The 218934-nt window shown below is 41.1% G+C and overlaps 8 protein-coding genes and 1 pseudogene across 20 annotated transcripts; 5 read left to right on the top strand and 4 right to left on the bottom strand.

The window, feature by feature from the left end:
* Positions 1-4768: 4768 nt before the first annotated feature.
* ino80da (INO80 complex subunit Da) lies at positions 4769-18197 on the bottom strand. Of its 2 annotated transcripts, none has more exons than XM_080785058.1 (10): positions 17696-18197; positions 15536-15782; positions 14633-15450; positions 14367-14457; positions 14063-14287; positions 12575-12684; positions 12266-12399; positions 11946-12169; positions 10466-10623; positions 4769-7236 (listed from the first exon to the last, which is right to left on the bottom strand). In XM_080785058.1, the coding sequence occupies exons 2-10, from the start codon at positions 15751-15753 to the stop codon at positions 6215-6217; spliced, it is 3000 nt and encodes a 999-aa protein (XP_080641184.1). In that variant the 5' UTR covers positions 15754-15782; positions 17696-18197; the 3' UTR covers positions 4769-6214. The 2 variants fall into 2 exon arrangements, with proteins under 2 accessions (XP_080641184.1, XP_080641185.1); XM_080785059.1 differs by lacking the exon at positions 17696-18197 and adding an exon at positions 17102-17198.
* Positions 18198-19547: 1350 nt separating this feature from the next.
* On the bottom strand, positions 19548-26570 carry LOC308330909 (NADH-ubiquinone oxidoreductase 75 kDa subunit, mitochondrial-like; annotated as a pseudogene). Its single transcript, XR_013966239.1, has 17 exons — positions 26452-26570; positions 26218-26304; positions 25719-25826; positions 25522-25598; positions 25334-25414; positions 25127-25257; positions 24838-25023; positions 24573-24707; positions 24377-24491; positions 23771-23916; positions 23559-23687; positions 23080-23209; positions 22860-22971; positions 22568-22743; positions 22261-22395; positions 20107-20185; positions 19548-20001 (listed from the first exon to the last, which is right to left on the bottom strand). The product of XR_013966239.1 is annotated as an NADH-ubiquinone oxidoreductase 75 kDa subunit, mitochondrial-like (transcript).
* A 4516-nt stretch (positions 26571-31086) lies between these two features.
* On the bottom strand, positions 31087-35982 carry cmklr2 (chemerin chemokine-like receptor 2). 2 transcript variants are annotated; one of them, XM_080785742.1, is made up of 3 exons: positions 35841-35982; positions 34802-34911; positions 31087-33735 (listed from the first exon to the last, which is right to left on the bottom strand). In XM_080785742.1, the coding sequence occupies exon 3, from the start codon at positions 33706-33708 to the stop codon at positions 32644-32646; it is 1065 nt and encodes a 354-aa protein (XP_080641868.1). In that variant the 5' UTR covers positions 33709-33735; positions 34802-34911; positions 35841-35982; the 3' UTR covers positions 31087-32643. The 2 variants fall into 2 exon arrangements, with proteins under 2 accessions (XP_080641868.1, XP_080641869.1); XM_080785743.1 differs by having other exon boundaries at positions 31087-33731.
* Positions 35983-43045: 7063 nt separating this feature from the next.
* Positions 43046-73460, top strand: adam23b (ADAM metallopeptidase domain 23b). The gene is made up of 26 exons (XM_080786605.1): positions 43046-43268; positions 44275-44492; positions 44914-44990; positions 51235-51298; positions 53961-54043; positions 54186-54249; positions 54866-54938; positions 56265-56329; positions 56609-56674; positions 56900-56968; positions 57945-58111; positions 58428-58512; positions 59174-59261; positions 59896-59947; positions 61031-61130; positions 61218-61289; positions 61671-61757; positions 61864-61944; positions 62432-62482; positions 62574-62637; positions 63282-63387; positions 63865-63987; positions 64095-64263; positions 64864-64975; positions 68945-69035; positions 71339-73460. Exons 1-26 carry the CDS (start codon positions 43190-43192, stop codon positions 71382-71384), a joined length of 2352 nt encoding a protein of 783 aa, XP_080642731.1. The 5' UTR covers positions 43046-43189; the 3' UTR covers positions 71385-73460.
* Positions 73461-75760: 2300 nt separating this feature from the next.
* casp10 (caspase 10, apoptosis-related cysteine peptidase) lies at positions 75761-81440 on the top strand. Its single transcript, XM_080785346.1, has 13 exons — positions 75761-75873; positions 76828-77111; positions 77748-77853; positions 78102-78237; positions 78329-78432; positions 78813-78858; positions 79145-79221; positions 79368-79392; positions 79499-79576; positions 79736-79764; positions 79978-80098; positions 80196-80688; positions 80786-81440. Exons 1-13 carry the CDS (start codon positions 75865-75867, stop codon positions 80943-80945), a joined length of 1668 nt encoding a protein of 555 aa, XP_080641472.1. The 5' UTR covers positions 75761-75864; the 3' UTR covers positions 80946-81440.
* Positions 81441-81953: 513 nt separating this feature from the next.
* On the top strand, positions 81954-92082 carry prkra (protein kinase, interferon-inducible double stranded RNA dependent activator). Of its 3 annotated transcripts, none has more exons than XR_013965473.1 (9): positions 81954-82304; positions 83032-83207; positions 84252-84333; positions 85231-85312; positions 85608-85725; positions 85819-85913; positions 86608-86770; positions 89295-90731; positions 91945-92082. XR_013965473.1 is itself a non-coding variant. In XM_080784961.1 (8 exons), exons 1-8 carry the CDS (start codon positions 82240-82242, stop codon positions 89450-89452), a joined length of 939 nt encoding a protein of 312 aa, XP_080641087.1. In that variant the 5' UTR covers positions 81954-82239; the 3' UTR covers positions 89453-92082. The 3 variants fall into 3 exon arrangements, 1 of the variants encoding a protein (XP_080641087.1); XR_013965474.1 differs by having other exon boundaries at positions 81955-82304; positions 85234-85312; XM_080784961.1 differs by having other exon boundaries at positions 89295-92082.
* A 1118-nt stretch (positions 92083-93200) lies between these two features.
* pde11a (phosphodiesterase 11a) lies at positions 93201-195132 on the top strand. Of its 3 annotated transcripts, XM_080785732.1 has the most exons (20): positions 146143-147230; positions 147745-147903; positions 163780-163869; positions 164555-164695; positions 164877-164941; positions 168393-168522; positions 169430-169505; positions 177903-177970; positions 178067-178159; positions 178778-178828; positions 181825-181971; positions 182291-182398; positions 183290-183399; positions 184412-184502; positions 186569-186669; positions 186940-187017; positions 188253-188316; positions 188738-188812; positions 190155-190238; positions 193012-195132. In XM_080785732.1, the coding sequence occupies exons 1-20, from the start codon at positions 146445-146447 to the stop codon at positions 193243-193245; spliced, it is 2751 nt and encodes a 916-aa protein (XP_080641858.1). In that variant the 5' UTR covers positions 146143-146444; the 3' UTR covers positions 193246-195132. The 3 variants fall into 3 exon arrangements, with proteins under 3 accessions (XP_080641860.1, XP_080641858.1, XP_080641859.1); XM_080785734.1 differs by lacking the exons at positions 146143-147230; positions 147745-147903 and adding an exon at positions 93201-93258; XM_080785733.1 differs by lacking the exon at positions 181825-181971.
* osbpl6 (oxysterol binding protein-like 6) lies at positions 94496-137061 on the bottom strand. 6 transcript variants are annotated; one of them, XM_080785457.1, is made up of 23 exons: positions 136723-137061; positions 128688-128955; positions 122026-122148; positions 121601-121654; positions 119271-119384; positions 118984-119154; positions 116250-116385; positions 115779-115882; positions 115124-115216; positions 113948-114116; positions 112331-112461; positions 110343-110450; positions 109741-109875; positions 108762-108849; positions 107007-107260; positions 104240-104377; positions 103181-103244; positions 102628-102706; positions 101291-101435; positions 100958-101102; positions 99329-99455; positions 98163-98285; positions 94496-97868 (listed from the first exon to the last, which is right to left on the bottom strand). In XM_080785457.1, exons 2-23 carry the CDS (start codon positions 128847-128849, stop codon positions 97757-97759), a joined length of 2775 nt encoding a protein of 924 aa, XP_080641583.1. In that variant the 5' UTR covers positions 128850-128955; positions 136723-137061; the 3' UTR covers positions 94496-97756. The 6 variants fall into 6 exon arrangements, with proteins under 6 accessions (XP_080641583.1, XP_080641584.1, XP_080641587.1 ...); XM_080785458.1 differs by having other exon boundaries at positions 136728-137061; XM_080785461.1 differs by lacking the exon at positions 110343-110450 and having other exon boundaries at positions 109741-109863.
* On the top strand, positions 142109-144036 carry LOC308330695 (cytochrome c-b). The gene is made up of 3 exons (XM_080785669.1): positions 142109-142218; positions 143023-143202; positions 143303-144036. The coding sequence occupies exons 2-3, from the start codon at positions 143031-143033 to the stop codon at positions 143446-143448; spliced, it is 318 nt and encodes a 105-aa protein (XP_080641795.1). The 5' UTR covers positions 142109-142218; positions 143023-143030; the 3' UTR covers positions 143449-144036.
* Positions 195133-218934: the final 23802 nt, after the last annotated feature.

The raw sequence follows: 218934 nt of genomic DNA, 5'->3' as shown, positions 1-218934 counted from the left end.
CTGGACTATGTTTCCAGCCCCAGTTCCATGAGATCTCCAGTTGTGATGGTTTGTTGGACTTTCCCCTCATCCCTTTTGCTGAGTGTATTCGAGTGGTGAGATAAGGTGGGGTTTTGTCCATTCACTCGGTGCCGTTGACTAGCTTTGCCCATCCTCAAAAGACTCGAGTCTTCCTGGGAGCTGCAGTGGTACATATTTTTCCTCAGCGTACCAACAGCTTTAATTGCACTTCAAATTACATATAAATGCCTTTTACTAGAATCAAAGTAACCATAAGACAGTAGCATGAGACTTATGGTATAGGTAGGCATCATGCTATTTGAAAGAAATATCCACCTGAAGACGCACAATTTGGACTATAGAGTTGATGATCGTGCAGTGTTAGAGATTAGCTTAGCAATTGCTTTTCATTTGGATTTTTGTGATAACATTGGGTTGAAAAGGGTCCTTCATACTTCATGGTACGACGGCATCGACAAATAGCTGACCAACAAGTGCACAATGCGTCTCATCCGCAACATGTTGTGAGCTTGTATGTCTGCAATTTTTTAAAGTGTGACACCATGGAGCATAAATTAGGCATTATACAACAAATGCACACAGTACTAGGCTTCTCATAGAAGACGACGATGTTGCTTAAAGATGTAAACCATAATATAAATCCAGTAGCTGTTAAGAGACCAACTGCACTTCTCTGCTACTATTGATTCTGTAGTTTAAATGGAATGTGCATGAGAAATAACTCCTATGAATTGATGTACATACATAGTATGCGTTGTAGCATACTAGTACAGGACTGGAGGAATGTTGAGTCCTGGTCACTTGAGTTAATTCAGCCTTAGAATCTTTGCAATGTATGGCGTGAATAGTTGCAGCAGCTTTCAAATGTTGTATTTGTATTTCGCCTGCTCCCCCCGGCTAGGGTTTAGGGTTAACGCTTAACACAAAATGCATAAGCAGCAATACTTAAAAAAAGATCTTGGCAATATAAACCTAATATTTGCCAAAATAGCATGGATGATTATTGAACAAATAAGCATAACCCTTGGAAAGACAAGTACATTTTATTCACTTTACCTGCATAGTTTTACTTTACTGATTGGGGGGGGGGGGGGAGGGGGGGACCTACTTTGCCAAGTGTATTGGGTTATTTAAGTTTAGCTATAACTACCAATTTTCATGTAAAGCCTCATCACTTGTGTCCAAATACATGTAAATTCCCTGTCTAGGTAATTATGGTATATTATTATACAGTTGAAGTGTATAGGAAGAAGGTTGAAGTGTCTGAGAAGGGTTGGAATACATTGTTGAATGAGCAAAGTCAATGAAAAAGTCCTAGATTCTTGTAACGCTTTTTACCAATGATTGCTGTTTTTCAGATTTTCTGTTCTGTTTGCCAACAAATTACTTGACCCTATATCTATCCATTGATACTTCATAAATGTGCCATGTACCCCCCCCCCCCTCTGCCCTCTGGTAGATAATTTGCACCTTTTTTAATTGTTTATTTTGAGTCGTTACCTATGTTGCACTTTGTAAATTTCTTCCAGATTTAAGAAAGAAAAATTACTTTATTGGCCACAAATTCCACAATATTATATTGTAATTTACATAATTACCACAGTTTTCTTGTGTGTGAATGGCAATAAAAGCAGTGTGATCGCCAGGACCAGTTTCTTAGCACAGGTAGGCATATATTCTGAGATAAGAATATTTTTATAACATAAAAGAGCAGTATTATAGAAAGAATGAATGTTGGTTATTTGCAGTTTATTAATAATCATGATTAGGTATCGTTTAAAATGTACATTTCATTTTGTGTGAACATTGCTGTTGGTTTATAGTCCAGTATCAACCCTTGCTCATTCATCGCTAAGATATTGGACATCTTGTAAGTTTTAAATGATTGAATAAAATAAAAATCTAATACATATTTGGATATTTTTGCATTGTTTGGCCATGCTATAAAATAATCATATTGACAATGAAAAAGCTAAGGCACTGGTACTGGTACTTCTGGTTTACCGGAACGGGGTTCAACTCCCTGCAGTGCCCTGCTCAATGTGTGTAATTGTGTAGTATTGCGGAAGTATTGCGGAGGAATTGCAATTTCCAATTTCCGCAATTTTCAATTTCCGCAATTTCCAATTTCCGCTTTCCGCAATTTCCGCAATTTCCGCAATTTCGAATTTTTGCAAATTTTCAATTTCCGCAATTGCGGAAAGCGGACATTGCGGAAATTGAAATTTCCGCAATTTCCAATTTCCGCTTTCCGCAATTTCCGCAATTTCGAATTTTTGCAAATTTTCAATTTTCAAAATTGCGGAAATTGCGGAAAGCGGACATTGCGGAAATTGAAATTTCCGCAATTTCCGCAATTTATAGCTCATATCGTACGGCATACTATAGTGCGCCGTTTTTCATTATTTTTGAGGATTTGAAAAAAAAAAAAAAAAAAAAAAAACGATGGGTTATAGCCCATGTTTTTTGAAATTTTGGAAAAAAGTTATCCTCGTTTCTCATCATTTTGGACCATAGCCCATATCGTACGGCATACTATAGCACGCCGTTTTTCATCATTTTTGAGGATTTGAAACAAAAGGGACAGACAGATAGTTAAAACGGGTGGTATCATGACAATGGGTATTATTAGGTTCCGAAGTTGCATCGTTCCAAAGTAGGCCGGTGGCCGACTGGCACATACAGGTCTAGTAGCCTACTAAAAAGTAATTTGACAAACTAAATACGGGTACTGTGTTTCAGTGTGTTATGTGATTTCAGACGCAGCCTTAGTTTTGTCAACAGCTGACTTACCATTGAGTAAAAACACAGAACAGCTTATATCATCAGCGAATACCTCACAGCAAGTTTTATTTATACATCCAAAAACAAAGGATCAAATTTGTCACACTATATACAGATATTACATACAGTTTATACACATATTACATTTGTACACAAGAAAAATATACATAAAAATGTAAACCTTTGTATACAAAAAAATACCTTAGACAAATTAAACAAGGACCAATAACAAAGGTGACTAGATTATTAGCTCATCCTATCATCTTTAAAAACAGTAATACAGTACATTCAATGAGTATAGGAATTTTGTCAGCCATCTCTGAATTCAAGCAGTTACATGTGCCTACGAGCCCTGTTAATTTTGATCTATGTGGTTGTTGGGAGAGTAAACGGTGCAGCGACTTATCTCATGCTATGTGAATACAGCAGTAATGCCTCAAGAAACATTCCATCCAACCAGATTTTTTTCTTGGGGGGGTATTGTCTTTACATCTAATGACAATGATGCATTCACCAAGAATCCCAGCTGTGTAGTTAAATTTATATACTTAATGTGTTGTCTCTTTGGAACCGAGAGAAGGAGCTGGGCCTTCTCACAGCTGGAAATGGGGTTCTGATGCAGGCTGAATACCGATAATGATGGCAGCTGTTAATGAGTGTCCAAGCAAAAAGGCAAGACAGATATGGGGGGAGGGGGGTCATGGAAAACACCACCAGACTGTGCAAATCTTATGTTGAAATACAAATCTGGATTAGTTTTCTATGCAATGAAAAAAGTTATGGTACAGGTACACAATGCATATATTTGGACCTCATTTAATACCATGAAGAATCAAGCCGGTACTCACAATCTAGGGGAAATGCTGATATGCTCTTGAAACAAAAGGTTGTTGCCTCAGTCAAATCCCCAATTTTCAACAGCTGCTGAACTTACAGCAATCAAAAATATTTGTCCATCAGAATGTTAAAATCAAATGACAGCCTACACATCCAATAGAATTTAATTCATATTGATTAGCGATTAAAACAAGAGACATCCAGATGGTGCACAGGTAAAATCCCCGTCCACCACCATAGACTGGTGTTCAATTACTCCAGTGCCTCCGGCTTGGCCGGGCAGTGTCCATGAGTGGGAAGCTGGTAGGGGATGGGCAATCTTTGTCACTGCACTAGTAGCAACTCCTCCAGGTTGGTCATGGGGCCTGTTTAGCAGGGAGAAGTGGCTGGCGACTCCATGTGCATTGGAGAAGTGGTTGTGTACACCCTCCCAAAACCAACAAGTAGGGGTTGGCAGTGACAGGGACTATATGTACAAAGGGGGAATTGGCAATGACTAAATTGGGGAGAAAATGGAGAAAAACAAGAGATGCGTTCCACAAAATACAAGTTCCACTGAATACTTTGCAAATAACAATTTCAATCCATTTCTACTCAATAATTCACCAATGAACCCCAATGTAGAGATTGCTAATCTATATACTTAATACTCAACATCTGAGAATCTGTCAAATTCTAATAACATATCAAAACGTATGGTTCTACTGACGTTTGAGTAATTATGGAGTTGTCAGTGAGGTTAGGCAGAAACTGCTTTTTTTTTTTTAAACAGCCAACATAGGAATCCAGGTAACAGTGCATCATTGACCTTAAAATACAACTGATAATGTATCTGTAGAGAAAAGCAGACAGTGCTATACCTCAAAAAGTTAATACCATGGTGTCACACTATCACAGACAGCTGACAGAGGGCAAAATCATGTATATACCAAGTCACCGTATCCAAAAACACCACTAAACGTTCTCTCATTCAGTGGGTAGGATGGCCATAATTTCACAAGGTGGCTTTCATTCTGCAATTGGCCTCCCGATAGTGATAACCCGCTTTGTGACCTGGTACACGGAGACGAGACAAGAGAGCAACCGCTGAGTGAACAACAGATCACCTGGATTTGGCCACTGTTGAAAACCCAGTAACCTACTCGGATAACCTTGAGAAGTTGTTCGGCCATGTCAGTGGTCTGTTGCATATGAATCTCAAGTTCGTCATAAAAGAAAAAGAAAATAGCCAAGATTATTAAATGAGCATATCGTTGCTGTCCGGGGAAAAAAACACCTAACTCCATTTGAGGTTTTTTTGTTTTCATAAATCAATGCTATTGAACACAAAGGGTGTTCAATAGCATTGGTTATAAAAATTGATCCAATGTAAAGTATTAAAAAGTGCTCCAGCAAAAACCTCCCAACTCCATTGGATCCTCCTCAAACTATCTGCCAAACCAGCTACCTCCACCCATTTAGCAATCTTAGTTTTTTTCATGAATCAGTACTATTGAACACCCTTTATGAAAAGTATTAAAAAGCGCTTTCAACAAAACCCTCCTCACTCTTACACTTGAGCTGGATATTTTTTCATTTCCTGAAAAATGAACATTTTGGAGTTAGGTGGTTTCCTCCAGCAGCAGAAATATGTTTTATGACACGGTTAAGACAGGCCCAAACATATTCCTGGTCCACATCAGTCTGGATTACATAGTGAGCTACATTTAAGTGGAGACCAATACAATACCTTACGATACAAGAGTATGTCCATGTGTTTATTGCTTTTGAGTAGCCCGGTTTACGTTCCAGTTCCTACTATGCCACCCATGTGGAGAACCACAACCAATGGTGAGGTCAGAGTTCTTGCGTCTGAGCAAACCAATAAAAGAGCATATATATATATACAATATAAAAACAGATGTTTAAAAGCAGTTTGGTAACTTCTCCATTTCTATTAAATAAGAGTGGATCTCATGATTCCATTTCATGACAACAAAATAAATTTAAACATAATGGGTCACAAGTTCTCACAACCTGTACCCTCTTGTCTTTCATAGGGTGATTGAAGCAGTGTATGACACATTTGGAAGAAAGAAAAAAAAAAAACCTTAATGATCGTATGAGCAAGGAAGGATATAGTGGATCAATAGACAAAATGTAACTGGCCAAACAAATAAAACGGACCATGATTGAGGCTTCCGTCAATAAATTCTTGAGCACTGATTTTGTCATGATGGGAATAATCTCACCTAAGGTCCTTCCAACAATGGTAATCAGTTCAATCTACTATCTCCACCACCATGTCTGCCTAACCATCACCCCCTACTGGTGAAACCACAGGACAGCGCAAACTGGTGGACTCACACAGACTCAAACTTCCTTCAGGGAGACCAACTCGCTACACAAAATAAAACTATTAAAATAGCAAGGAAACTATGAGGTTGTGCAAAATTAGATCAAAAATAGTGCACCATTACCACATTGCACACATGTAGCAGATGAAGAAAGGTGGGTCTGTCAGAAGCCACATGACTGTATGCTAAGTGAATATGAGTCCACTGAGTAACCTGCAGCCTATATACGTCTGCTCTCAGTTACTTTGTGGGAAGGGGGGTATGGCGCTGTTGGCACTTGCAGCAGTGGCACTCGCTATTGAGAACCCAGTGGGAGGCGCTGTAGAGCTGTGACTGGGCTGCACATCTTTCGGGATGCCGCTGTGGGAGGCCAACTGATGGCCGAAGGCCGCGCTGAACTGAGGGAGCTGCTGCTTGGGCTGCGCCGAGGTCAGAAGGTCATGTGAAGAAGAGGAGGGCGAGGGGGCAGGTGGTGTAGTCAAGCCCGTCAGGCCACTCTGGGGCATCGCTGAGAGGGCAGCCATGGGCTGAAGGGTCACTGAGTGTGTGGTGGAAGGGGGAGTGGACAGGGAGGTCGTTATGAGGTGACTCTCTGGTCCTATGAGGTTGCCAAACTGTGTGGGATCAGTGAGGGGGAGAGGGAGGTTGTTCCATGAGGAGCGCGGTGGTCCCGGCAACCCACTAAGAGGGACTTCCAGCAGGAGAGGCGTGTCTGTCTGAAAGGAGCTAGCATGCGGGGACGATATGTGGTCACTGTATGGGGATGGCACATGTTCACTACTGTAGTGGCTGCCTTGTGGAGATGATGTGGGCACGTCTGACTTGGCCAGGGCGTGGGGGGTGTGTGTCCTGGAAAATGTTGTCTCTGTCATGGGGCTCTGTGTGAGCATGGTGGTGGAGGGAGCAACCGTAGAGGAAGTGGCCAGGCTGGGCCCGGAAGCTCGGGCCTGATTAGAGGGCTGAGTTGGGGGCGAATGGGGGAAATGATGACCCCCAGCCGAATGCAGAAGGTTGTCCTCCAGCTCTAAGCTGGTAAAGTTCTCTGTGGGGATGCGGCCGTTCAGCAGGTCACCCATGCCCCCGGGCTGAACTGTCCCGGGAAACACAGCCATGGTTCGGTGGTCCACACCTTCAGACGAGGCCAAGTCCCCCATGGATGTCAAGCACACCAAGGAGTCTGGATAAGAACCCATGGCCTGCAGCGCACGCACCAGCTCTTCAGCTTCTTCTGTAGTAGGCAGCAGGTCCCCATTCTTACCTACACATGCACAAATATAGAGTACAATATAAACTGAATGAAATTGCAACCTTATGTACCAATGTTGTAAATACTCTTGCAACATTCAGTACAACAGGCAGTGTGTTCTACTAGTCCGTTGTGTTTTCGCGTGGTGCCAACCTCTCCCACGTGTGGCTGTGTGTTTAAAATTAAAAAAAACATGGGTTATAGCCCATCGTTTTTTGAATTTTTGAAAAAAATGTTATCCTCATTTTTCATCATTTTTGAACATGCCGTACCGTACGGCATACTATAGCACGCCGTTTTTCATCATTTTTGAGGATTTGACGAAAATTAAAAATTAAAAAAAACATGGGTTATAGCCCATCGTTTTTTGAATTTTTGAAAAAAATGTTATCCTCATTTTTCATCATTTTTGAACATGGGCTATAGCCCCTACCGTACGGCATACTATAGCACGCCGTTTTTCTTCATTTTTGAGGATTTGAAGAAAATTCAAAATTTCAAAAAACATGGGTTATAGCCCATCGTTTTTTGAATTTTTGAAAAAAATGTTATCCTCATTTTTCATCATTTTTGAACATGCCGTACCGTACGGCATACTATAGCACGCCGTTTTTCTTCATTTTTGAGGATTTGAAGAAAATTAAAAATTTCAAAAAACATGGGTTATAGCCCATCGTTTTTTGAATTTTTGAAAAAAATGTTATCCTCATTTTTCATCATTTTTGAACATGGGCTAAAGCCCCTACCGTACGGAATACTATAGCACGCCATTTTTCATCATTTTTGAGGATTTGACGAAAATTCAAAAAAAAAAAAAAACATGGGTTATAGCCCATCGTTTTTTGAATTTTTGAAAAAAATGTTATCCTCATTTTTGAACATGGGCTAAAGCCCCTACCGTACGGCATACTATAGCACGCCATTTTTCATCATTTTTGAGGATTTGACGAAAATTAAAAAAAACATGGGTTATAGCCCATCGTTTTTTGAATTTTTGAAAAAAATGTTATCCTCATTTTTCATCATTTTTGAACATGGGCTATAGCCCCTACCGTACGACATACTATAGCACGCCGTTTTTCTTCATTTTTGAGGATTTGAAGAAAATTCAAAATTTCAAAAAACATGGGTTATAGCCCATCGTTTTTTTAATTTTTGAAAAAAATGTTATCCTCATTTTTCATCATTTTTGAACATGGGCTATAGCCCCTACCGTACGGCATACTATAGCACGCCGTTTTTCTTCATTTTTGAGGATTTGAAGAAAATTCAAAATTTCAAAAAACATGGGTTATAGCCCATCGTTTTTTGAATTTTTGAAAAAAATGTTATCCTCCTTTTTCATCATTTTTGAACATGGGCTATAGCCCCTACCGTACGGCATACTATAGCACGCCATTTTTCATCATTTTTGAGGATTTGACGAAAATTCAAAATAAAAAAAAACATGGGTTATAGCCCATCGTTTTTTGAATTTTTGAAAAAAATGTTATCCTCATTTTTCATCATTTTTGAACATGGGCTATAGCCCCTACCGTACGGCATACTATAGCACGCCGTTTTTCTTAATGTTTGAGGATTTGAAGAAAATTCAAAATTTCAAAAAACATGGGTTATAGCCCATCGTTTTTTGAATTTTTGAAAAAAATGTTATCCTCATTTTTCATCATTTTTGAACATGGGCTAAAGCCCCTACCGTACGGCATACTATAGCACGCCATTTTTCATCATTTTTGAGGATTTGACGAAAATTCGAAATTAAAAAAAACATGGGTTATAGCCCATCGTTTTTTGAATTTTTGAAAAAAATGTTATCCTCATTTTTCATCATTTTTGAACATGGGCTATAGCCCCTACCGTACGGCATACTATAGCACGCCGTTTTTCTTCATTTTTGAGGATTTGAAGAAAATTCAAAATTTCAAAAAACATGGGTTATAGCCCATCGTTTTTTGAATTTTTGAAAAAAATGTTATCCTCATTTTTCATCATTTTTGAACATGGGCTAAAGCCCCTACCGTACGGCATACTATAGCACGCCATTTTTCATCATTTTTGAGGATTTGACGAAAATTCAAAATAAAAAAAAACATGGGTTATAGCCCATCGTTTTTTGAATTTTTGAAAAAGATGTTATCCTCATTTTTCATCATTTTTGAACATGGGCTAAAGCCCCTACCGTACGGCATACTATAGCACGCCATTTTTCATCATTTTTGAGGATTTGACGAAAATTAAAAAAAAAAAAAAACATGGGTTATAGCCCATCGTTTTTTGAATTTTAAAAAAAAGTTATCCTCATTTTTCATCATTTTTGAACATGGGCTATAGCCCCTACCGTACGGCATACTATAGCACGCCGTTTTTCATCATTTTTGAGGATTTGAAGAAAATTCAAAATTTCTAAAAACATGGGTTATAGCCCATCGTTTATTTAATTTTTGAAAAAAATGTTATCCTAATTTTTCATCATTTTTGAACATGGGCTAAAGCCCCTACCGTACGGCATACTATAGCACGCCATTTTTGAGGATTTGACGAAAATTCAAAATTTTAAAAAACATGGGTTATAGCCCATCGTTTTTTTAATTTTTGAAAAAAATGTTATCCTCATTTTGCATCATTTTTGAACTTGGGCTAAAGCCCCTACCGTACGGCATACTATAGCACGCCATTTTTGAGGAAAAAAATGTTATCCTCATTTTTGAACATGGGCTATAGCCCCTACCGTACGGCATACTATAGCACGCCGTTTTTCATCATTTATGAGGATTTGACGAAAATTAGAAATTAAAAGAAAACATGGGTTATAGCCCATCGTTTTTTGAATTTTTGAAAAAAATGTTATCCTCATTTTCATCATTTTTGAACATGGCCTGTGTATGTACTGTATGTCTGTCCACCCCCCTTGACGTCATGTGGCATTCAAGTCAATGGCAAAATAAATGTGTGCTGTGTATGTTTGGCGTTGTTGCAGACATGACAAGTGGCTGTTGGACTTTATGCATTGAGTGTTTCGGGAGGCTTCAACAAGCTTATTTTACTTATCAATTTCATGTTATCGATAAATTGAGTGGTCCGTGAAACTGCAATTTATTTGTGTGAATACTACAGAGCAACAGTCAAGTCTGGTATGTGTGAACGTATTCCGCCAATATATTTCTGATCCTAATCCAATTGCTAGACATAATGGCCTTAATAAGTGCACAGGTGAAAACTATAAAAGTGTAATGGTTGGCACCTTCAAACAAGTCAAAGTCCTGCAGATCATCTGGAAGCCTTGGTAACACATCAGAGAAGTCCTCCTGGTTCAGCTCGAGGTCATTTGGAATGTCTGCCATGTCATTGGTGATGTCATCAGGAAGCTCATCTGTGCTCAAGTCAGGGGTTGAAGGGCTCCTGGTGGGCAGGGAATTAAGTTGAAATTAAAAATGAGCACTCAACCTGTTAATATGTCAACTCATAATGGCTCATAATGAAATAGCTCATAACGTAATAAAACTGATAATGTAATAAATCACGAGCTAAATGTAATAATGAGTTACATAAAGAACCTATGTAGGCACTCATAATGTAATACAGTATTACTCATATAGTTGAGAAAAGTATTGCATTCATCGTAATAATCAGTATCATGGTCAGTATGCTCTAGTCCAGACCATAGTTCTGAACTGATACCGACCTAGCCGCAATTTGCAACTCTAGATTTTTTGTACCACCTGTTTCGAATTTGCACATAATGCAGGAGGCAGCAGCACGACCTGTTAAAACAAGTGCTTCCAAACTGCAACACTTGACAGAAAGTAGCTCATAACATGTCTACGGTGGATTTTTATGAAGAAAAAAAGCTCGGCAGATTGAAAAGAGGATCATTCAAGTTGGCCTAGAGCTGCAATGATGGCGAGTTTAACATCGTTTAATACAAGCAGATCGCAAACGCATTGGATGAGTAGGGAGTCAATGGAGGGTATTGCAACTCTAGATTCATCCCATTATAAAAGAATCTAGAGTTGCAAATTGCGGCTAATACCGACCATGATACTGATACTAATTGTTGCCGTTATTAGATTATGAGTTGCTACATAATGTTCTTAATGTCACGCATTACTACATCATGCAAATAGCCAAATACATTTCATATATTACAAAGCATAGACCACATTTCTAAGTTACCAAAAGGTATAGGCTCCTTTTTTGGCCAATTCTTTGGCCTATCCTTTTACAGAAAAGAAAAAAGGAGAAAAACTGTCAAAAGGGAAACAAAAAACAAGAAAGACGACACTTTACATACGATATAACAAATACATTATTTGTGCAGTTCCTTTAAGCTTTTTTGTAGTTATTTATCATCTTGCTTTTAAGTAATCTTTCAATTTTAAAGTCCACTATTCTCTGAATGTGAGATTTTTTTGCACTCATGATTATTACATTATGAACCGTTGTTACATTATGAGCCAATATTACATTTTTAGTTGTTACAATGTATCAACCACAGAACCTCATTGTTAAAGTAAGTTTCATACATTGACGACTGTCTTTTCTCTACTATCCGTCTTGCCTGTCTGCCAGATGCGGTCAGTGTTGGCGAAGGCAGCACTCACTGTTAAATGGAATCCTTCTCACGTCACGTTGTACATGTACATGTTCAGATCTATATACTGTACAGGCTTGGTGGGGTGTTTGGGATAGGCAGACTGCTGGACATACAGGTAGGTACAAACCTGATGCTGGCCTGTGAAGGCATGGCTAGGCTGGTGGAAGGCATCCCCAGGTTTCCCTGGGGCAATGCAGGAGGGATGGGCTTCTGGGGTCTCCGCGGCCCTCTTCTCCTCTTCTTCTTGTGTTTTTTGGTGAGTGCCGGAGGTTTGGTCTTTTTACGTGGCTTACGCTGCTGCTGTTGCTGGTGCTGCACTCTTCTATTACCGTCCCCGCGCAGGAAGTTGTCCTGTGAGGAACATGTGAACAAATATTTGAGTTACGAAAAGAAAAAGAAAAAGAATGAACAAAACCTTTTGTGAAATTAACAGCGCAGCGCGTTCACCATCTTTTTGGCATGCTCTTCGCAGAGTGGCGTCTGGTGTGTGATGTCAAACACAGGGATAGAACACTGCTGACCATCGGCAAATTTGGCTGTGCAACTGGAGAAAAGCTGTTGAGAGCGATTCAACAGGATGTCTGTTCAGAATTGTAAAGGAAATACTACCACACTGAGAGCGACGATCATCACGTCTCTTCTCAAAAAGGGATAACACTGTAGTGTGGTCTAGAAGATCACTATGTAGATCTCACACAGATGTATCGTAAATGAGTAACTGCAATGTGCGGGTAGTGGAAGCTGAGCAAAGGATACGCTGAAAGCAGTGTCGGGTGAAGGGCAGAGCCGTGTTGCTGCAGGTCTGGCCCTTGGTGCTGCCAGTGCAGATCCCCGTCTCTGCGTTCTGCTGCCCTGTTGGAATCACACTAAAGAGAGAGACAGACTGTAGCTGAGCAAACGGCACTAAAGAGAGAGACAGACTGTAGCTGAGCAAACGGCACTAAAGAGAGAGACAGACTATAGCTGAGCAAACGGCAACCAGAGCACCAGTCAATCTGAAAGGGAATTCATACTGTTGCACAATGAAAATGATGCATTTTCAACAAAACGTGCTTGAGAATTTGTCATTTTTGTCAGCCCAACACTGCAGACGAGCATCTGCCTTGTGAGTATAAAACAGCCTTGAGCCTGGCATCAGTACTGTGCAATGGATGTCAGTACATTTTGTACGTTACAACAGAGAGAGGAGCGTTGCTTAACTATAGCGTTGTCATCTACACACCCTCATTTATCAAGCTTGCCCAGACCAAAAAACTGTTGTATCAGTATGCGGAGATCACCAGCACTTTCAACATTTATCAATGTATTGTCACTTTGACTTGAGGGTACGATCTCACATCAGGTCTCCAGGTGGTGTATACAATTCCATCATAGACATGCACTGACAGTCCGACAGACATTTAAACATTATGCAGCAGCCAATAATGACTTAAAATGGTATAACCGAACATTTAACATACTAGTTGTAATTACGGGGTTAATAGGTGACATAATTACAAGCATTTAAAATCAAGCTATTAAAAACAATCTATCATATAAAGTTGGATGCTTAATACACCCATTTAAACAGGAGTTTAAAGCTTTAAGTTATTCAGATATCTCGACATTTGGCTCTATTAAGACCTACAGCATAAGCACTTGCGGGGGGGGGATCATTTTGCAAACAGCAATGTAAACATCTCCAGGGCATATCAGTGCTGGGTGAAATTGATATTCAAAACACATTCCAATCAGTTAAATTAATTATGGTGTGATTTGTGTAGTTGGACAAAGATTACTCCCACTTAATAGGCTGTATGAAAGTCCCACTCGCAAGCAATGTAGGAGTGCCAAACATACAGTATGCAGAGACAGGCCGCGGTGGAATGTCAGGCTTCACTAGGATCAAGGGGGTCTCAACTGTCTGTACATGAGTGCTATACCAGGTGAAGTGTCAGACATCTGGCCTGTGTGGTTGTTGTGCACAATATTGCTTTAATATTATTGCATTAACAAGGTGCAATTTAATGTTCGGAGGGAGCAGTCCAAGCAGTGGATATCACAGAGTCCCAAGTCGGACTGAATGACAGAGGGACAGGAATTTCATCACTTCTGAAATTATGTCTGGCAAGTAGGCTTAACAGACTGCAGACTACGCTGGTTTCTACATTCCAGTGATAAATGAGGGCCTGTGACTCCATTCATGCATCACCTTTTTCTGATTGCACGCTTGAACGCTTTTAAACTGGTTATTATTCAGAATACCTTGAGGCCGTCTGAGAGACACAGCGTAGCTCCTGGATCAACTGCCCAGCACAGTCAGGGTCTTTACTGGCAGCATGTAGCAGGGCTTTGCGGAAGGCATAGCGGTATCTCTTCTGGCGCATGCTTGCCCTCTCCTGTCTGCACATGTGCTTGTATTTCTCTCGGAGGTACGAGCAAAGCCTGAGCAACCGCGTTCTCCGAGACGAATCACCTTCCTCTTCCAACCTATTAATTAATAGCAGTCATTACATGTACTATAACATTGAAAATGCATGCTGTAGTGCGAGTATTGAGTCACACTAACCCATACTGCTGTCTCCAAGAGCTCTGAAAAGGTAGCTCTCTCTCCACTTCCTCTTCATCGTCTTCAGCGCTGTCCTCCGACCAGTCCAGTCCTGGAAGAGAGCTTGTTAGAGCAGCCCATCTATCTCAGCAGCTTCCTACTACAACAGCTACATCGAAAGAACCTTACTCAGTCAGTCCTTCAAGAGACTTGCAAATCAGTACGAATAAATACAAACAATTTATGAATAGTATTTAATTGTTGGTAAATGTGGGCAGAGGAGGCACCTAGATTTGGGAAGAGGTCTCCATGATCCTGATGTCTCTTGGCGCAGAGCTGAACCAGATGCTGCAACCTGGCGAGGGAGGCAGCTGGCGGTGAGAAGGCAGCTGGCCGCATGACCACCACATGCCGCTGAGTACTACTAGCACTGTCCCTGCAGCTAGAGGGCAAGTGAGTGGCAGTGACATGGGGCTTTCTGCTGAGCGATGGTCCGGGGGGCTGTGCTAGACTTGGCACTGCACTGGTGGGCAGCCCTGGAGGCAGAAAGGTAGGTGTCTGAGGTGGTGCTGCATTGCATAATAAACCCTGCTGTTGTCCAGTGAGGACATAAGAGGGCACGTTGGAGTGCTGGGGGGTCTGGAGAAGTCCTGACTGCTGACGGGAGAGGTGCGTGTTGAGTGGTGAGGCGGGGTGGTGATGGACTCGGGGAACAGGAGAGGGGTTAAAGTGCTCTGGAGGTGGTTGGAAGAGGTCAGTGTCATGGTGGAGTTTCTGGTTGAGTGTCAGACGACCCTGCAGTTTCTTCTTCACGGCGATGCCCTTCCGAGGAGTACCTGCCTCCTCCCCGTCTGTGTCATCCTCATAAAAGGCAAAAGGGTCCAGGAGTTCCCCATCTTGAAGGGGTAACAGGCGTGTACAAGGGGGAGAGGGCGGAAGCTCATCCAGACCGTTGGGTGCTTTCAGAGCCAGAGAGGGTACAGTTATGTTAAGTGCCACTGACTCTAGGTGAGGTCGTGAACGCATTTCCTCCAAAGCATCATGCTTCTTTTTTCTCTCCTTCTTGGGGATAAAGCCCAGAACTTGTAGGTGACTGTTACAGTATCTGTGGGGGGGGGAACATACTTTTTAACATACTTATATTACAATTGTGAACAGAAAAGCTCATAGAGATACAGACAAACACTCACCTGCGGTCCTCAGACTTGGGGATGGGATTGGTACATCGCTGGCTATTGTACTTGGCGACATATTCACATTGCTTGAAGGGGGCAGTCTTATCCTCCAGAACATGTCGGATACAGAAAGCATAGCCATTTAGTCTGCGCTGTTTGCAGAGCTTAGGGCTATATGAGCACAATGGCTTATTGTCCACCTCCGAGAAGTGTATGTGTTTGCCTTCATACATCACGTGACTCTTGTCCTTGAGAACATCAGCTGATGGGATAAAGGTTGGGAAAACTGAGAATTACACAAAAACTTTCAACTGTCATACAGGAGATGACCCTTCCTGCACCTACAATCAACACAATATGCAGAGAGTAATGCTAACTCCCCTCTACAATATAAATCCATTCATCTAAATACTTAACAATACTGGGATTGAGACAGAATGAACATGCAATAATCATAATTCTGGGTCATAAATCACTCAAGATAGTCAAAATGTGTTACTAATGTGAATTTGTTTGATTTTACGTGTGTGAAAAAACAAATTTGCTTGTGCATTGCAAAAAACCCAAAACATAACTATAATTTGTCACAGTCAGTAAACTCATTGAGAAGTCTATGGACGATTGAATGATAACTGTTCTAGTATGCACTAATTGAATGCCGGGCTTAGCAGGCTAAATACGGCAAAAGTTGGTCTTTGTAAACTGAACATGAATCATGATTAACAAAAAAAATACAGTATTCCGTTCAGACTATTCACCCATCAGCTGTCACAATCTCAAAAACAGAGATAATAATGTAATGCTTGTATTGGGAATGGGATATACATTATTCAGCAACCATTTAGTTAACTCTATAGAGTATAAACCAATAGATACACACTGATGGTAGTAAAATCACATGACAGATGGCTGCTATAGTGCAGCAGAGAACGTTTTAAGAAGCACAACTATAAGCTGACTATTATAACAATGTTTAGTCAAAAGTAAAAAATAGAAAAATAGAAATAACTAAAACAACAAAAAGGACATGCCAACTACTCATACTTCAGCTTGATAATGAACTAGTTAGTATTCAAATCAGATGCTACAGAATTAACCAGTTACCAACGAGTAAGGGGTTAGCTGGCTAGTTAGTTAGTTTGGCAGTAAATCTGTTGATTTATTTTACTGGTTAGTTGCCATAAGTTAGTGGTTAACACGTGATGAACATGCAAGGAAGTATTAGCTATCCATCACCTGCAACAGCAAAACGGACAGCTTTAGGGGCTGCTTAGAAGTGGCTAGTTTGCTAACATTAACACTGGTACGATTGTATCCTAGACATGATAATTGTATATTTTTCCACATATTTTAACTTTTAAGTGTAGGTTATTTTTTGGAACGCTCGTATACTATAAGGTACATGTAACCAAATAACCCATTAGAGCCTGAACAGCTAGCTAACCGATACTAGCTACCGATGTCAACTTGTTAACATTAATATGACAAGTATAAACAATAGACGCGTAAACATACAATATACCATATTAATATACCAATTACCAGATATAGATATATATATCTAACCTGCTCTGGACTTACATTGCAAATGTAACAATGCGAGCCAGACTGGAACAGGTGACAGAACGTTAACTTCAGAGCTAGCTGCCAAAGCTAAAAACACCAAATTTTGTAGGCGGTAGCTAGCCAGGAAACGGAAACATAAGCAAAAGGCTAGCGTTACAAGTATACTTTCAGTTGAAATGGACTATAAAACCAGTGTATTGGAAAAGTAATACCACCAACTGTATGACTTTATCAAATTCGACCTAATTAAAAGTATAAACATTAAACGTGTTAGCCATACAGTTCTAGACAAAGGGCCTGCAGCGGAGGCTTGAGGCCTGTCTAAAAGAGGCCTTCCAAAAAAAACACCAGTCGATCTCAATTACTAGCAGTTACTACTATTTATTATAGTATTAGGTAGCTGCACGACATACAGCCACCATATAAATCAACGTATCTACACCTGTCGAATATAACGGCAGTATTTACATTGGCCTTCGGCTATTAAAAAATAAACGTCAACTATAGGCCTCTGGTCAGGGGGCTAGAGTAGACAACGCTGCCCACGGTCAACCTCACGAGACAGGCCGTGTGAAAATAGAGTCCCAGGATGTAAACGGCTCGGCTTACCTTCAATTGGTATGAGCTGTGTACGGTATTCACTCCGGATAGACGGCTCAAATGTCTATTAGAATCAGCTAGGTTATTTGTGCATCGATATTCGATATTGTAAGATACTAGCAGTGATCTTCATCGAACCCAGTATATCTTGAAATACAGATGCATGTAAATATAGATTATCCACAGCAAACATTAGCAAGTTGGGGAGGCTGCTGAGGATTTTTTTGTTAGGTCCACAGCAGACTCCTCACAGCACCACTACAGGCACTGCGGTGACATGACAACAGTCCGCTGAACAACAACAAACTCCTACCATATTGGAAATTCAACTTTGTAAAAAAGCAACAGCACTGTTACAAGTGCAATGTAATCCATTCTTCTCGTGGGCATGATGACATTGTGGTTGAACGACAACACTGTTTCCATTGTGGACATTACGATGATTAGGTAATTGTTGTTGTAGGACAAAACGTCAGCCCAGGGAAATGTTAATCTATGACATCCACCTGGATCACCCGCTATCATCTTCATGAATGAGTTATCAACCCTGACGGACTGTTGCCGAGTGCCGACTGGTGCTCATTGCTGATGGAACATGTGCCAATCACACACAGGAGCTGGAACACAACATAACTGTACATAATATTAATGAAATGTGATATTCATATTTCACAGAAAATTATATATACATTTTTTTTTTTTCTTCTATTATTTCTGTGAAATTTGAATATCACATTTGCAAAAAGGACACGAGAAAGCTGCCGAATGCGTCCTCATATTTTATTCACTTATTTAAGATAAAACTTAAATAAGTGAATCCATGAATAAATAAATAAAAAATAAGTTGTAGAGTAGACATAACATATTATAGTTAACTACAGTATTGCTATGCCATGTCTAAGTCTTGACCTGGCTATTCCAAACACCTCAATCATGAATGTTCCTGAGTATCCTCAGGAGGAGGAACAGCTTGTTCTGCCCCTTCCAGTAGAGGGCCTCAGTGTTCTTCTCAGACCTGCCTGCCTGCCTGCCTGCCTGCCTGCCTGCCTGCCTGCCTGCCTGCCTGTCTGCCTGTCTGTCTGTCTGTCTGTCTGTCTGTCTGTCTGTCTGTCTGTCTGTCTGTCTGTCTGTCTGTCTGTCTGTTTGTTCACCCGTGTGAAGTGAGGGGCGCTAATATATTAAAGTGATGTAATGGTGATGTAAAACAAACGGTGCCAACAACACAAACATTAAACTTTTCCCTTCATTGTCAATGGCGTTTACAAAACAAACATTGAACTAAAGACTAAAACATTAAAAATAGATTTGCTTACCCGTCATTATACATACATACATATACTGGAAAGGAATAATTAACCAGTACAAAAACAGAATATGAATTTCCATAATTTCCATCATTCTTCATCTTCATCTTGTGTGGCAAGCTCCCGTTATTTATCCTCGCTTTTAATTCCAAAATCCACGGGGTACGGGATAACGCACTCACAGACCTATAATTACACTTAAAACTCCATGAATGAACAAGGAATGACTGCTTTCATCTTTTACGCTCCAGACAAATGGAAGAAAATCCAGGACTCTCTGAAACTGGATAAACTGGTGGTCTCTATAGAATCATTTAAGGCAGTAGGCCTACTTGAAAATGTGACACAGAGACTGTACTTGTTTTTTGCAGCCCCAGTGTATTCGTTTTTTTTTTAACATTGCTCATATATATTTCACCTTATGTTAAATTGTGTTATTTGTTGTTTTGTATGTGTGATCATGTTGTACTCAGGTCGTTCTTGCAAAAAAAGAGCATGCTCTCAGTCTCAATGGTCTTCCCTGATTAAATAAAGGTAAATAAAAAATGTATGGCTAGCTATTTATTACCAACAAAAACAATGTCAATCAAATACTGTATATATATTGCACACATACAGAAGAAACTGACAAATGGTTCTATAGAAAACAAAAATACATACGTTTGTTCAAAGTGGAATGTAATTGTAATTACAACACATGAGTACATAACTCTTTAACAGATGATTTTCAAAATTAATAAAGTATATTTAAGCATTTCCTACTATACAAAAAAAAGTCCACAGGCTACTGCATTTGACTATACATGATAATATGTTGCTATGAATGTTTAAATATAGGAGTTGTGCATATCAATTGTGCAAATATAGAAGTTGTGCATGTTCATTTGTGTGTAAGAACTGGATGGATATGCATTGATCTTTAGCATATGGAGGGCTCATCCACAGCTTGTGCTCCCTCTGTGAATGCTTTCACACACTTTGCCATTGTCTGGGAGGCTCTGCTTATAGGATCTGTGGATGGAAATTGAGACAGATTCAAATTATACACTCTCATACCACCATGATGGTGGATTTAAACTTTTTTAAACACAAATTCCTTCCTAATCAGAAGCCTACCTGTCATATAGAAATCTTTCACAGTGAGCTGTGGAGGAACTAAAGGTTCAGTAAGGGCAAGGCTATCCTGGTTCACTACCTGAGAGAGACAAGACAGACATCATCATCATGGAGAGCAAAGTGATAATAATAAATATAAAACGTTATTTATATAACACCTTTCAAAACTGTGTTAAAAAGTGCTTTACAAAGGAAACAGCAAAAGACAAAAACACAACACACAAAACAAAAATTAAAGTACATACTATTTTCATACTGGTGAAAGACCAGTGCAGATAGATTAGAAATAGAATCAGGGGGAATGTGCATTAAAAGCTAATCTATAGAATTTAAGTGAGTTTTAAGGAGGGATTTAAAATGGGGGACAGACTCAGCAAGCCTGATCTCCAGGGGCAGTCAGGCATTCCAAAGAGTAGGGGCACTGATCGCAAAGAAATAGCCAGCACACAATACATGTCCTGGCATGGGGAGAGAGTATGTTTTGCACTCCGTCCGTCCGTCCGTCCGTGTGTGTGTCTGTCCGTGTGTGTCTGTGGACAGCTAATCTCTGCCACACTCTGCACTGACTGCACAGTGCACACACACTGCCGTCTGCCAGGATGCCAGAGCTGAACCTCTGCCCCATTCTTTTCACATGGGCCTGTGATAGCGCCACCAGGAGGCAAAACACACTTTTGGACAGTACACTTTTGTCCAACCAGCACGCAAATTGGTACACAGTCTCTCTACAGCCATTACACGAAGTGGGTCTTTCAGATTTTTCATACTCCATCCCGATTGGCTAAAATTGGCTTCCAAAATTCGCAGCAGTGATCAATTTTGAACTAAATGCCGCAAATCATGAACCCATGGTGTGATTTCCGCAATTCTTTCCCCTACTTTCTACTAATTTGCCCTGAATTTTCCACATCTGCTCTTTATAGCGCCACCAGGAGGCCGATTTATGTAAAACATATTTCTTTATATTACTCCTTCAAATTTTATCCAAATGACACGCAGATCGGTACACATGATCTCTACAGTCATGTGATCAAGACGGGTCTGTTTGACTCATATTCCACCCTGATTGGCTAAAATTGGCTTCCAAAGTTTTCAGAAGAGGGCCGTTTTGTACAAAATGCCGCAAATCATGAATGCAGCGTCCAATTGCGGTGAAACTGTGCATTCCCCCCAAAACACAAAGTACAGTACAGAGCACAGTACACTACAATAAAGTAGTCTACAGAGCACAGTACAGTAACTAATACATGTATAGTTGCACCGCTCAGTTCACACAGGTGTGATTTTACTCCTAAACATTTTTTCCAAACAGAAGGGCACTTTTTCTAGTTTACCTCTTATACGGACACGTTTCGATCTGATAGGCCTTCCTCGGTGTTGTCAATCATAAATCATGTGAAAAGAACTTGTGTGCTAGCTATTTCTTCACTTCTATTGCATTATTGAGCCTTGCACCAAAAGACTTTCATCTAATCTGGAGTGTGCAGGCCTTCTGCTTTTACAGATATTTTCTCTCAGCTCTGATAACAAAGGCTTCAATTGTTTTCAACTGACATTTTGGAATGTCCTGGAGTCTGGATTCAAGTAAGGCAACAAAGACATCACATTTTAACATCTAAACACAATGTATTCAGAAAAAATGCACACCGTCTGCACCTGCAATACGAACTTTATTGGCAACGTTTCGGTCAAAACGTTGCCAATAAAGTTCGTATTGCAGGTGCAGACGGTGTGCGGGTCTTTGTGCACTTTGTGTGCATTCTTTCTGAATACATTGAGCCCTGCCTGCACACCCGCCTCAGAGCATACAGGTGTGCATAAGACTTTGTTGCCTAACATCTAAACACAAACTTAAAAATCACACTTGTGTGAAGTGAGGGGCGCTCTTATTATCATACATCACCATACATCACATTCCGTGCTCAGCCAATCAAATCATCACAAATGTCATTCGGGCCAATCACTTTTGTCGTCTTCACTTTTCTGCCCTCACTTTTATCCTCAAATATGTACTTTGCTCAGCCAATCAAATCATCGCTATGGGGTGATCAGCCAATCATCAGCCAATGTTTGTGTTCAAGGAGGGGCTATGGCCCTAAACATGCTTTCACAGGCATAATATTATAGATGTTTAAGTGGAAGATTGTGGCCAACCTTAGCGAGTTCATTAGCCTGCTTAAAGTAGTTGGCCTCCTCAACGTCATCATATCGCACCAGATTTGGAGAAACTTGTACCAGTCTTGCACGGACTTCATCAATGGTGTCATATGGCAAAATGACCCCAGCAAACTTGAAAAACAATGAATACAAAATTCAAATTATGTCAATTTAAAAAATATGGATATGCTACATGTGTTATATAAATATAACATATATATATACACAATATAAAGCATTAAAGCTCCAATCAATAAAACAACCCTGTGCCACCCTGATGCCTTGTGTTTAGTATGAAACTAACCTCTGCGATTGCTCGGATGATCTTCCAGTCCTCCCTGGCCATGCCTGGAGGAGTCACAGCCACCCTGGTCTGCTGGGCACGGCCCTCTGTGTTCACATAGGTGCTAAATTTTTCTGTGTATGCTGCTCCAGGAAGTCTGATGTCAGCCATTGTTGCACCAACATCCCCATGGTGACCTTAAACATGAATTAAAGGCACATAAGATTAAGACATTCTGTCTGTCTGTCTGTCTGTCTGTCTGTCTGTCTGTCTGTCTGTCTGTCTGTCTGTCTGTCTGTCTGTCTGTCTGTCTGTCTGGCATTCTGAGCAATGGTAGACACAGCAGCCATTATAGCAGCCCCATCCTCTCTCTGCAGTGAACTACTGCCGACCACAACAACAGGATGCTTTGCTTTAACCAAGACCTACAACAGGACATACAGACCAGTTTGTAGGTAAAGTAGATAGATCTATGAAGACTAATCTCAAAAACACATGTGCAAGTAACATTAATGAGGCCACAACACAATTACCTGGGCAAAAGGGTGAATTCCTGGTGCAATTTCTTGAAGAACCTTGACAGACTCGCCAAGATGCTCATAGGTGTAAGTTAGGTCCACCTCCCGCCCCACTAGAGCCACTTGCAACTCGTTTTGAAGCCAGCTAAAGTGGAGACACCAAAATTCAATGATGCATGCCACTGATGCAGGTGCCCTTGCTTTAGAAACACAAATATCTACGTGTAATGTGTTCCTCATGAGACAGGCAGTAAATCTGGAACACAAGTTGCCACAGCAAATACTTTCAAATAAATTTAGCAAACGGAGATATTGGCAGCACTTAAAGCCTGAGTACCACAGACGAAAAACAGTCTAAGTCCAAATTTGATTCTGACCCCTCCACGAAAAGGCCTCGTTGTCCTGAACCCTTATCTATCATTTATACATTATGGATCAATAGTGTGGACATAGACTGTTTTTCGTCTGTGGCATTCTACTAGTCTCTAAGGTACCTCTTTCTTATTCGTGCATTAAACAAAGGAGCCTCATAGTGCGGGTTGGTGCCAACCAGGAGTAGAAGGTCAGCTTCTTCGATGCCAGCAATCCCAGTGTTTAGCAAGTAATTTGAACGCAGGTCTGATCTAAACGAGAAGATGACAAAATGTTAGTTTTTCATCATTTAACTGATTATGCATTATTCATGCATTATTATGCATGATCTTACCCAGCACCAGCAATAGGTAATATTTCCTCAGTGCAGAGGTTATCGCTGTTCAAATGGTTCAACAAGTCTTTCAGGGCAATAAGAGCCTCTGCATCCACCAAGCCCCCCACAACAGCAGCTGCGTTATTTCCCTGAGCACTTTGCAACTGCAAGAGAAAACGAACTGGATTCAGGCCAGCCTACAGTAGATCAAAGCCACAATTTTGTATATATGTATGTAATATATAACTCTGAGGTCCCCAAACTAGGAGTTGGGACCTGATTAGCTTAATGCGTAACGTTATATTCTCACTCAACACAGTAAACAAACCAGCATACAGTATAAGTGTATATACTATATATTGGGTATCTGCACATTTCAAAATGTTACAATTTAATAACTTTGAAGACCTTTTTAATACCAAATTGTCAAATATTACAGATAACTATTTTTATTTGTAGAACTGAGTAAAACTAAATGTAAGGCATGCCTACAAAAAGTGCTTGTCAAGGTGGGGACCCCTGTTCAAATATGATTATTTTGCGGGGGTCACGGCCTGAAAGGTTTAGGAACCCAGTCTAAACCATAGATTCAACGGAACAATACGTTCATAATGAATCACATACAGCTCCAGCAACACGATTTAGCGCATCTTCCCAGGAGGTGGTAACCAACTGTGCAGACTCATTCTTCACCATTGGCTGTGTAAGCCTCTGCCGCTTAAGACCATCGTAAGCAAACCTACAAAGCATGATGAATCCAGTTAATTAATTCATGATTTAGAAATGAGTTATATCTATGGTGTTGTGATTTGAAACTAACCTGGTTTTGTCTGATATCCACTCCTCATTAATATCCTCATTCAGGCGAGGTAGAACTCTCATCACTTGACCACAAAGGGTGCTCACCACAATGTTACTGCCCACAGCGTCGAGAACATCAATAGATGCAGTTGCTCTGTAGAAAAGGAAGAGAGGAGTGAAAGACAGGTCAAAAAGATACAGTGTGACCCTAATGAAGCTAATTAGTTGACCGTATCAACAAGTCCCAGTTTTAGCATCTGTTGTTACAGCATTTGCATACAAACCTGGTCTCCCAAGGACGAGCAGTGAAGGCATATGGTTTAGAGGTCAAAGCTCCAACTGGGCATATATCAATCACATTCCCAGACAACTCTGACATGAACATCTTCTCCACATAGGTGCCAATCTGCAGGTCATTACTCCTGCCCGTAGTACCTAGATCCTCCACACCTGCAATCTCACTGGCAAAGCTTTAGAAACAAAATAAATACATTTAGAAATGTTCTCTCGTGCTTATAGCTATATATGGTGAGCTTTACAGAGAGGACTTATCAACTGTGGTAGACAACTCACCGCACACAGCAAGTGCAGTGGATACAGCGAGTCATAATAGTTTTAATAAGGGGGCCGATGTTCTTATCTTCCACTGCTCTTTTGCCCTCTGTGAAGCGGCTCCTGTCACTGCCAAACTGCATGGACTGGTCCTATGCACAATGGCAGTCAATCACATTTAGACTTCAACAGGTTGCAAACTACTCATGAAAACTATGCTATATTTACCTGTAGATCACATTCTCCACCCTGGTCACAAATTGGACAATCTAATGGGTGGTTATAGCCAGCAGGAACATCACACCCTCTCTGAGTGAAACATAATCTCATTATAGTAAGATTCTTTATATTAATATAATGCTAATAACAAATGCCATCATTATTACCACTATTCTTTAAGGTTGATACTACTGTACCTGGCCTTTCTTGTTTTATCAGAGTTGGTTAGGATGTTCCAACCCTTCATGACTGGCATAGCACAGGCTGCCACCAGCTGGTAGATAGAAAATCATGATCAACATAACCATTTCATTACTCATAATTTAATATTTCATTTGACTGTCACTATAAACATTTAAACTGAAAATCCATCACATACACACCGACCACATACCTTAGGGACTTTCTCTATCTCCACCAGACACATCCGGCAGTTCCCCGCAACAGACAGGCGCTCATGATAGCAGAAATGTGGAATCTGGATTCCCATCTTCTCACATGCCTTTGATACAATTTGGTCATACATTTGAAATCATAATATCTTTTCAGAATTATAATTAGAAAAAGTGATTGTATAGTGGCCCTATTTTGGGCATGTCATTATAGGCAAAATCGTATATAGTATATGCACATTTTCAGTCCTAGACCTCCCATTGTCAATGTTTTAACAGATTTTATTTGAGAAATGTTTACTTATAAGCATAAATACAACAACCGTTTAATTGATAACACTAATGTTTTATCGATTAAACGGTTGTCGTTTAAATTATTTTTCAAATGATTTCAAGATTATTTCAAGGGCCTAGGACTGAGAATTTGGAATCGGCATCGGACCCAAATTCTGGCATCAGTCAAGCTCCACACTAGTATCTATAAGTATTAAATAGCGTTACCTGCAGCACAGTGGTTCCTGGCTCCACCATGACCGGCTTCCCATCCACTGACACGGTTACTTGCTGCTGCTGTGGCTGCAGCGCGAACTGTACAAGCACAGATGAAAAACAATGTGTAACCCTTTTCATTAGGTTTCATAATGTAATCACTGTTCTCATTACCTTCTCCAAAGATTCTTGTAATCTTTATTGTTCTATTAAATTAAAAATAATTATTCAATTGTAGATATTTACCATGATTAGGGCCAGCTGTGCTTCCTTTGATTAGCCTCAGAGCTACTGTTATTCCTGCTGAGAGGGGACGACTCACTGCAGGCAAACGCAGCATGCTGGAGAGACAAGAATAACAAGCTACAGTATAGCAGCATTTATTTAATTGATCACTGTTTGCCAACTCCTGTAAAGCAGTGGTGATTAAAATGTGGTCCAGCCCCCCCCCCCCCCCCCCCCCCCCCAGGGGTTCTTGATGGGGTTCCAGCAAAATGAGGAACAATTTCACCATTATTTAACCAGGTTAGAAGATAGACCAATGACAGAATGCATATAGAATACATCACGAAAAAAGAGTTGAGCCAGAAGGCAAATCTCTCTGTCTACCGAGCAATCTTCGTTCCTATGAAGTGTGGGTCATGACCGAAAGAATAAGGTCGCAGATAAAATAGGCCAAAATGAAATTTCTCTGACGGGTAGCTGGAGAGATAGGGTGAGAAGTTCAATGACGTGAGAGAGACTCGTAGTAAGAGTCGCTGCTTCTTCGCTTGGAAAGGACCCCAGGGCTTCTTGTCCCAAGTGGCATTTCTTCCTCTGCCTAGTGGGAATGTGCGTGCATAATTGCACAGAAATCGCACGCTGTGTTCAAGATTTGAGGCATTTTGTAAAAAATTGACCAATTCTGCAAACTTTGGAAGGCAATCAGACAATCGTGATGGAATATGGGAAAGCATGCAGATCCGTGTTGATCACATGACTATGGAGATAGTGTATACTGATTTGCGAGATGTATGGATAAAACAAGTAATGGACAAGTAATCTACAGAAATGTGTTTTGCCAAAATCAGCCTCAGATGTGAAAAATGCAGGGCAAAGGTTTTTCCTTGGCCTCTAGGCAGTTCGCCTACAAAGTTTATACAGATCGGTGCAGTTTTAGGTAAGAACATGAATTGGCCTGTTATAGCACCACCATGAGACTGATTTGATTTTTTTTAAGTTGCATTTCTGCACAACAGACCATGCAATCCTGCAAACTTTGGAAGGCAATCTTCGATGGGGATTGAATATGGGGAAGTGGGCAGGTCTGTGTTGATCACATGACTGTAGAGATACCGATTTGCGTGATAAAATGTGTATAAGTAATGTAAAGAAATGTATTTAGCAAATGTCGGCCTCATAGTAGCGCTATAACAGGCTGTTGTGGAAAAATTAAGAGGCAGAGGTTCGTTGTTGCATGGCATCCAGCCATCCAGGGAGTGTGTGTGCACAGTTTGGCATTGACCGGGCCAACGGTGCCAGAGATTAGCTGTAGGCTACACAGAGTCACAGACGGACAGTCACAATCACACACACACACACACACACACACACACGTCTCACACACACACACAGAGACACACACACACACACACACACACACACACACACACACACACACACACACACACACACACACACACACACACACACACACACACACACACACACACACACACACACACACACACAGACAGAGAGACGGACAGAGTGCTAAACATAGGCTATACTCACTAAATCCTAAATCTAATCTAACAACAAATATCTTCTCTTATTATCTTCTTATCATCCAATTAATCAATCAATCAAGCAATAATAGTCAAGCAATCAATACATGAATCAATCAATCAATATCAATCATCAGTAAACCCAGCTGATATAGTGACATCCAGAGCCATAGAATAAGACAGAGTTACGACATTGAGGGGGCAGAAAACAGCATGGTCACGCGAGCCCATAGACAACAATTAATTCCGTAAAGAGCCTGCATGGCCCCATGAAGTGAACGGAGTTGACATTGTCTAACTCTGTTTTACTCTATGGCTCTGGTGACACCTACTGTAAAATGACTCAGCAGGCAGCTGTGTTGTACCCGTCATTCACAATATCACAATCTGCTGGGAAAGTGGTCTAGGGAATTCAGGGGCAACTAATTTCAGTAATGGAGGAATGGAACACCTTTCCAGAATGGAATTTCCAGAACAATGGAGGGGGGTGAGCCATTCATTATCCATGCATAGCCTACTTTATATATACCTAAGTTTATACCTATTAATCACTGCATAGGTCTATATGGCCTAGCCTATATATTAATACTATGTTTTTGTTTGGAGTTCATTTATAGAGTAGATAGTAGTTCTGTGTCTAGTAGTAGTACTAGTGACGTAGTAGTACTGTCTGTCAGATATCTGCCATAATGCATGAGAACGCCGCTGCACTTCAAATGTCAGTGCCGGTAGCCCCCAGAGGACGGCAACGTCCACTGCAGTGTATTTAGCTGTAAATGCAGGACTGTCCCTTTTTTCAGTCTAAAAAATGAATCAAATAGCCTACTAAAGCTATAAGGCCCCCAAAGTTTAATTATGGGCATGACATCTATTTAACCTCTGCCTTTTCATCTTATTATAGACAAGACCACTAATTCAAATATTGCAAAGAGAATAAGGCAATATAGTTCAATTATGGAAAAAGTTTAATGCACATCAAACAATAACAATTATTATGACAAGTAAGACGCGCAAACGCGGGAAGCGAACGCAGCTCGTACATATTTGGGTTTTTGACGTATAGCTGCTTTGGGGACTCCTTATATGGTTATGGCTGAGTCATGGTGACGTAACAGCGGGACAGACACTTGTTAGTTATTATTAGGACATTTTACCAGTAGTAGTCAACGGTTGAGAAACTGTGGGATGTATACACATGGGATGCATGGTGGTCCCTGGTTCACAATCAGTTGAAAACCCCTGGCCTATATGGCAAAATGGTTGAAATTTCAGTTTCCGTGGTTTGTCCGCAAGTGTCTTCTTTCCAAGTTCTCTTTCTTCACCATCAGTGTTCAGTTCTTGCTGATGAGACAAATACTTCAGTAGAATAATGATGAGAGAGCTCTATCCGGTTCCATGTATGGTACACAAATACATACGGCTGAGATTTCAGTTCTCTGCCTGCTGTAAAGGTCTACTCTATAGTCTACTTAAACACTTCATAATGCCTGAGTGATCACTCACTGACTTTTTATTTAGACCAGGATCATAGTTGTGTAATCAAGCATTAGGCCTATAATTGCGAATGCAGTGAGCACTTACTATGAGACCTAGCAGATCATGTCTGTGTATCCGTGTGTCCCCCCTTTGTGCCCATATATGGAGCTGAGTGATTTGTTTGTGATTGATGCAACACACTCCATATTTGGACGTATAGCAGCTTTGGGGACTCCTTATATGGTTATGGCTAAGTTAAAAACTTAACTTAAAAATAACTTAACTTAAAAATAAATCTTAAAAAAACCCAAATATGTACGAGCTGCGTTCGCTTCCCGCGTTTGCGCGTCTTACTGGTATATTATATATCACTCTCAATCTATTTTTGTGTATTATAACCAGTAAGACGCCTGGGGGCGAGAAGCGACCTCACCCTAAAGGACGAGGTCACGAGCACACATCCGCCTGGGTGACAGCAGACTGTTGGGGCGAGCGCTGGCACTTTGGCATGAGGGGTCAGATCAACATATCCGCCTGGGTGACGGCAGACTGCTGGGCGAGCGCTGGCGCTTTTGCATGGGGGGGTCAGATCAACATATGGAATAAATTATGTACTGGCCATATATGGAGCGTGTCTTGAGTGTACAGGGTTTGATGAGGTCAGATCAACATATGGAATGTCAGAACAGGTCAGCTCCATATATGGATATCTAAGGGTGGCAGCGGGGGCAGTGTCTTGAGTGTACAGGGTTTGATGAGAGCCCACATAGGGCAGGGCCTGTTGAGAACTCTAGTTTTCGCCGGCTGCCGGACACAGCTGCCGCTGCACTAATAACTTTGGGGCAGGCCCGTCTAGAGTTTAAATGGACAGGTATCAAAAGGGAGACATCGAAGAGGAAGGATGGATGGGGAAGATTCAACAGAGTTGCTGGCCAATATTGATGACATCAGGGTTCTCCATATATGGGCTTAATATTGATGACATCACGTGATGTCACGAGGCATGACCATATATGGGGAATGACTGACTGACTGGCTGACTGACGGGAAATGCACAATTTGATATATAACTGCGACCTGCAGTCGCAATTATCATAGTTGCAATACATTATAATACTTTATATTGTATTATAATCACAGTTATAATCCATTATAGTGTATTATCATAGTTGTAATGATACTTTATATTGTATAATTATCACAGTTGGACTATATTATATCTTGCATCCTCACCTGACATATTAATGAGCATATCATCCCGGCACCAGTCAGCAAAATAATTATTTCAATATTTAACATAAAAAATGCCACGACATGGACAAGTATTTTCCCCCTCCATCAGGCGCCCCGGCTTGCCAGGTAGTTTTAGAGTTTTAGATTGCTGCATGTTTTTGTGAGGTTACCTACCCTAGAGGACACGGGGTCGGGGACAACATGCAAACTCCACACAGAAAGGCCCTTTCGCCAACCCTGCCTCGGGTATGGGCACTGATGACGCGGAGGAGAGAACACGCCCCCAGCACCCAGCGGGAATCGAACCCAGGACCTTCTTGCTGTGAGGCGACAGCACTACCGACATGGACAAGTCTTGTCATGGACCCATTTGTATACGGACATGTTGATGACCCCTAAACCGTGTGAAATAAAACAGCAATGAAATAAAATGTGTACAATTTTACTTTAAATTATGGAACGGCAATGTATGACATAATAATCAATACAATTCCAATGCATTCCTGCAGTGTCCTCAATCTCATGCATGTGTATATGGGTTTGGAATAAACCAAAATCACTACACATATTCCTACCCAAAAAACTATGAACTATTCATAGCAAATTATTCTCCGAAAATTCCACTATACATTCCTGATCAAACATAAAATGCATGGTATCGAAATTAAGATGGTCCCTTAAATAATTATTTGTGGTTATTGTAATTTTATTTAATTAAACAGTGGAATAAAAATGTAGATGGCTACCTAAACCACTTAAAGCCCAGCAGCGTCTGTATCCAGGGGAAAGGTTTGCAGAAAAAAGCAGATCGACATCCTCAGACATTGCAACACGTTGCAATGTGACACAGCTTGTCAATCAGCTAATTTCAGTGAAGATATTTCATGTAGAGTCACTAGTAGAGCCCTGAAGGACCACGGTCAATCAAGTATAGTGTTTAACCCATTTTGACCTGAGATCAGATTCTAAAAATGTCTTCTACATCCTGACAGTTTTCTGAAAAAGCTATGTTTCTATGTCAGTCGTTTTTCAAAAATAGCAGATCTACAAGCTCATAGCGCGCTATGAGCTTGTAGATCTGCTATTTTTCAATAGCTATAAAGCATAACATAATGCTAACACCAAAAGGGGTTCCCGCCCAAAAATGGGTTAAAGCTGTTTGGCATTGGCAGAGAAGTTTTTTCATGGGCGCAACCCACATACTCATGCAGCTGCGCTGACATCCCACTAATGCATGTACCCTACAAATCGGTCGCCATTTAAATCTATCAAACACAAATTTCTGAAATGCTTTTGCCGTTTATATATAATATATTAATATATTATATAAGTGTCATGTTTCTCCAACTACTGACGCTGCATACCAGAGTTCATCAGGAAGGAAATTGGAAATAGTTGTTTGCATGCAGACCTTCAGGAATGCTGTAGGAAATTAATCTAAAAGTCCTGCATACATAACACAATTGATTTTCATCTTACAAAAGCTTAAATTGAAATTAACTTCCCTTATGACTAAAACATTCTAGCCATTCTAATGCCTTTACATTTATGAAAGTATATGACATCAATATAGTATATAAATCAAGTATAGGGCCTACATTTAAGTAGGTTATATGCAATATATTAGAATAAAATGTTTACACAACTCTGAAATAATTATAAACTTCTAAACATCTCTTCTAAACCTCTGTAAACATGTGTCTAGCAGCCTGTCTCTAAAACAATATGATAATATGAAAAAAAACTGCAACAGGTACTTTGCATTGCATTTGATACAAAATCACAGCAATATTAAAATTCCCTTTGGTTCAAAAGAGTGCAATAATGAAAGTCACGACTAACATAATATACATGACAGCAGTAGTAGAAAGGTTATGATTATGTTTAAACTGTGCTGTCATGTACTGTAGACCACTTGGGTTATGAAAATCTATATTTTGTGAAATCTACAGAGAAAGTATAGTCACAGAGCTGATGACTCAACAGGCTCCTCTGGTGGACATTCTGTCTCTGGCACAGACACGGTCTCAGTTGCAGAGATCGATTGGCTAAGCTCTCTCAGTGACCTCTTACTTAGGTCCAGGAATGCGCGCTTCAGTATGCGGCGAACTTTCTTTCCCAGGAGCATGTAAAGGAGGGGGTTAATGCAGCTATTGAAAAAGGCTAAACTGGTGGCAAGTGGAAAGCCAGTTTTCAGCACATTGTGTAAGTGCAATGAGGAATGCATGGAAAGCTCCATCAAGATAAAGGTATGGAAGGGTGCCCAACATAAAAAGAAGGCCAGAATGACAGCAGAAACTGTTCTGGAGAAGCTGGATAGACGAACAGAACCGCGAGACTGATTCACTTTCACTGCCAGCAGTATGGCAGTTATGCATATAGCACTAAAGGGCAAGAGGAACCCAATGGTGGTACGGACAACCACCATTATAATGTGTCTCACTGCTGCTGCATGTCCATCATGTGCATGGAAGTTGTTGAAGCAAACCACCCTATCGTGTAAGTGCATGACGTCCCGAAAGGCCAGAGCAGGACAGCTCAGTATAGCAGATAGCCCCCATACACAACCACATACAATCCAGGCTCTCTGAACAGTACGACACTGCTGAGACCAATTGACGTGGACCAATGATACATACCTGTCTATACTGAGCACTGTGAGGAAGAGCACGCTGGCATACATATTCATCACAGACACAAATGAGTTGAGCTTACACATCACCAAACCAAAGGACCAGTGGAAGTCTCTAAGAACGTAATCTATGGAGAAGGGTAAAAAAAGCACAAATACAAAGTCTGCTATTGCAAGGTTGAGCAACCATGTGCTGTTCACAGTTCGTTTGGTTTTAAATGCCGTCACCCAAATGACAATTCCATTTCCAACCAGGCCAAGGACAAATGAAATGCTATAAATTACTACTGATATGATGTGCATAGTTTCTCTCTGTTTGTCTACTCCAACTTCGTCAAGGTCTCCATACTCAGAGTAATCTTCATAGCTGTAGTTTCCATAGTCATCATCAGCCATTGTTGACAGACCTTTGTCAGACTCTGTCTGTGAGAAAGAAAACACTACAATAAGATTCCTGGAAAGATCTTCATGTACAAATTGTAATACAATGTGACATAGTATGCAACTTTGGCCTGTGTTTACATAAAAAAACAATATATTAATTTTCCCCATCATCATTCCTTGAGTCTAGCGACTATAGCCTACCTGTGGTGATGTTTATCTGCAGAAACACATTGCCCTGACCCCTGACGCCTTCTCCCTGTACATCCCTACCAAAACAAACACTGAAAACACCAACAAAGAGTGGAAAAACACCCACATTTCAGGGAAGGGGCAATGTGTTTCTGCTGGTAAGCACCACCGCAATACTCCAGGTGGCTGATAACTTCTGGTATAGAGGGAAATGATGGGTAAAAAATGTTTAAACACAGGGCAGAGTTACATATCTTTTAAAGAAGAATTCCACCCTCGGAGACATCAACATTTATTATCAATCTGTAACTGTCAAGTTATTAACTTTTTTCCCCCCCTGCAATAATTCAATGTCTTTGAGAATAATAAAAACACTGAGCAACAAAATGGCACGATAAATGCAAGATCACCAATATCTGTTTTTAATTAGTGTGGCTATATAATATATATTATGATGGATACTGTAATCTAATTATTGGTCAGTAACTCAGACTCCATTAGTGACCAGATTTGACTGAGGGACTGCCATCGCGCAAACTCCAGCTTTTCACTAATTCTTTTCAAAATGAGTTAATAGCACAGGCAGACTCTTCACATACTAGAGCATGTCTGAAATAAATGTCACAGCTGAAATTGACATGTAAATATGAAATACATGCTTAAACATGTAGCTAGGTGTAGGCTATAATGTTACAGAAGTGAACCTTTCAAGCCTGTTTTCTCAACTTGCTGTTTTCTGCAAGACCTTACTCTATAAGCCATATCTCCAAAACTGGTGTGTCAAACTGAACAACCAACATGTCAATTTGAAGCTATGATTCCCTGCTTTCATATGAAAACTTCCAAAAAAATCCAATGGCAGCCCCTCAGTCAAATTTTGTCACAATTTCTATTAATTAATTATTTTAGTTCTCACCTCACACCGCTTTTGTCTCCGCTGTGCTGTTCACCTTAAAGCTCCTGCAGTTGTTCGTCCTTATGTGAGTTCCTCCAGTGCGAATAAGGTTGGGAACGGGTGTGGTAACTCTGGAACACAATGTCAGCAGCCAGCATGTTGAGTTGTTGACAACGTTGTGCCTACACCCTAGTGTGCCTGCCACCTGCGGTGTATGCCTATACTTTAAACCTGCATTCTTCACAGAATGAAAGGAGTGTTGAACAATTTTACTTAGATAATCCAAGCAGAAGTAAACTCACAATTGATTGATTGATTGAACTCAATACAATACAAAGACTGTTAACTGTGAGTAACTTCTATATAGTTAAAGAACAGAACAGGAATGCATCATAAAGGAAGCAAAAAGGGAAAAGAAACATATTACTCAAGACCATTACTCACACCAAATATGGGGGGAAAGGCAGTCATATGATGTCTATATGCCAGCAACTCACAACTTATGACTAAACCTAAATATAGGTTGAATCAACACAATATGTTTTTCTCTGGATATGTGCACTATAGTGTCTGCCATACCAAGCACTCTAGGCTCCTCAATGAGAATGACAGTTACAAAATCCTTAAAGATATAGATAATATATATAGATTATAGAGAATCTATAAATAAGACCTCTGCCGTACTGACTAAAGTGCAGTAACTATAACTACGTTTTTGGACTTTTATTTGATTGATTGAATTGGCAGAAATGTAATGGTACAGAGTAGCCTACTGGACCGCAACACCGATAAAAGTACTTGCGGTCTTGTTTCCATCACACCGACTTATGTAGGGTATCCCAAAAGTCAAATTAGATTTCAATATTTTCGGGGATAAACTAACAATTCATAAACCAAATAGGCTATAATTATCAGCCACAAGGCAGGATCGGTAATACAATTTATGTAGCCTAATAAATTAATTAAAACAGGATAGGCATGCAGCCTTAAAAAGTCAAGCACGAGGACATAAAAGTTCAAATAGCTAACACAGTTTTAAGAAGAGAAAGGCTTTGCTTACCTTTAAACAGCCGTGATTTTATTTTGTGAGTTCAGGTTCAAAGAAAGACTTCGCTAGTTCGCTTCCTTGAGAAGATGGCAAACTTGTAGCTAAACCAGGCCGGGTGTTTTTGTTTTGCTGTAGCTTACTGATCGAGTTCGCGAGTTTCCAAACTAAATTATGGTGCGCAGCTGTTCATGAATTCCCTAGACGTGTTATGTGTTTACACTTTATAGTTTATCTTTCTTCTGGTCCATCCTAATATCCTTCGTGAGTTGGGATGCAGTGGGCGCGCCTGCCGCCTGGTTGACGCGTCGCGTCTGGAACGTGTTAAGCCCCCCCCGCCACCCCGCCTCCTCCTCTGGAATGAAGCCAGCATTCATTCAGTGGGGAGCCTTGCCATCATAAGCAGTGCCTGAGCTCTAAACGTCCAAATATCCCTGAATATCACAACCGATAAAGTGTAAACTAGGTTTACTGCTGAGATTTTGTCGACGTGGCCCCATTTCCTCACAAAAGCCCCTCCCACACGCAGTCGGTATAGGCCTAAAATACAAATCCTCTCGGTTCCCATTATTGCTTCAGAAATTCGACTTAAGTGATGATGAAGTAGCTCGGACTTGAATGTGAATTAGCCTACCGGTAGGTTTATTCGATTTTTTTGTATTATTATTTTGATTCGAGCTAAAAAAAAATACATGTTTGAAATGTATATATGTTGTGTACAAAAACAAACAACAAAATCGTGAAAATATGTCCACAACTTCTACAACTCCATAAAAAGCATATTATGGCCCCAAAAACTGTCACACCCCTGAAAACAGCAGATGGTCCAGATCCTGTTGAGAAGGGGCTGAACGGTTTGATGCCCTCCTCAACCAACATTCTTCTGCAGATCACATATCATTTTGGAGCCGGAGCGTCCCCCAATCATAGCCCCCAATCCATGACTTCAGCCAGCCACCAAGTCCTGACAGGCTGACAACAACCCTGCCGAACTGAAGGAGGGAGGGTACCTGTGTACAAGGACTCCAACTCCATCAGTACAATCTGAGGGCCTGGGAAGAGGACGCCAAAATTGTTTGATGTATAAAAACAAGGGTGACAATTAAGGTCTGGTAAGGTACTGGCCAGTGGCCAAGGTGATACATCAGGGGTTCCCAAACTGTGGTGCGTGTGCGTGCACCCCTTGTGCTTGTGGTGTGCGAACACCCTAGGGGGTGCATGACATGAAAAGAGTAATGGCGGATTCATGGTGTTATTTAACACTAACGGCAAAATCCAGTAAACCTCTGTTGTAAGGAGATGTATACAGCAGCTGCATGTCTCTCAGTGCAGTGACATTCTGTGATTATTTACCATAATCATATTCAAAAATGTATAATTTTCGGGCCAACTGAGTGTTGGGTGGTGCCTATAGGTCAGGAGGTAGCAGGGGGTGCACGGCCAAAAAAGTTATAGGTCTATATGCTATAGAGAGAGGCTGATCAATAACATCACAGAGTTGATGCTACCTGAGTCACAGTGTGGGTATAGGAAAAACAGGAGCACGGTCGATATGATCTCCATATCACGGCAACTTCAGGAGAAAGTGTCAGGACTCGGGAACAACATAAGCTAAGGACCTATTTGTGGCCTTTATCACCACCGACCGAGACAACAACAATGGGTCAAGACACCACACTGTCATTGTAACATGCGGTTAGGATAGCCTATACTTCAAAGTAAGTGTTACGTGCGATAAAACCTTGGCAATATACGCTAACGAGGGATTAATTAATGCTGGCAGAAATTGGGTTTTAATATTACTATAACTACCAAACTGTCCATGGAGAGGATCGTCGAGATGTCTGTGCTCTGGTGGCACACTCTCTCTGGTGGCACACTCTCCCCCTACGGTCGCAGCTAGCCCACCGGGCAAATTCCCGGTTTGCCCGGTGGCCAGTCCAGCCCTACAGCTCACTGTAGAGTGTGTATGTACACATCTTGTTACCGGGGCGGACTGGGGGGTTTCCCAAATCACCCAAATCACTGAATGCTCCTTTAAGGACATATAAAAGTGGACGTCGTCATCGGATTCGATGGACAATCATAAGCAAGTAAGCAAGCTCGCCCCAAAACATGCTCGCCCCGGGTCTATTCCGGTGGTCGCCATGGTATTCCTAAACGTAACCTCAGTAAAACTATGCCTGAAACTAACCTTATTCCTAAACATAACCTCAGTAAAACTATGGGCCTGGTCTGCAAGATACACTATACCTCAAAGATATGTACCTTCATGTCAAATGTCAATGCCGTCCACAAACACCAGAGGGAGCTCCATAAATCACGGTCAACCCAGATTTGGCTCAAACAAGGGGTTCAATTCGTTCGACGACCTTACAAAGTTGCATGCGTATGCAAAGGCTAAACTTAGGTAATGTAGATAGCATATTATGTAGACATAGCATTCTATAGTCACAGTGTATACTCATAGTTTATAGTTTCCTTGTAACGGTATACAGATGTTAGGTTCTTACTTAGCTTACTAAGAACCTATTGGGTTATGAAAATCTATAATGTATTTGATGTATTACCATGTGTTGTTCTTGCTTACTGTAAATTGCTCTGGATTAAAAGCGTCTGCTATGTCAAATTGTATTTGTAAAATTGTTCTCCTTCTGCTATGCCACAAAAATGTGGAACGCCTACTGTACTACTCTCTTTCAAAACAGCACTTACAGGGGGCTTCAATTCGGACACATGGCCCCTGTAAATAGTCAAAACCTATTAGCAAACTGCTAGTAATCAATCAATCAATCAATGCCTAAACCTAGCTCTCATGATGGTATTTTTAAACAAAGAGGGAACTGTCATGATTTATGAACTTTATCTGTTTGACCAGGCCAGTACACACATGTGGTGAATCACTCATCTACGTAAGCATAGTTGACACCCCTGTGATACAATGACCATCAACTGCTTTATCAGAGACTGATGTCTGTGCACAATCATACGAGATGCACGTTCTATTCCTATCCATTCTGTTCTTAACCTTGTGTCACCTCACCAGGCTTTATTCTGTTCTTGTCCTTGTATCTTCTGGTCATATTATGTGCCCATTGTCCAATACTGTATATATATATATTATCTGTGTGCTTCAGAACTTGTCGAAGTACCTTTAGTGTCATCTTGTTCTGCCCTTAGTTAGATGAAGACTCTTAAGGGACCACGTGGTTGGTCAACCGAAAACACAATTTGCGCAGAACAAGATGACACCAGGCAATATCACACTGCCACTAGGTGAGGCACAGTGCCCACCGCAAGCAGCAGATGGCCTCACGTGTCAGCCCCCTCCATGCACATCTCAGTCATTCACAGGCAGGGTTTTGAGGACAACTGGTTTGGGAATCGCTTACACAGAAAAGAAACCAAGGACTTTATATTTAAAGGAGAGGTCACATAGGCACAGCTTGAAAAGCTGCTTTAAAAAGCTTTAAAACCAAACAGATATAAGCCTACTAAAACCACCAATAACCATCACACAGTAAAACCAACAACTCATACAATACAATACCATATAACAAAGGAGAACAAGCACACAGAATACTGTTGTCTACACCAACCTTACAGCAAGGGGATCCCCTGCCTGAATCATCCTCTAGCATTTTAGACTGTGCCAACAAACCCCACCCTAAATTAAAAACAAGGAACAACTGGTTGATCACAGCCCTATCGAGTACTAACAGTTGTTCCATAGTTTACAAACAAATGTTTTGGTTCATCCATGTGCACACTGTTTACTTACTCCCTCTTGCTTCATCAGATACTCTGATAGCCTTATCTAAACATCCCACATGTCCAGCAGCCCAAAATGACTATCTCATCCCTCTTCTGTGTATGTACAGTATATTCAGCCCTGAGGCGTTGCTCTCTCTCTCTCTCTCTCTGTTTGTGTGTGTGTGTGTGTGTGTGTGTGTGTGTGTGTGTGTGTGTGTGTGTGTGTGTGTGTGTGTGTGTGCGCGCGCGCGTGCGTGTGCATGCATGTGCATGTGTGTGTGTGAGTGTGTGCGACTGTGCGTGCTTGTGTAGGTTGTGCCAGACAGTCTTGGCTATGTTCTGCTGTATCAGGAAGAGACAACCAGCACTAATAGACACATTCCCTATTAAGCAATTTACAATTTCAGCATTTAGCAGACTAAATAACTGTTGTCACTTCCATAATACCCTGCCCTACACAGTCAGCATACACAGGAGTAAAATACCATTCTCCGTAACCAATTGTGCTTGTCACATTAAATGTTTCATGACATTTTTTTGTGGTTTGAAGTTTTCTCTCTGTGTTCTGAAGCCTTTTGAGCTGCAATGAAAACAGGCAAACAGGCCTCAACAGTGACATCTGCTGGCAAATTGTAATGTCATATATGGGATTTTGTGGACTCTTACATCACCGTCAACAATCAGAGCACTTGTTTGAGCCAGAAAACCCCAGACCACAGAAAATCTACTGAATGTTAAAAGTTCAGGTTTTCTGCGCGCAATTGAGCTCAGAAAACCTATTTATTTCCTGATAAATTACAAAAACTGTTTTCTATGTGACAATCCCTTTAAAAACAACATCTTAACATCTTATGAGCAGAATAAACATGAACTCTAGTCAATAAACAGTTAATTATTAACAAGTTAATAATCACATGCGGAGGAAGAAGTCCCAAACAAGTCCAAAAAACATTTCACTGCTTGTAATTGTATAAGTTATATGTATGTGACGAAAAACACCTTCTTGATTCTTGACACAGCCTAAATCAACCTGGTTAAATTATGAGTGAGAGTAGAGCACCTGTGGATTTCCCCAAGGTCCAGGTTCACCGCATTCATTTGAAATAACTTTTAATTGAATACAACATTGTTAAGATTGAGGGCTTCTTTATTTGGCAATATCATCTCTTGATACAATTAACAATATTGTCTGCCATGCTCTTTCGGCTGTACCAAATAAAGACTGTAGTCATTTTCAGTTTTTTTGTGTATACGGTTGATAACTTCAGATCAAACATTATCCTCCTCCCCCTTCCTGTAATGAGGAAAGAGTTGCAGTAGTCAAGCTTTGAGATGACTGAGGCCTAGATAAGGAGCTGGACAAAGTGGACATACTCATCTGTGAGAAATGGTCTGATCCTTCCGACGTTGTAACGTTTAAACCTACAGGAACAAGTTATGGCTGTAATGTGTGCCTTGAAGGCTGTCCAGAAGGCTGTCCAGGACAACACCCAGAGAGAGTTGTCAATGGAAATAGTGAGGTCCACTTTCACGACTACATAACAGACATAACGTACAGTTAGTAATGGAGGAGACAAAAAGGGGGTGGTGGGTGGGAGTTTATCTGTGGGATTTGTCGTCTGTCAGGTACTTGGGGAAAAGAGAATCTTAACCTTATCTGTGTTGAGCTTGAGGTGGAGGTAAGACATTCAACTGTGAGATGTCAGCAAGGCATGCATGCAGCAATGTCCTCTTCAACCTGAGTCGCAGAAGGAGGGAAGGAGAAAAACTGTTGAGTGTCATCAGAATAACAGTGATCCTGCCTTGCGAATGGCCAGAGTCCTGTCTTGCGAATGGCCTCAAACATCTAGTCAGTCAGCTCAAAGTGATGAAGATACAAAAGAAGAGAAGTCCGTACACAGCTGGAGCAGTGTTTAGTTTATTTTAAAACAAAGGCATTGTACAGATACAGGACATTATGACCAACAACGGCCAAAATATTGTGAATCTGTAAAATGTCAGTGTTTTAAAACGTATTTGCAAGTATACCCGAAGAATCAACTAGACACTATTATGTGGTTGAGTGCATGGTCAGAATAAGATTTGGACTTAAACTGTTATTCTTCTATAATCTATAGTACTCAATTCAGGGCAGCAGGTATGATATAGACACAGCGTTATTGCCCTTTTTCTGTAAAAGACAATGACTGGAAGCATCAATGATGCCTGCTGCTTCCAACTCTTGGATCTTTTGCTTGGTGCAGAAGCAGATGAGGTAAGCATCCCTGGTATCAATCTCATGTTTGAGTCTGCAGACTCTGCACTCAGCTCTTCATTGCAGGAAGCAATTATGTCGAGTAACTGTTCCAGTATCCACTGCAGCTGTAGTCTGTGTATATGGGGAGAGACCCATACTGCTCCACTGGAGGAGTTCCCACACAGCTTCTAGGGGTTTCCTCTGATGGGCCGTGGGGTGGTGGTGATGTTGGTACTGGAAACTGGATGTAAAGTTCAGCCCAGCTATATGGACCCTCGGCCCTCAATGAGTGGTTTAGCACTTTGGATGGCTGCCTGGTGAGGCTGTCTTTGTGGTCCCCACATCAGCTGAGCTGATGTAGTGCCAAGCTGAATGGCCATGCAGGTCAGCTCTGCCCCCTTGTGATGCTGAAGGAATAACAGTCTCTGAGCCCAGATAGTCGGTCTGCAGGGCATATCTATGCTCCTGTCCCCAGCAGGTCCAAACTATGCATGTATTTGGAGACTGGAGGAATTTTCTTTCTTCTTCAACTTGGGAACTTCTGATAGTAAGCAGGTTTGTAGCTCTCGCAATAATTTGGCTCCAACAAAGTTCAATGTGAGCAATAGAAAAGGGCCCATGGTTTTCATAATAAAAATAAATGGCTAAATGACACAAAACACAACAACACCCATCACAATGAACACGTAGGCCTACCGGATATGGATTTCATAATGTAAAGAACACAATAAATAACAGATAACACAACAATAAATAATACATGTGCCCTGCATGAGGCATGCTGGGAAGCCATGTTTCCACCACATTGATTCAGCACTCCAGGTCAGGATGCTGGTATAAATTTGTCATTGCTATAGGCCTTGGTCATATGGACATGTTTTATCAAATGAATAACTTATAGGCCAGGGCTTATACAACAACAATAATAATAATAATAATAATAATAATAATAATAATAATAATGTACTTTTTTCCTCATAGGCCTACGTAACAACGAATAGATTGTGTCTGACATCTCAATTTTTGTCTTAGGCTAGTGCCACGCGCGCAGTGTCACACTCACCCATCATATGGGCCATAGATAGTGTCACACATCCATGGTGTCACCTGCATCGTGTACTTCCTGTGCATGCGCCTCTGCTGAACGCATCGCAGGGAGGGAGGACATCTTTGTGCGCGTCAAGGAGGAGTCTGCTCGTTTCCAGTAACTGGCCACCGCCTTCTATTCGTCCCCCACCCGCTGCTGCAGAATCCTGGGTGCCTGGATCCATGAAGATTTCCCCGTGCACGGCACTTCCTCCGCAATAATGGGCGGAGAGCTATTCACTGCGTTGATGTGTTGATATAGAAATATTTTAGATATCAAATATGAATCATGCATTTGATATTTCTGGCAAATTTGCTCGTGAGCATCCTTTCGCCTTGGCTTCTTCATCTATCAATAGCGTCATCTGGTATGTATTACGCTTATCCTAGCCATGCCATTTCATTTCATTTGATGACTGACATATTTTAAACTTTATTTGTTTCACCGTATAACAGACGAGAGGACATACGAGGATAGCGTCGCATTATTTTCTGAAGGGGAACGGTTTCTCCAATATGCTGAGTCCTTAAAGTAATGGTGCATGGGGGCAGACTACAGTAACTCAGCATATCTTTCGTTCAGCTTATAAGAAATGATTTGCATTTGCAATACTTTTAATTACATTACTACTTAAGATGAACCTTGGGTCAATGGGATGCTTGTTAGTGATGGGCATTATCAGCTGATATTGCCTTAAGGTTGGATTGATACAGAAATGACCTAATGAACATGCTATGTATTATACTGCATAGTGCAGGTTTACTCCTTTGTCAATAAACATTCGATAACAATGTAGCTTTGATACTGATAATCACCTATCTCATGTTGCAATTGTTAGTGATACATACATTTGGAAACCCGTTTTGATGGGGCTGTTTATGTAACATTACATTTTGTATGCTCCACACATAGCAAGATCTTGATCTATAAATCTAGCATTAATCAAAGCTTAGCAGTGCACTACCATATTATCATCAATATGACAGAGTACAACATGCTACATGCTACATACCAACAACTGAACCCTACTGAATTTCAGTAGGGTTCATTCTTGGAAGGAAGCCATAGCCCACCAATTCATTCTCATCATTGAAAAACTGACATTCTGCCAAGTGTACATACCGTACTATATACTTCCTATACACAAAATCATCAGTGTTCAATCATTTACCGGAGTAAAGATGTACTGTCTGTACCCTTACGCATCTTTACCCTTACAGGTCCATAGGGTCATTCATGTGTACACTTTCAGAGTTAAATGAACACTGACGATTTTACTGTGTAGGATCACTAGCACAGGATGTGCAATTGTGCATAGTAAGTATGTATAGTTGGCACAATGTCCGTTTTATGTGGTGGTGGTTCTCTTGCAGTATCTCCAGAAGTAGAGAACAAGGTTGAGAGGGACGCAGTGCCAGCACTGTCGGAGCAACAGGCAACTGCAGCACCTGCCACTGACAACACAACACACCATGCAGTAGAGCATGTGATCACCTACCCCTCTCGACTAATTTACTACCTTAACGAAGATTCAGAGAGCACCTACCATGACCTAGACACGCGGGCTCAGAACCAAGCCACACAGGGCCAGGTAAGGCATTATAAATGTGTGATGGATACCGTGGCGTGGCAGCTGAACAATGTCAGATAGGACACAGGACATGCACTGGAGCTTTGATGAGAAATGTATTTGTTGGCAATGTGGGCATATCAACGGCAGGGGCATTTGGGTGCCCAGTGGCTTTGTAGGATAACGTGCATGCTGTGTATTCGAGGTGTCATACGTTTGGACCTGGCTCAAGGCCTACACCTGCACGTCAACACCACTTTATTACTTTTGTATAGTGTTGTTCTCAATTATACTACGCTGTTGATGTTCTGTGTGCTGAAATTAGGGTATTATTATAAAGCAACAAGTTTATGGCCTCCACATTTCCTAGAATTATATTGCGTTGATTCGTTTAAGCTAAAACAGTCATTTAAACAGCAACTTCACTTTGTCTTTCCTACAGGCAGTCCATCTTGCCCAAGCCAGTTTTCAATTAGAGGCCTTTGGTTCCAGATTTGTCCTGGACCTCACGTTAAACAAGTAAGTGTTCCTCGACTCATCTGAATGATTTGTTTTTGGTCAGTTGGATTGATTTTATGATCTTTCAAATGCCAGCCACAGCATTAGCTAATAGATATGATATGATTGCATTGTACTGGTCCCTTCGGAAACAGTATGAGGAGCAATGTAAAATGTGTGGCTTACTTTCAAATCACTTCTAGTGAGATGTTTACCTCTCACAACTGTAACGGTCCGTTGTCAAGGTCATGTCAACAGCTACAGACTGCACTGGATCTATCCCATTCCCAGCAAGCAGTAACTGTCATCTTTGAGTCAAAAGTGGCAGTACTTGTAGTCCTTCAGGGTGTTTTAGAATAGATTACTTTGTTGACTGAAAAGTACATCTATTCGTATTGTATTGAATGGGAATACTGTGGCCCCACTGTGGCCCGGTTTCCCAAAGGACACCTCACACCTTGGTGTAAGTCAGAAGTGGTGTTCTTGGTGTAGGCCTCAGGCCATACCAGGCCTGAGGCCTACCATTGTGTGGCACATCTATGCACGGAATGTCTATGTTCACAGGCTTCTGTGGGCAGCCTAGAGGAGCAACTGAGCATGTGCAACACCTCTTTGGGAAACCGGGCCATGTCAGTAACACATGGTGACAGAGCAGATCCAAGGTTCTTAGAATCTTACTAGACATAATAATACAGAATAATCTTATTTTAATTTAAAGCCAGTGGACATAGACACGCAGTATAGTACGTAAATAAAAATGTCAGGAAACCTATATATTATCAGGATTTGGCAGACAAACTGATTGTTGTATCCCATACAGAGACATGTACAGTATGTAACCCTCTGCAAGTCATATAGATTTGCTGGCCACATAGTCTCTAGCCTACATGTGTGAGGACTCATGTATGTAAAAGGGCAGCATAATGATGTATGAATGCAGCATGAAGCTTCCAAAATGCTGATTGTTTCTAAGGTCATGATGACGTGATGTGCCTATAGAATTACCTACAGTAAATGCTTTGTCATGTTCTGTAGAGCGTGTGGGAAAGGCCTCACATACCCTGTGGCAGTTCCTTTCCTTTCCTCTTATGTCTTGGAAAACATTTGAGACTGGAATATTACTTACTGTATAACAACTGAGAGAACAATGCTTTTGGTGGCTGATGGTGATATACTAGGACAAACTAGGTTATATACTAGGAAATATTGCATTATTCTTTAGCATGATTGATGGTGTGTCATGGTTAATTCATTATTTGAAGGGACCTTATTTTGGTATCTATTATGGCAAGTTATTAGTGCTTTGACTTTGGTGAGAGCAGAGCAGAGAAACATACATTACACACATGCACTAATTGGTCTCCAATCATTTTATGTCATCAGCACACAAATAACAGTCTGCTCTACTTTTTATGATTTTAATGAAAAGACCTTTCCTAAATAAAAAATGGAAATATACCATAAATATCGAGGATCATTGTTTCTTTGTCGGTCGTATTTGTGCATGCGCACGTGTGCGCATGTGTTTATATGAAGTGAGAGAATGTGTATTTGTATGCTAACTTAGCATAAGTGGCTACTCTCTCCATCTTGCTTTTTCTCTTTGTATCCTTCTACTCTCTCCTTTCTTGCTCTATCACCCAGCCTCACTTCTCTAACATACAGTAGTACATAAATATTGCATAGTACATACAAATACAACATTAAGTAGAAGAACAGACCATTGTATGAACATGAATGACATAAACATGAAGGAATCTCATAATAGCATAAGAAGTTCTAAGATATGACCTTGATTCCATGCTGTTTGTGTGTTCTGTTACCTCACTGAGGTAAATCAGTGGGAACGCTTATTTTTGTTCCAGTGTATAGGTTTCTTTGCATTCTCCTTGGTGTTCATGCAGCTGCGACAGTGCTGATCTAAATATAGATCGGTCTGCAACCTGCCAATGGGCACTACTTTTGCTGTTCATTTTTCCCTTCCCTTGCTTTAATACCTGGGACGACAAGCTTAAATCAAGTGGACTTATAGGTACCGGTATATCTACAGTATTGCAAGTAGGGATGTCCCGATCAGGTTTTTTTGCTCCCGATCTGATTCCGATCATTTGATTTTCAGTGTTTGCCGATACCGATTTTTCCCGATCCGATATTTATATTTTGTAGAACACGTTTATGCCATATAACAATAGTACAATATCCCAAATCACAGACAATTTCCAGTCTAATATCATGATATGGATATAATATGGATACTAGTGATTGGCTCCCAATTCCGATCAATTGAAAATGACGTGATCGGCCCCGATTTCCAATCACCCGATCCGATCGGGACAACCCTAATTGCAAGGGTTAATTTGCTACTCGCATCTCTTACAAAACATACACAATCCATGTTTTGAGACCAGCCGGTTTGAGTTCTCTTCATTTTTAGGCCATCACAGGTCACTTGGCCATAATGACTTCATATCAGTATCACAAACATTTGCCTCGATTACGATTAATGAACGATCATAAGATAAAGTGGAAATAGTAGATCTACAAGCTCTCAACGTGTCACAGCTTGTAGATTGGCAATTTACGTGCACACCACGCCGTGCACACCACGTATAATACAAAGGCTTACGTGTTTAATGAGACTAATTGATTTAACTGATGATAACAAATTGACTAGAAGTTCTCCGTGTTGATTCATTGATATATAACACATAAAAAGCGTAGGTCTTGCCCACCGTGATCCTGGGCTGGCTGAGTTCTCTATCCTGATTTGATAAAATTGGTATCTTGACATACAGTAAATGCATTTTCTATTTAATAAAGAGCTGGAGAGAGCTGGAGACTCAACAACAAACGCTGTCTATAGCACTATCAGAATATACAGCTACGGTATTTAACACATATTTTAACCAAAGGAAGTCACTTGACCTAATCTTAGTCTTAGACAAGACAAGATTGAGTCGGTTATTTGTTCTAAATGCCAGATTGATAGATTGCCTGTTAATTGCCTTACTCACAGGGGAAAAAAACCTTCCTTGCTCTTATTGCATTACTTGGCTATCTCTAATGTTGTTGTCACGTGTGTAGAGCATCCCTGTACATTAGGGGTCAGAGGGACAACATGCTTGACCGAACAAAAGGTCAGAGGTAATCACTTCCATGTGTTTAAGAGTTATGGATGCTAATGGCAGCATCCCTCCTCCGTGGGGGATTTGTGCAGCTGCATTTGATCTGGCGCCAGATGACTTTCTCTGATTCCTCTTCCATCAGCACTGCATCGTAGCTCTCACTGTCTCCTTTGGACTCGCAGACCTCAGTGCTGGACTCCCGTCTCTTTGCCTCCACGGCACACAACCACAACAACGCCCACACACACACACACACACACAACACACACACACACACACACACACACACACACACACACACATGCCTCCCATTAAAGACACACAGTTATACACTCAGGTTCCATCGCTTTAGCCTCTTCATGCTGCACTGCCATTCCTCTCACTCACTCACGCACGCATGCACACGCACGCACGCACACGCACGCATGCACGCACACGCACGCACACGCACGCACGCACGCACGCACACGTACACACCCATAAGAACATCCATAAACTCTCAGGCCTGTGGACCACTCTCCTCTCCTCTCCCTGCCATCTCCCGGGCTAAAAATAGCTTTTCACTTATAGGAATCTCTCATAGACACTGGGCTAGAGCGTGCTTTGACTCCGTGCGCAGCACTTCCTGCTCACTTGCTGAGTATCACTCAAAAATGTCACACATTGCTGTTTATCACAAGACAGATACTGTCTTTTTTATTTCTTTTCACAAGATTTCTGCTGCAGAGGGGCTGCTCCATGTTCATGGGCATGAGGATGTTTTTGAATTACAAGGTTACTCGGGAAAGCGCCACTATAGCAAAATTTGCAGTCTCTTGAAGTCAGTCGTCACTCGTCAGCTAACAGACTGTGCGTGTGTGCGTGCGTGTATGTGTGTGTAATGGTGAGGCCTGCTGACTCAGATTATGGGGACTGCCTGGAGGACAGCTGTGTTCAAGGTGAAGCCGCGGCCTCACAATCATTTATCACATTAGGTGTCATTGACAACTGCTGGGCGGGGGTTAGTTTTGTCAATGCCTGTTATGTGTGCTCCTTCTTTGTTCTTTGGTCAATGATTTCACTTTGGAACTATTTGTGGAGGTCCTGCAAAAAGTCAATCATTTTAGATACCTGTCTCTTCTAAAATTGATTACTATTTGTTTTCCCACTACATGGATTTGATTTCATTTCATTTGATTTCATTTAATTGACAGGCTACATTACAGTATGTGGCATCATGCAGAAACATTATTTTTGTGAATGTATGAATATTGTCTCTGCCAATCCGAAGGCATGTCTGAGACTATGTATTCGCACATGTCCGTCCGTGCGCTCTTCTGTGCGGCTTCGCCTGTCCGTCCGTCCGTCTATTGGACAGCTAATCTCCGGCACCGTTGCACTGATCGACTTGAAACTGTCCACACACACTCCCTGGAGGCCAGTGCAGAACCAGTTGCCCACATTCATCGACCTGCAAGTGCCACCACGAGGCCAATTTTTGCAAAACACATTTTTGGCTATTACTCCTACAGATTTTGTCCAATCACGCAGATCCATTTTGTGATCAAGACGAAACTGTCAGATTTGTCATATTCCACTCTGATTGGCTAAGATTGGATTCCAAGGGGCTCGTTTTGAACAAAATGCCTCAAATCATGAGGCAGCGTCTGATTGCCGTGTAACATGCACATTCCTGCAAGACCAAGGATGAAATGGCACCATTTCTTTGTGTCATGACTTCCATTTGCACATTGGAATTTCATTCTCCACCTCAACTACCTATCGGCCTATCCGACCATTTCCACACCGGGCACGACACTCCCTCAGCCAGGTCCTCAACTTGCTGAGTTTTAAGTTGACCGGTCTAACTGCTCGAGATATGTGACCTACAGACACACAAACGGACAGACATTTTGTGCATTTATAGTTATAGTTTATAGTTAAAGTATAGACTTTTGTGTGTTTTAATCTAGCAATTAGGTGTGAAAATTGTTTTATAGACTAGCTAGTATACAGTATGTCATGACTGAAATATATATTTTATATACATTTGTACACTCTTACAAAACGAACCATGTCAGATATGACTGAGTTGTACCTGTTGTGGAAGGCCCAGACATACCAAACGTTCCATTTGGTGAGCTGTTGGTCAGTGACAATCTAGCTCTGGTGGACATGAACTAGAGGTACACCATCACCGCTGCGGAGCGCATGCCAGTATGCCTCCGGGCTGGTGAGCTGCAGACAGTTTCATTATTGTTATATCTACCGTAAATCAATAAATAATGATGAATGATGAAGCAAACTTTGCTCAAGTTGCAATGTTTCAACTTGAGTGAATATGAGGGAGATGTAAAATGCATTAATTTATTCATTCGTTCGTACGTTCATTCATTAATTTGCGTCGCCCCATTCACCTCATTCGTGCCACACGGGCCGCTGTGAATGCACCTTTAGACCATTCAGGAATGTGGCAATGAGCACCAAACTGTTTTTGTGACATTCCAAACTGTTTGCATGTATTAACCGGCTTACAAATGTAATGGTATAATGGCCTACAGTATTTCTTTCAAAAAACGTAATATATCATGAACACAACATCCACTAAACCCCAAATTGGAAACACATGTTGAGGGGCCTCTATAGAGCACACCTCCAAAAGCACTTTCACTTCTACCCATGGGGTTGCTGGGTGCCACAAATGCAAATAGTTGCATATAGTTTTACTGTATTATTTTAGAATCGCAGTTTCTCTCCGCACCTTCTTTGGGCCCTGATGGCTGCAACCCACAACTCACACTGTGCTGTGTGTCACCTATGTGCTCCATGGAGCTTTAGTTTATACAATGTTGTAGTCATGTAGTGGCTCCAGGCACCATTCCATATCTCCCTTGAAAATGTGAGATCTCGGTGAGTTTAATTGATGTGCGTGGTTTCTGGGAAGGCTTAACCAGCAACCATGATGAAGGACGTTTTTAATTAAATGTTAACCAAGCACTACTCAGCACCACTCAAAGCCACAATGTACACTGTGAAAGGATGTCTGAGTCACTGGGCTGTGTTGTATCCACAAGAGCAAGACCAGACATGTCATAATGGATAGGCCACCATGATGCCACAAAAACGACCAACTAACCAACTTGAATCTCTTTCTATTCCAGTGACCTGTTGTCCTCAGATTATGTTGAGATCCACTATGAAGAGGGTAAACCAGTTCAAACAAAGGTAACGTGTTGCTTAATTGTTTCCAAAGCTTCATCATGCAACTGATTTGACACTAAATGTGTTATTCTCGGCAAGAGGCACGGTCATACAATGAATTTTAAATCAGGTGTAAGAGCCTCTTTTTGTTTTTAGTTACCTCTAATTGGTTCCCCATGGAATCTTTACAGCGTACAGAGGATGTGATGTTTGTTCACCTAGAAGACCAACAGTTTGGACCAATGGGAATACAGAACAGTTTAGACCAATGGGAATACAGAACAGTTTGGACCAGTGGGAATACAGACATCGAGGATAGGTTCATGGGGGAATGTTGATATTGGCATTGCACATTGTGTCCTCATGTGACCTTTCATTGTAATACCATTTTGGCAAAATATTGAAAATATTTTTTGTATAGGACAAAATGAAGAAGACAATAAGAAAGAAAGAAAGAAAGAGATTGATTGATTGATGGTGGGTGAGTAGGTGGGTTGGTGGGTGGGTGGATGAGTAGGTGGGTAGGTAGGTGGGGGGTTGAGTAGGTTGGTAGGTGGGTAGGTAGGTACGTAGGTAGGTAAATAGGGTGTTAGGAGGATGTAAGTAGGTAGGTAGGTAGGTAGGTAGGTCTGTCGGTCGGTTAGTAGGTATGTATTGGTAAGTAGGTAGGTAGGAGGAGGTAAGTAGGTAGGTAAATAGGGTGTTAGGAGGATGTAAGTAGGTAGGTAGGTCGGTCGGTCGGTTAGTAGGTATGTATTGGTAAGTAGGTAGGTAGGAGGAGGTAGGTAGGTAGGTAAATAGGGTGTTAGGAGGATGTAAGTAGGTAGGTAGGTCGGTCGGTCGGTTAGTAGGTATGTATTGGTAAGTAGGTAGGTAGGAGGAGGTAGGTAGGTAGGTAAATAGGGTGTTAGGAGGATGTAAGTAGGTAGGTAGGTAGGTAGGTCGGTCGGTTAGTAGGTATGTCTTGGTAAGTAGGTAGGAGGAGGTAGGTAGGTAGGTAAATGTGTATTAGTTTGTAATCTCTGCTCAATAATTTTAGCCACATGTATTTAAAAAGTAAAAAGGGGGAAACAGAAACACGATAAAAGGACTGAGAGAACAGGGGAGATGCTAGAGATGGCAGAAAAGCGGTTGGGAGTGAATGCTGGCTCCTGCTGCTGTGCCTGCTGTTGCTGCTGATTCAGAGGGCTGGGCTGGGCATACTGGAGCTGAGTCAGCAGGGTTTCGCTCTCCTGCAGCCTCCTGCTGGAACCCAGGTCACGTGACAGCGGAGAGATAGCACTCTGCAGTAGCAATGCAGCGTGGGATGGCTGGAGTGAAACGGAGAGAGAGAGAGAGGGAGAATGTCCTCTGCTCACCCAGGGTCTGACAGCTGAGTCACAGATGGAGCCAGGATCAGCTGTGTGATGCCTTAACTCTTTCTAAGCCTAGGTCATGATTCCCTGCAGGAAAAAAGAAAAGAGAATGGGGTCCTTTTTGGTGTTAAGCTTATAGGGATTTTATAGGACTCAAAATGCAGAAAGGTGCACCTTTATGGCAGTTTTTAAGGAGGGAAAGGAGTCACACTTTTGAAGGGCTTTCCCAAAATTGTTGGAAGGGCATTCCCAAAACGGAGCAAACCACTTAACTATAATTTATTGCTGTATTTTTCCAAATTGAATGTACATATATTCACAGTACACAGTAAAATACTCAGTGTTCATTTATCTATGAGTGAGTAAAAATGGTTTGCTGTGATGATGTGAGTATTGTGCCTGTCTTGGAAGGAGATAGGCCTGCACACCAGCTTCAGGTAAAGAAGTTACTTTAATATCACACAAACGTTTCGATCTCACAGGATCTTCATCAGGTCAGTATCCATACTGACCTGATGAAGATCCTGTGAGATGGAAACGCTGTCTGATAATAAATTAACTCCTTTACCTGAAGCTATCCTTCCATGTTGTGCCTTATTGGCCCAGCACCTACCGTCGATGTGCACAGTGGAGGATTATCTGAGCTTCCGCGTTGCTGTCACACGGAGGCTCAAGCTTAGGGGCCCCCAAAATGTGCAAACTTAATAACAGTTATTACCTTTGAACTTTTTGCCAGTAATGGGCTTATCATGTCAATACAATAACCCCAAATGTCCTAAACCAGTAGTTTTCAACTGATTGTAAATGAGGGACCGTCACCCTGACTTAGAATCAACCTGGGGACCACTGTTTTGTTGGGTGGGTGGGGATATGTGCTAAGATTAGTGCTTTTGTATCACTTGCTATGCATCCTGTATACAACATCCCACTGTGTCTCAACTCTCAACCAATGGTCCATTGACTAATAATTTCCTCATCATCATCATCATCATTTATTTAACTCACGACCATGATCACATGGTTTGGAGCACAGATTCATAAAAGTATACAATCAAAAGTCTACAATACATTACACGATATACATAGACATATCAGAAGGCTTTCCCTATTTGTACAGTGGAAGAACATTTTTCAGAAAAGCACCCAATTTATAGATTACTTTTTGTTTTTCAGATTTTAGTAATGCAATTAATGTAAACATAGAAGGGTGGGTAATTTTTTTTGCCTGGAATTCATAATGCTAGTATTCTTACAATTCCAACAAAAAATGTATGCAACAAAGCATGTAACAAAATATGTATGCTCTGATATTGTGCTTGTCTTCCCATCAGGGTGGAGAACACTGTTACTACCATGGCCAGGTGAGGGGGAACGACGTGTCCCGCGTAGCCATGTCTACCTGCAACGGGCTGCAGTAAGTCAATTCTGGAGTTCAGCATAATCCTCGCCGTGCTCAGAATATCTGTGGGTACAATCATCTCTCAGTTCTTATTGACTCATTATTGACTGGTCTCTCTCCCTCTTCTTCTCTCTCCCTCTCGCTCTCTGCCTGACAGCGGAATGTTTGATGATGGAGCCTATGTGTATGTAATTGAGCCCTTAAAACAGACTCACTCAATTGTAAGTTATTTCTTTCAATGACGACTAAAATGTGTTTTGCAAGATTTCCACTCCACTACTCCTATGCTACTGCTACTGCCACACACACTCATGAAAGAGATCAGTGTAGATTTACAGTATAGTATTGTTATTTGGCTACCACTGTTAGACTACTAGAATTGTGGATGCTGTCCTGTGTAGACTAGAGTTCAAGGTCATTCCTGTTTCTAAAGATATCCCATAATTCACATTTTAATAATTATGAGTAATGAGTAATTTAGGCTCCGTACAACTGTGTTGCACAATAAAAATGGCAGATCTAAATGCTCACAACATGTCCGGATTTATTGTGAGTGTGTAGATCTGCTATTTTCGGTTTTGTTGCAGTTGTACAAGGGGAAAACTACACAACGTGATGCTGAGTATAGGGCTCAGTGGGCAAGCACTGCCAGTTGTCTCTTTAAACTAAACATATTGATTATTGTTATTTTAAATCCCATTTTACTCAACGTTGAAGTAACATTTTCTCTGCTAATTGAGAGTAGACACAGTGCCTGTTAGGTTCTGTTTGAGATTTAGAGAGTTAGACCCCCAACCCCATTCTCATTCTGACACATGGTGGTCTCGCCCCATACAGGATATCGCTGCAAGGCCACACACAGTCCACCGGACGCCCACCCTTCAGTGGAACAATGATTTAGAGGAACAGAGTAAGAGAGAGTACCATCTGATATGACCTTATCTTTCCGTCTGCAATGCCCCTGGTCAATGGTCATCATCACCACACCCAGGTCCTGACATGTTGCAGCTTTTGTTTCCAGACCCTGAAGTTAACCTTCACAATAGGTATTTTCGCACATAAGTGGGGATTCATGGACCCCACAGCTAAAGCTTTCAAAATTCAACAGTCATACTGTACAGTACTATTTAAACCACAGGTTTGATGATAATTGAGGTCAAAGTGTCACAGTGATAGGGACATCCATCTGGTATAGTGATTATAGTAATGTCTATAGCAGTGGTTCCCAAAGTGGGGTCCGGGGACCCCCAGGGGTACCTGAGGGAGTTCCAGGGGGGACCCATCTATTTTGTTCATGTTCATAAAGTGCTAAAGTGTTTAAAGCAGTGGTTCCCAAACTTTTTCATGTCAAGGACCCCCAAATTGACACTACTTAGCCCGTGGACCCCCATTTGAAAAGATATGCCAGGGACCCCAATAAGAGAAGACGTACACATTTAGACGTCTACATTTAGACGTCTACATTTAGACGTCTACATTTAGACGTACACATTTAGCGTCTACATTTAGACGTCTACATTTAGACGTCTACATTTAGACGTCTGTATACATTTAGACGTCTACATTTAGACGTCTACATTTAAACGTCTACATTTAGACGTATACATTTATTTGTTATCCGTGTTGCGAGGATGAGGGGGTACCTGGAAAAATATCTACCCCAAAAGGGGTACCTGGTCCAAAAAAGTTTGGGAACCCCTGGTCTATAGGACAAGTGTCATCGTATGCTGTTATGTAAATATTTCATTATTTTTGTTACTTATATTTAATTTAAGTTTTCTTTTACACACAGGACTTCAAGACAAGATAACATAGATGCATAGTATTCCAAAAAGGAGCACATCAAATCTTCCCCTTGCTAGTAGAGAGTAGACTTTCCACTGCAAAGATCAAATTTAATGTTGCCCGCTGGCCGAGTGGTCCAGGCATATTCCACATAGGCTTTGGCCTGACAGTGTGTTTTGTGTTCGAGTCCTGTTCATGACGACCTTTGCTGCATGACTTGCTGCATTTGCTCTCTGCCTCTTCTTTCCTGTCTATCTTCACTTGAAACTATCAATAAAGGCAGAAAAGCCAAAAACAAATCAAATTTAATTTACAAAAAAAGGGAAAAATAAACAGTGACCCAAATATCACACACAAAACAAACAGATACAACTCACACACATTTCAAGTCAGGATAGAGCTATAGTAAATAAATATTTCTGTTGAAGTGTTTTCCTCTGCCTGTCTACAGCGGAGGAGGAGCTGGTCTCAGAGCTGGATGACTTGTCTTGGCTCAGACGCAGGAAAAAGCGAGCTGTAAGTTTATGACCTAATCACAATTTTTAAGCAAGGTAAAGTTAAATCTATCCTCACATGTTACTTCTCAAGTAAGTCAATTGCACAATTCAGGCAGAGAAAGTAAACTATTGTGGTCATCTCTAAGTCAGAGCCACAAAATATACCCCTGTCACAAAATAATGAAAACAACTTAAGAAGCTACTGCTGCACAACACTTGCCCGCTCTCCACAACAGAGAACGGAAACCTCTAAAAGAAGCCCATGTCATTGTTGAATCTTTCTGCCTTTGTTTTCCAGATGCCTCGTAACGTCTTTGAGGAAATGAAATATCTGGAGCTCATGATAGTCAGTGACCACAGTATGGTATGTTTCCTGGCCATGAGCAGCAACAACAGGAAATATCTGAGGCCGTTATATATATGTATCATCTCAGGCTGTGTATTATGTCACATCCTGGCGGTTAAATAACATTTCACAAAATCTATATTCTTTTTCCTGGTCACTTTTGCCCACAAGAGGGAGCAACATCATAGACTGTTGTGTATGCAGTGCACCATCAAAACATCTAAATGTATTTTCTCTCTGCAGCATAAAAGATACAAGACCAAGCAGCACACGAAGAATTTTGCAAAGTCTGTGGTTAACCTTGTGGATGCTGTGAGTATAGGATTCAGTTCACTTTTCAGATATGTCGTTCAAACCCCTTACACGATTAATTAATTTACATGATTGTTCATCACCCATTCTCTCTGACTCTCTCTACTATCTTTCTCTAATGAAATTCAAAATACCTATTCGCTTTTGCCATATTAGGTGTAGTGGCTAATCAACACATATGAACAATAAAACTTAAAAGCCACTAAAAGCACCGGGCAGCGAATCTTACGCAGTTGGTATAGGGAATAAGACCATTGTCCAGTCAAGGCAGCAACATTTGATGGTGTTTATTTTGCTTCTCCAGACACATACAAGATGTCATTATGTCACAGTGCTCTCCCTAACCTGCTGGTAAAAAACCATGGACCTTCCCAGTGCTCTCTCACTCCCTGTGTGCTCTCTTAATTAAATAGGTTCAGCTGTGCCCAGAACTGCCCATCACCTTCACAATAAAAGCTCTGTCTGCAACAAAAATAATAGCTGTAAACAAATCAACTAAGCAAAGCAACAATAAGAAATGCATTACATATATAACAGAAATACTGAAATAGAAAATGACTGAATATAGCTCCCACATTAGGGATAATGTTTTCTATACTCACTATTTATGAATGAAGCATAATGTATGTAACACCTCCTAATGTGACCCATTGGAGTACATTGCCCCAAACTGGAACCAATGGAGTCCATGCTGTTCTTTGTCTGTCTGAGAGTCATTACTGTGCTGGTGTTGATAACAGTTCCCTTGTTTCTCTCTGCTCCTAGTGTGCTATATCCCCTCCTCTGTCTTCCCAAGGAGACAGTTCAGACTTTAGTTCACACCCAGTGTTACTCTCCGACTGTTGTTTTGCTCTCTGTGTGTGTGTGTGTGTGTCTCTCTCTCTCTCTCTCTCTCTCTCTCTCTCTCTCTCTCTCTCTCTCTCTCTCTGTGAGTCTTTTTTTGTTCCCCCCCATTCATTACGTTCTTCAATGACAGATCTTCAAAGAGCATCTGCATACACGTGTGGTGCTTGTCGCCGTGGAGATCTGGACGGAGAAGGATCACATCCCCATCAGCGTGAAGCCACTGGAAATGCTTCGCGACTTCTCCAAGTACCGGCAGCAGAGCATCAAGCACCACGCGGACACTGTGCACCTCTTCTCGTAAGTGGTCAGGATCCCCGGGGTGGGCGGGGGGGGGGGGGGGGGGGACACTTGGCAGTAGCCACACACAAGTGCAATGGACAGGACTTCCGACCGGACACATCGCGTGGCTTTCAAGCTCATTATATTCACGCTGCATTCATGTAATATTTATATTCATTAAATAAGTTAGTAGGCCTTCGCACTGTTCACAGCTGACCTAATTTACATTGCCACTGTGCATTAGCTCTGGCCAGGACTTGGACCGATGTCATCTTGTACATTTTGAGGTTATTACTAATTTCGTTGTATTACAATTTTTCTTCTTCTTTTGCAGCAATGTGACCTTCCACTATCGCAGGAGCAGTATCGCCTACTTTGGAGGCATGTGTTCGGAGAGCCGCGGAGTAGGGGTCAACGAGGTCAGATTGTGTCCCGGTATCATACTGTTTGACTCAGTGGTGGAACAAGTACTCAGTTGTTTTACTTAAGTAAAAGTATCAATACAGCAATGCAGAACTACTCCGTTACAAGTAAAAGTCCGGAATTCAAAAAGTACTTGAGTGAAAGTACAAAAGTATTGGCATCAAAATGTACTTAAAGTACCAAGAGTAGAAAGTACCAAGTAGTAGAAAGTAAATAATCTACAATCTCACAATGCGTTGCATCACGACGCATTGTGTGCTTGAATTGTAGATGGGCTATTTTCAATGTATACAGGGCTGAAGTGTTTCATAATAATTAAAGTAACTAGTAACTCAAGTTTTCAAATAATTGTATAATAATAATTGTAGTGGAGTAAAAGTACAATATTTGCCTCCCAAGATGTAGTGGAGTAGAAGTAAAAGTATTACAAAAAGTACAGTACTTAAACCCATTTTGGGCGGGAACCCCTTTTTGTTAGCATTATGTAACGACTGACATAGAAACATAGCTTTTTCAGAAAACTGTCAGGATGTAGAAGACATTTTTAGAATATTATCTCAGGTCAAAATGGGTTAATGTACTATTATCACAGTGTGTGTAGTTACCCGCAGGTGTGTGATCTGATCTCTGATCTCTGCTGCGTGTATCCGCCAACAGTACGGCAGCACCTGGGCCATGGCGTCCTCTCTCTCCCAGAGCCTGGCGCAGAACCTGGGCATCCAGTGGGATCCGGCGTCCAAGAGAAGTATACACACCATGGCTTTTGCCTTTTACTTACTGGCTATATACGCTGTCAAATCCTTGAGTGTTGCAATCCATGACTTTCACGTTCTACCTCATGTGATTCATTTCAAACAAGACCACATTTGCCGCACGAGAGACCAAATTCCGACCGATCTTCCAATAAGGAATCCCGGCCCGCTTGATCAGGCATGGTGTTGCGTTGATAGGTTCAAGAAGTACCAGTTGTCACTTGTCAGCCAATTGGTGTCCTGACCGACACCGACACTCAGTGGCAGAGTAGTGAGAGCACATTCAACCACAGCAGATGTGCTAGTTATATTATACTAACAATAATGGTACACAATACACATACATAATGTATTCATTCAAATAAGTCCCAGATTGCAGCTTTAACTTTGAGAGTGTACAAAATGTGTACTCTCTCACAGTTACATTATTTAACACTGAAGATGTGTTTAGGGGAGGGATGATTGATATACTGGAACTTACGACACATAACCACTTGGCATTGTGTGGCTTTAATACAACCCAACCAAACGTATTCCTTCAAGCACTGCTTCATTTCCTTCTCTCCTCCTGTCGCTCTCCCTCTTTCTCTCTGTCTCCCCCTGCCTCTCTCTGCTCTTCACTTGCAGAAGAGTGCGGTTGCGCAGACTCCTGGGTGGGCTGCATAATGGAGGATACTGGGTAAATTCCCAAACATCCCCTCTCCATTGCCCTCACACACTCACATACAGTACAAGCGATTAGAATGACACTGTGCTGATGCCTTAATAGCATGGTCACAGACTACATTTACATACAGACTGTATATACTTTCTCTAACATGCTTAGCTGAAGAATGTTCTCTTAATGTTCCCGTTTTCATACAATATCATGATATAAGCATTTCCTGTTGCTCTCCTGCAAACTGAAGGACGTGTGTAGATAGTAGATAATAACCTTCAAATAACCTTCCACTAATTCTGCCAATATTGCAGTGCCCCACGTGACATATTTTAATTAACATTTCCTTAATTGAACAGCATTTTACATGACCCTTATCTGACTCTAAGTTTTCTCCTTGCATCAAAATATAATATGTATTATTAACATATTGAAATAATAAGTGCATGCAAAGGTAGTCAGTACTAGACAATGATGAATAAATAACAGAATATCTTTCGTCATTATCTTACGATAACAAGTGTCAAACAGCAGCATAATATTGGAAGCTCAGTGGCAGACTGAGCATCTCTCCAGGGACACAGCCAAAAGTTGTGTGTGAATAGTTCTCTGACATCCTTCTCATGATGACTGTCTCCTATGGTAAATAGCTCAATGCACCAGGCAAGCACTGTCATTTTAGAGCCTGACCGATATATGGGTATAATATTTGACCTTTTTTGCCGACATCGATATCTGCATTTATTCAGATGATGATTTTTAAACACTTTCAACCTGACTTGGTTAGTACCTGCTCATGTAATCACACTTTACATTATTGTTTGACAAGAAGTAATTAGACTTTTAGGGATTTTAGGGACAATTTGTTTAATTTATGACCACAGATACTGTACAATTGAAAAACATGTTTTTTTCTGGTCTTTAAATATTCTCAAATAGAAACTTTAATCTAAGTTAGTAAAATGGATTTCAAGATTTTACACTTTTTTAAATCTCTACAAAAATCAAGATCGCCATCAGACCCAAAAATCTGTCGGGCTCTAATTGTCATTCTCACTGGAATACTGAAGCCTAATGATCAATAGGTGTTCACTGCTTCCCCAGGGTCCAGCATCCTCGGAAGTTTTCCAAGTGCAGCATCTCCGACTACAAGGAGTTCCTCTTGAAAGGCGGAGGGTCCTGTCTGTTTAATAGGCCAACCAAGGTTAGAATACATACACATAATACACATTAGAACACATAATTGACAGGCCATGTGAATCCCACTCACTCTTGTTGCTTCTTTTGCCAGCTGTTTGAGCCAACGGAATGTGGGAATGGATTCGTAGAAGTGGGAGAGGAGTGCGACTGTGGAGCAAGAGCAGTGAGTTTCTCATCAAGAGATTGTTTCTGTTATTCATCAGGGTTTGACACAACATTTGTGTTGTACGGCTATGTGTTTCGACTGCCCTCCAGCCCCTCATACAACAAAAATGTTGTGTCAAACCAAGTGACTCCCACCGGGGTTGTGGCTCTTATAGAGCGGGAACTCTGGGGGGAGGGGAGGGGGGGGAAAAAAGGAAAAAATTTATGTGAAAATTAATAAAAAAAACTTTGATAAAAAAGTTACTGACTCCCATTGGAAATGAATTGCGAGCTTGCATCAGTAAATAAGTCTCATGCATCAGCTATACATCAATCTGTTGTGACCGTGTGAGTCAGGCCTTTGTCTGATGCATTATGCCCCTTGCTTGTTTATTTTCAGGAGTGTTACAAGGAATGCTGTAAGAAGTGTTCCCTAGCCAATGGTGCACATTGCAGCGATGGCCCCTGCTGCAATAACACCTGCCTGGTAGGAATAATTTATTATTTATGTACTTGTGGCACAAAAAAACAAAAACAATCACAAAATAATACCTCATTATAATGTAACCGTTTTCTTCTCGTCCTCTCGTCAGTTTTACCGGCGGGGTTACAGTTGCCGCTATGCTGTGAATGACTGTGACATCTCGGAGACTTGCACTGGGGACTCTGGACAGGTGTTTTGGTTTGGATTGGTTGTTGTTGTTGGTTTACACCAGTGGTTCCCAAAGTGGGGTCCAGGGACCCCCAGGGGTCCTTGAGGGAGTTCCCCAGCTAAATGATAGTTTGTAACCAAATGGACCCTTATGGGTCTGTAACTCTCAGAGTAAAATAAACATTAACTTTACAATATAAATTGGTGTCCCAGAGATAGAAATGCCATTAAATGGGGGTCTGTAGACTATTATGCATGTCAAACTGGGGTCCTTGAAATTAAACGGGCTGAGAATTACTGCTAGAGCCGAAATAAAATATTCTCTTATGTCCCTGGCATATCTTTTCAAATCGGGGTCCACGGGCTAATTAGTGTCAATTTGGGGGTCCTTGACATGAAAAGGTTTGGGAACCACTGGTTTACACTATTCACCAATATACTGTAACTGGCAACTGCATATTCAAAACACTCTGCCTTGTTATTTCTAAAACATGTTTCATCATTTGCAGTGCCCACCGAATCTCCATAAACAAGATGGCTACTTCTGCCATCTAAACCAGGTATAGAGATTTATGACTCCAGCACAGCCAGCAGTCATGCAGTGTTGGGAACAGTGTAGGCAGGATGGTTAATGTTTCTCTTTCTCTGCAGGGACGCTGCTACAGTGGAGAGTGCAAAACCAGAGAGAATCAGTGCAAATATATATGGGGGCCAAGTAAGTTTACGATGCCACATGTTCAGGTACCACTATGTACTTAGTAAACCAGGTTGCCCCAAGCCAAGGCTCTGTACTGGGTCCGCCATTATTTCCCTTTACATTAACAGCTTTACTGCCGTGATTAAACATTCGTGTTCTAGATCTCCCTGCCGTGATGACTAACCTTTGAAAGGCCACTGCGCCGACTTGATAGTTACTTGTCTTGAGAATCCACATTAAAACGTAATCGCTTGTCGTAGTGTTCAAAACAATATTCCAAAGTGCCGACAACAGAGCGGAGATGCGATGCGCAGCACCGCCGCCATCAGAGCGGAGATCATTGTAATGCACTGGACTCAATTTCCCATAATCTCTTCATTGAAAATAGCTGATCTGCAAGCTCACAACACGTTGCACTGTGTTTCATTGCGAGCTTGTAGCCTACATCAGCTATTCTCGCCGAATGTTCACCCCAGAATAGGGACACAAGGGTTTAAGTGGTTATAGTAGAAACTAAAGACACAACATTATCACACTGCCAGAGAGAGAAACGAGACGTGATGATGTGAAGTCAGTGCAATACTACGGTATATACAGCCGGTTTTAGTCCTAATGTGGTCTCTAATCCCCCACCCCCGTCTTCTATTATCTTCTATTTGCAGAGGCAGGAGGCTCCGAGAAGTTCTGCTATGAGAAGCTAAATACGGAGGGTACAGAGAAGGGTAACTGTGGAAAGGATGGAGAGAAGTGGATTCAGTGTAGCAAACAGTGAGTTAAACATTATGGCCGATTTCCATTGAGAAACATACTTCAGCAGCTTTTTCCTCTATGGCTGGTCTTATCTGTTTCGTAGTCATGAAAATCCATTTTATGGGTTTAAAAATGTTTGATTGATCATTCACACACACAAACACACACACAGGCACGCACACACACACACACACACACACACACACACACACACACACACGCGCACACATGCACGCGCACACACACACACACACACACACACACACACACACACACACACACACACACACACACACACACACACACACACACACATACACACATACACACATACACACACACAAAATAACAAATAGTAATAGCAAATAATAGAAAAGTATTTGTGTGAACAGTAAAGCAGTTTCTAGGATATTTTTGTCTACTGTTGTAGCAATGGAAACAATAAAGAGTGTTACTGAGGCATCTGTGCAAAATTGTCTCTGCATGCTTTTGCAGTGATGTGTTTTGTGGGTACCTGCTGTGTTCCAACATTGGACGCGCCATCCCACGCATCGGGGTGTTGAAGGGAGAGGTCACACCCACCTCATTCAACCACCAAGGCAGGCTGGTAGACTGCAGGTAAACACTGTTTTTGGCATATTCCATCTCCACTTCCAGGACAATTCCAGAAAGAATACAGCTATTATCTCTCTTTATTTCTTAATAACGTCCCCCTCCTGACACAGCGGTGGCCATGTTATTTTGGATGATGAGACTGACTTAGGCTACATGGAGGATGGCACTCCCTGTGGGCCGTCTATGATGTGCCTTGAACACAAGTGTCTGCCCATTCAGTCTCTCAACATGAGCATTTGCCCAAGTGGACCCAATGGACAAGTGTGCTCTGCCCATGGGGTGAGTCCTGATGCACAATAGTTATACATGTAATATGTCTTATTACCAATCTATCTAACTAATAATAAAAGTTAAAATTATTCACCTAAATGGTGCTAATAGTTGCTACAACTACTTTGGGAGCAAAACGTATGCAATGCATGTACAGTTGTACACACAACCACGCAACCCAAACTCACATACTTTGGGTATGTCATATATCCCCGAACAGTTATGGACTAGTTATTATTAATTATCGCTTAGTACCTTAGTACCATGTAACCTGTACAGCACTTTGGTCGACCATTGGTCGTCGTAATATGTGCTCCATAAATAAAGTTTGAGTTGAGTTGAGTTAGCTTAGCACCGGTAACAACTTTGGTACTACCAATGCAATTTTTGGGGGCCCAAAGTTGTTACCGTGGTGCTGATAAGCATGATTGTTTTCATCACTGTGCAACGTCTTTCTGATTGCACTTTAAGACTTCTGTGTGGCACCTGTTCATCTCAGGTTGATTTATTTATCAGTTATAGCATTTATCATATTTAGCTGCAATTGCCAAATTGGATTTCACTGTGCTTTCCCCCATCATTTGGTCTGTTGCTCTCTGATGTATGCAGGTGTGCAATAACGAGGCTACATGCACCTGTGACACCACGTGGGCAGGGACAGACTGTAGCATGCCTGACCCGCCCAAGGAGCCAGAGGAACCCGAGGACGAAGGACCCAAGGGTCGGTTTTCTATACCTCAGGCCTCTCAGCTTATTGTGAAAGGCCTGAATATCACACTGTTAAATGCATGTCTTCAGTCAATTTATATTACATTAATATTGCAATGTCTCACTCACACTCTCTCTTTTGTCTGAGATTGTTAGATAAATTGTATGTCTGTGTAGTTGACAACGTCAGGATTGTACGGATATATGCCTCTAATGATTCTCCACATACAATGAAGCGAGAGGAAGGGTTATATAAAAATCTAACGGCATTTCGCTATGGGACACATCCAATCTTGGGAGCAGACAGAAGTATCCTCATACACTCACATTCGATTAGAGAGCATGGGCCTGACTAAATCTGACAGTGATCCTCATAGCCTCGGCCTGGGGTTCGTGGAGGTCAGAGATATCTCCTCTCCTGTACGACCAGCCTTGGCAGCTCCCACTGCGGAAGGACCTGCTCACGCAGGTGGGGTACGAGATATTCCATCCTTGCCCACAGAGGCTAGACCTGTGGGCCTGGCCTGTGAGAGGATGAATTTGTGTGCGGAGGGCCTGCCCTTGAACGTGATAGCACCGATTCAGGTGGCTAGGGCCCACTCCACCAGGAAACAGTATGACGTTGCCTGGAGGGTTTTTGAACGATGGTGCACTGGCCAGGTGGTACCTTTTCAGGCCTTGGTGTTGACGGTTCTGACCTTTTTGCAAGAATTTCTAGATAAAGGGAAATGCCAATCATCGATAAAGGTCAATATCGACCTGCCATGTTGGTATTGGTGATAAGAGGAAGGAATAGAGTCCGCAACACTGGTAAGGAAAACTCCTTCGTTTTGATCACTGGGATCTCCTTCCTGAAGAAAATCCCAGTGATCGAAACGTTGAATTGATAAACCAGTAGAGCTGAGTTTTCCATACCAGTGTTGCGGGCTCTATTTCTTCCTCCTGTACTGCCGTTCGTCCAGCACCTGGGCTAGAGTGGATGTGCATGTACCTCTGTATTGGTGATACGGCCCTGAGTGAGCATACTCTCATACAGAGGTTTATGAGAGGTGTGAAAACTGCCCGACCGGTTGTCCGGTCCTTGGTTCCCCCAAGGGGCCTGTCTTCGGTTCTGGACACCCTTTCAAGGGCAACTTTTGAACCGCTAGAGACGGTGGATTGGAAGTTCCTGACACTGAAAACTGTCTTGTTAGTGGCTCTCACGACAGCCAAAAGTGACATGCAGGCACTCTCGGTTAGTCTGGAGTGCACGGTCTTCAGTGGGGACAGGACTAGGATAATGGTGAGACTGAACCCAGCCTTTACTGTCCAAGAACTCTAACTCTGTATGTGTCCCTCAAACACAACATTATAAATCAGGATAAATTACAAAGGAACTTTATACAGAACAACCATCAGTAAAATAAATCAATTGAAGCAGGAGCAATCACGGTGAGAAATGTTCTGGAGCATTCCTTTGAACTGAGGATAGCAGGGAGCTCAGTTTGAAAGAGTTATGGGCTTCATATATAGGACGGCTCCCCTCAGGAATGGTAGCCAACTATTTGTGGCATGGCGTGCCAGCACTAAGGCATTAGTGGATTGTGGAAGCCATTCGACTGGCTTACACTAGCACAGTAGGGGCTTTGCCACCTGTGGGACTAAGAGCGCACTCCACAGAGGTACTGTATATCGGCATCCTGCTGGGCACTATACAAGGGTATTTGTCTGTCTAGTTCTGATAATCTTAGACCCCTTTTCCACCGAAATTTAAATTTGTAATACAATAAATCATTGTCTTCGTGTAAGTAATCAACTGGGGAAGTTTCATGGTGACAATCTAATATAGGTATGGTTTTACCACACTTAATTCATAATTAACCTTCCAATTTTGAAGCTCTGGCTCATGGACTAAGAACCACAAAGAACTGAACTCTTGCTCTTCCACAAGGCAAGGTCCAGGGCATAATGCATTATGGATAATAGATCTCTTAAAGGCAATGGCACCTGGCAGGCACACTTATTGGTTTAAGTTGCGTAACGCCCAAACCACACCTATGCATAATGTAATGGGTAGCGGAGGTGTTATAAGGATTTAGGTGGTGGCACAAGATAGCATTTTTTTTACGGGGGAACGCCTCTTACACAATACTAAATCCCCAAATGAAGGAAATAGGGCTCCTGGCACTTAGAACACATGATGCGGCTAGGACCGTCAGCTGTTAGGGCTTGGAGCACATACAGCAGCCTAGGACTGTGGGCTCCTTAGCTAGGGACGGGACCAACGGGTCGGTGATCTGGTTGGTCCCACCTTACATAATCACAGGACCACTGGGTCGGTGATCTGGTTGGTCCCACCTTACATAATCACAGGACCACTGGGTCGGTGATCTGGTGGTCCCACCTTACATAATGACAGGACCACTGGGTCGGTGATCTGGTTGGTCCCACCTTACATAATCACAGGACCACTGGGTCGGTGATCTGGTGGCCCTAGGGTTTGTTCCATGTGGAGTGTGGCCGTTACGTCTGTGACATAGGCAGCCTTGATGGGACACAAGAGAGAGGGGTCTGTTCAGTGATAAGTTAATGCGGTCTCCCATAGCGAAATGCCAAGCATTAGATTGTCATATAACTGTGGTTATATAGCGTAAGCAATCTCACATTCTGCAACACTTTTATGTTTTATTCTATTTATAAAATAGAATAACCCACACACATTTATTTAAGCAATGTTTCCGTCAATACTAGACCGTCAGGCATCTCATATTTCATTAACAGAAACACAGATATTGTATGCTTTATATGTTAATGCTGGGTGTATTACACGCTTCATATATTCATGTAATGAGCAGCTGGCACCTACACATCAGTAGATTTCCCATAGGGCAGTACAGGGTCGTTTGACCTTAGGGGACGGGAGGGAGGGAGAGTGGGGGTGGTCACCCCCCGCCAAGGGAAACAGCGTCACTTTTACATCCATGAAGCAGAAGCCTGCAGTTTGTTTTTTTGACTGGGTGGTAATAATGCTCCTTCTTCCTCTGTGCAGTGAGCGTGGCCACTAACAGGCTGATAGGGGCAGTAGCAGGGACCATTCTGGCCCTGGGGGTGATTTTTGGAGGCACAGGGTGGGGAATAGAGTAAGCATATCTTTAACCCTTTCACGGCTCTTCCTCTCATAGTGGTGCCTCAGTGTGCGGGCGGTCTCGTGAGCCGGCCTGAGCCCGCGTGTTGTGCGTCCCGGTGGCTTTGTGTTTTCTCGTGTGTCGGTCGTGACCCATATAAATGTCATGTGATTTGGATGTGTTCGGTGTTGTGTGATTGATTGGTGGATCCCCCCCCCCCCCCCCCTTCTCCTGCCGCGACCTGGTGTTCCCCATTACTATGAGCCTCTTTCCCTTCCCACCCTCCACCCCTCCTCTATTCCCCCTCCTTCCTCTTAGATGTCTTGTGGTTGCTCCTGTAATCCTCTCCTTTCTGGGGCATGTGGGGCGGTAAAGATACAAGCCAAGTCCAGTGAAGAGCCCAGATAGTGAAACCGTCTTGTCAGTCAGTGGTACAAGCTGTGTGGTGACTGACTGGGACTCCCCACATGACCATTTCCATGGCTCTCCACACACAGGCTACATTGATCGCCTGTCAATCTCTGCTTAACTCGAGCCGTATGGTTTAGTGTCCTCCCGTTGGCTCTAGTCTTCCTGAACAACCTAACGAGACAGACTGCCTCACACGGTCCTTTTAATCAATAACCCACTACCTCAACTGGCAGTCATCCCATAAAGGGAAGCTCATTAGTAAGACATACAGAAAAGCATGCAATATATATATATTTATATATAATATCTGTAGACTGAATCACACAACTGTAATACCTTTCTTATGACATGTTGTCTGTTCTATGTGAGATCGTCAATGTACTAGAGTAATAGAGTTACGTGTTACTTATACAGTACGTGTACTGCAGGAAGAACTTATGTCTTTTTCCCCCCATAACCCTTTACAGGTCCTAGTGCCACCAATCTAATTATAGGCTCCATCGCCGGAGCCATCCTTGTGGCTGCCATAGTGCTGGGGGGGACTGGATGGGGCTTTAAGTAAGCAACACGCTGCATGTCTCTCCTACCGTAACTCTAGCATCCCTGCTGCTTCTAGAGACACTGGGGTTTGAGCTCCTGCTGCAGAATACAGACCCGGGATGCACACACACACACACACACACACACACACACACACACACACACGCACACACACATGCAGTACACCAGTGATTCTCCACCTTTTCAATTATACAGACCCCCAGTTTTGGGAACCACCTCAAGGACCACTGGGGGTCTCAACGGGGGCGTTGAGAACCAGTGTACTATACCATGGGTCAACCTTCTTATATTGTGTCTTAAAATGCATACGGAGAGCATGTGCCTGTCACAACTCATCCACCATGGACCCATGCATGATGTTATGGCTGGCCTTTTCTTTGTGTTGTATTATATATAAGTGTATATGTCTTTTACCATAGGATAGACAGAGTGGAGGGGGGGGGGGGGGTGCTGGTCTTTGAATCTGTAGCAGAATCTCAAACTGTTTGGACGGGTGAAGCCCAAAGCTTGACATGCATGCTCAGGACAGGACCACAACAGAGGTCTTTCTACAACAGAGGAGAACAAAGAGCTAATGGTACAGGTAGATTTACATTTTTTATTCAAATGTGATGTTGTAGGTAGACCGTTTGTCTCTTCAATTCATTTAGGAAGGAATTTCACTGTATGAAACACGAAATGAATAAGTTCCAATCAACCACTGATTAGCCTGCTGTCTTGAGCAACAGGGGTTTTAATACAGCTTAAATCAAAATAGGCCTAAGGAGGAACTATAAGAAGTACAATACTGCAGCCACCAAAGCATGCCACTTAGCAAAGCATCATGACTGTCACCAAAGACAAAGAAAAGAGAGATAAAGAAAATATTTCTGCATGTTTACTTGGTTGACATGGATGAGGTCAGTTCATTGCACAAAGGCTGAGCCCAACCCAGGATGATTTTGGTCCTGGGTGACCATGCTCTCAATCTCATCACTACCATCATTTTTTTCCTCAATCCGGTACTGTTCGAGGGTGAGTTAAGTGGAGTTGTGAGAGAGGGAGAGAGAAGCCAGGACCATTTTGTTGGCCGCAGCCTTTGTGCCATGGCTGGCCACACCCACCTGGATGGCCAGGCTCCGCCCATAGAGCAGATCAGGACTCTCGGACCCGCCCACACCAGCTGCCATTGCTGCCTGCTTCACAGACCTGGTACAGACACGGCGCATTGCACTGCATGAACCACGCACATCAATAGTGCCACCTTCAACTGGCCTACTATTGAAACAGGTGCATGACAGACTGATACTGTAGAAGCCCCACAACAAGCCACAGTACGGGGAGGTTATGCATCGCTCCTGTTGTTGTACAGTACGTGGTATTGTCTCGTTATAACCGTTGTCGTAGTAGTAGTAGTAGTACTAGTTGTTGCTGCTGCTGCTGCTGCTGTGGTTCTTGTTTATGTGGTTGTCTCCTCTTTCCTTCCTCCATAGAGTACATTGTATGTTGGCTCTTTTCTCCCAGGTGGTTATGTTTTGAATGGAGCTAATGTGTTTTCCATCAAAAATGGTAATGAAAAGTGTCTACCACACCTAGTAATCAGATGTCGCACGTACTAGCTGGTAGGTGACTGTTCACATGTGGGCGGTGAGGGTATTTATATTCACCAACATTGAAGTCCAGAACACATACTGTAATTTGGTTGTCATCACTGTGATCACATTTCTTTGACTTAGTGATATACATCTTGGATGTGTCCTGCTTTGTCATTGATACTGATTGAATGTGATGTTTAAGGAATTTGGTAAAGGTAATTAAACATATATATATCCTGGCCTTGGGAGTCAGTTAGAATAAAAAAACCTGTCAAACATAAATATGGTAGGCTGTATATATCTAAATATCTGGATGTAAGTGTTTTGTGAATGCAGACACCGCCCCCTGTCTTGTATATTCAGACTAGGCTATGCCGGCCAATAAGGACCTGTCTTTCCTCATCTCACTGTCTTCAGCATATACTTCATTATAGGGTGTGGGAAAGTGCTTATAAATTGGATGGTAAGCACAATTTCCTTCTTAAGACTTTTAAGCACAATAATGATGAACCCTACTGCACATCAGCAGGTAGCACAAACATAGTGACTCAAGTACCGCTCTGAACCATCAGGGTTTCTGTTCCCTGATGATCATCCGTAAGTCGACTAAAGCCAGCTGAAGAGATGAGTGTGGTTGCTTGTCCAGCCTGCATTGATTGTGTTACAGATGTCACTGTTACAGACACTGACGCTTGTTTCTTCTTTCCCCATCGTGTGACTGATAAGAAATGTTAAGAAGCGGCGGTACGACCCCAACGCCTCAGCCATCTAACCGAGGACGGATGGCGATCGGAGAGGGACTCCTCCATGACTTCCTTATTTGGCTACTTGACAGCTGGACTGCACTTATCTGCTGCTGACCTTTGGCATTAGATTTACTTGAAAAAGACATAGTGGACAATTTTAACAAATTCCATCGTAGTGGCATAGAAACGCAGGCTCTTCGCCCCCCCACCTCACCCACCTAAGTACCCCCACCCTGATCTCTAAGCGTGACAGAGCTCCTCTTCTATCCTTTAGTGCCAGTGCACAGGCGTTCAGGCGGAATCCACACCACCACTGACCACTCTCACACCTGGCATGATTATCCGCACAAAGCGTTCTGCTCGCTGGCCCTGGCATGAAGAGCCCTCTCTGCAGGACTCTGCATGGCTACGAAAAGCTACAAATATACAGCAAAAAAAAAAAAAAAAAAAAAACTAAAGACACTGAATCATCCAATGGAGGAGATAGCCTCTTTAAAAAACGAACCCCGGGGAAGCCTATAAAAGGCTCCTCTTCCTTACTTCACTTATAGGTGCTGTAGATGATAAGGTGAGGAGGATGTCTGCATGTAAGGACCCGTACGGGCCATGCAGACCACCTAGACATCGAGTATACACAGACACACGTGGCAAAACTGTACATAGAAGGGCGGAGTTCAGATTCCGAATTACAACATATAATTTTACACTGACATAAATTGCTTTTCTTTTATCTTAGCATGTTGTATAGCGGGTGTTTTTGGCAATGTTACTGAAAAATGCAACAAAATCTATAATTTGAGTCAAAATAACAAAGAAATTATGAATCTAAAAATGAACTATAATATTCAGTTCAGCGTTCATTCAAGTAGTCACACACGCTGCAATACTGTCCAGTTAGAGGTCAAGGGTCCGACTCGGAGCAAACAGAGAAAGCAAAGGTTGCATTGAGGGGCAGGATGTCAGTTCTAGAGGTCCAGGCACAGTGATTATTACATAGACAGAAGTCAGGTATTTCAATGTTGCCAGGTCCTCATAAGTACTTCCAATAGTGACTCAAAAGCCAAAGAACCAATCCCCTGAACATAATGGATGTTGATGCACACAGAGCACTTTCCCCTCTGTCTGCATCCAGGTACCTCTCCCAGTGCTGTAGGGTAGGCACACAGTCTGCCCATGCAAGCTCTCACCTGTCCAATCAGGTCTCACTAACAGTCCTCATTAACACCCACTATACTGGCTTGGCCTTGTGCTCTCATGAACTACTACTGTAGAAATCAAGTTCAGCTCTACTGGTACGCTGCATGCATTCACTATAGTGGGCTTATAATTCTATACGGGAGTTCCAAAAATCCGCAAGAAAAATATGCTACAAAAGATAGGTGCATGTCAACAACAAAACATTTAACTTTTATTTACTATGCAAAGAAAGATATTGCACAAACGTATGGGTTAATGATATCAACATAAACATGGAAATACAAAAACCTCTGCTAATGAGCTAAACTTTTGTATTTGGCCACTCCCACACTTTCATTTAATAGCTTCGAAATACTCAAAATAGGAAAGGAAAATATAAAACAGAATTAAATTCGTATTTCCAACAAAGAACTGAGAGAGCATCCTTTTACATTTGTGGAATTGAAAATCATTTTTGTGTCTTTTTCATCCAATCGGACACTTTTAATCGGACATGCGCTGTTCAGTGCCTGACTGTACATATTGAGGCCTCGACAGGATTAGCTTGATTCATACTTTGACGGTGTCGCTCGCTGAGAACAACCGACCTGCAAGCTCACAGCACAGCGCTTGTAGATCTGCTATTGTCAGCTGTTCTCGGCACGCAACCCCGTTGAGCAATGGAGTATAAATTAGGCTTTCCTTGTGCAGGACTCTCGTTTCCAGTTCAGCTGATGGTTGGTGTATTCCAGGTGCTGCCATAGCACTGGCATTGTGTAAACCATGTTAAGCCTAATTTATACTTTGCCATACGAGCGACACGGTCGTATGACAAAGTATGCATTTGGCTTTGTTCATCATCATGTGTCCCTCTCTCACTGCATTATGTACAGTTGGACCGACAAATAAACTACGGATGTATTTTATCTAAAGTTGTCTGACTTTTTGTGGCCTCTAGCCGTTGGTGAAATGGTGCTGCAGTAGGAAAAGTATTGCAGACAGTTGTGGTTTGACTAGACAATCTTGCTCCCTGACTGAATTCTACCCTCTCCCCATGGAACAAACTTGTCTCGTCAAACCACTTGACTCCCATTGAAACTGCATTGCGAGCCATGCGACACAGATGGCGTCTGGATTTGTTTTGTCAAGACCTTCCTATCAACAATCACTAACATTACATTATATTTTGAACTGAAATTATGCTCTGACTGCTCTGGACTCTGGACTGGGACTGGAACTTCTGCAGTAAAACTATGCCTTTCTGTGTCATCAGATTCTGAGTCTGAGTGACAGACCAACCCAGTACATTTATTGTGCCTCTTAAGCAATTACAGGAATGCATGTGACATTTCACTCGCTGGGGCATTAGTCATCATTCTGCTCAGTTTCTGATCAGCTGATATCGGAACTTCCAAAGATGGCTTTGGGGTCTCTCCTAGGCTACTGGCTTCTTCTCTTATAGAATTTCAACATAGTGCTATATTATTAAATTGTATGCATGTCACCAACTTTATCACCTCTGAATAAGAGTCTCATCCTCATGCACAAATGGAATGTGGTAGATAAAACATTGACTGGAAAACTACTTCATGGGAAGAAACTTGAACAGTAAAAAAGATGTTGTAGCAGAGGTTTGGGCAGGCCTCACCTATCAGCATGACTGATTGGCAGCCTATATTTACTGAACAGTAAAACATTTTTTTACAGAAATGTCTTCACTAAAGCAACGTTTTATTTGTATAACATCTAATGGACAATTTGTCAAGAACGTTCCGTCTACAATCACCCTAAATGCTGCTCTGCAATTGAAAGTCTGTAGTCTGGGAAAGGAACTAAAACCTGCCTTTCTGCATCACCAGAAGAGTGACAAACTAGCAATTTATTGTATTGGTGGCCTCTCCCGAGGGAAGCAATTACTGTGCATCTCATGTGGCATTCACTAAAATCTTGCTGATCAATTCCTAAAATGGACTCAAGGGTTAAACCGTCTCTCCTGCTGGCTTCCACTCTTAGAATATACAGCAGTACAGTGTCATCATACCAGTGGTCGCCTATAATCAGAATCACAACACAACAGTCACAACACGGGCAACACTCTAGGTATTGATAATTTGAATTCAATAAGGAACATGTTAAACGCTAATATATTAAAGTCTAACTCATGTTGATATGATTAGGTGATGTAATGGTGATGTTAAACAAAGTGTGTCAAAACAAACATTTAAAAAAACAGAAATATCTGTTGTAGTGAGAAAGTGGGGTTTAATGAGAAGATAGTGTTTTTAAATAAATGTAAAAATGCCAATACGGTTTGCTATGAAGGTGATGGGGGGAGGGGGGTATGATTGAATGAATTGCCCGCCCCCTATGAATGAAATGCCCGCCCCCTTTAGACAGCACAGTAGACCAACAACATTGGCAGGCACACTGGCATGTGAGACAGAAGTTTTTTTCTTTTACAAGTAAATATTCCAAAAAAGTTTAGTCGTTATCTTCAAATTACATCCTGAACATAATTGTAGGCCTACATTCAAACTCTAACTCATGGTCATGACTGGGGAGGGATTCTGTGAGACAGGTGGGTTAATGCTTGAGTTTAATGATCATTACATTACATCCTGATGTGAATTGTGAAATAACATTTCTTGTTACAGTATGTGTATCCTATGGACAATCAAAATCATTTGGGAGCATTTCATTAATATATAATATAATATGTGTAATAATATGGCAAAAATGAAAACATGCCACTTCATGTGAAAAAGGTTGCAGACCTCTGCAGTAGAGACGTAGAGTAGGCCTATACAATTAACCCAACTGATGGTCGACAAACTCAACAGACAAGAGCTCTTCCTAACCTGTTGCATAGAAGCAGTAAATAGCCTACTCGTTTTTTCTGGAAATGTCAATGGGTGGAGCCTGGATTTGTTTAGGCTGTTAAATTACTTAAAGGTGAAAATGAATGCAAATAAAAGCTGCAAGTCAGTCTATAGCCTAAGTAATTTGAAAGTGAATCTTATCTATTTAAGCTGCAGTGGATTTAAGTGAATACTGAATAGGCCTATTTAGCCAGAACGAGGCCTACCATGTATAAGAATGTAGGCTATAGGTGGACAGGCAGGCTCTCCTATGATGCATCATGCAATCATTTACTTTCGCTTTGTAGCTTCCTTGTGGCGCACGTACAGCCGGTCCGATTTTACAGTGAAACTACTAGGCTACATGCATGCAACAATATTCGTGTTCTTTATGAAACACAGCACAGGTGGTGACTTTTAGCTCGAGTTGAAAATTGAATGGATTACGCAGCATTCTTCTATAGGCTACACCATGTCCATGGTAAAGTAACCTATATTTTCCAAATAGACATATGACTGAATATTTGCCAGGCTATTATAGCATTCACTGTTTCATTGACCATTTCCTAACACGTCAAACATTTTCGAACTTGAGGAGGGCTATGTAGCTCAGCCTGCAGCTGTAGCCCCATATGTGCCCTCGTAGGGGAGAGGGCACATATGACCCGGGGCTAAAGGGCTATGTAGCTCTGATCCATAGCCCTTATGCCTTTGCAAGGCATTAGAACTATCAAAGCTATATGGCAGCCTTGGAACAATACGACTTTTTATTGTATTGTATTTTATTTAGCCTATTATTCTGACATGTTGCGTATATCTATATTTTGGCTTGGGATCAGTCTGTTAATCACAGCAGTGCCCCTTACAAAGTTATCATAATCGATTACAAAAAAAATCATATATTGGTTCAAGCAAGGCATGTGTATTGCAGTAATTGGGTTGGGTACCTGGGTTCAGAACGTCAGGCTAGCCTCTTGAAATTATATGCAGCGAGCTGCATGTCTGTAATGTTTTAAGCATATTTAAAATGCATTATAATTGTCAGGCTTCTATCCCAGGTAAGGATCCAAAATGCAGAACTCAGGTACACCATTACAAGGCAAGAATAAACGTATACACAAGGCAGAGCAAATTGATAAACCAACAATCACATGAGAGCATCAAGGGCTATATATAGACTAGGTTCATTAGGGAGCAGGTGAGGTGAGACACAGGTGGGTCCAGGTGGGTCATCAGGGCAGTGGATGAGTGGGTGTGGCACAGACTGTGGCCAGGGCTGTGACAATAATCTACTTAACAAATGTATAATTATAGTTATTAAAGCTTTGGGATTTGTAGCTTTTTAATTCATGATAGGTTCTCACTGGGTTTCAGTGAAACACCTTACTCCACCCTACAATGCCAGTTAAAACGCTGCATCATGTGCTCGTTCCAGGAAATGGACTTCCAGAAGTTGTTATTACAAGTGGAGCAGGCCCTGGACAAGGATGAGACAAAAGCTTTAGTATTCCTATGCACTGATCTCCTGGACAGAGACCTACGCTCAGTGGACTCTGCCAGTACCCTCTTCACCCTTCTGATGGATCAAGACCTCTTATGTCCTGAGCGACCATACCTACTTGCTGACCTTCTCAATTCCATCCAGCGCCCCCGTTTGATCCGTGAACTTAATCTCAGTAACCAGTTATCGACATCTAGAAGTCTCATTTCTCCTTACAGGTTACCATTGCGTGTCATGCACAGTTTAAAATTTCCATTTCATTGGACATAAAAAAGTTGGCCTATGGCATGAAAATGATTTACACAATGTCAAGAATAACGCAAGAAATGCCTACAGTATATGATATTGATAATACGAATCAATTATTGACTTAATGTACAACCCAATGCATTACAAATATAATAAGCATTAAAAACAAAACAATATGAATAAAAGACTAGTCCTATGCTACATTATCGCTGTTCTTTCTAAGAAGTTTGAACCAGCCTTTAAATTTGCCTTAAAACTAATTAGTCTTTCAATAATTGTAAATGGATAGTGGTACTCTAGCTTCACTAACTTGTTCTATTCTAAGGCCTGATAATTAGAATTAGCTGTTTAAGTTTGTTAAGAAATTAAATAGGCAAAGGAATGAATGTTTTACAAAAATGATCTTAGTGGTGTACTATAGGCAGTCTACGATAATATCCTGGAATAAATGCTGCTCTCACAGATTAAAGCCTAATTTATACAACTATGTTGCTTGCTGAAATGTACTATGTTCTTAAAAAATGAACAAACTATAATAACACAACACAAATACAATGAAGTAGAAATAAAAAATGAACCATCACTCTTTATTTATTTCATTTTAGGAAACTGCTATATGAACTGTCTGAGGATATTGCTGATGACGACTTGAGACAGATCAAATTTTTGTTGAGTCAACGCCTCTCGCGTAAAAACCTGAGAGATAATGTGGTGAGTGTATCCTAAATGTAGTCCTTAACCACATAAACCAGAGTTTCCCAGGGTCTATACCTTGCTATGGGAATATATAGTTATCGAAGACTTACATAAAAATAAAATTATATATTGGGAATATAAGTACCCTTCATGTAATGTCTGTTGCTTTTTACCAACTGCATACATTATGATGGTGTACAGTATGCACTATAGTGCAGATATGCTGTGAAGATTATGAATATCTGAATGTATTATTTTCACAGACTATGCTGGAAGTATTATGGGAGATGGAGCATAAGGATCTGATCAGCGACACTGATCTAACAATCCTGGAGAAGATTCTTGAAAGTGTGTGCCCCCGGTTGATAAAAAGGATTAACCAATTTAAAGCTGAGAGTGGTAAATACATTTTCATTCACAGTATACAGTAACATTCTAAAAGCTTACTTATGACTAGACAGACACATTGACGAATCAAAGTGCAGTTTAGCCTTTCCTTCATTTACAGGACGTTACAAAGGTCCATTGGCCCAAGAGACATGTGCTGGTGAACTCCGATCAAGGTCTTCATCTGAATATTGTTCAAAAAAACAGGTACAATTGTATACAATTTATAGTAGTTTGCCTAACTTGGTGTCTGTGTCATCTTATACTATCTTCATATCTCTCTATTTTCTATTGCCACTTTTTATATCAAGGTCTCCACCAGAGAGTATGTTTTGCACTCCGCGTGTATGTGTCCGTCCGTCCGTGTGTGTGTTTGTCCATCCAACCATCTGTGTACTGCTAATCTCCGGCACCGTTAACCCGGTCATGCCAAATTTTATCGGCCTGTTATAGCACCACCAGGAGGCTGACTTTTGAAACACATTTGAGGCCCTGGTGGAGACCTGTGCCCCGAGGGGCACTTTATCTAGTTTATATATTGCTTGCAGTCTATTTTTTATTTTACTTTTTACTTCATGTTCTATCAGGATTCAGCTTTGCATCCTAAAAGGCCTGCGTCCTGTGAAATACCAGGTAAATTTACATTGTAATAAAATGTGTATTCTGGAAGCAATCAAAAATTTGTATCATATCACAAAAAACAATACGTGCACTGAATTGAGGGTTTAATACGTTTTGAATGCATGCTGCTCATCCTAATCACATTTTCTCTGTGTCTTTTGCTATTTTATCGAATGTAATGTGATGTTCCGTGACCTCATCATTCATTCAAACGTATTTATAGCAATAAGTAATATTGAAATGTGTATGAATATCTTTCTTTCTACAAACCTATTTATTATGTGGCCTCTTTTTCCAGCTTTGAGTGGGTATTCTAATTCTGATCAGCTTCAGCCATCTTCCTACTTTTCTGAAAGATCACAGCAATCAACTCAGGTCAGAATATTCTCAATAGCCATGTTATGTCATATTCACAAATATAATATATTTGTGAATATGGAAATGTGAAATAGATCTAAGCAATAACACATTTCTGTCATTTCTTAGTTCTGAGTTTTAACTCCATATTATATTCCTAACAGTTCTCTTCCACTAACAACTCTCTGGGTGAGTTGTATTCTTTGTTGGTCAGTTTCGTATGCCTCATTTGCATACAGTCTAAAAATATAGTAATAGTATACTCCGTATGATTTGATTTTAAATTCTTCCATAGATGCAAGGGTCTCACATAATCCTAGTGATATGGATCTCTCACATAGACTGGGCCTCCTAAATACCTGTACTGCCACTGGTCAGTAAAAATATATAGGATTTCCAATGTGTAGTTATAATGTGGTGCCCGTGTGCCACATAGAAACTTAAAGACATCTAAAAATTAGATACAGAAAATAATGTAATTGTGATTAGGGTCTGCCCATTAATCTGCACTTTGTGATCAACCCTCCCATAGATTTTCAAACTACAAATACAAAGGATGAGGTATGTGACTCATCATGGCTGACTCAAGTTGTCAACTTGTCGTAAAAACTTGGAGTGCAGGTTATAAGAGTTTACATCAAGTACTCAGATTTGTTACTCAGATACTGTTACTCAAGTAACAGTAGCGGAAACAAAATTCCTGTACTGAAAATGTTACTAAAAGTACTTGCTATCTTGCCATCAATTCATGCGTGTTCTTCACCTTGTGTCTAGGGACTTGGAACTTATCCTATGACAGGAGCACAGAGAGGTATCTGCTTGGTGATAAACAATTATAACTTTCAAAACTCCACGAAGAAGCTTAACGATCGTGAAGGGACCGAAATTGACGAAAGTAAGGTCAATTTAAATTATTTATTATGCTAATTAGGCTACATATTGAATGCAAATAACTAACACGCTAATGTGTATGTCTCATTATGTTAACATAGAATGCCTGGTGAGTGTGTTTGAGTGGCTGGGCTTTAAGATGCATGTAGAGCGGGACTGCACCAGGGATGGAATACTATCGGTGATAGAGGACCTCCGCAGGGCGGACCACAGTCAGATGGACTGTCTAGTGTGCTGTGTTCTGAGTCACGGCCTAGAGGGGACTGTCTATGGTGTGGATGGACTGCTCATCCAGCTCAGGGACATCACCGAGGCCTTCGGTGGATCAAACTGCACCTCTCTGATCGAAAAACCCAAGCTGTTCTTCATCCAGGCCTGCCAGGGGGACTTCGAACAGCAGGCAGTTCACATTGAGACTGATGCTGCTAGTCCTGGACCAGTCTATGCAGATGCTGTGGTGCCTTCTAGTCCTTCTGGTGCAGATTGCTTGATGGGAATGGCCACTGTTCCTCATTTTGTCTCTTTCAGGCACAAGAAGCAGGGCACATGGTTCATTCAGTCATTGTGCCAAAACCTGGTGAAGTTGGTGCCTAGGTTAGTAATGTAATGTCTTCTAGTTATTACTGTGACATGGAATCATATACTGTATGTATTGAAAAGTTGACTATTCATTCTCTTTGATTTTTATTAGGTCATATGATCTCGTATCTATCCTGACAAAAGTCAATGACGATGTCAGCCAGAAGACCGATTCCAGTGGTAAAAGAAAACAGATGCCACAACCATCTTTCTCACTCAGGAAGAGGGTGGTCTTTCCTATCCCCAAAGCCCATCCACCTTACCTGTCTTAGAGACTTTTCAAGCACAGATCTGGTCCATCTGCCCTTCAGTTGATCCCATCATTTATGTTCTTTGGACCATTTGTAATAGATACTGTAGCAGTGCATTGAATGTTTTTAATGAAATGTGCAATCCCAATCATGTTGTTCTATGCAAACATAAATAGCATTCTAATGCTTTTAACAGTGTGTGATTGCTGTTTATAGCAAATACCTTTTAAGTTTTTGTGGAAGCAAATCATGAAAATTTACTCATAATAAAAAGTATAATAATAAATAAAGTATTAGCAAGGCACAGGCTGAGCAAAGATCTTCTTGGATAACAATAGTTTATCTTAAAGGTGTAAAATGTGATTCTGTGAATCTTTTAATGTTAAATAGCTCTATATTCTGATAATCATTGCAATAGACTGGGAACAGGAGTGTCCCTGTCTCTCCAACTGTATTGTTTATTTGTTTGTTTTAGAGAGAGAACTCATATTAGGCTATGAGACTTTTTGGCAAAACACTTTTATTTTAACCATAGAAATTCACATTTGTGATGACCGCTATGGCCGTTTTTTTTATCCCAAGGAGTGTTTTTTGTGCAAAACTAACTCTTGGAATGGATTCAGAATCATGAAAACCTCCTAGTTTGACATGTCACAACAAGCTACTTAAAGCATAATGAAATATGGAAAATGTTGCCATATATATGTTGCTTGGTGTGGTATACAAAAATGGCCATAACTTGTTTTCGCCATGTTTCCGTCAGAGCAGGCCTCTTTTTGTGTGGACCTTAACCAAATTAATAGAAAAAACACAAATAAAAAGTATGGCATGACATGACACAGGTCCTCTCACATTTTGGGTGACTGGGCTGGCTCCCCGGCTATAATTATTCAAGTAGTCTGACTGGCACGCGTGTGCGACTGTGCGTGCATGTCACTGTCACTCATGTTCAAGTATTTTGAACATGAGTAATGTAAATCGCTCTGGATTAAGAGCGTCTGCTAAATGCCTAAATTGTAAATTGTATTTTAGATTGTTCACAAAGGGTTTCAGAGAGGGAATGTTAATTCCATTGGCAGTCACTAGGTGTCAGTGTAGGCTGGTCCAAGCATGTTACTTGACGGAATTGCTCGACCTTGTGAACCGGATGTTGATAAGTTGTCATATCTTGGCAACTTCCAGCCGCTCCTCTTCTAGCGCTACCAGTATTAACCTAGAAGTTCACTTATCATTAACCCAACTATTCACGCATTCAGACGGGTAGAGATATATTATTTTGTTGTTAGTACCATTACATCTGCAGATTGACCGTCAGATGATGGAGAACATGTCTCAAGAAGTATATCAGTCCACGGCCATTAGAACCGCACTTAGCACGAGGTCAGTCATTGAATGTCTGTGGTCTGTCTACTGAATGTTCCCGCTGTAATAATTGTTAGATTATTCGATATACTTGTTTTTTATGACTTGTTCTACTATAATAACACTACAAGACGGGTGGATATCCGCTAAGCAACCTAAGTGATGAGGTTAACTTTGTAGGCCAACATCTACCATGTTTGCAGGTGCATGCATGCCATGAAAGAACAATTAATCTCTCCGCCTTAAACGGTGTCATCATTCCTTTGAGTGTAAATTAAATTGAAGACTCGTGGATAAATTATTAGCGTTGATTATCTTGATTCCTGGTCTGTGTACGTTAGAATGGTGGTAATCAAAAGGCTGGCCACTAGGGAAAGCTGGGCGCCTAAACAGAGTGGGCATCTGGAAAACGGTACAAAAAATCACAGATTTCCCCTAGAGTCCAGTCTGCCCACTCTTCCTGTAGCCACGGTAGATAGTAGATACTTCATTGGTCAGGGCTTACTATATTAGTATTCGTATTCTAATTTCATCCTCGTGGAAGCAATTGCTGTTCCTTATGGTCATTTAATATTATTTTCACGATCTTGATCTATACTCTATAAGTCTATAATAAGTGTTGAAGAGCATACCGGTAACATCATCAATCACTTCACCATTATTTACATTATATCTTGGTTTCAGTATGGATTTACACCACTAGCTATACAATGTTAATCTTCTATTTATCTATGTTTGGTCATAGCTTGAATACTCATCAACCCCAGAAGCCAAACCCTGCTAAAACGCCTATACAAATCCTGCATGAATATGGCACGAAAACTGGCAACCTTCCTGTGTATGTGATGGAGAAGGCTGAAGGGGAGGCTCACCAGCCCAGTTTCATCTTCAAAGTTACAATGGGAGAAGTTTGCTGCTCAGGTATTTAGTGTCTTGCCTTCTGACATTGTGTGGTTGGTAACTTGGCTGGTGTTAAATTGTCTTCTGCTATTGATATTTAGTATATATGCTGTTTTACTAGGGTGCATCTCATGCCAGGCATACAACTTGGCTAATTGAAACAACAAATGGTTCAAGTGGACGTGGACCTTTTTGAAGATAATAGTAGTAGGCTATCTAGTGGAGCATAATAACATAAACCTAATATGTGACAATAGAAAATGTCCCTGACATACATCATTTCCATTAGAAGTTGTCATTACAAGCGGTACATTTTATTTTTGAAAAGTTAACAGAACATGAAATTAAATAGTCACCCAAGCCTAAATACTTCTGGTGTTATTTCATTTCATATTTATTTATTTCATTTCAGTTATGGTTTTTACATACTTATATTCATTTTACATATATATTTTTTACATATTCCAAATCTGAAAAGAAAAGGAGCAGGAAGAAGATAAATCTTATTTATACCTGCCCCTCAACCTAATTTGCAGTGGATTCATTAGAATGTGGGTTTATTTTCCAGTGACAATTCTGGAGTATACTTGATTTGTTTTTAATCTGTATTGCAATTAGATGCATAATTGTCCCAAGAAATGTGTCTTGTGACCTTAAAAATTAAATAAGTCAACATTTTGCCTGATTGATATACCAGTAGCTTAAAGCCCATCACACACCGTCTGCGACCGTCTGCGGCGCGACGCGTTGCCCCGCGGCGCCGCCTGGAAAATAGAACTGGTTCTATCGGCGCGCCAGGCGACGCGGCGGACGGAGCCGGTGTGCGATAGGTTCATTGAAAATAATGGAGGCGGCTGTGTCCGCCGCGCGGCGGACGCAGCCGGTGTGTGGTGGGCTTTAGTTCCTATATTCATTGCTTTCCTGTTTACATCATTGGCAAGTACATTTTTGAGGCAACTTTAGCCTTAGTGTCCCTATTCTGGAGCCACATTAGCCAACATTCAACAAAAATAGCAGTTCTAGTGTAATATATCATGCACTAAATATATATTTGTTGTGTCTCAGGTCAAGGACCCAGTAAAAAAGCTGCTAAACATCAGGCTGCGGAGGCTGCCCTGAGCATTCTGCAGATAGATGTTGGAACAGCGTAAGTCAACTTGAATCATGTCTGATAAATCATTTTTAGTTGAACCTATGTGTGCAATTCACACGTAAAGGTACATTAGCTCTCCGCCGCACCACCGTCAGCAGTGGTAAGTGTTGGAAAGCGTCTGTTGCTGAAAATCTGCTGGTGAATGGGCGGTGTGGTGTGTACAGTGTCGAAGCTGACCGAGCAAGCTCGCTTGGTTTCCGACTGTCGAGTAGCAGTGGGCTGGTAGAGAGGTTGAAGGAGCTCTCTGGTTGGCTGCTAGGGGCCCATTCTAAAATGCGGTACATTTATTTTGTCTGAATACAGCGCATATCCTTGCATGGTATTACTGACTACAGCTGCATGTGTGCTCAAAATGCAGACACAGCGTGGGACTGCTTGCGCGTGAGGCTTGTCTCATTCAAACACCAGCTCTTAGTTGTCATATTTCTCAGAAACAAAACTAAGAGTTAGTTGAAGCAAAAGGATATGGCCGTGTGTGCATTGTGCTGCAGGCATGCAGTGTTTATTGTTTTAATTAACATTAAATATGAAAGATATGATGCACCAAAATTGTCTAAAGCCCATGGCCCCATGCCCTAAGTCCACCTGCATTGCAGTAGTTTCATTTTCAACATATACATGTTCATATGTTGTTGAAAAATACATCAAGCTATAGGCTATTTTAGCACGATGGTAACCGTGCCTGTGTCTCGACTCTTGGGTGCATTCAGCAACTTTGTTTTTTTACACCTTCCAACCAACTGATCTCCTGACTTAATTCGACTGCCAGTCGGTAGTAATCTGTAGTAGTCTGATTGGTGGAGAGCTACCTAAGACCTAATGCTCAACAGTAAATCATGATGTGCAGCTGTTGTATAAGTCATCACCGACTACTGTACATGTAATTACCAGCAGGAACCTTCACATAAAGAATGAGAGTAATGGTGTCCCAGCAGAGCCCAGTGACCAGCCCAACTCGGTGGGGATACTGCAGGTGCTTGAATCCTTGCCTTGACTGTGCTATTTATGCATGTGTGTTCTTGTATAAAATAAAAGAAGTAGGGGAATAATGTAATTCTTGATGTCAAAATCCTACTTGGAGCACGTTTGTACTGTCAATGGGACATTCATTCATAGAAATTCTATAAATGACAAAATCCAAAGCAGTGATAGCGTTTGTGTGTGTCCATTTTAACAGTGCTATAATGCATGCTTAGTAATTTAAAAACATAATGCATGGAAATGGCTGCTTATGACCCTGCTAAAGATCGTATCACCATTCATTGTAGGAGCTAGCATTGCAGAGGGCATGGCGACTTCCGGAGTACTCCGTTCTAATGGAAGCTGGCCCACCACACAAGAGGGAATTTACAGTTACATGTCGGATGGAATCCCTGTCAGAGACTGGTATGGATAAAGATTATTGTTTTACTTTTGCAGATGTTTAGTTATTCACAATTTAAAATGACTCAATCTGTTCAACTTATCTGTTTTCAACAGCTGTGGGAAATTCAAAAAAAGTCGCAAAAAGAGCAGCAGCAGACAAGATGGTGGCAAAGCTTCAAAGCTTGTCGGGATGTTCAGAAATCACATGGGTATGTCCAGTATTTCATGCATTTCAAGAGGTACCACTGACAACTGAAATGTTTTGTTTAAGGGCGAATTCCGGACAAGCTGTTTTTTGTACCTTTTTAGATGATGACACGTATCTATTGATCACTGGAAAAAATTAATAAAATAATAATTAAATTATATATACACACACACACACACACACACACACACACACTGCAGAGCATTCCATACGGATTTACCCTTTGTGCAGGTCAAACACTACCTCTACCTCAATTGCGCAAAAAATTATATTCTTTTGTTTACATCTTGTGGTAGATGATGTGGAAAATAAGTCCATGCAATGTTGTCGCTCTGTTGCTTCCTCATCGATCAGATCCGTTGTTGGCTCCAGTCTACCTTTCTTAACCGTTTCCGCTCCATTGCTGAAGCCCTTCGGCAATTGAAGCCTAATTTTGATACTGACGCTTAACGCCATTGGTGAAGCCCTTCGGCAATTGTGCTTTTATAGTGCATTCGATCGAGCGACCCATAATGCTGCTGCGTGGATTAGGTCCTAATTATTCAATAAATGCTAGCGCTAATTGGGTTAAAGGACCAGCGCCCTATATAAAAAAAATATTTTCCTGCCGGTAACGGTGGTTCATATACACATTATCAACAGAATTCAGTAAAAAATGGCTACCGCATAATTCTCTAATGTTTGTTGCATTTTAGACACCCAAGCCCAGTGTTCGATTTGAGAACTTGCGGAATTCCTCTGCTGAGAAGATATCATTACTGAGGAGAAGCCCGCTGAGCATTCCCAACACAGACTACATTCAGATGATGTCGGAGCTATCGAAAGAGCAGAGCTTTGAAGTGGCATACTTCAACATAGGTAAGTTATGGGCACATTATTATGCGAACATACATTCAAAACAAATATATACAGGGCTTAAAGGCATAGTGAAACGGAAATGGTGGACATTTTATTTTGAAGTTTCAGACGGCTTCAAGTTGAAACACGGCTAGGAAGTTTCTGAACCAATCAGAGCGTCGCATCCCTTCAGGTGATGGGACGGTAGCTAGGGACGGTAGCTATGCTATACGCAGCAGCATGGTGTGTGTTTGTTTACAAGTCAGCTAGATGGCCAGCTGTACCAGTTTACTGTTATGTGGCTTATTTCTACCCTATAATGTTTTCAGATACATATTTTAGCGTGATGATTAAGTTGAAACCGAGTAATACACTGTCTGGATGTTATCTTGAATGGGAATAAAAACGGAGGATTTCTGTAATCAATAGCCGCTGTGCTGCACGGATGCGCACATATGGGGAATTAAACGGGTGAGCTTCATTCTTATTGGCTTTTATCGATGTGGACCTCGACACGCCATCACGCAGCACGTTTTCAGGAAGTAATAAAAAAAATGTTTTATGGACTTTTGATATAAAAACACAAAAATATGATGACCACGGATATGGTCTAAAAGTGTGATTTCTTTTTTCATTTCACTACACCTTTAAAGATCTCCGTCCTTGGGATGGATTTCCATCCTCAGGATTTATAGGGACCATTTATGAGATCAGTGTAGATCCACAAAAGAATATGAATGGGGTTGGGGGGTATGTGTACAGTGTAGAGTTGGCCGACAGCACTTGCCTGCCGGGCAACCCGAAAGCAAACCTTGCCCTTCCCCTTACTTGACATGGGCAGTCTAGCAACATTCGTGTCAATCCTTATTGGCAGAATCTGCTTTGTTTGTGGTTTATGTACCAAATGAGTGGTTCTGAGACCCGTTTCACTGTGAGGAGACTATTATGGATCATCACTACTAATGCTCCGATCAATCGGCGTCCGATCACGCCTCTATCGGATCGGAGTTCTCAAAATAAATCAAAACGTCCGATCCGATACGCCCTGCTTAATGTCCTGATTGTCACGTATCCAACAAACTTTAAACTGAGCAGATAGGACCTCCCGTTCCAGAGATAACAGCCAAAACGTCTTAAATGTCTGTTTAATGTGGGCTAGTGGTGTTTTTTTTGCTGTGCTGTATCGATAGAGCAGCACCACCACCATGAAATATCTGGGTGACGCAGTGTTGACAAACGTGCATCAAAGCCCCCCTTGCAATGCACTCCCTTCCCAGACCCCTTGTTAGGCTGTTTTAAGTGGAGTAACAGCCTTCCATTTACATTTCACAAAAGCTTTGCTCGTATCGTACGTTCCAGTCCAAAAAAGCGCTTGAGAAACCTGTGCAATTCATCCATCCAGACCAAAAGCAGACCGCTGTTAATTTTGATCGCATTGTAAACAGCTGTGCCTCGTTATAGCCATTAGCCACGCACGTTTCTAACTTGCGGTCACAGTCGCGATACTTTTCAGTTGTGTGGTACTTTTATATGGATTTAACTGTAACAGAAAGTTCTATCCAGACTTTCCACCATCTCCCAGTCACGGAGCTGGGACTGACACACACAGAGACGAGTCGACGAGCAGCACATATCCAGACCAGCTAGAAGTTAGAAGCCAGAGGTTTTGCCAGTATAACTCTATGGCAGAAACAAGCCACCTAGGTCTATACAAAATAAGACAAAAAGAAGCAACACTGGTCGTTTCTGGCCAGTGTTGCCAAATCTGTTTATAAGCAATTTTGGGATTATTTTTGTAGATTGAAAAAATATTGGGAGTCCTTTGCTCTTGGCATGAAAATGTTTGAGAACCACTGCTCTAAAACAATACTAGACAAAGTTTGAGCCACAAACACATTGCTCTCTCTCTCTTCTCCTTTTGTATAAATTAAATAGGCCTATTCATGATTCTGCTTATAGAGAAGTAGCCTATGTTAGTTTGTTTTATGGAAACAGTTGTTTGTGTTGAATGTGCTAATTGCACAGAATTATTCAAAAGAAAGAAAATGGGCAAGCCATAAAATAATGCACATTGCACTTGTTTTTTCATACGTCATGTGGAAAAAAGGTAAATAGAAAAAAAGTAACATTAATGTTGTCATTTTATCAACCGGCCCCTGGCCCCTTGCCATTTTCATAATGTGGCCCACATGTTCAGCTATTTGAGTATCTCTGGTTTACTGTGTCAGAAAAGGACACCAAACTCGCAGTTTGCAAGGTGTGTGGTTTCACGACGCTGTGATCGGTATCGGCAATATCGGTATCGGCAGTTACTGCTTCCAGTGATCGGTGATCGGCCCCAAAAAACCTGATCGGAGCATCTCTATTCATCACTTTTATAATGAACAGTAACGGAGCAAGATATCTCGCCAATCTTTGGGCTTAATACTTCATGGCACAACCCCAACGTTCTACCAAGTGTCATTGTGCTTTTAATTGGTTAAAAATGAATGTCAGCCATTGTTGTATCTGTTGCACTGTAAAATGTGTGACTGTGCTTTTACAGATGAGCTGACAGTGAATGGCCAGTACCAGTGCCTGGCAGAGCTGTCCACCTCTCCTGTTACTGTGTGCCATGGCACAGGAATTTCCTGTAGCAATGCACACAACGATGCAGCACACAGTGCACTTCAGTATATCAAAATCATGGCTTCCATCAAATAAACCCACATGTCCTATAAGGAAGATCTGACACATTTTTCATTTGTCTCCCTATTATCATTTTATCATTTTGTTTGTACATTACGTTTATCAGACAGTAAAATTGTCAGTGTTCATTTAACACTGAGTGAGAGTGAATTTGATACTGTTAAATAAATATTGAGAATGTTACTGCGCGTAGGCAAATTATGAGGCCAGCACGTCAACCTGAGTTTTACAATATTTTAGCGTCTGCAAGGAGAGGAAACAAAACTTGAATTGACCAAAAATAAGCATTAGTTATCAGAATATATATTTTCTCCATCATACTTTTGTGTGCTATCATTATTAAATGTAGTTGTCTGTGAGTCACGTAGAGAAGTAAAAAAGAAAAAAGGGTGCTGCAGTAATGTAATATATGATTTACACTGTTCATTGCAGTGCCTAGGTGAAAAGGTTATGAATTATGTTTAGACCCATCTTAATATGTTGGTCAGCAATGAAGTTCTTTAGTTTTTGTGACTTTTGTGCTTGTCTTCTCTGATAAGATATTGTAGGTCAATTATTATTTTTAATTAAATATTTAAGTCAGTTTCTGCTTCATTTAAATGCAAGAGAAACTAATTTGGCAGAATCACATTGACTATACTGTAACTTAATCAGGATGTAATTATAGTTTTTATTCTGTTGATTCGGAGACATGCATTGTTATATTCTGTAAAGTTTATTTAGTAGTCTGATTTATGTAAATGAATAATATACCACATGATAGCACCACAACTTGTGTAACTAAACATATTTAGAGGAAATGTGACTGTAAGAATTAAATGTATACATAAAATGTTGACATGTCCATTGTCTATGACACCATGGCACATTGTAATGTCACTTCTAAGTCTAATATCCTAGTTTTCAGTATATATTTGAGGCTTCATGATTCTTGTGCAATGTGTTAAACTGTACATTAGAAAAATAATGTTGCCTGATATTTGAAAAGTTTAGCTTCTGAGCTTTCTGCCCTTTTTCATTCACAATGCATCTTGGAGTAATGGTAAAGTTTTTACCTGCCACTACAAAGCAGCTACTTTATAAGCCTCTGTCTGTCCAACATTTTCAAGCGCAAACCGAGCTGGTCAGATAGGGCTGTTTATGGCGAAGTATGTGCTTGTTTTTCTTTTAAATTCCCACGCGTGTTGTCTGTAGTTTTACTGACTGGACTGATTTCCGCTAATAACTCAATCAAGTCAGTATGGCATCTGTGATGTGAAGTTTTTGAGTTTTAACTTTGGTATGGCAGCTTTAGGTCACATTCATACCAGAGAGCTTTGCTGCGATTAAAACGAATTCTGCTGCGCATTTTCAGAAAGTGCACTTCGTTTGGCAGGTGTGAAGGCTCATTCGAATCGTAATGCGTATCAAAGAACCGCATTATACTCATAGAGTATTAAAAGGATAGAGACTAAACTAGCGCTCCGCCCCCTCCGCTATTCATGTCAGTGGAAGTTGCTCAGTGGCGTTTTGAAGCACCCGGAAGGCTGCCGGAAGTACCGTCTATTTCGCTGATTCAGCATTTCACTTCCGCATTTGGACACCAAATTTTGGTGTCCAAATGCGGAAGTGCACCCAGAGTGCACCTGGGCTTTACATTGGGCGCTCGGTTGCACGGGGTTTCCTCGTCAAGAATCCACGGGTCCGCCTACAGTCCTTCCTCTTACCACTAGGGCCCAGCGCTTCAACATTGGAGTGCATAGCTGGCCCCTTGATTATACTCTGAGCAAAAACGGGGGTTTCGCTTCGCTTCCAATCGCACTCGATTACGATTCGGTGCAGGTGTGAATGCAATCCGCAGTAAATACAGGAAATGAAGCAAACAATGTGGCGGGTGAGGAGCTGAACACAGTTGGAGACGGAGAAGGCATATTTATGCAGCGCAAAGATGTCCCGTTACCGTGGATAGACGTCGAATGAGGAGACTGAAGCCCTGATCGAAATGAGGACGAGTACATTAATCAATTGCTTAAGAAAACACATAAACACTGTATAATAGTATTATAGCCTACAGAATACTCTGTCTGTCTGTGCGTGCCATAAACATGGAGTGCTGTCACTGTGTGGGGACTAGTGGGGACTGGAACTTTCATCTCAATAAACGTGTAAACATTTTGCGCTGCTGTCTGTTATATCAGTGCGCTCAGCGCTGTGCCTCCATGCCCAAAAGAACAGCGTGTGGCTGCCTGCGTATAGTGAGAGAGCGAGAGAGAGGGGGGCGGGGGTCCAGTCCCATACGGCACATGCATGTTATCTTATGAGTATAATTTTATCACCATAGATTTCACTGTGTTGTAGGCTAGGTTCATGAATGGAACACATTAATAAAGGTCCCCCCTGCTGCGTTTACAATTGCTACGGATGACAGTGAAGGCAAACCGCAGCAAATTAAATATGCAAGAATCCCAAAATCTCCGCCCATACGCATGATGAGTCTACCGAAGTATTAGGTGAGAATGTGACCTTAGGCTACTTGTTTTCTCTAAAGCTAGATATTACTGCACCTGCACTCCTGTTTGACTGTCTCATCTCATTATTTGCTGTGTGCCTGTAGTGCTTAACGCAAACGGTATGTGTGATATATTTAATAAATGTACTGAACTGTCTGTGCTGTCTTTTAATTAGCCTCTGGCAGAGTAGTACTCTGTCTTATAGGAATATCTAAGAAGGTAGATTTGAAACTACAGATGCTGATGTACATATCCTCTTGAGCAGTGTTTTTTCCTGTCCTGTTCGATGCAGCATGCCCTCTTCTCAAAACAGTACAAAGTCTTAAATTTTATTGGCAATCTGACTCTTAAAAGAACATTAATTTCACATATTTGGGCCATTTCTTTTTATATTCAGAATTTAATTTAGGGAATCCCAATAACTTGAGACAAAAGTCAAACCGTCTGTCTCTAATAACCAATTTCCATTTAATCAATGTAATGCCTCCTTGATTAATGGAAGTATCCATTTCTATCATAAACATGATTTATGTGTTATTCAAAACGTATCATCACTAGTGGACATTCGGTCATTTAAATGATCAAGAAGAATCTGTTTAATTTACCTCTGAACATGAGAAACCTTTTTACTGTAATGTTCTTGCTTGCTCCTTCATCACACACTTCTGTATCTGCTCTCTCCTATCTAGGGGTGGCTCGTATGTATGGGCAAGGGGGGCTGAGCCCCCCCTATCTTATGGAGTAAAGATGAGAAATTATTATTAAAATGTTTTAGAATAGATACTTTTATATTCTGGTATAATCTAAAGCAGCAACAGCATCAAATAGATACAAGAAAAACACAAAATAGGTCAAAATGGGCTGATTTTTTACACCCCAAAATGCTTCCATTGGCTTTCATTGCGTTGAATGATTGACAGCTGCCAAGACACGCCTGCTTGGTTTACTTGCCATTGGGGCTAAAATCTCTCAGCCCCCGAGCCAATAGAGGGCTGTGCTCAGCCCTAATGCCCGCCTCAGACCGTGAGGTCATTGGCTATTGACCAATCACAGCACCTGCTCGTGTGTGGTTGTTTTATGATGTGAAACTGAAAGAATGGCGGGTGGATGGAAGTATTTTAAATGAAATAAGTTTATTATTTACTTTATAATCCGTTTTGTCCCGTGTCCGTGGAGGGGAAAATGAAGTTAAAAGACTGGGAGCATATCGTCCATTTTGGATCATATAACAAAAGGAAACGATACGAAGAAGAATACGTTTTGTGAGTTTGAAAGAAATTCTTGCTTGGGGCAGACAGCTGACCGGTGACCGCACACCGGACCCACAGAAAGGTAGAGTGGTCTGCTTCATTCATCTCACAAAGTTAAGAAACATAATCGCTGGTTTAATCACATTGAAAGTGGCTCGAGCACTCATTGAGTTGGGAAGAGAGAGAGAGGCTGTGTTAGTGTTGTTTCGGAGCCGTGTGCGTGCACACGAGCGTGCATGTGTGTGCCTTGCAAGTTGCTTGTTTCGAAACGGCACCGACGTGCGCGCGCGCAACGCGTGCGTGCATGTGTACTGTTATTATTAATGACAGTAGGCTGAGCAGCTATCTGTACATACAAATACAAACAATGTTCAGTGGAGTGTTTGTTGTGGGCATGCACTTCTGTTGTTGTGGAGCATTTGCTGTAACAAAGTATAGGCCTGTAGTAGTGTCATTGTTGTACTTTGATATCTGGAATAAGATGCTATTGCTGCAGGTTGAACTAGTTGGGTAGCATAGTGTAATAGATTTTCTGAGTAGCACTGCATGGGTACTGGGTTGTTGTGGAATGTGATGCTGATGCTGTTGTTGCTGTAGAGTAGAGACCAGTATTCTGTGAACATGCTGTAGTATAGGGTGAACAATGGATAGCATGTTTTTGTATTGAGTTGTACTGTAATTCTGCAAACTGTTCAATCAAACTGTTCAATCAATCAATCAGCATATACTATCGTATATTGGCCCCGTAGCATAAGATTTCTTAGGCAGCCCCTCCAACCAACATCACCTAGAGCCGCCACTTTAATTATTAAAGTATACTCACCTCTTGATGTGCATTCAATGCTGATGTGATGCTGTGTTGTGTTTAGTTCTGAATGTGTAATTGAGGGGGCCAAAAATGTGGGCTACTTAAATGAATTCCTCACCGGGCTCCTGAAAGAGGTGTTTCCAATGGTCAGTCCACATCTTCTGTCCATTGTCAAGGGCTCACTGTCCAGTACAGGTTATTTCCCTTTCCACATGCTATAGTTACCCTTCTGAATCCCAGTCCAGACCCTCTTGATCTAATACATTTAGACACTTGTCAAAAAGTTGAGAGCTGTTAACTGTTACTGCACCGTTATTTACGTTATTTATTTTTACCGTTTGGGGTAGCTCCAGATTAGGTACCTCTGATTAGGCTTATTGATTCTACACTATTGTTTTAATATGATACATATTGAACTGTGGATCATATAAAACAAATAAGACACACACATTTGAAGCTATACAGTAGTTAGCCTAATCAATCTCAGTTGAGTTTTTACAGTTTTATTAGAACAAGCACTATGTAGCAGCAGTGTACAGTGTTCATGGAAATATCCTATATGTACTTTCAAATTGCACTTTTAGGTACCATTTGGAAATGGATTGTAAGAACACAACTGACACAGTGAGTAGTGATGTGTGTAAGTTTGGAAACACAAATAAGGTCCAATTGAGGAAAAACGAAAACCTTATGTAAGGCATTTGCAACATTCATTGGCAGGCTATGTCATTTAAACATGCAAGTATGAGAACTGATGAACTTCTCTAGGAGAGTTATGAGGTGTCTGACCTATTGGAACATGAAAGCAACATGAAATCTCATGTATTTTCTTTTTTCCTCTATGGAACAAAGTTCAGAGTCTGAATCTACAACACCACAGACTTAACAAAGCAAGACCCTATCTGACAGAAATCTGAGTAAATTGATAAAGAAAAGCTCAAATAAATTACAAATTCCTGTACTCTATCCACTGAAGTAGGGGGGAAACCGGAATATGCTATTGTAATAGTGACTCATCTTGTAAATTATTGTATTTACAGTGATCACCAATGATGGCATTGGTTACAGAGTCGAACAGAAGAATGAGGATCAACTTAAGTACTCATATTACAGTCAATTACACATAGTACAGTCAAGGAAAAAAAAACCTTCCTTGTCTTACCCACATTTCCCTTACAAGCACTTAAGTGACCATGCATTTTATTATTGAATCCCTCATTTACTGTCTGAATCCTGTAATATGTATGTACTAGTGTCTACTGTATGCAGTAGTATGTATTTTGTACACAGGAATAATCGTTTGAGTTGTGCTTAATTTACACTCCATAATTATGACGAAGTCTAAATCAGGCTTTAGTAGACTGTGATGGTTGACCTTCTTGGCATTGTGGGGGTTTCTTTGTACTGTATGTGAGGCATGAATAAATGCTTTTAAGGCACGGCAAGTGGACTTGATGCTGACAAGTTGTAGCACTGTGATCCAAAGAAATAGACTCCACTGAATGACAAAAACAAGTCTATGGATGGAAAAGCATTTCTATCTTTTTGGTCTGTAATCTATGGTACTACTTTAACAGTGCACACAAGATGAATTTTGCTTCACATAGTTTTTGTTCAACATATTTTTCATTGTTCACGCATAAAACTATGTTCCATTTTTGCCATAGCAAGTCATAATCCCACAGTCCTGGACAAAATTGGACACTAACTCCAATACACTCCAGATGCACAAAGTACTGTATATTATGTTCATTATTGATTAATGAATTTGCTTGTTTTGGGGTGATTTCTATCACTGGACCCCACTGTGTCTTTCCTTATCTTGTGACACAAAGTGGTTGATTAAAGCTGATAAGCTTTGTAATTAATCCACTCTGTTTTTTTTTTAAATAACAGCAACCCATATCACAACAGTAAACTCTGGGAAATTATAAACACATTAAAAATATAAAAATATCATATTTCTACACTTTTCTTTGCACACACAAAACAATCTTGCCTTTGGCTTGAATTTCTACATAATGATTTGGGGAAACATTAAAAGCATGTTTTTAAGTAGGCCTACCACAACTTTCCACAAATAGCTGAAACTCCTTGTGCCTTTTGAATCATGTGCTGTCTTCACCGCAAAAGCAATGTATTTTCTTGGATGCCGTTGTAAGCTTCTCCATAGTTGGCCAGACAGTTATATAAGATAGCAGACAGTTTACCCACACTGCAGTCATGTGGACTAAATAAAGGATATTTGATCTCTCACTACTGTACAAGGAAAATGGGTCTGCTTCACTCCTGTTTCACTACAGCTAATGTTTCACAGAGTAGATCTTCCAGTGTCATGAAATGCTGTATTTACAGTCAAGCTAGTTTTCTGTGTCACGTGAGTTCTATAGGAGTACAGACTGGCCGGCCGACTATATATGGACTGAATTAATGTGACGTGGAGGAGCTAAACTGCGTTAAACAGGTGTCATGTGTACTTAAAATTAGACTTTGGGAGCTGGATAGGGCACAGGGCTAACGATGCTTCATGAGGCAGTCTGGGGAGAACAGTTCCTATATTTACACCAGAGGGGTGAAATTCCATGATGGGGAGACACTGGCTTTCAAGTGGTCTTGCCACAATTAATGTCATTACTACTGTAATATAGTATATGTCTTGACACAATATGTGTGTAGGGGTAGCACAATACCAACCAAAGTGATGGTTTTGAGGCCAGCATCGGGGGATTGGGGAACACTGCTTATGTAATCATTATTACCATTACCATGTGGTACAAATCCTGGCCATACCAATGTCTGTTATTTTATGTCCGTTCCTAAGATATTACTGATTATGTCATTTTGACTTTGATCCTGAAATCGTTTCAATACAATCCAGCCATTTGAGTTATTTTGCTAACAGACAGACAGAGAGACAAATGAACAGCACTAATCACCCCGTCATGCATTGTTGCGGGCAGGGTAATGGCCATAATGTCCTACAGTACAGTACTTCCTTCCAAAGTAAACTAATGGCTGGTCTTTGGAATTTAATCGTAAAATAATTATAATTATTAATAAAATAATAAATAATTATAGTTATCAGTAATACCAATCAAAATTAATTACACTAATATGTATTTTTTCCCCAGGAGAGAATACTGTTGTGATAAAACCGATTCAACAATAGTAAAAGGCATTAATAAATCAAATTTGCCAAAACTACAATACCCTTTCGGGTTAAGTCTACAAGTCTAAGATATTTTACAAAAATATCTCATTTTTTTTCTACAACAAATAAAGTTGATATAGTAACTATGGCATATGCCGATGAAAAGCTGCGCACTAATCATGCATGATACATACAGTAGGTCATCAAAAAGTCAAATTCATAGACTAATCTAAACCAAACCACTTTCCTGAATGACTTGTACTGAAAACCTTTCAAATGTGTGACGTGGCTAGGCGACTTTATTAAGGCAAGGACATACTGAGAAGTCAAAACGGCTTAGGATAGATCTACGTGAGATTGGTAAGATTGTTGCCTGGTCAAACCAGCTTCTGCAAGCACAATGAAGGTGATCCTAGAGGATGCCCCAATGGAGCGATGACCGCTGTGCCACCATGGTTCATTCGGGTCATCTCTCAGTTCTGTAGTCGCTTATGTCCATGCACACACGTCTTTGTCATTAACATGTTTTCTCATAACACCTTATTGTGCATAGGTAACAGCTGTCTTTTCTACGATGATGATGGGGATGATGATGATATGGAGTACGTAGCAGTCAAAGTGCTACCACAGGGTTATCGTTTGTTCCATATTGATGAAGCCTGGGTTTTTACGAAGCTCCCAGTACGTGTTGTTGGAGAACCACCTCTCCCTCTGATTGGCATCGACCACTTTCCTGTGATAAAAGAAACAGAAAATGGGTTTTCAGAAACGTGGTTAATAACTAATAAAACTGTGAGATATGGTTGCTTGTATTTCCCTGCTATGGCAGTAGTTCTCTCAAAGTGGGATCCAGGGACTCTCACAGGACCCTTAGTTTACAAGTCTGTAAGTCAGTATATAAACTTAACTAAGTGGACCCGTTTTGTTCCGTATGTATACTGTCAGAGTTAAAGGGGGGTCTGACACTGCCTGCCCTAAGGAAAATCGGTGGTCTTATCCAGTGTGGGAAACCGCAGGTGGTCATTACTTGAAGAAGCGGGGCTGGTGTTTGATGTTGTTCTCCTCGTTCCCCTTCCTCCTGGCCCGCTGTAGATCCTCAATACGCTGCTTCTCCGATGATGCCATCTCCAAGTTCCCCTCCTCCAGATACCTGTATGACCAAGAGCGTATTAGTGAGTGCTTATCAGCTCATCTGTAAATAAATGACAAACATTACATCTTTAACCCATTCTGGACGGGAACCCCTTTTGGTTATGTTATACTTTAGCTGTTGAAAAATAGAACATCTACGAGCTTGTATTATATTGTATCAACTATTGTATTGTATTTTCAGATGGGGGTCAGCGGCCAAATACATATATTTTTGGGGGTCCTTGACATGAAATGTTGGAGAACGACTGACAGAAACATTGGTTTTTCAGAAAACTGTCATGATTTAGAAGACATTTTTAGAATCAAGCTCCAGTTTATCTATTGGCTTAAATATGAATCTTATCAGCCATAATAACCAGGATTAACAGCGTAATGTCATTTCAATTGTACTGCAGTTGTCAGTTGTCACCAGATCACTGCCAATTCCAATTTCTGTCAGCAGATGGCAGCAATATACGGCCTCAACCCATCGTGATTGCTTTACACAAATTCCCACCCTCCCCATTGGCTTTTATTGTTAGTTATTGTGAGTTTATTGATAATATACAGTATAGGGATGCACCGAAAGGGAAATTCTTGGCTAATACCGAATATAGGAAACAGTTAGCCGAATATCCGAATATGATTAATATTATCTATATTTTTTCCTACGATTGCTGTCATGGCCGTAGTTAACTGATTTATGGCAAAATAAATGGTTATGGCAAAACTTAACTTAAATAAGAATCACTATTTTGGGCCCATAAAACATTTATTCAGCTCTTTTGAATGCATTAATTGCATACACTATTCTGCGATACATTTTCTGCCTATTCGGGCCGAAACCGAATAGGCCGAAAATGCATTTTTAGCCATTTTATGCGGCCGAATATTTTCTGCGGACGAATATTCGGTGCATCACTAATACAGTATATAGACAGGAAATGGGGAGAGAGACAAGGAGTGGCACGCAGCAAAGGTCATCAGGATTGGGAGTTGGACTCACAACACGCTGTCAGGCTGCATTGGAGCCTAAGTGTCCGGCTCGGGCCAAGTTTGTACCTTTGATCGGGTCGGAATCGGGCATCTGTAGGCGGCAGTGCATCTTTCATCTCGGGACAAAGCTCATTGAGCTCAACGGCAAACCTGGTGAAGCCGTAGTACATTTCATAGTCTGTAGGCATGGACCCTGACAAAGGAACGGAAGAACAAGAAAATAAATGATGGCTGTATCACATACATTCCTCATATTTATCCTCTTGACAGATGGTCTTTTTTGTCTCCACTAGGCCGAAGGCATGGGGAGAGAGTATGTTTTGCACTCCGTCTGTCCGTGTGTGTGTGTGTGTGTCCGTCCTTCTGTCCGTCCGTTACCAGCTAATCTCCGACACCGTTAATATATTAGCGCCCCTCACTTCACACGGGTGTGATTGTTTACCTATAATAACTGCACCGATCTGCGACTGCGTGAAACGTTGATGCACACTCCCTAGAGGCCAAGGACAAACCTTTGACCTGCATTTTTAACATCTGACTTTTATAGCGCCACCAGGAGGCCGACTTTTGTAAAACACATTTCTTTTATATTACTCCTCCAGATTCTGTCCAAAAAATTCGCAAATCGTTACACAGTATCTCTATAGTCATGTGCTCAAGACGGGTCTGTCCGATATTTCATGTTCCATTCTAATTGGCTATAATTGGCTTTCAAAGTTTGCAAGATTGGCCCGTTTTGAACAAAAAGCCTTTCTTACTAGGCTGAGGAATATATCCCACCCTTTTCACATAGGCCTGTTATTGTTATAGTGCCACAAACATGATTTTTGGAACAAAATGCCTCAAATCATCAAATTGCCATCAAAGGCACCCTTTTCGCATTGGCCTATTATAGCGCCACCAGGAGGCCACAACCTGACCTGGCTTGTTTCTTTTTTTTTATTTATTATTATTATTTTTTACCTTGAATGCAAGTATTTCATATGCCTACATGTAGGCTATATCATATGAGAAAAGTTATTGGATGTACAGTATGCTCTTATGTAAAGCCCAAATCTCATCCAGCTGTAGCAGGGGTAAATGGTATGCACCAGCAAAACAGCATGGCCTGCAGATACAGAAGGGTGGTGTGTGTGTGTGTGTGTGTGTGTGTGTGTGTGTGTGTGTGTGTGTGTGTGTGTGTGTGTGTGTGTGTGTGTGTGTCATAGTATTCCATCTGTATTCCATATCTCTGCTGTCGGGAAGAATCCACCAACTCCAAAATGTTCATTTTTCAGGAAATGAAAAATATGTAATTTCAGGGCATGAAGAAAACCTTATATTTTTAAAACAAAGCAATACTGCCAGTGCCTCATCAAAGTTCGTGTTGTGACTTAATACATTGTCAATGACTTGCATGAGACGGGGAGGTGTGGTGGAGGTAGCTGCTTTAGCAGACAGTTTGAGGTTACAATGGAGTTAAGAAGTTTTGTCCGAAGCACTCTTTTCCACGTTTTATTGGTTCAATATTTTTTTAACCAACACACAGACGTAAAGGGTTTTCAATAGCACTATCTAAAACCTCAAAAATGGAGTTAGGTGGTTTCCTCCCGACAGCAACGATATTATGTTTATCCGCTCATTTATTCAGGTGTTTCCTTTCATTTGTCACCAATCTGTATTAAGTGTGACTCTGAATAAGAAGCTAATGCTTACCTGGTCTCCAGACGCACTTAGCAGAAGGCTGGACACCACAGTAAAGGCCCTCGTGCCATTTACCAAAAAGCCTATGGACAACTTTACCCTCTTGATCCATGACAAACCCTTGAAGCTCATTCACATTAGAACTCCAGTAGTTTCCCTAAAAGAGACAACCACTGACATCTTTAGGAATTGCCATTAATAATTTATCCATTACATTAAAGGGTCAATGTCATAAAAAGACAAGTGCGTAAATGATGGTAGCTACGGTACATGAGGCCACATGACACGTGAATAGAGGTTATGGTTTCAGCTGATACTTAATGCCGTGACATGAGAGTTTGATACCTTGACAAATGTGAGTTTACAGAGGCAGACGCTCCCCTTGGTGTTTCTAATGGTGATCTCGCCGTAATGCTCAATCCACCGTCTCCCACTGAGGATGTTGTGGACACAGGTGGTGACTTTGTTCCATTCATAGTGATCCCCATAGCTACAGAAACACAAAGACAGTATCAGTTAATCAGCTCTGAATTGTTGTTCCCATAACATTAAGTATAGTTGATGGGTGGGGTTTAAAAGAATATTTTTAAATCGCATAAAATACAATATTCACAACCACTGTCCTACATAATTTCATTGCATATTCAGCAGTTACCAAAACACCAGGGAGTCTCCAGAAAAACAGAGAAAAATCACTTTATCCCATCCCCTGTGTTACATTCCCTGTGTTTAGACAAAAAAAGGCTGAGCCATAAGCTGTACTATTTTTGAAAATCTTTGAAATACTATGGAAAGATTTGGAATAATTTAGCCCTTTTCTTTATATATCATCTCTTATCAGGATTCCTGGCACAAATTATTTTCAGATGAGGGAACATATGCATATGAGGGAACATTATGCATATGAGGGTTTGAGATTCAAGAAGACAGCGTATCAGCAGCATTTGGCAGGGTTGCCAAGTCTCCTTGTTTCCCGCCAAAGTTCTTTTTTTTCCCCAGAGTTGCGGTTTTTTCCCCTGAGTTGCGGGTTGCAGTGTTTTGGGCTTGTTTTAAAAATTCGGTGGCTTGTTTTGAATATCAAACAAGCCAACATTTCTTTGATGTATATACTATGAATACCCATAGGTTTGGGTATGAATCACATTGAGTGACAGAATCGGTTTGGTGTCTCAACTATGTGTGGAATAGTATAATAAATGACCAAAACATTCATAACATTCATACATATAATTTATAATGATAAATGCATCAAATATTTAGTTATTAGTATTATATGGCGATATTATTGGGTTTATTTTGGCTTGGGGTTTTTTTTTTTTTTTAACATACGGTAATTATGTTTATTCATTTTCTTTACAGTACAAAGAAGTATTTTCAACAATTGACATATATTTTTTACAAGAATTGGCAACACTAGTTCAAGGACATTTGGACGGAGCGTGAGGCTGTTAATGGATTCAGTGGTCATCCGTCTCTCTAACCTCCGAGTAACTCGGAGGAACACGATAGTTAACACCTGATCCCTGTGAAGCCATCCGAATGCTAATACCTCAGTTATAATGGACAGTGTGACCTTTGAGATATTATCTACTTTCACCCTGGTGATCCTGCCCCCCACATTTAAAATAAAAAAGTGATGCGTTGTGAGCTTGTAGATTGGCAAAACATGGGCAGACAATTACCTGGGCAACATAACGTTGACTGTCCCAATCGGTACAATCTCCATTGATTTACCCCAGAATTTGTTTCTCCACCTAATATCTGAGGGGGGGAAAAATAATAATAATATTTAAACTTTATTTATATAGCACCTTTCAAATTTGCATTACAAAGTGCTTTACAACAACAAACTGAAAAATATACAGCAAAGACATTTCAATAGAAAACAAAAGCAGGAAATATATGTATACTAAAATATTAGATTGGCAGTGAAAGCTAATCTATAAAAGTGTGTTTTTAAAAGGGATTTAAAAGAGGACACTGATTCAGCGCGCTTGATATGTAAGGGCAGTGTGTTCCAAAGTTTTGGCGCTAGGGTGCTGAAAATGTATTCAATGTAACATTTCCATCATATTTTTAAAAAAAAAGATTTTGCACGAGGACAAGAAACATGTCCTACATGTGTGAATTGTAAGCTAGATACAAAGTAGGCCAACAGGAATCTCTTTTGATGGGCTGCCAAGCCAGTTGTCCAAAAATAAACACCATAATGAGGGAGGGAGGCAGGCGTCCTACCTTGCCAGAAGGTGAAATTCTTGGAGTCACAGTGGCACGCTGAAATGGGTGGGTGGTGGCTCACCTTAGAGAGAAGATTAAATAATCACAGTCTGACATCTGCTGTTACAGTACATGTGTGAGACAACCTGCCGTCATGGAACCCTGTTCTGTTTCTCTTCAGTTCTTTAATACTTTGATACACTGTGCAGTTTAGCTAATATATAAGGGAGTAACGGAAAAGGTCATATTATTACTTTGACCAGTAATGAGTAATTTAACTGACTAGAATGTTTTGAGTACCAATATTAGTTATTTTTCTCCAAAAGTAACTAGTTACAATTTTCTCACGCCTGTTACTTAACTTACAGCTTGTTGGGAGGATTTACAGTACAGTTGGTGTTTCCAGCCTTCCTTTGAAAGCATTGAAAACATAGGCTACACTGCGCGTTAAGGGGAAAAAAAGTGGAAAGTGGCCACATCCCCCAGACAACACAGTGAGGACTCAAGTCATTTACCTGCAGAGTTACAGTGTCCCTCACCTTATTTGAAAGTCTATACAGTGGATCTGTTGCACACACACATACATGCATTCACACTAAGCACTCACCCATTGACCACTGCAGCAGGCGCACACACAGTCAGTCACACACACACACACACACACACACACACACACACACACACCGCACTGCTCAGTTCACGCAGATGTGATTTTTTTGGTTTGTTTGCTTGTTTTCAATAATGAGCCTAACATTGATGTACAATATTGTCGCTGTCGGGCAGAAACCTGATCGATGAAATCTCCATATTTCATCTTTTTATGTCTTTTCAATAACGAATGTCCTACTGTATATGTTAGGGTTAGAGATTTGAACACTTGAACATTTTTGAAAATTCTCACCTGTAACTAAATAATAACTAGATAGGATCCACAATGTTATGTATACTGGCATTAAAAAAAAACCTTTTCAGCCCCGGCCTATTCTCACAGAGACCAAGAGGAAGACAGCCTATGTGGCTAAAACTATTGTGTAATGGACACTGCGGGTTAATAGGCCTTCAACAGGATAAACTCACCTGTTCAGCGAAAAAACAAAGGCCCTTATCTTCCCGGATGCATTCATACGTCTCTCCGAGTAAAGGGTTGAAGGGTTTGCTTCCTGCTCTGTAGTAAGTGGATGAGTAGCCTGAGACAGCGAAAGCAGCGACTATGACCTGTCAAAGGGACAAAAGGAGACAATCAACAAACCAATCAAAAATGCACACGGCTTATAACAATAGACTTTGTAATGAATAAGCCAAACATTAGTATACATCAAGTGCTGAAGATGATGGATCTCCAAGGTGGACAGCTGTATTGGAGCGAGTTAGCCACTCACAGACGTGTTTATTTTGGCTTGTCAGCGGCAATGTCAAAACATAGGAGTTGAGTGGATTGCCTTTTTAATTAAAAAATGTCATCGTAAGTTCACATACTTACAGGAGCTTGCCATTTGTGTCAGGCCTGGAGGCCCCTATACATACAGTATAAAAATATGTTTTGGTTGTGTCGCGGCTGTCGCCGTCTCTCTTCATTTTGGGGAGTCCGTGTGTTTGAGCCAATGTCACCCCTGTCCTAGCCTGTCCTAGCCTGGCCCAGCCAGCGTGCTTTCTGGTCTAGAGGGGTGGGTGTGCAATGGAGCAAGTGCTGGAGAATATTGGTTCACCGATCGCGATCACCGATTAACCATAATTAATACCCCCCTCGTTTCGTCTTTGTGTTTGTGAGATGTGACTGTAATTTGTGATACTGTAGGTTGTAAGGGTTATAAAAAAGGAAAACCTGTATTGGTGATAAGACACTCTTTATTGGCCAAACCCATAAGAAAGGCTATGCAGAAGGAAACCCAGTTGACCAGGGCCAGCTCTGTCCTTGGTCTGTTCTTATTTTCCAACTACACCAAATTTCTTCGCCGACAATTTGCAACGGCAGCGTTGCAGATCGGCTACTTTCACTAAACATTTGCCACATAATGGGGCTGCTAGGGTTCAAGTGGATAATTGCCTGTTGAGCTGTATAGAATGTCTCCTGGAGAGATCAATTGGAATCTATTAGTACTAGTAGCGACGCACACATTGGTCCACTACAGCACCTCTGTGGTAACAGAGGAGAAGGGAACACATGAGACCTCTTTATCGGCGACCGCAGTTATGTGAGCCGGCAGGCACGTGGCGGGACGATTTAAGTGGCAAATTGAATAATTAAACGTAGCCGATGGGCCTGTTCAGTGGTGGAAAATGTACTCAAATAAATAAATAAAGTATCAAAACTGCAACGTTGAGCTACTCCGTTACAAGTAAAATAGTAAAGTAAAAAGAGTAAAAGTACAAAAGTATTTTAAGTACCAAAAGTAAAAGTACTAATTATGCAGAATGTCCCATTTTAAGTTTTCAAATCGTCCGATCGGCATGCGGCATGACATCAGATGCCTATATCACTGTACTGTCTGTGAGTGATATTATAAAAAAAGGCATAAATGGACTGCACACCTTTATTTCCAAGTGACAATGACAAGCATATACAGCTTGCCTATTTGCAATTGTAGCAGGTTGTAAGGGGCTTAATCATTCACCATTTAAATAAGTGCTTTGACAGTTCAGATAAAAGCGAGATCACTTTAGGGGGTCGGGAGAACAGGACCGCGGCGTGCGTCGCCAACACATACCAGCTGCAGCACACATGCAAGCGGCAAGCCTTCATCCATATGTTTATGATTCGTTCATCAAGGATCAAATCACTACGTTGATTATGACTGCCTTGACGACATGATAGCATATCTCTCATGCAGGCAGCTGACACTCACCCACAGGACTTATCACAGCAGTGCACTGCGCACGAATGGGTAAAATTAATATAGGCCAGCCTACAAACGTATTCCATTCATGGCGATGCGATGTCGATGTGTCATGTAGGTGCGTGCATGCGTGCATGACAGCAAGGCAAGCGAGGTGAGAGGGAAACAGACAGGGTAGGCCTACAACTTTATTTAATTCATGCAGGTGTTCGTTCTTTATTTATTTAACAACACACCAGTTAGTTGGGCTTGCAAGTTCATGCGTGTGCGTGTGTGTCTGTGTGTGTGTGTATGAGAGAGGGGGGTGAGGCCGCGGGCAGGCACGGGAGAAACTTTTTTTCTTCCTGTAACCATGGTTTCCAGGACGTACAGTATGGCAGTTGTTCATGTCGCAAAAACGAGGGCGAGGCTTGATTTCATAGGGCGTGCCAGATAGATTTCAGCCATCACATTTATTAACGTCAGAACGAAATTAAGGAAGGATCAGCTGTTTGCGATCACTTTATAAATGCCATGGCGACGTGGGTGTACTACGAAACCCACACTCGAATTTGGGGCAGATTTGACACTCAATTGATAAATGAGGGCCCATGTCTTTTTACCCTGTGTTCAAAGGGAGTGTTCATGTATTTTTACCATGTGTTCAAAGGGAGTGTTCATGTCTTTTTACCATGTGTTCAAAGGGAGTGTTCATGTCTTTTTACCATGTGTTCAAAGGGAGTGTTCATGTCTTTTTACCATGCGTTCAAAGGGAGTGTTCATGTCTTTTTACCATGTGTTCAAAGGGAGTGTTCATGTCTTTTTACCCTGTGTTCAAAGGGAGTGTTCATGTCTTTTTACCATGCGGTCAAAGGGAGTGTTCATGTCTTTTTACCATGTGTTCAAAGGGAGTGTTCATGTCTTTTTACCATGCGTTCAAAGGGAGTGTTCATGTCTTTTTACCCTGTGTTCAAAGGGAGTGTTCATGTCTTTTTACCATGTGTTCAAAGGGAGTGTTCATGTCTTTTTACCATGCGTTCAAACGGGTCGTCCGTCTCCGCCGCCTTGTCCAGCAGCTCGCTGTACTCCAGCTCCTCACACATGTGCTGCAGGGTGTTGAGGGGTTCGTTGAGCTCCACGGGCATGGACACCTTGGACAGGTCCTTGCCAATGTTGTTCCTCAGGATGTTCCACAGGTTGATGTTGCTGATGTCCGGGGAGGACGCCGGCATGCAGTTGCGCCGCCCGTTGCGGAAGGCACTGCCAGCGAAGTCCCCATTGGCCACTGTAACGGAAGGACACCAGCCTCATGAGTCATGACTAACTAACTGTGTCCATGCATGGTACTTGGCAACACTACACAGTTAAAGTGTACAAAGTTCCCCTTTAAACTTCTCACATGGTTTCATTTCAATAAATGATCTAATTATCCAATGGCAAAAGAAAAAGTGAAAAAGGGGTTGACACACAAACGTCTCAGAAGCACTTGCTAAAGAACTAGCATGTTTTGCTTGTCAGTGATGGTAAATGGTAAATGGTGCATTTATATAGCGCCTTTATCCAAGGCGCTATATAAATGCACATAAAAACATAGATTAGATAAATACATAGATTGTGCATTACATTCACACACATTCATACACCGATGGCGACGGGACCATGCAAGGCACCAACCATGGTGGTGATGGAGATATGAGAGTGCAATGTGAACAGGACACCAGGACATTCCATTGTTTTTATTGGACAAATATGTATATCTCATGTTGTGTGAATAGGGTTAGGGTTAGGGTTAACAGAAGAGATCGCTTCTGAGTCTCTAAAAATATTCCACAAAGAAAGAAGGAAAGAATAAAAGACCCCACCAGAAAATAAACTCCCCTTGCCAAACTATTTCGCTTACTTGCCCCGAGTAATAGGTCAACCCCTGGTATCAGAATTTGTATTTTTACATTATTGGTACTTTTAATTAACCCATTTAGACCTGAGGCCGATTCTAAAAACGACGTTTTCTAAAAAAGCGTACTTAAACTTAAAGTTTTTTTTTTTTTAATGTATGTTGCTAACTTGCTAAATACTGTATATAGCAACAACAACCCCAAAAGGGGTTGCCGGATTGAAAGGTATAGTTACGTCCGGTCTAATTAAAGGGACACACACCAGGGAACCAAAATGCCATCGATCCGATGCAAGGAGATATACCTTATTGTTGTGTGTATTGTCTCTGCGACAATGTTCGCACATTTGATGATGGGATTTAGGTTCAAAATAGGCAAAGTATCCGAGTATTTATTCCACCTGCTCTGACACATCTAGGGATATTTACACTCTCTGAGTTACAGAGAAAGGAACAGTGAGGATAAGACTTTGTACTGGAAGATCCTGTGCCTCTCCTAGAATACATTGTACACGTCTAGCATTCATAACACCTTAGTACATCTCTTGGCACAGAGCAGCCCTGCAAAGTCAAGTTCCTCACTGACAGGTGAACAAGCCAGTCTTGCCCGCGCTTGTGTGTGTTTGTGTATGCGTGCGTCCGTGCGTGCGTTCGTGCGTCTTCACTGTGTTTTAATGTCACGTGCAAAACAATACAGCAGGTAGCAACATTGCAGGCAGTGAAATCTGTGTAGGGATGTAGGCTACTGAGTGTGCATGAAGTAGTGGGATTGTGTGTGTGTGTGTGTGTGTGTGTGTGACTGACATGGCCACCTATATCCCATTAGCCCTAGTTCTGATAGGCAGAGAAGAATGCTGCATGCTGGTTAGATGGACACAGGAGAGGGGCCTACTTTGTCTGGAGACGTTATCGGTCACACTGGCATTGTCCTCTGAAATGTTATCGCTCACATCGCTGACATATGACTCATCGTCTGAGGCCTGTGATAGGAACAGGGACAGAGGAGTGAGTCAGTACAGCACTGTGCTGCACTGACTCACACACGCACACACACAGACAGACACACACGCAGCGGCACACACACACACACACACACACACACACACACACACACACACACACACACATACACACACACACACACACACACACACACACACACGCACAAACTGCAGTTTGCCGATGGCTAGTAAACTGCAGTAGGCAGGCTGGCTATCGGTCCCACTGCAGTGATCATGAGACGAGACACTGCAGCATTTTCATGCTCTTTATTTAGCAAACAAAATGAGGCCACTGACATTGCCAAAGATAGAGAATATTGAAGCTGTGTGTTGTATTAGCTTTTATTGCAGTTGTGTGTGCAGCCAGCAGCCTGTTAGTCTGATGCCACTGATGCATTTCCCATGTGAGTAATCCACACAGTTCTGTGAATGGCTGGGGAACAGGTAACCTGATAGCTTGGAAAACCATGAGTCCCCGTCATACGAATATAGAGGGAATATTATGTGGCTCTGAGAAAGGCATAAATGGCCTTGGTGAGCGTCAGACAAAACCATACTCATGAAACAAGGGTTTATCCCTGAGAAACTGAAGCGAGGCGACTGTCAGAGGAGGAATGATGTGCTTTTATGACACGACTGGACCGAACTGAGGGATTAGACTCGGGGGTAGATTAGAAAGGGGCCCTCCAGTGTGCCTTGTTTTGTTGGGAGTTTCCATTGTGTGCTCTCTCTGGCTCTCACGCTGTTCAAATGAATCGCTGACTAACTCCCACTCGGTACGGTCAGCAATGCTTTATCCGAGTTCCCAGCTGTAGGACAAGTTTAACAGCCCCATCTACTTCCTCTGCAGTTTGCGCCTCATGGTCTCACCTCATTCTCTGACGAGCTGGCAGACAGAAGCACTTCCTGGGCATCGAAGAACTCTGAGACAGACTCCGACATGGAGAGCCGGCTCTCATCATTAGAGGCCTGTTGAGTCAGCGGGATCCCCATCTGTTCACCGGCCTGGGGACAAAAGCGGCAACTGCGTTAGCCTTTCATTGCCTTGTCATATGATGGTGATGGTGGTTTTAAAGACAACCAGTGTTTGAAAGAACACAAACAACACTTCAAATAAACGTAAGGAGTTTTATTTTTCCCTGTGTGCATCCTTGCCACAGAGAGAAAGCAGACATCCTTTCTTTGATTAGTCTTTTTCTTTTCTCATTAACGTTGACGTCAGGGTCAATATAATTTAATGATCTTTAAAGCTCACCTGCCAATGCATACAGGAAAGACCATCAGTCTTTGAGATTGGTAATCAATAATTCAAGAGACTCCAATGCGGTAAGCAATGTCTAAACTATGCGTTCCAGTAAGCTAGGAATGCCGGGCAGACTTAGAAAACCATGTTGTATCAGCAGAGGTGATAAGTGACAAATATAGGCCACGTCTGTGACTAATTCCTCTGTTACCTGACCACAGTGACCTACCTCATCAGGCGTGGAAATTATGTTCACACTGACCACCTGTTCAGACAGGACCGACTCAGAGTGGATGCGGTTGAGGCGGGTTCGAAGGTCTGTATTCTGGGAGAGGGCCTAGATGATGAACAAAGTTCATCGTTAGTCTTTACATTTTTATCCCACGATTTTGTACCCATTTTTCACCCAGTGCCAATTGCCTAAACTGTAATCCTGGGGGCAACACATTTTTTGTGACCTACTCTAGGGGACAGAAATGCCCTTTCACCAACCCCACCTAGGTGCGCTGATGATGCAGATATGAGAACATGCCCCGCAGCACCCACAGCGTCCCCGGCAGGAATCGAACCCGGGAACTTCTAGCTGTGAGGCGATAGCACTATCGACTGGGCCACCGTGCCCCTTAAAGCTGTTTGTTTTGATTAATTCTTAGTCAGCTAGTTAGGCTTATTTGAACATCAGCAGGGTCCTCTGTAGCTACAACTAGAACAATTCTGTAATAGCACAGTCACAAGCACCCTTTAAAGTCTCCGGCCTTTGCCAAAGTTATCACAAAAAACGTCCAATTAGGAACACAATGGAGATGAAGCAGCCGACACATTTCACAGAAACAGTTTGCAGAGACACAGTCCAATTAAATCATTGGGGCAAAGTGACAGCCGTGAGGAGCCGAGTTAATGAACTGCGTGGCACACTTCTTTCTGTCCAATTACCATGAGAAAAGATGAGTTGATGTTCACCACGCATCTGGCCTTATTATCAGCTTCACACACGCACGCACGCATGCGTGTGTGTGCGTGTGTGTGTGTGTGTGTGTGTGTATATATAGTTTCAAAGTGGGAGAGTAGATAATTCAGCACTAAGTCAGCTGTGTCACTGTGTGTGTATGTGTGTTTGTGTGTGTGTGTGTGTGTGTATATATAGTTTAAAAGTGGGAGAGTAGATAATGCAACACTAAGTCAGCTGTGTGTGTGTGTGTGTGTGTGTGTGTGTGTGTGTGTGTGTGTGTGTGTGTGTGTGAAATTACTATTCAGAATATGCCAAATGTAAGCTTTTAGTCTGTGAACCGGTTCAGTCATGTAACCTAGATTGATGATAGCCTACAGCCGTCCATCTTGCTCCCTACTGTAAATATACTGTGATTTCTAACGTCTTTTCATTCTTTACGGATAAAGGTCTTATGACCAACATGTTGCACCTATTAATGTCAACAGTATGTATATCCATAACATAAGCAAGCAGCACGCTAGCAGACAATACACTAGTTCTGTCATCATTTTATTACAAAATTACATTACCTGATCATCTTCTTCTTAATTAAATACACTATAGTTTAAGCGCGTCACATGATGACGTGTATGATGCATCTGTCGCGTGAATTATCAAAACATTAGAAAGTAGCCGGCGTATCTGTGTATCAGATTGTGAAAATATAATAACAACAATAATACAATGATTTGGACAGAGAACTAGTGACAGAACTAGTGTATTGTCTGCTAGCATGCTGCTTGCTTAATCTATGGATATACATACTGTTGACTTTTTACTTTGTCACGAGTAATTCAACAAAATAAAACGTACAACACACACAAATACATTGCATTAAACAGTGCTGCCTGCCGGGTGGGTCTTTGCACAACCGCTCCGGGATTTAGATATAAGCTATTTTGTCTCCCTGCTATATTGAGACATTTCGATCGGGTCAAAGGTCATGTCTCACCTAGACAAACAGCAACTGACACGAATTTTGACCTGATGGTCAAGATTCAATTCATCCCCTGAGCATGCAAGCAGGCAGGCTCCATTAGCTCAATGGTAAAAATGTCAGCACTTGCGCAGGAAATCCGGGCTAGAAGAGGAAAGTTACCTAGTGCGGCTTTAATCTATGCATGTAGAATATTAAATAGTTTAATATGTTTACAGTTACGTTTTATTAAGCATCACCATTGGCAGGAGTGAGGAGGCATTATGGGTAATGACGGGAGGCGGTGTATTACCTGTGACAGAGACTTCCTGAGGGTGTTGATCTGGACAGACTGGCCGGACTGCTCCTGGTCAGACAGAACGTGTTTGATCTTCTCCTTTTCAATGGCCACTGTGTTTAAGGCTGACTTCAGCAGAGAGTGGACTGCAAAGAGAGAAGACAAGAGCCGTACCTTTAGTTAAGTGAAAGAAGTGCACAGATAATTGCGACCCCCCCCCCCCGATGGGAACACTGATGAATATGGATCCGATAAGGTACACGGGCTGACACAGTTAGAACATGCAAACTGTGGTAACTTCATAGAAAGAGTAATCTGCGTAGAGTTATTTACAATCAGTCCTGTACATACAATGTCTCTGTTAGGAGCTGTCAAGACCCCAGGGGGTCACGGGACAGTTCTAATCTTGATGAAATCTGCAATCCAACAGCTGTGTGTTCAGGGAGCTTCCTGCTCTGTTCTCTAGCCTACAATGTATTTGTGATTCAATCAGTTAGACCTGTTAATAATATATTACATTCTACCTTTGTGACATTATGTGTTAAATAAGGTTCCGCATACCTTATAATATAGTATTGATATTTAGTTAGTCCTATTGATATAAACCGTATAGTCACTGTGCCACATGAGCTACATGCCAGATGTCCCGCCTACCTCTTACAGGAAGATCCGGTGAAAGCAACAATCTGATTGGCTCCCATAGAGAGGAGGCAGCCTGTTTGAATCCGGAGGGGGGACTTTGTGAAGTGAATATATGGCAATGTTTGGGACCACTGTTTGTGTTCACATAGATTGACTACTACAATGTGACTCCGAACTGAGGGCACGGGGCCTTCAGCCCGTGCCTCTGCCTTGTTGTACTGAGTGAATCCTGACAATAAAGCTGGATTCGTAAGACTGCAACCTGCCTGCCTACCTTCGTTTCTTCTCACTCATTCAACCATCGCTGCTACAAGACAAGGGTCATTTGACACAATATATACATCAACACCCAATAACTTTTTTCTTTCTTTTTCATTCGCAATTGTTTCCTTTTGCCCCAATTTAGTTGTAATTGCGAATTCCCTCTTGTACTTTAGTCCCTTGTGCATCATTCAACACTTGTGTTGCTCCAAGCATACATTCGAGGCAGATGGCCGCAGATGGCCGCCCACCCTAGAGTCGGGTTCTGCTTGATGTTTCTTCCTACGGGGGAGGTTTTTGTTACCGCTGTCGCAATGTTTCTTGCTCTGGATGAGATCTCTGTTGTTTTCCAAAACACTGACAAAGCTTTGTCGCTCTATATGTAAAGTGTCTTGAGACAACATGTTGTGATTTGACACTAAAATGTAATTTAATTGAATAAATTGGCCTAGTCAGAACTCACTGACAGTCCCACTAAGAGACTGGGCTATGTTCCGAGTTTCCAAACAGACACTACGCTTCTGCTGAAAAGGTTGAGAACCACTGCCTTAACCAACCTGCAACAATAGTTTCCTCCGGCGATCAATTTTGTACGTAAAACCATAAAAACCTTATCTCTCACACTCAACATTGAAAGCTGGTTAAGCAAACCGCCCAGATGGAATGAATGTGAGAACTGCATACGTCTCAGTTTAATAAGGCTGAGTGATTACCTCTCCGTCTGCCTACCTTTCTGGGCAATGGTGCAGAATTCCTCCTGCAGTTTGATGTAGTCACTAGCACACACATTGCTGTCTGTCAGTCGTGAGGCAGGTGTCTGGAAGTCCACTTGCTCAGCACACAGGTTGGGGTTGGAGGAGTGAAGGCGGACAGGGGACATGCTGGCAGACAGAGGGACCTAAAGGGACAGCAGAAGATAAGAAAGGACCACCTCAAATATATAATGTATATGGGACACATTATTGCTAAAGGACATCTAATCTGTGACTGGCAGGAGAAGACTGTAAAGACAAAGGGCCAGATTTATGAAGGATATTTACACCCAGGTGTAAATAAAGTGCGTAAATGAGTGTGTATATTCCGTACACTCAATCTCACGTGTCATTCAACAAAGGTGTCATAATGTGCGTATCGCTGCTGTAGCAAGTTTTTGCCTCACAGTCACTGGGACTCGATATTTCCCAAGCATTTTGCACGGTTTCACCATGTGTGGTGCAACATCTCCGCCCATTTTACCTCCATAAATGGTAACTGGAAACTAACGTGATGATGTTTCTGGTCACTCCGAAATGGACAGATCTTCAAGCTAACAGTGCGTCTGTACCATAGAGTTATATAACGAAATGGTCGGTACCAGGTTGGGAAGCACCGCATAGCAACTTGTAGATCAGCTTATTTTGACATTCTTTTGAACAGTTAATGTACAGTTAATGTACACCAGAAAACCGCACGGTGATACCAACAGGATTTGGCAAAGGAAAATGCTTTTAAACTTTTCCTCTTTAAAGTTTTAAAAAGGAACAGGAAATACATTCACAGCGCAAATTGCCTTTTCCTGAAAGCACGGCCTACCATAATAATACGGAGAGTATGGGGAAATTAGCGAGGGTGGAAAGTCATTATTCAGGTCAAGTCACATCACAGCACACCTGTGAGAGATGACAGTAGCGGTGGAGACACTAACTGCACAAGTAGTGGAACAAAAAGTGCTGGAACTGAATCAGTGACTGTTTTGAAACACGACAGTGTACTGAAAGGCACTGAACGGTAAAGACTGGAATTTGGAAATTATTATATCTTTACAGATTTCCAAAAATCCATAAGCCTTCATATGAGTGTGTGAGTGAGTTTCATAGTATTTGTCCACGAGTAACAGAAATATAATGAAATAGTCAGAAGAGGTACCTGAAGTTGGAATTTTGCATCTTTGCCGACACTTTTTGTTCTCCATCTTCTGTTCAAGCGCTTTTCTTTCTTTGACAATTCTACACAATTGGTCTACGTTGCACAAATGAATCAAAACATGCAAAAGGTGGTTAATAAGACAAACATTGGCACATATAAAGCAGGTGTTAAGACACATTGACAACAATGGAATGAAGGAAGGCGACGTTCCCAGAACTGCAATGTAAATGTGATTTCATGCCAATGGAATATGTGATGTAAAAAAAGGAATTAATAAGTAAATAATATCAAATAATACAAAGAAAATGTGATGTGATAGATAGTGATCAGTTAGAGGAAAGCAGGCAGATGCCATTTAAGCAAAGTAATTAAGGTGACATTTGAGTTCTTAACAGATTGGGTCTGATAAAGCCTGACCATGATGGCTATATAGATACACACTAACATCGTGTCTCCATCACCATCTCCTGTGTGTGTGTGTGTGTGTGTGTGTGTGTGTGTGTGTGTGTGTGTGTGTGTGTGTGTGTGTGTGTGTGTGTGTGTGTGTGTGTGTGTGTGTGTGTGTGTGTGTGTGTGTGTGTGTGTGTGTGTGTGTGTGTGTGTGTGTGTGTGTGTGTGTGTGTGGTGTGTCCGTGCGTGCGTGCGTGCATGTTACCTGCATATCAGTGAAGTTTGGTGCTGACTGGGTCCTTTGAAGAGTCTCCAGACTCTGCAATAACCTGCTCAGCTCAATCAGGTTGGACTGGCACCGTGCAAGTTCTGAAAAACACACACACATTTTAATTTCCTTATTTGTAAGTTTCAGTTTTAAGACATAAATCATGTCTGCAAGATCATGATCAGTTACGCTAGGCACGCACACACACACACACACACACACACACACACACACACACACAGCATTGTGCATCATAATGGTTCTCAACCCAACATTTAAAGAAGCGAGCACTGTTTGTTACTACTTTATGGTTTATTGGGCAAAGGACCTTCTAAAATCACATTACATTACCACTGCCAGTATGTGAGGGGATATTGCATTTATACCAGGTTTCATATGTGTCCCAGTTTGATGCATTGTGAGCTTGTAGATCTAAGAACTAAACATGTGTCACAAAGGGAACCTTACCCTCTGCACACTTGTCCATCTCTTCTGACTCCTGCAGCCAGGCAGCGACCTTGCTCTGGCCATTGCTGTAGGAGGCTGGCAGACTGCTGCTACTACTGGGGGCCACTGTTTGCCACGGCAGGCTACTGGGTTTGGCCTGTGACAGAATACACGAGGAGACACATTAATGAGTGTTGACATGAAATGTGACCAAGTTCAGTCAGTGACTCAGTAAATGTTTAGCACACTTCCATTCTCAACAAATCACATATACACACTTCACTAATGGAGCGCCCTGTTTAAATGGGAACGTTTGCATTTTGTTTTTTCTGTCACGATACGTGACGTTTTATGTTGTGCTTTTGTTTTGTAGTATTTTTGGTCCCTTGGTTTCCTGTGTTGCTTTTGTTACCTGTGTTGTCTCATCAGTACCCTGATTACCCCAGTGTTTCCACCTTGTCTTGTTAGTCTTTTAGCCAATCATTGTGTTGATTATCTGTTGAGTTCACCTGTGTCTTTGTGTATTTATACTCCCCTGGTTTTTCATATCCTTAGTCAGATCATTGTTGTATGCTAAGTGTGATGTTGCCTTGTATCCTGGATTTTGGAATAAACTCTCTAGCATTTCGACTTCTCTGCCTCTGCGCCAGTGCGCCTTCCTGTTCTGCACTTGGGTCCTACCTTATTGATTCACACCGTGACATTTTCATGACATTGGTATCGGAAATCGGGAGTAGGACAATATTGGATATTGGCAAAACAAAGTCAATATCGGACAGCCCTAATTTAGGTATTACCTAACGGCCGGTTTTTAAGGGGTGATGGCCCCTCCTATGTCCAGCTTTTGGTATGTGTAACCGAAGTTTTTTCCTAACACAAACATTAAATGCAATTTTAAGTGTTTGTGGTAAACACGAACATTGTGTAACACAAACATTGAAGACTAAAGTGAGGATGCAAATTCTGATTGGCCGGAATGAGATGATGATGATGATGATGATGATAAGAGCCCTCTCACTTCACACGAGTGTGATGTTGTTAGAATTCAAGGGTTTCATTCATGGCCTTGTGCTCAGTATCGACTGTTTTTCCATGTCAGATAAAAAATGGGAGATCCTGGCATTCGAGGTTAAAAGAGGGAACGGCCTTTATTGAATACAACGCCAACATGTTTCGACCTGAAGTGGTCTTCTTTCTTATCTGACGTTGCATCCTGTCTGATCCAGAAGCACCTATTTAACTCTTTTGACTAGTCTCTGGTGAGCAAGTGCTTGTCTCGTTCTTTCATTCTCCATGTAATGGATGTTTTCCAGTACCCAAAAAATGATTTCCCCTTATGCAACCGTTAAAAGTATTCAATTCATTTCCTAGGTTGGACAGAGTCAACAATAGCTGTGGGGGCAGTGGCTGCATGGCGGCTCAGTGTGTCAGTGTTCTTACTGATCGTGCTACACTGTGCTGTAGCGAGAAGGTTCAGATTCCTTGTTTTGTTTTGTTTTCCTTGTGCGCTCTGATGTGCAGATAATTCTCAGTCAAATAAGGATTGAAGCTCTTTTATTTCCTCAGCTTGGTCTACGGGGAGAGCTCACAGGGCTGCAGCACACAGCTGCTCTGAATCCAGAGCCTTCTGATCACACCTTTAATGACCTGCGTCGGGCAGAGAGCTCCTCTCTCAGGAGACATCCCGTTGGCTGTCTGCACACATTCACACGTGAGCCAAACACATTGACGGGGGCAGCAGGTTCGCACTGTGCCAGTGATTGGCCTAGTCTAGAGAGTCTAGACAAATGGCTGTCACTTATCATAATGACAGTTACCTAAAAAAATCAGTATCTAATTACACACTGAAGAGAATTAGTCTTGTGATTAGCTACATAATTCAGGTTAAGTGACGTTCCACAAATAATGGACAAAGCATGTGCAGACTGCATTTAACACAGGCACTATGTTGAGCTTACAAACATGCACTGTATAATTTAGCTGTTCTTGACCCTTTTGTTATTAATTGCAAGAAAATAATTCAGGCCTTTTCTATGTTTATTCAGTGGCAGACATAGGCTTCTATACTTAAGAGTAAGACATAGAAAGGGTATGCTGTGGAAACGGAACAGGCCATGAGTAGCATATACAGGCCTGAGATAAACAGAGAACCTCCTCCCTGATCATGTAACGTCTGTCATCTCCTATACTTTGAATCTAATTTCCTCCTTCATGTCGACTGGTTTATAACACCAGCTTCCAATAGCAACAGGCCAATGGAATCCTATAATCTCAATGTGATATCCCTCTTGAATACGCAATTTAACTTTACTCACAGCAGGAGGCTACTCACAGGAAATTTCAAATGTTTTGAAAACTACTTCAGCTCAAAGGATGGGAGTAATAGTTAACTTCCACCACTTCCAATCTTTAAATTGTCAAAGGCATGTAAAACGTTTATTTCTGTTGCAACCAAGCTGGATGGATTTATTGGATGCAACCAATTCTGACCATTTAAGGTGCATTAATAACACACAACACGACAGAGATTCACAGAAAGAGCCTTTCCCTCAGACCTCTCAATGAACCAACTGCCAGGACAACTGTCTTTAACTTGTAAATACCTGCTCAACAACAGGGCACATACAGTGTTTTTGGACATGTGAACGGTGAACGCGCCACTGCCCCTTATAATGTATAACAAATAGTAATTTTAGTACAAACGAGTTGGCAAATGAGACCAAACACTTTGGAGCACCTGAGGCAGGGGACCCACCTTAGCTTCATGAACTGTAGTGGGGGCTGGCTGAGGGGGCTCCATGACTGCTGGAGGAGGAATCATTCGGATGGTGGCATCCCGGGGTGATCGCACTATCTCGTTTTGCCTGTAAAGGCGGTGATGGCGCAACTTGGACACCCATGCATCAAAAATGTCTTGGGATTTGACCTATGTGGAGGAGGAGGAGGAGGGCACAAAAGATGAAGACATACTGTGTGAGTGCTGGTGTACTGTATCTGTATTGACCCAGTAATAATAAACACTTCCAACTCTGAGACTCTCACCTTCAGGTGATAAATATGTTCCTCCGTGTCCAAGTCAATACGACGGGCTCTCTTCTTAATGGACATGACTGAGAGACCAACATCGATGCTCCCATGCAGCTTACCCTTCTGGGTCTGAGAATAGAGATGGAGAGGACAAATTGAAAAACACAAATAGTATACTATACCAGGATGAGCGGCCCGTCAGGGCCGCTCAGTGAGACCCCGATATTTATTTATCGGGTTAACGCAGCACGTTAGGTTGAGAAACACTGATGTAGGCTATACCCACACATTTCACTTGAATAATGTGTGCAGAGAGAGAGAGAGAGACTGCACGTCAAAATGAATTGGAATAAAAAAAACAAATTATGTTGTATGGGGTCTGGATCGCATGTTGGTGAACTCTTGTCGTGTGATCTTCGGCGTGGGGCGGAGGGGGTCCACGGTAGTATATATATAGTAAATCAGCGAGTCTGCTGGCAGCCTGGCACGTTTTCTTTCTCAGCGTTTTTGTGTGTGTGTGTGTGTGTGTGTGGGACACGTGTGTGTGTGTGGGGGGGTGGCTTACAGGCGTGCGTGTGCGTGTGTGTGTGTGTGTGTGTGTGTGTGTGCATGCAATCAAAAGCCAATGCGAAGTTGCGAACAGTGTAATCGTTTTACTTAGGCAAAAAACAACTATTGTCAAACAACAATGTTGATGTAACTAAGAGATTGGCTGAGAGAGATATAGTTTATATACAGAGATTTAGAAGGAATAAGCAAAATCCAATTCCTCCCCTTCCTTGTTTTTGTCTTCTCCTGCGAGAGCAGAGAGAACAGATTCTGAATTTCTGAGAGGTAGTGTGAGCCTATTAGAAGACAGGGCAGTGTTGCCAGGTTTGCGAATTGTAAGCGAGTTGTAGTGTGTGTAAGTACTAAGTAGCGTGGTTTAAAGGCCTTGTTTCTGGGCCTGTTGGGGCAACAGCATAGGCAACAGTGGTTAGTGTTCCGTGTAGGGAAGGCTCGGGGTGTGGGTGATTGGGGCGATAATGTTTGTAGTAAACAAATGCATTGGTGGCGTGAGTGTGGAAGGGAGGCAGTGTTGGTGCCAATGCAACGACCATTGTTTGGCGGCTGGTGGTCAGTGTTGGCGAGGGGCGCCTTAGGAGGAGATAGCGTTGGAACACTGCGAAGGGTAAGTGTGTGACGTCACTGCCCGTGTGAGTGTGTGTGAGTGTGTGTGAGTGTAGTGTGTAAGATGGTGTTGTGGGCGTTGCAGTAGCGACGTAGCTGTTCGTGGCTTTGGGTTCCTTGCCATGAGTTGGGTACAACTTCTCAAATGTATAATAGATGGTATGTATAGGTAATGGAAAGACTGTCTTCCTATTTGTCTATCTCTCTATTTTTGGAGAGGGATACTCCATGACCAAGTAGGCTATAAATCATATATAAATATCATATATCATATCATATATCCTATATCATATACTGTACACACCGAGGACAGCTTGACGCTGAAAAAGTACTATTACTTTTCTTACTGTGAATCTGAGCCGTGCGCCCTGCAAACTGCACTATACAGACTGAGAGTGTACGTTTTAGTTTTCTACTGTGATTATTCCCAAATGGTATCAATCCTTTCTTCTTTTTTAAGATTTGTTTTTGGCTTTTCTGCCTTTATTGATAGTATCAAGTGAAGACTGACAGGAAAGAGGGAGAGAGAGAAGGGGAGAGACACGTAGCAAAGGTCGTCATGAACGGGACTCGAACACGCAACGCGCTGTCAGTCCAGAGCCTATATGGACCGCAAGGCCAGCGGGTGTGTGTGTGTGTGTGTGTGTGTGCATGCGTGTGTGCGTTTCTCTTCTTGTCCTGTTAATTTTGTAGTGTTATGATGTAAGTTGTTATAGTCACATTGTCACAATGGATGTAAAGTTTTGTTTTGTCTTTACACCAAGGAGAATAGCTGCTGAAGTGGTGTAGCTAATGGGGATTCTATGTAATTAAACAAACAAATACACCTCCAGACAAGTACATTTTGTACTTGCAGTTGCAACACAAAGTACAAGATGATTTATGCAACACAGTACATTGCAGGAAGCATCATGAGTGTGTACGACAGTTTTGTTCTCTGCGAGCGCTCACTTCTAATTGGGGTGGAGCATTCTGTCAGCCACTTTTCAGATTTCCTGCAGGGTGACACAGCGAGCTGAATCCCAACGAGCTATGTGACCCTCCGTCACCCTCGTAAATGTTCCTGCTGACTCACACTGCTGTGGCAGGCTGATGCTGCCTCTCAGCCCATAGGTCATCAACAGGGTCCCTGGAAATAAAAACGTCTGGGCGAGGCTATCAACAGGGTTACTTACGTCTATGGGAGACTTTGAGTATTTCAGCATCCCATTGTCCAGAACGAAAAATCGCTGCAGAAAAAAAAAAAAAAATTGTTAGTAAAGAACACCAAATTGGGGGAATTGCCAATACATTCTGATTGAAGCTGTGTTAAAAACCAAAAAAATCGGTTTCTATTGCTGTGTGACTGTGTTGAAATAAAATTAAAAAGTACTTTTAGCCATAGTTAAAACGTTATAGCCATAGTGGCAGCTAAACGTTAAGCGGTGGTGAAAGAAGACACAGATAGTGAGAGGAGACCGTTTAACATTGTACGGTCGGCTACTGTATATTTGAAATAGTTTTTCCCCGCAACATGTAATCGAAGTACATCTACGTGTAACACGTAGATGTACTTCGATTCCAGCAAGTAAAAAGTGTAGTGTTCAGCCCGATACCTTACCTTGTGCCAGCCTTTCAGGGGCCATTTCCGCTTCTTCAGCATGAAGCCCTCATGCTTGTCTGGCCTCTGGACGTTGCTCTGACCAATTCTCAGCCCCTCGATGATCTCCCAGTTGTCTACATCCTGGAATTGAATGCCAAAGAGAAAAAAAGGAAAACAGACAATCGTGTGTCAGAAATAATCTACTCAGATGCACTCTTCGATAAGCAAATTAAGCATAGAATATAAAAGACATGGTCCAGTCACACCTATACCCTGATGAACACAGCAAACAACACTCACAATACACTTTATTCTTTGACCATACTCCACATTTTATCCCAGAAAAAAAAGGGGGAAAAAAGCATATCCTCAGCATTTCCACCCCATTAGCTTTCTCCTGACGTGACTGTTTGCACTTCTGGGTTAACAACAGGTTTCTTTTGGAGTGTAGTATATGGCTGGCAGGGACATGTACAGTATGACACCATATTACACTATTCTCTCACTGGGGGAATGACATAGGAGTCATCATGATGCCACAGCTAGGATGGAGACTAATGTTGATACCCTGCAGTTCTTCTTAGTTGACCAGAGTCCCTCAAGGGCTCTGTACTTGGTCTGCTCCTCCCCCCCTCTATCTCTTCAGCCGGATATTTGGCCAAATGTTTTCCCTCGAATAGGGATGCCAGGTTATACCTCCCCACTATTTGTACGTGTGTTCAAACACAAGTGTGCTTTCCTGCTGATTCATCAACTTCAAAGCCTCCTACCTGAAACAGAAGTGGCAGATCAGTGGGCCCACTAATGTATTACCTTACAAAACACCAGCCGCACACGATACTGTACACTGCTCCTTCTTACGTCCAGCAGAAACAACCGGATTCCAAATGTCTTTGGAATGTATTTCACCAGCCAAATATGGATTGCTTCTTGTGGAGAACAGAAGCTCTGAGCGTTAGCTCAGACAGTTATTTTCTAAACTCTAAAGTATGCACCCTACTGTAGCTTATCAGCCACCTTCCAGGAACTTGGCTACAACTGTTATTACCCACTGTTTTTAGGACATTTTAGACTGAGTGAAAATAGAGGAAACTGCTTGTTTAATCTGTCTGGTAATAAGGTCATTCTCACCCACCCACTGCAACCGTCCTCCTACTTGCTTACTGAAAATTGGCCATGCAGACTTGAAAACAGTGGTGGTACAAAGTACAGTTAGTCAAGTACTGTACTTAAGTACATATTTCCACATTTGATTATTTACACTTGATGTTGTACGTTTTACTGAACTACAATTATTTGACAGCTGGTTCCAATTTACTTTGCAGATTGAGATTATTTCTATACAGAAACATATATCAGCGAATTAAGCATTATTTTATGCTTTCGCTATTCGGCCAAATAGCTGATCTTCGCATTGTGAGCGTGTGGTTCTGATTTTTAAAGTACTTTATTTTTGTTCTTTATGTATAAATTGTCAATACATTTGTAGTTTTACTCAAGTGAGATTTTGAATACAGGCCTTTTACGTGTTAGGCGGGAGTATGTTTAAATTGTCGTATTTATACTTAAAGTTAACAATCTGAGTACTTATTCCACCACTGCTTGCACCCTAGTACAACATCTACATCAGCTTTCTAAGCAACAATAACATAGAAGTTGACCATCTCCATGCTGGCTTTCATCATGTGATAGTCTGCCAATACACTGTTAAATCCTAAGCATTAATTTAACTCTGAGAGAGTTGTTACGGTCCTATGTTGCCCTATTGGTGTTTTGATCTGTGTATATTTGTATAATCCACTGTTAGTGTTTACCAGTGCTGATGATGGATGGTGGGAGTGGGAGTAGAGATTGGAGGCGTGTTGTGGAGATTGTGTCACACCTGGGCCTCATCACCACCCAGTATAAAAGGAGAGAACAGCCCACAGGTTCTCTTTTGCCATTGTAACAAACACCACATGCTGCTGAGCCCCTGTTTTTCTGTGAAACAATACTAGTCAGATGTCTACAAGTCTACAAATGTAACCAGAAATGGACCCATAAGCGTCCTCCAGACAAACTTCCTGAATGTTTTAAAAGCTTAATGGGCAGAGAGCTATCTAGTGAGTCATCTAAAACGGATTAATCAATACTACATGAAGGATGACTTATGTTACAACAGAGGCAACCCAGTGCTTTGGCATAAAAATAAATCCTTTAATCCAAAGATAACTTCTTATTTCCAGGTTTTGGAAACCTATACAGACACCACGCCACATCCTCTGGGTTCAGTTAAATAATAAATAACGTCCATCCTCAACTAGATTAAAGTCTAGTCTAAATGGTGAAAGGACTGGAGTGTGATTAAAGTAAAAAGTAGTCTTTAAAGTATAGGGAGACATTGTGTGCGTATGCCAGAGACCCTAAATCCGTAATTTTGGGATTTAGCACTGTGTAAGAGGCGTTCTTCTGTAAAAAATGGCACCACGTAGCCTAAATCCCTAAAACACCTCCATTAACCCTACATTATGCATAGTTGTGGTTTGGCCGTTACAATAATGAAACCTATTACTGTGCCACATTGCCATTAAGAGAAGACTGCACAATCCGTTGTCCATTACCCATTATCCCCAGTGATATCTTGCCTTTCACTATGGCCCATGGAAGAGCCACGCCCACGCGCATCTATATTTGATACAGAGGCTTGTTTTGTGTGTCCAGTAGCTCCTCTTATCTATCATCCACGATTCCACTCCACGACCAACACAGTCTTACTCGAAATTAAGCAGGGAGTTTGTGCTTCCTTTACCATCTAGCCTTTAATTGCCTTTCAATAAAACTATTTTATTCATACAAGTATCATCCACGTGTTACTGATTATGGTGAATTTTATATCCTGCCACACTAATAGCCAGCGCAACACCCCATCCTTTGTCCGCCTTCTCCTACCAAACCACACCGTTTGCACACATCTCACCATGCACAACACATGCCTGTCCACACATCAAGCACTACTTTACTATTATATGGAGTTGGAACAACAGATGTTCAGGAGGCAAAATTCTAGTATTAGCACATAGCACACCTGACTGCACATTTCAAAGAGCTTGTTTATCGGCAAAGACAATCGGACCGATTAATTAATTGGTCTGATTTTTTGCTGATTAATCACAAAACATCACTAATGGAGATACAAGGTTTCTTCCAGACAACACAGAGTTTGTGTCAATCTATGACATCTTATGGGATGCAGCACGAGCACTGTCATTCACTGTAGCACAGTAGACCCTGGCTGTAATGCAGCAATTTATCAAACTATTACTGGTAAGGTCTCCGTGGACAGGAGAAAGGACAAACACTTATAGGGACACCTCAGCAAGCACTATAAATATCAATGCTGTATGGACAGTTAATACGTTTTCTTTTCAAGATTCAAGATTGTATTTATTACCATAAATGAGTGAAAATCTTTCGTTTTGATACCTCAACACCCTAACAACAATAACAAAGAAAATAACAAAGGCAACAGGCCTATAGTGTCAAACGTTCATAAGCCTGGTTGCCTGGAGAAGTTTCAAAGCCAACTGGTCTTGGTCTTGAAAATGTAATTCCACATCTAGTCCTGACATGACTTCTGGCGCCAACTTAACTTTTGGTTCCACCTGTGACAGAAACCAATTGAAATATATGAGGAAAGATGTATAGTCAAACAAACAACCTACACAGAAATGTTATGTGTAAAGGGCCAATCCCTGTGGGAAACTTCTGTGGTGTCAAATGTGCCATCATGTCCCACACTGGGACACCCAGGCCTGAGAATAAAAGGAAAGACCTCCTCAAACAGAACACTTCAGATTTATTTCTACGGTCAGTACTTGTGCTTCATCACTCTTTCATCTGCCATCAAGAGTTGTGTGGTCATTATCACCAAAACAGCCATTATCTGACAATCGAAGGTGCTTGATAATCGGATTATTGATTTCCCCACAGTCATAAATCCAGCCAAGTGCCATCAAGGGAATCTTTCCTTGAGATTCAACCTAAACACGTGTGTGTTTCTCATCTGTCACTCTATCTCATGACAGTTCATGCACAACTGGAACGTTGTAGTGACATTCTGAATAAACATGTAAAGTCTAATGACGGTCTTCACTATACAGTGTATCATGCAGCAAATATATTCGATCTCAGCGTGTTTATGTGTTTCTATCTGTCTGTCTGTCTTTTTTCTTCTTTTTTAAGGGCGAAATCAGCTGGGCACTCTACGTCTATTCTGAAAGAATCCATGGGCACAACATTTTTAAGTAAATGTACACCACTGCCTCTAAATTGCACTTGTGAAGGTCTCCAGAGTGTGTCAGCAGAGGAGAAAGTGACATGTATTGATTTGAGAGTGGGGGCTGCCTGGGACTCATTACGCCGTTCCACTGGCAAAATGCTCTCCACTCACTTTTTCCTCCAACAGCGATTCACAGCCAAGCTCACCCACGGCTTTTCTCTACATCTTGTATTGCTTCCTCTGAGATCCCTGGGGAGGATGTACATTTTTCTTTAAGAGCCCACAGTCACCATGCACGCATGCACTCACGCACGCACACACACACACACACACACACACACACACACACACACACACACACGTACACACACACACACACACACACACACACACACACACACACACACACACACACACACACAGTGTGCACATCGTTGCACGAGATGATACAGCATATTGAGGATTTTACTGGGTGATGTTAGGACCCGACCAATGCTATATTTTTTGGGTCTGATGCCAATCCTAAAGAGTTTGGACCGATATTTTATCAAAATGTGTTTATCAAAATCGAATCATATCTCATTCTACCGTAATCGGATACCGGTATTATAATCGCAATCAGCCCTAATTACTAGACTTGTCTTGAGCCACGTTGTATGATGGAGCAAACATGGACACAGGCAAATTGTGGGGGAGAAGCGGAAGTATTTTTTTGCCAGCAATTTTGACGGTCTATAGATCCCATAGCTAGTAATTGGTTGTGAGTTTCACACATAGCAACGCTGATGTCCTGTCATTGGTTATAATGGAGACATAGACTTACATGTCAGCCTGCCTTTCAGCAGCTGAGCAAAACATTAAAGTGGTTTTGAGGCCCTTTATGTGTTCATGACATGGCATTTCTAGTTCCCAGTCCCCACCCACAAATGTGTGTAGGCAATTTGACTGGCAAATGGTATGGCGCTGACACATCCACAGACAATCAATCAGTAACAATAATGAAGGAGAGAGTTTGGAAGAGTTAATCTGCCTCATCAGTCATCAAGCACCCGCCACCCCCATTCTTCTTAGGAAAGCCATCTCCCATGGTTACGGCAGTTGAGCTCCCTTATAGTGTTGCCAAGTCTGCTTATTATAAGCGACTTTGGGCTTGTTTTTCTGTAGAGCTTTTTTATTTAGCTTAAGTTACTTTTGGGCTTGTTTATAAAGTATATTTCTTTTTGCTTATTTATGGCTTGCTGTCTAATGTTCTATAAAGCAGTCGTTCTCATTTGGATCCCCATTTGTCCACGCACCCCCATCTGAACATATTGTGCTAGGAAGTAGGGATCCACATACAAGATTAGTGTTTCAAATTTCTTAAATGAAATAAATTACAAGATTTTGTTTTTAAATGGCCAATCTACATGCGAAAAGCTTCTGAGCTTGTAGCTCGGCAATTTAAAAAAAAGTGATAAAACTGATGCATTTTGATGCTATATTAATATATATATATATATTAAGATGATGCTGGGGAAGTCCCTGTGCGTGTGTGTGTGTGATAATGCTACCTAGTCGCTTGTTTTTTTTTTCGCTTGCAAAAGCTGGCAACACTGGCTCCCATACAGTGTACCAGAGCGTACCACATGCTCAGCAGAGCACCTGTCCCTCATGAAATATTCATCACCCGGCACCAATGGAAAAGCTGTGATGTCACAGATTCCAGCGCAGTGTCCTGTTTCTGCTTTGTCGTGGCTATACGGTGACACAGCAGCCAACTGAGGTGAGGGTGGGTGGGCTTCAAACGGCGGGCTACATGGGTTAAGATTTTAAGCCATCTGCTGTACTGAAATAGGAGCATATCTTAATTCATTGTTTACTACGGCTCAGCTGGGTTTTATGGCCACTTGAGAAGGAAATTCAGGCACACACACACATGCATGCATGCATGCACGCACACACACACACACACACACACACACACACACACACACACACAGGATTGCTGAAAAATGTCCCCTCTTCAAACTAGTAGGGGACATTCCATTGTTTCTTAAATGCACTAATGCAAACTAGAGACTACAACATATTTTCTAAGTTAAGGCCATGTAATGAAGCCCTTATTTTATAAATATCTTATAAAACTGAAATCTTTTTTTATTACATTTTCAATTAATGATTTAAGCATAATTTTAACAATCCCTACATTATATCTTTCTAGCTATTAGTTGTGTCGTCTGTTGTTCTGTTTGTCAGTTTTCCTTTTGAAGAACCAGTCTCGGGAGAACCGACAGTGTGAATCATTCTAGCAGGAGACTGCAGCAATCCTGAAATCCTGTCCTCCGTTGTCTCACTTTCACTGCAGCATCCTTACAATTGACCATGGTCGTAGCACTACCATCCCTAGTGTAAATGGAGTCTAGTGTGGCACAGTGGCACTCACCTGCCGACTGTCACGCTGGGAGGAGGAAGAAGAGGATGCGCTCTTGTGGTGAATGGGCGTGAAGGTTTTGTTGATGGGCGCAACGCTCCTGTCCTCGGTGCTCATGGTGCGGCCATGGAGGCCAATCAGGCCACGCTGGTGGTGTTGGTGGTGGTGTGACATGGCGGCTCCCTGGGGTACTTCCTCAGCAGCACTAGGAGGAGCAGGTTTGGAGCATCCTCTGAGGCAGCTGAGCAGCACACTTCCTCCACTCTCACACACCGCTCATCTGAAACACAATATGTTACAGGCATGTTAAGGCATCGCTTCCTTCTCTTCTCCATCCCATCATCATCGGTGGCATCATCAGACTGGGCAGCCATTGCATGGTGGCACAATGGCTGTTTTGTACCAGTGATGAAACTAGAGGTGAGAAAACGTATGGCCCCTGCAGGCTTGCTCATGGTCATGGAGAAAGATCTAAATACTATGCTACTCTAGCTAGCAGAAACTGGATCAGGAGGCATGAACAAAGTTATTTTTGGAAGCACTCTTTCAACCCCACTCTCATTATAGGAGGCATTACTGAATAAGCCCTTCACCAATGTCTAATACAGTATATTATTGCCTCCTTATCTTAGTCAATTTAAATTGACTCACTGGCATGCTAGCCATTTAAACCTGGAACACTTATACGTTGTTAAACCTTTCAAGCCGGAAACACAGCTGTGTGTAATAATATATTATATTTCTTATATATTTGTATTATAAAGATTTGAAGTTTTTCAGAAAACTTCGGTCAGGATTTAGAATACCTTTTTAGAACCTCAGGTCTAAATGGGCTAGTATACACGGTTTACACTATAGCTATATGGTATGCTGGAACAAACAGAAATAGGTGAACTAGACACAGGGCAGCTAATTAACATTTGCATTCATTGAACCTCAGCTATGGTCGGGCCCAGTCATGTGGCACTGTGCTAGATGAGTTAATTTATGAGTACAATCAGAGTACACAAGACTGAGGTCACTGCATTTAGAACATAAAATCCTTAAACATCTAATTACCATTATGATAATGATGGCCCATATGTGAGGATACCAAATCAATATAGCATCTGGGCATACACTTACAGTGTGAGAGTGACAACTGAGGCAAGCATAAATTAGCTTCGCAATATTACAAGAAGGGACTGTTCATGGATGGAATAACAAATTATTATATTACTTGCAGTATAGCCCATCTGGTTCAAAAATCATCCAATGTTGGTTTTAGTCTTTGGTATAATATATTATGTAAAATGGCGTCAGGAAAGCCTCATCCCCTTCATCAGCCAACTAATAGAGGCTAGAGCACTCTATAAAGCTATTAATTCATTCATTTGTTCATTCATTCACTGCATATCCCTAGACTGGCAATACTACTATTCTTCTGCTGTGGGAGTTGTCAGTAGGTCAGTATTGATCGCAGATTGCACATGGACTGCTAGATATTGTAATGGGAGAGACACATGATATGCATTGATTCACCTGAATCTCTTGAGAAATTGGAGACCATCACTGGACTTCTGTATGATATCATATTTTATTATTATTATATGAGTGGTATGTCTACCAGAAAAGTCATATCATTGAAACAAAAAACTGGTGGACAATACGTTTTTGGACCAATACACTTCCATGTGGAGACAGTGCCTTACATTGCAACATACATGCTGAAAGAGAAAGGGAAAGCTTTGTTCACACCCTACTCCCAGGGGGGGTGTTTTACCATGCTGTTTTATTGTATGTGTAGCCCCGCCATAATTCACTACTGACTACTGACCGGTCTGTTTTCTTAAGAACAGCTGATTCAGGATGGGGGATACCCTGTTTCAACAACAGGACGCATCTGCCAAGCTTTCTCATATCTACTACAGTAGCTAGAGAACACACCCTTGAGGGTGAGCTAGCATGCATCTATACACAGGCCACATCCACCTTACTGCATACTCACACACTCTTAATCTATAATTCAGATCATTTAACCACGTCATCGTCCCTGCCTTAAGCCAACTAGGATCTCATCTAAGGCATGAATCCATTCAGATACTGGCTTTCCACTTATCCTATTTAAAAGAGCCTGACCTAAAGGAAGCGCATGAAAAACAGTATAAACTATTATATGGTATACTACAATGACAACAATAATATGTATATATTCTTTATTTTCTTTTCTTTTTCATTGATGTCAAAGCATGATTTAGCATAACCTTAAAAGGAGATATAAAAGAAGAAGAGTAGGGTCCGGGGACCACAGCGGTCATTGAAGTGGTTCCATTGGGTCCCAACCAAAATGTATTAATATAGCATCACAATTGCTTTAACCACTTTAACCCAATTCTAGGCCTACATCAAGCTCAGAATGCATGGTGATGCAAGCGACATGGTGTGAGCTTATAGATCAGTAATGCATGTTCCCCCGGGCACAGACTCTTTTCAGATGGGGGTCTGCAGCCAAATACTTTTTAGGTACATTTTGACATGAAAATGGAACAGGGCCGTGGCTCAGCGGTCCAGGCACCTTGGCTGGTAATCCAGCCTGGCAGTGTGTCGCGACTCGCGGGTTCGACTCCCGATCCCGACGGCCTTTACTGCATGTCACCTCCCCCTTTCCTGTCAGCCTACTGTCTATCCCTCCATATATATATTTTTTTAAATACATGAAAATGTTTTAGAAGCAAAAAAAGGTTTAGAAGGCTGATTGGTGAGTCACAGCTTAACTCAGCAGCTTCCCTGAACACCAGACATTCACAGTGGATAACCAGCTTGATTTTAAATGAAGACTCCCACCCTTTGCACGGTGAATTTAAGCTGCTTCCTTCTGGATGGAGGTTTACAGTCACAAGGTGTAGAACAAAGCAGTGTATATAAAAATAGCTTCGTTCCAGCAGCCATGACTCAGATGAAATAAATGTAGCAACATTGCACAGATGCTATAATAAAATAGATTCAAATAGGTGATGATATAAATCGATTTAATAAATAATCATATTCCATCATATTCAAGAGCTTTTGGTGATACATTTGATAGACTGCAGTCGGGGGGTGGTTGGGGGGGTGCCACTCTGTCCCCCCCCCGTAAACTCCCACAGCTTCCTCAGGTCCTGATGGCTGCCTGCAACCCACTGCTTTTGTACAGACCTGGATAGTTCAACCGGCCTGACAGATATGCACTCTGTGAATCGCTCATTTCTATAGTTTGTAAAATGTATATCAAGGTGGATGCCATCTCTTCTGCAAACCAAATCTACATCTAGGTACAAATAAAGTAACCTAAAGCTGTACCTGAGCTAAGTGGCAATGGATCAGATGAACTGAATACTGTGTAGATGAATACAACTACAACTTGCTCAGCAGTATACCTCTGTTTAATACAGACATCATGTTTCATCACACTTCTGCTCCTAGTCTAGAAGATCACATTGTGCATCACAATGAATTTGAGCAGCCTATTCTCATTTTGCACTCTTACTAATAATCACTGCCAGTGGAAACAAAACCTAGGCTTTGCATAATAATACAAAATGTGGTCTCTCTACCTTCGACATAGCAGCCCTACATAATACAATACAACATAATACAATAACTCCAGTAAACTGTGAGTCCAAGCGAGGAAAAATGAAGGTGCCAGTGGGTTCATTCCTCCTTGAGCTTTGGGAATTACAGACACGTGACGAGCCGTCTCTACAGTATACGCTACAGGGTTCCATACAGCCACGCAAATAGCCTGCATCCTGCATCCTTTAAGACTCACTAAATTGAGAAAGGACGCAATCATATCACCATCCGGGGGTCCTGGATGCAATACTGTATTCAGTGCTGTACTCAACGTCGTTGAAGTAGGACTCATAAAGTTAGAAAAAACTAGTTAGCAGTTATATTGTACACGGTTTACTGTGTCTACCATAATGAACTCGAAAGGTATTCCTCTGAGCACAAGTCTCGGCCAGCCAACATATACATCTTGATCACATGACCCCAGAGATAATCATAATGTGTACCGATTTGTGAGTTTTTGTGCTGTGCTTACATGTGTGTTTGTTTGAACCTGCAGGAAAGTGGAAAAGGAGAGTGTAGGTGGGAAAGAAAGTAGAGCAAATGTTCTGGTTCTGATTAGAACAGTCAGGTTGAGGCCAGGGCATGTGTGATTCTGGAGTTTCTTTCAAATTTGGGCTATATCCTCTTTGCAGCTGAATATTCTGTATAGAGCACCGAAGTCTGACGTCAATATCGGTAGAGGGTGCAAATCCACAGGTTCATGTACTTTTTATTTGCATTGTAGTAATGAGTAATGAGTGACTGACTGTTGCAAACGATACAGAGACACCTCCCTGACAATAACGCTGAGACAGCTTGTTTATTAACGCTTATAGTAGACGATATTAAGATCACCCCATGTTATTCTCCATAGAGAAATTACTTCCGCGAACCAGGGGAATCGAAGGGATGAGCGAGTTACGTCAGGACTTCGGTGCTCTATTATAAAGGCGTTATCCCTATACATACATAGGAAATTGAGGATTACTTAAATATTTGTTAGACCAGGCCTGGGCCGTGGCTCAGTGGTCCAGGCACCTTGGCTGGTAATCCAGTCTGGCAGTGTGCCATGGGTTTGACTCCCGATCCTGATGGCCTTTACTGCATGTCTCCCCTCATCTCTCTCCCCATTTCCTGTCAGCCTACTGTCTATCCCTCTATAATAAAAAGGCGAAAGCAACAAAACATTAAATTAAAAAAATATATATATATACCGGTGTATATATATAAATACACATTTGTTAGACCAGACAAGTTTAATTTTGATTAATATATTGACAGTTTGAATTTTGTTACATGCAGGATTTAGTGGGGAATCCTCCTTATTTAGTTTATTTATGAGATTGTTTTTATTCTTATAGTACAACCATTACAATGGACCACAAGGCTGTTTTTTTGTTTTTTTTATCCTTTTAACATTTCACAGTATTATCTAATACTGTTACTAATGTTATTAGTACTATATATTATTCACTCAATCAATCAATCATCTTAAATATGTTAGAGATGTTTATGAAGCTAACTGGTTTTGTACTGATTATATTGATTGGTTGTTGACTTGTCATTTGTACATGCAGGCATATACTTATAACATAGAACTCTGTATGGATAGTCACATTTAATATAGAGTATGTCATATGGCAATTGGCAATATGGCAATGAAGTAAGAGAAAGGTTAAGTGGACTAGCCCTTAAAAACTGTGAAGCTTTGTACTGAAGGCTATTACATTCAGATATGTGGTCAGATTCAGAAGTCTTGTTTTGACCTGCAAAAAGGTCAGCCAAGAAATTCCACATTGCCATGCCATGCCACCCCCCCCCCCCTACATTTTTATCCCACAATTTTGTATTTGTAACCCATTTTTATACCCGATACCCAATTGCCTGGGCTGTGATCCTGGGCGCTGCTCTCCCTCTGCCAAGCTGGGGAGAGCCCCCGAACTGGGCTCATGCTTCCTTCAAGGCATGAGGAGTGAGCAGGCCGCTTCTTATCACCTGACATGGCATGGGGGAGTTTCCCCGGTAAGACGTAGCGTGTGGAAGGAACACATTATTCCAGGGGGAGGCAGAATAGAGACCAGGATTACATGTTTTTTGTGAGGGAACCTATGCTAGGGGAAACGAGGAGAACATGCGAACTCCACACAGAAGGGCCCTTTCACCAACCCCACCTATGAGGGTGATGATGACACGGAGGAGAGAGCACACCCCCAGTGTTCCTAGTGGGAATCGAACTCTGAACCTTCTAGCTATGAGCTGACGGTACTACCGACTGTGCCACCGTGCCCCCATGCCATACCATCTTAGAGGATAAAGAAGATTACAAGCAGACTATAAATTCACTGGACACCCAACACGACATGCAGCTGTCTATACACAATGCCAAAACATGTCACGGCTTTGATATTAATATAAGAGGATGAGAGATCAAATGTCTTCTGTATCTTTGTTATTGTTGAGTGTGTTGATAACACAAGTCTCAGCCAGGCATTCTTATCAGCCTTCTCTAGTTCGGAAATCTCATCCACAGCCAGTTGAAAAGTGTTATACATAATATTCATTCCCCTCTTTCAAACATGTTAAATATTTAGACATGAGCATTATTTACCAGGGAAGGAGAGATGCTCATGTTGACAATGTACACCATGCCTTGGGTACAAGCACCTGCAATATCATATTATCGACCATGGTGTTCTACACCAAGTTTGCTGATCGCCCCTTTCTGTTGCATAATTAAAGCAGGCCGGCAAAACCAGACTCATGTCCCGACTCATATCATGTTACAGGGTCTTTGTGTCTGTTCGAGGCAAGTGTCTGAACTTAACACCTAGCTAATAATGCATATTGATTAACAGAGCAGTGTTTCAACCATATAAACACACAATAGCACCTTAAATGGATATATCTCGTGTGACATCTGGATGCTTTGAAATGCACATCTCTCCAAGGCCTCTCTTCTTCACAGCTACAAATTGACAAATCTACCATGCTGAGCCGCTGATTCCAATGTTGTGACAACATCCCCACCAAATTTGATGGGGGAAACAACAAGGCCCATTTTAAAGGAATTGGGTTTCTCTGTACCACATTCTTCCAGGAAGGACAAAAAAATAATGATTTCTATTCAGAATGCTAAAGTCACCGAAGGGACAAATAAATGTGAGTCATAGACCTTGGGCATGTACACCTTTAATGCTTCAGCTCATTAGTCAATAGGCCTATGACCTGTTCTGTTCTAACAGGATATTATATTCAAATGTATAACATTTAGTCAACATTTGAAGCTTTAAAGTGAGACTAGTCCTAATCCCCCCTCCCCTCTCTCTCTCTTTGTCAAGAAATAAGGTTTCTAAACTCTGCAATTTTTTCTTTTAAATGAAACAATTAAGAACAGTTTCAGTAGTAGGAGCTACCTTCAGATCAAGACCAGCTCAATGGAGACTGTTTAACGTAACCTATCCAAGGAACCAGGGCATTATTGTAATAATTTGTAGTAGTAGTAGTAATAGTAGTAGAAGTAGTACCGTCTTTGGTTAATGCGGTTCTGTTTCAGGATATATTTTTAAACAACTGCAAAGTCACCAAATGACCTTCATCTCAGAAAGAAAGCATATTGAACATCCCTTCATTGGTTAGTTGGCTAACTTTCTGGTAGTTATGATCTCTTGGCAAGTTGGCATATAGGAGGACATAACGAATGGATCATGACGTGCGAACAGCTTCACCAATAATAACGTCATGGCGCTGTCATAGTCTATACAGTATTATTGGTGCGTTCACACTGGCAGCGGGGCAGATGAGACGATGCAAAGACGCGACTTGTGAGTTGATTTGGAGAAGCTATAGGTACATGCATCATTCCGTCTTTGCAACGTCATGTCGTTGGTTGGCTTCCACTGACAATGAATGGTAGTCTGCATCTTTTAATCTGCCCGTGTGAACGCAACATTTGTGCGATCAAGACCGAGACAGATGTGCACGAAGAATATCAAGTAAAAAAAGGAGAGACTCAGTGACGCATTAATAAATGAGGTCTCTCAATGCATTTGTCAAGGATAGGCTATAGCCTACTGAAGATGGCTATTTCATCTGGCTAACTCCACTGACGCAACATAGTTTTAGTGGTCAATCTGGTCATGGTTTAATTTGTGCGGGTTTTGTGCTGTTGGTTGGTCCAGTCTATCTAGATCAGATGGGTCACACATCGCAGCAGTAGGCTGCATCCCTCTGGCAGACAGACTATAGCAACAGCGAGCTATTAGCTGTGGCTAGGTAGTCGTGTCTGACTGGTCCACGGTGATTCAAAGGGGATGCAAATGCAATAGGATGAGAGATGCTGTGGTGAGTGTGGTCTCTCCCCTTGGGTGAAGATGGAACAAGCATCAACATTGCGTATACAATAAATAAACCATCGTTTTGCCCCAGTGTTTTTCGCAGATCAGCCACATAGATTGCATTATATAGAGAATAAGCTTACCTTACCACAGATTCGGCGTAATAACCATGTCTTTACGATTCTTGGCGCAGGAAGTATAAATGAGGGGGTCTCCCTTCAGTGGGCACAAATTCCAGAGTCCGTGGGTGTCTGGGTGATTCAAAGACAAAACGTTTTCAGGAAGTCCACATCGAATATAATTTCAAGATATGTCACACTATAGCAGGGAGGCTACAACATCATATGGAAAGTCAAAAAAGTGCTGTGTTTGCCCGTTTCCTTGAATGCAGGCTGTGATGCTCAGCTCAGCTGCACTACACTTGCTCCTCCCTGCAGCAAGGAGCGGGAAGAAGAAACCCCCGGACTGGATCAAAGGAACACCAGACACTGGTTATTTGCAAAACGTGGCATTTTTTTTCTCGGAATCGGAACAGCCAACTCTAGAAGACGCGTTGTCAAAGGGCCAAAGGTGTCTTTGCCCCCTTACAAATAATATAAGATGTCCAGGCAACTGCAGTCTGAAACTAAGGAAGATAAAGGAGATCGGCCAGGCTAGATACATCCGTCAGGTAGAAAATATCGATTTTTATTACTTCTTCTAATTGCTTATCCAGGACCCTTCTTTGCGTAAGCATAAAACCATTGAGCAGTTAACAAACGATGTATTAAACCCAGTTATGTTTTATCACTACTGCTGTCAGCTGCTGCCTCACCAGCCTGTTACTGCGTTTATCAAAAATACGACTGCCCTCTAGTGGGTGTCTCTATGCTTATTCCTACTGTACATCGGTTGAAAGAACATTTCCAGAATGGTATCCGGAGACTTGGTAAACTGGCGAGTTCTCCGGTATTCGCCAGAACAGGGCAGCCAAAATCCAACGGTAGGTATACTGTTAGGTAGGTCGGTAGATAGGTAGGGATGGATGGATGGATGGATGGATGGAGGGATGCATGCATGCATGCATGGATGGATGGATGGATGGATGGATAGATAGATAAATCCCCACTACTCCACCGCCACTCCATCCACAAAGCAAAAAAGGAAATGCAAAACATCTGAACTGTGTCTGACAACATTAGCCTGTGACTTGATTAATTAAATACATAGAGGAACACAATGGAAACAAGCCCTCAGAACTTCGATTATAGAACAAAGCGGAGATCCGGGCATACTTGTAAAAGGAGGAAAACTTTATTGAACCGACATGTTTCGACCTATACGGTTTTCATCAGGGCTAACAAAACACAAAGCAACAAACTCATTAAATAGGGCTGGAGACTTGCAATTGCAATTAACCACTTGGAAGCAAGATCACGTGGTTCAACTCATTACATAGTTATTCAGGCAAGTAGAAAAAAGGGAAAAGAGGACACTGTCTTGTGAAAAAGAACCCATCAAGGGGCACGGTGGCACAGTTGGTAGTGCTGTCGCCTCACAGCTAGAAGGTCCTGGGTTCGATTCCCGCTCGTGGCACTGTGGGTGCTGGCGGCGTGTTTCCTCCTCCGCGTCATCAGTGCCCATACCCGAAGGCGGGGTTGGCAAAAGGGCCTTTCTGTGTGGAGTTTTCATGTTCTCCCCGTGTCCCCTAGGGTAGGTACCCTCACAAAAACATGCAGTAATCCTGGTCTCTAAACTGCCTCCCCCTGGCCAGCCGGGGCGCCTGATGGAGGGGAAAGGAACTGGTTGGAATAACGTGTTCCTTCCACGCGCTACGTCCAACCAGGGAAACTCCCCCCTGTCAGGTGTAAAGGAGCAACTTGGACACTCAAGCATGAAGGAAGCATGAGTTAAGTCCGTTGCTCTCCCCAGGTTGGCGGAGGGTGTGTAGAGCCCAGGATCACAGATTGGCACAGGGGTGAAAAATGGGTTACAAAATCGTGGGATAAAAAATATATATTAAAAAAAAAAAGAACCCATCAAACGAAAAAGTACACAAATACATACATTGAGAGGCTACACCATTAAAAACAGATATAAATGCAAAATAATCTACATGTATACAAGGTTAATATAGAGCCCAAATTAACCTATAAAAAGCACATGAAGTCTATATGTCCTCATTCAGGCCAGGTGGGGTTATTGCATCCAAGGTGTGAATCCAGAATGTTTCTCTCTGGTTCAGTCTCCTGATGCGATCACCCCCCCTGGTGAGGGGTTTGATATATTAAATTCCTGTGATTCTCAACAAAGTATCATTATTGTCATGACACTGACTAAAATGTCTGGCTATAGGGTAATTAACATTATTAATTCGAATGGCATATTTATGCTCAGCCAGGCGGTCTCTTAGGCGGCGCTTGGTTCTGCCTATATAAAAAACATCAGGGCAGGGACATGTAAGACGCGATAGACCACATGTGTACAATTAATAAAATCATTGATTTTATTTTGAGGTCTGAAAAGGTTTTAACCTGAAGCAATGAACTTCTTGTGTTTAGCATTATTGTATCTAGGTATTAGGGAACTGTAGGCCTATCTCTAACTATCAAACCAGCCAACCCCAACCCCTCCTTCTTGGAGGCACTGTGAGAGTCATGTTATTTGACTTCTTCAATGCCTTCAACAGCATCCAGCCTCCAGCTAGCTGAGAAGCTCAGTGGACCTGGTGACCTTGATTCCTCACTTGCAGTGCTTCAGACTGCAGGGCAGCTATAGGGCAGCCCATCAGCAACACAGACACTCCCCAATGAGCCATGCGGTCAGACAGCTTTCCTGTTCACGCTAACTGCTAACCATTACATCCACTTCAACTGAACTCATGTACCTGCCACCTACAGAAGTTCTCTGATGGAGGCATTGTCAGCTGCATTGTCGGTGAAAATGCAGTGGTGTGAAAACTATCAACTCCAGTTCAACATTGGGAAGATCAAGGAGCTGGTGGTTAACTATACCAGTGTGGAAGTGGAGATGGTGGACTCCTGCAGGGAGTGTGTGTGTGTGTGTGTGTGTGTGTGTGTGTGTGTGTGTGTGTGTGTGTGTGTGTGTGTGAGAGAGAGACTGTGTGTGAGACTGTGTATGAGCGTGTGTGCATGCGTGCATGTGTGTGAGTGTGTGTGCGTGCGTGCGCCTGTATGTGAGTGCGTGATTTTATTTGTGACATAGTGGCTACGTTGTCTTATTTTATCTTATCAAGGTTCAGTAAGGTTCACAAGACAATAGTCACACAGTTCAGATGAGGACAGACTCAGAGCCATGCACGATCAAGTGGAAGGGAACCACAGGTCAATAGTGCTTGCACAGGACTGTAAGATAAATACATATTTATTGATAAATACATATTTTCAATCTATTAATAACCATTTAGATTTTATATATCTTAAACCTACCCAAGACAGAGAACATATACAGTATGAACTGGGAATGATTACCCCCCAAAACTACTCAGTTTGTATATCTCTTGATGGATCTTCCAGAGGTATTCCTGCTGGACATTGCTGCCTATGTCAACGGAGACGATGGGCCAGCTGTATAGGGGGGGACATCAGCTAGGAGCGACCGTAACGTTGCATACAACATGCATTATGTAACATCCACGTAGCCTACACTGCATGGACCTTTGTATTGCTTTCCTCCTAATTTGGAACACAACATTTTATGCATACCATTCACAAAAATGGGTCACTCCTACGGTGAGTGTCACATGGCAGAGGTTTGCTATATAAAGCCTGCAGACAAGCATGTATTCAGTTACCATGTTGCTGTTGTGGAATGGCCAAATAGGGTAGACAAAAGTTCACAAGTTAGTGTGAACACACGCACGCACACACACGCACGCACACACACACACACACACACACACACACACACACACACACACACACACACATTTCTCATGTTTAAATTGTATAAACTGTCACACTGTACTACACGAATGTTACATGGAGAGTTATAGCCTTGTTAAAGTTTGTGTGTGTGTGTGTGTGTGTGTGTGTGTGTGTGTGTGTGTGTGTGTGTGTGTGTGGGTAAAAGCTACCACCTCAAAACAGACAAGGCCTCACCCAATACCAGCTGATACCAGCATCACAGAAACAACCTCCATATACGGTAACCTTAAAAACAGTGACTATATTGTGTAAATAAACATGCTTGTTGGTGTGAAACAGGTGAAACAACAGCAAGCTATATCAGGCAGGGCGTAAAGGCCAAATAACATATGGTGACCAATGACCATATTAAGCTCCATCATTTCTGTGAATATTATACCAATAGGCCTACCAGCAGAATTCTAAATGCTCTGGTGCATAGCTTAATTGTATTAATTTCAATTGTATTGTTAACTTAATATATGCCCTGAAATGACAAGCTGGTCTAACTCTTTTCATTTGTCTGTATCTATCTTAAAGAGGAAGCAAGTTATCACATTTCAAGATGACCATCTGAACTGTGTCAGACAGCACCATATTCTATGACTACTCAACTCTCGAATCTATAAACTATTTCAAGCTTTTCACACACCCTCACCCTTAACCCTATACCAACAGGTTAGTTCGGTCAAACATTGTCACCTAAATCTTATACAAAATGTTTTGAAGAATCTAGACTAGAACATTTCATAGAAATAATTTGTAAATAATTATAGGCCTACATATACACTGAGATCCTATAGCTCTGTTTAAACCCATCATTAGTTTTATTCAGAAACTGAACAGATAACTTCCATAGCAATAAAATGCTCCTAACTGAAAGCATCCATTTGTATTATGACGTATATAATGAAAAATATTGAAAGAAAGCAAATAACAGATAATCAAGTGTTTGATATCTAGAGTCTAGATGTTTTAAAATGAAAACAATTATTACTTCGTCGAGCGACAGTGTCGCGTGTTGAAAAATAGCAGATCTATAAGCTCACAACGCGTCGCGGATGCAACGCGCGTGCCGTGGATCATGTAGGTCTGATCTTTATGACGCGTTCAAGCCAAGGATGAAGGATCATCAGAGAAGAGTTACGATATAGAGGGGGCAGAAACCGAGCGCTTGAGCGCTGTTCATGCAGCCTGAACTGAGACAAGCTGGAGTTGGAAATACATTGTTTTCAACGAGGGCTGCGCAAACAAGAGCTATTTTAAGCATGTTGCATGTGTGCAACATGCCAACTGTTTTAAAGTATTGTACAGTAACAACTAAAGGCTCTTTAATGTTTATGTTGTACTATTACTGCAAAACAATCTAAAGGGATTCATCATTAAAGCTGGGCTGTTGCCTGAGTCCAATGCATTTCTGCCTACTTCGGTCCAGGACTTGTCCCAGTTGGTTGTTCCCATTCTCAATAGAAGTCTATGTAGGAGAGCCACCATTGGACTGGCCCCATGAAGTGAACGCAGTTCGCGTAACTCTGTCTATCTCTAGGTCACTCTAGGATGATGAAACAGGTCATGTGGCCGGCTGTCACGGAATGACGTCATCAACTGGAGTAACTTTTGGTGTCGCGTACTAAAGGAAGTGCCCTTGGTGTGACTGTGAATCATTTGTCGGTGCTCCGAGAGAGAAACTGAAGGATTAACTCTCACTAACTTGTTGGAATATACACTTTAAAGGTAAGAATGATGTTCAATGGCGTTTAAATTCAAGTATCGACGTTTCCATGGACGACAAGAACTACCTCAAACGTCTTCATTTCATGTTTGCCGGTCGGTGTATCCCGGGTATTACCGTTACCTCCATGAAAACGTGGTTGTGAGTTGGTCAGATCGTGGGAAAGGCATTCTAACAGATTTTCTAAAGTGTTATTTCGAAATTCCATCCGGACGTTGTAAATTGACGTTATCATTGTGTACCCGTTGCTCTTAAAGGGTATCTTTTTTCATTTAATTTTACGATTACAATGATTATGGACGCCCTTTTTGGCCGAAGAAACTCACGGGTGTATTGTCCTCAAAAGGTATCACGTAATCTCCCACCGTATGTATTTTTAAGGTATTTCCTTTGTTACATTATTCGTTACAAACACGGTTGCCTGCTATTAGCCTAGCTCTTGTCCATACTCTACTATAGCTATGACTAGCCCTGTAGCCCACGTCCTTGGGAGAGATGCATTGGTTGCGCAATCTACTAGTAAAGACCTCTTGTGGTGGAAAGAGGTAACATCCGCATTACGAAAATGTTTAAATTGTACCCGTCCCGTCGGTCACGTTTATTTATAAAGCTAAAGCACATACAAAATTTAAAAAATAAGTTGTACCAAAGTGCTTAAAAATCATAACCTTTCCATTGGTGTAGTGTAGTCAATCTTACAAAGCAATTGCACCAGTTGTTGCCTGGCTTAATATCGACAGATATTAAACATACCGTATTATCATCTCTATGAATTAATTTAAATTACTGTATCTTTGCTCTAACAGAAGGGACCATGCCGGGTGACATTGCTAAAGGAAAGAAGTCATTCGTCCAGAAGTGTGCCCAGTGCCATACAGTGGAAGATGGTGGGAAACACAAGGTCGGGCCAAACCTGTGGGGCCTGATTGGACGCAAGACGGGGCAGGCAGAGGGGTATTCTTACACGGATGCCAACAAAAGCAAAGGTAATAATAAGGCAGCTGCCAGTCAAGTCAGAATATATTTGCCATGCTGGTTTGCTCATTATCATTATCCTGAAATATCTTCTCTTCTCACCTTTTGTAGGCATCGTCTGGGACGAAACCACGCTGAATATTTACTTGGAGAACCCCAAGAAATACATTCCAGGAACGAAAATGATCTTTGCTGGCATCAAAAAGAAGAATGACCGAGCAGATGTTGTGGCATACCTGAAATCTGCCACTTCATAGAACACTCAAATTTGTCTTAACATTTTTTGTCTTTTCTTGGTAAACTGTACAGATAACAAATCTTTTAAGAAGCTAGGATACTAGTATCCTAAGAAGCTAGGATACTAGCTGTTTCACTATATGCCTTCTGGTGTGAGGTTGAGATTCTGTAGTCTCACTTTCAATACTAGGCAGAACTGCAGACATTGAACACAAGTTTCCACATTTATCACACCTGTATTTTCTCCTTTTTTTGATACGTTCCTCCATGATTCTTATGGAGTAAATGATATTCCCTGGTTTAACAGGCGCCTTTAATATAATTTATTGAATTGAACCATATACTGTGTAAGTATTCCACAATGTAGTGAATGAAGTGTAGGAACTAGGAAGATATTTGCACTGCCGTTTGCAAATCTGATTTTATTTTTTCTTCAGTGGTTACTGGTTTCATTATCTGCATTTTGAAATGTATCATTCAATGTCTACGAATATGCCTTCACGGTTCTGTCTCTGCTCCAAATTTGGTTAATGTCTTTTATGCATGCATGCATACCTCAACTGTCTTAATTTATCAGTCTGACTGAGTGAAATAAATGTACACAATGGTATGTGCTCTATGTGCTTTGCCTAATTGCCTTGAAGTTCTTTGGAGATGAGTAACATTTCCTCATGTGATTCAGCTGCATATTGGATCATGATGATTTAGCCCTGCACTGGCATCTAACCTCATATTATATATGATTGACCTCTAGTCAATCACAACTGACCATGGTTCATATGATTATTTATGGAGAGACCCCAATAACCGTAGCACGTTGTAGAGCGATCTTTGCTGGTCACTGCTACCGCTCCAAGGATCAAGTAATATCAGATATCCTGCTATGGTGGCTCCCCCAATCATCCAGAGGAACCAGGCCTCATACATATCCTGACACAATCTCCAGGGACACAGGACTGGCATTCCAAGAACTGGAAGCAGCAATGACTGACGGACCCGACGGACGGACGTGGCATCTAGGATCTCGACGACAGTCAGAAGCATGATGATGACTTCTTTACTATAGTGTATCTTTACTAGAGCTAGTGTAGCTGTCTGATAGATATTCTATTTACATAGGGGGCGTGTCAATATAGCAATCAACTGCTATTTTGAAGACTTTCAAATATTGAACAAATTCTTGGCTGATGTTAATTAAGGAGTATTGTTGAGTTATATCTTTGGATTGCTTTTTGCTGGGGGAAAAATGCCAGGATTTATCATGAATTGAATGAAGGACTCATTTACATTTATTTGTCAGACACTATAGACACCGGCAAACTGACACTTGGTTCTAAGCAATCATAAGTACTGAAATCCATGCAGTAACCGACGAAGTACATTTACTCAAGTACTGCATTGTAGGCCTACTACAATTTTGAGGTACTTTTAATTTACTGAAGTAGCCATTACTATTTTTCAATAGGTCTACTCCACTACATCTTAGAGGCAAATATTGTACTTTTATACTCCACTCCAATTATTTGAAAACTTTAGTTACTAATTGCTTTGCTGTTAATACATTAACCAGCCCTTGGTGATGCGTTTTGAGCTTGTAGATCTGCTATTTTCAAAAGATCTTTTTGTATATGCCTACATTTTATACATTCGAATCCTGTGTAATGGGACATTCTGCATTATGACTTTATAATATACTTTTGGAAGCCTTAAGTATATTTTGATGCCACTACTTTTGTACTATTTACTCAAGTACATTTTGATACTTTTATTTAGGTAAGAAATATGAGTACTTTTACCATCACTACTAAGTCCACTGCAGTTATAATTGCTTGAAAGAAACACATTCCACAAGCAGTTATCCAATAGTGTTTGCGCATGTGTATATATTGTAAATATGGGATTATTAAAGAGTTGTTGTGATGGTTTTCTCATGAAATCATATCACTTTGCTTGGAATATAATAAAGCATGTTTTAGGCTTCATTATAAAGCATGTTTTGCGCAGCTCTTGGTGCTTTGTTGTTCTATATAGGCTGCATATAGAATAGAAGGGTTTAAACTAAAATGGTTGGACTAGAAAAGCTTGAAAGCAATTTACTGTACTTCATTCGATGTGGTGGAGTCTACCTCCCTCTAGCGTCAAGAGACCGCGACTGCACTTACATCTCCAATTGTATTATGAACACCGTACAGTGTGGGCACTACATTTAGTGTAGCTCCATTTGGAAGACTGTAGTGTTTACAAAGTGACAACAGTACAACGTACACTGATGAAACACCAACACGTGCAAAAGTGAAACGCATGTGCCAAACAAAAACAAAGTTTTGCGACCCTTATAATTCACCGTGTCTAGATCAGAAGCATTCAGCACAGCTGTTCATTCGGGATCCTAATCCTAGCGCACCTGCAACGTATACGACTCACTCTACGAGTCTCACGCCTTAATTAAGCAAGATCATAGAATGGGATTAATAACTAATTCTGTTTGTAACGGTCCGTTCATTTATTTTACTTCAGACGTTTTCTCATGGAGGGAGAAGAGTAGCAGTTGCCACTTGCCAGTTAAACAACTACCACAGAGGGTCTCTAGTCCTGAGGGAGCCTATGAGCGTGTGTGTGACGGAGCGAGCGTCAACAGGACCGCGCCAACCACAGCTGAGCCAACGTCATTTGCACACAAGAAGAGCCACACGACGGTGATGTGCGATACTTCATCTATGCAAGGTAGTGGATTCTTGTGATATTTCCTTTTTTTGCTCCACGTTTCATTTGATGTTTCATTTCACGAAGTATAATAAAACAGCATCAACGTAGAAATGTTTGGGGACACAGCGAGAGACCCTTTCCCCACGAAATGCAAACCAGCTGAGCTTCGGGGGAGTTTCATTCGATGAGGATCTTAAGTTGTGCTGCCGTAGGATTATAAATATTTTGATGCTCAATAAAACGTTATAGATGAGATTACTTCGCGTAACTTCATGGATTTGGTTCACTGAGGACAAACTGAAGAAAAGCAATGGCAGTGTCAAATATGGTCTTCTCTGACGTAGAAAGTTTTTTGGACACGCATCCCGAGTTGTTCGAGGACTATTTGAACCGAAAGGGGAAGCAGAGTATGGTAGAAAAATGGCTCAAGAATCACCAGTCAAGCAAACCTCCAGCAGCCGCGGCTGCGGAGCCGGAGAAGACAATCGCATGCAAGGACAGCTGGGCCAGCAGAGCAGGGGATGGTCTGGAGAGGCGAGTCTCGCAGAAGGAACTGCGCAAAACTTTCGCCAGGTCAAAGGCTCTCAATTGCAATAGGACCTACGATGAACAATGCAATTCCAGAGCCCAAGAACCACTGACAAGCATGAGAAGGAGAGCTCTGCTGAGAAAAGCCAGCTCTCTGCCCCCTACCACTGCCCATATCCTAAGCGCACTCCTGGAGTCTCGAGTGAACATCCCTCAGTACCCATCCACGGCCATTGATTTCAAATATTACCTTAAAGAACACAATGAACGAGAGTTCTTTTTGGAACTTGTCAAAGACATATCCAATGACTTGGATCTAACAAGTCTCAGTTATAAAATCCTGGTTTTTGTTTGTATTATGGTTGATGCAGACCGCTGTTCCTTGTTCCTAGTGGAGGGACCGGCCAACAAGAAAACACTGGTATCAAAATTCTTTGATGTGCATGCAGGCATCACATTTTTACCTTCCATGAGTAATTCGGATGAAGTTCAGGTCCCATGGGGAAAGGGAATAATTGGATATGTAGCGGAACATGGCGAGACAGTCAACATTCCTGATGCCTATCAGGTGTGTGCTCCACTTCGTGTGTGTGTGTGTGTGTGTGTGTGTGTGTGTGTGTGTGTGTGCGAGAGAGAGAGAGAGATATTTGTAGTCAGATTACCACAGGGCTGCGTGGAAACGTTTACAGGCCAAGACGTCAGACTGCTGGTAAAATAAATCTAGGCCTGCAGTAATATTATATAAAATGATAATCCATATCCCATATTACTAGTGTTTACTGTCATTGGCATTACTGGGATATTGTAGCCTACAAATTATAGATTTGGAGTCTTTTGCCAAACTTGTTGACTGACCTAATATGATGTTCCTGGTGTTGTCATTTTGACATGCCAGCTCTGCAGTATAGTCTAATTCTTCTTACAAAGATTAGGATGACTGCTGTGATAGCTCTGCTTTCAGCAGATAGCGTGATCTGTTGTCAAAATGTTTAATTGACTTGACTGTGATTTTAAACATAGAATATATTTTTAAACAACCACACACAATTGTGTTTTCAACTTTTCATCCCCATGGATTTCAGGACCGCCGTTTCAGTGATGAAATTGACAAGCTGACAGGGTACAAGACCGAGTCACTCTTGTGCATGCCCATTCACAACAGTGATGGAGAAATCATTGGAGTTGCTCAGGCCATCAACAAAAGTTCAAGTGGAGCACTCTTTACTGAGGACGATGAGAAGGTAACATTAATTATTAAGTTATGTTATGAGCAGAAAGACACAATGAAACCACTGCAGAATATGAGGGGGGGGGGGGGGGGGGAAGAGTAAGTGAACGGCATAAATATATTCAGGTGTTCAGATAATGAAACACACCAGCAGCAAAGCTTTGAAATTAAACGGCCCCAATTCCTTTATACTCTCAATATGTAGAATAGTAGTACTAGTTTTGCACCATCTTTTGATCTGAGTTTTTCTGAGTTTTAATTGCAGTGGTAGAGGAAAGCACAGCATACAGGACCAAATAACCATAATGCAAACTCTTCAGTTTGTCATATCACAAGTTTACACCAGGTATAAAGAAAAGTGTGTGGATGGAATTCATTTTTGCATGTCTTACACAAATTGTGGGTATCATGGTCAAAAGGCACCCTGCATGGTCTTTAAACACCACCGACATAGAGCATCTGGTGATACTTTGGATACAACCACATCTGGGATCATAATATTGATCTCACTTAGGTATTTGTCCAGACTAGATAAGATGGCCTTTATTTCCAAATATATTCAGTGTTCGGTTTGGCCCAGAGATCAGAGATGGCCAATGTCTGCACTCCAGACCTGTAGATTTGTAGCACGTGACTGCCTGACAACAGGTTTAGGATGTTACTGCGCTGTGTAAATCAGGTGTGGTTGTAAACAGATGAGCCCAGCTGACATTTACAACCAAGACAAAGATCTCTATGTGAATGAAAATGAAAAGCCTGGCAAAGTAGTAGGTGGGGGCCTGACATCTATTGTAGCATTGATCCTGATGGAATGTTCTGCTTCCTAATGAGTGCTTATTTTGGCTCAGTCAATGTGTGTGTATATACAGTTACAGTATCATGTTTTGCAACCAGTTGACCCCCAAAGCCCCCACCCCTGCCAAATAAAAGGGAGGGTACACAGAACTCTTGACACTGATTGTGACAACATTCAGTAGTTGGTTAGAAGACACCATTTCACGTAATGAACGAGCCTGCTTCAGCTAATATATTCAGGTCCATGTACAGTAAAAATCCCAGTCCCTTAATTTATCCCATTTAGGTCAATTTGAAATGAACACTGAAAAATGTGCTGTGTGCCATGCCACTACATCAATGGACAAATATAATCAGCAAATAAATATAGCAAATATCATCAGTACAATGCATAATCAATCACATTTTTAGATATCACTTTTAGCAAATTACTGTTTTTATATTTTTTTGTATTGTATTAGTTGCTAGATTGCATGAGCCAAAATTGCACAGCGTAGTCCGTCCACTGTTAATAATGGAGATGACAAACACAGTTTCCTTTCATTTATTTTTCTTTCTTTTTTCAGTGCACGTTTCACATTGAATTAGCGTCACACTATGGCTTGGGATGGCTACGGCTAAATTAGTAATGAAATGCAATGTTAGCGTTCGAGAACACAGTAGAGACTTCATGCATAGACGTTGCAGCAGTGCATTTATTGAAAGATCTCAAAGGAATATAAATTTCCAAAGCGTCAGATGATACTGTAATAACATATCAGCTAGAGATTTCACTTTGCTTGTATGAAAGTAAATCCTGCTCTCCAACATCCTGAGACCTCATGGGGTACTTAAACATGTTATACGGCAGGTTCTAAATGCCACACCATTTTAATTGTGTTGTGCTGATACTCTGCAGGATTTGAGTCCTCTGGGGAGCTGGGATAATGGTTCAACCCATATATAATTGCATTGTCTCATTATCTTCAGTGGAAGAATATGGCAATTTAACTTGTTAAATGCAAATAAGCTGACCTCATAATGCAGACTGTAGACCTTGCATTATTGTTGTCTTTCATTTTGTATGGCCTTTCATTATTGTCCCCCCCCTTCATTATTCACTGGTAATAGTAGTACATTTCTTCCTCTAATAAGACTGCCAGTACAGTTCAATACTGAATACATAATTTAGCAAGACTAATAGTGGAATCCTCAATCTCTCAATTATGTGCTCTCTATTACAGACACATTTGCTGTTAAATTGATAAACGATTTCATGCAATTTAACAATTAAAAAATATGCAGCGATATTATATTCAGTGTACACACCCAACCAGAGTCACACACAACCAAGATGACTGAGGCTAGAGAGACAGCTGGTTTCAAGGCTTCTCAACGATGGGAGGATGGAAATATTGTTGCACGATTTGTCGAAAAAAGATTGAGATTCACATTTGAGCAAGAATCACGCAGCACTATGGAAAGGGAGTATGGGCTGGTAAGGAGAGAGGTAGGGCAGATTGAAGCTATTAAATAGATGGAAATGTTGTTTGACCATGTTTTGTTTTCTAGCTGGTTGCGCTATAGAATAAGGGGAATTAAAAAGTTCCTTTAAAGTAGGGAATGGCGCAGTGAAGTACAGTTTTCTTTTTGAGTGGTGCAACCACTCCTAGAACCAGCAATGTCTGTCTGTCTGTCTGTCCGTACGTACGTACGTCCGTCCGTACGTCCGTATGATGTATGTATGTATTTGGTTAAAATGGGTAAGGTTTAAAAAAGGCAAATGCATGCTCTATTGCACTGGAGGTGGGTCCTTCAACTTCTGAGATTTGTTTTTGGTTCATTAGCCACCAGATGGCATACCTGGTAAAGTCCAAACATTAATGTATGTATGTATGTAGTACTGTATGTGTGTGTGTGTGTGTGTGTGTGTGTGTGTGTGTGTGTGTGTGTGTGTGTGTGTGTGTGTGTGTGTGTGTGTGTGTGTGTGTGTGTGTGTGTGTGTGTGTGTGTGTGTGTGTGTGTGTGTGTGTGTGTGTGTGTGTGTGTGTGTGTGTGTGTGTGTGTGTGTGTGTGTGTGTGTATTTTTTAAAAGGGGGGCTTTTTAGTAAAATCCAAGCCTACAACACCTTCTGATATTTAAAAACTGGGGACTGTGTACTATGCAAGGCAGAGGTGTCACAGGTGTGTAAACAGGGAAATTTGAAGTGCCATCTCCTGGACAAAGTGCAATTGGGTGTCATTTGTAGGCATTAGGTGATTATCTTCTTTCATTTAAACCTGTTGGTGTTACTGTCTGTAATTCTTTAATCCATCTATGTTTCATCGGACTCCACATTCCAGACCTGAAATGATGAGGTTAGCGATAGGATGGGATTGAAAGTGTGTGTACAGAATGGTGTGTAGGTCTGCTCGTCTGATGTGATATAAGTGTTCTTTGAGCCGTGTTTCTAATGTGTGTTTGGTTTCTCCTATGTAGTGTTTATGACATTGTGTGCAAGTGATGATATAAACTATATTTGGGGTTGTCAGGGACAGAGGATCTTGATGGGGAAGGAAGTGTGACTATGGGGGTTGTTGATGAATTAGCGGGGTTTAAAATGGAGGCTGTGGCTGTGGGGGCTTGGGAGGTAAAGTGGAAAATCTGGAATGCACAAGGAGGTCTCCCAGGTTCCTATTCCTTCTGAGTGCAGAAATGACTGATGTGTTTGTAATGGGGGGTAGGATTGTTGTGTAGTGCCGAAATTCTGTTTGAACTTGTGGTGTAGTGGTTGGAGTGTATGTAAAAATGTGGTTATTAATGGGAGTAGTGTTGTAGTGGTAGATGAGCCGGTGGACTGTATAGTATGAGAAGAAGAATTGGAGGAGGGAAGACAAGGAGGGAAGGGTAATGTGTGGGCCCCGTCCAGGTCCGTCCCTGTCAATTTACAATTTACAATTTAGGCATTTAGCAGACGCTCTTGATCCAGAGCGACTTACATTTAAGCAAAAACAAAAGCATGTCATACATCACATATATAAAAAGTAGTTATCATGAATATGTATAAACTAAGAACGTAATAGTGGAGTATCTATTTCAACTATACATACTATACTATATTATATATTATACAATATACATGTGTACTATAAAGTGCTATGACTACATAAAATGCAATTCTAGTGCTGGCTACGTAAGGAGCTATAAGTCTGTCTAAAATACTATCTAAGTCGACATAAAATGCTATCTAAGGGGCTAGGCTAGGGCAAGTGCTACGGGCCATGGTGGAGTCTGATCTGAAGAGGTGGGTTTTCAGACTACGGCGGAAGATGGGGAGTGAGGCTGCAGTTCTGACTGTGATGGGAAGTGCATTCCATAGTTTTGAAGCCTGTCCCCGCGCCAGAGAGAGGCCTCTGATGCATGCTCTGAGGTGGCTGGGAGGAAAGCTAGGGCTGAGGTTAGGGTTAGAATTAGGGGTGAGAGGGTTAGGGGTGGGAGACAGAGCATTTGTGGAGAGTGGGTGGGGGAGAGAGAGGCCAGGGCATTGCTCCTGATTGTACGCAAGAACCTCTTGCTGTAGCCTCTCCTTCTGAGGACTGTGAAAAGTGTGTGTGTGGCCTGATTAAAATGTTCCCTATTGGATATGCTTATAATATAATTTTCACGAGAGCTTTATTTATTACTGGGGTGATTGATTCCCTCCACTGTCTCGCTACATCGGATTTGGAAATCAAATCAAATTACTTATTAGACTATTTGTGTGTGGCGTTCATGTGATCAATATAAAGTAGCCTACATTATTATAAATTAAAACCACGACACAATGGAAGCGGATATGTGCCCATGCAGTGACATTAAGGCATGAGAGTCTATTTCAATCATTACGTGAGTCTGTCAACACGCTGAGACATTTTTGGATATTACTCCTTCAGAGTTTAACCAAATTTCACACAAATCGGGACACATGATCTTTATAGTCATAGCCATGTGATCAAGATGGTTCTGTTTGATTTCTCATATGGGAAACTTTGACGGGAAAAGACTCGCTCACCGTTTCCTGTCAAAGTTTCCCATATGTTTTTGAGTCAAGTTTGAAAAAAAGGACGAAGAAAGGCGCAACAGTTTTCTCAGTGCTTCAGTGATTTCTCATATGCACATACATTCCCACTAAGCCTAGCCAGGGAAGAACCTCCATCCCACATTTTTCAAATAATGGTGGGTGCTACAACATTCCACTTCACGTTTTGGCTATAAAGTTCAGTCAGATATACTCGAGGGGGTTCTTGTATACATGTGTATTACTAAGGTACTGCACTCATGCTCATTCCTACATGCCTATGTTGACGTGGCAGTCAGCTGACCAATTGTCACGTTATTTAAGCTCACCTCAGTCTCTGCTGTCATTGTCCCCGGACTGTTGGTATGCGCCAGTTTGCTCCCACCGCCTCCCCAGCACCACCAGTGGGCTCTGCTACATCGTTCCCCATGGGGGGTTTATTGTATATCTATCTCCCTGCTCTTAATGTTTTATGTTGGTGCTTAATCGTGCCGAGCAGGGAGAAATCCAGCAGAGCCGAACGCCATGTCAAATATCATATGCACACTTGTTACTCATTCTGTAATATTGGTAAATCTATTCGTGAGTTGTCTGACTGAACTCTTGGACCGCAGGTTGTAGATGTACATCAACATTTTCCCGCCTAGATTCTTTGGATCATGACGCACACATCTTATAGGACCTTTTTGTGGCAGATAACATTTTCTTTAAAACACACTTTTTGCTACTACTCCGTCTCCTACTCACACAAATAGGTACACATGACATAAATCATGTGATCAAGATGTATTCCAAGTAGCTATGACCAAAGTTTGCAGGGTCAGGGCCTGGGTCAGCAACACGGCCTGGCGGAGACCTGTGCACCGAGGAGCACACTTTTCTCGTCTTAAATGAAACAAATGTTTTTTCCAAACCGTTTGATAAGATGAGACCTTTATTAATCACGTGAGGGCACTTCTGTAGCCAGGCAGCTAAGATACAGTTGCAGAGCAGTACTGTAAATATAGCGGGGAGAAATACTCTGTGATGAAGACATTACACTGCTTACACAAAAACAGCCTTTAAAGTGCCCCTCGGGGCACATGTCTCCACCAGGGCAGGGCAGGTCAGGTTGTGGCCTCCTGGTGGCACTATAATTGGCTAATCTGAAAAGGGTGTCATTTCTTCTTATGGCAATTGGATGATTTGAGACATTTTGTTCCAAAAATGTGTTTAGCAAAAATCCACCTGTTGGTGGCGCTCTTAACAGGTCAATGTGAAAAGGGTGGGATATATTCCTCAGCCTAGTAGGAAAGTCAGTGAAAGATTTCACGTAAATTGCACGCTGCGTTCATGATTTGAGGGTTTTTGTTAAAAATGGGCCAATCCTGCAAACTTTGAAAGCTAATGTTAGCCAATTCGTGATGGAATATGAAACATCGGACAGATCCGTCTTGAACACATGACTATAGAGATAGTGTGTAACGATTTGCATGATTTTTGGACAGAATCTGGAAGAGTAATATCCAAAAATGTGTGTTTTCAAAGGTCGGCCTCCTGGTGGCGCTATAACAGGCCGTTCTTAAAAATCTAGGGCAGAGGAGTGTGTGTGCAAAATTTGGCATCGACTGGGTTACGGTGTCGGAGATGAGCTGTACACACACACGGACAGACGGACAGACAGACGGACACACACAGTCACACTCACTCACACACACGGACACACGGACAGAGTGCAAAACATACTCTCTCCCCATGCCTTCGGCCTGGTGGAGACAATTACTGTAAATCGACAGACCCTCTGTATTAATGCTACAGCTGGGATACTGCGTTGCTGCGTTGAACACCTTGGAAATAGCTTTTGAACTGGAGGTGCAGGGTATATGCTCAATGAAGGAAAGCCACAACCCAGTCTCGCCAAGATGACCTTTGCAAACCATGTGTTCATGCAGCTGTTGATGATGTTGACCTGGTTCATATAAATATGGAACTTTCCAACAAGTACAATGAGGTCTTTATTCTTTTCAGGCCATTTCCATATGATATGAGGCAACACTTTCAGGAGCGCTCCAATAATAACAGACGTTCATGAGTCACATTGGAATCGTCACAGTGCCATCAGCATACTTGACAACATTTGAGCAATGGGTATTAGTCATTATCATGGAAGGCTCGTCTGAGGACGACATAGAGAGATCATGTTGAGGTTTTGCCACACATTGTAAAGGCACATATTTTCTTCTCCAGGCACAGCTTGTGTCAGGAGATTGAGTCCTAACCAGATATGATTATTATGTTTTTGCATGTTTTCATGTTTGCATAATTTAGTTAAAGCTGCTATAAAGCAATAATATGTCAAAATTGTAATGACCTTTTTTTTGGTATTCAGACAGCCAGCAATGGGAAGAAGTTAGAACGCTCCCAAAAAAATATATATCTAGGGGCCGCAATCTGCATTCAAAGATTTTCCTAGAAGCTTTGTCATTGGTCGATTTGCCTGTCTGCTTCCTGATTGGTTAGTCATTGTGACCGGGGGTTTTTCGACCAATGACAAAGCTTCTAGGAACATCTTTGAATGCAGATTGCGTTACTCATTTTGTATTGTATTTTATTTTTGTTTCAGTTTTTACTCCATGACCTTGTAAAAGATGAAGAACCACTAGGTAAAGGAACAATCTTACATCACGATTCTGTCATTCTTTCTATTGGGAATTGGAATTTAGCTCGCTGTTGAGCTGAAGTTAAAAATACACTTTGGCAGGAACAGCACAACTTTACTTATTGCTTTTTTTCCCTCGCCCCCAGTAATTGTCTCCACCAGGCCGAAGGCATGGGGAGAGAGTATGTTTTGCACTCTGTCCGTGTGTCCATCCGTCTGTGTACAGCTAATCTCCGGCACCGTTAACCTGGTCGATGCCAAATTTTGCACACACACTCCCTGGATGCCAACGATGAACCTCTGCCCCAAATTTTCCAGAACGGCCTGTTATAGCGCCACCAGTAGGCCGACTTTTGAAAAACATTTGTTTTATATTACTCCTCCAGATTCCGTCCAAAAATCCCGCAAATCGTTACACACGATCTCTATAGTCATGTGTTCAAGCCTGATCTGTCCAGGGGCACGGTGGTGCTGTCGCCTCACAGCTAGTAGGTCCTGGGTTCGATTCCTGCTGGGGACACTGTGGGTGCTGGGGGCGTGTTCTCTCTTCTGAGTCATCAGTGCCCATACCAGAGGCGGGGTTGGTGAAAGGGCCTTTCTATGTGGAGTTTGCATGTTCTCCTCGTGTCCCCTAGGGTAGGTACCCTCACAAAATACATGCAATAATCCTGGTCTCTAAACTACCTCCCCTGGCCAGCCTGATGGAGGGGAAAATAACTGGTTGGAATAACATGTTCCTTCCACGTGCTGTCCGGCCGGTGAAACTCTCCAGACAACGAGGCGGGACTTCCCCCTTCTTCGTTGGTTTTTATTTTGACTCGAGTGGGTGGGGGATCCCGTTCATAGACTGTAACGGTAGCCACGCCCCTCAGAACATGCGCGACTTTATGGTCATTCTTTTAATAAATGGGACCATAATTTTCCAAAAAGAATATTATGACTGATTAGAAATGAGACTTTAAACTAGTGACTGGAAGCAAAAAGTATTCATGACCATGTTTATTAAGGTAATACAGTCTAGGTGAAGTTGGGCCCAAATACATGGACTTCTATGGGGCTATGGGTTTTTTTGAGCCCAATGAGAGCGCCACAACAGCCTTAGTGGCTTCACAAAATATCCGTCTGACTGCCCCCCTGGTATGAATTCATAAATCACACCTTCTTCCCTACAGTATATGCACAACTTGCAGCGGACAATAATGTTCTTGTCTTTATCGTGGACATACTAAAAAAATGCGAATACTTCCAAGTATAGTGAATGAAACGCTTTGTGGTGCCGATATCTCCTCCACCTCCATGTTTAGTTTGTTTACTTCTTTTGCAGTTTAACAACACGAGTCACACACTAGTTTGTTGTTTTCCGCGTTCCGAACGGTTTAAGGCCCGCCCTTCTGCATCCCATACTTCACACATACAGACAAGTGTGCATCGTTTCCGTATCCGCCCTAGAGTCACAGTTCCACCAAGGCTCGTGAAAATAGTAACATGTTACTTTTGGAAAAAAGTAAATGTAATATTATTACTCAAAATGTGAAACGCTACTAGTTACTGGAAAAAAGTAATAATATTACTGAAAGTACTATATTACTTTAGGTACTTGAGAACACTGGTGGTAAGCAAAGAAACATGCTTTGGTATCCATACACCATCAGTGATAGCAGACATTTTGTTCAAATGATGTGACTTGGGGGATCATGCTTCTCAAAGTTCTCACACTGTCAACAGTCAGTCCATCACATATCATCCACTGAAAGAGTATGACTTAGTTATCATCACATGTTTATTACTATACAGAAATTATTGTTTGGATAACAGCTTCATTCTGCTATGTGATGAAGTCAGATGTGCAGGTGAAAGCTTTGTCAATACCTGCAGCCTTTCCAGCCTGATACTTTGTGTTCTCACAACTTTGGCCCTCTTTGTTGACCAGACATCACTTATTCTTTACTGGGTCTCGGCAGCAAAATAAAATCGGTGTCAATTACCTTGAGGCAGCTTTTGCAGAGCTCTTTAGAATGAGAATAGTGGTTTTCGCAGGCATTTCTCTGAGTCAATTTAATAGGTCTCTTTGTCTTCATTTTCCAGGGTTGCTTCATTTCAGTCCACTCACAAAAGATACACACTTTAGGAAGGGAGGAGATATTAGCTTTTGCAAGCTGTTAGCTGCTGTTAATGAGGCGGCATCTGAGATATTGAAGGTGTCCCCTCAATCAATGTACATTTTGAATAAAGAACTGCTAACATGTCAACACCTTGCAATGATTCTGGCATCTGTCTAGTCTATACTATACTATACTGTACTGTAGTGTACAGTATAGTAGACACTAGACAGTCTTACACAGTCTGAACTACCTGACTGTGTGTGCGCGTGTGTGACCGATTATCTTGTGTACAGTATGTTGCCAGTAGGCAGTGGCGTGCACAGACATTTAGAGGTGCTCAAGTAAAAAAGGGCACCTTGTGCAGCGTGTGGAACCGGCCAGTTGCCTTAATAGTGTGAGATTTATAGATTTTGGGGCCTAAATAATATATTAGAAGATTTTTATCAAGAATGTATCAATGTCACCATGGTCCACATACTGTACAGTGCCCCTAGTGTCTATCTGTGCACGCCACTATCCCTGCATATTTATTTTAATTGGCCTCATGGTAACACTATAACCCCCTTGTCCTATCATGTTTATGTTTTGTCCTATTGAATCATATAAGTCATCAAGAAATTGTGTGTGTGTTCAGAACACACCCAAATCAAATCATATTGCGGCGTACGTGTTCAATCAATTATTCAATCAAAGCAAACGGCATAAACAAAATTAGTTTGCCTCTTCTACAAAAATAAAAGTTACAAGTTACAAGGCATTCTAGAGCGTCATCTGTCGTGCGTGCCAAGCTGTCATTCTCTGCCCCTTGTATTATACCATACTTGTATAAATTGTATTATTTCCCACCACGGAGTAACCTCGCGTCAGTGTCACCAGACTATCAATCCACCTCGGACGTCTGGTAAGACAGGCCAATCAGAGGCAGGCGGGGCTTTACCATGTCTATAGACGGACGTAGTTTAGAATCATGCCCCCACGGGGGGTCGTGGGGGTCTGCAACGTTTTTGCCTGCCCAAAATATAATTCCTGCATACACCACTGGTGATAGTATTGAAGGAACATAGGGCTGAGGGAGTCTGTGAAGCAATAAGCATACATGTGTAAATACTATCCTGACATTATTGATCTTGTCAGGCGCTCTGGCCTTTTTTCTGTGGAACCTTTTTAATAATTCAGGTGTAATCATAGGTAAACATACTGCCTACAGTGTATCATGCCATGTTTATTAGCAGTGAATAGTGAACATACATTGCATGCTGTAAGGCTGATGTCTGTGATTTGTTTTATGAAATAAAGTGAACTAATAGTTAAATTAACATCAATGCTAGCCATGATTTATGACTCTCGTATTCATACGAGAGTCATGACGTAACTGCACCCTGTTTTTTGCGATCGCTACATTTACACGAAATCCGTATATATAAACATTCGGATTACAAATATAAAGTACTCACTTTTTATCCCACGGGTGTTAGTTAGTTGCTGCTCCAGCGATTAGAATTGCTGCATCCCGCGTTGTTTAATAAAAAGCATTTTTATCCGAGCTGTTATTTTGCCATTGGCTTTCAACTACGCGCCCCTATCGGTCGGGAGGAGGGTGGCACTCGGTGTGTTCGATATAGGTACGCTGACCGCCCTGCCAATACAGACTAATAGGCGAGTGCGCTCCCGGTGTGCAACTGTGGATTTCCCAAACGAACCCCGTTTGAAAAAAGTAGCCGGGGCGCTCGGATAAAAATGCTTTTTATTAAACAACGCGGGATGCAGCAATTCTAATCGCTAGAGCAGCAACTAACTAACACCCGTGGGATAAAAAGTGAGTACTTTATATTTGTAATCTGAATGTTTATATATACGGATTTCGTGTAAATGTAGCGATCGCAAAAAACAGGGTGCAGTTACGTCATGACTGTCATGATAATCATCATGGCAGTCATGTATCAGGGCTACATCAATGCAATGTGGTAGGCTTGACAGGTCACAGTGTACAGAAGGTAAACCCCAACCACATACATCATACATCATTCATACATAAACATTTTTCAATTACAATTTACAATTTCAATTTAGGTATATCTTAATCCAGAGCGACTTGCAGTAAGCAGGAACAATACGAGGTAATACATCAAATACATAGAAATAGTCATCAAGAATCATACAGTAAGCAAGCTAAGAACCTAATATCTGTCTAACAGTAGATTATCTGTGCAGTGAAGCTTTGAGTATACATTATATACTCATATTACTAGTAAGGTGCCCTGAGGGTGAGAAGCGACCGGGTGGCGGCAGACTGCTGGGCGAGCGCTGGTGCTTTGGCATGGGGGGTCGGATCAACATATGGAATGAATTATGTACTGGGCATATGGAGAGTGTCTTGAGTGTACAGGGTTTGATGAGGTCAGATCAACATAATTATGGAATGTCAGAACAGGTCAGCTCTATATCTGGAGATCTAAGGGTGGCAGCGGGGGCAGTGTCTTGAGTGTACAGGGTTTGATGAGGGCCCAGGACAGGTAGAACCGGGCCTTAATTTTCGGGTTTGATGATGTCAGAATGACCATACAGTATGGTCTACAAGTAAGTGTAGTAACTTATGTTCACTGGGTTTATGAAACAATATCATATTTGAATAACATATTAATGTGAATTTCTATGCTTTCACATCACATGGTCAGGAAGGTTTACTTTTTTTTTTATCCACTTAAACAATCCAGTACCACTGAAGTATTGTGGGAAAGTAGGCTAGTCAGGAAAGTAGGCTATTCAGAGTGACACCACACAATGACTAAAGACTGGGGATCACCTGATCTGTGAAGTGCCTGGAATTATTCATGGGGTAATTGAATAACAAAGAGTCAGCGCCATTGTGCAATTTGTTGTGGTGTCGATTCCTGTTGCATAAATATTTGATGTCACTCTCATAAACAGCGATCTTTGCTAAATGTGTTTGCAAAAGTGCTTTGCAGGCTGCTGACGTAAGTTAGAGGGTCCCATGTGAGATCAGAGAAAATGCAGAGCTTCTGTTCCTTATTCAGAAAGCACCTTGATAGTACAACAGAGACTTCACCATATCATAACACATGTATAGTCACTGTAAATTCATCTCGTTAACACAACTACCGGTATTAAAGGGATATTTCACTTTAAAAAACAATTTTGGTCATGTCATCGTCTACTCGGTCTTATGTGAACACCCCAGACAGTTTTTTAAACGTGGGTGGACCACATCAACGTCGTGGACCTCTAAGGGGGCCTCCCACGGGTCACAGACAAGGTCAGAGAGAGAAGGATGAGGCTGGCTGGGCACTGTGTCGGGCACCCGGAACTGGTGGCAAGCAAGCTGACTGTCAGGGTCTGTCTCTCCACAGACCATGTCAGCCCTGGCCACTCCCACTTTCCATTCCACACTGCAGTCCCATTTACTCACCTGTCTCCAACTCCCTCATCTTCCCACCTGTGAACACTTCTACAATCAGCCTGCCCCCTATTTAACTGGACTCATTGCAACCCTTCTTTGTCAGTTCATAGTTGGTTTGTCACCGATGCATGTTCATGGTTTCTGTCGTTCCTGTGTTGACTATACTTTGTCATTGCTGTTCCCTGCGTTCCTGAGTTTTCCCTGCATACAACTTCAGTGTAAGATTTTGCACCTCTTCTTTATTAAATACTGTGAAAATCTACACTTGTTGCCCGTGACTGCATATTGGGTTCAAATCTCTCTGCATCCTGACACTGATACCGTGGGAGCCAACCCAAGGTACAGCTAGGAGGGGAAAGAGGCGCACCACCTACGTACAGTACACTACGTAGACGCACTGTGGCGTGACAACAACAACACTGCAGAGCTCAAGACACTGATGCTCGTATGCTACAGAAGGGTGTGTAGGGAAACGATAAGAGTCCCGAGTTGGTGTTTGTTGGCTAGTTTGCACTCTCGCTTTGCATTGCATCGTTGCAGTTCATATGATATTCCAGCTGAGTACAATGGAGATTAGAGGAGCAGACTGCTGCAATGTTCCCATGGACTTGGACACTTAGTTTCGTTATTAAACATCTCTTTACTGGTCAGTCCACAGGTCTCTAGGCAAAAATGTCTTCTTTGTAAATTGTAATGCAGCCTTGCATAATGGCCTGCTTGACAGAATGTAATTAGAGAGAGCAGCGCTTTTCTTGGGTTTTGCCCAGTACTTCAATGGACAGATCCATAGCTGGGGTCCCCAAAGTCCTGCTTGCTAATGAATCTGCTCCTTCTGGGTCTCTCTGGGAGATCATTATTAGAGAATTCCATAGAGCAGCTCAAATGGCTTAATGTATGAGCTTGTAGTTCTGCATCATCTGTTTTCCACATGTAAAGACTACTTTATAATGCATTTGATAATGCACAATGACTGAGTGCATGCAAAGTCCCTTTACTCATTAGTAGTGACCGCATTATATTTCTCATCACATCGTGATTAAGATGGGCCTATTTACAGCACATTAAAATGTTTACAACCTAATGCATATTTCAATTGTTTCAGATATGGCATGTACATTGATTGAAATGTTCAAGTGCTGTTCCATTTCTTTTTAAACTTATGTGACATTTGAGTCTCTTTTTTTACCATTTACAGTAGCTTCTTTGCTTCTTTGTTAGATATTGTCATTGTGAATTAGGAAACTACGTACTGCTTCCTATATGTAAGAATATAACGTTATGTCTAAGTCTAAGTGAAAAGTCGGTGAAGGTTGCACTGGCAGAGAGAGTGGAGAGCTTATAGAGATTCAATCAAAGGAAAATTTGTTGAGTAAGCACACGATACAGCATAGGCTCTCATAGGTTGGCAGTCTGTGTTCTTTATTCTATTTTACTGTTCCATTCTTTGTGTGCCCATTACATGATTGCTGATTACTTTTTTCAAAATGCTGAAATAGATAGCCCTGTATCAGGGGCCACAGCTGAGTAACTTCCCATTCATGTATTGTTTGCGTGTCCCCTACCCTCAGGTCAAAACAAGGCCGGTAAATATTTGTAGGTTTGTTTTACTGATTTTATTGTTTACACAGCAGCCAGATGCTGAAGATTGATAACTCAACAAAGAGGCTGAGTGAGGGAGCAAACAACCTAAATTCAATTGATTCCTTGTTACGGGGCTGAGTGTTTCTCAGATAAGGCAACATGGCCTGGTGTTGTTGGAATCATGTAGTTTTGATCCCCCTCCATCACCCTCAGCTGTTGTTCACCCTACCAGATGTTTTACAGTATACACCCGCATCTCAGTAGCTCATGTAGAGTATGCCTATGTAGAAGATATTGAATGACAAAATAATAGATGGAGCGTGCGTGCGTGCGTGTGCGTCCACAGCTAATCTCCAGCATCGTTGGCCCGGTTGATGCCAAACTGTGCACACACTCCCTGGATGCCAATGACGAACCTCTGCCCCAAATTGCAATTTATGTGAAAGTTTGCACACATATTCCCACTAAATTGAGGACGAATTGCCACTTAAAAAAATCATATCAGCCTCAGCTTTTATAGCGCCACCAGGAAGCCGACTTTTGTAAAAAAAATCAATAACTGGTAGTGACCTGCGCTCAGAGTTCTTCTAGTTTGTCCTGTTCTGCCAAGTAACGATACATTATTATGAAAGGATATTCTATATTTGCTTCAGTTCATTACCATGGTAGCTTTTTTGATCGTTGAAAATATAACTATAAAAATCTTTAACTGATGAAAGTGTAAATTTAGTTAGGAGAGGACTATACAATAACTGATCAGTTTTGCACAAACCTCTAGTATAAATCTAGCTTCCATGAGCATCTCAGACTTCATGTGGCCAGCCATCAACATCAGTCACCTATATCGTATCTATGACGTATACTCAAGGTTTCCTCATTGACTTCATGTGGCCAGCCATCAACATCAGTCACCTATATCGTATCTATGACGTATACTCAAGGTTTCCTCATTGACTTCATGTGGCCAGCCATCAACATCAGTCACCTACAGTATGTCATATCTATGATGTATACTCAAGGTTTCCGTATTGACTTCCATTATGAAATGAAAGTTAAATATTATTTAAATACGGAGCCATAATGTGAAAAGTGGAGGCACCTCTATGGCCTACTAATACTGGCAGTATGCATACGATGTTTCAGTCGAGTATTTTGTGAGATTAGCTCCAGAGAGATACATAATACATCTTTCAGCTAGCCTCCTGTAGAGCCATGTCATAAAAAGTATTTTGGATCAGTGACAGAAATGGAAAAACAATCCAAATATCAGTAACTACACACTGAGGATTTTACTGTGTAGTAAGAAAACAAATTCGACATGGGTTTGATGTGTTCACAGGTGCTGCAGATGTACCTGCCCTTCTGCGGTATTGCGATCTCCAACGCTCAGCTCTTCGCAGCCTCGAGGAAGGAGTATGACAGGAGTCGGGTAAGGGCCCAAGAAAAGGAGGAGGAGGCGGGGGGATGCAACTAGGACTAGGTTCCTCCTCCTCCATCTCCAGGATCAGCATTCCTTCCCTCCCCCTCGATGCTGACAGTGAGGCTGAGTATTGATCAGCAACAGCCCACTTGCTGCCACTGCAAAGGGGATAAGCGGGCGCCGTGGACCCGCATGGACACGTCCTCTAGTTCCTTGGATGGGGGATGGGCTGGAAACCACATGGGGAGGGGGGAGGGGGGGCGTCAGGCGGCTGGTCCATGGTGTAAATCTCCCAGGGAACATCTAGAGAGGCACTAATGCACGTCACACATTGATCTCTGATGGGGAGAACATAATGAGAACTGAGAGATCAAGTGAAAGGTGGAGAGAAATGGGGACGGCTCCCAGGATGTTTATGTGCTCTGCTGTATTTAATTGTATTGGCATTGCCTTAGATGGAGAGCCTCATTTGTTCTTTATTGTGGGAAGCTCTCATGTTGTATTGCCCGGTCCGTTTATGCTTTAAAAATAATGATAATTATGCACTGATAGCTTAGCAAGCAGCCAAATGTCTTTATTCAAAAAGCCTTGAGTCTTGCTGACAGATGGTTTTTTCATTCAGCCTCGCCTGTGTAGGCACTAGGCAGGTGACATAACACCACAGTATAGTGAATGGTTTGTTGTTGGTTTACAGGCTCTGCTCGAGGTTGTCAATGACCTGTTTGAGGAGCAGACTGACCTGGAGAAGATTGTCAGGAAGATCATGCACCGTGCCCAGACGCTGCTTAAGTGCGAGCGCTGCTCTGTGCAGCTGCTGGAGGACATTGAGTCACCGGTGCTTTTTTTTCTGCTCCTCTTGCACTGTCTGTCTGTCTGTCTGTCTGTCTGTCTGTGTCTGCCTACCTCCATGTACTGCACGCCTGTGTGTATCTGTCTTGTGTATATACTGTATAATTGTAGGCAGCTTGTCAGTGTACTGTACTGTAGTGATATTCTCATCCATCAAACCCCCACAGGTGGTGAAGTTCACAAAGTCATTTGAACTTCTGTCTCCGAAGTGCAGTGCAGACGCTGAAAACAGGTACAGTAACACATACTGTAGGGCTCTATTTTCGTCCCCTTATCCCTAAACTATTTGCCTTTTATACTATTTTGAAAAACATTTTTGAATAGTTAAAATAGCCAATCTACATCGACACGCTGTGAGCTTGTAGATTGGCTATTTTAACTATTCAGAAATGTTTTTCAAAATAGTAAAAAAAAGAAAAGGCAAAGTAGTTTAAGGATAAGGGGTTTAGCATGGACGGAAATAGAGCCCCTAATGTATTCAACTATTAAGACCTGATGCCGCATCTGTGTCGCCATATATCTTTAACACTAATATATCTTTTACTAATAACACTTTAACCATTATTAAACATTAAACATTAGCTGTTGAAAAATAGCAGATCTACGAGCTTGTAGATCTGCTTATTTTTTAAATTTTGTGAAAATGTGTGCAAATCTTTGTACAGTGAACTCACATACCGGTATTTGCTTCTGGGGTGTCCCTGGAACAACATATTTTGAGATGGGGGTCCGCAGCCAAATACGCTCCTTTTTTCTCTCTCTACACACCAAATTTATTCGATCCAGAATTGTGACTCTAAAGTTCAAGTGGTTAAAGCATAGATTGATTTTAAAAGTACTGATTTAAGGTTTATCTGACAAAACGGACTCAATTATTCAGGTATGTTCTGTGATGTTTTGATGACTATGGAGAAGATCTAATCAAACACAAGTTCCATATAGTTGTGTTAACATGGACCCTAATATTCCACTAATAATTGGAGCGATAGCTCAATCAGAATAAAACATTTCCAAAATCGTGGGATAAGAAGTTATTAAAAATAAATAAAAAAACATAATGAGAGGCTTGTCAGATTTGGTCTGATCGGAAGTAAGGGGTGGTTTACACCTAGATAATCTATTCAACAGGAAAATATTAGCGCTGAATATTGTAACCACATAAACACTTATTCTGATAATTTCTCCAATTGTAATTACTTTCTGGGCATGTTTGCTCCATGAAATCTAATAGTGACAAATTACAGTAGGCTATAATAATATACTATAGATAATTAGAAAGAACAGCAGAAATGCACATATTCTTCTGGGGACATGTCAATCTAGAAAATGTATGGGGCAGATAAAAAACAGGCAGAACTACTTCAAGCATGGGAGTTCTTTTAAAATTCAGATTACATTCTTTGTGGCATGTAAATGTTATTTATTTAGTGCCCATTGAAACAGTTCGGTTGAAATCAGAAATATTTCAGTCAGATTGAAGAAATATCATCCATATAAACCAATATAGTCAGTGACAGTAGTATAAATTATGCATATGCATTGTATATGCAACACCTATAGCACTAAAGCTCAGACTTTGCTTTATTTGCAAATGAGAAATAGGATTTTTGTGGGGACAGAAATATCAGGTTGATTGTGATGTACTCTCCAATTGACAACCCAGAAAAATGGGAAACATATGAGATTTTTAGAGCATATTTATTTAAAGATGAATGGGGCGAGAATTCCATCAAAGTTAATTGGCCATGCTGGCAGTTTCTTTCAGCTACTTTTGCTTATACACTACAAGCACTCATCTGCCAGGGTTATTGTGCTGAGCAACGTCGATCAGCGTGTTCAGATTCTTGTACTCAGCATTGGTCCTTTGCACGACTAGTGTAACTGTAAAGTCTGCACAGGGGTGGCAGGGGACAGAGAATTGAATATTCTGGAGCACTGCACAAGTAATATGCTGATTCTGAATTGAAGACATGCCGTAGGAACCCTCCTTTAATTGGGTTGTGGTGCTTCCCTCCCCTGCAAAGGCATGGCTCAGCCGAGAGAGAAGGGCTTAATATTGTGTGGGTTGTTTATGGAAGGGGAAAAAGAGAACCAAAATGGAAGACAAATCACATCCCCATCCCAGTGCTTGTTTAACAGACACAGTCAGACACTCCAAGGCAGCAGTGATAACCACAACAGTGGTTAACGAAAAGCATATTTGCTGCAGAATTATCTGTAATGAGGAACAAGAATAAGGGAAAAGACAGTATTACCATTTTTGCTCCATTTACTGTATACACTTGGAATTAACACTCAGGATTGTCCTGCAGGCTTAACAGTTTGTTCTGTGACTGAAGAGACATGTCACTTTTGATAAACGGTTGTGTGATACTCTCAGTGACAAATGACAAAATAATTAACCATACTCCCGAGTAAAAGAAAAAAGTCCACTGCATTTAAAATCAAACTGAGTATTAAGAGCTTCTGTGCTGATGCATGTCTTAGTTCCTAGAGGTTCATATCTGAATAGCATGGAGCGACGTGCAAGATTTATGTGGGTAATTAAGTGAATAAATCTGACGTCAAAGGCTGAGTGTACTGTAGGATTTGTAATGTACCTTCCGAATCCCCAGCCACCCCCATGGGGAGAGTAATGTTGAGCTAGTGTATGGCTCTGCCGGTGTGTGTCTGTGGCAACTAATGACAGACAAGAGTGAGAGATATATGAGAAGAACAGAGAGAGAGACAGAAACAAAAGAGGAGAGGAAATCTAGCCATCCTTTTTCAGTGAGCGGCATATCCACACAGCAGCTAGATCAAAGAGATTCAAAACATCAGCTCTTCTGCATCTTTCTGATACATCTGACATCAAAACATCTGACATCCTCTCCCTATCTTTCTTGACTAAATAAACCACAGTGAACATTTAGCATGTTTAAAGGCAAAAGGTCAATGATAGCCCTAGTGCGGTGAATGTGAATGGAACCTGCACGCAAAGATGGAGTCGGTTCTCTGGTGGGCGTTTGCCGTGGAGGAAGACAATAAGACAATTAACTTTTCATTACTTCATAAGCTGCAGCAGAAGTTTACTTATTCATTCATTCATTAAATACACATAAAGGTAAAAGGCGCTCTGAGGGGAAATTACGACAATCTTTCACATGCGTGTATCTGAGGTGGAAAGGAGAAGACAAGTGTTTGTTTTTACTTGAATATGATCAAAAGAAAAAAAGAATAGAAACATTACTACGAACTAAATAACTGTAGTCCAATGCACATTAGGATACATAGATAGATAGATATTAATGAATTAATTAACCCATTTAGACCTGTTGCAACCTATACGTTGTTATCCCTTTCAATCTGGGAGCTACCTCTCTGTGTCTCATTAGTTGTCGCTATAAATGTATCAACATAATTATTATAATCTCTTTAATATTTGAATAAGAATTTGAAGGATTTCAGCAACCTTAGATTAGTTTTTAGAAGGCAATTTTAGAATCGGCCTCAAGTCTAAATAGGTTAAACAATGTGTTTTGTCTTTCCCACCTCAAACGCTTTTATTACAATCACAACTGTTATTAATGAATGGAGGGTGAGCATGGTTCTGTGCTGTCGATGCCGCTCTGTTACAAACAGACATTTTTGGTCTTCTTCTATTTTGTCATCCCCACCTGCTCTTCTTTCTATGCACCCTATAGTTTCAAGAGCATTGAGAAGTCTTCCTACTCAGACTGGCTCATCAACAACAGCATCGCAGAGCTGGTGGCTTCCACAGGTCTGCCTGTGAACATCAGCGATGCTTACCAGGATCCACGATTTGACGCAGAGGTAATCATTTCCACACTCTCAGTGAAAAAAAGAGAATGCATGATTATGTTATGAGTGCCTGCGTCTCATGATGCACATAACCTAGATATTTCCTTATGATATGATCCCAACCGACCATATACTACAGTGTATACTCCTAAAATGAAACCTCAATGGTTCATGAATCAATTGAAATCCTATATATAGTTTTCCAGTACTAGTTGTCTCAGTAGTTTCTCCGATAATAGTCCATCCTCTACACTGTTATATAGCTCTTTCTATATAATATTCTCACAATGAATAAAGAAATATAGAATATTCAATCAGTGCTGAAGCATGTATGCAACTATGCATGCATAGTTAATATTCCAGCAGCAAAAATAGAATGCATGCACTGTATAGTTCAATAATTAAAGAACTTACACAGTAAAACCCTCAGTTATAATTTATCAATTTGTAAGAGAGGTACCCATATGGGTCCATTTGTTTATACTCACTGTAAGAGTTAAATGAACACTGAGGATTTTACTGTGTGCTTGCCACGTCCCTTATGATGTACAGTATACAACCGTGATTCTCAACCTTTTCTGGATTAGGGCCCACTTGAAAATCGCTGCCCACCTATCTGACCACTTAATTCCACTTAAACACAAAAAATATGGCTGTGTTGCATGTTCAGAGCATGTTTATTTGTGTTCCGGCTTGAATCAATGGAACCATCATTAAGTTCATATTTATCGGTATCGCAATGAAATATGTTTTGTTTTTTTGTTTTTTATTGAAATGTCAGTGTCTCAGTGTTTTGCCAATTAGTTGGGGGCTCACTTGTGTTATCCTCATGGCCCCACAGGTTGAGAATCCCTGGTATACACAGTAGGTACCTGTGAGTATAACTCCTGGCTTGTGTTTACATGTCCCTGGGTTTTAGGCTGACCAGTTCTCAGGTTTCCACATTCGATCTGTTCTTTGTGTACCCATATGGAACAGCAACCACCAAATCATAGGTAAGCGCACAAATGGGACGTGTTTTGCTGGACTTATCATGATTCTTGACTGTGCAAGGATTAGATTAGATAAAATATTATGCATTATGCACCTTCAAAAACACATGCACGCACGCATTCACACACACACACACACACACACACACACACACACACACACACACACACACACACACACACACACACACAATTTAGACATTTAGCAGACGCTCTTAAAGGAGAATTCCATGCTAGAATCCTTTCTTTGTAGTTGTTACGTCCCCACCAAAGAGGTCCAGGTGTTTTTTTGTGCAAAAACTCCTTGGCTATTTTCCCTACCATAAGCCCTCAATGAATTGCATTGCATTGAATGGGAATTGAATGGGGCTATGGGGTGTTATGCTAGTTTGCTTATTTCCATCGAAAGAAGTAGTAAAGTGTGCCGCTTGGGATATTATTTACATTATGAAGAGAGGATATATACAAAGAAATTATAATTTTGAGCGATGGAAATAAGCGAATTAGAACAACACCCCATAGCCCCATTCAATTCCCATTCATTTCAATGCAATTCATTTAGGGCTTATGGTAGGGGAAACAGCCAATAAGGAGCTTTTGCACAAAATAACACCTGGACCTCTTTGGTGGGGACGTAACAACTACAAAGAAAGGTAAGAAAGCCTTTTAGTATGGAATTCTCCTTTAATCCAGAGCGATTTACATTAAGCAATAACAAAAAAGCATGGGAATACGTCACATAAAAAGCATTTATCATGAAACATGCGTAAACTAAGAAAGTAACAGTGGAATATCTATATAATGAAACTATACATATAAACTATACATACAGTATATACTACTATGCTATACATATGTACTATGATGTGCTATGATTACATACAATGCAATTATAGTGCTGTCTACATAACATGCTATAAGTCTGTATCAAATGCTATCTAAGTCTACAGAAATGCTATCTAAGGGGGTAGGGTAAGTGCTATGGGCCATGATGGAGTCTGAAAAGGTGGGTTTTCAGACTACGGCGGAAGATTGGGAGTGATGCTGCAGTTCTGACTGCAATGGGAAGTGCATTCCACAGTTTTGGAGCCAGAAGGGAGAAGAGTTTGGGACGTGTGGAGTGTTGTCCCGGCGTTTTTAGATTCCTGGCTGTTGGGACAGACGTTACCAGGGCGTTGTCTACGGAAATAGTTAGCTCCCGCATAGGGCAGGACTTAGCTGGGAAGAAGAGAAGCTCAGTCTTGTCTGGGTTCAGCTTGAGATGTCAGCCAGGCATGCGGTGATGCGCTCTTCCACCTGAGTGGCAGAGGGGGGGAAGGATAGAAACAGTTGTGTGTCATCGGCGTAGCAGTGATAGGATATATTGTGAGCAGAGATGATAGTGCCAAGGGATTTAGTGTACAGTGAGAAAAGGAGGGGACCAAGTACAGATCCCTGTGGGACCCCAGTTTGGAGGGTTCAGGGGGATGATAACAGACCTTTCCAGGAAACCTGGTAGGTCCGGTCGGTGAGGTAGGAGGAGAACCACTTTAGTGCCGTTCCACCGTACACACGTACACACACATAAAATGTACGTGCAGGGGAATGTTTAGAAAATCTGAATAAATAGCAGCGGCGGCAAAGCACTGATGCCTGGTAGGCAGCACTTCAAAGCACTGATGCCAGGTAGGCAGCACTTCAAAGCACTGATGCCAGGTAGGCAGCACTTCAAAGCACTGATGCCAGGTAGGCAAGCACTTCAAAGCACTGATGCCAGGTAGGCAGCACTTCAAAGCACTGATGCCAGGTAGGCAGCACTTCAAAGCACTGATGCCAGGTAGGCAGCACTTCAAAGCACTGATGCCTGGTAGGCAGCACTTCAAAGCACTGATGCCAGGTAGGCAGCACTTCCTGGGTTTTTCATGTTTTGCTGCATTGTAGAGCAGCAGCGAGGCAGAGATGAGAGCGTGAGGTTAGATGAATAGCTGCGCCATCACACCGCACACAGAGGCGGAGTTCCCTTCTCCTGGCTGTGTGCTTTTGTGTTCCAGAATGAGCCCCCCCCCCCAGCCTGGATGGATATTGCAGGGCGAGGCTATGCTAGCAGCTCCATTCAGATCCAGGTCTGACACAGGAAGTCATTCGTTTTGTTTGCATCTGATCACAGATGGTCAGTTGAACACCTCCTCGGTGTGTCGTGTCATGGGTGGGTGTGTGTGTGTGTGTGTGCGGGGGGGACATGCCTCTGCTTTTAATTAATAACCTCCCGGATATTAATTTCCGTTGGCTGTGTTTTATCCTGCTCTTTCTTTTTGGGAAATATAGACTGTGTAGATGTAGATAATATCACAATTTATTAACAATTCAATTAAAACATGTATTTCAAAATTTCATTTTTTAAATAAAAAAATTGCAAGAATAGCAGATTTACAAGCTCACAACACATTGCATTGAATGTGTGACTCGTTTTGAGCTTTTATTCATCATTTGCCATGAGAATAGGGTTTACGATGTTACCTCTCCCCTTTTGTTTGTGTGTGTGTGTGTGTGTGTGTGTGTGTGTGTGTGTGTGTGTGTGTGTGTGTGTGTGTGTGTGTGTGTGTGTGTGTGTGTGTGTGTGTGTGTGTGTGTGTGTGTGTGTGGCTTGTATGTATTTGTACGGAGGGGGAGGACAAACAGCTGAAAATTTGAGAGGAGAAGAAATGTTGCGTGTGTGTGTGTACGTGGGTGGCACCGATGGGAACCTGGAATGAAAGCTGTTATTCACACAAAAGCAGCACAGCGAATTCTCAAATCAAGAATCCATAACTGATATCCTTTCTGTTGTGGTTGCAGTTCACTGCTTTTTGTGCCATGATTACAATTTTCAAATGCAACTGGACAATTTTGAGAAACTGCAATGCAAAGTGTGTTTGCCCTGATGCAAGTCACTGGTTGCAGCCGTTGAACTAGCCTGGTTACAGTATCAGACTGTAGCTGGGATTCAGATTTTATGGGGGCCAGTTTCGAATTGCAGCCGTCCGTATGTGCCCTTTGAGAGTGGTTTTGAAGGAGTCAAGGGTTTCGCATGTCTTAATGACTGTAGGTAGGGCGTTTTGGTGGCATGGGAGCGAAAATAATTTTGTCCCTTGTTTGTGTCGAATCTGGGTTGCACATGGTTTGTTGCACTCCCTCTGGTGTTGTGGGTGTGGACTTGTTAACATTAAGGAAGTATTTAGACAGGTACATGATTATCTTGGTGGTGTATCGAATCTTGTGGACCAGACCCATTGCAAGATGCTGTACTCTGTCGCTGACCCTAAGCCATTCCAGCCTGTCAAAGTGGGCAGGGGTGAGGTGGGTTCGGGGGGTGAGGCCAAGTAGGAGCCTCACCAGTTTGTTTTGGGAAGTCGAGCTGGCTAGTTGTGACCCAAGTTTAATTATAGCTAAACTGTTTGGAATATCACAATGGGTGAAAACATGTTTTAGGGAAGGTTCAGACAGCTTCCTAGCTGATCTGAGTGAGGTCTATTGGTCAATGGTTGCAGGGTTGAATCAGGCTTTGAAGGTATGGGGGTGCCATACATTTGGTTGCTTTGTAGGCCAACATTGATTGATTGAACACTTTATTCACAGTTTGTACAGTTCAAACGAAAGTACAGGTCAATACAAAATCTGCTATGAAAATAAAACCAGAAAAAGCACTATAGGACCCTAGAAGATGAATTTCGTTCCCGCCTCATGGGCATTGGGCACTACTCATCCTTGCTTTGAGTTGCTTAGTGGATTGGATGATTGCACTCTCCCACAGTAATGAGGAAAAGAACGAAACAAAAAAACAAATACACATATTGACAATTTACTTCATTCATTTTACACTCAGTGTTAGGGAACTCAGTAGATCCATACGCAGCCACAACATCTTTGTATGGTATGGGGTAGTATCTGTCTCACAAGCAAGACAGAACTTGTCATCATTGAAGGCAATCTCAATGCAGTGAGATATCGGGATGAGATTCGGGAGCCAGTGGCGATCCCATATCTTCAGAATCTGGGACCTAACGCCATCCTCCAGGATGACAACGCTCGCCCCCACAGAGCTGGGATCATCACAGAGTAGCCTACCTCCAGAATTTGGGAGTGGAGAGGATGGAATGGCCTGTCGTGAGTCCAGACCTCAACCCAATTGATTTTGAACAATTGGATCAGCTTGGGCATGTTGTATGTGCTAGAGTGACCAACAAACCACGTTGGCTGACTTGCAGCAAAACCTGGTTGAGGAATAGAATGCCATCCCACAGCAAAATGTAGCTAGGTTGGTTGACCAGCATGGTGCCAAGCTGTTGCAGCTGCTTTTGGATCTTCCACCTGCTACTGAGTTACCTAACACTGAGGTGTAAAATTAATAAAGTGTAAAAATGGCTTTTTTTCCTTATTACTGTGGGAGAGTGCAATCATCCAATCCACTAAGCAACTCAAAGCAAGTGTTGAATACCAACCACTTGCCATTTTGGCCAATTGTTTGGAGGCGCTACCTACACGTTTAGCTGTGTTGCTCATTCCACGATCGCCAGATCCTTACAATCTATACCTCGTTGTAAAGGTGACTAGTAATCAATGATATAAAATACAATACCAATTGGTATTATTTAAGTGGAGAAATAAAGTTTCCAAACTTTTGTTGCTGAGTTTAGATCATGAAATAATGTTAAAGAAAATGCTACAACTTAAGTGATTGGCTGACCGGACATATAAATGTCCCTGGGGTTGGCCCAGATGGTTAGCTCAACCGGCTGGGCACCTAGGCTGCCAAGCCAGCCGGACTCCCCATCTCTATTCCCTTTCCTGTCTGTATACTGTTCCCTTTCAATAAAGGCATAAAAAGCCCCAAAAACAAATCTTTAAAAAATGTCCCTGGGGTCAGCAGCAACGCGCATGCCAAGTTTGAAGTTGGTCGGTTGGACGATTCTCGAGATACGTTAACTAGATGGACGTATGTATGTATGCAGCACGTACAGAGATTTTGTGCATTAATTATTTAATTAATTCTGGGTTCTGGGTTCAAATCCTGCTTCTAATAATAATAATAATGATACATTTTATTTATAAGGCGCCTTTCAGGGCACTCAAGGTCGCCGTACAGGTTAAAAACAGTACAAAAACACAGTTAAAAGCAGAACAAAAACACAGCTTGCAGCAGAAGACACAGGTCATGCAGGGTCATATGCCTGCCTAAACAGGTGGGTTTTGAGGTGGGTTTGGAAAGTGGTGATAGAGTCCATGTTTCTGATGTCAGGGGGGAGGGAGTTCCAGAGGTGAGGGGCAGAGCGGCTGAAGGCTCTTGACCCCATGGTGGACAGACGGGCTGGGAGGACTTTCAGGGTGAGGGAGGAGGCAGACCTGAGAGACCGGGTGGGGATGTTGACGTGGACAAGGTCAGACAGGTATGGGGGGGCGAGAAATGTAGTGAATTCAACAGCTTCTATACTGTGAAGCATGTTTTGAACACTGACATCCAGACCCCACAGATGACCCACTAAAGAAACATGTGTAAATGTGCAGAGGTGCCGTAGGGCAGTGGATAGTTGGTGGACACCTCTGTGGTCTTTGGCATGGTGCCTTGTAGTATTCATCCCGCCTCTGGAGGCACCGACGAAGCCAATACTCATCCATTTACTCAGTACAATGGGGGTGAGGGGTAGTGATGTTCCTCGTTGTTTCCACACAGTCAAATTAGGGAGTTATAGCAACAAAAATAACACCCACCTGATGTTTTATGTAACTAAGGTAACAATGTAAACAAAATGTGTTCCTTGGTGTCCATTCATTTTGGGGTTTTTTTTTAATGAAAGAGGGGAGCCCGCAGCCTTTTACTGTCTGTATTTCTTCGTTATTGAGACTGGCAGTAGGGAAGCTGAGAGGGAAACCTTAGTCTTCAGCAGGGACGTAATTATGTGTATGAAAGACTCAGCTGCTGGTCATGATGACGTCATATCTAAACTAGACATTCAATTGTTAAGCCTTCTTTGACCCACATCTTCACCAAATATCTTGAAACTGGAATAATACCCTTGATGACCTTAAAATTGCTAAAGTAGTTCCTGTTTACAAATCTGGAGACCGTTGGTGTATTTAGCAACTATTTCTGTTCTCCCATATTCTGGAGAAATTGGTCTATAACAGAATGATGGAACATCTGCAGGAATGTAACATTATGTATGAACACCAATATGGTTCAATTGGTTGATACATTCATACTACACTCAATAATAATGAATATGCTTTGATAATTTCCTTGACTTATCTTCAAAAGTTGTTACACTATGGATTTGCTGGAATCACACATACCTGTACATGTTTTTTTTATTGTATTCATAACCGTCAAAAACAATTGGTCATTAATGGTAGTAGGTCATTCCCTGAAGAAGACCTCCTTGGTCGAAATGTTGGATTCTTGTCAATAAATATACAGCATCGTGGCTACGAGTGTGCAGCCTTTTTCTTATTTTTACTTGTTTACTGCCTCAGGCCAGCACCTCACCAACACTGGTGTGCACCCTTTCCTGTTTTGTCTACCAGGTCATCAGAGAGTGCCACTTTAACATTTCTTATTTATATTAACACGGACGCGGGAAACCGTTTTTCTCTCCACAACCTACGACAAGGCCGCTTAACGACCAGTATATTTTCAGTATAATTTCAATGGACACCCTCGTTTGATGAAGTACAAAGTAGCATGTAAGGGTGCCTTCTCTTCTCATGAAATATAAGAAAATTGGTCAGCACGCCTCCAATAAGACAGACTATATTAATTGCATAGGTTAGGTCTCCAGCTCACTATGAGCTAACAATTAGCTTCATCAGCAAAGTCCTGGCTATTTCTTTAATTAAAAGATAAAATGACATCATTCTGTGTTGTTTATCGAGACATGGGGACATTGCTGTCAAATGAAAGCCTTCACTCAAACATTAACATGGACATAGAATTAAACATTAACTGAACCTCTTGTCAGGCATAACAACATACATTAATAGGTTGCTGGCTTGAATTGCAGTACGGGACATTGCTGTCAAATGAAAGCCTTCACTCAAACATTAACATGGACATAGAATGAAACATTTAGTCATAGGGATGACCTAGGCCCCCAGAGCGGCTGGCCAACGTTGAGCGCAGGACCTGCATGGAGGTGAGCGGACGTTCAATGAAGTCATGACGCAAAAGTGTGTTAAAAGTGACCTCAAAGTTGAGACTGCGCTCAAGCCAACCATATAGTTATAATGGTACCTCCGGCAGACTTCCGGGTGCTTCAAACGCCACTTAGCAACTTCCATTGAAATGAATGGCTGGGGAGGAGGTTGTCCGGTCTAGATTATGTATAACTCTATGGGTTGACCCCTTTCTCTTTAAACTTCCTTCTATCTTCTGCCATTATAATCAATGGCATTCTAATAGCCTACTTTACACTCAAATAAATATATATATAACCCTTTTACCTAGTCTGCTTAAGATGGTAAAATTGGTGGGTGGTGCTAAAGGGGAAACCAGGTATACTTAATAAACTCAACACTTCCTGTACACTTTTTTGAAAATAATAGTATAATCATAGTAGGCCTACCTGCTCATATTTTAGGGGGGGGGGGGGAATCACGGCACTCAATCTTTAATTAATTATTGCCATTGAAGTAAACTGCACAGACTGCTGTTAATGTAAAAATGTCTTATGGCTGCGGATGTACACTTTACTTAAATTTATATTGCATATTTTGCAAATGACTTTGAGTGTGCACAGGAGAGTGCACAATAAATTCCCCATTTTGGCCAATTTTTTTAAATTCAATTTTAAAAGTTGGGATTTTACTGTGTTGGGGGTTTGATTGATTGATTGAAATATTTATTAACAGTTTGCAGAATTACAGTACATTTCAAGCACAAACTCAATACAAAGACTGTTAACTGTGAGTGGACGACCCAATTAAGCCTTACACTTGTTTACAACAGGGTCCACATTGTTCAATTCATCAAAACATTTAGAGACAAACAAATATAATGGGGTGCGATTCTCTACTAATTAGGGCTAGCTTTTGTGAAATATACCTGAGCCAATTCCAGGAATCGCAATCAGTTTTAAGTGGGTGTTTTTTTGTGGATGCTCATTTTGAAAGCATTTTGTAGTATTATGTGAGAAAAGAGATTGAGAGCAAAGGGAAAGAGATAGGAAACCAGTTAAATAGAACAAATAGATATATACATATGGCGTATGTTAAAGCAGATACTGTATGATATTTAGGATGTTAGCATAATATATGCAGGTGTGTACGTATTATTTTGAAACATTAGCATCATATGCAGGTGAAGGAATGTAGCGGCAACATCAACGCATTATCTTTTCAAGATGACATCCTGGCTCAATGTTTAAACTCGTCATTGTATGTGTGTTACAGGTGTGGCTCAAGTGCTCAATAGGCTGGATGGTAAGCCATTTGATGATGCAGACCAGCGTCTTTTTGAGGTAAATTACAATACATTTCTGCTCTGGGGAATTATCAGGGGTTAAATGTTTGTAGTTGAATCTATTACTGATCAGTCTGTGTAATTCTCTTCTCAGGCATTTGTGATCTTCTGTGGTCTGGGAATCAACAACACCATCATGTACGACCAAGTCAAGAAGTCTTGGGCTAAACAGTCAGTGGCTCTGGATGTAAGAACTAAGAACTAACTACTTTGTTGCATGAACGTGCAGCTTGAAAACAACACAATTGTGTGATTAAGTATACTATTAAGCAATATTACACGAGAGGGTGTTCGTTATCGTCATTAATGCACGCCTGCGGTACCGTAGAAACCTGCCCGCAGCTAAAAATCTGAAAACGCGTCCAGTGTGCAGGGACCTTTAACCTGTAGCCACTACGACCACAAATGTTACAAGAAAACACAAAACGAAAAATAAAACGAAAATAAAACATTACATACAGTTAAACAAACAAATGCACAATGTCCGTGAGTCCTGTGGATCTAGATAGATGCATTGCTTATGGAATCGCTGAATTTGATGTTTTTGATTAAATAAGTGCACGCTACGTACGTATGTCTCACAGGAAATGAGGAAGTGTAGAGATGGATTCAGAGCTGAAGTCTCTGCTAGAACTTCAATGTGTTGCTGTCCACACTGATATGCAGTAATAGTAATCTGTTATGTATTTAACCCTGGTCTAAAACTGTACTTGTACTCCTAGAGTACAACTGAATATTTTTTATACATTAACATTTAAAATGATATAAAATACACAGTAAAATATATGTAACTCTTTTCTTGCAGGTACTGTCCTATCATGCCACTTGTTCCAAGACTGAAGTTGACAAATTTAAGGTAAAGGATATTAGTGTTTTGCACATTACTTTTATTCCAGCAGAACAGCTTGGAACGGCCTTCTATATTTGTGGTCATTAACATCCCACTCCCGATAGCAAGAACCTAGAAGGCCATGCAGCTCTAATGCGCAATGCCATCAATCTTTGTTCTGTTGCACTGATAATGAGTAGGGGACTGTGTTTGTTTGTTTACAATTTTACACCGAAATGAACTTATATTCTTGATCCAGAGAATGAAAGTACCCATAGCCCTGGAGGAATGAATGGGTGATATCAGAATATCCAAAAGTGACAGTTCATTACTCTTTCATGTTCACAGATTTGTCTGTGTCCATAACCCAAGTCTAGACTGTCCACTGGCTCATAACGTAATACTGTATGTGAGGCTTGCTGTAGTGTGGCATTTTCATTAAACACAATCCTAAATAAAGATACAAAATCTGTCTTAATTAGGTCACATTCTCACCTAATACTGAGACTCGAATGCGTATGGGCGGGGATTTTGGGATTCTTGCATATTTAATTGCCTGCGGTTTGCCTTCACACTGTCATTCGCAGCAATTGGAAACGCAGCAACCTTTATCAATGTGTTCCATTCATAAACTAGCCTACACAGTGAAATCTATGGTGATAAAATAACACTCATAACGTGCATGTGTCGTGCCCTGGGACCCCCCCCCCCCTCTCTCTCTCTCTTTCTCTCTCTCTCTACGCACTGTTCTTTTGGCACAGCGCTGCATGAGCGCACTGATATAACTCTCCAGTCCCCACACAGTGACAGCACTCCATGTTTACGGCACGCACAGACAGACAGACAGACAGACAGACAGACAGACAGACAGACAGACAGAATATTCTGTAGGCTATAATAGGCTACACTGCAGTGTTTTTATGTGTTTTCTTAAGCAATTGATTAATGTACACGTGACACGTCCACATTTCGATCAGGGCTTCAGTCTCCTCATTCGACCAAGTCTATCCACAGTAATGGGACATATTTGCGCTGCGTAAAATATGCCTTCTCCGTCTCCAACTGTGTTCAGCTCCTCACGCGCCACATTGTTTGCTTCATTTCCTTTATTTACTGCGGATTGCATTCACACCTACACCGAATCGTAGTCAAGTGCGATTGGAAGCGAAGCGAAACCCCCGTTTTTGGGCGGAGTAAAATGCGGTTCTTTGCTGCGCATTAGGATTCGAATGAGCCTTCACACCTGCCAAACGAAGCGCACTTTCTGACAATGCGCAGCAGGATGCGTTTTAATCGCAGCAAAGCTCTCTGGTGAGAATGTGACCTTAGTTTTGTTGTCATTTCTAGAATTCTGAAAGTGTATTTAGGAGATGAAGACTTATTTGGGATCATGTATTTCTTCCAGTTTCCTACACTAGATTGCAATAATATTATGTCATAATATTAAGCAATAATTCTCAGGTGGTGGTGCTTTATTGTGATTATATCATGGCTTTAATATAATATTATATGATATATCACAGTGTCACAGAGTGTCTTAAACACAGTTGCCAGCGATTAGTAGAAAAACATATCCCCAAATGTTTATTTTGCTAACCAAAACCTAGCGTAGCAGTGAGGTTACTGTCATTATACAACGGAAAAGAGTCTCAATGGACAGTTCCAAGTCGGCCATTTTATCAATGATATTAGACATAGACCCTATTGTATACAAGAAAAGACTCTAATGATCTGTCAGGACAGAAACATTTGGTGCATAAAAGTTAACAGGCAGACAATATCCTAGATGTTATGTTCAGAATGCAACTGGTTCACTTGTAGACCCTTTTAATTAAGAGAACTATTTCTAATTGGAATGTTGGCACTCATTACCTTCAAATGGGAAACATGAAAAAATCTATGGCAACGGAGAAATAATTGATTACATGTCTGTCAGTGTTCAATTGCCAATCGCTCCCAAGTCCTGGAGTTGGGCATGAGCATTAATATGCGTTCTAGAGACTGGAGGCAATACCATGTCAGTTCCCAGATGAAAATAAAGTAATTGTGGTGGTGAAATGGATTAGTGCAATCAATAGTCAATCACTCTCATTACATTATTAATACAGTCAAGGAACAGGAAACAATTCATTCTTAATTGACACAACATTTCTGTAGATGTAGATATGACCTATTTTTCTTGAACATTTATGGACTGCCTTCAACTCCCTCCACACAAGCAGCACCCCCACCCCCTGTGGCCATTAGCACGACGCAAGAACTCCGCTTTGCAGCCTTGCTTGTGTGATCTTCCAGCCCCCTCAAACAGCGGCGTGCTCTGTGCTCTGCTCCCTGCCTTCATGCACGCCTTTCATTACTGCTCTACATATGGAGGCTCGTGCACTCGGCTATAGGATTCCATCGAAATGTAACTGTCACTGGCAAACAACCTTGGCTGTCATTCTTTATAGCCCCGGGGCACTGAATTATAGAGGAAGCCACCTGCTGACCTGAAAGACATACAGCTGTGCGATAGATATGACATGTGGTATTGTATGCACAGAGAAAGGATTTTTAACTTGTGGAGCTGATTGCCCTGTAAGAATGGCAGGCCATAAGATAAGGCAATGGTTTGAATTCTAATGTGTATGCTGACTGGAGAATGTGCTGTGTGGGTCTGCACAGTTTGATCTTGTGCTCATTAGAGCTCTCTAAAGACCGCTGTAAAGGTTGGTTGAGCACAATAGGATTCACTGTTTTTCTGTGTTCAAAAAGGTCATTGATGACTACAGTTAAGGTTTGGTCAATGAGCTTTGAGAGTAAACAACAGTCATCTCCTCTGGTTATAAGAGTCCTCATTAATCTGAACTTTTTTCTGAATGAGTCCTCTGAGCCTTAATTAGCATGTTTCCATATCTCTCCCACTTGAGTGTCTGACTTCTGACCTCTGCCTCTCTGAGCTCTCATGTTTCCTTTCTGAACTCATATTTCCTCTTTCCTACGCTTTGTTTTTGTTTTGTTTTTCCTGTGCGTCTCCACAACAGGCTGCTAACATTCCTCTTGTTTGTGAGCTGGGCATCGATCTGCTTTCCTTTGATGATTTTTCTCTGGACGTGGATGCCATGATAACAGCGGCTCTGAGAATGTTCATGGAACTGGGCATTGTGCAGAAGTTCAAGATTGATTATGAGGTGAGATCTCTCAGTCTCTGGGTCTGCCCGCATGTATCTCTTTCTCTACCTGTGTGTCTGTCTGCCTGCCCCGTTTCATGTCCTTTGGACGTGTTTCAGATTCAGTTGAAGTAGTCCAAAGCTTGACGTGCTCAACCCACAGAACTTGGAAAAGGACAGTGCAGACTCTAAACCAAAAGTAATATCAAAACAATAAGAAAATGAATGAAATGTAGAGTGAAAAAAACCCAAAAGTCACAAGTATAGAACCCTGTGGGACCAAGTAGCCTATTTAGGGTTAATGTAGCTAATAGCTATACATGTTCTCCTTGCTCTCCAGACACTGTGCAGATGGCTGCTGACTGTCAGAAAGAACTACCGCATGGTCCTATACCACAACTGGAGGCACGCGTTCAACGTTTGCCAGTGCATGTTCGCCATGCTAACGGTGAATATGAAACACTCTCACTCTGTATTAGCGTCATGTCGGCTATTATATAATATTAAATCTGCACACCTGTTATCTGTGCACATTGGGTTGCCCTTATATTTGTTCTGTTCTTTAATTACTCATTTCTCTTTGCCTTCCCTGCAATTTATTCGCAGTTCAACTTAACAACCTTGTGTCTTACTAAGCATACAAACAGCAGATGCTGTGTAGATGTTTGCTTGAATAGAGTCCCCAGTGAATTGCCTCATGCAGTTCCTGGAGCTTTTTACTTTATCATTTCCGCAGGGCAACGTGCACACATGCATGAACACACACCCACGCACGCACACACACACGCATGCACGCACGCACGCACACACGCACACAAGCATGCACGCACACAAGCACCACAGTAGTTCATTTAATCAAGCACAGCATTAATGTATGGTCTCCCATCTGAATTGATTATTGGCAGAGGGTAGTGAAATAGTAGTGTGTAAGCTGTTTTGGGCCTCATTCTCTCTCCTGCCATGTGTTTTTAATGAGTGGGCTGAGGACTGTGCTATCCTTGCCACTATCCCCACACTCACTCAGCACAAGGCCTCTATAACCCACCCCCCTGCATTACTGCCTTTCCTCCCATGGTACTGGTTTTAGGATGATACCATCATCTGCTGTAAGGCTGTTTTTTTATGTGCTGTGCCCTTGCACTATTACAATAACCAGGTGTGTGTGTGTGTGTGTGTGTGTGTGTGTGTGTGTGTGTGTGTGTGTGTGTGTGTGTGTGTGTGTGTGTGTGTGTGTGTGTGTGTGTGTGTGTGTGTGTGTGTGTGTGTGTGTGTGTGTGTGTGTGCGTGCGTGTGTGCTTGTGTGCGTGCGTGCGTGTGTGCGTGCGTGCGTGCCAATCAGACGGCAGGCTTCCAGGAGACGCTGACGGAGGTGGAGGTCCTGGCGCTCATCGTGGGCTGTGTGTGTCACGATCTCGACCACAGAGGAACCAATAACGCTTTCCAGGCCAAGTAGGAGCCTCTGTCTGTCTCTGTTTGTCTAATGCTGCTCTGTCTGTCTCTGTGTGTCTGATGCTGCTCTGTCTGTCCATTCTCCCCTTTCATCTTTCCCTCTCTCTCTTTCTCTCACTCACTCCCCCCTCTCTCTGTCTCCATGTCTTTCTCTGTCTCCCACTTTCTTCCCCTCTCCCTCACTCTCCTCCCTGTCTCCCCCTTTCTTTCACTCTCTACTCCCCCTCACTCCTTCTCCATCTATTACTCCCTCCCTCCCTCCCGCACGCACGCACGCACGCACGCACGCACGCACGCACGCACGCACACACACACACACACACACACACACACACACACACACACACACACACACACACACACACACACACACACACACACACACACACACACAAATAGTATGTTTTACTTACCGACCTGCAGCAGTCTGCTGTTAGTCCAGCCCCAAATAAAATAATCCAGAGTCAAGCAGCAAGTTGCATAAGCCTTATATAAGCCTCTGTTTAATGTAGCCACCGTAAACACTGCTGAGTCTCACAATTAGAGCAGCAGGTAAAATTGCTGTTGAATTTCTTAACGCTGGTGTTGTTCTCTGCCCACGCAGCCCAGTTACGACACAGCCAGCTCAGTCCCCATGTGTGTTTTTTGCACTTATTTGCACTGAATGGAGATGAGAGCAGATGTAGTCGCTTTAGCTGCTGTTTAGATTACGACTCTCTGATTTCTTTATTATTGAGCCAAAAGTTGGCATGTGTTTTGGTGAGTGTGCAGACTGATTTGGTGAGGGACTTACAAGTGTACTCCATACTCCGTTGAATGCTGATGATATTATCCTGTGTGTGTGTGTGTGTGTGTGTGTGTGTGTGTGTGTGTGTGTGTGTGTGTGTGTGTGTGTGTGTGTGTGTGTGTGTGTGTGTGTGTGTGTGTGTGTGTGTGTGTGTGTGTGTGTGTGTGTGTGTGTGTGTGTGTGTGTGTGTGCGCGTGCGCGTGTGTGTGTGTGTGCGTCTGTCAGGACGGGCTCAGCCCTCTCTCTGCTTTATGGGACCTCTGCAACCCTGGAACACCACCACTTCAACCATGCTGTGATGATCCTGCAGAGCGAGGTGCACTATGTTTTCACTATCTCCTGCTGCAATGCAGTTTTGCTGTGTACTCATCTGATTACACAGCGGGCCACTTCCAACACAATTTGTTGTTATACTCACTTAAGTCCTATGTCGCATCGTGCTTTGCATTGCGACGCATCAATACTGCACGTTGTGAGCTTGGAGATGTGTCTTTCTTTTATTGTTGAATTCTTTCAATTCTTAAATGAAAACATTCTTAAAAAAACTAAAAAGTTTGCCATAATGTCATGCAATGTCAACCACTTAAACCCTCTATGAACTAATACTCGACCTGTACATGGCCCTTGGCTCTTGGCTCTGTACTTGTCCACACTTTTGTTTCGCTATAAATCTCTCTGCCGAAAATAGACGGCACGCAACATGATGCGAGATCAGCTATTCTTTGATTTCTGGACGTGATAACATTCTACAAACTTTCTGAAAAACCCATATGTTTCTGTATCAGTGGTTCTCAAACTTTTTTATGTCAAGGACCCCCAAAATGTTATGTATTTGGCCGCCGACTCCCATCTGAAAATATGTTGTTCTGGGACCCTGGAGACTGATGCTAGGGTTCAAGTTGTTTTATGTACAGTAGATGTACAGGTGTAAACCTGAGCTACTGGCGGCCGCGAGACCACACCTATCACCACATCGAGACCAGAGGACACACATTTCCTTCCTCTTCTATTTGCTGCACTTCTTGCAAAACAACGGGAGATGCTAGGTTTGCTATTATCAAACCAGTCTAGACAAATGTCCTATGCTGCCCCTTAATTAATTCTATAACCGATAGATTTGACTGTAATTGGTTTAGAAAGGCGTTTTGCCAGGTGACTGCGTTTGAGTGAGGTTGTAATTAAAGACATTTGTGGAGCAGCTGGGACATGGCATAGCAGACCATGTTCCATTAGCTTCATTATCACGGTGCTGCTGACAACACAGGAAGCAGACAAATGTTTGCTTGGAACATCATAATGGTTTCTGTTGATACAGGGGATGAACTACCGCTGTCCCATTAGCATATAAATTAATAGTGTGGCTAATTCAAGGGGAAAAGAGAGCTCACAGATTCAGCCCACCAACCGGTGGGAAGCGTTAATTAAAATTTCAACTTTTTTTTATGCTACTCCCTCCCTTTATATCATCCTACCTCACTTCCTCTCTTTTTTCTTCATCCGCTCCAATTAAGACGACACGAGAGCCTTTCTTATTGTCTCCACTATTTATGGTGTTCAGTATTTCATGGGAACACATGAGCTGCTGCTTTCGTCTCACGGAGGCCAGCTGAGCAAACCCTTAATCTCAGCTTCTTTCAGAGATCATGGGGCGGGGGAGACCCTGGACTGGTCATCCCATTCCATCTGGCCTCATCCCCTCAGTCCTTTATTAAACCCCTATCTCCTCAGCATCTTCTATTTTCTCTCTGTGCTCCAAAGGCATCCAAGCCCGCCCCCTCCCTCTCCCCCTCCCCACTGTCCTCCAGAGGGGAGTGGGTAAGTGGTAAAGGAATGTATAATACATGACAAAGAGAGGGTCTTTTTTAATGACAGGAGAGCTTCAAGTGAGAGATGGTGCTTACTTATTAAGCGCTGTCCCTCTGATTTCCTGATGGTTCATCTTATTGAGCCGCCGGCAATGTTCCCTGTGACTGTGGTTTATGCGTGTGTCCGCACGTGCGTGCAATCGTGCATGTGTGTATGTGCACACACACACACACACACACACACACACACACACACACACACACACACACACACACACACACACACACACACACACACACACACACACACACACACCCTCTTCTACACACTACAGAGTGGCATATCTTCCTCTTCCACAGCTCAATCTGATGTGACAGTCTCTGACTGAACATGCTGACATGTTTTCGCAAAGGAATGACAGTGGAGCTGAGGTTGTCTCTGTTAAAACAGTCCTATGTCTATTGGAGGATTCAGTTGGCCGCATTATATGCATCATGTTTTTATTTCATTCATGCACGCCCTGCAATTCTTAGTGTTCTTGGTGTTCATCATGCCGTCTCTGTATGTCTCCCACAGGGACATAACATCTTCGCAAACCTTGCCTCGGCAGAATACAGTGACCTCATGCAGCTGTTGAAGCAGTCCATCCTGGCCACAGATCTCACACTTTACTTTGAGTATGTTTGTTCTTAGACTGTTTCAGCTGGGCGCACATCTTGTTTGAATTACCTTTGTTAGAAATTAAAAAAGACATCTGGCCTTGGCCGATTCAAAAGCGCTGACTTATTTATGGTGTAGCACAGTGACTGAGTACCCCTAGTGAACTAGTTGTCATGCTCTGTTTATGATAGGCTTGTAACCTGCTGGATAGAAATCTTCTATGCAATATTGCCCCCTTGTGGATAGAACATGTATTGACACCTGCATATCCGTTCTGCCCTCTCTAGAAACAGGAATACATTCTTCGATCTCGTCAACAAAGGGGAGTACAACTGGAACGTGAAGGCTCACAGAGACATGTGCCGGTAAGTCATGGCAACCTAGTGCATTGGTTCTCACCAGTTTCTATTCTTGTCGTCTAACATCAGATGAATGAGAATATTGCAATATTCTCTGTTCCCATGTATGGATTTGAGAACCGATGCACCCAGCTCACAATTAATACAGAATGTTAATATCAGAATTTTGTTTTTATTTAACCACTATCAACCTTTTATCCCTTGATTTTGGAAATGTCATTATAGGTGACATTTTTCAAAGAAAATAGAATTCCTGAAATAAATGTTTTACGAGAAAACAGCAAAAGCTCACAATACATTGCAAAACTCACAATACATTGCAATTTGCAACGCAATGCTTTGTAGTCTTGTAGATTGCTATTTTTGCCAGGTGTAAACCTGGCTTACAGTCACTTGTGGTTCTAGTAGGGACGAGAGTAATATAGTAAGAGAGTGGCGACAGTGTTGGCACTTTTCTTTAATTTACTTTATTATTGCTGCTACATCCTTGGTTTAAAGACAAATTGGTAATATTTTGCTGCTACAGTTTGTTTACAGAAAATGAGTCAATGACACATTTTCTATCAGCACTTTGTTTGCCTACAGAGAAAAAAATTCTATTCAGCAGCACTTTTTTATTTGAATACTTTATTAACAGCACTTTGCCTGCTTTATTTACAGAGAGTTTTATGTTCAGCAACTTGATTGATTGAATACTTTATTAACAGGTTTGTTATGTACTTAGACAGTACAGTTGTTGTGCAGTCTAGAAATTATTTTTGAAGGAACTATTCATTTGTATTGTCTTTATTGTTAGAACATGCCTAAAACAACTTCAAGCTAGACTTTAAAGGTAATTGCAAAAAGGGGTTTTAACACCCTAAAGACACTTTTCTATTCTTAAGAGCTCTCTTTATTTATTTTCTTACTACATCGCGGAAACTGTAGGCTATATTTTGTTATTGTGTTTATTGACTGCTTTTGCTGAGGCAATACAATTGTACGGCCAATGCTGTTCAACCTGTGTAACCTACTGTAAGTAGATGTGTAGCGCCTCTTGTTCTCGGTCATCTGGGTAGGACAGGGGGCGCTACAAGAGCTTGCTGCACCTGGCAGTTATGACATTCTTGTTATTCATACATGCAACAAAGAAGTGCTTATTGGTTGTGTTGAAATTGAGTTGTTTGAGATGCCTTGTGAGATTACCTCAGTGGGTGGCTCTGTGAAGTTCAGTAAATCCATGTTGTTTAATTTCTCCTCAGATCTATGCTGATGACAGCGTGTGATCTGGGGGCTGTCACTAAACCTTGGGAAATATCACGCAAGGTGAGAGATGCAGGCAAAATGAGTCAGGCTTGATTTGTACTCAATTGCTGAAAACTCAGAAGTTTGGGAATCTTGTATGCTACTGATTTATTGACCCATGTCATATTGTGATTTGTAAAATATTAATAAATAAACTTTGATCACTGCCTGCGAGTGCAACCAAAATGTGCATGTACAAATGTAACCAAAAAGACTCATGAGTGTTTTGGTTTTGATTACATTTGTGCATAACAGAGTGTATAACAAGAATGACAAAGAATGCATTGCACACCAGCTCCAAATGTATTTCTCTTGATTCAACTACGTTTCAGGCATCAAGGACCATCTTCAAGATCAAATAATTCAATAGAATAGCACATGTACTAACCAGACAGACAGCATGATTCTGAAATCATTCACCTGAATGTTCCTGTCTTGCCAGGTAGCCGAGTTGGTGACCAATGAGTTCTTTGAACAGGGAGACAGAGAGAGATCTGAACTGAAGCTCACCCCTTCGGTGAGTACATGAAAGCATCCCTGGCATTGTGTTTATGCATGGTATGTTTCACCCCTCTAGACCCTCAGAAGATACGGCCTCTCACAGCTATTTATAGTCTGTCGGGGTGCACAGCAAGTCCTTCACAGAGGCCTGCCCAATGTTATTTTCCGTGCTTCTGCTGGCCCGACTGCGTATGTGCGGAAGGCGAGTTACACGGAGCCATAGTTGCATTAGTTACACAAGAGCTTGCGTCACACGATGTGAGCGAGGTGAGCTGTCAACCTTGATCTGCTGTCCCTCCACTGTGCCTAGAGCGATCTTTGGACCACATGTCTCTCCTTCAGCCTACCCTCTTGTGCAAGATTCTCACTCAAAACACAGAAAACTCTGACCTTTGCATTTACCCAAAGGTAATAACAGCGTCATGACACATTCTATTCTTAGATTACATAAAGGGGACTAGACTATTCACCTTGCCGTGTCCGATGTACTTTAGTAGAATGCTAAATTCATAATAATCATAATCATAACCGTAATCATAAAAACTAACAAAAAATACTAAAATAGCAATGGCAGGGAAAGTGTCTTAATGAATGCATCTTCACATTTTCAGAATACATTTATATTGTCCTCAAAGCCAGGCTTCCAAGAGCATCTCTTGTTCTTCTCCAGTTGCTTTGATGGCCAATGCAAATGGGGAGTAGCAGCAGCATTTTGTGTGCAATTACTGGCTTTTGACTAATCGAGCCTGGCCACATTCCCTCCCCTCTGATGTAGCTAACAGGGTAGCCTCAGGACCACTGCTTGTGTCAAACCATGTAAAAATCAATGTGTGGGTGTTTGGAAATTAAATATTCAACTTGTAAGCCGTAGCCCAGTAACTATCTCTGAAGCGCAGCCTCCTGTTCAGGCTTCAGAATGGAACTTGCTTGTCTCAAAAGTGGAGGGAGAATTTTTCTTTACCTCGAGTAATTATGGTTGACAATTATTATGTTGACAAACCTAGCCAATTCCTACTCTACACTTGACCTGTTACCTTTGTGTACTTTAAGCTCACAATGTGTCACGCTGCGGCATATACACTTGAGCTTGTACATCTGCTATTTTCAGTGCGCCACACTGGTGTGTAACCATTAACCAAGTATAAATCAGGCATTATATAATGTACTATCATATACATCTTCTTGCATTGCCCCTGTGCTAGCATGTGTGTGGGTGTGTATGAAAAATGGAAGAATTATGGGACTTAGTCTTGTGAGATGATTTTCAACTGAAAAACATGACGCGGTGCATCATCTTCTTCATTAATGTATACGGTTGTATGACAAAGCATAAATTAGGCTTAATGTTTGTGTTTTAGGCCATCTTTGATAGAAACCGGAAGGATGAATTGCCAGGACTTCAGCTGGAGTGGATTGATGGAATCTGTGCACCGCTTTATGAGGTAATCCTTGGTAATTCATGCCTGAGCTTGTAAACCCTCAAGGCTCTCTTTGCAAAATGTCCACCCCCCCTCCCCCCAACATCAGAGGATACTGTCCTTCCATTTGCTACTGTCCACAATGACACCCAACAATTGAAACAAACCCCATACAATAAAATCATCAGTGTAATTTAATGCAGAGCCTGTACAGTGAAATACAGTTTTACTGTGTACAGACATTCAACATTCTTTCCTCAAAGAGATTCCTACCTAGCATGTTTTTATACCATCAAGGCCACATTAAAGGCCTTGAATACAGGATTTAATTTTCCATTCCCGATCGCAAGAAAACGAGCCAGTGGAGTGTGTGAATGGCACTGTGACGTTAGTAGGGAATAGGGATAAAGCCCGTCCTTGATGCATCGTATTTTAAGCTTCACTACACAATGCTGGAGAAAGGGGAACTGAAGTGACTGAAAAAAAAGGTGCATGTGTGCGTCGGTGTGTGCGCTGTGTGTGAGTTTTGTGTGCCAGATGGTGACGTCAAGGCTCACCTGCCCCTCCCCTGCCTGAGACGGTGACTGTGTGGGAGGCAGAGGAAGGCTGATTTCCTGAGGAGATCAAGGCTATTGACAGATAAGGGGTGTTAATGATATAGAGATGAAAAGCAACAAGTCAACTAGATAAGGACTGTGGGAAGGATCAAGGACAAAACCGTTATTTTGGTACAGTAGATGATCGGTATGATTTGTTTCACACGGTTGCACTTAATCAATAATTTTCTTTTGACGTAATATTGTCATTGTTGCTGTCTTAACCATATAAGTGAAGAAAGTAAGAGATAATTGAATCCATTGGGTTATTCCAAGATCAACATGGGGAGTTAGCGCTGCTTTGTTCTATCGTTATTGCTGCCTGTGTTGGGCAGATGAAAAGCAACAAAGGATTGTATTCTCTGTGTTCTGCCTCCACGCTGCCTCACCAGGGCACCCTGTAAACGCAAATGTTTTGAGAATTGCAGATTGCAAGCTCACAAGGCTGCCAATTATACTGGTGATGAGGGTGCATATAGGAAGTTCAGAGGCAGCACTGCAGCAGCAGGGTTTTTGTCTGTGGGAGGAAGGGATCCGCTCCTTGATCTCACTGATCTCGTTCTTCGGGTGGTAGCTCGCTACTGTGTGGAATATTAATCCTCCATTATGTAACCTTCCATCTTCAAAGTCCGCTAGACACACACAGTCTCCCTCTCTTTTACATCTGTGTTGGAATTGCGCCTTGGTGTAAGCTCAGTCCTACGTGCATCAGTAGACCCTGCAAGGAGAGAGGAAAACAATGTCTCCCTTTAGAAAATCCCCCTCTGTTAAGACTAGATTAGATTAAGGCGATCCGGGCGGTAGTCTACTCTATAGTATAGAATAACAAATTGTGGAAAATACTGTACTTGTAGCGCCAAAGGCCACACACACAACCCCATAGACAGTGTCATGACAATGTCAGAGACCCCAAATTCAGCTGCACACACATACACTGTAAAGTCCTGTGTGTTCATTTAACTTTGTAGGAGGAATGCATGTTGTTTTTAGTGCTCTGAAGTGAACAGCTTGAAGTGTACTTTTGAACACACACTCTCCCGAAACCATTATGGATTCCATATGAAAGTGGCCATTAGCCTGTTTTTGTAGATACATATGAAGTCTTGACTCATGAACTCCACCACTCTTTTCTTAACACTGGCTCCAATACATGTGGCTGTTTTGTTAGCTTTTAATAATGTTTAGAATTCACATCCTCTCGGTTTTACAGTATACCTCCATTAACTCCGTTTTTAAAATATCCAACTACTCATCACCTAGGTACTATAAAATAATAAATCAAGTATGGGTTGTGCCTCCTCCACCTTTCTATTTCCATATAGTATGAAGGCATAATGCTAATTATGAGAACTAATTACAACCTTTCTTGGAAAACCAATAGATTGTAAGGAAACTAAGAATGTAAGAATTTCTAAAGCAGTAATTAATGTTGAATGAAAGCCAGTATTTCAATTTGACAACATTATAATTTATAACTCTACCACTTGACAATGCCAACTTATCATAGTCATACAATTTTCAATTCAAAGGAGCTTTATTGGCATGAGAAAACAAACGTTTACATTGCCAAAGCAAGTGTCAAGTGTCATACATGTGCCTCTAATCTTAAAAAACAGCCACTCCGGGATTCAAAACAATCACAATATGTTGTCTAGGCCAGATGTTCTTTCTTTGTGTTGTTTTATTTGTTTCGTCTTTAGTCCATATGATGAACAATGTAATGCTAATGGTAACAAGAATACTCGGCACATTTACCCTTTTTGCCGACTTATCTTGATAAGTCGGCAAAACGTGTAGAAAACTCGGCAGACTCTTAAGAAGAATCGCCGTGGGCCGACTCTTCTTCAGATTCTGCCGAGTTTTCTACACGTTTCGGGGCACTAATTATTTTCCTTCTCTATATGGGCACACTTGTGAAAGCTGAATGCTTTTGCATGCTTTTATTGATCTGCTGTCTGTCAGCGTGCATGATCATCATGCAGTAGCTAGATGCGCGCTCCAGTGGCGAGATTTCTTCCCCTTTCGGCGACTCTTCGTCACTTTCGGACCGAGTTCTCAGACAGAACTCGAACCGGAAAGTGACGAAGAGTCGCCGAAAGGGGAAGAAATCTCGCCAAAGATGAAGAAGAGTCGGCGGGCCGAGTTCTCCAGTATTCATGCTAATTACTGCCTTTTCTTTTTCATCCCCCCCCCCTCTATAGACTCTGGTCAAGTTGAACCCAAAACTCCAACCAATGGTTGACATGATCCAGGCTAACAGGGCCAGATGGGAGGAACTGAACATGGAAAGACAGCGTACACAGAGTGTATCTCAAACACCAAGCCTTTGTAGCAGTGAAAGCACAGAAACTGGTTGTTGCGCCGCAGCAGACAGTGTTAGCACACCTTGTTGTGGTGGTGGTGCTGATGGAGACCAAAGTAAACCTGCTAGCTAGCTTCTGCTGCAATCTCCAGGCAGATCTTTTAGCTTTCCTTTCCTCTTAAATGCAGCCTGCAAAATAGGCAGTGCAGTGCATGCAGAGGTTCTTGGGCTCTGTTCCTCGCTTATGCTACTAGAGAGATGAGCTTTAGACTTGAGTGTGGCGCTATGATAGAGGTGTTTCTTGTCCCTTCCAAGCGCTCTGCTGGAGGATGAGAAACACAGAGCTGTTTCTGACCTGCTTTTTGGAGCAGTTACCAACCATCTGATAAATAAATACATAAATAAATGTCTGAAAGAAACGTCAAACCACAGTGTCCATTGACAACCAGTGAACCAGTGAACTGTTCTGAGCAGTTTTTCTCCAAGGAAATTGAAGTCTCACGACAAGGCATGGAGAACATTGGAGAGAAAATAATTTTCTTTTTTTTCTTCTGCTGTCGTGTCATTTTGCTTTCTTAGTTCTTACTGATACTTATTTCTTGCAAGCATTTTGTCTGTGGGGTGGGCGTAATCTTTTTGTAAATCTGTATTTATAGATAATTGAATTTGAAAGAGATGTTATATGCAAGTGCAGTTTAAAGATAATAAGCTCTGGATTGTAACCTGTGTGTAGAGTTTCTGAAAGGTGCAGGAACAGCAGGACTAGTGGCAATGCTTACAATGCAAATTCAGTGTTCCTTTCCCTCCCTTCCTGTGCCTTGTTTTAAGATACAAATGAAAAAGAATGCATGCCTCCTCACCAAGATTATTAGATAGTTTTAAAATCCATGCAGAACCATGACGTATTTTGCAGCTATTACAACTAGCTAATGCAATATGTCTTCTTTACCCCATTTTAACCATAGAGCATTAACAGCTATCCAAAGGGAATTTTGCTCTGCCCCATTTTTTAATGAAATAATCTCACTTGCTGTCTGCACACATATGTGTACTGTAAGTTCACACGCGCGCACACACACACACACACACACACACACACACACACACACACACACACACACACACACACACACACACACACACACACACACACAATAATGTGCCTTGACAAAGTTGCCCTTATAATATATCATATTTTATAAATAATAATTTGCTAAAGAGTACAGACATCGTTTGTCATTTTGTTATAACCTTTAGGTAGTTTTACATTCGAGGAAGCAAAATATAGCTAGACATAACTTATTTTATGCAGAAAGTCGATAACTTGCAACATGATGCCATTGCAAAGTTATAGGAACTCCGACCCATGCTCACACCTATCATGTTATTGTACAAAACACAACTGGCCTTTTGTCAAAGCTCACAAATAGTACATGGAACCACATTTTTACTCGGTATACAAAGGAGATTCTGACACTGCTCTTTGTAGTGAAGGCCCCAAGTTTTCAAATGTTATATATAATATTTCTAAGTTTCATTTGGGGTATATGTCCTACAAATTGTGTTATAGCTTTGTTAATTGGAGTCCAAATGTGCAAATTGTGTGGCATGGATCTGTGTGCTATTGTATTTTGGTTGAAGAAGTCGACATGAAATTTGAAATGCATGAGTTTTTTTGCAGTATTGAATTCAACCAACTGCTATGGATGTAGCGAACATATGAGACAACGAATACCTCGTATTTTGGAATTTATGAATAAATTCAGATTATTTCATTGAAATGCATGATTTCAATTCTATTGCATCATGTTAAGTGAAGTATTAATATTGCTGTTATATTTTTCTATTAGGTTCCTCTACTTGGTACCTGTCTTTTTTGCATTGTAACGTGCTTCTTGTATTTCATTGTTCTTGATAAAAGGTTTATTTATGAAGCAGGCTGAACTGGGAGAAACCTATGGCATGTTCCTGAAAATGTGCAATGTTTTGTTGACTTTGAATAAAAATGTGCTGCTAAGGATGTCCTTTTGTGTTTTTCTTATACTATATTATGTGATTTTTATTTTTTTTCTGATGCAGTACTGACATCCTGTGGACAAAACATGGAATACATGGAATGTTGCATTTGAGCCTTGTTTTATGGCTGCAACTATCTTTTCTTAGCAATTATTCTATCAATTACTTTTCAGATTAATCGAATAATCGAGAAGCACGTTTTTTAAAATTGATTAGAGTGATTAACCACTATCGACAATCACAATGTGTCATATGAGCTTGTAGATCTGCTATGTTTTCCACGTGGGAGACCAGGGTTCGATTCCCTTCTGTTACACTAACTAAAGAAGACCTCAACAACGCTAAGAAATATGAAGAGGTAATTCATTGAACAGAGTTTTGCACAATTTTAACATCCCAGATGGATTGAAATATGAATCTACTGTGCTGTGCTATACACCATGATATATTAAGAGTACAATAACATTCCATTGTGAATAAAAACGTATTAACCACAGTGTAATGCTAAAGGTTTCATCACAGAGCTGTCTGCTTCATGTAATATAATTAAAAGTGTTGTTGGTGACAGTTATATGGGTCACGTGGTGACGGTGGTGTTGCGTGCTACTAGCCTACGTCACTCATAGTAAAGTAGCCTAAGCTGTTCGCGAGGCGGCATTTCATGAATGGAAGGAGAGAGGGGGTGAACGGTCCAACCTTTTTACTATGCTGTGATTCACTGTGGTAATGTTCTCTATAACTTTAATACAATATAACAAAAGCAGTAGGCTACCCTGGCCTGGAGCAGTGATTCTCATGCAGACAACGACTAAAGCAGCGAGTCTGACAGGCAGCTAAAACGTTTCCCCGCTTTAGCCTCTCGATCGGCGTCATACGATATAGACGCCATACAAGTGTATTATTTGTGAATCAATGGATGGAGTGCTATCCTTACTTTCATGCAAAGCACCAACTTCAGTGTTTACGGACTGACCTATAATAACAATAGGCCTATAGCCTACAATAGCACAGTGAGTCTCAGACTGGGGGCTCCAGGGAACCCATGCAGTACCTGTCAGACAGTTGCTGGGGTCCGGGGACCCCCAGTAGGCCTACCTACCTGTCAGTTTCTGGGGTCTGGGGACCCCCAGGCGTAGTTAAGACTCTAAGTCAGATGACTAGTCCACTAGACCACCGAGTACGCAGCGACTTCCGGATTCTACTCAAGAAATTCCACGTCATATATTTTCTTTGTCGTGACACTTTACAGTTACATTAATAATTCTACTCGAGTTGGAAGCATATAAGCGGACGGGACCCGGATGTAACGTAGGAGGACTACAATATATGACTGCAAGAAAATCGCGCGTAAAAATTCGCGGGCGTGGCATCACACCGGAAGGAAGTGATGCCCCCCCTCAAATACGGCGCAGACGCGATGAGGTGAGTTTGGTCAGTGTTTGTTTGGAAGTGCACGTCATTCTTCCGGTCCTTCATCTGCAGGCAGAAGGTAAATAAGTAAATGTTATTTAATACTTAACGCTGTTGTTGTTTTTGTTCAAACATCTGTTATCGCTTGTGAAGTTACTTGTTATGATGTTTATATATATGATGTTACTACAAAACTGATAAACTGTTCCAGTAGCTGAATGGTTACTTTCGGCTGTTTGTAAACAACCGTGCAATTGTTTTTGCATCTAGTCGAGGTCCATTATTCATTCAGTATTTGAGCCACGGACCACCATGTTACATTTATAGACTCACAATAGTGGTCAGTGGCTCAGATACAGAATGGACCTCGACTAGATGCAAAAACAATTTTGTTTTGTAAGATAAAAACACACTCTCAGTCCTGGACGGGGAGTAGAACCCGGGCCTTAATGTTTACTAACCATCGACAGTACCCCCACTCGGCTACTGGAACACGGCTTCAAAGAGTAGTATTTACATATATAAACACAACAAGTAACTTCAAAAGTGATAACATGTTTGAGCCATGGACCACCATTTCACATTAATAGACTCTCACAATGGTGGTCAGTGGCTCAAATGGGTCTGAGAGACTAAATGGCCTCAAATGTTGGTCAGTGGCTCAAATGCTGAATAAATAATCGACTAGAGGTGAAAAGAGTATTGTTTGGTAGGTAAAAGGACACATTCTGTGAAATTGGCGGGAAGCAACAAACATTCTTTGAAATTGGTGGGAAATGATCCTGGGCACTCATGTTAACAAAGCTCAGTCACTAACCACTATGCTACAATCTGCATTATATAATCAAAGGATCAAATGTAGCAATCTTCTACATTCTCTAATTGTGTAGTTTGTTGGAAATTAAGCAGATGCTTAACAACAATTGAACTATTGAGAGTGTAAAGATCTACTATTGGGGTCCATTTGGTTACCTAAATTAAATTGCTCTGTATTGTGACAGTAATCATTGCTATAGAGTGTGTGCTCAGTAACAGTGTTAAATAGCTCTATATTGTGACAGTAATCATTGCTATAGTGTTTGTTCAGTAACAGTGTTAAATAGCTCTATATTGTGACAGTAATCATTGCTATAGTGTTTGTTCAGTAACAGTATAGTGTTTAACAGTATAGTGTTTGTTCAGTAACAGAGGTCTCCTGGTCTCTCCAGCTTTTTGTTAAACAGAAAAATCATTTTCTGAAACTGGAATTTTATCCAATCAGGAACGCAGTCAGGATACAGATTAAACAAGTGGAATTGTAATGACTGTAACAGACAAAATTAGAACTGGAACATTAAGCTCATAAATAGCTACTTTCTCCTGATTGGCTGAAAATGTGTCACATACCTGATTAAAAAAAAAAAACCTTTCTATTTATTAAAGAGCTGGAGAGACAGGAATATTCCTGTCACTTAACACTGTTACTGAACACACATTATAGCAATTATTACTGTCACAATAACAGCTACTGATTTGTGTGCAATATTTGAGCTGACAGGCCTTTTTATGTCAATCAATCAAGTCACCTTAATTCAAGTGATAGATTATATACAGGGGGCATGCCATGTGGTCTACCTGCACAGCCTTTGTGATCTACTGGTAGATCACAATGTAAATGTGGGCACCCCTGCAATACAGGATTCCTGTCCAGAATTGTTTTATTAAATATAGAGGGTTTAAGTCGTTCTAAATGCGTGTGTTTCTTTTTCTGTCTTTCTTTCTTAGGACGGAGATCAAGGTAGACAGCTAGCCTGCCTGCAACTTGAATGAGGTGTGTAAACATTTATGTAACGGGTGTGGCCGTGTGGGTGTTGACCTTGGCTTTTGTGTTCTCCAGATGTTTTTTAAAGGAGAGTGTCCTGTCCAGTGTAACTCCAAGTTACATGGGGTGGGTATGGTTGGAGAGTTTGTGACCATCCCAAGTGACGCTCAGTTCTTTTTCCCCGTCTCGGTTCCTCAGGTAGAAGCTGCATAGTTGGGTTTTTGATAGGGTTGGGTTTCACGTTGTTGTATTGTAGTAGCGTGACATTTCTTGGAGGGCACTTTCAAGGACAGACTCAATCTTCTGGAAGTCTGCTTGTTGGGTCGTAATGCAGAGGTCGTCGGCGTAGATGAAACGCTGGCATTCTGTGGGTAGTGGCTGGTCGTTTGTGTAGATATTGAAAAGGAGGGGGGCGAGCACGCTACCTTGTGGGAGGCCGTTCTTTTGGGCTTTCCATTTACTCCTCTGGTCAATTAACTGGACATAGAAGCGCCTGTTGTTGAGGAGGCTTTTCCTGACCATTGTGCCGTGTTGGACAGTGTCGTAGGCAGCAGAGAGATCTCTGAATGCTGCTCCAGATATTTGTTTTCCCTCAAACCCATCCTCAATGTGTTGGGTGAGGTTGAGCTCTGTCCAGCACAGGAGCAGCTGGTACAGAAACCAGCTTGGTCTTTAGTCAGCTTTGTATCTATGAGTGACAACGAGGCGTTGGAGTAGCAGCCTCTCATAGAGCTTGTAGGTGATGCAAAGGAGGGACATGGGTCGGTAGCTCTTTGGGGATGATGGGTCTTTGCCAGGTTTGTGGATTGCTTGGAGTTCACTAGTTTTCACAGGATGTTATTGTGGGTGTTGACCGTGGCTTTTGTGTTCTCCAGGTGTTCTTTTTTGGAGAGTTTGTGATGCTCAGTTCTTTTTTTATGGGTTATAGCCCATGTTTTTTTAAATTTTGAAAAAAAAAGTTATCCTCGTTTCTCATCATTTTGGACCATGGGCTATAGCCCATATGGTACGGCATACTATAGCACGCCATTTTTCATCATTTTTGAGGATTTGACAAAAATGACAAAATGAAAAAAACGATGGGTTATAGCCCATGTTTTTTTTAATTTTGAAAAAAAAAGTTATCCTCGTTTCTCATCATTTTGGACCATGGGCTATAGCCCATATGGTACGGCATACTATAGCACGCCGTTTTTCATCATTTTTGACGATTTGACAAAAATGACAAAATGAAAAAAACGATGGGTTATAGCCCATGTTTTTTGAAATTTTGAAAAAAAAAGTTATCCTCGTTTCTCATCATTTTGGACCATGGGCTATGCCCATATGGTACGGCATACTATAGCATGCCGTTTTTCATCATTTTTGAGGATTTGACAAAAATGACAAAATGAAAAAAGCGATGGGTTATAGCCCATGTTTTTTGAAATTTTGAAAAAAAAAGTTATCCTCGTTTCTCATCATTTTGGACCATGGGCTATAGCCCATATGGTACGGCATACTATAGCATGCCGTTTTTCATCATTTTTGACGATTTGACAAAAATTACAAAATGAAAAAAACGATGGGTTATAGCCCATGTTTTTTGAAATTTTGAAAAAAAAAGTTATCCTCGTTTCTCATCATTTTGGACCATGGGCTATAGCCCATATGGTACGGCATACTATAGCACGCCGTTTTTCATCATTTTTGAGGATTTGACAAAAATGACAAAATGAAAAAAACGATGGGTTATAGCCCATGTTTTTTTTAATTTTGAAAAAAAAAGTTATCCTCGTTTCTCATCATTTTGGACCATGGGCTATAGCCCATATGGTACGGCATACTATAGCATGCCGTTTTTCATCATTTTTGACGATTTGACAAAAATGACAAAATGAAAAAAACGATGGGTTATAGCCCATGTTTTTTGAAATTTTGAAAAAAAAAGTTATCCTCGTTTCTCATCATTTTGGACCATGGGCTATAGCCCATATGGTACGGCATACTATAGCATGCCGTTTTTCATCATTTTTGACGATTTGACAAAAATGACAAAATGAAAAAAACGATGGGTTATAGCCCATGTTTTTTGAAATTTTGAAAAAAAAGGTTATCCTCGTTTCTCATCATTTTGGACCTATAGCCCATATGGTACGGCATACTATAGCACGCCGTTTTTCATCATTTTTGACGATTTGACAAAAATGACAAAATGAAAAAAAAACGATGGGTTATAGCCCATGTTTTTTGAAATTTTGAAAAAAAAAGTTATCCTCGTTTCTCATCATTTTGGACCATGGGCTATAGCCCATATGGTACGGCATACTATAGCACGCCGTTTTTCATCATTTTTGACGATTTGACAAAAATGACAAAATGAAAAAAACGATGGGTTATAGCCCATGTTTTTTGAAATTTTGAAAAAAAAAGTTATCCTCGTTTCTCATCATTTTGGACCATGGGCTATGCCCATATGGTACGGCATACTATAGCATGCCGTTTTTCATCATTTTTGAGGATTTGACAAAAATGACAAAATGAAAAAAGCGATGGGTTATAGCCCATGTTTTTTGAAATTTTGAAAAAAAAAGTTATCCTCGTTTCTCATCATTTTGGACCATGGGCTATAGCCCATATGGTACGGCATACTATAGCATGCCGTTTTTCATCATTTTTGACGATTTGACAAAAATTACAAAATGAAAAAAACGATGGGTTATAGCCCATGTTTTTTGAAATTTTGAAAAAAAAAGTTATCCTCGTTTCTCATCATTTTGGACCATGGGCTATAGCCCATATGGTACGGCATACTATAGCACGCCGTTTTTCATCATTTTTGACGATTTGACAAAAATGACAAAATGAAAAAAACGATGGGTTATAGCCCATGTTTTTTGAAATTTTGAAAAAAAAAGTTATCCTCGTTTCTCATCATTTTGGACCATGGGCTATAGCCCATATGGTACGGCATACTATAGCACGCCGTTTTTCATCCTTTTTGACGATTTGACAAAAATGACAAAATGAAAAAAACGATAGGTTATAGCCCATGTTTTTTGAAATTTTGAAAAAAAAAGTTATCCTCGTTTCTCATCATTTTGGACCATGGGCTATAGCCCATATGGTACGGCATACTATAGCATGCCGTTTTTCATCATTTTTGACGATTTGACAAAAATGACAAAATGAAAAAAACGATGGGTTATAGCCCATGTTTTTTGAAATTTTGGAAAAAAGAAATATCCTCGTTTCTCATCATTTTGGACCATGGGCTATAGCCCATATGGTACGGCATACTATAGCACGCCGTTTTTCATCATTTTTGACGATTTGACAAAAATGACAAAATGAAAAAAACGATGGGTTATAGCCCATGTTTTTTGAAATTTTGGAAAAAAAAGTTATCCTCGTTTCTCATCATTTTGGACCATGGGCTATAGCCCATATGGTACGGCATACTATAGCATGCCGTTTTTCATCATTTTTGACGATTTGACAAAAATGACAAAATGAAAAAAACGATGGGTTATAGCCCATGTTTTTTGAAATTTTGAAAAAAAAAAATATCCTCGTTTCTCATCATTTTGGACCATGGGCTATAGCCCATATGGTACGGCATACTATAGCACGCCGTTTTTCATCATTTTTGACGATTTGACAAAAATGACAAAATGAAAAAAACGATGGGTTATAGCCCATGTTTTTTGAAAATTTGGAAAAAAAAGTTATCCTCGTTTCTCATCATTTTGGACCATGGGCTATAGCCCATATGGTACGGCATACTATAGCATGCCGTTTTTCATCATTTTTGACGATTTGACAAAAATGACAAAATGAAAAAAACGATGGGTTATAGCCCATGTTTTTTGAAATTTTGAAAAAAAAAGTTATCCTCGTTTCTCATCATTTTGGACCATGGGCTATAGCCCATGTGGTACGGCATACTATAGCACGCCGTTTTTCATCATTTTTGACGATTTGACAAAAATGACAAAATGAAAAAAACGATGGGTTATAGCCCATGTTTTTTGAAAATTTGAAAAAAAAAGTTATCCTCGTTTCTCATCATTTTGGACCATGGGCTATAGCCCATATGGTACGGCATACTATAGCATGCCGTTTTTCATGATTTTTGAGGATTTGACAAAAATGACAAAATGAAAAAAACGATGGGTTATAGCCCATGTTTTTTGAAATTTTGAAAAAAAAAGTTATCCTCGTTTCTCATCATTTTGGACCATGGGCTATAGCCCATATGGTACGGCATACTATAGTATGCCGTTTTTCATCATTTTTGACGATTTGACAAAAATTACAAAATGAAAAAAACGATGGGTTATAGCCCATGTTTTTTGAAATTTTGAAAAAAAAAGTTATCCTCGTTTCTCATCATTTTGGACCATGGGCTATAGCCCATATGGTACGGCATACTATAGCATGCCGTTTTTCATCATTTTTGACGATTTGACAAAAATGACAAAATGAAAAAAAACAATGGGTTATAGCCCATGTTTTTTGAAATTTTGAAAAAAAAAGTTATCCTCGTTTCTCATCATTTTGGACCATGGGCTATAGCCCATATGGTACGGCATACTATAGCATGCCGTTTTTCATCATTTTTGACGATTTGAAAAAAACGATGGGTTATAGCCCATGTTTTTTGAAATTTTGAAAAAAAAAGTTATCCTCGTTTCTCATCATTTTGGACCATGGGCTATAGCCCATATGGTACGGCATACTATAGCACGCCGTTTTTCATCCTTTTTGACGATTTGACAAAAATGACAAAATGAAAAAAACGATGGGTTATAGCCCATGTTTTTTGAAATTTTGAAAAAAAAAGTTATCCTCGTTTCTCATCATTTTGGACCATGGGCTATAGCCCATATGGTACGGCATACTATAGCATGCCGTTTTTCATCATTTTTGACGATTTGACAAAAATGACAAAATGAAAAAAACGATGGGTTATAGCCCATGTTTTTTGAAATTTTGAAAAAAAACATTATCCTCGTTTCTCATCATTTTGGACCATGGGCTATAGCCCATATGGTACGGCATACTATAGCATGCCGTTTTTCATCATTTTTGACGATTTGACAAAAATGACAAAATGAAAAAAACGATGGGTTATAGCCCATATGGTACGGCATACTATAGTATGCCGTTTTTCATCATTTTTGACGATTTGACAAAAATTACAAAATGAAAAAAACGATGGGTTATAGCCCATGTTTTTTGAAATTTTGAAAAAAAAAGTTATCCTCGTTTCTCATCATTTTGGACCATGGGCTATAGCCCATATGGTACGGCATACTATAGCATGCCGTTTTTCATCATTTTTGACGATTTGACAAAAATGACAAAATGAAAAAAAACAATGGGTTATAGCCCATGTTTTTTGAAATTTTGAAAAAAAAAGTTATCCTCGTTTCTCATCATTTTGGACCATGGGCTATAGCCCATATGGTACGGCATACTATAGCATGCCGTTTTTCATCATTTTTGACGATTTGAAAAAAACGATGGGTTATAGCCCATGTTTTTTGAAATTTTGAAAAAAAAAGTTATCCTCGTTTCTCATCATTTTGGACCATGGGCTATAGCCCATATGGTACGGCATACTATAGCACGCCGTTTTTCATCCTTTTTGACGATTTGACAAAAATGACAAAATGAAAAAAACGATGGGTTATAGCCCATGTTTTTTGAAATTTTGAAAAAAAAAGTTATCCTCGTTTCTCATCATTTTGGACCATGGGCTATAGCCCATATGGTACGGCATACTATAGCATGCCGTTTTTCATCATTTTTGACGATTTGACAAAAATGACAAAATGAAAAAAACGATGGGTTATAGCCCATGTTTTTTGAAATTTTGAAAAAAAACATTATCCTCGTTTCTCATCATTTTGGACCATGGGCTATAGCCCATATGGTACGGCATACTATAGCATGCCGTTTTTCATCATTTTTGACGATTTGACAAAAATGACAAAATGAAAAAAACGATGGGTTATAGCCCATGTTTTTTGAAATTTTGGAAAAAAAAGTTATCCTCGTTTCTCATCATTTTGGACCATGGGCTATAGCCCATATCGTACGGCATACTATAGCATGCCGTTTTTCATCATTTTTGACGATTTGACAAAAATGACAAAATGAAAAAAACGATGGGTTATAGCCCATGTTTTTTGAAATTTTGGAAAAAAAAGTTATCCTCGTTTCTCATCATTTTGGACCATGGGCTATAGCCCATATGGTACGGCATACTATAGCATGCCGTTTTTCATCATTTTTGACGATTTGACAAAAATTACAAAATGAAAAAAACGATGGGTTATAGCCCATGTTTTTTGAAATTTTGAAAAAAAAAGTTATCCTCGTTTCTCATCATTTTGGACCATGGGCTATAGCCCATATGGTACGGCATACTATAGCATGCCGTTTTTCATCATTTTTGACGATTTGACAAAAATTACAAAATGAAAAAAACGATGGGTTATAGCCCATGTTTTTTGAAATTTTGAAAAAAAAAGTTATCCTCGTTTCTCATCATTTTGGACCATGGGCTATAGCCCATATGGTACGGCATACTATAGCATGCCGTTTTTCATCATTTTTGACGATTTGACAAAAATTACAAAATGAAAAAAACGATGGGTTATAGCCCATGTTTTTTGAAATTTTGAAAAAAAAAGTTATCCTCGTTTCTCATCATTTTGGACCATGGGCTATAGCCCATATGGTACGGCATACTATAGCATGCCGTTTTTCATCATTTTTGACGATTTGACAAAAATGACAAAATGAAAAAAACGATGGGTTATAGCCCATGTTTTTTGAAATTTTGAAAAAAAAAGTTATCCTCGTTTCTCATCATTTTGGACCATGGGCTATAGCCCATATGGTACGGCATACTATAGCATGCCGTTTTTCATCATTTTTGACGATTTGACAAAAATGACAAAATGAAAAAAACGATGGGTTATAGCCCATGTTTTTTGAAATTTTGGAAAAAAAAGTTATCCTCGTTTCTCATCATTTTGGACCATGGGCTATAGCCCATATCGTACGGCATACTATAGCATGCCGTTTTTCATCATTTTTGACGATTTGACAAAAATGACAAAATGAAAAAAACGATGGGTTATAGCCCATGTTTTTTGAAATTTTGGAAAAAAAAGTTATCCTCGTTTCTCATCATTTTGGACCATGGGCTATAGCCCATATGGTACGGCATACTATAGCATGCCGTTTTTCATCATTTTTGAGGATTTGACAAAAATGACAAAATGAAAAAAACGATGGGTTATAGCCCATGTTTTTTGAAATTTTGAAAAAAAAAGTTATCCTCGTTTCTCATCATTTTGGACCATGGGCTATAGCCCATATGGTACGGCATACTATAGCATGCCGTTTTTCATCATTTTTGACGATTTGACAAAAATTACAAAATGAAAAAAACGATGGGTTATAGCCCATGTTTTTTGAAATTTTGAAAAAAAAAGTTATCCTCGTTTCTCATCATTTTGGACCATGGGCTATAGCCCATATGGTACGGCATACTATAGCATGCCGTTTTTCATCATTTTTGACGATTTGACAAAAATTACAAAATGAAAAAAACAATGGGTTATAGCCCATGTTTTTTGAAATTTTGAAAAAAAAAGTTATCCTCGTTTCTCATCATTTTGGACCATGGGCTATAGCCCATATGGTACGGCATACTATAGCATGCCGTTTTTCATCATTTTTGAGGATTTGACAAAAATTTCAAAATGAAAAAAACGATGGGTTATAGCCCATGTTTTTTGAAATTTTGGAAAAAAAAGTTATCCTCGTTTCTCATCATTTTGGACCATGGGCTATAGCCCATATGGTACGGCATACTATAGCATGCCGTTTTTCATCATTTTTGACGATTTGACAAAAATGACAAAATGAAAAAAACGATGGGTTATAGCCCATGTTTTTTGAAATTTTGAAAAAAAAAGTTATCCTCGTTTCTCATCATTTTGGACCATGGGCTATAGCCCATATGGTACGGCATACTATAGCACGCCGTTTTTCATCATTTTTGACGATTTGACAAAAATGACAAAATGAAAAAAACGATGGGTTATAGCCCATGTTTTTTGAAATTTTGGAAAAAAAAGTTATCCTCGTTTCTCATCATTTTGGACCATGGGCTATAGCCAATATGGTACGGCATACTATAGCACGCCGTTTTTCATCATTTTTGACGATTTGACAAAAATGACAAAATAAAAAAAACGATGGGTTATAGCCCATGTTTTTTGAAATTTTGAAAAAAAAAGTTATCCTCGTTTCTCATCATTTTGGACCATGGGCTATAGCCCATATGGTACGGCATACTATAGCATGCCGTTTTTCATCATTTTTGACGATTTGACAAAAATGACAAAATGAAAAAAACGATGGGTTATAGCCCATGTTTTTTGAAATTTTGGGAAAAAAAGTTATCCTCGTTTCTCATCATTTTGGACCATGGGCTATAGCCCATATGGTACGGCATACTATAGCACGCCGTTTTTCATCATTTTTGACGATTTGACAAAAATGACAAAATTAAAAAAACGATGGGTTATAGCCCATGTTTTTTGAAATTTTGAAAAAAAAAGTTATCCTCGTTTCTCATCATTTTGGACCATGGGCTATAGCCCATTGTGACGGCGGATGCCGTCACTATACCTAATGCAGATGCTAACACAATTCTATGTATAATGTAAATAAGGACACAAATTGTAACAAATGCATTTATTGAAGTTAAGGGGGGACACTGAGTTGTCGGTGATTCTCTGAAGTGGTGGATCTCCTCATACACCTACAAATGAGCAGATATAAGGCACATTAGTTTAGGAATAAATAGGACAGCAGACTTTCTAATTGACCAGTATAATGAGAAGACTTGTAAAGAAGGAATGTAAATCTCTGATGTCTAAACTTACCTGTTTACTCTCATCCTCCTCTCAGGGTGGTGTTCGGGCAAATGAGTTCCCTCCGGGTATAGGCACCCCTCTTATAGTTCCGGGAGGGACCAAGTGGGAAATGGATAGCAGGGGGGGATTGGGATGGACTACAATGAATGTAATCCTGTATGTGTTGCGTATATATGCTATGCTAACTACTAATTGTAAATGGGTATTGAGCGTGCATATACAGGGAGTAAGTTTATATAAAATGGCATTGTGTGATTCTAAGAATGTGGAATATGGTTATGGTTACCCATGGGGAATGGTATGGGCTAACCAGATAATGGACTGCCCTATAAAAAGCAGTCAGTTGTCTGTAACCTCAGATATGACAGGTTGTTATGCCTATGACATGTCAAAGTGATTGAGAAATAAAGCCTTATTGAAGGTCCCCTGGACTTGTCTCTATTCATTTGTTGCCTTGGCCGCTCGACACTCTCACACCCATATGGTACGGCATACTATAGCACGCCGTTTTTCATCATTTTTGACTATTTGACCAAAATGACAAAATGAAAAAAACGATGGGTTATAGCCCATGTTTTTTGAAATTTTGAAAATAAAAGTTATCCTCGTTTCTCATCATTTTGGACCATGGGCTATAGCCCATATCGTACGGCTATATATATATACTATAGTACATACGGCATACTATAGCACGCCGTTTTTCATCATTTTTGAGGATTTGAAAAATAATTAAAATAATTAAAAAACGATGGGTTATAGCCCATGTTTTTTGAAATTTTGGAAAAAAATCCAGGCCCATGAATTAGAGGATAAAGCTCACATGTTACCCAAATAGTTGAATACACAAAAGCTAAGGCACTGGTACTGGTACTTCTGGTTTACCGGAACGGGGTTCAACTCCCTGCAGTGCCCTGCTCAATGTGTTGTATTTACCGAAAAAATTGCGGTGTTGCGAAGGATGAGAAACATTAGCAAATTGCGGAGTGTTTAAAAAAAGAAAAAAATTGGTGGAGTATTGCGGAGGAATTTGCGGAGTGTTGCGGAAAAATTGCGGAGTATTGCGGAGGAATTGCGGAAAAATTGCGGAAAAAAACGATTGGTTATAGCCCATCGGTTTTTGAATTGCGGAGGAAATGCGGAGTGTTGCGGAAATATTGGGGAAAATTTGCGAAATTGCGGAAAGTTAAAATTTTGGAAATTGCGGAAATTGGAAATTGCAAATTGCGGAAATTGCGGAAATTGAAAATTGCGGAAATTGCGGAAATCTTTTTTTTAATCGTCGCAACGATTTAAAAAACAAATGTGAAAATGATGAAAAAACGACATACTATAGTTCAAAAGGTTAGCTGGACAGGGTTCTTTCAGACATAAGCCCCAACCGTTACATCTCAGGAAACAGGGGGAGAGAGCACCGTCTCCCGATGGTCCTTCCCAGCACCTTGATGTCATGACATGGGACTTGAACCGGCCAACTGTCTGAAGCTGGCAACTGGGTCAAGCGCTCCACACCATTGAGCCAAGGCACCTTGGGGCATTCAGCAGATGTCTCCTGGTGCTTTTGAGTTTTTATTTTTTATTCAAGAAAGTCAGTGTGCAAAGCAAAGCATCACAGAGACACATGAATAATGTGGGATTTGAACCGTGGACCTGTGGATCACAACTAAGTACAGCCACTCATCACACTGAGCTAAGTGCCACACTGACATGTAAGGTATAACCGGGAACTCATATTTAACCAGCCTTTTAGAATTTAGATGGACATTGAAAATGTTCTTCAGGGGACTTGAACCCTGAATGTCCTGTTTACAAACCCCCGGTTTATCACCTGCGCCACACTGGCATGTAAGGTATAACCGGGAACTCATATTTAACCAGCCTTTTAGAATTTAGATGGACATTGAAAATGTTCTTCAGGGGACTTGAACCCTGAATGTCCTGTTTACAAACCCCCGGTTTATCACCTGCGCCACACTGGCATGTAAGGAATTACCGGGAACTCATATTTAACCAGCCTTTTAGAATTTAGATGGACATTGAAAATGTTCTTCAGGGGACTTGAACCCTGAATGTCCTGTTTACAAACCCCCGGTTTATCACCTGCGCCACACTGGCATGTAAGGTATAACCGGGAACTCATATTTAACAAGCCTTTTAGAATTTAGATGGACATTGAAAATGTTCTTCAGGGGTCCTCCAGCACCTTGATGTCATGACATGGGACTTGAACCGGCCAACTGACTGTAGCAGAGGCAACGGGCCAAGCGCTCCACACCATTACGCCACGGCACCTTTGGGCATTCAGCAGATGTCTCCGGGTGCTTTTGAGTTTTTATTTTTTATTCTAGCCTTGAAAAGTTCAAATTACTGCAGCATTGAGCTGTAGGAGGAACTCCCGATGGTCCTCCAGCACCTTGATGTCATGACATGGGACTTGAACCGGCCAACTGTCTGAAGCTGGCAACTGGGTCAAGCGCTCCACACCATTGAGCCAAGGCACCTTGGGGCATTCAGCAGATGTCTCCTGGTGCTTTTGAGTTTTTATTTTTTATTCAAGAAAGTCAGTGTGCAAAGCAAAGCATCACAGAGACACATGAATAATGTGGGATTTGAACCGTGGACCTGTGGATCACAACTAAGTACAGCCACTCATCACACTGAGCTAAGTGCTGGTTACTACAACACAGCTTTTCTGTGCTAGTTGATGTTAGTGTGGAATGCAAAGTGTCAGTAAAGATTTGAGTATGTCGGGGTTCGAACCGGCACACTTCTACTAGGTATACTACGGATATCATTTGACTTATCCGTTGGTCCACTGAGGCACACAATCATTGGGAATTTCTGTGCTGCTTTAAAGTTGTCCTTCTGAAAGTCAGTGTGCAAAGCAAAGAATCACAGAGACACATGAATAATGTGGGATTTGAACCCTGGACCTGTGGATCACAAACACAGACACTCATCAGACTGAGCTAACTGCTGGTTAATACAACACAGCTTTTCTGTGCTAGTTGATGTTAAGGATCCGGAAACAATTCTCTCTGTTTTACCCCTGCCCTTATTGGCCGCCCAAAAGCATGCAGGTGTGGTATCTATATTTCATGATATTCATATATAAGCCATGTTAAAATGTCCGACTTATACATTTGGTCACTGTGCTAAGGGCATGCTAAATAAGTCAACTGTCACTATCTGCAGTCACTGTGTCTGCAGAGGCCTGTCTTTGATATTTAAAGTCAAGGTGTCGTGGGCCTTAGTCAAGTAGCTTGGCCTGGCCAGGTGTGATAGGGAACTTAGCATTCTATTGTATCCAGGAGAGACCTTTGCTTACCAAGTGGCAATATGTTGATGAATACCGGTATGTAAAGTTTCAGTCTCCACCTCCGTATATCTGTGTCTATGCAAAAACACTGTATATATGTCCTGTAAAATGCAAGGTTTACGGAGTCTTAAACTGGCCGCGGCAGCGGTTCAGTACGAGGGAGTCCCTGAGCTCCAGGCTCAGGGACAATGGCGAAGCTCTCTGTCTTGGTCTCGGTTGCAATAAAATGATCGACTCTACACTACACTTCAGAACACTCTCTGCCTGCCTTCATTCGTCCGGTGCTTTTGACTACAGCCTACAGCCTGCCGTATTGCTTAGCCGTTTCTGTCTCAAATAGATAGAATTATAGTCAGTGTAAAGGGAGAAATTACACGACACAGGCTCCCATTGGCCCGTGAGTTCCAACCTCTCGGCCAACGGGAGATTGCCCCTGTGTTTCGATCGCGTTGCCACGTCTGCTCGTATCAAGCCTGGCTTCGTCCACTGAAAACGTTTTTATTTCGGGAACATTTTTCTGATTTTATTTGACTTGATTATGTTGTTCTTATTTGCTTGTTGTACTGTCCTGTTTTAATTATGATTGATTTTATTGTGTCACTGTACAGCACTTTGTAACATTGTTAAGAAAGGTGCTTTATAAATAAAATGTACTTACTTACTTACACAAGGCAGGTCGCTGGTTTCCGTGGCAAAACATGGCAACGACCCAGTGCGTCTCACAATGTTGTGATTTCTCTGCATGCATGCAATTAAAATGAATGACCACTAGGTGTCGTCAATGCACAGCGTCTGATCAATAGTTGAAATGTCAATTTTGATTGATTGATTGATTGAAATATTTATTAACAGTTTGCAGAATTACAGTAGGCCTACATTTCAAGCACAAACTCAATACAAAGACTGTTAACTGTGAGTGGACGACCCAATTAAGCCTTACACTTACAAATGCCGTACGGTAGGGGCTATAGCCCATGTTCAAAAATGACGAAAAATGAGGATAACATTTTTTTCAAAAATTCAAAAAACGATGGGCTATAACCCATGTTTTTTGAAATTTTGAATTTTCTTCAAATCCTCAAAAATGATGAAAAACGGCGTGCTATAGTATGCCGTACGGTAGGAGCTATAGCCCATGTTCAAAAATGATGAAAAATGAGGATAACATTTTTTTCAAAAATTCAAAAAACAATGGGCTATAACCCATGTTTTTTGAAATTTTGAATTTTCTTCAAATCCTCAAAAATGATGAAAAACGGCGTGCTATAGTATGCCGTACGGTAGGGGCTATAGCCCATGTTCAAAAATGATGAAAAATGAGGATAACATTTTTTTCAAAAATTCAAAAAACGATGGGCTATAACCCATGTTTTTTGAAATTTTGAATTTTCTTCAAATCCTCAAAAATGATGAAAAACGGCGTGCTATAGTATGCCGTACGGTAGGGGATATAGCCCATGTTCAAAAATGATGAAAAATGAGGATAACATTTTTTTCAAAAATTCAAAAAACGATGGGCTATAACCCATGTTTTTTGAAATTTTGAATTTTCTTCAAATCCTCAAAAATGATGAAAAACGGCGTGCTATAGTATGCCGTACGGTAGGGGCTATAGCCCATGTTCAAAAATGATGAAAAATGAGGATAACATTTTTTTCAAAAATTCAAAAAACGATGGGCTATAACCCATGTTTTTTGAAATTTTGAATTTTCTTCAAATCCTCAAAAATGATGAAAAACGGCGTGCTATAGTATGCCGTACGGTAGGGGCTATAGCCCATGTTCAAAAATGATGAAAAATGAGGATAACATTTTTTTCAAAAATTCAAAAAACAATGGGCTATAACCCATGTTTTTTGAAATTTTGAATTTTCTTCAAATCCTCAAAAATGATGAAAAACGGCGTGCTATAGTATGCCGTACGGTAGGGGCTATAGCCCATGTTCAAAAATGATGAAAAATGAGGATAACATTTTTTTCAAAAATTCAAAAAACGATGGGCTATAACCCATGTTTTTTGAAATTTTGAATTTTCTTCAAATCCTCAAAAATGATGAAAAACGGCGTGCTATAGTATGCCGTACGGTAGGGGCTATAGCCCATGTTCAAAAATGATGAAAAATGAGGATAACATTTTTTTAAAAAATTCAAAAAACGATGGGCTATAACCCATGTTTTTTTTTATTTTGAATTTTCTTCAACTCCTCAAAAATGATGAAAAACGGCGTGCTATAGTATGCCGTACGGTAGGGGCTATAGCCCATGTTCAAAAATGATGAAAAATGAGGATAACATTTTTTTCAAAAATTCAAAAAACGATGGGCTATAACCCATGTTTTTTGAAATTTTGAATTTTCTTCAAATCCTCAAAAATGATGAAAAACGGCGTGCTATAGTATGCCGTACGGTAGGGGCTATAGCCCATGTTCAAAAATGATGAAAAATGAGGATAACATTTTTTTCAAAAATTCAAAAAACAATGGGCTATAACCCATGTTTTTTGAAATTTTGAATTTTCTTCAAATCCTCAAAAATGATGAAAAACGGCGTGCTATAGTATGCCGTACGGTAGGGGCTATAGCCCATGTTCAAAAATGATGAAAAATGAGGATAACATTTTTTTCAAAAATTCAAAAAACGATGGGCTATAACCCATGTTTTTTGAAATTTTGAATTTTCTTCAAATCCTCAAAAATGATGAAAAACGGCGTGCTATAGTATGCCGTACGGTAGGGGCTATAGCCCATGTTCAAAAATGATGAAAAATGAGGATAACATTTTTTTCAAAAATTCAAAAAACGATGGGCTATAACCCATGTTTTTTGAAATTTTGAATTTTCTTCAAATCCTCAAAAATGATGAAAAACGGCGTGCTATAGTATGCCGTACGGTAGGGGCTATAGCCCATGTTCAAAAATGATGAAAAATGAGGATAACATTTTTTTCAAAAATTCAAAAAACGATGGGCTATAACCCATGTTTTTTGAAATTTTGAATTTTCTTCAAATCCTCAAAAATGATGAAAAACGGCGTGCTATAGTATGCCGTACGGTAGGGGCTATAGCCCATGTTCAAAAATGATGAAAAATGAGGATAACATTTTTTTCAAAAATTCAAAAAACGATGGGCTATAACCCATGTTTTTTGAAATTTTGAATTTTCTTCAAATCCTCAAAAATGATGAAAAACGGCGTGCTATAGTATGCCGTACGGTAGGGGCTATAGCCCATGTTCAAAAATGATGAAAAATGAGGATAACATTTTTTTCAAAAATTCAAAAAACGATGGGCTATAACCCATGTTTTTTGAAATTTTGAATTTTCTTCAAATCCTCAAAAATGATGAAAAACGGCGTGCTATAGTATGCCGTACGGTAGGGGCTATAGCCCATGTTCAAAAATGATGAAAAATGAGGATAACATTTTTTTCAAAAATTCAAAAAACGATGGGCTATAACCCATGTTTTTTGAAATTTTGAATTTTCTTCAAATCCTCAAAAATGATGAAAAACGGCGTGCTATAGTATGCCGTACGGTAGGGGCTATAGCCCATGTTCAAAAATGATGAAAAATGAGGATAACATTTTTTTCAAAAATTCAAAAAACAATGGGCTATAACCCATGTTTTTTGAAATTTTGAATTTTCTTCAAATCCTCAAAAATGATGAAAAACGGCGTGCTATAGTATGCCGTACGGTAGGGGCTATAGCCCATGTTCAAAAATGATGAAAAATGAGGATAACATTTTTTTCAAAAATTCAAAAAACGATGGGCTATAACCCATGTTTTTTGAAATTTTGAATTTTCTTCAAATCCTCAAAAATGATGAAAAACGGCGTGCTATAGTATGCCGTACGGTAGGGGCTATAGCCCATGTTCAAAAATGATGAAAAATGAGGATAACATTTTTTTCAAAAATTCAAAAAACGATGGGCTATAACCCATGTTTTTTGAAATTTTGAATTTTCTTCAAATCCTCAAAAATGATGAAAAACGGCGTGCTATAGTATGCCGTACGGTAGGGGCTATAGCCCATGTTCAAAAATGATGAAAAATGAGGATAACATTTTTTTCAAAAATTCAAAAAACGATGGGCTATAACCCATGTTTTTTGAAATTTTGAATTTTCTTCAAATCCTCAAAAATGATGAAAAACGGCGTGCTATAGTATGCCGTACGGTAGGGGCTATAGCCCATGTTCAAAAATGATGAAAAATGAGGATAACATTTTTTTCAAAAATTCAAAAAACGATGGGCTATAACCCATGTTTTTTGAAGTTTTGAATTTTCTTCAAATCCTCAAAAATGATGAAAAACGGCGTGCTATAGTATGCCGTACGGTAGGGGCTATAGCCCATGTTCAAAAATGATGAAAAATGAGGATAACATTTTTTTCAAAAATTCAAAAAACGATGGGCTATAACCCATGTTTTTTGAAATTTTGAATTTTTTTCAAATCCTCAAAAATGATGAAAAACGGCGTGCTATAGTATGCCGTACGGTAGGGGCTATAGCCCATGTTCAAAAATGATGAAAAATGAGGATAACATTTTTTTCAAAAATTCAAAAAACAATGGGCTATAACCCATGTTTTTTGAAATTTTGAATTTTCTTCAAATCCTCAAAAATGATGAAAAACGGCGTGCTATAGTATGCCGTACGGTAGGGGCTATAGCCCATGTTCAAAAATGATGAAAAATGAGGATAACATTTTTTTCAAAAATTCAAAAAACAATGGGCTATAACCCATGTTTTTTGAAATTTTGAATTTTCTTCAAATCCTCAAAAATGATGAAAAACGGCGTGCTATAGTATGCCGTACGGTAGGGGCTATAGCCCATGTTCAAAAATGATGAAAAATGAGGATAACATTTTTTTCAAAAATTCAAAAAACGATGGGCTATAACCCATGTTTTTTGAAATTTTGAATTTTCTTCAAATCCTCAAAAATGATGAAAAACGGCGTGCTATAGTATGCCGTACGGTAGGGGCTATAGCCCATGTTCAAAAATGATGAAAAATGAGGATAACATTTTTTTCAAAAATTCAAAAAACGATGGGCTATAACCCATGTTTTTTGAAATTTTGAATTTTCTTCAAATCCTCAAAAATGATGAAAAACGGCGTGCTATAGTATGCCGTACGGTAGGGGCTATAGCCCATGTTCAAAAATGATGAAAAATGAGGATAACATTTTTTTCAAAAATTCAAAAAACGATGGGCTATAACCCATGTTTTTTGAAATTTTGAATTTTCTTCAAATACTCAAAAATGATGAAAAACGGCGTGCTATAGTATGCCGTACGGTAGGGGCTATAGCCCATGTTCAAAAATGATGAAAAATGAGGATAACATTTTTTTCAAAAATTCAAAAAACGATGGGCTATAACCCATGTTTTTTGAAATTTTGAATTTTCTTCAAATCCTCAAAAATGATGAAAAACGGCGTGCTATAGTATGCCGTACGGTAGGGGCTATAGCCCATGTTCAAAAATGATGAAAAATGAGGATAACATTTTTTTCAAAAATTCAAAAAACGATGGGCTATAACCCATGTTTTTTGAAGTTTTGAATTTTCTTCAAATCCTCAAAAATGATGAAAAACGGCGTGCTATAGTATGCCGTACGGTAGGGGCTATAGCCCATGTTCAAAAATGATGAAAAATGAGGATAACATTTTTTTCAAAAATTCAAAAAACGATGGGCTATAACCCATGTTTTTTGAAATTTTGAATTTTCTTCAAATCCTCAAAAATGATGAAAAACGGCGTGCTATAGTATGCCGTACGGTAGGGGCTATAGCCCATGTTCAAAAATGATGAAAAATGAGGATAACATTTTTTTCAAAAATTCAAAAAACAATGGGCTATAACCCATGTTTTTTGAAATTTTGAATTTTCTTCAAATCCTCAAAAATGATGAAAAACGGCGTGCTATAGTATGCCGTACGGTAGGGGCTATAGCCCATGTTCAAAAATGATGAAAAATGAGGATAACATTTTTTTCAAAAATTCAAAAAACAATGGGCTATAACCCATGTTTTTTGAAATTTTGAATTTTCTTCAAATCCTCAAAAATGATGAAAAACGGCGTGCTATAGTATGCCGTACGGTAGGGGCTATAGCCCATGTTCAAAAATGATGAAAAATGAGGATAACATTTTTTTCAAAAATTCAAAAAACGATGGGCTATAACCCATGTTTTTTGAAATTTTGAATTTTCTTCAAATCCTCAAAAATGATGAAAAACGGCGTGCTATAGTATGCCGTACGGTAGGGGCTATAGCCCATGTTCAAAAATGATGAAAAATGAGGATAACATTTTTTTCAAAAATTCAAAAAACGATGGGCTATAACCCATGTTTTTTGAAATTTTGAATTTTCTTCAAATCCTCAAAAATGATGAAAAACGGCGTGCTATAGTATGCCGTACGGTAGGGGCTATAGCCCATGTTCAAAAATGATGAAAAATGAGGATAACATTTTTTTCAAAAATTCAAAAAACGATGGGCTATAACCCATGTTTTTTGAAATTTTGAATTTTCTTCAAATACTCAAAAATGATGAAAAACGGCGTGCTATAGTATGCCGTACGGTAGGGGCTATAGCCCATGTTCAAAAATGATGAAAAATGAGGATAACATTTTTTTCAAAAATTCAAAAAACGATGGGCTATAACCCATGTTTTTTGAAATTTTGAATTTTCTTCAAATCCTCAAAAATGATGAAAAACGGCGTGCTATAGTATGCCGTACGGTAGGGGCTATAGCCCATGTTCAAAAATGATGAAAAATGAGGATAACATTTTTTTCAAAAATTCAAAAAACGATGGGCTATAACCCATGTTTTTTGAAATTTTGAATTTTCTTCAAATCCTCAAAAATGATGAAAAACGGCGTGCTATAGTATGCCGTACGGTAGGGGCTATAGCCCATGTTCAAAAATGATGAAAAATGAGGATAACATTTTTTTCAAAAATTCAAAAAACGATGGGCTATAACCCATGTTTTTTGAAATTTTGAATTTTCTTCAAATCCTCAAAAATGATGAAAAACGGCGTGCTATAGTATGCCGTACGGTAGGGGCTATAGCCCATGTTCAAAAATGATGAAAAATGAGGATAACATTTTTTTCAAAAATTCAAAAAACGATGGGCTATAACCCATGTTTTTTGAAATTTTGAATTTTCTTCAAATCCTCAAAAATGATGAAAAACGGCGTGCTATAGTATGCCGTACGGTAGGGGCTATAGCCCATGTTCAAAAATGATGAAAAATGAGGATAACATTTTTTTCAAAAATTCAAAAAACGATGGGCTATAACCCATGTTTTTTGAAATTTTGAATTTTCTTCAAATCCTCAAAAATGATGAAAAACGGCGTGCTATAGTATGCCGTACGGTAGGGGCTATAGCCCATGTTAAAAAATGATGAAAAATGAGGATAACATTTTTTTCAAAAATTCAAAAAACAATGGGCTATAACCCATGTTTTTTGAAATTTTGAATTTTCTTCAAATCCTCAAAAATGATGAAAAACGGCGTGCTATAGTATGCCGTACGGTAGGGGCTATAGCCCATGTTCAAAAATGATGAAAAATGAGGATAACATTTTTTTCAAAAATTCAAAAAACGATGGGCTATAACCCATGTTTTTTGAAATTTTGAATTTTCTTCAAATCCTCAAAAATGATGAAAAACGGCGTGCTATAGTATGCCGTACGGTAGGGGCTATAGCCCATGTTCAAAAATGATGAAAAATGAGGATAACATTTTTTTCAAAAATTCAAAAAACGATGGGCTATAACCCATGTTTTTTGAAATTTTGAATTTTCTTCAAATCCTCAAAAATGATGAAAAACGGCGTGCTATAGTATGGCATGAATTGAACAAAGGGCATTGTTCAATTCATCAAAACATTTAGAGACAAACAAATAGACACTTATATGTAGTTAAAGCAACAGAGTTAAGCAACAGAAACAAACAACAATGGATTCTACAGTGTAAAGACACCAATTTAATTATAAATGTCAATAAAGTTGAATATCTAATAATATCAATTTAAAATGTATTATCCAATACAAATTTCCTTACCATTTTTAATGTTTTAGTTTTGTATTGCTATTTTTATTTGCTAATTGTAGATTGACCTACTTTTTGTTTCTGGCATTCCGCTGCTTGTTATTTTTTATTTTATTTTCATGTGAAGTACTTTGAGTTGCATTTTATGTATGACATGTGCTATATAAACAAAGTTTAATATGTGAAGTACTTTAGTTGTCAAGGATGCAGACAGAGTTGAACCCAGGAGCAAAGTCACAACAAACTAGAGTATAAT

The sequence above is a fragment of the Protomyctophum bolini genome, assembly GCF_963924005.1.
Source record: "Protomyctophum bolini genome assembly, chromosome: 16".
Classification (NCBI taxonomy): domain Eukaryota; kingdom Metazoa; phylum Chordata; class Actinopteri; order Myctophiformes; family Myctophidae; genus Protomyctophum; species Protomyctophum bolini.
The sequence above is the reverse complement of the archived record's forward strand: the minus strand, read 5'-3'. Positions and strand labels throughout refer to the sequence as shown.

What these genes read in the sequence shown, in the direction of transcription:
- ino80da (XM_080785058.1), bottom strand. Translation starts at nt 15,753, where the DNA reads ATGTATGAAGGCAAACACATACACTTCTCGGAGGTGGACAATAAGCCA. An exon ending in GTCTCTCAGACGGCCTCAAG is followed by an intron (nt 12,685 to 14,062) that starts GTATTCTGAATA and finishes CTCTCTCTTTAG; the next exon opens with TGTGATTCCAACAGGGCAGC. An exon ending in CACCCGACACTGCTTTCAGC is followed by an intron (nt 12,400 to 12,574) that starts GTATCCTTTGCT and finishes AATTCTGAACAG; the next exon opens with ACATCCTGTTGAATCGCTCT.
- cmklr2 (XM_080785742.1), bottom strand. Translation starts at nt 33,708, where the DNA reads ATGGCTGATGATGACTATGGAAACTACAGCTATGAAGATTACTCTGAG.
- adam23b (XM_080786605.1), top strand. Translation starts at nt 43,190, where the DNA reads ATGCATTTGATATTTCTGGCAAATTTGCTCGTGAGCATCCTTTCGCCT. An exon ending in ACCAAGCCACACAGGGCCAG is followed by an intron (nt 44,493 to 44,913) that starts GTAAGGCATTAT and finishes TCTTTCCTACAG; the next exon opens with GCAGTCCATCTTGCCCAAGC. An exon ending in TGGTTAACCTTGTGGATGCT is followed by an intron (nt 56,969 to 57,944) that starts GTGAGTATAGGA and finishes CTTCAATGACAG; the next exon opens with ATCTTCAAAGAGCATCTGCA.
- casp10 (XM_080785346.1), top strand. An exon ending in TTCCACTAACAACTCTCTGG is followed by an intron (nt 79,393 to 79,498) that starts GTGAGTTGTATT and finishes ATTCTTCCATAG; the next exon opens with ATGCAAGGGTCTCACATAAT. An exon ending in CTACAAATACAAAGGATGAG is followed by an intron (nt 79,765 to 79,977) that starts GTATGTGACTCA and finishes CCTTGTGTCTAG; the next exon opens with GGACTTGGAACTTATCCTAT.
- prkra (XM_080784961.1), top strand. Translation starts at nt 82,240, where the DNA reads ATGATGGAGAACATGTCTCAAGAAGTATATCAGTCCACGGCCATTAGA. An exon ending in GGGAGAAGTTTGCTGCTCAG is followed by an intron (nt 83,208 to 84,251) that starts GTATTTAGTGTC and finishes GTTGTGTCTCAG; the next exon opens with GTCAAGGACCCAGTAAAAAA. An exon ending in GGAATCCCTGTCAGAGACTG is followed by an intron (nt 85,726 to 85,818) that starts GTATGGATAAAG and finishes TGTTTTCAACAG; the next exon opens with CTGTGGGAAATTCAAAAAAA.
- osbpl6 (XM_080785457.1), bottom strand. Translation starts at nt 128,849, where the DNA reads ATGTCACACCACCACCAACACCACCAGCGTGGCCTGATTGGCCTCCAT. An exon ending in TAATTTCCACGCCTGATGAG is followed by an intron (nt 109,876 to 110,342) that starts GTAGGTCACTGT and finishes TTTTGTCCCCAG; the next exon opens with GCCGGTGAACAGATGGGGAT. An exon ending in CGATTCCGACCCGATCAAAG is followed by an intron (nt 98,286 to 99,328) that starts GTACAAACTTGG and finishes TTGGTCATACAG; the next exon opens with GTATCTGGAGGAGGGGAACT.
- LOC308330695 (XM_080785669.1), top strand. Translation starts at nt 143,031, where the DNA reads ATGCCGGGTGACATTGCTAAAGGAAAGAAGTCATTCGTCCAGAAGTGT. An exon ending in GGATGCCAACAAAAGCAAAG is followed by an intron (nt 143,203 to 143,302) that starts GTAATAATAAGG and finishes CACCTTTTGTAG; the next exon opens with GCATCGTCTGGGACGAAACC.
- pde11a (XM_080785732.1), top strand. Translation starts at nt 146,445, where the DNA reads ATGGCAGTGTCAAATATGGTCTTCTCTGACGTAGAAAGTTTTTTGGAC. An exon ending in ATCCACGATTTGACGCAGAG is followed by an intron (nt 168,523 to 169,429) that starts GTAATCATTTCC and finishes CCTGGGTTTTAG; the next exon opens with GCTGACCAGTTCTCAGGTTT. An exon ending in AATAACGCTTTCCAGGCCAA is followed by an intron (nt 183,400 to 184,411) that starts GTAGGAGCCTCT and finishes TGCGTCTGTCAG; the next exon opens with GACGGGCTCAGCCCTCTCTC.